The sequence below is a fragment of the Rhipicephalus microplus genome, chromosome 5 (assembly GCF_043290135.1).
Source record: "Rhipicephalus microplus isolate Deutch F79 chromosome 5, USDA_Rmic, whole genome shotgun sequence".
NCBI classification, from domain to species: Eukaryota; Metazoa; Arthropoda; class Arachnida; order Ixodida; family Ixodidae; genus Rhipicephalus; species Rhipicephalus microplus.
In genome coordinates, this window is record NC_134704.1 from 128,829,762 (window position 1) to 129,101,124 (window position 271,363).

General features: G+C 46.4%; 9 protein-coding genes and 1 pseudogene across 9 annotated transcripts in view; 6 read left to right on the plus strand and 4 right to left on the minus strand.

The window, feature by feature from the left end:
• The first annotated feature begins 4,311 nt into the window (after window positions 1-4,311).
• Window positions 4,312-13,433, plus strand: LOC119174236 (calcyclin-binding protein). Its single transcript, XM_037425066.2, has 6 exons — window positions 4,312-4,456; window positions 5,984-6,200; window positions 6,736-6,832; window positions 8,030-8,129; window positions 10,551-10,645; window positions 12,530-13,433. The coding sequence occupies exons 1-6, from the start codon at window positions 4,439-4,441 to the stop codon at window positions 12,693-12,695; spliced, it is 693 nt and encodes a 230-aa protein (XP_037280963.1). The 5' UTR covers window positions 4,312-4,438; the 3' UTR covers window positions 12,696-13,433.
• A 10,296-nt stretch (window positions 13,434-23,729) lies between these two features.
• Window positions 23,730-72,454, minus strand: LOC119174235 (RNA-binding protein Ro60). Its single transcript, XM_037425064.2, has 9 exons — window positions 72,345-72,454; window positions 58,011-58,342; window positions 56,022-56,256; window positions 42,872-43,104; window positions 39,816-40,103; window positions 37,576-37,815; window positions 36,726-36,895; window positions 33,331-33,514; window positions 23,730-23,868 (listed from the first exon to the last, which is right to left on the minus strand). The coding sequence occupies exons 2-8, from the start codon at window positions 58,329-58,331 to the stop codon at window positions 33,382-33,384; spliced, it is 1,620 nt and encodes a 539-aa protein (XP_037280961.2). The 5' UTR covers window positions 58,332-58,342; window positions 72,345-72,454; the 3' UTR covers window positions 23,730-23,868; window positions 33,331-33,381.
• Window positions 69,342-71,288, plus strand: LOC142817935 (uncharacterized). Its single transcript, XM_075895941.1, has 4 exons — window positions 69,342-69,767; window positions 69,862-70,021; window positions 70,751-70,879; window positions 71,164-71,288. The coding sequence occupies exons 1-4, from the start codon at window positions 69,564-69,566 to the stop codon at window positions 71,211-71,213; spliced, it is 543 nt and encodes a 180-aa protein (XP_075752056.1). The 5' UTR covers window positions 69,342-69,563; the 3' UTR covers window positions 71,214-71,288.
• A 166-nt stretch (window positions 72,455-72,620) lies between the features above and the next one.
• Surf6 (Surfeit locus protein 6) lies at window positions 72,621-88,893 on the plus strand. The gene is made up of 5 exons (XM_037424512.2): window positions 72,621-72,898; window positions 76,189-76,302; window positions 77,866-77,955; window positions 78,711-79,087; window positions 88,606-88,893. The coding sequence occupies exons 1-5, from the start codon at window positions 72,727-72,729 to the stop codon at window positions 88,825-88,827; spliced, it is 975 nt and encodes a 324-aa protein (XP_037280409.2). The 5' UTR covers window positions 72,621-72,726; the 3' UTR covers window positions 88,828-88,893.
• A 15,536-nt stretch (window positions 88,894-104,429) lies between these two features.
• On the plus strand, window positions 104,430-131,246 carry LOC142817570 (uncharacterized). The gene is made up of 11 exons (XM_075894613.1): window positions 104,430-104,555; window positions 105,629-105,704; window positions 106,649-106,734; window positions 108,956-108,988; window positions 110,547-110,648; window positions 111,759-111,860; window positions 113,614-113,667; window positions 115,184-115,460; window positions 123,845-124,020; window positions 126,246-126,549; window positions 129,114-131,246. The coding sequence occupies exons 1-11, from the start codon at window positions 104,430-104,432 to the stop codon at window positions 129,797-129,799; spliced, it is 2,022 nt and encodes a 673-aa protein (XP_075750728.1). The 3' UTR covers window positions 129,800-131,246.
• Window positions 131,247-133,445: 2,199 nt separating this feature from the next.
• Window positions 133,446-137,394, minus strand: LOC119173721 (uncharacterized; annotated as a pseudogene).
• A 5,067-nt stretch (window positions 137,395-142,461) lies between these two features.
• On the minus strand, window positions 142,462-223,067 carry LOC119173720 (cytochrome P450 2F3). Its single transcript, XM_075894401.1, has 9 exons — window positions 223,000-223,067; window positions 194,154-194,370; window positions 186,160-186,284; window positions 162,820-162,926; window positions 152,695-152,999; window positions 150,512-150,627; window positions 145,655-145,913; window positions 143,685-143,875; window positions 142,462-142,759 (listed from the first exon to the last, which is right to left on the minus strand). Exons 2-9 carry the CDS (start codon window positions 194,366-194,368, stop codon window positions 142,578-142,580), a joined length of 1,500 nt encoding a protein of 499 aa, XP_075750516.1. The 5' UTR covers window positions 194,369-194,370; window positions 223,000-223,067; the 3' UTR covers window positions 142,462-142,577.
• A 3,931-nt stretch (window positions 223,068-226,998) lies between these two features.
• Window positions 226,999-227,466, plus strand: LOC142817571 (uncharacterized). Its single transcript, XM_075894614.1, has one exon. The coding sequence runs from the start codon at window positions 226,999-227,001 to the stop codon at window positions 227,464-227,466; it is 468 nt and encodes a 155-aa protein (XP_075750729.1).
• A 140-nt stretch (window positions 227,467-227,606) lies between these two features.
• On the plus strand, window positions 227,607-228,344 carry LOC142817572 (uncharacterized). Its single transcript, XM_075894615.1, has one exon. The coding sequence runs from the start codon at window positions 227,607-227,609 to the stop codon at window positions 228,342-228,344; it is 738 nt and encodes a 245-aa protein (XP_075750730.1).
• Window positions 228,345-254,792: 26,448 nt separating this feature from the next.
• The window catches only part of LOC142817375 (Golgi-associated plant pathogenesis-related protein 1-like), an 87,703-nt gene continuing 71,132 nt past the window's right edge, over window positions 254,793-271,363 (minus strand). The window contains exon 5 of the mRNA XM_075894402.1: window positions 254,793-255,155. Within this exon, the coding sequence (XP_075750517.1) occupies window positions 254,896-255,155 (260 nt within the window). The 3' untranslated portion in view covers window positions 254,793-254,895. The remainder of the gene's footprint in view (window positions 255,156-271,363) is intronic.

Genomic DNA, 271,363 nt, shown 5'->3' on the forward strand with positions numbered 1-271,363 from the left:
TATATAAGCATGAATCCTCGCCCGAACGTTATACCAGAGGTATACGTACCTTGCTCCGCCACTACGTACAAACGCTGGTCATGCGAACGAAGCAAAAGTTGTGTAGATTGACATCTAGCGTCATCGACTTTGAATCAACGCGCTCAAGGGGCATTTTAGCCATGCGACACAGGATGTACTGCTAACGCTGTTGATATATAGTTGTGGCAAATCACTTATGCAGCGTATCATATGTAACTTTCGTTTTGAAAACAGGTGCTATTCTTCATAAGGAGTTAAACTCCTTAGTTCTTCCTCATTATACTCCACACAGTTTCCTGCGTTGAAGCGCATTTTTATTTTTTTTGTGTGAAAATAATGTCCAAACATAAAGGCAGCTTTGTGTGGATGTCCAAGTAAAAAAAAAAAGAAAAAAAGGCCAAGTGATGAGCAGAAAACATAACTGAAAGCTTTTCTATTTTTTTTTTCAGCCAAGTGACTCACTGGCAATTTGATCTTGACGCTACACCGGCCGCGACTGCAACTGTATTGTTTTACCTTTATACTTCTGGGGATATGAAATCACACTTCAGGATGGACTCCACGCTCTTTTGTTTATTGCTTAAGGTATCGTATTCTATGAAAGCTTAGCTGTATTCGACTTAGAACCGTACTACGGTACTCGGGTCCAAGCAAAGATATGAAGTACGAGTAAATTTTGATATACCGGGTGCCGTCATGTAGTGCGCAAATGCAAACTGCAATGAATAACATGGTATAGTCTGGTAGTCGAATCAAAAAGGACCAGTCAAAAGATACCAACCCCAGCCTTTTCTTTTGATACAGATGCATCAGTCGCAATGATATTGCTTATCTCCAGGTGAGCTAAGTGGTTCTTTAAGTAACTATGTACCAATTGTTTCCCGTTATGAGAAAATATATCATCGAATTGTATGCTAAGCATTGACGTTACCTATTGGGCCAATAGTTAATTTTTATATTCAGTTGCTGGAGCATCGCTTGTGCAAATATGATTTGTGGGGTGCGTAGCTGCGACCAATGTGTTTCGAAGAATAAATTTGGTTCTTCAATGAAAACGTAAAATGAGCGTCTTCAGTGAGAACTATATATATCTTTGTCTAATCTTGTCTCACCTTCACGCATTCGTCTTCTCTGGGAATTCAGTCAGTTACTCTAAATGACGAGTGGTCATCCAATTAAGTGCAACTTGCCCGTCCCTTGTCCCTTTCCTCTTTTTGATTTTAGCTATGATATCATCAACCCCAGTTTGTTCCCTGACCCACTCTGTTATCTTTTTGTCTCTCAAGGTTACACCTATCATTTTACCTTCCATCACTCGCTGCGCCGTCCTCAATTTAAGCTGAAGCCACTTTGTAAGCCTCCAAGTTTCTGCTTCGTAGGTAAGTACTGGCAAGATGCAGCTGTTATATACCTTCCTCTTGAGGATTAATGGAAGATTATCATTCGTGATTTGGGAATGCTTGCCGAATGTGATCCACCCCATCTTATTCTTCAAGTTATTTAACTCTCACGGTTCGGCTCCGTGGTTTCTATTTGCCCTAAGCAGACATATTCCTTTACAACTTCCAGTGTCTCTCCACCTATCGCAAAGTGCTGTTTTCTGCGAGACTGTTGCACATTGCGTTTTGTGCATATTAATTTTCAAACCTACTTTTCTGATTTCCGTGTCCAGTTCAATAATCAGCTGTAATTTGTCTCATCAGAAAGGACAATTGGGTGAGTTGGTGCACTTCCATCTTTACCGGGAAAATTATGGCACAAGGAAAAAAAATGCGCGATAAATCAAAAGAGTAAATTCATTGAGTGTTGAACCAATGCAGTATACAAGATATCATGTTCTTGCAATAGGGTTAACATTGGGCAAACTATGGTGGATGCGTCAGTATAAGAATCCAGGAGCATTCGCGTAATGACACAGGTTCTCATTTGGCCATTAATTGCCAAAGAAATGGATGTAATCTTTATTTTGATAAGACGGAAATCCTACATCGCCACAAAGACCAACGGTCCTGAGAAATCATGGAAGCTTTCTATATGTCACTGGAAGGTTATAATTGCATGCATCAGCCAGCCTTCCCTAACACTATCAGGTGCAGAAGTTTCATATCATCACAGATAGCTTGCACGTTTCATCAGCCGCACAGCGTTTTGTAGAGTTTTGTCACCTTGAGCTTGCGCGATGGTTCTTTTCTTGTATTTGCTTTGCTTTTTCAGATGTTATATATTCCGCTTCTTTTTGGAATAAGCTTTAGTTGCGAGTCAGCGCTGTAGTTTGTCTTTTCTTTCCCATCCCTCTTTTCGTCACGCTAATATTCGTTTAAGATGCAATTTGTCCCCTGAGTTACTCATCAAGGCTATGTCATCAGCAAATCGCAGGCTACAAAGATACTCTCTATTAAATCTTATCCCTAACTCTTCCCAGTCTAGGGTCCTGGAAAGCTCCTGTAAACACGCGGTGAATAGCATTAAAGAGATCTCGTCTCCCTGCTTTACACCCTTATTGAGATTCTGTCACTTTCTTTATGAAGAACTCTGGTGGCTGTGGATCCACTGTAGATTTCTCCCAGTATGTTTATGTACAGTTTTTCGATGCCCCGATTTTGTAGTACCTGTATTACTGCTGATGTCTCGACTGGGTCAAACACCTTATCGTAAACTATGTAGGCTACGTATAGAGGTTGATTGTATTCCGCGAATTTCTATATTACCTGACTGATAGTATGAATATGGTCTATTGTGGGGTAGCCTCTACGAAATTCCTCTTGGTATCTTGGCTGATTGAACTCCAATGTAATTTTTGTAAATAGTTTGACGAGAACGAACAGTAAGCTAATCGGCCTGTAGTTTTTCAAGTTCCTGACGTCTTAAAGTACAGTCACTAGACAGGACACTGGCAAACTATCTCAGGAGATGAAAAATCCTATTAAGAGACGGAAAACTATGAACGCCTCAAATGCAAGCGACAAAATCGAGCTATAGTGGACCTTTCAAAGTTAATCAATAGGCGTAACGTAGCCGACATGAGAAAGTATGACATGAATAGAATTGAGCAGGCTGTAAGAAGCGGCAGAAGCAAAAAAAAAAAAAAACTGTGAAGGCAAACTTGTGCATAGGCCAAAATCGGATGTATATAAGCATTGGGGAACATTGAAAGCACTGTCATAACCAATCTCGATAGCATAGTTGAGGTGGCAGAGGAGTTCTACAGATAGCCGTAGAGAAGCCAAAACAACCAGGATTATATCGTGAGAAACAATATTGTCCAGAGGAATCCTACACCCTGCCAGTAACGACAGGGGAATTAAGGAAAGCCCTAGAAGGAAAGCAAAGAGGCAAAACCGCTAGGGAAGACAAGGTATCGACGAACCTCCTGAAAGGTGGAGGAGAATTTTTGTTAGAAGAAATGGCCACCTTATATAGGAAGCTTCTCTTGACAAAGAAGGGTACCAGAATCTTGGAAGAACGCGACCACCACGGCCAGGATCAAATACGCGACCTTTGGGTCCGCAGCCGAGCACTGATACACCACAGCGGCGCACTCTAATCTGTGAAGCAAAATTAAAATGCATCACTCTGCCCCAGGACTTTAATATTATCATTTCAAGTAGTCGCGAAGCACGTGTGTTCGTGTTGGTGATAGCAAGAGACAACACTTGCCTCGCCACGGTGGTATAGTGGCTCAGCTGCTGACCCGCAGGTCGCGGCATCGAAACGCGACTGCCTTTTCGATGGAGGCGAAAATGCTGTGGGCCCGTGTGCTCAGCGTTGGGTGCACGTTAAAGAACACTGGGTGGTTGCAATTCTTGGAGTCCTCCACTACGGCATCTCTCAAAATCATATCGTGGTTTTGGGACGTTAAACACCACATATCGATCAATCAGAAACAGCACTCGACAAAATAGGCTGTTTAAATCAAGCGCCCTAAAGGCCTCTTGGTCATGATGACGCTGTCACTTGCGGTCGGTTGAACAGGCACAAGCTCTCAAAAACGTAGCTAAACATAAGTTGATGTCACATAATCCGTTGTTAACACAAAGTAATATGTTTTAAAAAAGTAATTAGAATTATTTTATTTTTCTAGTGCATACCACTTTGTTTCTTGAAAACCGCAAAAAATAGTATTTTAGTGTGTTTTGTTCAACAAAAACTGCTTTAATATAATTGTTTTATTTTTCTTGGTAGTTTGGTTTCAAAAAACATTATTATGTTGTAAAATGTGGCACACGTTTTGTCTAATACCATCCCATAATACTAGCTTTTTTTTTGCGCCCTCTAATACAACATTGAAGCTAAACTAGTGTTTGGCGCACTCTAGCAGGTTCTAGTAATTTCTACGGCGTGAACAAAAAGAACGTGACGGCGTGATCGAGTCGATTTCGGTATCGCTGTATTTGTAACTTCCTGCCGTTGTATAAAAATGCCAAAAATCGACGAGGTAAGTGGTTAGAGTAATGTCCTCCACCTCAACCTGGCTGTCGCTTGTGTCGCTTACAACGAGTGAATGTTCACAAAGGCCGCAATGAATGCATGGGGAAAACGCGAGCTGTCGCGCGCGTTTCTGCGTAGTCACAGCACAGCCATTGTTCTTTCGGTTGTAGTTGCTAAATCATTCGAGATAGAAGCGCCAATAGCCGTGGGGGTGTACGTCAAAAGCCTTGTAGTTATTCTGTCAATGTTCAGCTCAATGGACCCCGTGGTTTCCATTTGCTGCACGTTTTCGATTGAACGTGCTTGTCCCTAGACATTTCTCTAGTGCAACCGAATGGAACTGTGTAATTGAATCGACATTCTAATCTTGTACTGATATTTTGTTTTAGAGTACCTTGGTAACCTGCAATTTTCTGGTGTTCTGTCAATGTTCAGCTCAATGGACCCCGTCGTTTCCATTTGCTGCACGTTTTCGAATGAACGTGTTTGTCCCTAGACATTTCTCTAGTGCAACCGAATGGAACTGTGTAATTGAATCGACATTCTAATCTTGTACTGATATTTTGTTTTAGAGTACCTTGGTAACGTAGAGTACCTTGGTAACCTGCAATTTTCTGGTGACATTGCTTTGGTGAGTAATTCAGGAAGTTATGATTGCTGAATTGAACAAAGCAAGCAGAACGGTTGTTCTGAAAGCTAGTATGCAGAAAAGTAATGTAATGTAAAGTCTCGACAGAGAACATCACTTTGCGATATATATGGTAAGACATTGGAAGTGCTGAAAGGATATGCTTGCCTCAAAAAGATAGTGGCTGCAAAGCTGACCCATCAAACTGGACTAGAAGAGTGGGGGGGAGTGCATGTGGACAGGCATTATCAAGTTACGAATGATGGTTTACCAATATCCCACAAGAGAAATGTATAGAACAGAACCATATCTGTCGTACTTTCCTACGCAGCAGAAACATGGAATCCTACAAAAAACGTTTACCTTATAACTGAAAATGATGCAGTGAGCAGTGGGAAAGAAAATGATAAGCGTATCTTGAGAGACAGGAAGGCAGCAGAGCTGGTCAGGGAACAAATGGGTGTCGAGGATATAATAGCTGAAATCAAGAAGAAATGGACATGGGCTAGGCACGTAACTCATTGGCAGGATAACTAATGGTTATTAAGAGTGACTGACTGGATTCCAAGAGAAGAAAAACATGTGCGAGGTAGACAGAAAGTTGGTTGGACAGATGAAATTAAGAAGTTTTCAGGGTAACTTGGCAGCAGCAAGCACAGGACATGGTTGCATGGTGCAATATGAAAGAGACCTTTGCCCTGCAATGAGTGCACTTATGTTGATTTGTGTTATTTACATTGTACGTAAATTACCTTGATTGTTGCCCCATGTATCGGCAGTATTCGACCAATTGGCAAATATTTCCACCACTTACAAAGATTGTTATATGTGCAAATTTTGCTTGGCAGTGTTTTCTAGCTGCAAGCATTGAGTCAACAGTGCTAACTTACTTTGTTTTGCTTGCAGTTGGAGCAGGACATCGCAGAGTTGCGCGCCCTCGAGGCTAGTGCGCAACGCAGTCGGGTGCAGCAGATTATGTCCATCGAGGTTCGCAAACTCGAGACAGAGCTGATCCGCGAGCGGGAGAGGCAAGGGGCCGTCGGAGCGCCTGGTGCAGAGGCCAAGCCGAGTGCATCGCAGCAGTCACGAAACACCCCTTTTACAACCAAGATTACCAATTACGGTAAGCCCACACGCACAACCTGGTTCACTAGCGCGGCTTTGTGGTTGAGAAACAATTTGCACATTTAGTACTGCATTGCTAATATGCTGCACAGCTCGCATTTTATGCATTTAGGTGGCTGCAGGCACTAATTTCACTTTTCCAATGAGCGTGTCCACTAGGTTCGTCATTGATAGACTTGTCTGCTTATTTGTAAGGAAAAACAAAGGTTGCTCCTTTGAGCAGCCTCCTAGTTACATGTCTGCTGCCTGTACAAGTTGTTACAAGTTTGAGATTGCATACACTGGTCTATCTGTTAAGCAACTGTAAATTAAGAAAGACCTGTCTCACTTGAGCAGACGATCAAGGTGGTCAATGGTCTGATTGTGACCATTGGTGTTCATGTTCACTAGCATTCATCTGTACATGCATGCCTTTGCCTAACCCTGAAACTTGGGCATGAAAACCTTTTTATAATTCATTCAGAACTATATAGTGTCTCTCTTTACATCACATATCTGAACCCACAACATCTGTTCTGCTTGGTGCCTTGCAGCGTGGGACCAGTCGGACAAATTTGTTAAGCTGTATGTAACGCTGCCTGGAGTGCATGAGCTTGCCGCTGAAAGCATCAAGTCTGCATTTGGCACACGGTGAGTGAACTTTGCTATTTACTGATACCCAAGACGTGTGTGATGTGTAATGTCAGAACTGATGCCGCAGAAAAAAAAAAAAGCAGGCCTAAAATGCCCGTGCAGTGCTTTGTATGTACTATGGTAGTTTTGTGGCTGTGCTGTTGCGTTGCTGAGCTTGAGGTTACGGGTTCAATTCTTACAGTGATGGCTTCGCTTCAGTAGTGTTGGGTAATTTGCAAAGCCACCCATTTACACTTATTTAGTTAACATGATAGGGTGGTCAAGCAAAATCAATATGGGGAGCTATTCCCAAACTGTTGGTCCAAACAACATATCTATTTTGGTGTAGCACATTGTTACTCAAAAAATTGGCCAGTTGTGACGTCTTCGGGCCTCGAACACATCGCATCTACATAGCACACTCCTAGTGTTGGAAGTAGACAATATGTGCAGTGGCTAAACACTTGAACAAACTTGTGAAGTCTCTTCTTGCACATGAACGTGTCCCACATGCTTGTGAGCAGTGCAAGAAATGCGTGTCGAACTTCCCGGATGCGTATAATGGAAGGCTTCATTAAACATAATTCGAGGGCTAACATGATCACAGACACAGAGTAAGTGCAATGCATCTGAGATTCGCATGGCCAAAAGCTGATTTTCGAGAGACTGCGTTCGCTACGTTTCAAGTTGGAATATTCTCATTTCACTAATTTTTGTCCAGTGTTGTCAAAGCTCCGTGACATCAAAATGATGCTGTGGAAGATAAACTGAAAACCGTGCGCACTGCTGGCCAATGTCTCACGAGTTGGCGGCCGATATGAACAGTTCAAGCGTAGCAGGCTTGTAGTTGTGGCTTCACCATGATGGTATTTGTGCATAAGACCCAGTTGTTGCTGTCACCTCCGCTGCTGCTGCTGCTGTTCTAAGGACTTTATAGTGTGCAGCATAGGTGGAGCCAATAACCATCACGACGGGTCCCATCTTAAAAGTGCCTCCAAACCGTTTTCGTAATCATACCCTCGTATCAGGCAAAGAATAAGACAGCCAGGTTGGTCTGAGGTGTGCTGCAGCTAAAACAGGCCATGATGCGGAGACTGACAAGCGTGCGAAGTGTTTTGTGCTAGGTGAATGTCAGTGTCCTATATCCCGTGATATGACTACGTTCTACATCTGACAGCAGTGTGTGGTAATAGTCGTATGGGTCTTTCTCTGCAGGCGGTTAGAACTAGAGGTCAATGGGCTGGCCGGCCGGAATCACCACCTGCTGATCACCAATCTTCTGAACGACATTGCTCCAGACTCTAGCTACCACAAGGTAAGAGGTTGCTATGGTGACGACAGGAAAAGGGAAGTGCAGTGCTCTATTAGTGCATTGCGAGCTCTTTTTTTTTCTTGGAAAAAGAAAGACTGACTCATGTTTGGAGGGTGCATTCAATTATGAAGCAAAAGTATAGGGTAAATCTTAATAATCAAAATGTTGCAGGTTTGAGTTCTTGTGACGGCTACTGGGACTGTAATCAAGTTCATCAAGGCCTGTCATTGTACAGTAATAGTTAATTTCACCCTTGTCAATTTTTTACAAAAGAAAATACAGGTGTGACATATGGTCACAGAAAGCACATGCATTATTTAACGACACAAAACTTCTGGTAATTTGGATGCATTTGGCTGCGCCCTGGTTAAGCGCTGTGGCCACCAAAGTGTGCCACTGTGAAAGGCCGTACATGTGCAACAGAAGAATGTGAAAATGATGTTAGTAGCATCCACCCAAAACGAGGCGCAATGCAATTGGCATTGTCATCATTTCCATCATTCTGAACTGTATGAAAATGACGGAAAGGTCATGAAGCTTAACGCCTCGCGTACCTGTACTTACCACCATCAGTTGCCACTGTGCTGGTGGTTGTGGTGCTTCAGAACAGTGTGGTTGCCGTCCATGATGTGTGGCAAAATAGTTTCAGTTTTGACTTGACGCATGTGAACTGCGCAGATGCTATCTATGATCATTTTGATAGCAATTACAGTTTTGTCTGCAGTGGCTGCAGTGAACAGTAGTTTTTTTTTCTGGTCAATTGTCGAGTTTTCACCGTGATGAATGCATGTGTTCTCTAGAGATTGTAGAAGTCTTGAAAAGCCTGGCACTGACCCAGGAGATCACCAGAAATGCCAAAGGAAGACTACAAGTTTTCAGAAGAAGCCTCTTGTTTCAGCATCTCTAATAGTTATCAATTAATGCTGTATCGAAAAGGATTTAGCTAGAAGAGCACAGTTCAGGTTGTGGTAGCTTGGCGACAGCAGATTGAGAAATTAACTAAAATTGTGCACAAGCACCAAAGTTCACCGAGCCAAGATGTCTTCATTTCACCTCCAAGTGGCATTATTCAGAAGTGCCGTTTTTGTCCCACCTCATTGCATGCAGGAATGCATAGGAAAACAGCAAAAAATAAATAATTAAAGTTGGCCTGGCCTACCTGGTGATGTACAAAGACACTTGATTAGGAGCTGCTGCTGCAAGAACTTTTTGTAATATTGTCACCTTGTTGACATTTGTTTGCCGTTGTTTCTTTTTTGTTAGAACACGTTATAAACAGCGGAACATCGGCGTCTCTTCAAAAATGTTCAGAACTGGTGCTGCGCACGAGATGCAAGGCATAATTTGTATTTGATCATATGGTGATAAAGAGTTGGGGCGTATTGCAGGGATCAAATGAGCCCCTGACAACACGCCAGATGCAGAAAAAAAAGGTGAACCGTGTCGTGTATAATACTCATAGATTCAAACGCAGCGTCAAATTTTTTAGCACAGTGGACCCTCGGTAAACGAAACCTGAAGGGACCAAGAAAATATGTTTTATTAAACAGGAGTTCCGTTTACAGATAGATGAACATGGGTGCAGAATACAAGCTCGAAACCAAGTATTGCAGAGGCAATAGTTCCGTTTAAGCGGTAGTTCCGTTTAACAGATTTCAGTTTACTGAGAGTCTACTGTATAATGCTGGCATGCACATTAGCTCGAGATAACCATGTTATATTGTGACGAATGTCATTTCTAAGGTAATGCTGGCTGTGATCTACGGCTTCGAGTCTAAAATACACAGATACATCTCGAACTGAATCAGGTGAAAGGAAAGTACATTACTTAGCCCTACACGACTTGTTTCAATCTGCGAGTACTGCACTTCTGTATTGTGCGACACTGTTGGCAGTAGCACTGCACCGTGCTTCTTGCACCATGTATGACGGCACAGACATTGCAAAGTTGTGCAACAATTGTGCAGCGGACTCTCGTAAAACGAAACCTAAAGAGACCGAGAAAATATGTTCCATTTAATGGTAGTTTCGGTTACGGAGAGATAAACAGGGGTGCAGAATGTAAGTACAAGGCGAATATATCAGACAGAGTTGTTACATTTAAGCAACAATTTTGTTTTACAGATTTCGGTTTACCGAAAGTCTGTCTACCTAGCTATGCCTCTCCACATTGCGTCTGGGTCTGCTGTCTACGATTGTCTCTAAGTATGCTACCTTGTATAACTGCGTAGAATAGTGTAGAGATTGGGCCCGCTGGCATTGCAGTTGCCCTGCTTGTGTGATCACTCAGTAGCCTTGGCAGGTTTGTAGTGCTTTCGGTATGTTTACCATGATGAGCGAGTTGTAACTGAATACTTATCGTGTAACATCGTACGTAGTAGTAAGCAGTGTCACCTTCATAAAGATTCCTGCTTCCTCATGCAGGTGAAGACCGACATGGTAGCCGTGTTCCTACGAAAGACGTCCGCTGACAAGTGGTCAGACATCAGTGGACTCGATAAGAAGGCAAAAGAACCAAAGTAAGTGGAAGAAAATTCATTGTGTTTCTCACCAAAAGCCAGCATCATTCATCTTTCAGTGATGCGATTAAGTGATGGCAGCAGCCTATGGGTTATGGCCATGTCATTGCTCACAAGGAGTTGCAATACTTTTGAGTCAGTTATAGAACTTCGAAAGTTTACAATTCTGTTGTCTATTGTTGCGCTTCAGTAAATTACCGTTAAAAACCCAAGTATAGGCCGGACCCACTCAAAGTCTGGGGTGCATTTCAGGGATAGCGAATGCTAGAAGTTTTCACCCTGATATAGGCCATGTTAAACTGAAACTAAATACATTTATTCACATATTTATTCATCATTGCCCAACGCACCTTATTCCGAAACTTTCTAGTCAGATGTCCTCTGTCTGCCTTGGTAGATCAGTGGCTAGGGTGCGTGGCTGCTGACCCAGACGTCGCGGGTTCGATCCCGGCTGCCGCAGTCGCTATTCGATGGAGGCGAAATGGTGGAGGCCCGTGTACTCGAATTGTCAGTGCACGTTAAAGAATACCAGATTGTCAAAATTTTCAGAACCCTCCACTACAGTGTCTCTCATAATCGTAACATGATTTTGGGATGTAAAACCACACATAATAATGATAATAAAGAGATGTCCTCTCATAGCCCCTCATCTTCAGGGCTATCGTGGGCATTTGAAGTCTAGCACTTCTTGAAGGTACTGAGTGCCTCAGGAATGCTGACCTAAGCTTCGGCAATCCATGTGTACAGCGTCACTGGCGAGGCCTCTTTCAGCCGTCCGGCAGGAGTCGCTTCCGGTCCTCATTCACTTTATAAACACGCACTTGACGTGGTCCTTAAGTTGCTTATTTAGGCGCACGTAAAGCGGCTGCTGCTGGGTTGCCTTCCCGAGACGATGACAAGCTCGGCACGTAGGAGTCGCGCATTAGGTGCTTCACAAAGGCTACACTGAAACGTGGTGTGAACAAGTAGCGAATCCCCAGCAGAGCTTTGTTGCTCCCAAATGAAATCTGTCAATTTATGTTCAACATTGGAAGGCGCTTCATTTTTCGGCCTCGGGAAACTTCTTTTCAGGCTGCTGCACACAACAAAGAGGACTTGCTTCTGCTTCCCCCAACACTGAATGCTTCGCTCATCTACACCAAACTGCCGCCACGTAGCACAGTTGCCGATGGTTTTGGCACACGAGATCACATTCCTGTTAAAGGCAGCTGATGATGATGATAGTGCTGCACAGTGCCTAAACCGAAACTGAATTCTTGGTTGAAAATTCTTGGGATTTGCGTATAGTCTAAGGCCAAAATCTTAAAACATGAAAACTCGAAGAATTCCATACTATACGTGGGTTTCTCCGGTGAAAAGGCCCTGCAATGCCTTTTTATAATTTTTTTTGAAGACTACTCGGATTTTAATGAAAATGCTATGGCTGTCGGGCCTCTGTCGTCCTTGCGAGCAAACTCCATGCCAAAGCAGAAAAACCTTGTCGCACTTTAAGTCAATTTAGTAGAGAAATTTAAGCAATCATTAACTTCTTAAATAACTGAAGGGCAGTTGTTTACATTGGAAATTTGTAGGTTGACAATATGTGGCATACCTATTTTTCAAAAATCTCAAAAGAGACACTGGTAGCTGGAGATATAATAATCATTGAAATGGAGGGGCCCCATCCAGGTTATATCAAAACAAAATGGTCAGGGCATGCAGAGAATGCGCCATTCAGGTTTTGTCAGACGTGGGAACCTGCGTGAGAAACTTTGAAAAAATAAGTCGCGTCGCAGCCAAGCGTGGTCACAAAAAATGCCAAGTCGTCGCAAATACCGAATTGGACGGCTTATTCTTCACATTGATGTGTCACCGTAAATGTACTGTTCTTTCCCTCTCGTGCAGGGTTCCAAAGACCGAGATGGATGGAGGTGACCCAGGCTCCTCGTTGATGAACATGATGAAGCAGCTGTACGACGAAGGCGATGACGAGATGAAGCGCACCATCGCAAAAGCCTGGACGGAAGCACGGGAGAAGCAGCAGGGGAACGGAGAGGGCGGACTTTTTTAGACATTGACATTATGGGGTTCCACCGGTGTGACAAAAGCGTAGGGGTTACGCGGCACCGAGAGAAGGGTCTGTTGGGCACACTAGCTGGTCGTGCTTGACCACACCGCACCTCTAGCGTTCTACGAGTAAAGCAATTACAAGACGAAGCAGACTTACGCTATTATATGCAGTTCTTGGTTCCCCAGTTGAATCTGTTCTACCGTCGGCGAGCAAAGCCGCGTGTGAGTGCGCTCGATGAGAGAAGCGCACGTGTTGCGCTGCCTCTACTGAGGAGCCACAGTAGCTTCTGCTGTGTAAACTGCAGCTGTGCATTCGAGAATGTTTGCACACACTGCAGCTGATCTTGCGTTAAGCATCGGTAATTGTCACCTGTCTTGCATGCTTTTTCTTTTATGAACTGTGCACTCCGAATAGTACTTCAGGATTATCGCTGTGATTTGGCATTTTGACGAGAGAGTAAGGATGGGTGAGGTATATTCAAGAAAAGAACTGCAAGCAAGGCAGGCAAGAGTATTTTTGCGGTATCGTGATACCTAATACAGAAAGTACATTTACCCTCAAGATTCACCCTAATGGGTGTAAATTTTTGTTATAGCAACACTTGTCGGTGGCATTTTGCTCAAATCTGATGCCGAAAACAGTAACTGTTAGTAAAGTGCGTTTCAGGTGCAGTCATAAAATTAACCGTTTTGTGTGCACAGTGACGAATTGTTTCACAATAAATGTACATAAACTTTCTCTGGCTACCTTTTTTGTGGTGAAACTGCTTTGTGATGTACTCAAACAACAGTACAAAAGACTAATGAAAGGGAGGACATGCCCAACACTGTACCCAGATAACAAGTATGTGCGCATAGTCAGTGAAGAACGATGCAGGTTAGACACTAAAGCATAAAAACTCTGTCACATACATGCATGTGCGAGACAGACAGTCAACCTTGATTAAGCAGGCTAATCTTTTAGTAGACAACAGAAAGCAGATTTACACACTTGTTTCCTTTTTTTTTTGCTGTGCGAGTTCCACAGCAGAAAGACTGCCTGTTTTGAATGTTGACTAAAAATGACCTTGCTGTATCTGTTGTAATACCTAGTGTAAGGGCAAGTAACAAGAGAATATGCATTTCATCATGTCTGTATGTGCTGAGACGTGCTTTAAACAATGCGCAGTGTAAAGGCAGATACGGCGAGAAGCCTGTTGCGTTGACGCGACGATGCAAGCTTTCTGCAAGCAATGCCCTCGTGGTCTTCGCAGCAGATGGAGGCGCGTTTGGGTTGTCGCTTCATGAAAGGATGTACTACATTTGCTGTCTCAGTGCTCACGATTTACAACGCTCAACCGCGCGACAACGAGCTGATGTAGTTTCAGCAAAAAGCGGTGCACGCTGAACACAGTCCCGCGCAACGACTGAGGCGGCAGCATCGACGCCTCAGCGCTCTCATGTAATTGCCGGCTATTAAAAGCATGCAGTAGGCTTGAAGTGGCGCTACGCCACACGCATAGGCTATTTGTCGGCGATAAGTCATACTGGCGCTCTTTCCGGTAGTCGCCACATCGCTTTTGTTCTTCGCCAATCGTTACCAGAAGAGACAACACCACAATCGCGTGGAAGTCTGAATAATTGATCGGCCGATTCCATGCTTTTGCAAAACTTTACGTTTGCAGCAGCAGAAGTGTTCATATGGCGACCACCTGTATTATCCACTCGTGATGCGTGCTGTCAACATTACTTTTGGTTCCAAAAGCACCTAGTAGCACAGCAATGGCACAAATTAGACAAAAATACCCTTTTGGAGCAGTAATCTCCAGTTGGCGCAATTGGCACAGGTTTCCCATCACTGAAATAGGCAAACCATTGTTTCACGAGTAACGCCATAGTTTGCATGAGCATACTTTCATTTGTCACCACTGTAGATCTAATTTCCTTTCAATTGCTTATTCAACTGTTGCATGCAGCAAGGTCACTTGGCTCATTTTAGCTTACTGTTCAGCTGTAAAATCACGAGGACGCATTCCATACAATCAACTTCGTAGTGATGAAACAGCAGCTCTTCCCAAGTTATCTTGAACGCTCAGGTCATTCACTCAACGCTGCATAACCAGGGTGAAAAGGCCAGCTATGCCAGCATTATAACAGGTGCACCTCATTCTTAACACTTTGCCTACTTGTATTATAAGCTTCATATGCCCACATTATGAATATTCAACTTAGGGCATATAAGCCTACAGTTGTGAAAACTGTCTCCCAAAGCACTGTGGTGGACCTGCATGCCCACAGAAAAGCTACAGATCATGCCAGAGGTTGAAAGGTTGTACTGAAGGCAACAATGAAGCTACTGTTTAGGACATGTAATATCTCCTTTTTGCCATGTGGCAAACAAAAAAGCACACAAAAATATTACTTTGAAAGCAAACATATGCAACACAGGGCTGAGTACAGGTGTCTGCAATTTTGCACTATATCTCGTTTTTTTGTGCTGCCTAACTCGACGCGTAGATGTATGGGCGCTTGCTCCAGTAGCCACCATGATTATGATAACTGCACAATGCTTCTATGGTAATGCTGATAATGTGAAGTCCAGCATTTCAACATGCTGCATACACATTAGTGCAATGTTGCTGTTGAGTAACATTATAAGGTCACCCAGCTAAGGAAAGTTATTTCAATGACCATATTTCTAGTCGAATGGTGGAAGCAGTGAACGGGGCATTAACATATTGCGAACACAATGCCATGCACATGCTGCGTAGTGAAATGTCTTAGGTTTCATACCCATTGTCAGTGCTACGGGTAATATTCTTGCAAAGAGTGCATTGCTGAGCCTACAGATCGATACAATGTCCAACAAAGCACCAAACAGAGCTTGTTTATGCACTTGTTCTTTCCTTGCCATCTTTTAGTCCTTCGATTAACCGATCTACTAAGTGCATTGCACCATGAACGATATGGTGTGCCTATGCTCCTCGAAATATTGTTGACAAATCCAAACAAGCAAAAAGCGCAGTATGAAAGCATTTTATTATTCAGAATAGTATATATATATATATATACACATCTATACCAATGCAGGAAGAAACAGTTTTTGACCCTACACCTTTGGTCGATGCTTAAAGCAGGAGGGATCTTGAATGAGCACACCACAGCCACCATCCTTCGCAGAGTGCTAGCACTACAGAATGACAAAGCTCAAACTCACTTCAAGATTGCACAGAATTACAACTTCGGCTCTAGACAGGAGCTGGAAGATGCATACATTTTTTGTGTTTTACCGTGACAGACACGTGCGTGTTAAAGGGTCACTGAAAGGTACATTGTGGCTTCATGTGGTATACGGGAGGTGGACGTCTCTCTGGGCCAACTATCGCCATGAGTTTAGTACATCATCACCTACTGGAAATAACTGCCTAGCTGCTGGTATATACCCGGAGAGATGTGACTAAGTTGATGGAGGTAAGATAGCATTACTTTCTTAGTTGCAGCGACGGCTGTCAGGAACTGAAACAGTGTGTTTGTGCTCTGTAGGATACCATGCAGACTAACGCTTGAACACTGTAGAATGATTCTAAAATATCATCTTTAGTGTCCCTTTAAGCTGGTAAACATGACACAACATCACAAGAAAACATCACGACATGCATACTCACAACCTATTGAGCTCGCACTGCAATAATTCTAAGCAGCAAAATGCACTGACAATCAACACTGCCTTAAAGAAAAAAAAAAAAAAAGGCAGCAGGCAACTTTTTGTATAGTGATGCCACACAGCAGCAGAAAAGCGTCATTGTATGAGAAGAACCCAAAGTACTCTTAAAACACCACAGAGATTACCCTAAATATGAAATCTTCTGCTAGGCAGTATAGTTTAAACCTAGTAATGCAGTGGGATGCCGCTCGCTTTTCACATAAACGCCCAACATAGAAAGCGCCGATGTAAATCCCTCACACATGCTGAATGAACTTGTAATACAGCTAACTACTATTAATAGAGACTATATACGCAAATGTGATGTTGCTCTAGAGTTTCAGCACATTTGTCAGCAAGAAAAAATCAAAACAATAACAATTGCTTCAGACAGCACATTTGCTGTGATTATCGGTTTTCACTTTAACATCACGACCACCTGTTTAAATTTAAGGCATATTCGTGCATCCAGCCATCAGCATGGCTTCTGGTCTCTACGCGGGAGCATGCAAAACATCACAGTTAACACATTTCTTTGGGCTAGAGGGCGAGGCGTTGCACGTAGAGCGTGCTCTGAGAAAAGCTTACAATAACACTGCACACACAAAACAGGTCTTTTAATCCACTTGCATGACATGCACCTATGGAGGACATAACACTGCAGTGGACACTACGGCACAACGCTTAATGAGTGTCAGCTTTCGAGAGATAGCTGAATGCAGAGCATTCAAAGTGACAACGATGTCGAAAATTTTGTTGCACCTTCTCCTGCTTCAGTAGAAATTATTTTGGTTCAGAGATCGCACTACCAAACAAAAAGCACAAGCCAAATTGCGTTGACTCCTCGCAATACCAGTACAAAATCATTACCAAGCAAGAGCAATAGTATCCACAATCCTTTAACTAAATTACGAGGGTAAACGCATTGTCTGTAACAAAGTGAAGAGGCAGTTGGGCTTAACTTCATAAGCCATCCCACATATCCTTCAAGTGCAAGGGTAATAAATTCATATCAGTAAATGATATTAGAAAGCAACACACACAAATGCTCAACTAAAACGAATCCGCCAAGTTTATTTGACAAGCGTCTCTCAGTCCCAACAATGGTTGACATAGCAAGAGGTTGATTCAAGACCCACCAGAAACACACAAGAAAAACATGTATGCATATATACGTATATACTATATGTATAAATAAAAAATACCATGATGCAATACCCATCAAAATGCAACAGAATGCTGCATGCACCGTACTAATAGCATAATAAATAACATGCAACAAATGCAGATAAGTTGTGTACTACATAAATATATACGCACAAATTTCTAAACATTTGGGTACCTCGAGTGCAGAGGGCGCTGCCTATACAGCTTAATTCAAGCCCTCCTCAAAAGAACTCATTTATACTTCATCGCGGTTCCCCTCAGTTTAAACGTAGCTCCTAGCGCACTATAGTACGAATGCTTACAAATGCGCAAGATGAACTACTAGACTGTCGTGGCGCAGCAATGAAGAGTGCGTTACTAGACAAACACTGCAACAAATGGCGCCGCTAGCACGATTCGAAACATGGAAGCAGCAGCTGAAGAGTTCGCACCACAACTCATCCCTGAAATAACAAATAACCCCGTACACTGCAGTGTAAAAAGTTGATGCGGCAGCGTGAAGAAAATAGCTACACTCAGAAAACTTGAAAGAGCAGCATTGATACTAACTCGAAGAGTACGTGTAGAATTCGAAGGCAACGTGCCATCGTCGAAGCTGCGATCCATAAATAACTTACACCATTTGGAGCCCATCTTGTCCCTGTGCACTTATCTTGAGTGCCTGTCCTCTGTTCAATGCCACATGTCTGACTCTTCCTGGTCGCAAATGGCACGCACATTTTCAATGTCCTGTAGCACACTTCAGTAATGAGCGCGAAATTTATCAAGAAATGCAAGCCGGACACACGACACCATTTTTGGAATTCGGGAATGACTGAAGGGTTTTAAATCTTTCTTTAAAGCTTAGTGGCTCCACAAATGAACAAGGCCCAAATGTAACACAAACACGACAATTTCTGGATAATACACGTAAGGTTGCTGCGTGGCGCCTGAATTGAAGTCCACGTGTGTTTCATGCAGTGGGACACGCACGATGTGATGCAGGTCGTTTGGTGCCTAAGTAGATTCAAAGCTTGTACAAAAATTTGACTAACTATGAGAGGCTTTGACATATTATGGTCATGGCATGTATAAGATTCCAGTAATGATAGGTTACAAAGGCTTCAACATCTAGCAAAATGTGGCAGTATGAGACATATTCACACAATATCTGAAATGTTCGTGTTCATACACAATTAATACGCTATCTCATTTTCAGGGTTGACGTGAAGAGATATGTTGGCCATTTCTCTAAAAAATTTGGGTACTCTTATGAATGCGGGTTGACACTTGGGGGAAACTTGAATGCGGGTTGACACTTAGGGGCATGTGGCAACTGCGCTGAAAGTTGCGATGTGCCATGTGCTTCCATAGCATGGGCAACTTTCAAAATGATTCAGCGACATGCAGTTGCTGTAACTGCATGTTTGCTGAACCATTGCATAACGACACCTGTGTGAATATGTTTTACACTGTAACATATTGGCATGAAAAAAAAAAGGGGGGGGGGGAATTGGGTGGGGAGAATAACACAGGTGAGCACACTCACCTCACTGCTAGTAAAGCAGACATTTCGGTAGATGCGTCATGACTCGTCAAAATCGAACCCGAGTGAAACACATTTTTCAGTGAACTTGGAAGCGTTCATGCTTAATCTTCTTTAGGACAGAAAGTGAGATCGCTAATGTCTTCTTCAACAAATCGCACTGGTTTCCACCAAAGGGCTCGGATGATTGGACAGAGCGCCCCAGTGCGCACCGGTGCGATCTGGCGACAATGCCATTAGTCACACGTATTACTGGCAAGTGCCAAAGAAGAATGACAGCAAGCCCGTCTTTTCAGGCAGGTCTCACATGAGCAGCTTTTGTGTGGCTCTGTTCTTTTCCCGATGATGCATAACGTCACTGTAAATAATAGCCAACCTCCAAGGATCTGTATGAAGTCTAAGGTTGAAATGATATTTTTTTTTATTAATAGCCACTTATCTATTCCAAAATGTCATCCTCCATGAAATAAGTGCATGCTTCAAGTTGTGCAGAAAATGAAAGAAACCGTGATCCCTCAAACTTTAGCCCCTTTGATTGTGAACGATTTTGAACAGACTTCGGACAACAATGGTGAGCTCTCACAAAGGCAAGGAGCTTTTGTTCAGTTTCTGACCACCCTTCAAGAATTATTCCACAGATTCCGATTCTACTTTCACTGCATGCTAAGTGTAAACTTCTTGGAGAATTAGAATGGCAGGTGTGCGCTCACATGCGAAAGAGAAGCAACAAACATACTTCATCAAAAACCAATGTTAAACAAATCATTTCGCAATCCATTAGCTATAGAGCACCGTGTGTGGTTGTTCCAAGTGCTAACTAGATGAATCAACATTCTTGTGAATGTCAAGCTACTGCACATGTAAGTGTGAGAAAAAAACTGTGGACGGTTTCCTTGTACTCCTGCAAACAAACATCTCAACCTGCTTCATTACAACTTGGACTGATCCCAGAAGCCGTGCTGTCTAATGCAGCACCTCACAATGGGAAAAATCAGTATGCTTTTGTCGTAAGCAGTGTTTAAATAAGCATCTCTTCATAGGTATCACCACACACATGGAAATAAGTGGTAGCACTATCAACCGCTCCTTTCGAAACATTCTGTACTCTGTTATAACAAGTACTAATGATTTCAGTAAATTTTGTGGAATATGTGTTGATCCCATGTAAGTTGTACTAGATTTTCATGACAATCTTGTGGACAACATACGAAACATTTCAACACGGATAATTCACGTAATTCATTAGAGAGTGCGGCTGAATGGAAACTCGAACATGCTCTGCGATGTGCTACTTTGCAGCAGATGTCTGGAAGAGCCAACTTAACTTGGGATTACAGAAGAATGTATGTGACTATTATTAAATGGTTAAGAGCCCCGAGTTTGTTTTTTTTTCTTCCTAAGAGAAGGACGGGGCCTTGCGAACATCCAGAAGACATCTGAACTCACTTGTATTAGAGACATCCCAATAATTGAAAACATAGACCTACATCCTCTAGAAAATGTGTGCGATAAAGTTTAGAATGCCACACATTGAAACAAAGCGAGTGCAAACACTTCAAAACTCGGCAGCGTAGCCTGAATCACACATTGATAAGTGCACGCACTCTCTGCCAACTTGCCCTCATGTAGAGTTAAAAGTCGCTAATGCCACAAGATAATCTTGAAAAACTAGATGTTAAGACTTCAAGCTCACTCATGTGATACATATACATATAAAGCACATAAAAACACTATAAAAACTGAAAGAACAAGGGGTCAATGACATGCTGGATTAGTAAACGAAACTCTGCATTTGTTCCTTTTTCCCGTGTCTACACTGTCTTTCGCAATGCCAGCACTATAACCACCACACAGACCTCTGCTCTTGTGCTCAAGGTTTCACGCAACTGGTACCATGATCAGGGTTCTTGCTCATTTACATGACAAAAATTTAAGGGTTTTCAAGGACTTTCAAGGCTGTGTCTGTAAATTTTCCAAGGTCCACATTGTCTGTCAGGAACCCAACTATAACATATTTCAGGGCAGGATGGAGGCTTGAAATATTTAGAATTTGTCGAAAAATGGTGACATCACTGGAATAGACATCGAAAACCGGCTGAAATTGCATTTTTTTTTTTGGAAAACTTTCGATAATAATTGCTTGGAGTTGCATGAATAATCACTTTCAGTATTCCTGGATTTCACTGTCCCAGTAATCACTACTTCTGAATTATCATATGAATGTCTACTGTCTCTTGTTCCTTGGCTGGTCTTGGCAGTCTACCTAAGGGTGTTTGATTTGATGATACATGTCAAGTCCCTAGTTGTCTCAGCTTTTCCTGCATACTATTCTATCTGTTAATTCCTTAAGAGTGGCTTCTGGTTTCTTTTTCTTTTTTGTTAATATTCCAACCTCCTCCTCAATGAAACACATCCTTTTCCGTTTCTTATTGTCCTGCCCCTGACTTTACTGAGTTTCCAAAAAATGCAAGGTGTTGGGCTTCTTTTGTGATGGGCGCATTACTTATGCCACCTGCTGTATATATGGCATTGTAAATAATGTGCTGTGAATTGTGTGAAAATGTTTATAAAAAAAAAAAAGGAAATTCAAAGACTGTCAAGGATTTGAGAAAATTCTAGCACTTTCAAGGCCTTGAAAACAAACTTTTCTAGTTCAAGGGTTTTCAAGAGTTTCAAGGCCCCACATGAACACTGAAAGGCTACTGAAACAGCAGGCTTTGCGAGTGGTTGTTGCTGACAGTTATGGTTAGCATTCAATAAAATGATACTTTTTAATGCAGTGTAGCATAAACTGTGTGTACAGCGCAGAGCCTACATCGCAAGAGTCATGAAATGCAAAGCAGCACAAGGTTAGCGCTAAGCTGTCTGCATTTAGAGTGACTACTCAAAAAGCCATTCTGAAGTAGGCACCACTGAAATGAAAATACAATCAAACCTCATTATAACAAAGTTGCATCATAAACAAAAATTGGTTCGTTATATCTAAGCTTGTGTGAATAGTGAATTTCAGACTCGAAGCGAATTCGAAGGGAATAGTGATTTTGGTCGAATAATTTCGAATTGAATTCGAATAGTACATATGACACATGAAGAAAAATAGGCATATTTATTATGACCCCACTAACCTGCACAATATTTTTTTAAATGTAACATTTTAAAGTTTATTCTACTCAGAGCATATAAGCCGTCATAACAAGCTTTTAAACTTAATAAAATGAACTGATTTGAGGGTAATATTTCTATTTAAAGGAGCCGTGCGACGCTTTTTCAAGGAAACATGGAATGGATTCACTAAAGAAGCTTGTTGCCTCATGAAGGGGAGCTTTGTGGCAAAGTGGATTTTTCCTGGATAGGTGTTTTCACAGTTTAGCACCCCTACACCTTAGTGAAACCACCTGTACATTCGGATTAATATGCATTTTTTCGTTCTTTGCTAATACTTCGAAATTTTCAATAATTTAAATTCGAATCGAATTTGAATACCCTACTATTCGTTCGAATATTCAAAGCATTTGAATGCTTCTTTCTTTAACATGCACCTAAATCGAAATACAGCGGTTTCTACCATTTTGCCTCCATTGAAATGTGATCACTACAGCCAGAATTAAACCCACAACAGTTAGTTCACATACCACTGAAAAACAAGAGCTACAAGACAGATGTTTCTAAGCTACATTAACTGAGGAACACACGTTCCACTTGAATTCATTGCAGCCATATTACCGGTGCTTTCAACATATCCCTTCTTCTGTTTTTTCTTCTAAGCTTTTTGGATAGCCGTCTTTTCTGAGAGAAAAATCACTTTCTAGGCCTTGACCATGCAGCTGGCGTCATCCGCCTTGGACTCTTATTGTTGCCCATCTAATTTAGACCCATCTCAAAACTCAGTAGATATGCTCAAAGCAACAAATACATTAATAAATGAATGATCAATAATTATACAACAAAGAAGCCTGGCTACAGACAATTTTTCGACATGAGGGTTCACCTCTGTAACAGTAACAACTTGTTTTTTTTTTTTTTTTTTAAGAGTAGAAGCATTTTTAAAAATGTTGCATGTCACCCTGCCGAAACACTGGCTCCAGAGCAAGGGTTCTAAGATTAAAGTGAAAGTGCTTTCCGGTAATGTTGGTGAAAGCGCGCACAGACCTGGCGTCTGCCAAAACTGTGCCCAGAAAGCATGTGACCTCCCCAATGGAACTGATGCTGGTGCAAATAAATGCTGCAGGGACCACTTGAATTCACAGCGTAGGAAAGGGATGTTCCCACAGCAGAAGGGGATTACCTGTCTCGAAGGGGAGAAAGGAAGGTACGTAGGAACAACCGGGGCACTTAAAAAGAAATGCTTCCGTGTTCTCGGTCGTAAGAATACGCTTACAGATCCGCTGCAACTTGTTCGCCTACTGCTCATGATTTGAATTTTCATCTAGCTGATGGGATAAAGATGACAGTGTTGTTTTAAATGACAGAGCTAAAAGCAGTCGCTGTCAAAGCAGCCTGCTCGCAAAGCTTTACATTACCCTTTAGGCACCCTGGCCAGCCACTCCAGGAACATCAGTCAGGACTGGTACCATGAGGAATGACAGGAGAAAGGAAAGATGCGAGGACAGAAGTTACACGCACATTTTGTGCCTACGTCGGCAAGTACGGCTTATGGCATCGGAAGTTGCTCTTGCCATTCGGGAAAGAGACGAGACCAGAACTGCGCTTTTTTGGAGGCACCCCAAGAGTGACTGCTAGCAAATATACTGCTCACACGCATGGGAAAAAAGACTCGACAGCTGCCTCGTTTGGATTTGCCTGTAAAAGAAGAGAAAAAGAGAGAGGAGACACACAAATGAGGGACAGGTTCTGTCGGCACCGAAAAGTGTTGAAGAAACATTAAAGAAAAAAAAAATTTTTTTCCAAGTTTTTTTACAGTCCCCACGTTTGCGGTGAGAAGACGCGTGGTAAGTGAGGAAATACACGAAAAGAAAATGTGGGCAGCAATACCATGTTGGAATTCCCACACCAAATGCTGTGATGTCATAAATTTTGATGGCACCTACTAGGTCATATGCAGTTACCAATTGGTAATACAGTTAAACCCCTTTATAGGAGGCATGCTTTGGGCAGCGATTCTTGCCCCTTATATTACATGTCTCTAATAAGAAGGGTACCTCATATGCAAGACTATTTTTCACTTAATTTGTTATAACCAGTATTTACTTTTATCCGGTTTTGTTATATCGAGGTTTGAGTGTAAATTTGGCAAAATGGCGATTAGACAATGGAGCTCATGTGATACAATTGGTCCCGGGTATACCGAACTTGGATATGTCGAATTATGGACTATATCGAACAGCCGAAAAATCCCCTTGAAGAACACATATAAAAGTATGGGGCACAGGTGCGCGCATATCGAACACTTGTACGCCGACATATTCGATATATCGAACGGTGCGCTGCGCTGGAGCCGCGACACTTCAGTCTCATTCCAAGATAGTAACGAACCCTTTTCATGCGCTCATCCAAAATGTGATCGCGTTGCTTCAACAAGTTCGCACAGCGCTTATTCAGTCGCGTTTCAAAAGAGTTACGAATCCTTATTGTGTGCGCGGGTGTCGAGAATGTGATTGCGTTGCTTCAATAGATTTGCACAGTGCTTGGGAGCGCACCTGTTTGTCCAAGGTGTGGTAAAACGTTTTTTAATAAGCATGCCAACATATTGAAGCACCAAATAAAACTTACACGATAGTCTGCACAGATGTCTTCGGCCCAATGTGCATTCTTAACTCTTTTGTAACCGCGCAAAAATGATTATTTTTCATATGTCTCAGGAAGATCGTTCTTGCCAGTTTGAAAAGCTCTCCAGCACGCATTGCAGCATACCAAACTTTGCAAAATGACATGTTCTTTTCAAAAAATATATGTTGTACAGTAACAAAAATAATTTAGAATGAATGAAAATGAGAAAAGTGTGTGTGAAATTTTCGGTTGCCAGCTGATAAACAATGCAATAAAAACACTATATGTACAAAAATATTCAAAACAAAGAAAATTCAGAACATACATCTTGTAGATGTATGACACTAAATGCAACCCCGAGGCAGCCATGCTTTGACTTCTGCGCGTGCAGGCACACTTTTCAAGTTTTTCTACATTGGAATTTCGCGGACCTTTCAAGCAAGCTTAGGAAGAGTACAAAAACTATTGAATGTTGTACAAAATGTTTATTTTCACATAGACAAAGAAAATCGGAGCCAAGGTGCTGCTTCGTTGCTCATGCCATGCGGTGAAGCATTGCATTGTTTTTTTTTAAAGCGAGATACAAGTGTACTCGTACTATTTCCTCAGCAAACTTTTGTTGTCTTGCAATAAGAGCCTTCAAGTGTTCCAATATAGACGGATACCCGTGATGTGTATAATCCCTCTGTAAATTATATGTTCAATGAACTTCGCTATTTCATCTAACGTTCCCTCTTTCCATGAGCCACCGCACTCCGCATAGGTTGGCGTTCCAATAAATGCATCCAAGCATATTTCTTTGCATTTTTGCACATTTAATATTAAAGAATGACAATATCGCGCTCAGTAATAAAATGTCCTGCACAGCTCCGCAGTCAGGGCCAAGATGTGCTATGGGGGCCTTGCTGCCGTTAAGAGAAGCTCTGCAGCCAGCACCAGCACACCCCGCCCTAGCAAAATGTGGACCACGCAAATGACCAGAGTAGCTATAACATTGTGCACAAAGGTCAGAAGCTATACGCACTTGCGGTGGAGGAAAAAACTGGGATATAAACAAAACAAACTCGTGAATGATGCGGATGTCTGAGGCTGACGCAAAACATAGTCGCCGTAAAACTTGAAGCTGAGGTTCCGTCATTCTCAAACTGAGCTCGTCCTCACTCAATTCAGGTGGGGTTGCAAGACAGTTTTCTTTTTAGCAGTGTATGTGTTTTGCAGCGCTGGTGCGCACCCACGCGTGTGACGACAATGTCATAGCAGAACTAGTGACACTAAATGCAACCCCGAGTCTGATATAATAATACAGTGGAGCCCACATATAACGGCCCCACTTAAAACGAACTTTCGCTTACAATATCCGCGTGACCGTGAAAATAAACATTGGTTCAATGGCACAAAATCACACTTACAACGAACGTCTCCGAGCGCCGCTGAATGGTTACAGTGAACGGAGTCAGCAGTCTGCCGACTTCTTGGGAAGCCCATTTCGACCACTGATCAGGCATCAGCGAGGTGCCCATACATGCTTATTGTTAAACGCCGACCTTGCCTCCGCGACCCTCTAGTTGCCGCTCTCCCCAACCCTTGGAGGAAGGAAAGCTGTTTCATTTCTTCATGCCCCGATCGTTTTTTGTTACGCACACATCCATGCTTTGCCCCCCCCCCCCCCCCCCCGCTACTCTGAGCACCCCGCATCGCCAGACAAGGCCAAAGTTTTCACACTGCCACCAATCTTTCGAAGACTGGTCGGCCATTTAACCTGCTTTTGATCGCTGGTACTGTCGTTGGCGTTGCCGACCTGGAGTGACCAGACCATTCGCCAACATCGTCGGCCACTGGCTGTATCCGATAGTGTGCGTCTAGTGCATGCGCGTACTCTACCCAACGAACTATGATAATTTGCGATTTGTTTCGTGTTTAGGATTTGTTCTCGCTCACTTCGCACTCGACTCAGCATGCCTTCTGCGCACATGCTGAAGCGTGAAAACGACTGTTAATTTCCGTGGAACGAATAGCAAAATATCGAAGTTCGTGAGGCCACGTAAACCCGCCGGTGCAACAAAACGATTTTTTGACCACGGCCGCCGATTTTTCGAACACCGCCGCGCGCACCGATCGAGGCAGCCATGCTTTGACTTCTGCGCGTGCAGGCACACTTTTCAAGTTTTTCTACATTGGAATTTCGCGGACCTTTCAAGCAAGCTACCCAACCTGCCTCTTTCCTGTGTGTATTGGTTTTCAAGGTCGCCCTCCCGCCGCATCCTCCCCTCTCTTTATCGCAACTGCTTGCCCTTTTCTCGCAAGTCTGCTCTCCTCTCTTGATCACAACCCCTTCGCCCGTCTCCACCGCTCCGCGACGCCTGCCATGCTGGCTCGAATTAGTTTCGTTTTCTGACTGGAAACGAGCCCAGAGCTGTTCCAAGCGCTCTGGCTTGTGTGTCGCATGTGCATGTCTTGCTCGCTCTTGGTGTGCTTGTGTGGTCAGGATGGCAGACGGTAGGACTTGCACGCTTTTTCCTGCCACTCAACAAAACCTCCAAAGTGTGACCACTTGGCTTGAGCGCGTTAGGTGCCGCGTTGCGAAGCGCTTGCTCATAGCTGTTGACCGCCTAACAACCAACTTGCCGCTCGGGCGTCCCGGTATTCAGCTGTGGAGATGCTGAATATTTCCTGGGCGGCGGTGACGGCTACATGCGCATAAAACTGTTTTCGCGAGGCCGACTTCGTCGAGGTCGGGCCCGATGCCGATCCTGAAGCTTCCGAACTGCGGCGGCGATTTGTGGCAGCGCGTCGTCGACTCCTACCTGGGAGAGTGGGTGGGACATCTGTTGCGATGATTTAATTACGGCCGATGATGATGCCGACCGCACACATTGGAGCATTGTAAATGAAGTACGTGGCGAGAGTGATTTGGAGGAATCAGATTGCGAGAACGACGAAACTTTGGAGCCAGTGCCTCATGCAGCTTATGCCACAGGCCTCGGCGAACGAGCACCCTGCCGTTTTAATTGAAATCGAGATCGCCCTTATCGCTTCTGCTCTTCCAACCACGTGCATCACGGACTTTTTGGGGCAAAAAAAGGTTGTGTTTTCACTTGCAACTTTTCACTTGCAAGTTATCCTTTGCTTGCAAGAAGTGCAAGCAAAGGATAACTGTGCTTCTTGCCGCCAATATGACTGGCACGGAGCGCTTGCCACTACTTGTCGTCGGGAAGGCGCTTAAGCCACGTTGTTTTAAGAACGTCAAAAGCCTTCCTGTCGAGTACACAGCGAACAGGAAGGCATGGATGACATCGGACATTTTTTGCGACTGGCTGCAGCAGTTGGACCGGCACTTCACGTCGAAGGACCGTAAGATAATTATGGTTGTTGACAACTGCAGTGCCCATAACTGTACAGTCGAACTGAAGAGCATCAAAGTAGTTTTGTTGCCGCCAAACACTACGTCTGCTCTTCAGCTGATGGACCAGGGTATCATTCACTACATGAAGTCGAAGAACCGCAAGCACCTGCTAGAGCGAATGATCCTATGCTCAGAAGCTGGAACGTTGTATCAAGTGGACTTACTCGGCGCAGTGCACATCATCGCCCACATGTGGAAAAACACTCCGCCGCAAGTCATCGCCAACTGTTTCCGGCACAGCGGTTTTGTGAGGCCCGAGCATGCAGCAGTAGCTGACGATGGCATCGAGGCGGTGTCAGCCGAGTCCACCGACGATGACTGGCCAACTTTCGATGCTGTCCTTCCCACAGATGTGACCTTTCAGGACTACATCGCGATTGATCATAGTGTCGCCACGAGTAGTCTCCTGACCGATCAAGAGATTATTAATGATGTCACGGGTGCCCATGAAGACCACGATTCCGACGAAGAATCATGCGAGGAGATACAGACGCGACCTCATCGCACCTCACGGGAAGTCTCGGAGGCGCTGTTAATATTAGAGGACGCTTGCCTGAACACTCCCGACAGCTTGCGTGCTGTTGGCCATTTGGAACAGTTAAGAAAAATTGTGATGTCAGCCGGAATCTGCGCGAAAACGCAGATGACAATTACAAAATACTTCAACAAATAAAGGTGGGCTTCTGCAGCTTGATTTTAAATGTTGTTTTCCCTTTTCATTCGTTAATTTGGCATTCGGTTAATTCGTACAGTTTTTCCGGTCCCGTGAAATCCGAATTAACGAGCTTTTACTGTTTTACTAACGAGTTTTTTAATTAATGAGCTTTTACATAGTGAGCTCTCGTACATGACAAGCGACTCTGGCGTTGCTCTACATGGCGCTTCTTCGAATGAGCCGGGTGGCTCATTATAGAGGGTATGTTCTCCCCAGATCCCTAGATCAGGGAACACATGCAGATGGTACTGTCCAATCACAGATAACACGCAACCGGCAAGGGGGACAAGCATGCGTGGCCCACATTAACGTGGAATATTGAGTCGTGATCACTGCACTCCTATGTGGCGCCAGCGGGGCTCTTCCTCGTCGTGTGTGTGCTGCTGGTCGAGGGGTCCCAAGCTCATGACAGCATACATCAAAGGGCTCGCCAATCTGTTCGCTCAATTAGCAGGGCGACTTGCGGCGGCTGCCGCAGTCTCTTCCAAGAAAGATGCTGTATTTGTTGTCCTCTGTCGAACGGCTTACGACGTCGTGGCGACACGTCTCACCCTCCGGCTAGGAGGGACAATACCTGGCGGGCATAGGCAGCCGGCTGGTCGGCTACTTGTTTGAGGATTAAAAGAGCGCCGCTCCCTCGTCAGCTCTGGCGTTGGTCACAACTACATATACAACGCCGACGAAACCGCGCTCTTGTGGCAAATGTTGCCGAGCAAGACTTTGGATCTTAAAGGAACCTCTTGTCATGGAGAGAAAATGAGCAAAAGGCGTGTCTCGATCTTGCTCGCGACGAACATGGGCGGCTTTTGCAAGCTGCGGCCGTTCGTTATCGGCAAGAGCAAGTCGCCGCGATGCTTCAAGAACGCGAAGAGCTTCCCGGTCCGAAACACGTTCAACAATAAAGCAATGAATGACGAGGGACCTCTTTTCCGAATGGAAGCGTGCATGGGATGCCGTATTAGAGAAGGCAGACCACAATATTTGTCTTCTGGTAGACAATTGTTCAGCACATCATGTGGTCAGCCATCTCAAAAAGATCACAGTCAAGTTTTTGCCACCCAACACCACGGCGAGGCTGCAGCCTCTTGACCAAGACATCATTAATTTTTTTAAGGTCAGATACAGGCGACGACTGGTGCAGAGGTTCCTGATCAACCTTTGGTTAGGGGTCGAACTGAAAACCGATTTCCTCGGAGCGATACAAAAAGTAACCGGCACGTCAAACAAGCCACGATCGTGAACTGCTTTGGTAAAGTTATCCTTCCAGTGTCACCTGACAACTTTGGGAGCGATGACGATGTCACAGCAGACGACGACATAGAGTGCCTCGAGGATAAATTTCGCCAGCTTTCTGCATTTCCGGGTGCCATCGTTGATGGGGCCACAGTGAGCGATTTCGTCAGTGCTAATCATGATGTGCAAGCCGTTTCGGACTGCATCGATGCAGAAATCGTGGCCGGCATCGCCGTTGACAATGAGGCCGACCAGAGCAGCGACGATGATGCTGACGACGCCTCGGCGCAACCCTGTACCGCTGGAGAGCTTGCGTCGGCATTTAGCCTTATCCGCTGCTGTTGTGGCGCTACGGAAGGCGCTGGGATTGACTATGTGGAAAGCCTCAACAATATTGAGGATGGCCCCATGAATTTAATGGCTCAGACAAAGAAGCAAGCCTAGCTCACAGACTTTTTTCGTCCAAAATAAAGTGCGGTGGATTTCATGTTTTTATTTTTGTATTCTGGGCGGGAAAGCCAGCAAGCGGAAGCTTAGCACAGTCTTTGGATACCACTGCGAGATTCGCAGCACTTCAAGGTAACCCTTAAATGGACATATCTTATATTTCAAATTATCGATATATCGAACTATTTCGCGATCCCCTTCAAGTTTGATATATCCGGGATCGACTCTGGCAACACTGTCTTAATATAATTTCAAGAGAACTTCGCACTCGGCTCAGCATGCCTTCCATGCGCGTGCGGAAGCCCGAAAACGGCTGTTAATTTGCACGGAATGAATCGTGAAATATCGGGGTTCGTGAGGCCACGCAAACCCGCCGGCGCAACGAAACGATTTTTTGACCACGGCCGCCGATTCTTCGAACACCGCCGCGCGCACCGATTCAGGCAGCCATGCACTCTTTCCAAGTTTTTCTACGTGCGAGTTTCCCGCACCTTTCAAGCGAGCTACCCAACTTGCCTCCTTCCCGTGTGTTTTGGTTTTCAAGGTCGCCCTACCGCCGCATCCTCTCCTCTCTTTATCGCAACTGCTTGCCCTTTTCTTGCAAGTCTGCTCTCCTCTCTTGATCACAACCCCTTCACCCGTCTCCACCGCTCCGCGACGCCTGCCATGCTGGCTCGAATTAGTTTAATTTTCTGACTGGAAACGAGCCCAGAGCTGTTCCACGCGTTCTGGCATGTGTGTCGTGTGTGCGCGACTTGCTCCCTCTTGGTGTGCGTGTGTGTTCATGATGGCCGACGGGAGGACTAGCACGCTTTTTCCTGCCGCTCAACAAAACGTCGAAAGTGTGACCGCTTGGCTTGAGCGTAATCGGCACGTTAGGCGCCGTGTCGCGGAATGCTTGCTCATAGCTGTTGAGCTCCTGGCAGCTAAGCCACTTCGGGTGTCCCTGTATTCAGCTGTGGAGATGGTGAATATTTTGTGGGCGGCAGTGAGGGCTACATGCATGCGAAACTGTTTTCGCGAGGCCGACTTCGTCGACGTCGTTACAAAGTTATACTCTGCGACAAATTTTCGTGGCAGTGCAACACAGCGAAGGCTCCAGAGGCAGGGCTTCCACACATTCGTGTTGCTCCGAAAAATAGTACGACAGCTGGCAGCTGATTTAGTGTTTGCTAGCTAACGTGTCTTTTTCACTGTACATTTAAGTGCCATATTACGACTGTATTTGTCTAGGAAAACTGAACTGTACGTTTGGAGCCGCATAACGACCTACTACGTCATGAACACCATGTTTACTTCGGAAAATGGGCACGCTGAAAAGGTGGTGCTGTCTAAGAAATGGAAAAGAAGTGAAGCCATTCCTGAAAAGTGAACAATAATTGTAGCTTACCGTAATTACTCGAATCTAACGCGCACCTTTTTTCCGGTTAAGCGAGTTCATAAATCGCATGCGCGTTAGAATCGAGTACGAACAAAAAAATTACGGTCAATCTATTGCCATCGGCAAATCCTAAATGGCCGCCCCCTACGTGCATCGGCATGGCGCGTTGGCCATTTGTGCCTATGTGTTTCCCGTGTGCGGCGCTTCATACGTGTGCTGAGGAGTTCGTCATCTAGTAGTGCATTAGCATCGACAGCGTGGAAGGGCCGACTCCAAAAACTCGAATGCACCACGATGCCGCTTTTAAAAGAAAAGTCATCGCGTGTGCAGAAACGGACGGAAATCGGGCCGCATCGCAGTCGTTCGGAGTTCCCGAAACGTGCGTGTGGGACCGGCGGAAACAAAAGCAGAAGATTGTCGACAGCAAAGCTTCGCGCAAAGGCTTCAGTGGACCACAGCAGGGTCGGTTTCCGCAAATTAAAGAGCTGCTCGGCGAGTATGTGCTTGAGCAGCGAGCGGCACAGCGGCCCGTGACGACAGAACTGCTCCAAGTGCGGGCTATGCAATTAGCCTTAGAAAAAGGTCTAATGCGGAGCCAGTTTAAAGCGAGCAGGTGCTGGCTAACTAACTTTATGAAGAAGAAAGGCTTTTCCCAACGAAGGGGAACATGCATATGCGAAAAGTTTTGCAGAGGAGTACGATGAAAAGCTTCCCAGTTTTCAGAGGATCGTCCTAAACTTGCGCCGCAACAACGGCTACCTGCTTGGGCAAATCGGGAATGCCGATCAGACGCTTCTTTACTTCGACATGCCTGGCACCACAACCGTCGAGAAGAAGGGGGCGAAGCAAGTTCGCGTGCTGACATCGGTCCACGGTGAAACTAAAGTGACGGCAACGCTCTGTTACACGTCAGATGGGCACAAGCTTCGCCCGTACCTCATATTTAAATAGAAGACGGTCCCGAAAGGAGTCGTTTTTTCGAGTGGTGTGATCGTGCGGGCCAGCGATAAAAAATGGGTGCGCGTTGCAATCGATGTCTTACGTTTCTTTTTTTTTTCGCAGTGGAAATCGGGTGCGCGTTACAATCGAGGGCGCGGTAGAATCGAGTAAATACGGTACTTCCGACCTCCTGCAACTGTTTGAGTCTTATAATAAATAAAGCAGCGCATTTCAGCAAGGTAAACAAAAAAATTATCAGTAAATTCAAACGTAATTTCTTTCGTGGCAGCAGGCATGCATTTAGATTCTGTAGCTTCCACAGTACTGCCAAGAAAAGGTGTTGCTGAGTATAGTAAAAGACGTAAACAGTAGGTAACTTTTTTTGAACATGAACGTCACCCAGCGGGATTCCCTCACCAAGAGATGGGTTCAAAGGTGCGATGAAACAAGAAAGGGATGGACGGTGGCTTAGAAGTTGCCTCTGGCAAAGTCCTGTATCAGCTGCAGGGTGTGGCTATCACAGCCAGCCATGTCCAGCATACCCAGCTCATTGGGGGGCGCCAGAGAGAAGCCCTGGCTGCACATGGCACACACAATGAACCTGGAAAGTGCACAGTGATGTGAGAGCGACGTCAAGAGGCACAGTTCAGATCGAAGCAGTATCAGCTACATAACAAGATAAGCACAGTCGTGAGCAATACAGTTGAACCATTTTATAAGAGACACTGATGAAACAGATGAATGACGATACAGTAAAACACACTTATAACGATCCCATATATAATGATCTATCTGTTATAACAACCATATTTTGGTGCAATAACGATTTTTTTGTGCTACCCTTTGAAACTGAGTTCACATATAGCGAACATTTTTCAAAGCCTCCTACTTTTACAACGGACACTTTTGACACTCACAGTAAAAATATGGTGCATACAAAGCGAGAAAAATGTTAAGAAAATGCATTTTAAAGCATATAGGTGCACGCTCACATGTGCCTTGCTGTAGTTTACAAGCGACGTAAATATCGTAGACCGCGGCGAGCACCGCACGCAGATTTCCAGACGTTTCCTCACTGGCAGAATGAAAGTAAGAGAAAAAGGAAGACAAAAAGAAATAGAAGACAGCATAAAGACTTGCGGTCAGATGTAGCACGGCAAACTTTTCTGACGCCACTCTTGGCATCTATAACCGGCGACGATTACCGTAATTAGTCAAATGTAACGCGCACCTTTTTTTTTTGGTTAAGCGAGTTCATAAATCGCATGCACATTAGAATCGAGTATGAAAAAAAAATGAATACGGTCATTTTATTGCCATCAAAATTCCAAAATGGCCGCCCCCTACATGCGTCGGCGTGGCGCGTCGACCATTTCTGCCTATGTGTTTCCCATGTGCGGCACTTCGTACGTGTGCTGAGGAGTTCGTCATCTTGTAGTGCATTAGCATCGACGGCATGGAAGGGCCGACTCCATAAACTCAAGTGCACCACAATGCCGCTTTTAAAAGAAAAGTCATCGCGTGTGCAGAAACGGACGGAAATCGGGCCGCATCGCGGTCGTTCGGAGTTCCCGAAACGTGCGTGCGGGACTGATGGAAACAAAAGCAGAAGATTGTCGGCAGCAAAGCTTCACGCAAAGGCTTCAGTGGATCACAGCAGGGTCGGTTTCCGCAAATTAAAGAGCTGCTCGGCGAGTATGTGCTTGAGCAGCGAGCGGCACAGCGGCCCGTGACGACAGAACTGCTCCAAGTGCGGGCTATGCAATCAGCCTTAGAAAAAGGTCTAATGCGGAGCCAGTTTAAAGCGAGCAGGTGCTGGCTAACTAACTTTATGAAGAGGAAAGGCTTTTCCCTACGAAGGGGAACGGGCATATGCGAAAAGTTTTGCGGAGGAGTTCCATGAAAAGCTTCACAGTTTTCAGAGGTTCCTCCTAAACTTGCGGCACAACAACGGCTACCTGCTTGGGCAAATCGGGAATACCGATCAGACGCCTCTTTACTTCGACATGCCTGGCACCACAATCGTCGTGAATTTTTTTTTTTTTTTTGTCGTGAAAATCGGGTGCGCGTTACAATCGAGGGCGTGGTAGAATCGAGTAAATACGGTAATCAACAATGCCTTAATTTAAATTCAAGAAGCCATAAATGCGAGAAGCGATAATTTTTGTCGCATATAAGTTCACTGCGATGCTCAATTCTTTGACACCACAATGTGTCGCAAAAGGTTTTCCACCTTTCGGTAACGGTAGAGACCGCTTTATTAGTGATAACGACTTCCATGCTTGCATGCATGTAAATACCCATTAAGCAGACGAGAGGACGACCACTGTAGTACAGTAAAATCTCGATACAACGAACCTCAAGGGACTGCTAATAATCATTCGTTACTCTGAAAAGTCGTCATAGTGAAAGTATTAAAAATTTATGCAAAGATCGTACACGTAAATACGCGAGGCGCCTACCTGTGTATACATTCGCGACTGCGTTATGTTCTAATGAACCTGAAAAAACAAGCAAGCACAAAATAACACAGAACCAGGGCACGTTTATTATTTTGAAGAAGAGCGCGATCTATCCTACTGTGGACAACTCGAGTGTTGAAAGATAAACGCACTGCAAAGCATAAGCATTAAATACCGATTCTTCACGTTGCTTCAGACATGATGTTTCGTCTTCGCTCTCGTCGCAGTTATCTTACAACAACAAATGGTATGGATCTCATCAGTCGTCAGCTATCAGACATGCATGCTTCGTTGTCCCACTATGTGTAGAGTTTGAGCGTTAATGAAGCATACATAGGTAATCATTGGTGCTATCAACCCATAGGTCACTCGCATCACATTTTTCACTTTGCTGTAGCATTCCTTTCGTGCTGCGTTTGGAGCTCATCTTGAACGTTCTACCATGAACCGATAAGCAGGTAAACAGCCGTGTAACAAGCGCTCAGCTAAAGCTGCCTGACGAAAACAAATGCAACGAGGCAAAGCCTGATGAGAAAAACAAGTACCAGGCGATGATTATGGCGATAGGGCCATCGCAGATTTGAATAGGGGCGGGCATTCTATTGATGATGATAGTGGCAGATAGGGAGCTGGGCATTATTTTTACAGCTGTAACTTTTTAACATCGCTATTCGTTATTTCGAGTGTTGTATAGATATATGAGGCATTAAGTTCGATATGTTATTCTGAAACATCTGGTATTCTGAAATTCGTAGCATTTAAATATTTTTACAATGTACCAATGGACTTTTAGAGGAGAATTTTCGAAGAAGTCGGTTATCTGAAGTTCGCTATAACAAGATTTGACTGCAACACAAATGGCAAAGCAAGCAGGTTATCCATAGGTTGCATGTTTAATTCCTGATTGATTGATTTGTGGGGTTTAACGTCCCAAAACCACCATATGATTATGAGAGACGCCGTGGTGGAGGGCTCCGGAAATTTCGACCACCTGGGGTTCTTTAACGTGCACCCAAATCTGAGCACACGGGCCTACAACATTTCCACTTCCATCGGAAATGCAGCCGCCGCAGCCGGGATTTGAACCCGCGACCTGCGGGTCAGCAGCCGAGTACCTTAACCACTAGACCACCGCGGCGGGGCGTGTTTAATTCCTGCCGGCAACAAGTTGTCGTTTCGTCCACTCTACTTCCTTCAACTTATACTACTATGAACAGTAAAACTTGAAAGATACCTTCCTTGGCCTCATTACCTGTTGGTGTTTATTAACATCATTTCAAACAAAGAAACAAGCTCTTAAGATTTGCTTCTTTTATCACTACAAAGTTGCAGCTCATAATGACAATTCACCTGGTATCTGGTAGGTCACAGCTTTCCCGGTACTCCTTCAGGGCCTGGGCAGGATGGACGGACCAGCTCTGGGTCTGGTTGTCGGTGCACACCAGCACCAGGTCAAAGAGCTGCTTCTGCTCGCGGGCCCATCGTAGTGGAAGCGACACATCCACTGGACCCATGGGTGTCTGGGAGCACAAGCAACAGATTCTCGCTTTTTTTCTATCGTTCTTGGCCCCATCAGAGATGGAAGCCAGTTGCTCCAAGTATGCAGTATTATTTGTCTGATGTGCACTGGCATGACATCTATAACTTGTCAGTTTTATACATTAAGCAAACGCCCAAACTCTCTACAGCTGGGAATAAGTAAAGACAACTGGCATAGCTTTGCAGGCAATTTACTCGACACGACAGACTCCTGTCACATCAAGCCTTCAACGTTAATTTAACTGAAACACACAACTGTTTCAAAAGAGAAGCTGTGGCAGATGCAATTACTTCTATATTATTTAATTGAAGCTGTCTGTGATCACTGGTAGATTACTTGTAGCTGAGAACCATTTAGGGAACTAAAATTTCTGAACAATTTAAAAAATGTAGAGCTTAACAAGTAATTAAAGAAGGACATTTGAAACAAGTAGAACAAATGTACATAACTAATACATGCAGCAGCAGTCATTCACAAACCATTTCAATGAACATGGCATCTAAGTGCCATCTTTCCTCATCGCTTCTGGTGCCCTCTGTGCACTTGCATTATTTTCCTCCTTACTGCAGAATAAACTTGAAGTGGTTATAGAAAAACCATGTCCGCCTCTTTTATGATGGCTCTGCAAGCCTACAGCCTGTTCAATTTTCTCTTGCCTACCTCACGCATGTGGCGGCTGATGTCGGCTAGACTCATCTGGCCATCCACTTCAAGCAGTGTGAGGCCCCTCGCGGAGAAGGCCGCCGCTGTGACTGCGTCCCCCGTGCGTACCAGTGCTTGCAACATCAGCGCTGACACCTCCGCAGGTGTAAGCCCATCGAGAACGCGCGTGCGCCCGTGAGTCATGGGGCCGCGGACGTCCACTGCTACCAGGTAGCGCTTCCCCGTTGGTGACACTGCCTGCATAAAAGAGAATCTCCAAGTGCTGTAATTGCATCGACACAAAATTCTAGAGTATTGCGAAGTTGAGAAGAACTCTGCAGAAGCGACGAAAAGGCAGGAGAGATGGGGAGGGGATAGCAGGCAGCTTCGAAGAATTCCCCGAAAAGAAAGAAAAAAAAAAAAGCAACCCAAGAACCCTCCTGAATTTGTCTAAGGCAACTTGAAAAAAAAAAGAAGGACGTCTAGTGTGGCCACACACTGACGCTATTCCCCGATGACTGCATCATCAATGCTTGCATCAACTCGGAGCTCATGCAGCTGTCCGCTCTTCGCTTTAAGTATAAGAGTTATGAATCCACAATCATTTCATGTACTCATTCATTGTCTGTTAGGTCTGCATGAAGGTTAAGCCTGCTTCCAGAGTAGCAAATTGGTAAAGTTATTTCGGTGGGAATTAAAACAAATTACACATAGGCTGTCAATGCCATGATCCACTGAACAGGACTAATTGGGCAAGCTATCATTTTCTTTGATGAGATGATCTCATTGCCAAGTAGTCAAACTATGATGTTGTTTTCTATGCTTTGCAAACATCAGCAAGGATAACCGAGTAATAGGCACTGCGATTGACAGCGGCGAATACTATAGAAGAAGCACAGCACTCAATGGCAGAAGTCTGCTAGCGGGCGTCAGAAAAGCTAGGCCAGCATTGCAGAGCATACAACTGTCATGTGGTTAGTGCTTCAGGGGCACGGACACGCAGATACTGACGGGTGCACCCTGTTGGACCGGATGAAAGTGGGCCCCCACTCTTTATTAGACACAAACACATATAGCATGCAAGTAACAGGGGGCGCCACGCTCCAGTGGTGGCCTAATAGAAGGGCTGAACAGTGGCGACCTTTACAACAACAAAACACAGCTGCACTGCCACACACTAAGTTAACCAAACACATGTGGTACAGAACAGAGTGGCCAGAATAGGTTGACATGCAAAAGCACTAGCTTGAGGCTGTGGTATGATTAAAATAGTGGTGAATGTGGCTTTGCACTGAACATTTCTGGACCTTGACATGTATGCTCTCTCACAGATGTCATGGCGTAGCTTGCCTGTTGCATGCAATCCAATATACCAATAATAATGCAATTCTGGGCTGTTGCATGCCATGATATGGTTATGAGGCACACCATAGCGATAATCTTCAAACTAGTTCTCGTTACCAGGGGTTCCTAGGCATGCATTAAAATTTAGGTATATGGCTGTTCTTTCATTTCACCCCCACTAAAATGTGGTGGCGGTGGCTGGGAATCAAGCCCGCACCTTCGAACTTAGCCATGCCATAGCTTATTTGCTGTGATACCACAGCAGGTATTACCCCAAAGGGCTGTATGACCACACCAATGCTGTAGCTGCCATATTAATTATAAAGCTGACTAGGTTCATGCACTATGCAGGCAAGCCAAACTGCTTAGAGGCCATCACATTCAATGTCGGTGGTGTGGATTGAAAAAGAGATGGGCATAAACAATGTTGTCTGCTCGGCACTAACATGAGAAAAAAAAAGTAATAAGGAAGTTCAGCGGCTGTAATTTGTAACGTGCAAGACAAGGTAATTGGCAGTCTGTTGGTTACAGAATGGTTGCCCAATGTTGTCATCGTCAACAGCCTGTCTCGTGTCTTTTCCATTAAACCAGTCACATGCTTGCTGTAGCTACATTATCCCACTGAATTTTTTAATCTCATAGGCCCACCTAACTTTGTTTCCCACTACCACATGTGCCTTCTCTTGGAATCCAGTCTACTACTCCTAATAACCAGCTGTTGTCTCGCATTCTCGCAGCATGCCCTGTCTCTGCTCGTTTCAACTTCTTGCAACAATGCTAATATCGTACACAAGTGTTAACACCGACCCCCACTATCTTCTTGTTTCTTAATGTCACATCTATCCGGCTCACTCATAAATATTCTTGTTTACCCTCTGGGCGCAGCGCCGCACTTTTGACTCTGCGACACCCACCTTAAACGAGTGCTCGTGCAGTGCTGCTACAACATCATCCAGCTGGTGTGATGTCGAGCGGTGGTGGTGGTGATGGTGGTGTTTGGGACGCCCAGCCTCCAGGCTGCGCTTGAGGGCGTACGTCTCGAGAGGCCCCAGCTGGGGAGGGTTCTGCTCAGACGCAGATCGTAGACGCTCTCGCAACGCCCCCACCAGGGGACCTCTCACGAGCAGACCTCCCCTTGACAATCTTGGAACGTGTGCCACCAATTCATCCAAGGGCAAACGGCGCACCAGACACAGCCACACCTGATACAGGCAACGGAAAGTACAATGCAGTTTGCATTATTACAGAGATTGAAGAGAAACACTTAAGAAATATTCAAGTGCACTCAAACTTCCTCACAACAAAAAGGTACCTTACATGAAAAATAAGTTTTCTCTAAAAATTCGTTATAAAGGTATATTCTTAATTAAGGGGAAACGCTGGTCTTGAATTGAAAATTTTTGTTACTGGTGATACTGTGATGACATTAGGTGTGTATAAGTATTTACTTCTCCCCTTTCAAAAATATAATTATTTTTAATGCACACCAACTAGTTGTCAAATTATGAGAGCATAAGAGAAGTCTAATTGCGTAATTTCTTATGGGTCGTTAAGGTACTTTTCCTCAATATTTTCAAGTTCTGTTTGATATGCAACTGTAGCCAAAAACCTGCAATATGAAACTATACTATTTATATTGTCACTAAGATACATCGTCATATAAGAATTATCATTTGCATTGATGCTCCACAATTTCAAAACTTAATTAGCTCAGATTATTGTTCATAACATTTTATATGCCCCTCTTAGCCAAAAAAAAGTAGCATAGCTCCACAGCCCAGTTTCTTACGAGTTCAACAGTATAAAATTAAAAAAAAAATTGCTTCACAAAAACATGATGAAAAGTTTTGTAAGGCTGGTCAAGTTGACAAAAAATGTGAAGCTGAAAAAATTGAATATGAACTTTCGACATGCATTGCAAAATTTTCTATAAGGAACATTTACCATAAATTTTATACACATGTTCCCTATCTACAGTTGAACCCCGCTACAACGAAAAATTCACGGTTCCCCGTCAGCAGTCCATAGAAGTCAATGCATAAATATTGTCGCCACAATGAACACTTTTTCTTCTTCTGTCCCGCTTTAACGAAATTCCACGATGCGTTTCCCGGCTCAGATATTTATTGCTATACAGTAAACCGAATATTTAACATTTGAATGCATTTTCAGAACCTGAAATTACGTCGACGAAGTCTACAACATGCGAAGTCTAAAACATGCGATGAAGTTTAAAACAGCATCAATCCGAAGTATTTCGCTCGTTGAACTTAATCCCACGGTGTCGTCAGTAGACAGCATTGTTAAAGTTTCCGGTGGATCCAACGGGTCTGGCTGCGACTGCAACTAGCTGCCAAAGGGCACTTGTGGCCGGCGTCTTCTTGTTCCAATGGCATTTTAAATGGCTTCAAAAAGCTTGTCGCATCGATGGTTTTAGACGAGAGTCTCTAGGCATATTGATCGCGGTGAAAAAGTACAGGTGCAAAGCGAAAACACGGTGTGTCGGGAAACACACACGATTGCAAGAGCAGACACACACAAAAAGACAGCCAGGGCGGCGAACGTAACACAAAGAAAAAAAATGATGAGTCGGTTATCCCAGCCAATGACAGACTCTGAAGAACGCCACATGAGGGCCAATCGGCGATCTGGAAACGACCTTCAGAAAACCCGCAACAGCAGCCATTCCGCTTGAGTAACGCCAATTTAAGATGGCGCAAAATGTTCACAAAGAAAACAGTTTCAAATCCAGCCCAAGAAGGTGGGGCTCGGTCCACCGCAATGCACATGGGGCTTGCAGAAAGTTCAAACAAATTTCATCTTTTTGGGGACATTTCAGTGCGACCGGGGTGCATTGAAGGCCCATTTTATCGCGTTTCCCGACCGAATTCAGCATTAGCAATTTGACAGTAGGTGCTCAGAAGTACAAATGCCCTGAAAATAAGCTTTGCAGAAAATAGATTTCCTGACCATTTTTGACCGTTCTAAGACCGGTGTCCCCCCTTAACACTTTTATATATTGCAAGACTATTCTTCATTTACTTCATTATAACCAATATTTTGCTTTATCTGGGTTCGTTATATCAAGGTTTTAGTGTATTTTTTTGGAAAGAGCATGTGTGCTCTCTTTGCACATGAAGGTTACTTACTACAGAAAAAAAAAAAAAAACGAAAGAGGGCCAAGCTTTTAGATTGAGTTGATTTTCTTAATGGACGTCTGTCACATAAGAGGAAACCTCACGTACTATCATACTATTATGCTGGTGCACACTTCTTTCGCCTTTAATTTCGTCCTCTGCACTGTCCTGCTAGGCCAATTTGTCTGTCATGGACTCTATTAGCTTAGATGGGACAGATAATGAGCACAGGAAAAGAGAAAGAAGGAGATAGATGGAAAGAAAAGAAATAAAAATATACAGACAGGAAAGAGATACACAGAGAAAGACACAAAAAAAGGACAGAAAAAACAGATCAAGGCAAAAACAGAAACCAAGGGAGAGAAAGCAAAGAGAGAGAAAGAAAATAGGAAGTGAGAAATATGGAGAAAGAGAAGAAAAAAGAAAGAGTGACAGAGAAAAAAAAACAGAAACAAAAAAGATTTAGTCAAGCTGCTTTGTGCTGTGACTGCCAAGCGATACCCAATTGACCTGACCGATACCTGGCCAATACTCGTGATTTAAAATGCGATCACATGAAAAGTTCGTGCATTGGCGTGCAAATGCATATGAGCCTAGTCAAGCCAGAACCAGCCAAGTCCAGACCTCCTCTGCTTTGCCCCCCAGTCTAGTACGGCTCAGTGTAGGCGGCGCGAATTAGTTGGTTTTTGGGTTTTAGTGCATAAAGCTCCATGAATGTGCACCAGGATATTGAAGAAAAGAGCTACATTAAATAGAACATACTGCTTAGCATTCATTCAAGGTTTCAGTGCAACAGCACTGAAGATATTACGAAAGATGTTATGCATGCGTACCTCCCTGGAGCGCAGCAGGTGTGAGGGCACGTGCTCGAAGGCGAGCTGGTGCTCCTCCAAGAGGCGGGCGGCCACTTGCTCGTCCTTGGTGTGCCGCACCTCGTGCACCGCCTGAAGATAGGCCAGGGCCTCCCGAGCCTCCTCGACGCTGCCTCCTTCCGCTTCCTTCTCTTCCACCATCTTGGCGGCAGCTGGAAGGCCGCGCGCCAGGTAGCGGAGCACCACGGCAACACCTGCCGCCATGCAACGACAGAGAACATTGTGCAGATTGATATAAACGAATGTTTGAGCAAGTTGGTTCATACTTACGAAAGATAAAATAGTGCAAAAAAGACAGCACGGTATCCGTATGTCTTTCTGTGTGGCCATCAGTCTTTTGTTATTGAATATTTCTTATGCAGGTTCAATGTAGATAGGATAGTGGAAGTAGCCGAGAAGTTTCACAGATATCTGTACAGTAGCCAGTACAACCCTGACCACAATGTAAGAACTAGCAGCAACCCAGATGACAACCCACCAGTAATGAAGGAAGAAGTCCGGAAAGCTTCGAGGGGAATGCAAAGAAGCAAAGCTGCTGGTGAGAATCAGGTAACATCAGATCTGCTGAAAGACAGAGGATAGATTGTGTTAGAAAAACTGGCCACCTTGTTTACGAAGTGTCTCTTGATGGGACGGGGACCCGAATCTTGGAAGAATGCTAACATAATCTTAATCTGTAACAAATACAACCACAAGGGCTCGAAGAATTACGGGCCGATCAGCTTGCTCTCTGTAGTATACAAACTATATACACAAGGCTAATTGCTAACAGAATTAGGACAACATCAGAATTCAATTAACCAAAGGATCAAGCAGGATTTCATACAGGCTACTCAACAATTGAACACATTCGTACTGTGAAGAAGAAGATGGGCCTGCAGCAAGCAGCATCGCCAACGCCCGGCTCTCTCGGCTCGTGCTTTGGTTCGTTGCTGTGCCGATCGTTGGACGGTTCTTCACGCTGTCTCGTCGCTGTCTTTAACGGCTATTAAACCTCTTCACATTTGGTGGAAGGTGCTGTTAATCCCCGTTGCTACACCGTGGAGCTGCGAAGCCGCACGCTACCGCCTGTCATGACTGACAACGCCACTACATTGGTGCCTTCACCCCAGCTCAACTGCCCTGGCCATTCTAGGCTACGAGACCTGAAAGTCTTCAGCGGTGCGGATGGGACCGACGTCGAAGACTGGCTCGAGCACTACGAACTGGTGAGCGCCAACAATAAGTGGGATGAAACTGACAAGCTGGGCCACGTCATATTTTATCTCACTTGCGTCGCCGAATTGTGGTTTAACAACCACAAACACAACATCCCCACATGGAGCGTCTTCAAGACGTCATGTGCTGAAGTGTTCGGTCGGCCGGCTGTCCGCAAGCAGCGGGCAGAACAGCGCTTGCACGTCCGCTCTCAGCAGACTGGCGAGACCTTTACCAGCTATATTGAGGACGTCGTCGACCTTTGTCGACGTGCGAATGACACCATGCCCGAATCTGACAAAGTCAAACACATCCTGAAGGGCATCGACGACGGCGCATTTCAAGTGCTCTTGGCAAGAAATCCGAGCACAGTTTCTGAAGTTGTCAGCTTGTGTCAGAGCTATGACGAGTTAAGGGGGGACGCGGCTTTGGGATCGCAAAAAATGGCAAAAAAATCGATTTTTTGAAACTCAAGTTTTCAGTTTCTGGAACCCTTTTTCTATCTGGTTCCAAAATATCTACACTGAAAACCGCGCAGAAGTGTTTCGGAAAATTCGTTTCACCCACCTAGGTAGCAAAAATTTTTCTGGAAATGGCGAGAAAACGGCGATTTTCAAAAAATAATAGCTTCGGTATGCTTGGGCCGGGAGCCGGCTTCTTGGGCTCATCGGAAAGAGCATTTCTCCGTGTTTAACTTTCCCGCCTCAGCTGGCTCCTCCCTTTAACAACAAGCGAGCAAAAAGCAAATGTTTGAAGGTCGTTTTGAGGCCCTTGATTGGCCGTGGCCGCCATGTTGCCTCAGCTCGCCTCGCCATTGGCCCGATGTTCGCTCCGGGAGATCGTCGTCTGCTGCTTGTGCGTCGCGAGGACATGGCTCTCGAAAATCGCCACTTCGTGACGTGTTCACGGCTTGATAATCACTTAAGATATAACTACGCTTTAGTTACGAGCAGTAAGCGGATGCGCGATCAGGTTACTACGAGCGTCAGCGCGGTCTACGAGCGCCGCGCGTCATTGAAGTCGTCTTTAGCCCTAACTCCGCCGACTGCGGGCAGGAACGACGCGCTGGCGCATTCGTGGCGACGTGCTTCTTCGCAAGCAACGAAGCTGTAAGCGGCGGCACGATCTGATTACTACGAGTGGCCGCACCGGATGCACGATCAGATTACTACGAGCGGGCGCGCGGCAGTCTACGAGTGCGGCGCGTCATCGGAGTCGGCTTTAGGCCTAACTCCGCTGACAGCGAGACTGCGGGCAGGAACGACGCGCAAGCGCACTCTTGGTGACGTGCTTCTTCGCAAGGAATGTACCACATCACTCGCTAGCTCCTCTGTATATTGTACGGGCATTTTACGCATCGGCAGCGGACAACACAGTCAAGCTCGTCACCCCCCCCCCCCCCCCTCACTGCCAAGGATCGCTCGGAACAGCGGCTTCGCGCGTCGTCATTCGAAAATGCAATGCCAAGTGCAGTGCGTGCCGATTTTTTGTCTTCGTAGTTACACACTTCGCGCATCGTCATCGAACGCCGCCGGCAAGTGCATTACGCGCCAGCTGCACTGTCCACGCGGCCGCGCACCCCACGGTCATATGGAGCGCCGTCAGTAAGCTTTTGTGATGCGATTCAGACGTGCTTGGAGCCGTGCTTGATATCGCCACGAACGTCTATGAATGTTCCAAGGTTAATAAATTGCTGTAGATTAGAGTTTCCGCGACCGGCTGTATGATGATGCGTTTCACGGCTAGAGCGGCGAAAGAGCATGTGTGAATCAGGGGCACGAATTTTTATATGCCCGTTTCGTGTCATTAATTATGCTGCTGGAAATTCCCGTGCCACCAGTCTTCTGCCCATAACTTTGTTATTTAGAAAGAAGGCATAGGCCGTCATGGTGTGATCCATTTTTCTGATGCAATAAACTTCTCCCCAAATAAAAAAAAGTTCAGTGAATATTTGTAATCAAGTACTTAATTACGCTAATTACAACTTCAGCACAAAAAAAAGTATGTTTAATAATTTCAGTATATGGTTTTATTCAATTACAATCTTTTCTGTCATACCTATCACACCACTCCTTCATACAAAGAACTTGGTTTGAAATGCATACTTGTTCTTTGTAACTCATGAAATGGAGTAAATCATGAAAAGAAGTCAAATATCACAAGACAAACCTGAGATCACAATTTTTAGGTGTCTTAGAGACGTAAAGAAAAGTTGAAACTTTAAACGCAGCTTTCTCAATACTGTTTTTTTTTTTTTTTTGACATTATGCTTAGCCCCTCCACATGGTTCAATGAAGAAATAATTTGTTTCTCGTAAAGTATTCGTGGTATCGCTTCAAAATTTTTATGGAAGCACTGTGAGGTTATTCTTAGTGTCTGTGCCAATTTTCATCAATATCCAACGAGAAACAAAAAAGTTCATTGAAAAAAAGCCTGTCGAAAACTTCGACAGGCTTTTTCTCACAAGTGTGTTTTGGACATTGTGCATTGCTCGTGGAAAGAGTAGCACGAGAATGACTGGACCGATTTTGATTCTGTTTTTTTTTCCTGAATCCCTGAACACTGCTTGTGGGTACAGCAATCTTCAATTTCTGTTTTGTGGCCCTGTTATTTTTCTAGACGATGATTTGTCCGTGCCATTGTTTCTGACAATGTGTGTCGGCAGCCATGATGATCTCTAAAAAAAAACGAGAACTTATTAAAAAATTCCGAGAGTGTCATACCCTGTAGCTTTCTTTTGAGTAAAGATCAACATCATTCGCAGCTTCCTGGCATGTTTTGTTGCAGCGCTAGGCTTTCCACGAGCAGACCATGTAATTGGATGGTGTAGCATTAAGTAACTTGAAAACTACTGAAGCTATCATGATGAAACTGCATATTTCCCTATTCTAGACACTTATGAGTATGCATGCCAAATTTCATTGCTGTAGGTCAACAAATAAAAAAGTTTTTTTTCAAAGCCACCTCCCCCCTTAAAGAAGCAACGCACTCTGACTCGGCAGCTGCAACATAGTGGTGAGTCACTGTCCAGTTTTGACACCCTGCCTGACAATTCACCGTTGCTTCAGCAAGTTCGAGCCTTCGTCCGTGAGGAAGTCGCTTGCCAACTTTCCCTAATGCCCTTCACTCACGAGACCACCACCCGTCTACCTGCCCCGCTTCGCACTGCTATTTCGGAAGAGGTTGCCCAAGCTGTTCCTCTTGCGCACCACGAGCCGCCTCTATCCAGCCGTGTTCACTGCCAGCGTGTAGCGCAGCCGGTAGGCGCTCCTGTCGCCTATCTGCCAGCCGTGCAGCCTGTGGCCGCACCTTTAACGTATGCAGCGCAGCCTGTGGCTCCTCCTGTCGCCTGTTCGCAAGAGATGCAGCCTGTAGCAGTGCCGTTCACATATGCAGACGCTGTTCGTAGGCTTTCGCAACCACCCTACACCTCGCGCTCACAGCCCACACACCCGGCTGCTTATACTGCACCTTGGGCGGCACCACCAGTCGCCAATCCTTGGAGGACGCCCGATAACCGACCGATATGCTACACCTGCTTCACTCTCGGACACGTTGCCCGCTACTGCCGCCGTCGACCTCAGACGTTCGGCGACTGTATCCGATCGTCGCGACCCGGCAGCCAACCCTTCGCGCCATGCGGGCCGGCCTCGTAACCTCGCTATGCCCCTCCCAACGACCCCGACTTCGCGACGCCGCGCTTACCCTCTCCTCGTCGGCGATCGCCCTCTGCCATGCATCGCCGGCCTAGACCTTCTGACCAGGAAAACTAAGCACCGCAGTTCAAGAGGCAAGAACTGCTCCATTTTCGAACTGTCTAAGCCTTCACCCCTTTCCTGCTAACGTGGTCGCAGTAACTGTCGAAGGTTATCGTACTTTCGCCCTTGTGGACACCGGCGCCGCTGTTTCTGTTATTGCCGCTAATGTCTGCCGTGTATTACGTAAAGTCACGACGCCGCTTTCTGGACTGTCACTCCACACCGCAAGTGCACAGCAAGTAACGCCTCTCGCAGCCTGCACTGCAAGAGTGCCCATCAAAGGGATTGTTTACATTGTGAAGTTTATTGTCCTCGCTGTCTGTAAGCATGACATCATCCTCGGATGGGACTTCCTATCCCGCCATTATGCCGTCATCGACTGCGCACGCGCTGAAGTTGAGTTTTCACCCTTTTGTGATGTCCCCTTACTTGACGCTCTTCATCAGCCGCCGAAGTTGTTCGTGCAAGAAGATACCGATATTCCACCTGAAAATTTCGCACTTGTTCCAGTTTCATGCAACGCCTACACAGACGCTACAGTCTTTTTTATGCCTTCCGATATCTTCACGAGTCGTCGAGCTCTGCCGCTGCCTTTCGCAACGATTGACCTTGCCGCCGGAAGAAGCAATATGTTCATACTTAACCCGCTTTTCACACCTGTCACTTTGCTTGCGGGGGAATGTCTCGGCCGCGTGCAAGATCTCGACCCTTCGTCTTTGGTTGATGTCCCGGATGACAACTGCCACCACCCAAAATCACTGTCGGCCCTCGAAGAGTCGTCCAAGGATACGTTTTCCAGCGCCATCCCCGACACCCTCAGTCCCACCGAACATGCCGACCTGCTTGATCTTCTGCATGAGTTCCGGAATTCTTTCGATGTGTCGCAACCTCAACTAGGCCGCACGTCGCAAGTCAAGCATCATGTTGACACCGGCCTACACCAGCCACTCCGTCAAAGACCATACCGTGTCTCCACTGAAGAGCGTCGCGTCATCAACGATCAAGTCGAAGATATGCTTCGTAGAGACGTCATTCGACCATCTCACAGTCCCTGGGCGTCTCCTGTCGTCCTGGTGCGTAAGAAAGACGGATCTATCCGATTTTGCGTGGACTATCGTCGTTTGAATAAGATAACCCGCAAGGACGTATATCCTTTGCCGCGCATTGATGACGCCATTGACACCCTTCACGGAGCGGAATTTTTCTCTTCGCTAGATTTGCGGTCTGGCTACTGGCAAGTTCCAACGGCTGAAGCCGATCGCCAAAAAACTGCATTTATAACACCTGACGGACTATATGAGTTTAACGTCATGCACTTTGGGCTTTGTAACGCGCCCGCCACGTTTGAACGACTTATGGATAATACGCTACGTGGCCTCAAGTGGAATATATGCCTCTGCTACCTCGACGATGTCGTGGTTTTCTCGCACGACTTTCCTACGCACCTCTTTCGCCTCAGGCACGTTTTGACTTGTCTGACCAACGCTGGCCTGCAGCTTAACCTGAAAAAATGGCGCTTCGCTGCACGCGAGCTTGTCATCCTTGGCCACATCGTGTCGAAGCACGGCGTATTGCCTGACCCAGCAAAACTTCGAGCAGTCCCAGAATTTCCCAAACCAACGACCATGAAGGAACTTCGCAGTTTTGTAGGCCTATGCTCTTATTTCCGACGCTTTATTCGCAATTTTGCATCCAAAATGTCACCATTAACCCAGCTTCTTCGCGGTGACGTGACCCTCTCCTCCTGGTCCCCTGCATGTGACGTTGCCTTCACTACTCTGCGCCGTCTGCTCTCCTCCCCATCCATTCTTCGCCACTTCGACCCGACGGCTCCTACCGAAGTGCACACTGACGCCAGCGGCGTCGGGCTAGGCGCTGTCCTCGCTCAACGAAAGCCTGGCTATTCAGGATACGTTGTAGCCTGAGTAACCGCACTCTGACGAAAGCCGAAACTAATTACAGCGTGACAGAAAGAGTGTTTGGCTTTGGTGTGGGCGCTTGGAAAGTTCCGGCCGTATTTATACGGCCGCCCGTTCGATCTAGTAACTGATCACCACGTGCTTTGCTGGCTCTTCACGCTGAAAAACCCTTCTGGCCGCCTTGCGCGATGGGCACTCCGCATCTAGGAGTATGACATTCGCGTCGTATACCGCTGCGGACGCAAACACTCTGACGCTGACGCCCTGTCCCGCTCACCTTTGCCACTAGATCCGACGTGCAGAAACACGTGCCCCCAGACCTTGTCATCGTTAAAATTTGACTCAATTGCCACTGAACAACGTCGTGACCCGTGGATCGCATCTCTTCTCGAATATCTATCCGGTACGCCCAACTTTCCGGTATCTCGATCCCTCCGACGTCAAGCTTTCCATTTTGCCATCCGCGATCAACTACTTCATCGACGCAACTACGCTCCTGATGGCCGCCGGTGGCTACTGGTCATTCCACCAATTTACGATCGCAGGTATGCGCCTCTCTTCACGACGATCCACAATGTGGCCACGCCGGGGTGTTCAAAACATATGAACGCCTTCGTCATCGCTATTACTGGCGCGGCATGTACAATTTTGTATGCAAATTTGTGCAGTGCTGTCCTGACTGCCAGCGACGCAAATCAACACCGCTACGTGTGACTGGCCAATTGCAGCCACTTCCGTGCCCTGCCAAGCGATTTGATCGCGTTGACGTTGACCTCTACGGCCCCCTTCCATTGACACCAGATGGCAATCGCTGGATTATAGTGGCGGTCGACCATCTAACACGCTACGCCGAAACAGCCGCTTTGCCGAGCGCTACCGCTCAGGATGTGGTCTCTTTCATTTTACGTCGTTTTATCCTTCGACATGGTGCACCTCGAGAGCTCCTTAGTGACAGAGGCCGCGCATTCTTATCCGAGGTCGTCAGAACTATGCTGTCGGAATGCCACGTCATTCATCGGAAAACGACAGCATACCACCCGCAGACTAATAAGCTAACGGAACGGTTTAACCGCACGCTGGGAGATATGCTCTCAATGTACGTGGCATCTGATCATAGCAACTGGGACCGTGTTCTCCCATACGTCACATTCGCATATAATACTGCAATACAAACAACCACGGGATTTTCACCTTTCTTTCTTCTTTATGGACGTGACCCTTCCCATACAATTGATACTCTACTGCCTTACCGTCCTGATGCTTCCAAATGTCCACCTATCTCCGATGCTGCTCGACAAGCCGAAGAGTGCCGCCAGCTCGCCCGTGCGTTCACCTCGGACGAGCAGCAACGCCAGAAAGAAAACCGTTGCACCTCTCTTCCGGATCCCAGCTATGTCCCAGGGTCTCTCGTGTGGCTTGCTATCACATACCAAATTCCCGGACTCTCATCAAAACTTGTCCCCCGGTACGAGGGGCCTTACACCGTTTTAGAGAAAACCTCTCCAGTTAATTACCTAATTGAGCCAGTTTCCCGATCGAATGACATGCGCCGGCGTGCACGTGACATCGTCAATGTTTCCTGCCTAAAACCGTATCATGAGCCTCTCCCTGAAACTTCTTAGGTCGCCAGGATGGCTCCTTTTTCAGCCGGGGCGATTGTGAAGAAGAAGATGGGCCTGCAGCAAGCAGCATCGCCAACGCCCGGCTCTCTCGGCTTGTGCTTCAGTTCGTTGCTGTGCCGGTCGCTGGACGGTTTTTCACGCTGTCTCTTCGCTGTCTTTAACGGCTATTAAACCTTTTCGCAGTACTATCAATCACGTGATATAGAAATGGTCAGAATACACCCAAGCACTATACAAAGCCTTCATAGATTACCAGAAGGCATTTGATTCAGTAGAGATGTCAGCAGTCATGCAGACACTGCGGAATCAAGGCATGGACGAAGCATCGAACCATATATAAACATCCTGGAAGAAATCTACAGAGGATCAAGTGCCACCATAGTGCTCCATAAAGAAAGTGACCGAATACCAATAGAAAGGGTGTAAAGCAAGAAGGATACGATTTCCCCAGAGCTATTTACAGCTTGCTTACAGGAGGTTTTCAGAGGCCTAGAATGGAAGAGTTAAAGATAAGAGTTAATGGAGATACCTTAGTAACCTGCAATTCGCCGATGACATTGCATTGCTGAGTAACTCAGGGTTGATTGATTGATTTGTGGGGTTTAACGTCCCAAAACGACCAGGGCTCCGGAAATTTCGACCACTTGGGGTTCTTTAACGTGCACCCAAATCTGAGCACACGAGCCTACAACATTTCCGGCTCATCCGGAAATGTAGCCGCCGCGGCCGGGATTCAATCCCGCGACCTGCAGGTCAGCAGCCGAGTACCTTAGCCACTAGACCACCGAGGCAGGGCTGAGTAACTCAGGAGACGAGTTGCAACTTATAGTTATTAAATTAGAGAAGGTGATCAGGAACATAGGTTGTAAAGTTAATCCGTAGAAAATGAAAGTAAGGTATAACAACCTCAGAGAAGAACAGCGCTTCAAGATAGCTAGCAGTGCACCTGAAGTTGTAAAAAAGTACGCCCACTTAGGGCAGGTAGTAACTGTGGATCCAAACTACGACACTGCAGCAACTAGAAGAATAAGAATGGGTGGAGCATATTCAGCAAGCATTCTGAAATCATGACTGGTAGGTTATTATTATTCCTTAAGAAGAAGGTATATAACAGCTGCATCACGCCGGTACCTAAAAAGCGGAAACCTGGAAGCCTACAAAGAGTGCCCAGCCTAAATTGAAGACGACAAAGGAAGCAATGAAAAATGAAATGACAGGGGTAATCTTAAAGGGAAACTGAAGAGATTTTAGAATTCAATCAAACATTGTGTTTAGGAAGGACCAACATTATTGTTGACGATGTCATAATTGTTTTCGCGGTTGTAGCAGCAGGAGCTTTAGAACAGGCGAATTTAAAGCTTGTCTTGCTCCGCCCCAGCGAGCGTGCTGAAAGTGTGGGCGTGAAAACATACGTCATCTTCGTTTCCTCTGGCTCGGAGCAAGTGCTCTTTTTTATCTTCAACCACGGCCTCCGGCGTGACTAAACCATGACGCGCCGTTGCGGGAACTAATTGAAGAAGCCACACTTCAGCAGTGCTGCTGTTGCAGATGACACGGCAAACCAAGAATGACATCATCGTGTTCACTCGGCATTTCAAGAAGCCCGGCGGCCACAGTCACTGTTATTTTACCAGAAAGTGCTACTGGCGTTCACTTTTGAGAACTCTCACAAAGCTTTTTTGAAATTAGCAGGGATCAAACCGTCCTTACTTGCTCCTAAGCCTTTTTTTTTTAAATGCTTCAGCTTCCTTTTAGAAGACAAGAAGAGATCAGAGTGGGTCAGGGAACAAACTGGGGTTAAGGATATCATAGTTGAAATCAAGAAGAGGAAATGGACATGGACCGGGCACGTAGTGCATAGGCAGGATAACCAGTGAACTGACTGGATTCCCAGACAAGGCAAGCGGGTGAGGGGGAGACAAAGTTAGGTGGGCAGATGAGATTAGGAGGTTTGCGGGTATAAAGTGGCAGCAGCAAGCACAGGACAGAGTTGGCTGGCAGAATATGGAGAGGCCTCTGTTATGCAGTGGGTGTAGTCATGCTGATGACGATGATTATGCTGATTCATGTTCTCTAACTGCCCCAGGGGGGAGGGCGGGCAATGAAGAGTACTGAAGTGAAAGAGGGGTGATACCAGGGCTGCTGTCTTGTAGCAATGCCTTTTCCTATGCTAAGGTCCCATCAAGCTTTTCGATCTTCTTTAAGGGTAATTACATAAATGGTCCAACTACATCATTAATAGCATGAGCCAGCCACGAGTTGTGGATATGACTAGCATATCTCTGGGCTGAAGACATTGCAAGATAGTGGCTGAGCTTAGTTCAGAACTGTACAAGGATGGTAAAGCTGCCACATTGTAAACAGTCAATCATATTCAGCATGCAAATGTTCAAGAACGGTTACTGAAAAACACAAAGCTAGCGCTACATTTAGACAAGCATGTGGATTACTTGGGGTTCTCTTGATATGCTCCTAATGCAGATTAGGTAAGTAAGGCTATTTTAACTTCGATACATCAGAATAAGGTTACCACCACTGGGAAGTGAACCCAAAACTTGGCACTGATTGGTGTAACACCACAACCACTGAGGTACATGTTACAAATTGTGCGAGTGCTAGCAGCAAGGGTCAGTTTTCCGCACAAAGGCAAATAATTTCTGTGGAGCTCTGCATATTCAAAAAGGACAGATTCCTCCACTCAAAAGCGTCGTCTACTCGTTTTTACACAAGATTTAATTGAGAGGATGCCAAGCGGTTTCCCTTTACAGCTTCATGCTATTTTTTGGTAGATAATACTGTTTGTTTTTATACTCCCATTGCACATGTAGAGTTGTAGTCCTTTCTGGATGTACCTGAGCTACCAGAATTAATGGCACTGTCGGCCTCCCCCATGTTCTAAAAGTTCATTATTCCGCATATCTCCGATTACTGTATTTAGTCGCATAATCCTCGCACTTCTTTTTGCAGAAGACCAATGAAAAGTTGGGGGGTGCGAAAATTACACAACAAAACTTTCCACAAGTACGTACAGAGCAAAAAAGAAAATGAAGTCGTCGCGCATTGGTACTTCTATGCCAGCAACTAACTGCAAGCTTTAAGAAGGACTAATTAACACTTACCTTAACAATAAAACCACAGGTTCAATGCAAGGCAAGATTTATTTGAGACAGAAAAGCTGCAAGCATACAGTTGAGAATTAGAATATACATACACGATGCTTGTGGACGTTGCGGCTGTAGCGTAAGTGTTCGTCACTCAACGGGAGCCCGCAAAAGGTCAGCGTATGACATCAACTTCCATCTCATAGCCTTCTAACATAGAGAGAGTCGTCCGCAGTCGCCTTTTAACAAAATAAAGTTTATCATCTATCCCAGTCTTAGGCTACAGAAGACCCAACGCAACATGGTGGCTTCCAGCTGCTCGTGCTGCTGTCGCCAGTAGCAAACACAAAACTGATCAACTTTGAAGTGCCTACCAACAGCCCTGTTGCCACTGTTTGGTGCATGATCAATCACTTTCAACTTGAAGGCAGCCGTGTAGCTTCCATATCGCCCCATAACACAACCACAGAACGGACACAACACACAATATACGCCGCAATGTACACTTGCCACTGACTTGGCTTGGATTGAGGCTTCGTGCGTTGATAGTACATATGATACTTAAGAGATGGTGCCAAACTGTAGTACGCTATCATCATCAGTGATTGGAAGGATGAGATGACATTACTGCTTCAATTTTCAGGGGTGCAATAATTACCCAGGGGAAAAGAAATCATACTTTTGTTGGGCAATGTGGAGGTGCAAGAATTGTGCGAGAGCAAGGATTACGCGAGTAAATACGGTATTTCCCTTTCTTAAATACTATATTTGCACTTCTACATCTTTAGGTTAACTGAGCTGGCTTTGAATGTAAAGCAGCCTCAAATAACGCAAACATTGCTGGACTAAACCTTAAAGAAAATGCTGTCTCATCTAAAATGCGGAGTTTCACTCACGTCTGCATCAGACTCACTATGAAATTTGCAGATACAGGTAGGTATGGGAGTAATTTAACAAGTTCAATACATTGAACATCGAGCATGCAACTGATACAGTGGAGTGAAGTGAGCCCCAGGTTACCAAACCAGAAGGCAATCCACTAACAAAGTCGTGGCTTGTGGGCGCCGATTACCTGTCTTATTGCTGGTAAAAAGGCAACTAAACACTGCTCTCTAGAATACGAGTGTACCAGTAGTGTAAACTTCCATGTTTCCCAGGGTGTTGCCTGGCTCAATGCAGAAAAAAAGAAGAGCTCTTCATCAAAATTACACCCCAGTACTGCTAAGAGACTTTTGGGGTACATGTTACTGCTGCCATACTACATTGAATCTGTTGGGTGTTAACACTTCCTATTCTGTGTTCACGTCTTCCTGGTTCCAGCTTATTTACTTCTGTTTTTTAGTTAACCTGCTTCAGACATACTTCTGTTGGAGCCTAGTTGGTGATGATGTCTACTCGAGACAAGCCGCCTTTCATTAGAAATTGTCATTGTCGTAACACTGCTCTGCGAAAACTTTACAAACAGGCCCGGGAAGGTGTCGCAAGGTGACCAGAGAGAAAAGCCCACTGCGTACCTGGCCGGTGCTGTGGTGGCCTGACGTGCGCAAGCCTCAGTAGATCGGCGTGCGTCCACCGGTGTCGCCTCACCACACGCGTTGTCTGCGCCGCAAGCTGCCGGGCTCCGCTACCCTCAGTGGCCGTGTACCACCGGGCCACGGCTCGCCGGTGGGCACGGCCCCAGCCTGTCCCCTCGCTCACCTCCTCCAGATAGCGGGTGACAGCAAAAAGCTGCGCAGGGCACTTGCAAATCTGTGGGATGGTCAAACAGGCTGTCAGCGACCAGCATAGGCACATCATTACATATCATCATCATAATCAGCCTGGATATGCTCAATGCAGAGCAAAAGATCTCTACAATGTTTCGCCAATTAACCTGGCCCTGTGCTTGCTGCAGTCACATTACCCCTGCAACCTTCTAAATCTCACCTGCCAACCTAACTTGCTGCCTCCCCCTCTCATTCTTAACTTCTTTTGAAATCCAATGCGTTACTCCTAAAGAGCAGTAGTTACCTTGCCTTTGTGCCACATGCCCTGGCCATAAGCATCATTTTCTTGATTCTTAGGATTTGCTACACCTGCAGGGTCATATCGCCGCACAGTGACATACACGGTAAGTAGCAGTACACATACAGGCTAAGTAACAAACGCACAACTATGGCCTTTGTGGCTCCAGTGCTGTCCGTGATCTCGCTCCAGTGGCAGGTGATGTCTATTAGCCAGCACTAAATTCGATGTTCAGTTCTACACTTCTCAGTGCATTGTAAGAAAAAAAGGAGTGTTCGGGGAGCAGTTCTGCTACACAACAATCGTCATCTGACTTGCCCACATTTCCTTTCTAGAAAACTTGGCGCTGGCCACTTTCTTGTCGGGCATGCTATGTCACACTGATAATGCGCGCACCGTTCACCACCGCGAACTGCCGGAACAGGAGTGATAGTGCGAGGAAAGTACTAGAAGTAGATGACTATTGTTGTGTAACAGAAACACTCCCCAAATACTTCATTTTTTTTTTGTAGAGTTTGGTCATAATATCCAATGGAACTTCCTACAAACATCCCAAGCTTTACCATTGCCGATGTTTGCAATACATTTTGGCGATCTGGGAGGGCTCTATTGATGAGTGTTCAATAGTTCACCATTGGTATTAGCATCTGGATGCACATTATTCCTTGTGCCCCGGTTCTATGACTCTGGACTAACAAAATGTGAATGCGCATTGACTGCAATGATGGCAGAGCCAAGATAAAACTTATCTTGTTGTATTGCTTCTGTAGAGTGTACCACAGTAACATACAATATTAGTGCAACAAAGCATTACCAGCGATAACGCCACAAAAGTAGACCAAATTATTTCTGAAACTGCAGTCTCATTATATGAGGCCAAACATAGCAAGTATCAGTGTGCATTGACATTCTGGGAATCAAAAGCCTATTATTTTACACAAGCTTCATTAGCATGTGCTTACCGCAGCTAGGATTGATACCATGGTCAACGTGAAGGCAAATGAGCTGTGGCTTTGCTGGTTAAATCTACGCCCTTGAGTTACATATCATGCTCTATGCATATTTTTAACTCTTTTTGTTCACTATAATACCTGCCATTTTCCGTTCACTTGCTTCGGTTTTGCGCTCTACCTAGGACAGCTCGAAACTAGAGGAATAATATTTGCATTTCTGAATAGCAAGTCTTGAATACACAGTCAAAATTGATAATGTTCGCTTAGTTTTTTTATTTCTATAACATTTGCACAACCATATGATTAGCACTGAAAACTACGTTTTTTATTGTTTCTTATTTTAATTACAACTACACTGGGCGCTCGCTCCTTCAACTTTTGCAATGAACAGGCAATAAAGTCTATTTTAATTTCGTATTTTATCAAAAGGTCTGCTTTCCTTACAACATAAAAGAAGTGCTGCAAGCCCCCCTCTAATTACCTTAAAGTTATCATGCCAGTGTGACTAGCTCAACATTCATTTTCTACTGAGCAGAGCACACTTACCTGTGGAAAGGCGGTGTAAGCAGCTGCCTTGGTTGGCCGGTGGTCCGAGGCCGCACAGAGCGCCAGTGCATACGCTATGGCTTCTGGGCACGTCGCCTGCCGGGAAGAGTTCTCATCAGTGTTGTCGACCAGTCGGAGGATCTCTTGCAACACCACCGGGGCCATCGTCCCCTCAACCAATGCGTGCAGTGTCGGTGCAGACTCGCTCGAAAACTTGGCGCCGGCTGCCCCCACCCCTCCGGCTTGGTAGCGACTGCCCTCTAGGCCCGTTCGCAGGAAGCGCCGTAGCCGGACCAGGCTGTCGTCATCCCTACCACCCATTGTGAGAAGACCTGCACATGATAGTGATAGACTGAACCCAAGTTGATCGTTTCTGATGAAAGCTGTGTGGTTGGTCTGTATGGTAATCAATTTTTGTAGTGTAAGCTACACTGGCCAAGGTTGTGCAGATTGAGAGTGTGCTTCACACGCCCGAGGAGCAGTGACGTCACGCGGTGCACAGCTGGTGCACCGGAGAAGACCTAGAAGCTCCTGGAGTGACTTGTCACTAGTGGGTTGGCGCTGGAGTCGTGTGAGCGCGCTCGCTAGTATAAGAACAGAGCGAACAAAAAACTATCCTCACCATGAACTGGCATACGCTCTTTGTCATCTTCTGCTTCTTTCACAAAACAGGTGTGCTGAATTGTAAGCAATGAGGTGCCAGTAACTCTGACGGACAAGGGAACGAGTACACAGGGAGGGAGAGAAACAGTAAAAAGAAAGAAAGAAAGGGAACAAAGACATACAAGGATAGAAGGATGCAGACAGAACTGGACAGAGAAAGATACAGAAAAGAAGAGACACAAAGAGGTAGAAGAATGACAGACAAAGAACAAAAAAGGAAGCAATAAATAGACAGAAAAGAAAAAGAAATGGATACAGATAGAGATGGAAATAAATACTGACAAAACAGAGATAGCTAGACCGAGGCAAAAGTGGAAAAAAAAAAAGAAACAAGGCAGGCCACCCAACTCTGTATTTCCTTGAGACTTGGCAATCACCAAAGCAAAGCTAAAGATTGGCGACAGACACTACAATGAATGATGAACTATTTGTTGACTGCTACTCATTTTACAGAATGTGGCACACAATATATTCAGTGAAACTTGGTATCACGTTCAATTAAGTGGGCATGTGCATTAAAGGGACACTATAGTGAAACCAGAACAGGTACTCGGCTCTCATCGAGGAAACCAGCCTTAGCCTTGACGCATTGAATGATAATCTGACGAGTATCATTACGGAGTGTGCAGTGAAAGTTGGAGGTACGGTGTCTAGACGGGACAATGGCAAGCTGTCCGAGGAGACAAAGAACCTCATTAAAAAGCGTCAAAGCATGAAAGTCTCTAGTACAACAAACAAAATAGAACTGGCAAAGCTTTCTAAGTTGATTAATAAGCGTAAGGTATCCAATGTAAGAAGGTATAACATGGAGAGAATTGAACACGCTCTGAAAAATGGACGAAGCGTCAAAGCAGTGAAGAGGAAACTTGGGATAGGCAGAAATCGAATGTATGCACTAAGGGACAAAGAAGTCAAAATAACTACCAATATGGATAGGATAGTTAAAATAGCGGAGGAGTTTTACAGAGACCTGTACAGTAGCCGGGACAACCCCGACCTTAATACTATAAGAACTAGCAGTAACCAAGATGACACCCCACCAGTAATGATAGAAGTCAGAAAAGCCTTGGAGAGCATGCAAAGAGGTAAACCTGCTGGTGAGGACAAGGTAGCATCGGATCTGCTGAAAGATGGAGGACAGATTGTGTTAGAAAAACTAGCCACCCTGTTTCTGAGGTGCCTCCTGACGGGAAGAGTACCAGAGTCTTGGAAGAACACCAACATCATCTTAATACATAAGAAAGGAGATGAAAAGGACTTGAAGAATTACAGGCTGATCAGCTTGCTCTCCACAGTACACAAGCTATTTACAAAGATAATTGCTAGCAGAGTTGAGAAAACATTAGAATTTAATCAACCAAAGGAATAAGCAGGATTTCGAACAGGCTACTCGGCAATCGACCACATTCATACTATCAATCAGGTAATAGAGAAATGCTCAGAATATAGCCAACCACTATACATAGCTTTCATAGATTACGAAAAGGCGTTTGATTCAGTAGAAATATCAGCAGTCATGCAGACCCTGCGGAATCAGGGCGTCGATGAAGTTATATATAAACATTCTGGAAGAAATCTACAGGGGATCAGCTGCTACCATATTGCTTCATAAAGAAAGCAACAGAATACTAATCAAGAAGGGTGTAAGGCAGGGAGATACAATATCGCCAATGCTATTTACCACGTGCTTACAGGAGGTTTTCAGAGGCCTAGAATGGGAACAGTTAAGCATAAGAGTTAATGGAGAGTGCCTCAGTAACCTGCGCTTCGCCGATGACATTGCATTGCTGAGTAACTCAGGGGACGAATTGCTGCTTATGGTTACGGAGTTAGACAAGGAGAGCAGAAAGGTGGGTCTTAAAATTAATCTGCAGAAAACGAAAGTAATGTACAACAACCTCAAAAGAGAGCAGCGCTTCGAGATAGGTAATAGTGCACGTCAAGCTGTAAAAGACTATGTCAACTTAGGGCAGGTGATAACCGCAGAGTCGAACCACGAGATTGAAGTAACTAGAAGAATAAGAATGGGGTGGAGCACATTTGTCAAGCCCTCTCAAATTATGACAGGTAGATTACCACTATCCCTCAAGAGGAAGGTATATCACAGCTGTATCTTGCTGGTACTTAGCTACGGAGCAGAAACCTGGAGACTTACAAAAAAGGTTCAGCTTAAATTGAGGACGATGCAGCGAGCAATGGAAAGAAAAATGGTAGGTGTAACCTTAAGAGAGAAGAAGAGAGCAGAGTGGATTAGCGAACAAACGGGGGTTAAGGATATCATAGTTGAAATCAAGAAGAGGAAATGTACATGCGCCGGGCATGTAGCGCGTAGACAGGATAACTGCTGGTTATTAAGGGTAACTAACTGGATTCTGAGAGAAGGCAAGCGAGTTAGGGGGAGACAGAAGGTTAGGTGGGCAGATGAGATTAAGAAGTTTGCGGGTATAAATTGGCAGCAGCAAGCACAGGACTGAGTTGACTGGCGGAACATGGGAGTGGCCTTTGTCCTGCAGTGGACGTAGTCAGGCTGATGATAATGAAAGTGAAATAAAGATTTATGACAGAGTGAAAGCTCAATCTACGACGACACCTAAAATGACAATATTATTAACAACAATGCCCTGCTTACCGAGAAATTGAGGTAAATGCACAAGAACACATGTGCCTCAGTATGACATTCTCAAGATGATCCAGGGGGCATCAGACGGACTGCCTACAATTAATCACTAGTAATAGATCTAGCTGCAATAAATAAAGAACCTTCCGTGCATCAAGAGATGCAATAAAATGCTGCCTGTTCGTTTCTGTCTGATTCATGGAAAAAAGAACTGCCGGTCATTACTATAGGGAATGGCGCGAGGGGTTCAAAAATTCAATTTTCACGTAGTTATGCTGGACAGATGGTGCCATCTAGCGGGGCGCAGTTGAATTGAAAAGCGTCTGCAATATCGGGGCCAATGATGGGAATTGATCAATGCCCGTTGTTGCCGCTGTGGCTCCCACTGGTTTTAGTCTGCTGCTACTAGCGCAGTAAAGCCAGGCAACGTTATGCACGGCAACAGACACGTGAGTCGGTCCTGTCGGACCGCTTCTTGGGGCGGATAACTTGAAGTGCGCAGACCCGATGCGGACCACTAGAACGTAACTTTATTTCAAAATAGGTCCTTCCTTGGCACAAAAGTAACACTACGACGTTTCTGTACCGCTATTTCAACAATCAAAATCGACTTAATAGTTGCCTCAAGTGTCTCTTTAACGCACTGCGTGCAGCACTGGAATCAAGAAATGCAGGGCAACCAAACGAACGAAGCTTCCACTCAGCTTAGAATAAAGTGCTATCTTGGGGCCGCCTTCAATGACTTTCATATAAATATTACAAAAAAAAATGCAAAAATGCGTAGTGAGACAATAGCTGGGCTAATTTGAATAACATATGTGATCGATTGATTGACTGATAGCATATTAGAGGACGGTACTAAGGATACTGTTATAACCTAGGTGTAGTCTGAGCAGAGTTATTCCATCCACCCCCCCACCTTTAACATTTCTAATGTGAGAATACTTTTAGACGCCCAGGTAAGGCAACCGTTTCATTTGCCGGACAGCAACGAGACAGCAGCCAGTCGTTTCGGCAGAAGCAGCACGCGTCTCAGCCACAACAAGCATCGTCTTCGTCGTTGCTCCAGCAGTGCCCATATTTGTCACTACAATGACTCCCCAGTCGAAAAGGAGTGATCCTGGCGACCCATAGTACAGGCAGGACTGGTGGGTCGTAGTGAGGTTTCAAACGGTCGACGTACACAGTTTCGCGCCCGCATTGTCGTTTGTCTGTAGATGGCTGAATAGGCTCAACAATGTAATTGACTGGCGAAGTCTGGTGCAGGAACCGGTACGGACCATCATACTTGGGTATGAACTCTGAGGAAAGGCTGGGGGCAGACGATGGCACGCGGAGCCATACAATTCTTCCAGGGGCGTATGACGAAGGGGATGAACGTCGGTCACAAGTGTGCTTCTGGCGAGCCTGATCGTGCGTGGCAAGCGAACGTGCAAGCTGCCGACATTTTTCAGCATAAGTGGCGGCTTGGGCCAAAGTCGTCGATTCTGAAGGGTCTGGGTGGTACAGAAGGATAGTGTCCAAGAACGAGGACGGTTCCCGACCATAAAAAAGAAAAAACAGGGAGAATCCAGTTATAGATTGGATGGGCCTGTTATAAGCATAAGTAACGAATGGCATTATGCGGTCCCAATTTGTGTGGTCATCGGAAACATACATGAAGAGCATATACCCTAGCGTGCGATTAAATCGGTCGGTCATCCCGTTAGTTTGGGGGTGATATGCAGTGGTTTTTCGATGCACGATGTTGCATTCGCACAGGAGGGCTTCTACAGCTTCCGACAAGAGGAAATGCCCACGGTCACTGAGAAGTTCACAGGGTGCACCATGCCGAAGGACGAGGTTGCGCAGAATGAACAAGCCGACTTAACGTACGGTGGCCTCGGGAAGCGTCGAAGTTTCAGCGCAGCCCCTAAGATAGTCCACGGGTACGATGACCCAGCGGTTTTCATTTGGTGTGTATAGTAGGGGCCGTACAAGTCCATTCCGATGCGGTCAAAAGGCCGAGAACAACAAGGCAGTGTCTCGAATTGCCCTGTGGTTATGCGTGGGGAGCTCTTCCGTCGTTGGCACAAGCAACATGAACGGACGTACCGTCGAACAAAGTGGTACATTCTGCGTCAGTAATATCGAATCCGTAGGCAAACATACGTCTTAACCACACCAGCGTGGGCACAATGAGGATCTGCATGGAAGGAGGCACACACGCCAGAACGTAGGTGGCGAGGGATTACCAGCAACCATTTGCGCCCATCAGATAAGTAGTTTCACCGGTACAGAAGGCCGTCACCAATTGTAAAATGACGGGCTATTCGTGGAAGTGAACGAATGTCAGTACGTGGAGACGTCTGAGATAGATACTCTAGGAGAGACGCTATCCATGGATCCTGCTGTTGTTTAGAGGACATGTCGACATGTTCAAGTGAAGAACATTCGCAGCTGGAAATAGACGCTGTAATATATTCATGGGGAAGTGGCGGGCGAGAAAGGGCATCGACGTCCGAATGCTTGCAGCCTGACCGATAGACTACACAAATGTCGTAATCTTGAAGACGTAGCGCCCAGTGAGCTAAGCGACCAGATGAATCTTTTAATGACGACAACCAACACAATGCGTGGCTATCAGTCACGACGTCAAGTTTGTGATTGCCCAAACGATGGCAAGACATTTTTTTCCATGACTGAGTAGTTCTTTTCCGCTTTAGTGAGGGTGCGAGTAGCATAGGAAACAACATACTGATCAAAACCAGATTTACACTGGGCAAGAAGAGCGCTGAGGCCTACTCCACTAGTGTCCGCATAGATTTTGGTTGGAGCGTCTGGATCAAAGTGGCGTAGAATAGGTTGTGATGTGAGAAGATGGCGTAAAGAGGCGACTGCTGCATCGCACGTGGGGGACCATGCCGAGATGTCTTGGTTGCCGGCAAGTAGCTGTGTCAGGGGTGCGTTTATGGAGGCAAAATCGCCCACAAAACAGCGAAAATATGAGCAGAGCCTGATGAAGCTGCGGAGTTCTTTTAGTGTAGCCGGCCTGGGAAAATCTGTGACAGCGGGAAGCCTGGCTGGATCAGGACGGACACCATGCTTGCCCGAAGATGATAAGCTGGTGGGCGGCCACGTGGCATTTTTTCAAATTCAGCTGCAGTCCAGCATCTCACTAGTCAGGATGCTTGCGAGGCGGCTGAGTTGGGGGTCGAAGTATTTCGAGAATATGACGACGTCATCCAAATAGCACAGGCATGTGTTCCACTTAAAGCATCTGAGGATGTTGGCCATGAGATGTTCGAAGGCGGCAGGCGCATTTCAGAGGCCGAACGGCATCACATTGAACTCGTACAATCCGTCAGGTGTTACAAATGCAGTCTTGGAGCGGTTGGCTTCATTCATAAGGACCTGCCAGTAACCAGATCGAAGGTCTAAAGAAGAAAAGAACTCTGCTCTTTGCGAGCAATCGAGGGCATCATTGATTCTAAGCAGCGGATAAACGTCCTGACGCGTGATCTTATTGAGACGCCTATAATCAACGCAGAATCTGATGCTGCCATCCTTCTTTTTCACCAGTACAATGGGAGAGGCCCAAGGGCTGTTTGAAGGTTGTATTATGCCACGTCGAAGCACATTGTTCACATGATCATCAATGACATGGTGTTCAGCATGAGAAACTCGATATGGGCACTGGCGCAAAGGCGCATGGCTATCGGTGTCGGTTAATGTGACAGCAACCAGACAGCAGCCAGTCGTTTCGGCAGAAGCAGCACCAGCCTCAGCCACAACAAACATCGTCTTCGTCCTTGCTCCAGCAGTGCCGTATTTGTAACTACACTAATTTGTATTCGCGTGTGAAGGCACGCCACATATATTGGAAGGTAACATCTGCAGAGTTATAAAATCGTGACTATACCCCATCTGTTAGATGTAACATGTGCTTCCTGGAATTTTTTCAATATAAGTAATCTGAAAAAAAAAAAAAAAAATGAAGTGAGAGGAGAGGAGCTCCTTTACAATCTCTTCAATTTATAAAAGCATTTTCTTGCTGCAGAAGGTAGCGCTTATGATTTGCACGTTGCTGCATATATCTTTGTCCAGACTACCCACGACATATTTTAAAAGTCAGATCCTTTTCTCTGCACCTCTTCTGCTTTTGCCAATGATAGCTGTAGTCAACTACATAGTTCACAAAGAATAACAAAGCAGCAGATCGAATGCAATTGCATACGACTTCAGACATGGGGTTTGCATTTTGGCCAAGTGACTGATGGTTTTAGCCTCCCGTTTTTTATGTTCACCCCCAGGTTGCACACACACCTAACATCCTTCCTGCCTACACTTTAAGTAATAGCACAGCTCAGGAATTCCTCTGAGACACATTCAATCACGTATGTTTATCGAAGCTGTGGGCACCATACCTTTTTATGAGAAGTGAGTGAAAGAAGCCCAGCAAGAAAAGCATTAAATCATGCACATATGAGTGTTGGGCTGAATATGAAGGTACGAAAAGGGTTCACTTTGCTATACTGCAACAGGACGTGTTGGATCTGCGACAATATTTTTCGATAATATCCTAATTTTGCAGGACCGGGGAAGGAAGAATAAGTTAATCTTACACAAAAGAAAAGGAGAAATGTAAGAGCTGTGTTGCTAAGGTTTATTTTTTTGGTGAGTTGTGGCACTATGTGCGAATCACAATAAAAGGCTCCTTGACATCAAAAAGATAATGTGAGATCACTAAAATATGAAAGGTTCCAACTATCAGCAAATGAAAACTAAATGTCTCTAGAGGGCAGCTGGTACAGGACATAGAGAAGTGCGCTGGCTGAAATCTTGCCCAATGATGTTTAAAACAGCTGAAATGTATTACCAAAACTCATGACGTACAATGTTTACCAGCAGGATACACATTGACATGTATATCGATCAATCGATGCTTTGGTTTATGATTTGGTGCTCACACATACTATAAAACTTATTTAAAATATGATTTAAGTTGCAACTGTGATTGCTACTGTATAAATGGCACGTATGGGCTCATAGCAACTGGATGCAACAGTCTTGATGTGGCAGTTTTAAAGCAAAAACCGTTACGAGATCAAAAAAAAAAAAAAACAAACAAAACAAAAAAAAAAAAAACAGGCGATTTGGTACTAAAGTTGTCCGTTGTCCCCCGTGCTCGTTATCACTACTGCTAGGTATGATAAAAAATATCCAGGATTATGGGAGATTTGAACCCAGGCCCTTTGTGGAGCAAGCAAGCATTCTACTATACAGCGGCACCAGGTGCTTAAAATTGCTTCGCAAGGAGACCCTACACACGCATTGTGCTGGGCTAGGAACCATATTAAGAGATGTAATATGCATGGTAGAAGAATAAAATAACAACCAGGTGTCACATACTGCGAATTGCATAATCTGTTGTTTAAAGCATCTCAGAAGTGGCTCAACCATAATTTCTTTATTGTCATCAGCCACAGCATGAATCAAGTGCATGCAATGGCTTACAGTTGCGTAGTGGGCACCTTGCTTCTCTGCATGTGCAGGATAATGAACTATGGCGCTGTGGGCGACTCCCTGCTTGGCAAAAATAATGACTTTTGGCATAGTGGATACCGTGTAAGCGTAGCAGCTGCCCCAAGTTAGTTTACAATGGATGCTAGAAGGGCCCCTCTCCCAGCTTTCACTGTGACTGTGTTGAGTGTTCCGTGCAGACCTGGCTGTTTGTTGTATCGGCACTCGTTTAATTGATTGATTGATATGTGGGGTTAAACGTCGCAAAACCACCATATGATTGTGAGAGACGACGTAGTGGAGGGCTCCAAAAATTTCGACTACCTGGGGTTCTTTAACATGCACCCAAATCTGAGCACACGGGCCTACAACATTTCTGCCTCCACCGGAAATGCAGCCGCCGCAGCCGGCATTCGAACCTGCGGTCAGCAGCCAAGTACCTTAGCCACTAGACCACCGTGGCGGGGCACGGCACTCATTTAGGACTATGCAAAATCGATATAGCGCAAGTTGCGACAGTAACACTCTTTGACGCAATAAATATCAAACATAGCAGCTAAGGCATGTCTTGTATAAGTATTCAGATGCAAAAGCAGTTTTACGCAGGGTAGTTAGGTTTTGTATTTGAGCAGCAACACATAGATAGCAACACACGTTCTTAGTTACGTGGTTATTAGCTTGTTGCTTTCTGTTCATATTTAAATCAACCTTCGGAATATGTCCTATGACATTTTAATCACGTTCATGGCGTCCCCGCAGGGTAAACCCAGACAACACTCGACGACCTGAGGTCGTCCTCATATGGTACAAACGTCCTCGGCAGTTTCAGGACGTCCTCATTTGGTCCTCTAGTCGACACTTGCAGGATTATCCCCAAAATGCCCCTTTGAGACCTTTTTAAGGACGAAGAATTGTCCTGATATCGTCTGCTCGAGGACGTTTTGAGGATATGCATGTTTCGTAGGTGCATGCAGCTTTCGCAATTCGTGTTTGGTTAATTTTCTGGCTGTTAACGAATAAGTCCACGGGATTTCGTATGCCTACTTTCGAGTCATAATAGTAAAGTACTTCTCGATCATTAAAATGAGATAGTTACACGAGGAAGCACTTCAAGCCAACACGAGAAAGACGTGTTCTTTTATTTATTATTTATTTATTTACTTTGTAAGTGATCGTAGGCCAAACTTTCTGCCTGCACGTTTTCGTTGGTCGTGATCTACCGCCGACGTGCATACGGAATTATATCGCACTGACTGTGGTCTGACCCGTTTCCCCAATGAACGCACGTGCGGCAGACCAAGTTTGGTGCGAGTATAAACGGTGTCGGCTCCAAAATGAATGCAGGCGTGAAAACTGTGAATAGCGAGCACGTTATTCTCGAGTGTCCAGTGTTGCAATGCCGCACGGTCCCATCGAGCAGACGACAACTGACCATGCTGACGACTGGGCTGGCCTAGGTTATCGTGAATAGAGCAGCATTGGAACTAGAACGCTGTGGGAAAACGAATGGGCGACTGAAGTTGTGGTGGTGCTAACAAAAAAAAAGCAGTACCTTAATGCGGTCACCATGCGCAGTCAAGGTGCTTTTAAATCTGGATGTCTACGACACTGTTTACCCATTTTAAAGTGACGCAACTATCATCATCATCATTATGGGCCTGCAGTAAGTCAAGTCGAGTCATTGGTCGAGTCAACATTCCAATACAACACTTCTCGCCATAGAGGAAGCTTCTCGCAGAAGCCCTCAAAGAATCGTAAGCATGCCAGGTGAGTGTCTTCTGTTAAATTTTCATATTGAAGTTGTAAGCCGCAAAGGTAAATAAATAAAAAAAGAGAGGACAGTTGATTTTCAGCCTCGCGCTGTATATCTTTACTGCTTATTCATGTATGTATGTACAAACCAACTGACTAGCCTAACAACGTGTTCTGGTGGTGGGTGTTCTTTGGTCTAGCCACCATTCTACTGTGCTCTGTGCTGTTCAAGATGGCTGAGAGCGCGGATCGCAAATTTCGGCGTGAAATTAATCGGCGCGTCAATGCTAGTTTTCAGCTTATTGACAGTGAGGCCGATGTCATAAATGACACGCGGTACGTTGACCGAGATTCCCGCAACGCCGAAAGAGAGAGCGACTTGCCCTCCGAGGCTTGTGCGGTCGACCTCGAAGACGGCCATCGTCGCCTTTGTGTTCATGACAGAGAACGGCCTCTTCATTTACCCCATAAATGAAGAGTTATATTTTAAACATTTTTTTTTTGCTTTCGTTGGGAAAGTGATAGTGGCATCACTTTGCTGCAAAAACTATGGCAACTGTTATATGTATGGTCTGGTCACACATTGTTTCAGTGCTTAAAACATTAAAGTATCTGTTTCTGCTTATTCTATTTTTCACAAATTCACTTAATAACCTAACTTTCAACAATTTTTCTGAACTTATTCCAAGTTTTTGTTGAAAACTAGGTTGTAAATATATGGGTACACTGAATCACAGCACGCAATGAAGGTGCTTCATCTCAGTGTCAACTCTGCATGCGTATTCAGGTCCTAAAAAGGCATCACTGAGCATGCTAACAAAATAACTGAAGCCATGTAGGCACAAATTTCTAAAACCGACAATAATGTGCAGAGAAGCCATAAACAACTGTGTGCTTGTTTTGCTGTGTTTAGTAGCACTTCTCATTTTCAATGTTATCTCAGCTTTTGCCATTTTATATGTTGCAATTCAGCGCTATTACTTCATGAACACGTCTTTACAGAATACGTGCGTCAACTCATGCGAATTTCGCAAACTATCCTGATGAGGCTAGAGCAGCTGGGACGACAGGTTGATGCCATGCAGCAGCACCTTTTCAACACAACAGTGAGGCTTCAAGATGAGACAAATGATGATGTGGTTTTGACACCGGTCAAGGATATTGACCAATTTCTAAGTCTTGAGGGGAGACTTGCTGCTGATGGCAACATTAAGCTAAAGCTTGTACGTCATTCATTATATTTTTCTATAATTTTTTTTTCTAGTCACTGCATTAAGCTACTCTTCTAAAAAAAATAATGACCTCAAAACTGTACAGATACAGCAGCTTGCTGGCCTTGGTGGCTCAACTTTTGGGGCAGCAGCCAGGAGGATGCTGGAGCTTCTGCTAAGCCTTGAGGTTGCTGTGCAGTTCAGCTGGGCAGGCCAAAAAGGCAAAAGGAAGTTTGTGGATCTAGGTGTCACAGATGTCATTTGCAGTGAGTAATTTGTTTCACAACACCATGTGCTGCAAGAGCCGTGTTTGAGTACAGACATTTCTAAGTCTGTTATCCACATTATCTTTCATTTGAAGTCAATAGCAAAAGAACAATCTTTTCATGAAAGCATTAAATTTTTTAGGATGCTTGCTAATTAAAATTATGTGCTTAAACGTGGAAAATTTTTAGCATGAAATATCTGTTGTCAGTAAGAAACCCTGCAGCTTCTTCAAGCACACTAGTATACTTGCATGGCACACATACGCAAGCATTCACTACTTGCAGAAGTTATTATCAGGTAGCACTACTAGGCATTCTTAACTGTAGTGGAAATCTTATGTACAGATGAAAACTAACAGATGGAAGCTCATAGTGATCACTGAGGATCTCTAAACAGGAATAAGTACCTAAGACAAGCTGGTCAACATTTTCATACATGGACGTATTTTCGTCAAAGGCGCCTCATCATTCTTTGCATGCTAGGTTTCAAAAAAGTTACAATGATGTCTTCTTCGTGGTGTTCTTCTTGTAATGCAACACATAGTGTCAATGTCAGTACTCTTGAAATTAACATGGGGAAGGATGGCAAGGACCTTTAATGATGATGTGCCCACCTATCAAAATGTCGATCATGCTGACTAGAGGTACTTCTTCAAACAACCTATGTAGCATTATATTAATGTATTATGTTTGTGTAATTCCTGTTTTATGAACTTTGTACTTTTTCAGAGGCCGTGAGGCGAAATTTTCCGGAAACAAAAAAAAATGACATCGAGTGTGTGATTAAAGTGTGGCTTCGGCATGCTGGGGAAAAGCTCCAGAAGCAGCGCTTAAGAACTTCTCGCACTCACCATGAGGGTGAGTTTTATTATCTGTGCTGTTGAAGCTATCATAACATATGATACTTTTGCTGTTATAGTTTAAATAATTTTCTTGCCTTACTCGAATTTTGATGTGTATGCAAGCATGAACTATATAAATCATTTTCACCATTATATAATGGCTAGTTCGTACCTGCACATTATGGTAATATAATTTTCATTTTATGCTTTCAAATCTGGCATGCTGTTATTGTCTTAATATTCTTATTGATACTCTAAATTCACTTGTGCTTCAAGATATGCTGCTTTCTATTACTACAGAATGTCTTCAAAGTGTCGCGTTGTCAAGCCCATCGGATGAAGACCTCTGAAGGCACAGGGCAAGAAGTCTCATCTAGTGAAAACTGCCAAGTTTCATTCCTGAAAATAAACATGTTTTCTGTGCATTGCTGTTTTTATTGCTATACTTGAAGAAATTGTTACTGAAACCTCACAGGCAGTGCTTTAAAGAGTGTGCATGTTCAGGCACTTTTGATTGATCAGTTGTCATTTCAGCGCTCCAAAAGAAGAATTAGAGCAACTTTTCGTAAGGTCTGATGAGTGCCTAGGTCTTGTATGCTTCGTCCTCAAAAAGTACTAGACTCATCATAATGTGCTCTTTTCTGGATGCCCTGAGGACGATCTGAGGCCGGACAAACGGACTGGTTTAGGACCACTTGAGGTTCATTTGAGGGCTTCCTCAGGTCATACTTTCGTACGGTGTAGGTCATCCTCAGGACAACCTCAGGTTGTCGGAGCGTTGTCTGGGAATCGAGAATCGCAGCTGAACCTATGCAAGCTACGACACGCTCAAATCTCGAAATTTTGCAGCATAAAGTTGGGAGTGTTTCGCGATCGAAAAGAAGGTAAAGCCCCAAGACCTACGATCATCCTTCTGACCTGTCGCAACACCACATAGGAGCCATTTATTCATATACAGTGCTATCTGCAAACGGCGAGCTGCCACACAGTTCATAGACATTTCACGCAAGGTGACACGCCCACGGCAACTTTTTCCGCGGTCTCAAAAAAGCGCGAAGACATGCAGAGTGTGCGCCTTTCAAATCGTACCCTAAGCGCGGTAAGATGAAACTCCGGCACGAAGAGCTCGAGCTGCCAACTCGCCAAACAACCGCACGGAACTCTTACCCCACTTTCGTGGGAAAAGAAAATAAGTAAGAAAACCCGGATCAGTTTCTGCGTGTAGATAATTCGGCTTTCTTTCTGAGCTTCGCACTCCGACTGTAATATTCAGCGATCCGAGACATTTCACAGCGCCCGTAAAATCTACGGTAACTCGCGCTTGCACGGTAAACGACGTTTCCGCAGTGACACGCATGCGAGACGGGGCACGGCTACCACTGGTCGTCAAGTTGCGTCTTTCTCAACTATAACGTTTTCGCAATTCTAGCCATCACCCTCGACAAGTAGCGGCTTGACAGGTTACATTTCGACGCATTTACCTTGAAGATACGGTGTTGGGACGGACCTCGGGCCGCAACAAGTTGTTCACGGAACCTGCCCAGGGTAGTTCGGTCGCACAGCTGACAAAAGAGTCGACATTTAATTTTCAGACCGCAGCTAATACTAATCACAAAGCAAGATAATATTAGATAAAATAAAAACTTCACAGGCTTCAAGTAAAATAGAATAAACAAGAATTGAATGAAGAGTTATTCAAAACTTTACCTTTTCATGCTTACCAAAAATTAAAAAAAAATATTATCTGCGGACCTGTTGCAACATGGCGCGGCCCACTGATTAAGTTTTGAGCGTGGTGTCGGTCAGTTCTAGAAACGTTGGTGTCGGTGGTGTTGTCTCCGCGACGCGTTGATCAAACAGACCATGGGTGAATATGAGCGATCAGACGCAGATTCACTGCGCAGCCGACTGATTGCCGAGGATGCTTACATGCTTAGCTTAATTGACACGGTGCCTCCGAAATACTACTTCGACGCTGACACTGTGGAAGCATTGATGGAAGAAGTCAACTCTAAAGTGGCGAACCGGGTGCAAGGTAATGTCTCGCCCGCGTGTGTACCCTTGCTGCTCGGCGATGTCCACGATAAGAGAAATGTACAGAAGCGTTTTCTCGCGCATGTTGTGTTACTTGTTTATTTTATTTTCGCCGAGTTTGCCTGAGCTGTCTTTTTGGTGTTGTCCGGAACCGATGCACGCGTGCCGCGGCCACCTCGATCACCTTAAATGCTGACGAGAACGGTGGTAGCTTGCTGCTAAACTCACAAACTTTCAAAAACTGAAGTGGTTGTGATCGTTTAGCGTTGCGTCGTCACGTGAACTTGCGATCAGCCTAACCGTTTCTCATAGAAAAATTGTAAAATCTCTGACACGATGTGGTTGAAGCCACGGACGTGGAACTGCATCGAAGGGGCACTCTCATCTTCAACGATATTTGCACGCTTTCGCATACAGGACAGAACATCATGACGCAGTTGACATTCCAATGCCAATGTTACATATCAGTGTTATCCGAATTACCGCTTGAGCAAGAAAAACACGTGAGAGCAACACCACAATGCTGCCTAGCTTAAATGTACGGCCAATTCGCTGTGCTGTAGAACTGTGCTGGTAGAAACTTGTTTGCAAATGTTATGGTGCACAAAATTTGGTTAACGATATCCTTACCGACATTCTCTGACAACTCTCTGAAACTTATCGATATTCTCTGACAACTGGACCGTTGACCGTTCAGCTAATGACATCAGCCTGGAGTGCTGCCTAATCGATGCATGCTTGTGTACATCCGCCAATAAGTGCTAGTGCTGCTTCCTAAGCTTGTACCTAAATTTAGTCAAAACAGTTTTAGCCGGTGCTGCATGCAGTCCTGGTGGACAATTTGGAACATCCTTTCAACATGCACGAAGATGGAACACAAACATAGAAACTGGCAACTGGCGAATAATATTCTTCAGAGGTATGCAAACTGAGCCAACGGAACATTTATCAGCTAACTAGCTAAGCCAAAAAGCAGTGAGTGACGATAATCTTGCATATCATATGTGTAGCCAGCTGTATTACAACTGTGGAAGGGTAATAATTTCAAATCGAAATAATTTGTTACCCTAGTTTAACACATATGAACATTTTGTTTGTCATGCTACGTATAGGAGGGTTGCGCGTGACGTCATCCGCTTGAGGCGCTAGCGGCGTTTGCCTCTACCGCCATGTCAGTGGTCTAAGCGCGCCCTTTTTGAAGCGGCGAGCAGCAGTGAGAGGTTGTGTGCGTGCCGCTACGTACGGTACCAACGTGTTGAAATTCGACTGAGTGCTTACGCGCGTGACTTCCGAAGTCCGGCAAAACTTCGCTACGAACATAAGGTTCAGATTTGCGCCGGATAGTGACCCGTTCGACTTCAGCAGCGATGAAGCTGTGTGGGATGTAAAGTGTTATTCCCGCATCAAGCTCACGGACATCAAGAACCAACTTGTTGGCGGCGCAAGCTTTGCAACAAGGGACGAGCTTAAAGCCTGTAAATTGATAGACGCCCACAACTATGTCACTAGTGGATGAGTCCAACAGCATCGAGTTAGAGACCTCGAAGACGGCCGCCACGTCATCGTCGGAAACAAGAATGGTTCCTCTTGCTCAGTGTTCGGACAAATTTTTTGTTTTCACCGCGGTGGTGTCGTTTCCCGAATTCTTTGTGTGGAAGGGCTTCACCATTTGCAAGAGCATGTGAGGTGATACAATTGGCATATTTCGTTCGTGGTTGAGCCCAAGCCGCTTGCGATTAAAAATGCTCTTTGCTGCAGGGTCCAATCACGCGCGTTGGGCAGTTGCGCACCCAGAAATCACATACAGTCTCGATTGTAACTGATCGACGTTAATGTGCTCAGCTCTTTAAAGCATGGGTAAACGAGAACGCACTGCGTCGCTGACTGTTTACTAACACAGATAAATCAGCAACACGTCACACCTACCTGAATGATACCGCTGATAAGCAGCGATCGCGGTCGTAGTGCGCGCGCTCATCTCCTGCTGCGTAAACAAAGCTTCATAGCGCACGTCGCGAAAACCCAAGTTTTTCACTACAAAATCGAACCTCTATGATGTTGCATAGGTTCTGAACACTTACCGGAATTGAACTGAAATGTTTAACGCACATGCGGCATAGTGTGTGGCTGAACCATTCAAACCTTTTCGATTTGTTTACAATCATTTTAGGCATGAAAAAAAAAGCCGACATCAGACGCATTGTCATGACCAGCTTTCTTACTCGAGTGATTGTAGGAACCAAATAAGGCACAGTTCACCATTATGAGCACAGGAATCTTGCACAGGCACGCAGCCGTGAGTGTACCACGTACTAGTGTACGTTCTGCGACTGCTTGCCCGCGGCGGCAGGGAGGGAGACCACAAAGATGGATTTTGCTGCCTCTTCGACGCTGGCGCCATCTCGTGGGCCACGCCCCTGTGCAACCCTCCTATACTGTCATTGCACAGTGCCAATGGCCCCGCCGCGGTGGTCTAGTGGCTAAGGTACTCGGCTGCTGACCCGCAGGACGCGGGTTCGAATCCCGGCTGCGGCGGCTGCATTTCCGATGGAGGCGGAAATGTTGTAGGCCCGTGTGCTCAGATTTGGGTGCACGTTAAAGAACCCCAGGTGGTCTAAATTTCCGGAGCCCTCCACTACGGCGTCTCTCATAATCATATAGTGGTTTTGGGACGTTAAACCCCACATATCAATCAATCAACAGTGCCAATGGGGCTCTGAATATGTTTGGGGCCTTCAATTCACTGTACCTGACTGTGTAAATCAATACATTTTCAAGATTTATGGCAATTATAAAACGAAATGGTTAAAGCAATAGCAGGAAATTTGTTTGGACGAAATATGCTCAGATTTCCACAGTTATATCCATATCTTGCTTACAAGTTATATCCATATACATTTCAGCTGTGGACAGCCATGTTGAAGACCAAAGATTAATGGTGTGAGGTGTTGCACAATGCATGCGAACTTTGACAGTGATACTTGAAGAACTAATCTCATGCAGTCATTGTAAATCTCGCTTCATATGTGTGGGGATACATACAAAAATTAGTTGATTGTTCTTTTTAATGAATCCATAATTTTAGAACTTACGATATTCCTACTTTTCAACATGGCTATACACGTGCTTATATAAGTGAGTGACAACTTTTGTGTAAGATGTTTCACATTTGTCATGAGCTTTGTGCCTTGTTTCAAATATTGGTCAACCAGACTTGCTATACTTTCAAACCAAAAACACTGACCCTCCAGTGCTTGTATAAACTCAAGGGTCGGCTGTGTTTCTTTCAAGGCTCGGGTGTCAAGAAGGCACACAAAATGGCACGGCTGGACCCAGGCCTTTTCCAGACTGTCAGCCAGCTGCTACAGGCCAGTGAACCAAAAACTAAGAAGCAGCGGAAGGCCAGTGAGTGCATTGGTTTTGCAGAACTTGTCAGCAACTTTTGATCAATGCATGACATTTCTCTTTCAAAATGAACCATTGCATGTATATGTAGGTGGCACATATACAGGCTACAGTCGATAATTGGGCTGCGAGTACAGTCTCCTTCCTTGCATGCATCTAGAGATAGTGGTGAGCTATTCGCCTGTCACACGCAAATCTCTTGCTGTAAAATCATCAAGACCAAAAAAGATTTTCAGCATTTCGAATGTGGCGGGTTGGTGATGTTTTTGTGCCACTATGTTTGAGGAGCATTCATGATAGCTAATGGCTGTGCATTCACATAACATTTATTCCTCTAGCTTTGCAACTTAAGTAACATGTGCTTAAGTAAGCTTTTTTTTGTTTACAAACAGCATTGTTCAAGTGAGTTGGAGCAGTAATTAAAGGGGTCATGAAACATTTTTCGAAAATTTTCAATTATGTGTGTATTCAGAAACCTGGTCATACATTCAGTACTCCACCTCGACTCGTTTCATCGTCCGGGTTCATTTCGTAGCTATAAAAGCACAGTTTCGATTCCCCCATTCATGTTCCCCTCATCTGTACGCCTCTTTAATTCAGCCAACAAAAAGTCTCTGTTACCAACAAAACATGGCGATGTAGCAATGTTTTCTGAGCCATAGTCAATTGATGTTCGTGGCATCATTTGATCTCGATTGCAGCACTGTAAAGCAGTCACAGATATTGTTTTGATAAGTTGTGCCGCATTGTCTGATGGTGCACACGGTGAGCATAGCAAGACTAAGCCATCGAGATCATGCCGTAAAACACAACCTAACGCAACCAGTAAGAAAAACACTGGCATGCTGCACCGAGCAAGCGAAGGCTACACGTGACGGAGCCTGGAAGTATTTGAAAGTGCAATCAAGCTGACCACTTGGTGTACTTCCTCAGTTCATACACCTCAAAGCACCAAAATTGCTGTTTTTTTTTTCTTTCCTAGATTTCTATAAATCTATCATTGGGAACAGAAGAAAGGGAACACTCTGTTTACAAGTTCTCTTACGATGATGTTTTACTAACGTCGCATGTTAGTGCCTATGGCAGCCTATAGTGCGGCATGGTTGCTTAGGAGCCCAACAAAACTGCGATTTCAAAGCGGCTTCATTAAATATAGACTGGATATTGTGCCAAAACATTTCAGAATCGGCATGTCTTGCTTATTGAAGCAGGGCAAATTACAATTGTGCAGCTTCATTTTTGTTTCACGACCCCTTTAACATGAATCACCACATCGTAACTGCAACATAGCAGTGGCAGCTATGAGTTTGTGCTTTTTCACACACAAGGGAAGAAGTTCGTTCACAGGGAAGAATGGAAGTTCGCTGACTTTTTGTGTTTCAGGTTTGCTTGTAAACGCATACCGGAGAACTTTTGCTTCATTTATGTTGTTCTTCGTGGTGCCATTCATTTGTGTCTGGATAGGTAAAAATGAATGTCTGGATAGACATTCATTTTTGTCTGGATAGCACTTAGATAAGACGCATGGCTTGATCAAAGCGTGTACTTAACATTCTTCTGCAGAGGCAAGCCTGCACTCGGCCGCACTGGATCGTGCCAGTTCTTTGGATGAACTTCGACAGCGGCTCAGCCACAAGATCGAGGCTCTCCGAGGTGAGGACATCGCTCTTGTTGTCACCATTTTACATTTAGTACATTCTTTTGGAGGCCGTCAACCATCCCTTGGCAACAGCAGTAGGATCGGACATAGAGCCAGGAAGATGCAGTGGACTTGCTGTGCCAAGCCCTATAAGCATAACTGGCAAACTTCAGCTCAAATGTGATAGGAAATTCATGTCTATTTGCAACTCTGCTACTTCGGTTAGGAAAAGCTGTGTATGGAAATGTTCGAACGTGCTTGTGCTCACTTTCCTCCACAAATTAAATGGATTAAGTTTAGCATAGAATATTTATCATATTGAAATGCAGCCAGCAGCAAACACTCAAAGTGATGGTGTAGATAGCAGAAAATGTCATGCTTTGGGATGTAAATAGTGAATAAAGTCATTATCATAGCAAAATCCACTCATGTATTATAATTTTGCAAATAAGTACCATATTTACAGCGGGTGTTTCAAAGACTAATGCAAAGTATGCTGAAGGCTGCGCGCCATTGTGTATTATTCTGTTAAATTAAATTATTTAAATTATTGAGGACGGAAACCCTGTTTATGCTAGAGAGAAATGACGAAATGGGCTTTAGTGCATGTGATGTGCTGGTATGTAAGTGCCCCGATATGTTTATTTCCTTTCGAGTTGCAAGATAAGCACTGTGCTATGCAGAGTGCAGTCATTTGTGTTTCATGCGATGGGTCCTTTTTACACTTGAACAAGTTATTAAAACGTGGACGCTGTGGTCTCTGTCCCAGGCAAGAGGCCAAAGGGAGGTGAGCGCAAGGCCAATAAAAAAGACGCCAAGCCTGCTGCCAAGCGGACCCAGAACAAGCAACACAAGCCGAATCGGGACAGCTTGCCTGCTGCTAGCAACAAGAAAGCAGGAAAGGCAGGCCTGGCTGCACCCGTCTTCAACCGCGACAGCCACATCGTGTACAGCAAATTCGAGCTGGCCGACTCGTCAACTGGCATGGATGCTCATCCCAAAGTTGAAAAGAAGAAGCTTGTCCGCCAACTGGAGGTAAAGGCCGAGAAAATGAAAAACCTCGAGGAACGTGACCCAGAACGTGCTAAGCAGGCTCAGGAGAAGCAAAAGTGGCACCGAGCTCTGGACAGGGCAGAAGGAATCAAGGTGGGTGAATGAATTGGTGCTTTATTTTTCTTACCCATTATATCTCGCCATGGACAGTTTCTTGAATCAGTCACACCAAAACACTGCATTTCACGTGATTCCATGTGATGTTCTAAATTTGTTGGCAGCTACGGCGTCTATGGTTAGGTATAAACACAAACCATGCTCGCAGGTAATGAATGCACTTCTTTTCACTTGTTGATTTCGTGACCCTTTTTCTAGTACAAGTTCTGAAAGTATTATTTCCACAGATGCTGGCAGGCTTGTATGTGCCGCTGTTTAGAAGAGTACGAAGATGCGCGTGCAGAGAAAAACAATAGTCATATTGCCGTTGTTCGAATCAGTTTGACGTCCTTGTGTGACATTATCTACAGGTTACAGTTACGGTGTAACGTGACATTGGTGGAGGTGCTGGGTAATAGTCTATGCACTGTTACCACGAGGAAGATCTCGGCCCCAAACATCGATGCCTTCGTAGAAACAACCAACCTCCGACGCAGTCGGTGGCATCTAGGCCTACCACCCCGATTCGGCCCTCTTCCAGAACGCTCCAGAATTATGGCAAGTGCGACAACTGCAAGCCAGACTGAACAGACCGCAACTCCGCCAGCTCCATGGCCACCAGCTCCTCGAACTCCAAAGCCCTTCCATGGGGAGCCCTACGAAGACGTTGAAGACTGGCTGGACCAATGCGATCGAGTCGCTGTCGCCAACGAGTGGGACGAGCACCGGAAACTGTGGTATGTCTATTTCTACCTGGAGGATTCGGCGCGTATTTGGTTCGAGAACCACGAGGCCACCCTGACAACCTGGCTGGTGTTTTGCACTCAGCTGCGGAACACATGTGGTAGCGCCGACCGGAAAGAACAAGCCGAACGTCTCCTCAGTTCTCGCAATCAAGGACCAAAGGAAAGCGTGGCCATGTTCGTTGAGGAGATGTCTCGTCTGTTCCGTCGAGCGGATTCTGCAGTGACGGAAGACAAAAATGGACGCGTTCTTATGCAGGGTGTCAAGGAGCAGCTGTTTGCAGGACTTGTACGAAACCCATTAGCTACCGTAGCGGAATTTCTCCGTGAAGCGACGACAATGGAGCGAATGCTAAGACAGCGGTCTTCGCAGTATGAGCCGTCCGACAACCTTGCATGTCTGTCAGCACCCTTGGTAACACCCGATGTCACGAGCGTGAGAGACCTTGCTGAGCTATTCCGTAGCATTGTACGCGACGAGCTGCAAAAGCTTCACGCAGTGCCTTCACAGCCTCAAGTGGCTGCTCTGACAGACGTCGTCTGTGAAGAGGTGCGGCAGCTGGTACGACCATTAGCGCCACCTCCAACCGAAGCTCCTCTGCTAACGTACGCGGAAGCTGTACGCACTCCTGCACCAGCAGCCAGCTATTTCCCCCGACCGACTAGCCTGCAGATGCCACAGCACTTCTCGGGCCTGCCACGCTATGAAAACTAACGACCGACCAGCCTGCTGACGGCGCAGCACTTCTTGGGCCTGCCACACTACGAAAACCAACAACCGACTTGCCTGCAGATGCCGCAGTACTTCTCGGGCCCGCCACACTATGAGAATCCGCGACCTAAGTTGCGGAAATCTAGCATATGGCACGCTTCCGACAATCGGCCACTATGCTACCACTGTGGTGAGCCAGGTCACTTGTACCGGGAGTGCTCGTAGAGACAGATGGGCCTACCTGGATTTTGGCCAGGCGCTCGTTGGCCCAGGGACGGCGAACAACCCCGCGCCATCGCAGAATACTTGGCAAGTCTACGGTCTCTGAATCTTCAGCGACGCCAATCACGCTCTCCGTCTCCTCGACGCTCTACGTCCGCGAATCAATACTCTACTTTCGCCGATGTTGTTGCGGGACGATCCGCTAGGTCCCCAAGTCCACGCCGGGGAAACTAGAATCAGCGGCCTCCGGGGGTGGGACCGCTGTTAAGCTATCGTCAAAACAGCCTCCTCCGACCCATCCGCCGACCTTCGACGATTCCTTTCAGCCGACACCTCACATCGCTGACGAACCCGTTTCTGCTGACATTGCAGTTCTTGTCGGCAACCATCCACTGACTGCTCTGGTCGACACCGGCACCGACTACTCAGTTATCAGCGCTGAACTTGTGGCTGAACTCAGGAAAGTCACGACTCCTTGGGGGCATGGACCAAACCATCGGACAGCCGGTGGTCATCTCTTGACACCAATCGGGAGATGCACCGCAAGGCTGCAAATCTGTGAGTCGACGTTCATTGCTTCTTTCGTTGTGCTTCCCGAATGCTCCCAGAAAGTTATCCTTGGCATGGATTTCCTTCGTGAGCACGGCGCTGTTATAAATCTTCGAGACTGCCTCGTAACGTTTGCTGACGACTATGGCCCGAAGCCTAGAGATACCGATCCGCCGAAGACTGCGCTTCGCATTGTTGACGACACCGTCACATTTCCGCCACGCACCAGTATGTTCGTTACTGTACAGGGCGACATAGACCATGACAGTAGTATATCGCTGAAGCCAGCCTTTCGGTCTCAGCAAATCTGCATTGCCCGCGGCATAATTCAATGTAAACGTGGGATGACTGAGTTGTTAGTGGAGCATACCAATTTTAGCGAAGCATACCAACATTTGGCCAAGCGAACAACTGTCGCTCATTTCGAATCCATCGACGATGAAGCGTGTACGACGATAGCCCCAATTTCTGCAGCCGTTGAAAGTGACACCGCAGTAGCCGATGCAGTCGATGTCAATCCGAAGCTGTCATGTGCGCAGAAAGAGCAAATCCGCTGTATCTTCCGCATGTTTAGCGACTGTTTCGCGTCTACATCCAAAATAAAACAAACGCCAACCGTAAAGCACCGCATTGTCACTGACCATGCTGAGCGACCCATACGTCAGCACGCCTACTGAGTATCACAAGAGGAACAAGAGGCTATACGTTCTCAAGTGGAGCAGATGCTCGAAGATGGCATAATCCAACCCTCGAACAGTCCATGGTCGTCCCCCGTTGTACTAGGAAAAAGAAGGACGGCACTCTCCGATTTTGCGTCGATTACGCAAACTCAACAAAGTCACAAAGAAAGACGTTTATCCGCTTCCGCGCATCGATGACTCACTAGACCGCCTCCGACGCGCCCGATACTTCTCCTCTATGGATTTACACAGTGGCTACTGGCAGATCGAAGTTGATAAACGCGACCGAGAGAAAACAGCATTCATAACGCCTGATGGTCTGTACGAATTCAAAGTGGTGCCCTTCGGTCTGTAATCTGCCCCTGCGACATTCCAGAGGACGATGGATACAGTGCTCTCCAGTCTCAAGTGGGAAGCATGCCTTGTTTACTTAGACGACGTCGTTGTCTTCTCCCAAACGTTTGAGCAGCACTTGCAGAGACTTAGATCTGTGTTTGCTGCAATTCGCACCGCAGGCCTATCACGGAAACCAGAAAATTGTCATTTTGGTTACAACGAATTCAAGTTCCTCAGCCGCCTTGTTAGCCCTGATGGTATTCGACCGGACCCAGACAAAACATTGGCTGTCGCAGATTTTCCACCACCTGCCAACAAACGTGATGTGCGTCGATTCTTAGGCCTCTGCGCAGACTACAGATGCTTTGTGCAAAATTTTGCAAACATTACCTAACCCCTCACTCGTCTGACAAAAGACGACGTCCTCTTCGTGTGGGGCCCTGAGCAAACACGCGCTTTCTCCGAGCTCCAGCAGCGCCTCCAGTCTGAGCCCTTACTCGGACACTACGACGAATATGCCGACACTGAACTACACACAGACGCCAGTAACGTCGGCCTTGGTGCAGTTCTCGTCCAGTGGCAAGGCGGCGTCGAATTCCCTATTGCTTATGCGAGCCGGATTTTATCATCTGCGGAGGCGAATTACACAAGAACTGAAAAGGAGTGCCTAGCTGCTGTCTGGGCAATAGCTAAATTCAGACCGTACCTGTATGGTCGCCCGTTCAGAGTTGTTACCGATCATCATGCGCTCTGCTGGTTGGCGAACCTTAAAGACCCTTCCTGACGTCTGGCCAGGTGGAGCTTACGCCTTCAGGAGTTCGATTTGACAGTCGTGTACAAGTCTGGCCGGAAGCATACTGACGCGTACTGCCTTTCCCGAGCTCCTCTTAGGACAGCGTCAGGTGATGACGATCTCCACGGCCGTTTTCTCTGCGCCGTTAGTGTATCCGATTTTGCTGAACAGCAGAAAAACAATTCCGAGCTTCGACAATTCATCAAATATCTGGAAGGCCGTACGCCGCATCCACCATCAGCATTCGCCCGCTCGTCATTATCGTTCTGCGTTCGCGGAAATAGCCTCTATAAAAGAAACTTCGACCCTTACGCGACTGAGTTCCTGCTCGTCGTCCCGCCAGCGTTACGAGCCGAAGTCTTGTCCGCCTGTCGCGATGAGCCTTCCTCAGGCCACTTAGGATTCACACGTACCTTGGCCCGGATTCGCCAACACTACTACTGGCCTAAGCTCAATCAAGACGTGAAGCATTACGTCAAGACGTGTCACGAGTGCCAGCGCCATAAAGTACCACATCAGCGCCCAGTCGGCTTTTTGAAGCCCGTCACTCCTCCGACACAACCGTTCCAACGAATTGGCACGGATCTACTCGGACCTTTTCCCAGGTCTCGTGACGGCAACTGCTGGATTGTTGTCGCTACTGATTACATGACGTGCTACTGCGAAACAAAGGCATTACAACATTGAGACTGCCCACTTTTTTATGAAAAACATCGTCCTCCGACATGGAGCACCAGCAGTTGTCATAACTGATCGTGACACAGCTTTTACCGCCCGGATGATACAAGACGTCATGCAGCTTAGCGGCACAGTACATCAAAAAACTACTGCATACCACCCACAAAGCAATGGCCTTACAGAGTGACTATACAAGACGATCGCCGACATGCTATCCATATACGTTGACCTAGACCACGAAAACTGGGATGACATCGTCCCTTACATCACGTTCGCTTACAACACCGCTGTGCAAGAAACAACTGGATTCACACCATTCCGGTTGCTTCGCGGCAGGGAGGTCACTACAAATCTGGCTGCCATGCTACTACCAGACAGACACCAGATTAGTGTCAAGATGAACGAATTTATCAGACTGGCAGACGCAGCTCGTAAGCTTGCAGTCGAATGAATCTATAAGAAACAATGTATCAACTCGCTGCGGTACAACGCTCGTTGTCGCGGTCTCTTACCCAGCCGGAGTACGAGTATGGTTGTGGACTTCCATTCGACAACGGGGCCGGTCGGAAAAGTTGTTAGGCCGCTATTTTGGTCCCTATAGAGTTCTCTGTCGTCTCAGCGAAGTCAACTACGAGGTTCTTGACGAGGACATGGCTCGTCCATCCTGCCGTTCACAACAGCCACACCTCGTCTATGTTTCGAGGATGAAACCATTTTACCAACGCTGACTATTCGTCAAACTCCCTTGAGTAGACTTACAGTGATTGTGAACACCCCTTTGTGTACTGCTTATCGTATGTGTTTTCTTTTCATCTAGTAATTATGTTGTGACATCGGGACGATGTCCTTTGGGAAGGGGGGTAATGCCACTAGTACAAGTTCTGAAAGTATCATTTCCACAGATGCTGGCAGGCTTGTATTTGCTGCTGTTCAGAAGAGGACGAAGATGCGCGTGCAGAGAAAAACAATAGTCATATTGCCGTTGTTCGAATCAGTTTGACGTCCTTGTGTGACATTATCTACAGGTTACAGTTACGGTGTAACGTGACAATATCGTAGCACATTTATAAAGTAATATCCTCATCACACTTAAAAGGGCTGCTTTGCCTATGGTTATCTTGCTAATGTTTTATGCTCTGGAGAGACATTTGAAAGTATATGACACTTTTGGAAGGAAGTGTCTTTTAGCTACTGTTTTTACAGGCAGTGGCATAATTCTTGAAAAACCCTGTGCCACTGAGTGTACTGAAATGCAGGTGTACACAAATGGGCTTAGAAGGTGCACTAGTCACGTGTGTGTTTTACTTAGTACTCAAAGTTAATGTGGTTTTTTTTTTTTTTCGCACATTTTTGCTACCTGAAGACAACCCTCACAATACAATTGTATGCCGAAATTGAAGTAATTTAAAAACTGCATTGACTTTCACAATTCTTATATATTATTTTTGTCTTCCTGAGTGCAGTAAAAAGCTATTCCTCTCGTAACAATTTCGGTGACGAGAGTCGAGTAAATGCGCCGTGTTCCAGTAATGGATGCTGTCCTAATTGTGGACTTTTTGACAATCGGCTGTTTCTTGTGGTCACCGGTGGCTGCTGACCAGTGCTGCTGAGTTTCCATTCCAGATTTGGAATGATTCCAGAATCATTCCACATTTCCGCGACCCCAAGATGGGAATGAATGGGCACAATGCTCGGAGGAATGGAATTGAAATGGAATTAAGTGCCTTTTGCCTGAAATGGAATGGGAATTAAATTACGTTTTTTACCGAAAATAGAGCACGTTTTCGTCTACGTGCTGTTTTTCAAACTTCGAACATTAGTAAATCAGAGCCGCGACTTTAGCAATAAAGCAACATTTTTGAAATGGCTTGGCTGATTAGAAGCACAATACATTTATAATCAATGCGCCCACTACAAGTTTGTATTTATAATGACGGTGCTCCTCTGAAGTTTGCCTCTATTTTTTGCGTGACCGGGGTCGAGCGGAACTACAGCGGCAACATGCCGCCCTCCCTCTTTACCTCTTGTCATTTTTTTCACCCTTGGCGGAATCCTAGCTACAGTCCCCAGCTGTCTACTGTCTTCATGACGTTTACGTCTTTGTGCTAGCTTCTGTCATCGTTGGACGACTTGGACGCATGTTCGATAAAACACTTCTCTAAGTTGTGATGTGTATTAATGCTGGTGTGTTTTGTTGACTGCAGTATAACCTCGTACCCCCCCCCCCCCCCCCCCCCCTCACTTTTGTCCTACTGCCCCACCTTTCTAGACAAATGAGCGCCTTCACCCGCAATTTTATCTGCGGAAGTCTCTAGGTCAGCGCAGCACGCAGTCGTACAGGATGAACTTTGTACACTCCCTTTTCGTACTGACAGAAAGAGAAAATGAACTTTTGAAAGCATTGGTTCCAGAAGCCCCCTGAAGCAGGAAAGCCCACGTAACCATGGCCACGGTGCCATCTCCCCGATTCCCGAAGAAAACTTATCCGTCGAACTAAACGCACATTCGCTCTGTTCTAGGGGGGGAAGGGGGGGCGTGTTGGCGGCTAGAGAAGCACTACCACAACGCACTACCACACTGGCTGCTGCGTCCAGCGGTCATGCTTGAGCAGCTCATGCTTGTGAAGCACAACACATAGTTATGTAGACGGCAATTGCCTTATCTCTCCATTTTGTAAGACCAACCGTTCAAAGAGCCGTCCAGTCACAGGTCGTGTTTTAAATGTAAACGGCAAATAAATGGTATAGCTCTTAACATTCGGTTGCAAAATTTCAATAAATCAAATCAAAATAACATTTTTTAGCATCTTGTAGTGTTTGCGACATTTATTGAAGCATTTAAAAATCTCGAGGCTGCTTAAGAATTTTTTATGTTGCAGACCTAGTCACTAATGAACTTGTGGCCGATTGGCGAACATGCTCCGAAAACCAGGCGTTTGGGAGATTAAGCCCAGGAGGTCAGACGTTCCTGAAAGCTGAGAACTGGTCATCCCGCACTCCCATATAGCACTGGAGTGTGGTCATTTCATTATTGTTATCTTTTTTTTTGTAACTTCGCTTGTTCCTACGACTCTGCACATATCTGTGTTCACATCGATAAACAAAGAGGACATTGGGGAGTAGGTATTTGTCTACACATTTAATAGCTACTACTGTAATATGCTCAAATTAGACATCTATAGGCCGGAGTACGTGCTCTGTCGAAGTCGAAGGCCACAACACCTTCCCTGGGTCCACAAAAACTAAGGGTAGGCATGGTGTAAAAGTGTGAACATTGTACCGTTATGTAAAAAAAAAGAAACCGTGATTTAAGTTGGCTTACGAACAAATGCATTATCCCAACAAATACTGAAGGGCAAAACAAATTATTTTCGCATGTTGGTTTCCATAGATACCCCACATGAAAGGGGCGAATACTCTACGCACGGCCTGATACCCATCTCACGAGTAGTTGGTACCTGACAGACGTAAATAATCTTTGCGACCAGACAAACATTGCGTACCTGCACACAGGCGAACACAAAGTTCTCTTCACCCCATCTACGCTTGCTACGCGAGCTTGAAAAGCATGAATGCTGACGAGCAGTGCGGCCCTCTGCTTTGTACTAGATGCAAAGGCACAAGGTGCCCGAGCGGTGGTGCACGGTTCCATTTAATACCAGCAGATATAGAGTTTTGTTCCCGTTGACCACATTTTAGATTTCTTCATTATCACGACCGCTCGAGACGCAGCACTGAGCTCTTTAGTCTTCTTGAACACTACTTTCGTCAACATGAAAATACGCTATGTCATCAGTTTAACATTGATAAGTTTAAGGTGAAACAATTAAAGAATCACCATTTGTTTAAAGATGCTGACCATGCAAATACTTTATGAGCGGCCTAGCGGGAGAACTGCTCCTATGGGAATTACTAGGATGGTTTTACTGCACGAGATATGCTACCAAAATACTAACCCTCGACCTTGGTAACATGTAGTTATTGCTTTTGCAGTTCTCAATGCATATGATGACCCTGTAATTATGGTGTCAATCATTCTCAACTTAATGAAACAATCAAGATGAATTTCCTACATTGAGTAGTTGAAAGAATGGAATTGAACGATCCTACCAATCCCGGAGTAAGAATGGGCCAATTTTCTTCATTCCGAGGAATTGAAAGGAATGGAGTTGCGGCAAATCCTAATTTCCGGAATAGAATTGGAATGGAATGGAGGCACCCATTCCGCAACACTGCTGCTGACCCAAAGGTTGTGGATTCGACCCCAGCCTTGGTGGTCACATTTTTTATGGAGATGAAGTGCTAAAGGCACGTGTTCTGCGCAATGTTTGTATGTGTTAAAGAACACAAGATGGTCGAAACATCCGGTGCCCTCCACTACAGCGTCCTTCATAATCATGTCGTGATTTTGTGACATAAATCCCCAGATATTGTTATATTGGTATCAACAAGCTCACTTGTCATTTCGCATTGTCACATTTGATTGTTGTGTTTCAATGTTTCTTGCATTACCATCGCTGTTGATTGAAGCAACAGAAGCGTTTCACTGCTGAACATGTGGGTAAAGTTCCCACATGTTCAGTAGGTAACATTGGAAAAAATTAGTAGGTAACATTGGAAAATGCAATAAAATTAACAAAAACATGTTAGCCTAGGCACACATATACCAAGCTTTGCTTTCTCCAGTTTCACAGTAGGGGACGAACCCCTAATTTTTGTTTTAATTGTCAAGTAGGTCAGGTGTTGTGTGGAGTGTTGCGTTTATGTTAGTAACCTAAAGGTAAGCTTGCCATGCTCTTGCAGGTAAGGGATGACCCTACTCTGCTGAAGGCAACGCTTAAGCGGCACGAGAAACGGCGGCAGCAGAGTCGGAAGAAGTGGGAGTCACGAACCGAGCATGTCAAGCAACGCCAGGAGGAACGTCAACAAAAACGACGAGACAACATCAAGGCTCGCAAGCAGGCCAAACTTCAGACCAAGATGAAGCGGCTGAAGAAAAAGGGCCACATTGTGCCAGGATTTTGAAAAGATGTCAACGTTTTTGGGGTGCATCATATTTTTCTAAAAATGACTGTATTCATATGACCACTATCTGGTGTTGTATTGACTTGCTGATCATTCTCCTTCATGGCACACTGTAGTATTGCATATTCACAATAATATGCATGCTGTGCTTTGAAGGGCCCCTAAACCACCCAGAAATCGAATTTCAGTTGTGGTGGAGAAGTTGTACGTGAGTGTACAATTGATGCAGAGCAGTGAAAATTTTTTTTGAAACGGTGCCGTAATAGCAAAGTTAGACCCGTGTGATTAATAAAATGCGGCAAACACGGCTTTACTTCGCTACCCTCTGCTGATATCCTTTCTCAAAACCGCTTTGCCCTCTTGCCCAGCACCCCTCCAAGTGTTTGCCGCGCTTGTTCGCAAGAGCCTCAACTACTGATTGAAACCATTTTCTTACCATGTCCGAAAAATGCTGCTTAAATGGTCGGAAAATGTTGCAAATCGGCGGTGGACGCTCCTGCGAACATGCCAAGCATTGGATTATAATTTTTCTGCCACACAACACGCGGAAGGGAATTCACAGTGAAGTTTGAAAGTTCACTGGAAATCGCTTGCCTAACCCTAAAAAAAATGATTCCATAGACTTTATTTAGGCTGCGTCATGAGCTTGCAGACATGGCCATTAGCTCATTTGAGCATCGGGATGTGCAATGTTATCACAGCCGCCGCTGGGTGCTGCCTTGTAATCATGCTGTGCTTTAAAGGGCTAGAATTGCACCCTAGTTTGTTCGTTATCATGCTGAACGTGGGCCGCACGTTTAAATAAAGAAACGAAAGAAGGTGATCAAGGTCACGGCACATGTGTATGTAAGGACATGGTTTCTTGTCTCTTGTCACCACTCCTGTGTAGCTCTCAACGTACTAGTGACAAAAAGTGAGAGGAAGTGCTTAAAGCATGTGCCATATCTTTGCAACTCCTATCATATTTGACAGGTTTTAAAAGTTTTTGTTTCAGTCAATTTGTAAGGCAATATGCTTTGATACTGAGGTCATTCAATAAGTAGCAAGAAAAGTGCTGCAGGCCCTCTTTAAAGTGGTACTGCAGCTTGTAATGTGGAACTCTGGTTGGGGGGGGGGGAAGAGGAGTAGTGATGGGAGAGTCCATTTGTTACTCCGAAACAGTTTGGAGTCACGTGATAGCTGAAATGTCATGTATAGCACAATAACCATACTTATGCCTGGCCTTGCAGAGCTTTGCCTTTCATTTAAATTGCAGAGCGGTGGTGTGATGCCATACGTGATAGTTCTTTTCAGATAGTCTAACATAAAGCTGTTTATGTTCACATAGACCCCCCCCTTCCCTCAAACACATACTCACTTTGTAGTGAGTGATGTTACTAGGTCACAAACACATGGTGGCCCCCATTCAAGATTTTAAGATTTATTTATCTGAAGCACATGCATTATGCAGATACAGAAGGAGGTCTAAAAGTTGGAAGATCGTGAGTGAGACTTATAAAACCAGAGAAGTTTGCTATGTTAAACAGTGGTAAGAATTAGAAAGATAAGGTCCACAATGTGTACAGGTAAGCCAGAAAGAAAAAGAAAACATTTGCAATAAAATACAAGTTTTATTATTATGAATAACGTAAGGAATTCATATATTCAGCAAGTGTCAATGCAATACTTAAAAAAAAATAGAATGATTTATTCTTTATGACCCAGCTTACAACCTGTCTTTAAAATTCCTTTTCAGAGAAACCAGGACTGTTGCAGTTGTATATTGTTGGCACTGATTATCATAGAATAAGCTAGTTGGGCATCACACCTCGATGGAGCACAAGATTGCGATCAAACAGAAATTAAACCGTTTCCGTGTGTCGGTGCTTACAATAAAGATAATGACAAGGTTCACTTGTTTTGCTGAGACGAGCGTTACGGCATGCTAAGCACATACACCTCCTCAGCATGAATGCAGTCTGTGCACACACTCAAGCGAACAGTAAAATTCAGAACCCTATTATGGCACCAGCAAAGAAACTAAGCATAAATTGACTGTGCCATAGAGTTACTTCCAATATTTATATAAGCTTTGTTTTAGGTGTGCGTCCAATCAAGACATCTTCATTTTTTTCTGCCTAACACGTGCTAAACCACCATGCACTGCTGGCGCATGCGCTGTCATTGCCGAGTCGGTGTTGCGGCGTGCGTAATCCTTCAGTGCCTCCTGCTGTTGCAATAAAGCTGCCGTAGTAAATGGTCCCTCGGATGGTGCCTTACTACACCATGCTATAAAAAGTCACGTTCTCGCCACAAGGATGAAGCAATGAATGCTTTAGCAAAAATATAAATGTCACATGAAGAACGACATTTATATTTTGTCTGCGTCTATTTCTGCGTGCAGAAATAGTGCCCGCATCTATTTTCTGCGTGCCCCGAACGGAAAATGTTGGTGACTTTGAGACTGAGCAGGTAAGCAACACAGCTCCTTCTGGTCGGTGGCCGGTGCCTATATAAGCTCCTTTGAGATGTGTGTACCGCCAGTGAAGATGAGATACACTTTATTTGGTCCTGGAAAACCCGCTCAGACACCCTTCGAAAGGGATTCCGCCGCCATTAGTGGCTACGTCCATGGCGATTCCGGTAGTGACCATGGCTCTTCACCCGTTTGGAAGCCTCCCAGAGTGCCGAAAGCTGGACTGAGAGCTCAGAGCTCTGAAGAGCCCTCTCCGCGAGCCCAGTGAAGGCACTACAATCATAATTGAAGTGGCAACAATCGCTCAAGGCAGCTGCATCAGTGAACCATCAATACCCAGTGAACCGCAAGTATTGTGTAGACATCCATGATATGTTTCTCATGGGGATTGCAAATGTCTCTTAGATGTCCAGAGAAATTGAAGTTACGAAGATTAGATGTACCCGCAACTATGAAAAGCTTGGCCTAGTAAGGTTGCAGGTACATCAGATGGACACTAAATGGACATCGAATAGATATACATAGACATTTTCATTTAGTAAATGAAAGATTTTTCATGCACTTTGCACACTTACCGCACGTACTTGGGGTCTTAGACCTGCGGTCCCACGGCAGTCTTGCTCATTGCTGCTCAGCTGTACTTCATGGAAAGCATCAAATGCATGAGGCTTGCCGGATCGATCATATGAGGGTTTAACGTTCCAAGACCACCACATGAGAGACGCCGTAGGGGAAGGCTCCAGAAGTTTCAACCACTGAGGGTTTTTGACGTGCACCTGAATCTAAGCACATGGGCCTACAACATTTTTGCCTCCATCGAAAATGCAGCCGGGACTCGAGGCCGGCATTCAAACCCGCGACCTGCTGGTCAGCAGCCAAGTACCTTGACCACTAGACCACCGCGGCGGGGCGAAGCTGGTACTATTGCTGTAAGACGACAAATTTAAGCCCAGGATCACGGACGTGTTGATGCTTTCTGTAAGTATAGCACACCAACTAAGAGCCCAACTGCAGTGAGGTCCCTAGCACACAAAACTATAGATGTAGCAAGCCTGAAGGAAGGGCGGAGCTGGGGATAAGTCTGCTTTGTTTCTCTTGACCTTTCCGCTCTCTTTTCTTTCTTTTTCAGTTTTTTCTGTTTTATTTTTCCTCTATTTTTTAATCTGTTTCCCTTGCCCTTTCTGTTTTTTTTCCTATTTCTTCCTTTTCCGTCTCTATTTCTCACAGGCTTCATCTTTTCTATTTTTCTTGTGGTTTTGCATGCGTTGCGCCAAGCGGCGACAGCCCTGGCCCCTAGAGTGCTTCACACTTGAAAGCACCTTTGGGCTGCATGATTTCGCGCTATCATGTACAGCCGCACTAACGCCATGCATGTTAATTTTATGGTCGTTGGCGCGTTTTATCTCCTCGTGCATGTAAAATTATTCAGGCACGCTCGAACATTACATATCCATTTATGTCCGAGCACTTTCTAGACTTTACATGCCAGTATATATTTATCATTCTAAACGTCAACTAAAGCGGTTTTGGAAGACAGAAAGTTCTGTGATGCATCTGATGTTGAGAGCATGTATAGGCGACATCATTTGTGACGTCTAGTTTTTGTCTAAGATAGAAGTGCATACAACGTTAATAATACGTAGGCTCTCTAGACTGTGAGGATGGCACATTATGGGGATGTTGATTAGATGGTATATTATTTCTATGTTGAGAGGATATTGGTGGTTCACTGCGGGTACCTTTATGAGAAAAAAATTGGCGTATTTGAATTCTTCGGAACTTGGTGTTTCAAGGTGATCACGTGGTTTCTTGCAGCCTCTTCGTTTTGTTGATTTTTTTGCCTGTGTTCTTGAATAAGCATGTGATCTTACCTTTTTCTGTAACATATACATACGTGCGTCAGAGTATTAGTAAACCAGTTGAACGTCTGCTCTGATCCTCGTCTCTTTTGTCTAAATGTTTGCACTAAGCAGCTCAATAATGAAATGGCAAATGGCCCAATCCCGCACTTTATCCTCTCCCAGTCCTATTCTGTGCTGTACTTCTCGCTACGTAACGCCTCTTTCCCTTCCTGCTCCTCTCTCTACCTCTATACCTTTAAATCCTCCTTATCATTTTTAATCCTTCCTTACCCCCCCCCCCCCCCCAATACCCCGCGCAGAACTGTGGAGGTGCCCTCCATTGAGAGAGCAGCAGTAATGAAACTGCACTTATTTCTTCCTTTTCCCTTGTCAAAAGTCACTTATACGTAACGCCGGGCACTGCCAGAGCATGTAAGCGATTGTGAAATTATCTTTCCCACAGCTGAGGCATCCTGGATTTATGCCTTCAGCAAAGTGACTAAACGAGCTACGACACGAGAACGAACTTGCCTGCAGCATTCAAAAAGCCGACGACTGCCGTCTAGTGAGCTTAGAATGCGGGAGGGGGCCTTGACAGTTGGTAGTGAGAAGTAACTTCGTTAAAAGTTCCAAATAGATCCGTGAAGTTCTCCGAGAACCCGCCCGCACCACCGCAGCTCGTGATTTCTCGCGCACGGTTACGGAGAAGTTTATTGACGTTCGGGAACAGTTAGATGAACGCCTGAGCCCATGCGGGCCGGATATCACGCAACTGATTCAAAGTCCACTGCACTCATTGACCCGAGAATAACGGCAGCTCCCCGAAAATCACTCCAAATGCCCGGAGGGCAGCTCCGGAGTCCGGACGCGACGGCTCCTTCATCGCCAGAGCTCTCGCTACCTGCTCTGCTACGAAAGCAGGCACCGTCTTAACGGAAGCCAAGTTGAGTGCGCGACAGCGATGATCCACCACGGCCGGTCGCTAAGCTATGCGTCCATGATATTCCGCGTCGATGAAAGACACCTTTTTAGGGGTCTTTCGTCGACGAGGAAGATTCAGCTACAAAATCAAGCAAGAAGACTTCGCCCGTACTCAGCTACAAAACCAAGCTAGAAGACTTCGACCGTACCTTTCGCCAACGAACATAATACAGAGATGCGTTACGAGGAAAGGTTGCCACCTCATACGTACCCTTTACTGTTTGCGATAAGGTCTTCTGTTCCACACTGCCCGTATGATGGCACCTCAGCGACAGTAGGAGATGCTGTTCAGCCTACGTGAAGGAGAACCGCGCGACCTGAGCTAGTGTCTGTGGCGCAGTAACCTCCGAGAGGTGCATGCCGGTTCATAAGACTGTCCGTGCCGGTGCTCATGGGAAGTCCTAGCGAACTCTTGATACTTTTTCGCATTGAAGTGTCGGAGGTTATTCTCCTCGCGTTTACACCAGTTTAGCGAGGATGTCAAACAATTAATGTGGACCATGAGGAACGCGTGGTAGAGCGCTCCGAGAGGCCTTTCAAGGTTATGTTGAACAATGGAGGCGAAATGACGGCTCCCTAAAGCGTGTCCCTCGCACCCAGGGTGAGGGCTGCCGATGTGATTTCTGGAACCTTTATGGTTGCTTTGTGGTCCCTGAGGAAGGCTAGAACATGGGCGTGGAACTTTGGTCCCAACCCTATGCTCTCGACCGCTTCCAGGTCAAGCTTATATAAAATTGTATCATGATGATGATGTTTGATGTTTTGTGGCGCAAGGGCCATTTCACAGCCAAAGAGCGCCAGTTCATCTTACTAAAATATGGACAATGATTGTGATAAGCGGCTGTATAAGGGCCATAAAATTCCTCGCGGTAAGGCGGGTAAAAACATAAAAGTAATAAAATCATGACCATGTCGTGAAAGGTGTGTGTGGTGTAAATAGGTGACAAAAGTTGGTGATAATGAAAAATGATGTAGGACATGTATGGCATTATCACAAGTACCTCACTCGTTCATACCCTTGCGTCCAAGGGCCGTGAGGCAAGTGCTTTCTTGTGTAGCCACCGCAGCAAAATCCTCTCTGGAGAGGTCGTGCTATGGAATGCCCGGGTATATGATATGAAAATTATGAATTTCTTTTAAAAACGCTAACAATGATTTATGACTAAAAAGCGGTTCCCTACCAACGAACATTGCAGGGTGTAAAGGTATATGTTGTCGGTAGGGTAATGAAAAATGTTGCTTTCTTAGAGTTTCTAAGTGTTTGCACTGGATTAACACGTGAAGGACTGTTAATGCTTCACCACATCTGTCACACAATGGTGGATTGTCACCGGACAAAAGATATGTGTGGGTCGTGTATGTGTGTGTCCTATCCTGAGTCTCGTTAGTATTACCTCTGTATGACGCGATTGTGATACTGGCGGCCAATGACCAAGGTGTGGCTTAATAAGGTGTAGCTTGTTTTATGTGTGTGTATCCCACTTGCTCTGCCAGTAGTCCCTGAGGTTTCGTTTGAGAGACGGCTTAAAATCAAGGACCGGGATTGATATGGGTGTAGGGGCAGCGCTTTTGTGGACGGATGCAGCGAGCTGATCCGCCCTCACGTTGCCTTGGATCTCACGGTGCCCTGGCACCCAGCACACTACAACATGTTGTTTGAGTGTGTAGAGTGCGCACAAAATGGAGTAAAGTGAGACAAGGACTGGTTTTTGTTTGTTTTTTAAAAGTGTGCAAAGCCGTTACCACACTGAGGGAGTCCGTATAAATTACTGATTTTTGTATTTGTAATTGCTTGATGTGTTTAGCCGCCACAAGTATCGTATAAGCTTCCTCTGTGAAAATATTCGTGCCTGGATGTAGAGGGCCAGCATCCGAAAAGGAAGGGCCAACAGCAGCGTAGGACACAGATGAGTTAGACTTAGAGGCATCTGTAAAAAACTCAGGACGTGTGTATTTGTGTTGAAGTTCCAAGAAGTATGTTCGAATATGGGCAATAGGCGCATGTTTAGTAACTTCTAGGAAAGACACAACACAGTCTATAGTCTGCCACTGCCACGGTGGCGGGTATGCTAAAGGAGCCATTAAACTGTGTTCAAGTGACACTCCAGTTTCCTCAGCTAGACCCTTCAGGCGAACTGAGAAGGGCTGCCTCATCGAAGGCCTGTTTTGAAACAGAATGGAGCGCGACAAATTATTAATAGTAGAGTATGAGGGATGCTTCTTGTCTGCTTTCACCTTAAGGAAATAAACAAAGGACATGTAAGTTCTCTGCAGATGAAGCGACCACTCATTTGGCTCAACATAAAGGCTTTCTACGGGGCTGGTGCGAAAAGCACCCGTAGAAAGGCGGATGCCCAAATGGTGCACGGGGTCCAGCATCTTCAAAGCACTTTGAGTCGCAGCCTGATAAACAACGGCCCCATAATCTAAGCGGGTGCGAATGAGGCTTCTATACAGGTTCATGAGACATTGCCTGTCACTACACCACGTAGTACGTGACAACACTTTTAAAACATTCATGGCTTTTAAACATTTTGTTTTTAAATACTTGATGTGCGGTACGAAGGTCAACTTGTTGTCCAAGATTAATCCTAAGAATTTATGCTCCGCATTAACAGACAGACGTTGACCGTTCAGTTCAATGTCGGGTTCTGAGTGCACGCCTCTCTTTCGGGAGAACAAGACACACGTGCTTTTTTGTGGGTTCAGTCGGAATCCGTTTTCCTCTGCCCATCTGGCGACCTTGTTCAAACCTAACTGAACCTGCCGCTCACACATTGCCAGATTGCAAGATCTAAAGCCAAGCTGGACGTCATCAACTTATGTACAATAAAACATATTGCGAGGGATGGACAAGCGCAAAGAATTCATTTTGATGAGAAAAAGTGTGCAGCTAAGTACACCACCTTGTGGCACGCCTGTTTCCTGGACAAATGTTTGGGAAAGAACTGTGCCCACTCGGACACAGAATGTCCGGTTTGACAGGTAACTTTCGATTATGTGATACATTCTTCCGCGCACGCCAAGGTGGGACAGGTCTCTTAGAATTCCAAAACGCGATGTTGTATCATAAGCCTTTTCGATATCGAGGAACACAGAGAGAAAATGTTGTTTATGGACGAAGGCGTCTCTGATCTGTGCCTCGATACGAACAAGGTGGTCTGTCGTGGATCTACTCTCTCGAAACCCGCACTGAAATGGGTCGAGCAAATTGTTTGTTTCAAGAAAGTGTACAAGTCGGCAGTTTATCATTATTTCGAAGACTTTGCACAAGCAGCTTGTAAGTGCAGTAGGCCTATAACTCGAAGCTAAAGAAGGGTCCTTGCCCTCTTTCAAAATAGGAATAATAATAGCCTCTTTCCAGGAGGTAGGGATAGTGCCAGAAAACCAGATAGCATTGTACAAACAAAGTAAGGTTTTTCGTGTTTCGATTGGTAGGTTTTTTAACATTTAATACACCCCACGGTCAGAATGTGGGACAGAAGTACTGCAGGAGTTTAGAGACGTTCGCAGCACAGCTAGACTGAAAGCTTGGTTATATGCCTCGTATCTAGTGCATGTGTTCGAGTTTCTCCTTTTCTATTCTTGTTCTGTATTTTTGGAAAGTGTCAGTATAGTGGGACGAGCTGGACACCTGTTCAAAGTGTGCACCGAGGAAGTTTGCCTGATCTTCCAAGATATCACCCTGAGTGTTTACGAGTGTAAGTGTGTGTACTTGTTTTCCTGCTATCCTACCGACCATGTTCCAGACTTTAGCCTCCTGTGTGTATGAATTGATCCCCGACAAAAACTTCTGCCAGCTTTCTCTTCTGGCCTGCCGACGCGTTCTCCTGCCTTGAGACTTTATTTTCTTGAAGGTGTCAAGATTTTCGACTGTTGGTGAGTTCTGAAGCAACCTCCAAGCTCTGTTTTGCTGTTTGCGCATGTTTCGGCATTCAGAGTTCCACCATGGCACACGCCGTTTTCCAGGGTGTGCATTTGTTTGTGGGATGCATTTTGTTGCAGCATCAATCAAAAACGCTGTGAGGTAGTTGACAGCAACATCAATGTTCAAAGTACATATGTCATTCCAACCTAGACGAGCGATGGTATAAAACTGTTCCCAGTCGGCTCTGTTTATGAGCCACTTGGGAACACGTGGTGGGCACTCAGTTACTGTAGTTGTGCTCAAAACTACGGGGAAGTGGTCGCTTTCGTACAGATTACCGACGACTTTGCACTGGAGTAGAGGCACAAGAGATGGAGATACTATGCTTAGGTCTATGGAGGAGTAGGTGTTATTGGCGAGATTATAATAGGTTGGTTCTTTTCGATTTAGGAGACATGCGCTCGACGAGAGAAGAAACTGTTCAATCAGTCGACCTCGTGCGTCATACCGAGAATCCCCCCATAGCCTGCTATGCGCATTAAAGTCTCCAAGGAGAACATAAGGCTCCGGAAGTTCATCAATTATAGAGTGTAAATCACGTTTTTGCAGCTGATAGCTAGGAGGAATGTAAATAGTGCAGATTGTGATCAGTTTATCAAAAAGAACTGCTCGAACAGCCACTGCCTCAAGGGATGTTTGGAGTTGTGTGTGCATGCAATTCCTGGATTCACTATGATGGCAACACCTCCGGATGATGTCATGGCATCAACATGGTCCTTTCGGAAAATAACGTATTTACGAAGAAAATTTGTGTGTTTTGAATTAAGGTGTGTTTCTTGTACACACTGCACTTTTGATGAGTGTTCGTGTAAGAGTTCTTGGATGTCGTCAAGGTTTCTGAGAAGGCCCCTGACGTTCCATTGTATAATTTGAGTGTTCATGGTGAATATAAAATAGTGCTGTGTGTACGAAAAGTGAGTGGCTGTTTAGACAGGGAGTTTGAGTTCACTTAACAGGGCCGTTACCAGGCCCTGTTATCTGCTTTTTTGTTTTCTTGGCGCGCTCCAAGGAGCCACGCCGCTCTTTCGGCACCAAGGATACCGACGTATCCATTGCCTCCTCGGAGGCACTGGATGCCCGCACATGCGGGCTGTTAGTTCGCATTTCGGGCCTAGCCAGGTGAGGTGAGGCCTTGAGACCCAAGGACTCTGGAGTCTCCGGTCCCTTTTGGGAGTAGGCGGTGTAGCCTGGGCTACAGCCGCCTAGGGGGCAGGTGCCACAACCACCGGCTCAGTATGCGCGGGCCGGAGGAGTGGCGAGGGCTGGTGCGGTGGTGTCCCCTGACGCGCCGCATCAGCGTATGTAGGTCCATAGAATGGTGCTACTCTTCGCCGTGCTTCCTTAAATGAAATGTTATCCTTCACCTTCAACGTAATTATTTCTTTTTCTTTTTTCCAGTATGTGCAGGAGCGTGAATATGTGGCATGGTTTCCTTCGCTGTTTACACAGTGTGGCGGTTGTTTGCAGTTCTCAGACACGTGGCCTAAGACTCCACATTGTGCACAAGTCTGGCGACCACGACAGGTTTTAGAGCTATGGCCATACCTCTGACATTGAAAGCAACGACGAGGGTTTCGTATGTACGGCCTGATAGATGTCTTCGTGTACCCTGTTTGAATAGATTCTGGTAGTTTACTGGATGCAAACGTGAGTATTAAGTGTTTTGTCGGTGTTTCCTTATTATCTCTTCTGATGATAATTCTCTGTACATTAGTGGCATTTTGGTTCTTCCACCCCTCCAAAAGTTCAGTTTCTGTCAGGTCAAGTAAGTCTGCGTCATGCGAGTTATGTTCATAGATCTGTGTGGTGTTACGGTTATTGGTACGTCACCAAATGTTGAGAGGCTGTCTAGCTTTACAAATTGTTCTTTGTCCTGAATTTCGAGGAGAAGGTCTCCGCTAGCCATTTTGGTTACTTTGTATCCAGCCCCGAGAGTTTCAGTAAGACACCTGGCAACCACGAATGGAGATACGGTCCTGGCTTGCTTTCCAGTTTTCTCGCAGTGAATGACATGGAAGTTGGGAAATGTTTCTTTTGGCTGGTTGAAAAAAATTTATATCCTCGGTCTGTACCCGCTTTAAGCCGGTATGATCAGACAGTAGGGGGAATGCACCATGCATGCCTGTCTTGTTTTTGTTCAGCAGCGTTGGTGGCCACCCACCACGGAGCTCAACAAGGGGACGCTACAAGTTTGCGGATGCTGAAATTTGCAGACGCCAGCCGTACAACGCCACTATAACCCAATGCGCCTAGGCCAAGGTAGGCTATTTGCACAGGGTTAACCCTAGCCGCCATGAAGTTTGGAGGTAAACGAATAAGACTAGAGGACAGGACAGATAAAAAGTGAGAAATAAAGACGAAGATGTAGGGAGAGAGAGAAAGGAAAAGGCGACTGCCGATTTCCCCTGGGTGGGTCAGCCCAGGGGTGCCGTCTACGTGAAGCCGGGGCCAAAGGGGTGTGTTGCCTCTGCCGGGGGGCCTTAAAGGTCGAATCACCCAGCGTCAGCTCAACCCCCAGGATCCCCTTCTCCCTGGACATGGCAAAGTCACGCACGGCTAGGCATGGGAGGGAGTCAAAACTCCCCCGTTAGCACGTGTCCACGGTGTCGCTACATACCAAACGCCTACTTGCGCAGGCGCCCCTGCGGGGTAAACTTGTATCAAATGCCTCGGTAAGATCACGAGTCAATAACCTCTCGGGCTGCTTGGTCGATCATTTGCGTCTTAATCAGGACCACCACATCCTTGGTGGTGAGGCCCGGCTGGTAGCCTACCATATTGTGTGAAAAGAGCTCTTTATCCTCACTATGTCGAGAGATTCTGTTGTGTACCACATGCTTCATCACTTTTCCCACGTAAGACGGGATTGAGATGGGACGCAGGTTCTCTTTCGCGAGCGCCTTGCCTGGGTTTGAAGAGAGTACTACCGATGCAGTTCTCCAGACCCCCGGCACGTCGTGTTCTATCCAGGAAAGCTAAACCTCGTTGGTTAACTCAGCAGTGACCCTGATGGAATTTCAAACAGGATGCTATGTATCACTAGTGGAAGCGGCATACATAAATAGATTGCCGTTATACCGCTGGTACATGCATGACACGTGATTGAGCTTGTCCTAACACAGCACGCTGCGGAGTGAGGGCTCGGAGGTTCGAATCTCCAGTTGGATGATCCAAAATGCTTCTCTTCCGAGGTATTTTTTGTTTGTCCTGTTTTACACAGAAGTGCACACATACATGCATATTCGGCACGTGACGGCAACGGCGACAATCCGGCGAGAGTGTCCATGTAAACAACGAATATCCAGCAGAACCCGCCGAATGATTTTGTAAAGCTGGCTTTTTCTCAGTAATGGTCAACATGCAAAGAAGCTTGCTTTAGTGATTCTTTCGGAACGCCGCAGGTCTGAGCGGACGCACCGGGTTACGGCACAGTGTGTATCAAAATGCATGTGCCAACTCAAGTAGAAAATTAGCAAGTCCGTCTGAGATGTAAGACGAATCGCTATAAATAAATTAGTGTATAAAACAAAATAAATTTGAGAAAAAAAACAGCGCAACTTGCACTAACTTGCTGAAGGCTGGGTACATGATGCCACATCAGAGATGGTGGCCATGTTTCAGATTTTCTTGTTAACTATCTGTACAGAATGCAAATGGTTAACACTCTACACAGACAGCAGTGGGGCACAGACTGCAAAAGGGTAATTAGCCTACTCAAAGGGTATTTTGAGAATTTTTTCGGCCAGCGTAGGGTAATTACTCTACGGCAGTGACGTAGAGTAATTTCAACATTTCGCCCGTCATTGATCAGTGAAAAATGACAAAAATCCATTCGATATGTCCAAAGGTTACATTCCTTGAAATATCCTATTTGAAAATGTTCAAATTTTTATGTCACCAGCATGAAAGATGAACGATAATACGCTGAACATTCTTGTGCTAGGTTTGGTGCCTATTTTTCTCGGGGGTGTATTTTACCCCTCGCTGTCGTTTCCCTTCTGTTTATAGCGTGGAGGGGCTTTTAAATTTGGGATTGGGGCCGGTTTCAGTTATTGAAACGAACGCTTTAGATGACTAATCATACAAGAAAAGCGATGGTCGGCGCCAACGTGAGTGTTCAAGAAGTTGTTGTGGACGCCGCCTAATGATGTCATTGTGGCATAGCATATCGCCAGAAATTTCGATGATGTCACCAAGTGATTGCAATGTCACTGTGTCATTACAAGTGACGTCAAATGATGGCGTCATTAGATGGCATGGTCGCACGGTAACAGGTGAGCCGATCTCGGAGGCACTCCATACGTCTGAACGTCATACAGTGTATATGTTGTCTGTACTTACTCTGTCACACGGCGCCATTTCTAGGTGCAGGGTAAAACGTAGGGTAATGAAAAAATTGTGCAGGGTGAAATAGGGTGATTCTGACCTTGGCGTGAACTATTTTTAAAGAGTAGTTAGCAACAGTGCAGGGGTGGTGTGCCACCCCCTGGCTACACCATTGCTCTGCTGTAAAACATACGACCCTAAGCTCGAAGTCTGGTGTATCAAGCCCTCTGGGTATTGTGGAAGCGTGGGTATAACCATGCTTGCGCGAGGTAAATAAATACGATCCGCATGAATGTGTCGTACCGGCAGAACTACAGCCAAGTCACTGATGAAAGCAAGAAAGAAGAGAAAGCCGTGGGTGGAGACACTTCTAATCAGCAACTACTTACAATAATCAACTGGAGAACCTAAGCTTAACATTATGTTGTAATTATAGAAAAAATTCACCTTCAACTCGGCTGATCCCCTTTATTGGCTGTGTGTCATGTGCAGAGGACAAAAAGAAGAAGAAGAAGAAGATCAATTAACTCAGTGAAGCTGCGCAAAGTGGTGAACTGCTTCGAGTGCCGACTAGCGTAAGGAAAAAGACAAAGTATGCCTTACCGTGTCGCTCCAAAAAGGGCTCTAAAAACACAGAGAGAGAGGAATAGAGAGAAACGCGCTCTTCTTTCTGATATGCATAACATTACTAGCAGCCACGGAATTATTCATCCTAGTATAGACGCCCATAAAAGGGCTGGTTACGCTCTACACAAGGACCTGAGCCAGAAATTTTTTTCTTGGGGTTGACAGAGCGTTCAACCATCATTTACTACGTTTATGCAAGTGTTTTCACGTGCGAAACAATCGAATGCTATTTTTGTTTACCGGCTCTACTAACAGAATTTCCCGCCCTAAGAACAAGAAAGCCGTCACGAATTAAAGGCGCGCCTTCAGGGAGAAATGAGCAAAAAGGCAGGTGCTTGTACACACCCTGAGGGGTTTTACTGGAAAATCTATATATGTTGGTCTACCCCATGAACAGGAGCGCAGTCATCTCGGTTAAAAAATGGCACTGGAAAATTTTGTCCTCATTATCATTGACGTCATCACTTTGATAGCAGTCTTGACAGCAGAAAATAAGCTTTGCGCGGCCATGATAAACTTCCTCGTTCGGAATGAACAGGTTTGGTCTGCCGCCGCCAGTGGATTGCGGGGTTATAGGGACGGACGGAAACAAATACTCGGGTTGTAGTGCAAGATACTGTGGCCCTGAAACAAATATTCGTCGTGGCTAGCAGCGCGATTAACTTAGAACATGGACGAAGACGCATCACAGCGCTGCTGCGTGACTTTGAACTGATTTTCATTGACGACAGAGGCGACGCACATAAAACCTGAAGATTGGCCATCGTGTATGGTACTCGGCTGCTGAGCTGACGGTGACGTGTTCGATCCAGAGCGCGGTAGTCGTATTACAAGAAAGGCGAAATAATAGAGGTCAGTGCAGTGGCGGCTCTAGAGAGGGGCTGGTGTGCGTCAGCAGCCCAACTGCGCTGCTTTCAGTCTTATCGCGCACCTCTCATGAATCCTCGAGACAAGTGATAGGGATCACTAGTAGCACAAATTAACTATGTTTACACCGAGACAGAATTCTTGTGACGATAGTAACTACTAACAATAAAAAAAAAGCTCCCCGCCCTCCCACTCAATTGAGTAGATAGAGATTCGTCCCTGGGCCTGTGTGCCGTGTGACGTCAAGAACACCAGACGCCCAAATTTGCGGAGACCTCTTCTGGGGCGTACTTCGTAACCATACGGTGGTTTTGGGCTCGTAAAATGCCAGGTACTGTCATTAAAAAGCACGAGCACAGCACCCTGTAAAACCAATCACGGCCATTTATAGCTAATTAACAAAAAATCTGCGTAATCTTTATTGAGGAAAACGATATGTCATCGTCGTATTCTGTCATATTTGAAAAAGAAGAATCATTCGACGTCGTCGCTGGCACGCGCCGGCTGCTGTAAGACGAAGGAGTAGAAGAAGAAGCTCTTGCTGTCGCGGAGGTGGCGTCTACGGCACGCTTACGCGATGACTCAGCAGGCAAGCGTTGCCACCCATTCAAGCTACATGCCAGACACGCCAGAGGCGAAGATGTCTGCAAGTAAAGCCGGAAAGAGGTCCAGGGCCGTTCTTCTGGTCACCAGTGGCTGCTTGGTAAGTAGCGTGCGAGATGCACAACGCCCTGAATTATGCCTAATCTATCTAAAGTTGCAAAGCCATTCCAAAGGAGACCGTATATAAGTGGTGCAGATTATTTTCAAGTAATTTAGGCCCGTATTCGCAAACCAACCTTCTTCTTGGTCTGTCGGGTTCATTATGGTTCTTGCACCCTTAATGCGCATACATAAAAAAAAGTTAGCAGCGCAAAAGATAACTCAGGTTAGCTTGCGAATATCGCCATCATATTTGTTCATGAAGCACATTGAGGGAACAGAAACTACAAGTAATTGGAGTGATAAGATGAGGTTCGTTTGTGAATACTGGCTTTAGGCCCGTGTTCACAAACCAACCTCAACCTCACCTCGAGTTTTCCTCATCGGGTTTAAGCCGTTATTGCGCTTGCTGAACAAAGTAGGCTATAGTATACTTGAATTAATCTCGTTGTTATATTTTACCCTGTTACCATTTCTGTGCCCTTATAAAGCACGTAGAGAGTACAGAAACTTGAGGATAACGCGAGGAAATGCCAAGGTTGGTTTGGGAATACGGGTCTTAAATTCATGCCCTCACATGATCCTGCGTACGTGTACGGTGACCAACTAGGAAAAGTCTGCATAGCACTACTGCCTTACCCAGTCTCTTTAGCTTGATTAGTTAATAATAATAATAATAATAATAATAATAATAATAATAATAATAATAATAATAATAATAATAATAATAATAATAATAATAATAATAATAATAATAATATTTACGGTTTAACATCCCAAAACTACCATACGAGTCTAAGGGACGCCGTCCGTAATGGTGGGCTCCGGACATTTCGACCACCCGTGGAGTTCTTTAACGTGCACCAAAACCTGAGCACACGGGCCTACAGAAATATTTTGATTAGTTACCCTCTTTAAGAGCGACATGACAACTTCTGCTTGCTGTTTACTTATCGGTCTACAGTATTTCGTATAGCGTTATTTGCTGAGGTGACGTCGTCGAACTGCATTTCTACAAAACCATATAAGAGTGCGCCGCAACTTAACGACTGTGTGCGTTTCACTTCACTCCAGTGTTACAACTGCGCCTACCTCTTCGTCCTGACCAGCGACTGGGGATTCGAGAAAATCGGGCTCTATCAGACACAAGGTATATACCTCATTTTGCTGCATGCTTTAGCGATTGGAACGAAGCTTCACCTCGGCTAAATTCATTGAGTGTGCGAGCTCTGGCAAAGTTCATATGGATAGTACAGTGGTATTGTTAGCAGCCTTCAAACAGCCTATAAGCAGACGACGCGTACAGTATGTGGTTCAAGTTCGCTATGACGTAGTTCTAGACACGTCACCTCCGAGATTTTTCAGCGTCCCTCGGTCTCTGAGGACATGCCGAGACGTCGCACGCTCTTGATCGCGCCCACGTAACGTGCCACTGCCGGCGAACAATAAGGGTGACGTTAAAAAAAAAAAGAAGTCTCGGTACCAAAAGAAAGCTCTTTTTTCTAGCTTTCTGTGACGCCATCGCTCGCATTCCAAACACGCAATTTTTTCACGGAGTATCTTCTGTGCCTACACTATATTAAAATACAGGTTTTTTATGTCGTGCAAGGTTTTGTTGGAGTGGCCTTTATAGAGTGCATGTAATTTTGCACCAATTAGGGTAGCTAAAGTGAATTGTAAGCTGCATTCATAACACTAGTTTACCAGCAGTTAGCGATGTTGTTATTGTCAGATGTTATTGTCAATAAAATTGACGAGTGGTGACACTAAAGCAGCTTCGCTGCTGTGAAAAACATTCGTGGGTCTGTGCAAAATCCTCTAAGGTGACCTTATATTACAGCGTCAAACAAAAACGAATGCCTAAGAGCCTTCCTTGATTCATTAATTCGTAGATTTTGTTATGTGGTTAAATTCCACTGTAAATTTTAACCTATTCGAACTGGCTACAGGCAAAATTATCACACGAACCCCACCTTCAGTTCTTTCGAAATATTGAAACTCGGTAGAATGAACCAGTTTACAGAACTGCGGCTCAGTCATCACAGATATCGTTATAGCAAATTGAATGGTCTAATATTGACTTCCCTGTTTCAGGAGAACAGGCGGTCAACGCTGTGTACAACATCGTGTTCTTCACAAACGCAGCGAGTGACGTCATCCTCATATTCAGCATTTACTTTGTGAGAACGCTTTTCGTGTTTTCTGTACTTGTGTGCCAAAGCTACCTCGATCTTACTTCTTAAAGAACCTAGCTTCGTTACAAATGATTGCCATGTCGTTAACGATTCGCTCAGCTAATGACGCACTTCGGAACAGACACTGTACATGCTTCAAGCGCCCTCAGGAAAAAAAATAATTAACAACAATAAAAAAAGCCGTTGTAAATACGCATTCCAAGTCAAACGACGTCTCTATGTAGGAACGAGCACGACAAATCCCTATGGTCTATTAAGGGCTAGCAGTAGTTAAGAAATAACAAATCAGGCTAGACGAAGCAATTGGTGCCGCCGCTACTCCGCGGCAGCTTTCAACGAATGTTCCATTATGAAAATTGCCAAGCCTCTTTGGGCCGCAAGCCCAGCGCCGTGCTCTGCGCCTAACGCCAACAAAGACTATAGCGACCCTCGTGTGCAACCATCTGCGTACCAGTGCCACGCCAGCGGGAACCTCCACACAAGAACTGTGGAGGCGAGGTGGACTCCCCGCTGTTCTTTCCCTCTTCGTCGTGTAAGCATCTGACTCCACTAACACGTTGCCCGTGGCGGACCTCTTGGAGGAGGGGAGGGCATGATCAGAGATCGCGGCTCCAACTATAGGCTGGATTACGTGGGCGCACCACCACCCATATCGTCGAGGCACCTGGATCATAAAATGGACCGAAAACTTCTCTGCCTGGCGTGCAAGGACCTGCTCCTTAGCCGCGGCATCCCCATACGCTGGACTACAGAGGGACGCAAGCACCTCCTGCCAATGTTGCCTTGTTCAGTCTGGTTCTGTCCCAGAGAATGCGTTCCTATTGCCAGCGCTTCTGAGTCGTCAGATTACAGAAGCTTACCATTCTCCCAGCCATTCCGCCACTGTTCTGTTCACATAGCGAACTATGGTGTTAGCCTTCCTTGGGAACACACCATGGCAGAGTGGGCCAATATCCATTCGTGTGATCTTCATTCTTTTTTTTTTCCCGAGGTACTTCGCCCCCAGACACTGGGTTACAGAGGCTCGCCACCACCTCCGGCGTGGATACAACCGGGTACCCGGACAAAGAACACACCCATAGAACTTGATGCGATATACAAGATGTTTTTTTAGACAATACAAAATAAAAGAAGTCCTAGGACAGTAAGGCTTAAGTTGTTTTCACACGCGAACTCCACGTCGGGGTGAAAATACGTTGCCGCAGTCAAAGTGACACTGTTGCGATGAATTAACAAAAACGCATTCGGTATACCTTCATAATTATTCATTTGAGGGCACCCCTAATTCTTTGTTGCTGTGCGTGTCAATTCATAACATGACCATTTTTTTAAGAAATCACGTAAGTGGCACGTAATTAGAGACCCTTTAATCAAATTTTGAGGCCGACACCTAAACTGACTGCGCCCGGTGCGCAGAAAACACCACCGCTGTGTTACGTCAGACTGGAAGAACAAGTGACAAGGAAGTGCCCCATTCTGTTGAAGGTGCATGCCGGCCAAATCTCATCGGCAAAAGTGGCAATCTCATTTGTGCCAGTGAACTGCCTCACCTTTTCGTGTACTGCTTAGTACTTATCTGTTTCTTTGGAGTTTGCTGAAAAAAAAAAACGATGTCAACGTTGTCGTTCCCTGTGAAGCGTAATGCTTAAGACTAACTGCTGCAGCGCTTCTTCTTGTAGACAGGCGAAATAGTTTTTCACGCCTGTGACAGACAAGCACACTGCAAATCACAAGTGATCAGTGTGCCATTTGTATGTTTCAGAATGATTGTCTGTTTGCCTGACGAGATTCTGCTTCGGTGCGCCTTCGTATAAATTTCGTTGCTCTCTTGTCAAGGCGCCTTCTGTGCGCCTGGTGGGATCAGTTTCGGTATCGGCCTTAAAATTCGACGATGAATACCTCTATTGACGCGCAAATTTTTGCGATTTCTGAAAAAAAGGTTGTGTGGTACATTGCCACGCACTTCAACTTTTTAACACCAGCCTTCAAAACTTCAATTAAAACGGTAGTTAATAAGTTTTCGTTAATTAGTCCAGTAAGAATAATTTTAGCTGCGGAAATGTATTTTGCACCGACACAGAGCTCATGTGCGAAAACGAAAGGAGCCGGTTTGTAAAAATTTCTGTTGTCTGAAAACACCCGCAGACTGATGCATAAGGCATGAGACAGGCTCACTGCGGCTTGATGTTTTTTTTTTTGCTTACAGAAAGAGTGTACCCACGCCGATTCCGAAAGTCGCGTAAGTATGCATCGAAATAATTTTTAGTTGACTGGACATGTCACTTGAGAAGCACGGCAGTGGTGTACTTGACCTATCCTAATTGATTTAATGTCCTGACGAAGTATGTAATAGGAGGAATAAAAAATAACAGTCATATGTTTCTTTTTGCTCTCGCCATGTTAATATTTAAATTTGGTAAATCGAAACTAAAGGGCGAAATAAATGTATGCCCTGAAGCACCTTCTAGTGTTTGCAGAGAAAGTGGTGTAAAACACAGATGTTCACCCCCGGTTCTTAACACTCGTCTATTCCGGCGAGTCTGCTTCAACCGTTGAACCATTAAAATCTGGTAATGCAAGCACATGTTATGCCGCATGCTATAGGGCGGGTTGTGCGAAACCTCACGCTGGAGTAAAACTACATGCGGGAGATCAGTAGGTACCAGGACCACAATATGTTTAAGAAAAATGGGTGTCCTTGTTTTTATTTCGAGTCAAAATGCAGCCACCGTGACTGGCAATCAAACCCATGACCTCGAGTTCAGAAGCGTGACAAATTAAACGTTTATCAGGACGGCAGGGCGGGTATATACTCTACTCTGGTATGTGTCTGGTGCGTGATATGAAGAGGAGGAAGTTTAAAACTTTATGTGAATTAGAGGTCCTCGGTGGTGTTGGTCCCACACCTAAAGCGCTAACTACACATACGCATTACGACGCGTCAGCGCTTGGCATGTAGACACGACGTGCTTATGTTAGTTGTTAGTAAGGAAAAGGAAGAAGGCACCTAATTTCTGTCTGCCTATAGGCGACACGGCGCAGTGCCTTATAGGGGTGGGGGGAAGGAGGGATAAAATGAATAGAAGGAAATATATGAAGAAATAGAGAGGGAAGCGACGGAAAATAGGAGATAGGAAAGTGGGAATCCACTTTTCTATCTCTCCGAGTATTTTCGAAGCAGTCCAAGAACGGGGCACCGCAATGGGAGAGCTGCACGGCGTCAGGAGACCGCGGAGGGCGAACCAGTCGGCGGGAGCTACGCTGGCGTCGGAGATCGCGAGGGCACGACCTTCCAGCTTGAAATTCTGCGAGTGAATCCACGTTCCTATGGAGTGAGAGGGCACGCTGTTTCGTGTAGTCGCACGCTCTTTCTCTCCTTAGGAGAGAGGGCACGTACGCCACATGCTAGCGCGCCGTAACCAATACGTGTGCTTACGGCTTAGCGTCAGCCAGTAGCCATTCGGCTCTGGTGGCGTTATCGGCCCCGTAATTAGCCCAGAGCTGTTCTTCCGGATCTGTTCTGGGCAGCACGGCCTCCCATTGCTCATCATCAATAATTGTGCATTCTATCGGACCGCCTTTGAGCAGGCCCAGAATATGCGGGGTTGCTCAAACTTTCCTTGCACATTTTACACCTGCCAGAATACTGAGAATACTGACCATGGTAATAGTATGGTGACTATGGGATACCGGGTTCGGTAGATGCAAGTTCGTTTGCAGATGATGAGTCCTTGCCTTTGCGGCTCCTTCGTCTTCAAACTGTGCTGCCTCTAGCAGCAGGAATATTCATTGTGCAGAATGTCATCGGCATACTGAAGATGTTCATCGCCTGGAACGCCGTCACCATCTTCCTCTGCTGGATCGCTGCCTGCATTCAAGTCTGCTACAGACACAGCCAGGTGAGCGTTTCGGGGCTTTATCCCTGTGTGCGTTCGTATTCCTGTACGCCTTTCTTGCAAGACGTTATCGGCTATGACAACGCAGCAACGGCGCGTGCGCCTGTCTGTCCTGTGGCTGCAGCGGATATTGTCTCGTGGCAGGGACGGTGAAGAAGTCAGTGGTAGGACTCAGCAATATGGAACTCTTGATTATGCGAACTTGTGAACTGACCATTAAAGGTGAATGTAATTATAACTGGGTTTTACGCCCCAAAAGTGCGATAGGTCTCCGGAAATTCCGACTATCTCATGTTCTTCAACACGTAGTAATATGGCACAGAAGACGGGCCTCTCGCACTTCGCATTTATCGAAATGGGACCGCCAAAGCCGGGGTCGAACCCGTGATCTCATGGTGAGCAGCCAGGTGCCCTAATCATTGCTGCACAGCGGTGGACGAAAGGTCAAAATACAACCAATTCACGCTGCGAACTGACAGTGGCGAGAACATGTAGTCGTTTGCCGTCTGATCAGCAGTAAGACGTGTCGGCGTTTATGCACGTCCATTGACGATTCCAGGCTCATCGTTGACGGCCGCGTTAGTTCCAGAATAAACGACACTGTTTGCGTTGTACGCTCAAGTTTATCGGAATAATTACAAATAAAATGGAATGTTCGACATTACTGTGCAGTGTGCCCAAGGCAGTGGTTGCACGTGTAACGGGTCGTTTACATGAGAGTGGAAAAGCAAGCGTGTGTGGCAATATCTATCGGCAGCACGGCGACACTTCATGGCTAACACTTGTTTTATCTCCTGTTGTCATTGCAACCGGCGCTTCGCGAACGCGTCAAATTGTTGAACTGCACGGCGAGAATGCATGGGTCAGTGACGGAAAGATGAAGCCGCGTGTTTCGCGGCTGCGCACGTCAGACAGCTGCGCCCGTCCGTCCTCAAATTCCTATCTCCCGCGAGGGAGCGGTTGCTGTAGAAACGCGAGATAAATCTTTACCCTGTGTTGAGGTTGTGGCTGCTGCCATCGTGAGGTCGAAGAGCACGCACCATTTCGATCTGCTCGACTGCGCCTGGCAGTATTTTCATTTAAACAGTACGCATACTACACTGTTGGTTTTAGGCTCAAGGGCGTTACAACAATGGCGGCTCGGTCAACGCCACCGTGGAGACGAGCGGAACCAGCGCGCTCGCGGTCAACGACGCTGACACGCCGCACCTGCAGGTAAGTGCAGCACACGATGTCGGTGGCATCCTGGTCGAGCCTGACACGCACAAAAAAGTTATGCATTTTCACTCAATGTTAAAACGGAAGAATTTGCGGAGCAGTAATTCTACTGCCCTTAGCAGATGCTGGCGCGAACGGGCGAGCGCGCGCTGGCCTTCCAAACGTGAAGCTTGCTCGGCGTACATACATGGCAGGGAACCGGTAAATGATTTGCATTGGCGCCCTATTCATTCCTTCGTAGAGAGGGCTCGTCGAAAAAGGGTAACGTGTATTCATCGAAGCCCCAGTGCTGAAAACACGGAAGCCAATGAAGATGAGGGCAGGAGCGCAACTCGCAACCGATTAATTCTGAAACGTGTTGTACTTATATCGAAGATGAGGAGAACAAGAAGCGATATAAAGTGAGAGCTAGCGTCATCCAGATACGAGATTTCCTTTGCACTCAGCCTAATCGAGAGTGCGCTGATACCATTGGTACAGTATTTTGCCATCAAACTGGCCTCGACTCTATCCCGCGTATCCTTATCAATGTTCCAACACAATACTACATATTCATTAAACGGAGGTAGACAAACGAAGTTGTTGCAGAGCACCGACACATGCCCTTCGAGGTAAAAGTTCACTTTCTGCTTCTGCTCTCTTGGAAACGTCATCTCCAACAAACGCCGAGGATTTGCGAAGCCTAAAGATTCCTATAACGTTTAGGAAACTCTTTAGTGCGAAGAAGCGCCAGTGCGTTTTTGTAGGCTGTGCACAGGGCGTTCTTTATCGCTTCCCATTCTCGCGTGGAGAGGCAGATGCCTGAATGCTATGACTTGTTGGAATTTATAGATGTCGTGGCTCAGCCTCAAGCAAAACGTGGTTGTGCCGCAACCTGTTTTTAGGCTGTTGCAGTTGTAGTATCAAAATGTATATTCACTTACCAAAGAGAATGACGGGGAATGAATGGAGCAACTTTTACTCGCATAGTAGACAAAGAAGACACGGACATACCCAAGACCAAACGCCCTGTTTGCCTTCAATTGTTACCGTCACGTTTTGTGTAGAGGTACTACACAGTTTCGCTGTAATGAATCTTTCACGCACAAAAAAACAAAAACATGTAGCATGCTTGAGATTCGCCTTCGTAAGTGTAAGACACGTTGGCGTAATCCTGCCCCGGGCCCATCACTTTCTTAATTGGTATAGCTTTGGCTATATGTGGGTGCCTCAACCGTGCTGTGATAAAACGATCACCTGTGCGCCTATTACGGATTGTTTAAAACTATCCCATAATACCCACTGTAAGGACAGGTGCGATTACACTTGCAAATATACAGCTATACGTGAACATACAAGCGATGCGTTAGCCAATGGTTAAAGCACTGTATTTTTTCTTTTTATTCTTATACGCAATTAATAGTTTGCTTTCTGTGCTTTCCGAATGTGGCAGGGTTCAATAACCAGGAAAAATGCGCTGTTTTGATGGGAGGGTAGCGGCTTGTACCATTTGGTATGTCGTGATGAATGCTATATCGCGAACTGAAGACAAGGGCACAGACTGACCAAGACGAGCACTAAAGCTAAGTCCTTGTCGCCGACTTGAGTTATCGACAGCATTCAGCTATCTTGATTTATGGCTACTGTCTACGATATGCGAAAGAGTTGCGCTGTTTTTTTTCCTATCACGTTTTTTACACAATATATTTGCTCTTATGGACAAAAAATGGAAGCTGCTGCTTATACAACACTGGTGTGCTCTTCGTTACAGACCCAGTACTTTTGGATGGTACTCGTGTTCATCACAACGATAGCTGTGGTGAGGGTAAGTACTAAGCAATGCTTCACTACAGCCTGCGTCCGTGGTTCGTTTGTTCTTGTGTTTTGAGTTCATTCGAGAAATACGATGTGGATTCGAAAAGGCAAGCAATGCAGTGACCTAGCATGGCGTATGATTGACATAATATATTCAGTAGTTGGTCGCAAAACTGTATTTGAAACGGGATGTGCGAAAAAAGTTAATCCATGCAAAGTATATTGCCATCTATAGGGTTTAAGTTGCCGATGTCACGATGTCATTATGAGGCGAGCCGCATAGGGGAAATTCAGGTTAAACTTGGTTACACTGGGGATCATTGTCACACTACCAGATTAAGCAGATGGGTATTCTTGTCTATTGCTCGATTGAAATGCAGCCATTGACTTCGCGAGTCGTACCGCATCATGGAAGCATGCACATTTCTTTAGCTTAGTTGCCTGCTAAGCGGGTATACGAAGCATACGTAGTATACGGGGTGCCAAGAATTCGAAAAAAAAAGGAAAGGCTAACCGCAGTTAAAATAAACTTGGGACATACCGTTTACCATCACTGGGTGCTCGATAGAGTATTTTGTAGTTTTATGTTTCACTTATTTAGTTAACTAAGATTACTTAACTCAAACTATCAATTATATCAAAAGTACTTGTGCAATTGCCTTTCACTTGTTTTGTGATTGGAAACGATTGTGTGCGGCGATACTGTTTTTTCGGTAAGTTCGCTCAAGATCGTAAATTGCGAAATAGGCGGAAAGTTATTATTTTTTCATAGTCATTGTCCTCGGTCCAAAAACCCTGCGCCTGATGTAAATTTCATTTAACTTAGCGATGATAATCAGGGCCACGTGTACGTTTTATTTTGACACCCATATATTTTATGAATGAAAGCAATACTTGTACACGCATTCATTGAATCGCTTAAAAAAGGTTTTCAACACAATGGAAGACAATCACATGGACACACATACTTTGTTTTTTTTTCTTCCTTGCCATGGCACTTATTATTTCGGGCTGCAAGGTGGGTCTTCATATATGCATACAATTTCGCAGTATTCATCCTTGAACTTGCTAAAGGGCCAGTAATTACGCTACATGAATCTTGTAGAGGTTTAACGTCCGAAAGCTCCAGACGGTTCTACCGCCTGGGGCTCTTTAACGTGCACTCAATCTACGAACACGAGCCTCAAGCATTTACACCTCCATAGCAAATGCGGCCACCGCGGTCTTCGGGTCAGAGAGCGCATTAACCACTAGAATACCGTGGCGGGTGCTGCAAGAATTCAGCGCAATGGCTTCTCCCCTGCTCCGCTTCCACACATGGTTGCCTTTAGCGGGAGAGGACGTAATTTTTGTTTTGTATAATGCCTCGGATATCGGCCCACCTTTGCAGGAGTAAATCGTTATAACGTGATGACGCCACCATGGAACGTGATAACGCTTTCTTGCATGACCCATTACAATTTCGCGTCTGATGGGGCATCCGATTCTTTCGCCGCATTGAGCATCTACTACACAAAACAATGCAGGTTCTGGTACTGATGTGCTTCTACGTGAGCTACCTGCGTCAGCTGAAGGAGCAAGCGGAGACAACTCCGGTGTTGTCGCACGAGTTGTCTAGCAATTCGGAGGCGGATCCATGTGACCCGTGGCGCTGGTTCCAGTTCAAGAGGCGCTCCTCCAGCAGGTCCAGGTCGCGACAGGCGCCTCAAGATGGTCACCAGAGCCGACGCAGCGGTGCCGAGGCGCGATCGCTGCTTGGCTGGTTCACTCCGATCTCTCGGCGATCCGTGGCTCAGTCGATCGGTGCGTGCTACTATAAGAGCGCAAAGAAAAGTGTATATTTTGCAGAGGAAAAATGTACTTAGCCGGAAGCATTAGCTCTTCATGTTATGCACCCCTATAGCGAACGGTCATTCCTGAGGTTGGGCAAACAATCTGTACGTAGCACCATCTGTTGTCGGAAAAAGTGGCACCTCTGTAGTAAATGAATGAGATATTTAATAGGGGGGAAAATCAATATACGGTGACAGCAGCTTCCCTAAATGGACTTCTGGTGCTGCAAAGCAGAGATCCATTGTATCATACCAGTAAGATTGCAGTATCGCAATACACAGAATGGCTGCCCGGGCCACACTCCTCGATGTCGCTGCGTTTGCGTCCCTGAGTTTGCGCCAGTCGTCGTTTCAAGTTTCTATCGTGCATTTGGCGGAGCCGTCGACGATGTAAGCTGGCTTGCGCTCCCCACAGGTGCACAAGCTTTGAGTTCAGAACAGAGCCGTCCCGCTTCTTCGAGGTATTGCGTGTAGACCACTTGACATTATTAGTAAGATCGGCAGTTCAATCATCGTGATCCTCGATGGTGAACTTGTATCTTATGAATCGAAATACACGCCATTCATTGTGTTCAGTAGTGAATTTCTCTTTTGCAGCTTTTATGTTGAGAGAAAGCAGATAATGGTCGCTTTTTAAATGTAGTTTAGTGTTTACCCACTAATTGAATAAGCGTTTTAATTAATTTTTAAGTCGGCGGTTGCGATGCGACTGACGCTATTCCCAATTCTGGTTGATCGTTCGAGGTGCGTGAGCAGGGTAAGGACCAAGTCTCTAATCGTTTCCCATAGCTTGATGCCCTTGTGGTCACATTTGGAGTAGCCCCATTCAGTATGTTTGGCATTAAAGTCACCCATTATTATCAACTGTGAGTGTCCCGCTAGTGTGCTAATTTGCCTTAGGAGAGTGGCAACGTAGATACTGTATCTCTAGGTGGACTATATTAATTCAAAACGTACATGCTGCTATCTGAGCGATTGTTGGGGAAAAGTTCCGCAAGAGTGTGAGCTATCTCTAGAATGCAGGTCATGTCGGATTGCCGTGAGTTTCCGTAGTACCGGTATGGCAGTTGCCGGTCACTTATCAGGAGTAGTGAATTCGTTGAAGGCAGCATAATTAGCCAGTTGTGCAGAATAGCTGAAAAAGCCGAGTGAGATTTCAACAGCGAAGGGCGCGAGTTTTTTCACTCCCGTCCTTACCCCGATCCTCATTCCGCGCTTTAGCGCGCAGTCCTTTTGAAGGGTCACTCACCGGGTTTGACAATTTTGAGCTGACAAGCGCAATGCGTAGACGATGTGTTCATGATTACGTCTGTTAAAATTTGCAACGCTATGCGCCGCGGAAATGGGTCAAATTTCAAGATGAACACTGCCCTCCATCCCTTCTGCTGGTGCGCGCCCAGAGAATGAGGGCATAATGTGCGCGTATGAATGGCCCTACGTACACGGCAATTCCGTGACGTTGGTCCTCTACGTAGACGACTCTGCGCTGACGTTGCAAACAGTGACACGTGACATGGCGAAAACGATTGCGTAGTTTATATAATTTGTTGCTTAAAAATATTAAGAAAGCTCTACATAAATAATGAGACGCAATAAGGGAATGTGAGTGTCTTTTTAGGGGCGAAGCTTCTTATAGCGGCACCTATTCATCCCTCGTAGCCGTTGCAGTATGTAACAAATATAACATTTTGACCTCCAAGGTGGTGCCGGTGAGAGATTTCTTCTGGGCGTTGTTGAACAATAAAAAGTAGTGGTCAATGTACATGCCAATGGCTGCTAATGGGGAATGAGAGACGGGAGCATTCGGCTTTTAGTTAACGCGCACGCTGCGATCCCCATTAACAGCCGTTGGCATGTACATTGAGCACTATCTGACAATAAAGGGTTGCTCCATTATACTCGCTGGGTGTAACCTCCTTAGTTTTAGAAAGGTTTAGCGAGCGTTGAGCCGCAGTGCCATGAATACAATGAACTAGTATATACCATGAATGAACTCGAGGTGGTTAAAGGTGGGAAGTACATACGAAGCGCAAGCCGTAAGAAAGTAAAAGCCGAATTTTCCTGTCTCTCATTTCCCATTAGCAGCCATTGGCATGTACATTGAGCACTATCTGACAGGAAAAGGTTGCTACGTTATACTCGCTGGGCGTAACCTCCTTGGTTTTAGAAAGGTTTAGCGAGCGTTGGGCCGCAGTGCCATGAATACAGTGAACTAGTATATACCACAAACTCGAGGTGGTTAAAGGTGGGAAGTAGACAAGAAGCGCAAGCCGTAAGAAAGTGTGCGTGTGCCATCTCTCGTTTAGTCCTTGAAATGTCCGCTGGATGGCGGTGCTTCTATATGGGGAATATATGACGAAAAGATGAGAGATGGTGGTACTTAGTGTGTTGAGTAGATGGACGAATGGACACAGAGACAGATGCATGGATGGACGCAGGGGCGGATGCATTGATGAACGCAGGGACGGACGCATGAACAGGTGCACGCACGGATGGGCGGATGGACGCATGGACGGTCAAACAGACGGACGCATGGACGGACGGAAGCAAGAACGAATGAACGGACGAATGCTTCGCCCCACTCTTCATCATTCACTCCGTTGATATGCTGCCAATTTTTTTTTTTGATGCGGGGCTAATGTGTCGGCGTTTCGCATGCGTTCGTGTCCCCGCGGTCAGCGTATCGAAAAGACGACTACCGTGGAACGCTCCTACGCGTTCGCGTACTCATTGTACTGATATATTCTACCGCGTCTAAGCCAGCGTTTCCAAACCACCCAGAAAACCACAAAATAACGCTGGTAAAAAACTCCCAAGCATTTCCCCGAGGGTGAACATTGTTAAGTGCGAATAAACGGGGTGATGGTATGACTGGTATTTATTAATTCGCACTATTATATTTATTAATCACACTATGGCGCCTTTATGGTGTAATGGTTCCTGGGAATCGCAATTTGATCACACGGGGGAGTTTACGTTAACTCACTGGCGAATGCCAACGGATTTTAACTTTACTCCCCCTCATGACCCGCTCTCGACGGGAGACTGAGAGAGAAGGCGGGCGCGCGAGAGAGAGGGGTGCGCGCGCAGCTGCAGCGAGCGAGGAGAGCGGAGGAGCGAGCGAAGGGGGAGGGGGTATAAGGCGCGTTACTGACACCGATATCAGCGTCGCGTCCGTGGATTATTCGGTAGAGCGTCTGCCTGCGGCCCGCCAAGTCCTCTTTCTTTTAAAGATAGAGAGAAGACTGCGGACGACGCCGACGGCGGTAGATAGTTTGGGGCCGCTTATAAAGTGTATTCACACTTAAAAAAAAAGCGCCCGCGTGCACGGTGGTTGGGCTTGCTCGCGCACGTCATGCGCACGTGACCTTTTGGTCGGATGCCGGAGATGGTGGGAAAGAGATTTGGCTTGCGAAGGCTACGCGGAGGAGCGGCAAGGGTTTCAAGCTCGCCTCCGCATCCTCTCATCCTCGTTTCGTGCCGCTTCAGAAAAACCCGTTTTCTCCGCTCGTGAGGAACCGATTAAAAAATATTGTGGCAAAATATTCCTCTTTTAGGATGACTGCCAGTTGGGCGTGTTGTTAAAGGTTCATGATGAAACAAGCGCAAAAATACACACACTCAGAGAGGACACAGACAAGCGCTTACGATCAACTGAAAATTTTATTTCGAAGCGAACACTAATAAATACATCACACGCATTTACGTCATTCCCGACTTCCCCTGTCATCATCAACGTGGTATAACAAAATATGCACGCGCCCACAACCGGAAACAAACACGTCTCAAGAAGTAAGAAAAGAAAATGTAAAAAAAACAAAAATAAAAAAACAAACAAAAAACGTAACACAGAAAAACACTGGGTTATGTGACGTCCGAAAAAGCATATTCCGCATCTGTTAGTAGAACTGACGCTTGGCTGACGCAACTGTCCCCTCCTTTCCTTATTCTATACGCTTCCAATTTATCTCTCGTCGTCCGCTTGTTGTGCCTGTCAATTATTCGTGTGTCGGAAAATTTCGGTTGGCAGGTGCACTCCTTGCAGTGCATCGCTAAGTGTGAGTAAGGGGCCCCTTTAAGTGAACTCTCATGTTCACGAAGGCGCACATTTATGCACCGACCCGTCTGACCAACGTATTCCTTTCCACATGTGAAAGGAGTTCCGTATACAACATCTTTTTTGCACTCAACGTACCTCCTGCCATGCTTTATGCTACATCTGTTCAATTCTCCAGTTCCTTCCTTGTTGACTAGCCTTTCTACTGCTGAACAAATCTTTGATAATTTGTTTTCAACTGAAAAAACAACCCGCACGCCATACCTTAATGCAACTTTTTTCAACCTATGAGAAATATTGTGCAGATACGGGATGACCAATGTCCGCTCTCTTTCACTCTCAACTTGTCTCCTCTCTTCACCTGTGCCAATGATTGCATTTTTTACTTCCCGACGATTCTTCTCACATGCCAAAAGGATACATTCATCCTGGTAACCAGCTCCCCTCAAGCGCTTGATCTGCGCGGAAAAACTCTCATTCATTGAGTGTACGCACGATTTCATGAGGGCAGCTTTGATGCAAGAAGTTGCAATCCCATTCTTTACTATCTTCGAATCTGCCGAATGGTAACTCAGCAATGGTTTTTCCGACAACGTGATATAACAAAATATGCCCGCGCCCACAACCGGAAACAAACACGTGTCAAGAACTAAAAAAGAAAATAAAAAAAACAAAAAAACGCTTTTTTGGACGTCACATAACCCAGTGTTTTTCTGTGTTACGTTTTTGTTTCTATGTTTGTTTTTCACATTTTCTTTTTTTAGTTCTTGACACATGTTTGTTTCCGGTTGTGGGCGCGTGCATATTTTGTTATAACACGTTGTTGATGATGACAGGGGAAGTCGGGAATGACGTACATGCGTGTGATGTATTTATTAGTGTTCGCTTCGAAATAAAATTTTCAGTTGATAGTAAGCGCTTGTCTGTGTCCTCTTTGAGTGTGTGTATTTTTGCGCTTGTTTCATCATGAAAACGTTCCTCATCGGACACCCAACAACTTTCACAGTCTTACTAAAATTTTGTATGGTGCCTGGTGAGTGGCCTTTTAAGGGCTACAAATGGTGCCTCAGAGAGGCAACCGGAAGAAAACACCGCAGCAAGACGTGGTCGTGGCAGCCTCGGCATCATCATCGGTGCCAACCCAGCAGCAGCAGGCACAATCCAAGCTGGCACGTTTGAAGAAAACCTAGCCACAGAAGGCCAGCAATCATCACTCTGCCACCCTCTCCCCGACTTCAAGCGAAGCGAAGGGGCCAAACCGGAGGTTTCTCGTCTCCTGCTACGGTCGTTGCTTCCTGCAAGAGATACCCCCCTGTCAGCAACACCTCCTCATCTCGTCTTTCAACCGCCGCGACCACCGAGCAAACAGCGCCCGCCCCTGGTGTGCGCGTGCCCCCAAGCATGTCTCCGCACCCCGATGGTCACCACGTCGTTGGCGACCTTTCACCGAGTGACTGTGCGGCCACCATCATCTTTCGGCCCGGCGGGAAGAAGGCCCACTTCCTGGCTGCATCGAGGGATGCCGCCTTCCTCTGGGGATTCCCAGCCACCCAGCGTGTGCGGATGAATTTCCAGCGCAACCTGGTTTCAGTCGACACTCACCCTTCCGCCGATCGGACCACGCTACTCCAGGTCGGGACGATCTGCGAGACCAATGTTCGGGCCAAACAACTGGACCTGAACACCTGCGTTGGCGTGGTTTTTGGAGTGGACCCAACAATGTCCTTCAAGGACCTCACCGCCAACATTGCGTCACCTGGGCCACTCGTGTCTGGTGTCCGCAGAGCCTAACCCTCATCTGCCTAACCCTCATCTTCGCTGGAACCACCGTCCCCCCGGGTACACTGCTTTATAAGCAAAGACGCGCTGTTCGTCCTCACTAACCCCGGGCCCTGCAGTGCTCCCATTGCGGCCTCTTCGGGCACGCAACCGCCACCTGCTCGCAAGACGGATGGGGCCTGCGCTGCGACATCAAGCACACTGCAGGATCGTGTGCAGCGCACCCTCGCTGCATAAACTGTCGCAGGAAACATCCCACAATCGAGCTGCACTGCCCATTCTGGCAACTCCAGTGCAAGGCCGCGGTCATCATGGCCTCAACTTACGGCTCCGTGACTCGCCGCCAAGCCTTAGAACACGCTAGCACTCCTGGCAGCAACGCCACCTTTAAGAGATGCTTCTTCCGAGATGCGCTCGCCGGTACCGGCGGCACGATCTCGCAGGCCGCCTCTCATCCAACAACGAGTGCGCCCATCATTCCCACTATAACGACGACAGCCTCGCCCTCATTCACATCTCAGCCGGCCCCTGCCGTCGTCACTAAGCGTTCCACGGTGACGCAGACACCACGCGCTTTTTCGCAACCGCCGGTTCCCGCCGCCGTCCCCAGGAGCACGACGACGACTGAGCCCGCTTCCTCGTCCTCGCTGGATCTTGACTCGATCGTGATTGGTCTTGCTTCGGGATTTTGTAAGGCGACCGAGACCCTCCCAGTTGGCTTTCACGAGCGCGAGTTCTACGTTGTCTCCCTGCTCGCCTTCCAGTCCATGGCTCATCCGTTGGACCTCTCAAGCGGTGCTACCTACGGACACTCTGAGTTTGGACATCCCCTTCTTATTCTTGCCAGTGTTAAAACGTGCACATCACTGTACCCGCGGGGGAATGGATTCTGAAATGAAGAGAAAAGTGAGCCCTGTAACTGTCTTTCAGGGGGAGGACGCATCAACAGTAGCTTAAGAGGGATGGGGGTAAGGAGAAATTAAAAGGATAGGGAGGAGTATAGAGATAGAAAGAGGAGCAGGAGAAAGAGATGCGCAGGGTCAGCCACATACGGAAGTAAGGAGAAGATGGGAAAGATGGACACAGTCGCAGGGGACCGAGGACGAGGCACCACTCGGCGAGAGCTCTTGTCGGCGTCAGGAGATGGCTTAGGGCGAGCCAGTCGGCCAGTGCTGTACTGCCGTCGGTGATCGCGGGGGCACACCGGTCGGCACGAACTCCAGTGAGCGAGCCTTCTCGATGGTCTTCTCTGTCGACTGCGTGTGGCTTGCTGGTGTTCTCGCGCGCATACATGAGGCAGATCGAATGCGTTTTTTTCCTCCTCTACTCTTCTCTTACCATTTTCGATTGTCTCTTTAATTCCCGTTCCCCCATCCCCTGTGCAGTGCTGTGGAGGTGTCCTCCATAGAGAGACAGTAACGGCAGCACACTTACTTCTTCCCTTCTTCTTTCAAGAACCACTACGTGCAGGATAGCTTGTCTCCTGTAATGAATTTGTCTCAGGGGACTGGTCAGTGTTTTGGAGGTGAAATTGCAAAGATACTTCTACTGTGAGAAGACCTTGCTAGTCACGTTGACCATCTTTTCGTGAATATGGCGCTGCTCTTAGCAATTGATTCGAGGGAATTTCGGGGCTTTTGTTAGCAGTCCTTAACAAAGGACTGCGTAGGAGTCGAGGACAGAACAATTGATGTCGGGGATGTGATTACGTATGTCGCCGCTGCACTATCTGTCCGAGCGAGAGGCGAACCTAAGCAAGCTGTACTGATCCGCAGGTCGAGGGATCGAATCCCTGTTTCGACGGCTGCATTTTTGGTGGAAGTAAAAATGTTTCACAGGCCCGTGTGCTCAAATTCGGGTGCTCTTTAAAGAACCCCAGGTGGTCGAAATTTCCGGAGCCTTCTTCTACGGCGTCTCTGATAATCATATGGTGGTTTCGGTACACTAAACTCCACATATAAATCAACCTAAGTGAGCTGTAAGGTTAGCGAGAGCCATACCAAAGACAGCGGGTGGCTGTTGGTTTTAAGCTGTTTGCTCCCTTGACGTTTTGTCGAATAAAGAATAAAAATCGTTGGGCAGGGGACGTGCGCCTCCGGCAAGAAACTGTGTAGCTTGACCGGCAATGTTTTGCGCGCTTCTTCACAAGGATCAACAGACTGTTCTCAGCGTTGTACGTACGTGTTGGGTCCTCACCGTTAAGCTTGCCTTGAAAAGATTAACAGATTTGCTCATTGAAGATGCCACACTTTCTTAACACCGGCGTTTCTTTGAGGTAGGCTAGATCATCTGCCGAATTGGCTATCTGTCAGCCTTTCGGTGTACAACATTTCAAATGTTTGGCTATTGCTTTCATTGCTCCACTTTTGCGGGGAAGTGTCCCCTTTGTTTTCGTTTTCAGCTGCACTTCAGACATGCTGCCGTATGTTCGCCGATATGTCGATGCGTGTTTGTTTTCTTTTTTTTGTCGTGCCTTAATAACTACACTGATTAGGACTGCATCACTGGTCACCCTGCAGAGCGCAGCATCGGTCCCGAACGCCAGCGTGTCTCCGGGCGAGCCAAATCGCTAAGCCGTGGCGGCGTTGGCACCGGCGGTGCCACGTCTGTGCCCGGTGGGGTGATGCAGCCGGCCAACCTGTATGACCCGGCGGAGCTACGCGACCTGTCCAGTCAAGAGGACCCGCACGTGCAGGTAGTGTTGCCTCGCAATTGCGAAAGATCATTGGCCCGGAGAAAGCGGCTCTAGTTCAATCAATCAATCAATCAATCAATCAATCAATCAATCAATCAATCAATCAATCAATCAATCAATCAATCAATCAATCAATCAATCAATCAATCAATCAATTTTTCTATTTTCGCTGCTATATTAAATAGATAAGTACGAAACCTAAGAAAGAAGCTACATTTAGGTAGTTTGGCAAATCCCTGTCCATCGGTACATAAGCAGCGGCTACAGCATGATTTGTAACGTATTTTTTATATACATTACATGGCTATTGTATATATACATATGAGAAAATACATAAACACACAATGCCATCAGATATGGGTACTTACGAAAAATATTGCAATAGCTTCTTTTCACCCCATATGAGAGTTTCCATGTCAAATAAACAAATAGGCCAAGGCAGCTTTTGTCAGTCGTGGGCATGGGACAATATCTGTTTTGTTTCTGTTGCCAAAAATCATGGCATAAAAAACAAAAGTTAAAATGTAATCACAGGGGCTCGTTGTTGTGACGTCGGTAGTTCGAGGCATCAACTTGTATACATAAGGTGTACATGCTGATAGCGGTGTAAGTGTACTTTAACTTAAAATACATGCTTATACTAAATGTTTATTAATTTAAAAAACTGGGAGCGTCACTGCGCATATCTGAAGGTAGTGGTTAAATAAATTATGCACGAAAGTATAAAACAAGACGTTAAAGATGGTATCAATAATGATAATTTGTTTGAAGGCGTCGAAACTCAGTAAAATACTGCCATTACTGCATTTTGCTTGTAGGTGGAATCGTGCAAGACTAGAGTTATACGCAGCAGCGTAGCACTAGTGCGGGCTGTTTGTACATTCCACTGTCGTTGCGTCTTTCTCTATCGCCACAAGTATACGGTCCCGGAACACTGCACATCCCCCTCAATTTCAACACTTTTAAAAGTTATTGTGTACAACGCTACATTAGTTGAAAGAAGAAAGTCTAATTGGAAGATGGTGTTTATCCGAGTGACCTCCATTTATGTATCTTCTATGCGTCGTTCCTTCATTCGTTCCTTTAAATCTTGTGGCTCAATCATTGGTAGTCATAATCTCAGGCGTACGCAGCTCTCCTCATCAGGAGGAGACCTAGTTCTACCTCAGCTCTCTCCTTCCATTGGTTGAAAATTTGAAGTTTTGAAATTTGAAACTTCAAAGTTATTTCCGCATAATCAAGCATACATAAACACTCATAGACACATGTAAACTATCGGTTTAATAAAAAAAAAAGCTTCGCTACGGTAGCAAAAATGAAATGAATCGATGATGGGGTTAGCGCAGTGATTTACTTTTGGCCCCGAATTTCAAGGTTTTAAGGGGTGAGAAGTAAACAATTCTTGCAATGCAGCTTCAACGTTCTCGCACGTCATCGCCCTTCTCCATCTCCCCCCCCCCCCAAAAAAAAAAAAACTTGCATGGCGTTACCCGTGCAGACTTACGCTGGAGGCATAGGTCCAACCATGGTGTGGTCTGACTGTGTACTTGTATCACGGCCGGACTAGACTGCACTTGCGCTATAAAGACGCGCGTGCAGCTGCTGACTAGCCCGGCCGTGCTTGCATGCATATAGTTCTCTAAATATGCACTAGAGGAAACTCCGACGCTAGTTTCTAAGGAAGCTGCACTGCACGACGCTTCAGCGAGCATGGGAATGATGGGTAGTACACGGATTTGTCTAACGTTCGTACTTTCGGCTCTGGTGGGCATCAAGTGGCTTGAAGTTGCTTTGTAACGAAACGAAAGTCTGGAAATGATCAGGAATGGAACTTCATTAACCTTTTAGGCTCACCGATTAAAATTGGTTCACCAAGTTTATAACCATCTTTTCGTTCATTCGAAACAAAGCCAAAACACAGCAATAAACGAAGCTACAAGTGCGTTCGAGGCCCGCAAGCACGAAGACTAGGCAAATTCGTGTACTACCCATGATTCTCATGGTCGCTGAACCATCGCAGTGCCGGAGTCTTCTCTAGTTAATTTTAGGAAACTTTATGCTTGTACATGGCGCCATCCCTGCAAAATAGGGGGGGGGGGGCGCCCCTCCTCTCTTCTATCTGCCCCTGCTCTGCCGTTGCCTGTGGCATTGCCATGTATATATATTTCGATACGTTGACGTCTCCGTCTTTGGTCAAAGCTTTCTTCCTCCCGTGGCGGCCACAGACAGGCTACCCCCTGCACGTGGTGCCCAACCGGGAGCGCATCTCCTACATCTGGCACCAGGCATCGGCGAAAAACGTGCCTCCGGAGCCGGGAAGCATTCGGCCGAATCGGCTCGCCTCGATTTCCAGTTTCGAGGCGATGCAGCTCGAACAGCTGGGAGGCGTCTTGGGCCGGCCGAAGTTAAGGTACTTTGGAGACACTGCCCGCTACGAAGATGCGGACGATGTTACTTCCGAAGAACCTCCAGTCGCCGATGTTAACCGCCGTACCGTGACCCCCGCTGCCGAGAACCCACCGAAACCGGGTAATTGGCTTCTTTTCTCACCCACAGTGATGATTATTCGTATTTCCATGAAGCGTTGCAACGTTAATTTATTCTGGTGTGTCTGTGCTCAAAGAATGAAACGCTTCAACACGGAGCTTGGAGGGACTCATACTTTCTTTTCTACCTCCCTCAGTTGATTTCATACCGGCGTAATATTAGCCTGTACACCTACGCCAGAGACCTAGTCACCCTGACGATGTCATTCGTAGAGAAGTGATGGGATTATATTGAAAAATTGCGCGACCGCTTGATATACTTGTATTTTTGATGTCGCGTTTAAACCGATGAATACTGTATGTTTTAGCGAGGTTCTGTCGCACACGTGGTCATGTTTAAGTGTGAAGCAGCGGGTGCAGACAAGGCACAAAAAGAACTGAAATACAGGAGAACCACTGTCCTGGAAATTCCTGTTTATAATTGAAAAAAATATTATGCATACACGATTCCCCGAGTGACAATGCTTTTAAAGTTATAATAGTTTTTGATTATCTTCCAAAAAGTTGCTACGGCAGTGGTTGTCCTGCCGTCCTGTCGTGCCCTGTCCTTTTGTGCCTTGTCTCCGTGTGCTGCTTCACAAGTAAACATGAACTATCACCAACTCGTCCAACTTTGAACTCTGCTGAGCACGCCTAGTGCTTGGTTAAAAAAAACATACAACTAAAAGCAAGCGCTGTTGGGAACAGGTTAGTCAAACCTTGCCAGGTTAGTCAAATCGGAGTTCGCAAGCGGAGCCCGAAGTCACCGCTTTCTTTTCATGCAGAGGCCCGCACATTCTCTCTTTAGGGCCGCCATATAACATATTTTTCGTCACGCAAGACATTGGTACTATTGGCTGATAGATACATTAAGAGCGGTGTCTGGATCACATGCTCTTCATGCCCTGGATTACCGCCACGTGTCCGGTGTCGCGCTCTATAGTGAGCTAAAATGACTTAGCGCGCACTGGAATAACTACAGGAGAAGACGATCGCATTTCATGACATGCGCTCACTGTCATGTCACGCGCTTGATTTACCTTCTTTCCCCTTTGTGATCACTTTGTGGCACTAGTTTAGACAATTTTTTTCCGAAAGGATTCAACCGTCTTTTGTATGTCTGCGTACGTGCTTTTGTATGCGGGCGTGTATACATACCTGAAAAGAGAAAAAAATCTTGAGTAGTGATAGTTTGCACCCCCCACACCCTGCTTCCCCAGTGCTACACCAATGTTACCCGAGTGGCTTCCATCACGCCCATCGGGACGAAAGAAGAGGCAAGGCGCATAAAACGGGCGACCTTCACTCGTTCCTAACAGATTGTTAAAATTTTGTGATCTGAGACACATTCGCTACGTTCCTACCAGTAATGTCAACATGTCAACATCGTCAAGTTCCTCCGTTACAAGGTAGAGCAAAATTGAAACCAGTCGGAAAGAGTTTGGAAGTCTCGTGGGCCAATCAGGGAAGGTAAGGCGGTGATACTGAGCAGATAACGTTATATGACAATGGCTATAGAATGACGCCCTCGTGACGTTATGGACTGGCGCGAACCCTGCAATTGTGAGGATGTCAATTTAGCCCCGAGCAACGCAGAAGGTTACTTTCGTTCACCTCAATTTTTTCGCACTTGTCGTAATTGGTACAATATGCTTAAAAAGTACAAGGAACGCCCCTCAAACTTTGCTGGGAATCTTTGTCAGTTGGCTTGATTGCATTATGTCAAACATTGTGCTAAAGAAAGACACGGGCTCCTGAATGTATTCTCCTTCTTTCGGTTTGCCTGCTTCATGTCATTCATCGGCATTCTGTGGGAATCCTCCCTATGTCGTCGAGTCTGCCCTTGCCCCTTCGCCAAGGCTTACGTGAGTGGAAGCCTGGGCTAGTGGGTGTGTGGTCATATTGGCAAGTTGTTTTAGTGCGTGGACATAGGAAAAAACAAAGGCAGACTAGACAGAAAGAGTGCTGACTTCCTGCTGACTTCATTTCACAGAGTGAAAAAAATGTATGTGTTGAAAAGGACCATAAAAACCGAAAAAAGATAAAATTAATCGAGGACCCGTCACACGAGTTTCAATAGACAGATTAATTAGGCTTGCCTATCTTTGTGTTTTGTATAAACCTTGTCGACACATATATTTTGCCGCTCTGCCAAATTAAAGTTGGAAGTCGGCGCTCTTTCTGTCTACGTAATCATTTTTTCCCTATGTTCGCGTGCTGTAAGAGGCATGCAAGCATATGCCTTGCATGTGCCCTCCGTTGTGCCTGGAATCTTCCCTGCGTCGGTCTCAGGACGTGGGCCTCTATTCGAAAAGCGAGCAATTAGAGAGAAATATCTCAATCATATACCTTATCTCCCTGTGGATGCGCCACACACAACTGCAAACTTTGGGTGAGATTTTCACCGCTCCATTTTCCGCCAAACAAATGGGCTTCCCCACAAAGCTCAACGTGTGTTTCAGCGCCCTTCTAAACTTATCATGCGTTACGCGAAGGTGAAATACATTAAACAGAAATCTTTCTTTGAAGGGATTACTTCAAGACGCCCGCCCATTTCTATTATTGCAGTGACCGAGAAAGCCAGCCCAACCGAGACTTCAACGACAACACGGACGCGAGCTGTCCCATACAATTACTCGAGGCGGTTCTCACTGCCGTCTGACGGCTTCGAAACGAGCAGTGGCCCCGAACAGGATGACAAGTGGGGCCGCCTCAATCTTAAAGGAAAGATGATGTCCCTGCTCAGCGGATGGCACGATGGTGTGCAGCCAGAGTCCACAAATTGCACGGCCACGCCATCTTTCCATTGCGAGGCGCCCGCGGTAGCGAACAAACCTGGCATTCTCGAACCGAGACGAGTCAGCTTCGGCGCCACTGTCGCAGGAGGCGCCACTGCACCATGCTCGATTGGGACGACTGAACCTGAGGTCCCGGCTGAACCACAATGTCGTCCCTTGCCTGCGCAAGAAGTCTGCCGTTCGGATCGGACTGCCGACGACGCTGGAAGACTCAGACACGATGACGAAAGGCTGTCAGCGGGTACAACCAGTGTCGTAACGCCCATGAACAGTGGTAGCTCGGGTGCGGAACAATGTAGCACCACTGATTCCCAGTGGAGAAAGGCAGGGCGAGCAGCGCTGCCCATCAGTAGTACGCTAACACAGACTATACAGATGGGCTGGCATTCGGGCTCGTTCGTGTGCTCGCCGGCCAAAGTGGCGACTCGAGACAGTGGGCAGCAGACTGATCCATAGGAGCTGCCTTGATATAAATATTAATAGATAATGTGATACATACCGTAAATACGGTAGATTGAAAATCTCAGTGTTGTGTGGTGTTGATCAGGTGATATGTTGTGGCAGTGGATCGAACTCTTTACGCCAGAAAGGGGGCGACTGCCTTATCCAGGTGGCCATGGGTTTGTGCTAGTAACCTGTGGTCCTGCGCACCAGCCGCAGCTCATCTAAGGTCCGTTGAGAGACCCCACCGTAGTTGGTGTCATATATAAATGGGTGGTGTCCCCTGTAAAAGCTGCACGGTGCACATTCTCGCACTCGTGCTTCCCCACCTTACACGTGTTTGGCGGCAGGCACGGTCTGTTAGCGTATTTTGGAACGAGCTTGATGAAGGAAAAGACACAGTGACGCACACAAAGGACCACAAATGGAAGCGCCTCACTGCGGCCTTGTCTTCATCAAGCGTGTGCAAACATTTAGGATGCTATTCCAACCAGACCAAGGAAACATCCTGCTGAAGTACGTCGCTCTTGCGGTCTAAATTTGAAGGCGTAATTATAGAAAGTTCGTGAAGGCAGTGTCCTTGCACGTTGTTTAAAAGGTGATCGTGGTACTCCTGTATAGAGAAGGTACGCTATGGTACGAAGAACTTCATTTAAAGATCCGGAGAAGTGCCACCTCTTAAGGCGACACGGCGGGCCGCTCCCACGTGGGGACAGTTAGACCCAGCCTAACCACCGCACCGCAGGCTCTCTGGACAGCTCAATATTGATGCCAATATTCCGAGCTCCCGAGAGCCGAGCTCCATTTTCTTCTCTGCACGTAACATCTGCACGTAACAAGGGGCACCGCCAAAGAATGCGTTCTAAATCGCACGTGTCCCCGCAGCGAGGGCACTGCGAGCTGAAATCACTTTGGAATAGACAGTGCATGGAAGCAAAATTCGGATAATAATTAGTTTGTAGCATCCTAAGGGTTATCTGTGGTCTCGTGAGCTCTTAGTGTGGTGGAGAAAATACTTCTTCCCCGATTGAAGTGCTTTGTGAATTCATTAAATGTGAATAAAGTGTCTCGAAACTCTTGAACCCTGTATTGCGGCAAGGCCTCTCCTCCAGCGCGGAGAGTTATTACGCGCGCTTGGGCAACACCCTCTAGAAAATAGAAAGGTCTTAACTCTCTTTGCGTGACGTCACACGATTGGGCGGACTGAAAAAAAAAGCTATGGAGCGCTGTTCAAGAGAGTTTGTCTGGCTGGTGCACTGCGTGTAAATTTTTTTTCTGCAATAACAAGCGTGCATGTATCTAAAAAAATTACACCAGAAAACTGTAGCAGCAGAACATTTATTTGCGAAGTCCAGTTTTTTTTGTATGTACTCGTTTTCAATTACAAGCAACGCATGCAATTATTTGGCCTCGAAAGTTGTGGCTTTCCCCTTTTTTATCAGCAGCGTCGAGAAGTTGGTCGTTCAGCTTCCAACAAAAGTTGTTTAGCAGAATGTTGGTGTTGCATCGCATGATGTGTATAAATTAAGCACTACACTAATTCAAGTGTCTGACTATTCTTACACATAATGAAGTTAGACTGATTTTCACTAGCCAGCAATCGTAGCGTCGTTTTCGTTATGACCTGGCGTCGTTCAGGCATCATAAGCAGGACTGGCTCTGCAGCGAGCTGCTCTACTACAACGTCATCATCATCATCATCATCATCATCATCATCATCATCATCATCATCATCAGCCTGACTACGTCTACTGCAGGGCAAAAAGCCTCTCCCATGTTCTGCCAATTAACCCGGTCCTGAGCTTGCTGCTGCCAATTTATAACCGCCAACTTCTTAATCTCATCTGCCCACCCAACCTTCTATCTGCCCACCCAATCCGCTTCGCTTCTCTGGGAATCCAGTTAGTTACCCTTAATGACCAGCGGTTATCCTGTCTACGTGCTACATGCCCAGCGTATGTCCATTTCTTCTTCTTTATTTCAACTATGATATCCTTAACCCCCGTTTGTCCCCTAATCCACTCTGCTCTCTTCTTGTCTCATAAGGTTACACCTACCATTTTTCTTTCCATTGCTCGCTGCGTCGTCCTCAATTTAAGCTGAACCCTCTTTGTAAGTCTCCAACAACTACAACGTAGCTGTGAGCAACTGCTTTAAGTGCGAACATTGATGGAGAAACCAAACATCTTTGGTCCAGCTGCTTCGCGAGACCAGAATGCTTGTTTGTGGTAGAGACTGTGATCTTTCTGTCAATGGTCAACGAGTACATGCATTGCTCATACTGCATGACCTGCAACGTAGACGAGGACTGGGAGGACGTCCTCTATCTTCGTAAGAGCCTGGCTGGTAACGACATTGCTGTGGGAAGCGATGCCATGGTCTTGATTTCGGACACATTGCAAGTATACTGGTCAGGGGAAACTGTAGGGAAGGTGCTCTGCAGGCGCAGCGTGTTTCCGATTTCGTATATATTCCTGATAGAAATCTAATATTGCGCACCTGATAGCTGCCTATACTTTTTAAATCGATCTTCAAGGCAGTCTGTCTGAATCTTCGCAAAAAAAAAGGACATACGGCACTCCAAGCTCCTCGAAGCTGTACCTAGCAAGCTCAATGAGCACATAGGTAGTGTCGAGAGCAGCGCGAGTCTCCTTTGTCAGAGTACCATTGTCAAAACCTTTGTTTTTGTTCTCATCTATCCACCTCAGAAACATGTGCAAGAAGTCATTTTCAGATCGTTATCAATAAAAAGCACTGGTTATTGGAAGTGATCTCTAAGCCTTTCTCCCTTCCATAGAGTTTTGGCGTTTACTATTTTCCACCACTTGAATATGATCTCAGTCAATGTAGCCGTGGCCTTGACAGAGAACAAGTGATTTGCTTCAAGAGCTCGTAACGCCTCTGGTAAATAATCACTGAAGATTTGTAAAGCAAGCTTTACGCCCTGTCTTTCAATATTCGAAGGGTAGAGGGCTTTTCTTGACAGCCCATAGCCATACTTCAAATGATTGCCACACTCTTTGCTGTGAAGGTCCCCGATTGTTGCAAACGACACTGTTTGCATTCGCTCTGATTCTGGCGTGTCTCCTTGGAATGATCTCCGGGAAGTAGAAGCAAATTTGGTGACTCTTCTGATATCCAGTTATTTCGTATGCATTTTAAAATGTGCACTGGGTTTATAACGAAGAACGGCGGCCTTGAAGGGTCTGATAGATGTTGGTACACAATTCTATTACGCGGAGGTGATTTGAAAAGTGACATCGCTTTTCTGTTCACATAATTGCTGTCGCTGGCGACGCACATAACCTGTACCCAATTTTTCCAGCCCACAATTCACGTATTTAAGCGTCTTTTGCAGGAACTCCGCTTCTACTTGGTGCACCGACACAATGTGCGCAACTTCTTTGAATTTACAGGTCAGGCTGCTCTCCATAAAAATGAGCACACAGTCAGCAGCTTCATTTACATTGAGTGCAGCGCTGGTGATATTGCCTTCTTTGTAGTTAAAGTAAGGTTTCATACGCATTTCATCAACTATAAAAGTGACAAAGTGCTGGTTATCTTTCAGGTAAGAAATTCTTGTCACGTAGCTGAGGAATGTTTCACTCTGATGCTCTTGATGAGGACTCATACATAAGACGAGCACATTGATAATATTGTCTTAGGATGCAGCCAGGTGATACTTCTTATAATAACATAATAAATCAGCGTAGTAGCGCCTGCGCTGTTTTTTCGATAGGCGCAAGGTGACTTGCTCTTTCAGAAATCGAATACAGGTGGCTTCGTATTCTGCTTAGGACGTGCAAAGCTGATCAAGCATGGTGGTGGTGGTGGTGGTGGTGTTGGTGGTGTTGCAGCAGGCGGGGTTAGCCTGGCCTGCATGGCCGGCAATTGTTCCGCCTGAGCATCTTCTGAATTTAGAAATTGTCACCACGTGCCAGACAGCCCAGTGTCTCGCAGGAAGACCAACAAAATTCGTTGCACGTTCCTCCTAGTTGCCGCGGGTCTTTCAGGAAAAATGACGTCATCAACTGTCCGGTGCCTATGACAGCCTTTTCGCAAGGTGCGGATCATCGCTGCTCTTTGCACATCAAACTGTGGGCAAAGCCAAATGAAATGTTCAATATCTCCGATGTCACCACAGAAGGCACAGAACGGGGAAGCGTATCTCCCAGTCTTGAATGACCAGGCCGGGGTGTATGCGGAGCCGGCTCTTATGCGGTACAAAAGCGTCGCTTGTTCACGAGAAAGTTCATGAATTACACATGCTTGGTGTGGAAACTTGTAGATCGCCTTGAATTGATTGCGTATCACATCTTTGTTGTTCTGGTAAGTCTTGGGAGTTCTTACTTTTGGAGCAGATGTACGTGCTTCGCATGCAAGGGCATCAGCCTCTTCATTGCCTTCAATGCCAACGTGGGATGGGATCCACTAGAACTTTATATTAAAACTCTAGCCATTTAGGTGTTTAATTAGCGCCAGAGATTGCCTGCTGAACTTTTCTTGAGGTAGGCCAGGATGCAGCCTTTGTAGCGCCGATTTGGAGTCCGTCAGCACTACAGCATCTCGTGCAGAAGAGGATTGAAATTTTCGCAAAGCCGCCATGATTGCAGGGCTTTCTACCGTTGTGGACGAAACCACGCGATCCAGGCGGCTTGACCATGACCCGCCAAGGCAGGGTATGCAGAAAGCCGCTGCGCAGCTATCCATTTGTGTGCACACTGATCCGTCGTTGTACATTTGTAGGTGGCAACGGTACATGGTGGTCAAGTGGTCCAGCGCAAGAAATTTTGCTTCCACGGCGGGAATGGTGCACTTCGCTGGTAGATTGGGTACGCTGAAGTTACACGCAACATCCACAAAAGACCATGGTGGGTCGATAGGGCGCTGTTTAGGCAGTTTCAAGCCTAAATATCGAAATGTGTTTAGTGCCGCGTTGAAATGTGAGCCAGTTCTTGCTCTTAGCCGCCGGAGAAGCGCCGTGCTTGCGAAGGACTCGCCCAGTCTTGACAGCTGCTTCAATAAGGCCTGAGATGCCAAAAGGTGGAGCGGAAGAGACTCGGCTTCATTGGTGACCTTCGTGTTTGAAGCCACCTGAGGAACTCCCATCGCCAAGCGAAGACCCTTTCTGTGCACTGCCTCTAGGCATTCGAACTGGCTCGGTGATGGTGATATCAGGGGCAGCTGATAAAGAAGGCGGCTTGGTGTAAGCGCATCATTCAATTTAAGCATGGACATAGGATTGTTGACCTAACGGACCCCTGCCATGCGACGAAGAGCGTTGATCCTTTTCATTGATGCAGTAACAATACCATCAACCGCACGTCGCCATAATAGCTTTTTGTGGATGGTAATGCCCAGGAAACGGACACTTGTTGCACAACGAATTCAGTGGCCTCGAATATTCAGCGACAGACGTGTTGACTTCCGTCGCGCTCCTGGGAAGAGCATGAAGGCCGATTTTCTTGCTGATAAAGATAAGCCAAGTGTCAACAAGTGACGCTCAATGATTGAAATAGCACTGCGTGCTATCCGGGCCAAACGTTTGTGCTGGTACCCTGAGATCCAAATGCAGATGTCATCGGCGTGAATGGATATTTTAGCTGCTTTCAGAGCTAAGTGCAGAGTGTCAGGAAGGCTGGCCATGGCAGCGTTAAAAAGCAAGGGAGATAGAACACTTCCTTGTGGGACGCCGAGGGAAACGCGTCTCTCTTCGCTCGTTACATTTCCAAGCTTAACACGGACACAGCGGTCTCTGAGAAATTCAAGTACGAACCGAAGAGCATTCCCCGACACACCCATGGCTTGGAGCCCGTTCACGATGCCTGCCTGAAGCACACAATCATATGCCTTGGCAACGTCCATGAAGACGGCGAGTGTCGAGATTCCGCTGACGTGGTGGTGCTCGATGTAGCCTAATAGGTCCAAATCACTGTCCTGGGCACTCAGTCGTGGGCGAAATCCGGTCATACACAATTGCCATCGTCTTCCTTGTTCAAGGTATCAAGTTAATCTTGTATATATTAATCTTTCCATCAACTTAGATACGCATGATGTAAGAGATACCGGTCGATATGATGCTAGGCTCGCAAGACCTTTTCCGGATTTTAGGACTGGCACCACCCATGCTGTCTACCAAACATATGGGATTTATACCTTGCTCCAGACATGAGTAAATATGTCCAAAAGGGCCCCTGTTCGCTCATATGGCAGATTTCTCAGCATTTGATTGCTGATCAAATCGGGACCCATGGCACAGCGTCTTTTTAATTTGTTAAGTGCCATATCCAGCTCTCGAAAGGTGAATGGCGTATCCATCGTGTGAAAAAACTGGGGTGACAGAGGAATCGCCACTCTTGCTGATCTACCAGATGTGTACACGTCTGCGAAATCCTCTGCAAGAGTTTGCAAATCTATCCCTAGTTTCAAAGCGAGTGCTTCGAATGGCCTGTGTGAGCGGATCTTCCCAGAAAAATTATTTATTACTGCCCATATACTTGTCAAGGGCGTAAACGTTGATAAACTCACACAGAAAGCGGCCCATTGATTTCGTTTCAATTTTTTTTCTATGGCGATGAACCGCAGCGTTTATCCTGTTATAGTCGGTTTTCGCAGACGGATTTCCTTTTGTTCTCATTAGTTTCCGCTCCGCTCGTCTACGTGCTGCGCAGACGTTCTTCAATTTCATGTCAGGAGCAGGAAAGTGGTCGGGCAGTTTCAGCAACGAAGTTGCCGTTCGCTTGCTTTGCAACATATCTGAGAACAGTTCACCAGTGGATTTGTCCAACGCTTCTCTGTTGGTGTCCCAGCGTGTTACATTGCAGAATTGTCGACCAGCAGTTCGAAATCCCAGGATATTGGTGAAGATGGGGAAATGGTCGCTGCCCATCCTGTCTGGAGCCGTGGTCGATGATACCAGAAGGTCCGTGGAGTGAAGTTCAAGGTCTATTGCACTCCATGAATCTGGTGGCCTGAAAAATGTAGGTTTGACATCGTTCGCCACACATAAGTTGGCGGCTGATCAAGCAGTATACAAACAGCCTTGCAAAGTTCTGAAACTGAGTTTGACATCAGGTCAAGGTCCCACATCTCGATGCCTCTCAAGAGTCCCACCAAACCCCTTTTACTGTTAGCGATTTCGGGGACACAGAGATCTGCGGCCAGATTTTGTTACGGCCGTTTTCCTAACGTGTAGTGTCACGCTCAAGTCTCCTTTCACGCAAACCGAATATTTCAACCCCGGTGCTTTATCGTCGATGATGTGAATGAGAAGAAACTTTTCATTTATTTCGATTACATCGCATAACATTACGTTGGCTTCCTAAGTGGTTGGCAAGCACGCTCGAACTGTTTAATTTATCCTCTTCGCGTGCTTTGATAAACACCTCGTTGGATTCAGCGATGGCTTTCTGAAGGGCTGCATCCTCTATTGGCGCACGCTTGGACTCAGGATCTTCCCCCCTCGTGGTCTTTCTGGACAAGTAGCTCGAACAATTTGGGAACTTCGATGGTGAAATGTCATGGCGAAGACGCACATAAGATAGTGACAATGTCAATACGCGGCCAGTATGATGTGTAAGCGTCGCGTCTTGACTAATGTCCCCGTCCATGAAATGAAGTTTACATACATAGAAAAGAAAATAAGTACAAATTAGTAAACCAGTGGCTACAGTTCACACAAACGGGCAGCTCATGAGCCACTTACACATGTACGTATATATTCTTTCAATAATTAACATCTAAAAAATCATGAAAAAAGTTACCCTAGAATTTTCCGTGACTGTGAAGTTTTCCTGTGGCACAGCCGGAAACCGAGCGTCCCTTAGAGCTTGATCTCTCGTGAACTTGACGTGCACCTTCGTGATGTCCCTCGTGCAGTTTCTACGACACATATCTATCTATCTATCTATCTATCTATCTATCTATCTATCTATCTATCTATCTATCTATCTATCTATCTATCTATCTATCTATCTATCTATCTATCTATCTATCTATCTATCTATCTATCTATCTATCTATCTATCTATCTATCTATCTATCTATCTATCTATCTATCTATCTATCTATCTATCTATCTATCTATCTATCTATCTATCTATCTATCTATCTATCTATCTATCTATCTATCTATCTATCTATCTATCTATCTATCTATCTATCTATCTATCTATCTGTCTGTCTGTCTGTCTGTCTGTCTGTCTGTCTGTCTGTCTGTCTGTCTGTCTGTCTGTCTGTCTGTCTGTCTGTCTGTCTGTCTGTCTGTCTGTGCGCCTACGAATTTTAGCTCATACATGACTGTATGAAGAACATATTTGACTAGTGATAACATGAAAATCATAACATGTATATCATGAATGTCATGACTTACATTTCATGGTCCTGCAGCTCTAACGGTGGTTTCATTCACTTGGCATGTTGCATAGCTGGTATGACATAGCATGATTGCAATGCGAACTCAAGCAAAAAACCCTAACAAAAAAATGATGAGATGCATGTCATGTAACAACATGACTCCATGCCACGCTCATGATGCCCTCGTGGCCGTGTCGCTAGCGTCACATATGCCTAATTTGGTACGACAGTAGGAGAATGGATGACGAAGGTATGTGACTCGTGCAAACATGATAATGATGAGATGCATGTCATGTAACATCATGTCTACATGCCACGCTCATGATGCGCTGGCGGCCATTTCGCTAGCTTAACTTATACCAAATTGGGTATTACGGGACGTGAATGGATGACGAAGGTATGTGGCTGGTGCAAACATTATAATCATGAGAGGTGTGTCATGTATTATCATGACTACATGCCATGCTCATAATACACTCGCGGCAATTTCGCTAGCGTCCCATATGCCAAATTTGGTATTACAGTAGGTGAATGGATGACGAAGGTATGTGACTGGTGCAAACGTGATAATCATGAGATGCGGGTCATGTAACATGATGACTACACGCCACGCTCATGATAAGCTGGCGGCCGTTTCGCTAGCTTCACTTATACCATATTTAGTATTAAGGGACGTGAATGGATGACGAAGGTGTGATATTGGTGGAAACACAATAAACATGAGATGCGTGTTATGTGACAACATGATTACATGCTACGCTCATGATGCGCTCGCGGACGTTTAACAGCTTCTCATGTACCAAACTCGTTATCACGCAACGTGAACGGACGACATAGGTAAGTGACACATCCAAACGTGATAATCACGACATGCGTGTCATGTAAAAACATGCCTACATGCCATACTAATGATGCGCTCGTGGCCGTTTCGCTAGCTTCACATATGCCAAATTTGGTATTACGTGACGCCAATAGATCACGAAGGTATGTGACTGGTGCAAACATGATAATCATGAGATGCGTGTCATGTGAGAACATGACTACATCCCACAGTCAACGCGCCAATAAATTTCGACGTGACGTCGTGTGCGTGCTTGCCGGCGTTGCCACGCCAAGCGCCGGTCCTGCCATATACTCGCAGGCACGTGCCGCGCTGCGTTGCTTTGACGCATGCGCGTTTCAGCGCGTCCAGCATCCCTCCGTAATGAAAGAGGGAGACGCAGTGTTGTCTGGGTAACACACCGGCGCAAAATGCAGCATGTCACTTTTCGGGCCGGTTGCCGTCGGGCCGCGCCGACGGACGCTGGTCGCACCTGGCGTCAGACTATAGAGTGCTCGCGTTTTGCTAACGTTGCGTTGATGTGCACAGCGTGCGTGCGTGTCAACGCTACATTGGAGTATATTGGAGTCGTTCATATCATGATGCGCTCGCAACCATTTTGCTAGCTCAATATATACCAAATTTGGTCATACGTGACGTCAATGGATGACGAAATATATTACTAGTGCAAACATAATAATCCTGACACGTGTGTCATGTAAGAACATGACAACATACCACGCTTATATTGTGATCGCGGCCGTTTCGCTAGCTCCACATATACTAAATTTGGTATTAGGTGACGTGAATAGATGACGAAGGTAAATGACACATCCTAACATAATAATCATGACACGGGAGTCATGTACGGCATCATTCAACTTGACCTCGTAACGTTGTGCTGATTTAAAGTGACATATCAACCGATATCGTTCATGCTTCGCATATCATCGATTCCCACTCTACGTGGAACCAGTCAACTTCTTTTACTAGCAGACGCTGCCTGCCTGGGCCTTGCGAGGCGAGAGAGAGAGAGAGAGGGTGGAGCAAACAGATGGCACGAGACGCAAGCAGTGGTGTTCCGTACTACGCCGAAGAATTCCCATTCAGAGACATGAAAATTTTCTATCTCGGGGATCTTTCCCTGCCAACGGTGACTGAATTCCCAGTGAAATTCCCTGCACAACAGTACTAATTTGCGCCCCTATTTACGCACACACCCACTATAGTTACACGGGTCTCACGTGGTGGCAACCTTTCAAATCATGACTAGCCCCTCCACTGCAGCACAACAAAAGCATGATTTTGTTAATTCATACACTGTTAGTACACTGAACTTTGTGGGCTTCAAGTATAAGACCAATAGTGAACTAGAAATCACTCTGCTTAAATATCAGAAACCAATATCACAGGCTATGCTTACGAGGTGCATGCCCCAGAGCCGATTACGGCAGATGAAGGCGCACTGTGACCGCTTATTATCGGTAGCCAGAGAAGAATTTAACCATTCCTGAAATTTCCTGCAATATGACGAAGATTCCCTTTTTCCCATTGATTGGGAAAATTCTCTGCACGGACCATCACCGGACGCAACCATGCGGCACGATACGCGAGGCATGAGCATGCGCAGTGGAGGAGGGGACAACGCCGACGCCCCACGCGTGACATCTTGCGACCAAGAAATGCTCCGCAGTCAAAAGAAAGGGAGAAACAGAGTGTTGGGGGCAAAAGCATGGCACTGCCACATGGTCGGCGCCCCTAGTCAAAAACTCCGCATGACGCGGTGCCGACTCGAGCCCGTCTCACCAGAGTCTGTTGGAACTCCAGCGAGGAGCCGTTGAGGAGGGTAGAAGGGGGTATGGGGATATTTTTGTTACATTCCTATATCGTACGACAGCCATAGGTCTCCCGAAAGTGTGGCCACCACCCATTCATGTTCGGATCGAACTGCTTTACGATCGGACAAAGTAGATTACCTGTTTTCAGGCGCCTTGAAGTTCGCTCGTCCGCCTTACTTAGCCCATTGCAAGCCGTGTCTCCTAAATTTTGTGCCATGGTGGTTCGCTTCCGTCCAAGGTTTCACTTTTGCTTTGAATAAATGTGGTGCGCTCACAGCCGTGCGACCTGTCAGTAACAACCTTCTTAAAAATCAAACTATTCTTTTGGTTAACCTCCCTACTTTTCACCCATTCTTTTGTCTCTCTCCTTCTCATAACTTATCAAGGAGACGTGAAGAACTCATATTGTTTCTAATTTGTAGATACCTACAACAATTTAGGTTGCCAGACTGCAGAAAGATTTTTTAAATTCAATAATACCTAAAAACGTGACGTTTTCAATTTCTGAAACCCGCAAAGTTTGTCATCAATGAACCACAACACACGCAATTGTACGCAAACACGTATAGTTAATAAACTGATTTTTATACGACTCGATACACTGCGAACAGCTTGAAAACAACAAACACAACAGGGTTTTGTGAAAACATTCGCTGATTACAGGTGACTGCGATAAAGAGGAAGTAATTTGCGTTCTAATAAATGCTTTATTCTAAAAATCAAACATGAATTCATGTGAATATGCCATGAGATCTGATGTAAAGTACTGAAATGATGTGGGTAGTGTATTTGTTTTAAACATCGAAAGCCCTACCTAACCTTGCCTCTAATAATGACAAGTTCACAGCCACAACCTAAAATAGAAGTGGTAAATGAAGGGGATAGTTAAAAAGATAAACTGAAAAACGGTGGACAGATTCTGAAGCAGATGATATATATATATGCACACACATTATATATATATATATATATATATATATATATATATATATATATATATATATATATATATATATATATATATATATATATATATATATATATATAGACTTGGCTTGCAGCATGCGATGTTGAGCTCGTTTGTACATCTCTTGTGCGACAACTTTTCTTGGCTTTCCCGGGGAAGCTATGGAACCGAAGCAGTTACCTATATATATACGCGCTTGCCAAAAAGTAGTAGCTATTTTTATTGTACAATTTTCAGAGCTACCGTTCTCGAATGAGGAAAGCTTTCTTCATTATAAAAATAAAGCGAACGTGGAAAACTACTGAAGGAAAAAGAATGTTGTACCATTCTTTTTTTCAGTTTTTGTACAGCGCAGTGCTTTCAGCACGCTTTTTCCCCCCAGTAAACATGTCGTCCCGGATGCCCGCAGTACCGTGCGCGGCCGAAAACTCGCCCTCTTGTTCTCCGAGAAATACATAGTCAAAATGTGAGAGAAAATGCCTGTCGAAACAGACCGAGCAAGTTATCTGCACCATCTGTGCTGGAGTAAGGCACCATCAACTTGAACTGTCCACGAATGTTACGTACCAGACAGTCGCCGAGCTGCGAGCGAGCAGATACGAAACTGGAACTGAGATCGGCTGCAAGCTGCCGATCTCAGTACGCACACCTCGCTTGTACACTTTTCGTTCCACTGCCAAAGTAAATTGTTGCCTAGTACAGTGCAGAAACGATACGGTACTTTTTATGCCCTCTTTTTCTACCACTCTATAACACGTGCTACCTCTTATTAATATTAAGGTGCTTGGTTTGTTGTCTTCTATCCCTAAGGTTTTAATTTCTTCTGGGAATAAAACGGAGCCTGTACTTGGTCTTGGAGGGTAGGCGATCGTTCTCATCGCCAATATCAATGGTGACTCCATCTTCGGGCAGCACTCTAAAGTTTTGGAGTATGCTGGTGATATACAGGAATATCACCATGACAGCTTGAGTCTCCGCGGGACACTTGCGCTTTCCTGAGGAAAAAAAAACAAAACAAAAACGGACAGCATTTGAGGTTTGAGGTCGTGCAGATGCGACTCGTTCCCGGCTATGGCTATCACGTGTAGATGGAGCAGAAATGCGAAAGCACCCGTGTACGCATATTTAGGAGCACGTTAATGAAGTCAAGATGTTCAAAATAAATCTGGAGAATCCCATTGCAGCGTGCCGCAATCTAGTAGGTTTGTAACGCAATGCCCCAAGAATACATTTATCGAGGATGTCCGTGCGGAACAACTGACAGCAGGGTCTCATATGATCACATCTTCAGAGAAGCAATAGAGCAATGTGAAAGGTGCAAGGCCAGAACTATTAGCGGAGCTAAAGTTTGACCTAGGTTGTAAGCTTTAGCTTGTAATTTCTCAAGCTTTCGCTATCGATGCTAAGTTTTTACAAGTCGTACTAAGTATGGATAGGCTTGACTATTCAACGGTTTCTGTCGGTTCCCCACACTAAGCGCGTGTTAGGTGGTTTCGGCGAGGATATGTCACGTGATTATAGATGTTACGAGATTTCAGTCCCGTAGCTAGTTGTTGCATCTTGTTACGCGATTTGTAGTCCTGTGACTAGATGTTATGCGTGATGTTATGGCGTGACAACGTCATGTGATATCTCGGGGTTGTTAGTCACGTGACTACACGTACCATGAAGATACGAGTTTTTAGTCGCGTGAGTATAGTTACGAAATGTTACGGAATTTTAGTCACAGCAACAGTTGTTAGGGATGTTACGTGACTTTTAGTCGCGTCACTATATGTTACGTGGTTATGTGATTTTCATGCTTCACACTGTTCTCACGAAAGAATTAACTATGATTTGTTTCTCAATACGGGTGCCGGTGGTGTAGCTATGAAACACTTTTGACGAAATATATATTCGCGTTCACGTAAGGACACGTACCTAAGGAAAACGATAAGATGCGTTTGGGTCGCTCGCATGTCGCCGAACCATCGTCGTTCAAGAAACGGCCTGGGTCAAACTTTTCCGGATCAGGCCACACGCTGGGATCGTTGTGGACGGCCCAGAAATTGGCCATAACCGTAATTCCGGCCGGATAGAAGAAGCCGTCGCAAGTGAAATCCACCGCGGCCCTGCGCAATACATTTACCATATATACAGGAGTGCACCTATAGCTGGGTTGGTTTGGTGCCTGATTGAGACGGGACCAAACAGCGCTGAATGTGGGACGGTGAAAAAAAAACGACGGATGTCGTAAGAACGTCCGCAACCGTGCTGCAGCGGTCACGGTGCTAGGCTGCTGACCAGAAGGTCGTAGGTTCGATCCTGGCTGAGGCATCGCACTTCGGCGGAGACCAAATGCCAGAGGCCCATGTACTGTGCGATGTCTGTGCGCGTTAAAGAACACCACATGGTCGAGATTTCCGGAACTGTCCCCTACGTTCTCTCTTATAATTGTGCCATGATTTTGGGACATAAAACGTCCGATATTACTGCGTCAGTGTCCTCGTCGTTCATTCTACACCGTGCCCTGTCCAGCGCTGCTTGTTCCCGTCTCTATCTTCATTCATCGAACACTTGAAGTGTTTGACCTCAAAAGGACGTTTGCCACCGCCACCCCCAGTGTCTTGGGTCCCCGATTCTCAATCTCACTATTTAATACCTTACCAACCTAAATCAAGGGGTGTGGAGAGAATTCTATTTCGGAATTTTTATGTGTGTTTGTGCTTGTATGCGCTTTTGTGCATGTGCGTGCAAACTTGAGAAGTGGAGGCGGGGTTAGAGAAATGTGAACTCCCCGGTGTTTAATTCCCATTTTTCTGCACCACTGCCTTATAAATTTACTTCACCGCGCTTTCATTGTGCGTAGGTGGCACCTATGAAAACGGTCTCTGAGCTCCTGCGTTCGTGCGTGGGAAACGCTTTGGAATATTGTCCTCCCCTTTTCTTATTTTATAATGTGCACCTCTGACTTAGCTTACCTACCCATGTTCTCATACCCAAGAAGAAGAAACCCTCTACAAGAGAGTAGTGCATTTAGCCTGGAACGTACCCCGAAACTGTTATGGGGGAAGCGCTTGCTTGTATTAAGGCGATAGCCTTCAACGGCTGTGTTCCAATACTTACCGCAGACGGCTAAATAGACAGCTAAATAGACGGCGGCCATCTTAAGTCCCATTCCAATTCTCATGTAGCCGGCAAAGTGGACAGCTCAGAGAAGACCGCATCGTAGACAAATACAATGCAGGCTACTTTGTTGTCTAGACAAGATGAGGGCTCAGCGAATCGCCCAGATAGATCAAATCTCGCCAAAATTGCCGTCTGCACACAAGCGGACGCTTTCCCAGACACTTTATGTGAGTAACATTTATTTGTTTTTGATTTTAACATGAAATAAGGCAGAAAAACAGCTATTACGTTTGTTTATTTTAGCTTTTTCTTCTCGACGCGAGGTGGTGCATCGTCGCGTAAAAGCTGTCTAAACGTGTTCCCATTCTCGGACAGCATGGGCTCGGTGCGGTCTTTTAAGCAGTCTGCGTAGACTGTCTACGTGATGTCTAGGAATCGGAACACAGCCAATGTCTCGTACTCGAGTCAGCCCGTGTGTGCCCTGGAACAGTGCCAACTATAGCCGCTCTCCTTTACGCTCTCTCAGCAGTGACGTGGATCGTAAAGTAGTGCATAGCAGTAGTTGTGCCGCTACAGCTCTGGGCCTCTACCCCTTACACTCTTTCATCAATCACTTGAGTGAAAATAGCGTAGAGGACAAAAATACAAAACAATGCAAGACAAGAAAAAATGTTTACAGCATGAACCGGAGCAACAAAAACACATGGCACTGTCAGTCGAATGGCCACATGCTTTCGCCGGACATAATATGGAACTTACAAAGTGTCTTCCGATTTTTTTACCTCCTGGGTGCACTAAGCGGGGTGATGGCCTTCCAGCGTAGCATCTCCCACACGACGGCCATGGTGAGGGGCATTCTAGTCCTGTCTTCCCACGTGGGGCGCCTGAGCGAACCCACCACACGATCGATCTCGGCCTGCACCTGCGCCTGCAGCGTGTCGGCTCGAAGAGCGAAGTTAATCATGTGCCAGTTCATGTACGTAGGGACGCCCGCCGATCCGGCCTGGAAGAAGCCGATTGCCGTGCTCATCAGGTTCTCCACTGCGCGGGTTTGAAAACATAGGACACGAAGAGCCGCAGAAAATGTACAGGCTCACAAGGTGAGGTGGTAAATTAGGTACAGTGTAACACGATGAACGAGGTAGTAAGATAGATGCAGAAAGTTGCCGGAAAGCTAACGTCATGCTTTTTGCTGTTTATAGCATTTGTTGGAATTATTAAGATGTGGTATATTTTGATGGCCATACATAAAAATGGTTAAAGAAGTAGAAGCGTGGCATCCATGTGCTATACGCCAGTATAATCATATGAAATTAACTTGCTATTAGCGTGCTGAAGGAGAACTGGGTTAGTTGCAATGAAAACGTGAAGTGTTTTTATAAAATTGTCAACGTAAAAAGCACTTTATATGTAGGCTTTTTTCTCTCAAAATAAATTTTTTTTCCAAATTTAGAGAACTCTTGACAGACCAGCAATCAAACTTACGTTCGTTTTTTAAATAAAACTAGGTTATTTGAATGCAATATGTACCATCTGACTTGAAGGTTTTTTTATGCCGGGGCCTACAACGGCTCTGCTGACGTATTTCCATCAAGGATGTGACGTTGTAAAATCTGCGTGGTAGAGGGTGAAGGTCATTTCGCACGCGGCCGCGTTTGCGAAAAGAGCGAGCTGCTGACACACGACGACAGAAGAATTGTGACAGTTGTTCGCACTTGTCCTGCGTGTACTTGCGCGCTCGTTTCGCACGTCTTTCTTTCTGTTTGAACAGCGTGCTTTAATTGTCGAACTGTGACAGCTGTTAGTCCGCGCTCGTCCTGTGTATGCTCATTTCGAGCGTGCTTTCTGCTTGAGTTGTGCGCTGCAAGTTTCGAGCCGCTTGCCGTTGTTAACGTGACCTCACAATTCGTTGCTGTTGCTGAAACAATGCACAATAAACGCTAAACCAACTCTGTGAGAACACGTTTCACTATCGCGTCATACCGAATAATATACAGGGGGATAAACTATTTTTTCGTTATGACGTACTATTTCGTCTTCGTCGATTACATGCAGGTCAGAGTTTTGGTCGCATTCATTGTGGGCGATACCATCAATATTAACTTGTAGTTGCAGCGCGATGGCGAGTTATGCCAGTTGGTTTACGTTCATGTTTGAAAATTTGGTCGAAGCGCCCTGAAAACCTCGACAAGAAGAAGTAGACAGGACAGCGCTTACATCCATAACTCAAATTTTGTTAATTAAAAAAAAAACTATATAAAGCAGATACATGATTACTCACGCATGCGTAATAGAGCAGTCCACAACAACGCATATTTGTGTCCGGCGTGGCGGCGTAGCTGTTACTGTGCTCGGCTGCTGACCCGCAGTTCTCGGGTTCAATCCCGGGTGCGGTGGGCGCATTTCGATAAAGGCGAAATGGTAGAAGCCCGTCTTTTGTGAAATGCCAGTGCACGGTAAAGAGCACCAGATGGTCAAAATATTTGGAGCCCTCTATACTGCAGCGTGTTTCGCAATCATGTCGTTGTTTCGGGATGTAAAGCGTCATATTCTATTAACGATGCCTATTTGTAACCGCTAATCTGGAGGTGGTGCAACAAACATAAATTTATATTATTGAGGCAGCCACTAAGTGTTGATTGTGATTGGGGCCCTGCACTGTGACTTGTTACTGCGGTGATGCTTGATGACGTACTGCAGTGACGTATACCTCGTTGCGGAATTATTCGTGATTTTAGCGTAGTTCGATGAAATATTACTAAAAGTGCACTTGGAACTTCCAGTACCAACTTTAATGACTTTTGTCCTAAAGGTTCTTTCATCCTGCTTGTAAAACTAATAACACCGACTCTGGATTGCTAAAGTTGAATGCAGAAAAGTTTCTTGGGGTGGCTCAAAAAAAATTTACGGTTTTACTAGCAGTTCATGGATAAGTGTTTTTGCGAATAGAGAGTCCACCGACATATTTGGCAGTTACCGTTAAGTAATGATGATAAACAATTCCAGGTTTGGGAAAGAGTGTAAAACTAATCAATATATAATTATATTTTTCAATACACTACGTATCTTATGGGACTTTTAGCAGGTGTTTTTTCGTTCACGATTTTTTCCATGAAATTATTCTTGATTCGAAAATTAATATTTCAAAATAAACACACACAGTTCAACTACATTTATTATTGAAGAACGTGTTCTTTGTGTAGACTGTCTACTGGGGTGAGGCTGGTGCTACCCTACTCAATAAGGAAAAAAAAAGTCAAAGATGATGAATGGAGCGAAGATCGAATGCTTCTTGGTAAAACCGTGAAACTCTCGTTGGGGTACGATGGTAGCGCTTTCACGGCATTGGTCGTTGCGCATGGAAGCGATGGTGGTGAAGTTGTTGCCCGACCACAAGCAGTCGCATACCTTACAGCTGTGGCCAAACGAGCAATCGAGGAAGTCGCGCTTGAAGCGCACGTTGGCGTCGCCAGCCTCACTTAGCGACCGCATCCGGCGATTGACCACAGCTTTCCGCGCCCGCTCCTATATTCGAAGTTCTGTTGCCACTGCTTGCGTACCGCCTTTGCTTCGCGGGTTCTCACTTTGCAATCCGCTTGTCGACGAGCACACTTCGCTTCACTGTGCGAGCCTCGCCGCTGCCGCTGCCTCCGGCTCGACGCTGGTGCTGGCTTGCGACTGCTGCTGACGCTGTCATCTTTCTTCAGTCTCATGAGCTCTCAATACGGGGTCTTGGCGGCGGGCCCGTTTGGCAGCCACGTTGTGACCTCTCCGCGCTACGGTCGTCTCTTCCGAGGTGTTCATGATAAGCAGCTCTCTGGAGATGTACGCTCACTGACCTCCGGGCGGTGAGAAAGGAAGTGCGTCAAGAGCACTCACGCTCGCCTTGAGAACTCTGGGCATGACTCACCGAGGGACTAGCCCCAAACAAGAGGAGCTTCGCCTCCCAAAAACACCGTTGGGGGCAGTCAGCTTTGCGTACGATGCTGACCTACACGTTCGTGAGTGACTTCATTCCCGCACGATTGTGAAGAAAAAAAATGACTGCGTGCCCTTTCCCATAGGAAAATGGACTGCAGGGCTATCTTTGATATTCTGTCCTCCATTACAATCCTCATTCAGCCCCGCCGCGGTGGTCTAGTGGCTAAGGTGCTCGGCTGCTGAACCGCAAGGCGCGGGTTCAAATCCCGGCTGCGGCGGCTGCATTTCCGATGGAGGCGGAAATGTTTTAGGCCCGTGTGCTCAGATTTGTGTGCACGTTAAAGAACCCCAGGTGGTCTAAATTTCCGGAGCCCTCCACTACGGCGTCTCTCATAATCATATAGTGGTTTTGGGACGTTAAATTCCACATATCAATCAATCAAACAATCCTCATTCACCATAAAATCTTAGTCGTGCACGTGCGTTCCACAATCCGATGATGCTGGCATCTGCTTGCGTTGGAAGTCTTTCCCAACATTCATCCTTAAACTGAACCAGGACCTTGAACAGACTTTTGCGTGGCGTCCTTCCGATCACTTAGTTAAGAATTGTGATGAAACTAAATTCTCGTTTTTCAGAGTCAGTAAGAAAAAAACATACTGCCTGGTAGACTTAAGACATTCCCACATGCCCACCTCGTACTCGTCCCTATCTGCTTATCTTTTTTGGACCTTAAATTAAATTTGAACTTAGAAAACGTCTTAAGACATTGTCTTCATTCAACGAAAATGTACCTTTGATAGTAGAGCAGAGTTGAAATCTGGTACATATTTTCCCAGTGTCACGTCATCAGCACTTGATTTTGCCTTGATGCTTAGTCACTTGAGTCGCGGCGATGTTTATCGGGCAAACATATTGTGCTGCTATCTGCCGTCTATGTTCAGCGCTTTGAACACCAAGCTGTATGCATTATCCCTAACACCGGTTTTAAGCCAAATGCTACGCTGCTGCTCCGTGATAATGCCCATACTGATGACGAGCATATTTCACTGTAATCTTAATCTTAGGCTTGTGAATCACTTCTTAAAGAGCATTCATATTCATGCTTTGTTTTTATGTGATTTATTAGTAAGAATGACACCCGATTTGCACATGACTCCCAGCTTTCTGCCGCTTGATGCTCGTTCCGCGCCCTGATTGTGGAAAATATCTGTCCATGATCAACGCTTCAAAATCACGGAACTATTTACCCAATGCCGTTAAACCTTTACCATCACTTCATTCCGATAAAATTGCCATTAGCTTTTTATGTATATATTTATTTAAATTTAGCTCCTTGATTATGCCAAGCTTTCTATTTTCATGTATTGCGCGTTTTTATACCGTGAGAATTCCACTTGATTTATTTAGTATTTATTTTCTGTGCTTCCCATTTTGTCACTGGTACATATTGATAGTGAACTATTTGCTACCCAATCATTTGCTGATGTTTGCACCTGATATGATCAACCTTTGTCTGCTGTATTTTATCCGACTGTGTTCGTTTGACCTCGGTCGGATTTCTTTCATATATTCACTCTTGCGATATTGTAAACAAAAATCCCGTCGCAGTCTCTGCCTTCTGGATTCACGTTACGGCACGTAAGAAGTAAAAAAAAATGAAGCTGAATGAAACATCAGCTGCCAGTATACCTAAGTGAAACTCGCCACTCACTCACCACTCATTTTAGATTGATGGTCATTTTCCTGCTGTGCCATCTTCGTCAAGTATGCGTCGATAAGCGTCTTTGACGATGGTAATTTGACGGAACGTCTTCTAGCATTGATTTCCGTTCTATAAAAAGAAAGAAAAGGGAACAGTTCCCGTTAGAAGTTTCTAGAAAGCACATGCACTCGCACCACCAGGCAGGATTTAACGAGAAACATTACTGGGAAATTTTAATTGTTGTGCGTGCTTTATCCTGTATGACGTAAGATACAAAGGAAGTAGAACAGCGAAGGGTAAGTAGGCTGGGGTCATGGTCTCGTGGTAACAGAGAAACTACTCTGTGTCGAAATAATCAACTACAGTTGTGCTTGTATGCACTTATAAGCTGGCGTTTAACAAATCAGCAACATGAGTATAGGCTCTATCTAGCTATGAGGAAATACCAAGCCTCCCACGCTCTATACTCAGGTACTAACGATTTGAACGATGTTCTGTCTACAGGACAATAAAGTACCGTGCTAAAAATCGAACGGCCATTTTTCATTGCTCCTGTTTTGCAAAGTAACTAAGTAACTGCTGAAAAATGGACCATGTGTTAGTCTTGCCACCGCTCGAAGCTTACAACCAATAATCTGAACTTTTTTGGTTTTTCCCGTAAGCTTCACGACAGTGGCGCCACATCATGTACCCGATGTGTAACTCGCCACCTTGTCCATTAAATCACCATGTGGCCGACGGGCCGACGCGTGATCCTATATCACATCTGGAAAACAGCAGCACAGGTGTGTTTACAAGGTGTCAGGGATGCTTATTTTAGTATCAGTGAGCTGTCAGTTCTTCGTAAGATTTTAGCTTACCAAACCTTACTACAGCTTTTCAAGCTGATCAAGCGAACATCCTGAAGATAAGTCAGTCACAAGCTTAACGATTGCCCTTGTCAAGAAGAACAAAACACAGAACCACTTGATGCAAGTGTTGCCAGTTTTGCTTTCGTATTTTATGTGGGCTGAAGAATCGTCATCCCGGCGCCGATCACGTTGTGAGAACGTTTTATGGGTTCCCGGACTCTTTATCCAAGCAATAATTGAATAGCCTTTTAGGAGAACGAATAGCTTGGCGAGTTTGTGGGAATCAATGTTACAGCAGTAAAATAGATACATTACCATATTCCGATCATTGATAAATAGGCATGGTTTCTGAGAATAAACAGTAGTTTGAAGTTAGAACTTGTCTCGTGTATTTGCCCCTCGCTTGTGTCGTTTATTTGTGCTACCTGCTTAAGCACGAATGGCTTCTCTATCGAAGTTGATTGCCTGGCGAATATATTGCCGTGAAAGATTCTCGATTCCTTCGGGAACGAGCGCAGATACATTGATTTGTCACGAGCTTTACGCGCATTTGACCTTATCTAGTCACGACCAGTGCGCTAAAAGCTAAGCAGGGAGATATGCCACGGGAAAAACGTTACGTTAGCAGGGGTAATGACTTTGAGCACACGTGAATAAATGCATCACTTGTTTCCGCTATGATCCCTGTGCGCGAGGGTGGCTCTCTGTGTAATGTGAGCAAACTATGGAGCGATGTGCCGGTATGTGGCTGCGCTCAGTGGTAAGAAGCTATTCTGATACAAACAGTGCTCTAAATTCGTGTCGGCTACCAACTAATGGTATGCTATCTGTTGTGTGACAACAAATAGCAGAAACGTGCAGCTCCGAAGGGAGTGAGCGCAGGCTACTGCATGAAAGGAGGGCCCCGCCGCGGTGGTCTAGTGACTAAGGTACTCTGCTGCTGACCCGCAGGTCGCGGGTTCGAATCCCGGCTGCGGCGGCTGCATTTCCGATGGAGGCGGAAATGTCGTAGGCCCATGTGCTCAGATTTGGGTACACGTTAAAGAACCCCAGGTGGTCAAAATTTCCGGAGCCCTCCACTACGGCGTCTCTCATAATCATATGGTGGTTTTGGGACGTTAAACCCCACAAATCAAATCAAAATCAAATCAATGCATGAAAGGAGGGTGGCTGAGGAAACATCGATTTCACGCTGCGCTTCTAAAGTATCCTTGTAATGCAAGAATGCAATATTTAGCTGAACTGTTCATAGCATTGTTTGCTATACGCGGTATGTGCTTTCTCACCTGGACCAGAGGGTGTTTCATGGCTCGTCTTAGCAATGATTACAAGGCCGTGAACAAACCTTGTGAAATCTCCCAGAGCTCTAAAGTGCTTCTCGATGTCGCGTCTTCCAGGAAACGCCAGGGTGTTCAGGAATGGACCTTTGAGAAAGCCCAGAGGCGTGATCCGGCGGGTCGTGTTGACGGCCACGGCAAGCTTCCGCAGCGTGTCGTCCAGCCACTTGCGCTTCGGGTGGTCGAACGGATAGCTCTCTCCAAAGACGGGCGCCACGGCGTTGTTTGAGACGCTGGGCAAAATGAGGTCTTCTATGGCGATTGGTTGACCATCCGATTCTGATATGCGCTCGATGAGACGATGACACTCATCCTGGTGGAGCAGAAAGATCAAGCATGGCCTGCTTCAATATTTGCTCGTTATACTAAACTCGCAACTAGTTCCCCTTGTTCAACATTACTTACATATACTACAAATATTCCTAGTTTCACTGAGCGATTAGCTGCCAATTGAATAGTTTAACCAAAGCTCCTATAAACAACTTTACTGCGCGCGCACGTTTGAGGCTGTGCACGGGCTACTTCAGGTGACACATCATCATTCTATAGAAGTACATCCAGTGTGCAAGACATGGGCGGAAGCCTCTCAGTGCCATGGCGAGAACTGTAATTAATGCCAGTAACTTTATAATTTGAGCAGCTATCGTTTGATGCTTGTGCTTGAGTTAACTTAAATTGAAATTCATACCTTTCTTAAGTACTCGTTGATTATATGCCCGGTAATCAGAATGCTCAGCCACCGGTGAAACATCGGAGCTAACTGTTTGAAAGCTTCAAGGAAGACAGCTATACTGACGCGACAAAGTTGGGCGACACAAGAACGCCTTCATCAGCGTGTTTTGAGTGCTGTCCATTTTTCGTTTCCGAGGAGTAAGAACACTATAACATCTTTTCTCGCCCCTTTTTTTACCATGACTTCAATCTGCAACTAAACTTGTCTAGCTACTGTGTAGCGCGGTGCGTATGCTATCGAATTTTTTGTAGACAACATTCTCGCTCCATGGTTGGCTTTTTTTTTTTTTGGAGGAGGGACAGAAACGTTCGGTTCAGATTTTAGGTTAAGATGACATCTTAGTGGGGCATTCCGAGACGACTATTTTTTTTACACTTTTAAATAACTCGTGCCAAAAATATTTGGAGGTTTCATGGGAGAAGCCATGTTATGACTAGACAAATAAAAAAAAGAATGCAGCGGAAGATGAAAGCTTGAGCAGGTTAAAAACCCGTGAGTACGAGGTGTCACTGAAGTCGACATCTCAACAACAGAATTTGTCTTCTTCTAGTATAGAAAAGAAGTCCGCTTGTGGAAACGTCCTTAGAGTATGACTTTATATATATATATATATATATATATATATATATCCGCAGTCAGGAAGACGCACGTACGCAGTGATATTACTGACGTTTCGGCCGCGGGTCCGGCCTTCGGCCTTCATCAGGATACAGTGTATGACCTGAGTGCTGTTTATATAAACGTGCATATCAATAAAATAAACATATGAAAACTGACACGAGAGGCGATATAGGGGCATATATAAACGCAAGTCACACGATTTGAAGGGCACCTGATACGCGTGTAAAAAGATATCATTTCAATGCGCGAGCACATGGGGAGCACGTTGTTTATAAATAAAAGAAAAAACGCATAAAAGAGAGAACGCAAATTATGAAGAGTAGTCCGACCGGCAGCGTTTGATTGGTAGCGTTTTCAGGCAATGCTCAAAACAAAAAGTGTTGTAGGGTCACTTTAACGAACACTATATACATATATATATATATATATATATATATATATATATATATATATATATATATATATATATATATATAATGAATGGAACAGGCGCTTCTTTTAAGAAATATATGGCCAGAACACTGTTATTAATTGTATGTTCACCTGATTGGCATATATCGATGCATACATGTTCGAAGCCACTAGGACATGGCACTTTCAAAATGGCGTTGTCAGACAGCAAAAGTAGATTTTTTTCGTTGGAACAATAAACAGCGAGCTGAGGCACATTACCCCATCTTCTCAATCTTACGTGTTTTAGTGATCCCCCTTCCCAGCTGATTTATATTTCTGCCAACAACTGTACACGTGTCCAGCGCTACACAGCCCCGTCTCTACAATGGATCACTAAGAAAGGTCCAGCCAGGGTTTTGACATTATAACATTGCTCACGTAAGCGATCGATAAGGCGACGGCTAGTTCGGCCACCATAGTTGAGTCCCCAGGACGACACGTTCTGCAAAGTTATGTTCGTGGTTTCTTTTGCAGCAGCCTTGGGGGCCGTAAACTGGCAAAGATCTGACCCCCCCCCCCTCACACACACACCGGGCTACTGTTCTCTGTGGATCTAGTTACGAATAAAAATTGTCTTGAGCTGACAATTGTGCTAAAACCTAATTGTTCTGACTTTTCGTTTTCGGCCGGGGTCTGGCCTTCGTCAAAAGAAGGATATATATATATATATATATATATATATATATATATGCGTCACACACACACACACACACACACATATATATATATATATATATATATATATATATATATATATATATATATATATATATATATATATATATATATATATATATATATATATATATATATATATATATATATATATATATACCAAAAAAAAAGGTGGATACTTAAGGCCTCGTTTTTTCGTGTTTTCACACAATATTAGTGAAAGTTAACAGACAATATAGCCAAGGAAGGTATAGAGAAGGTTATTAGACCAAATTGTAAGGTAAATGTGAAGAAAAGTGGGTGAAAAAATAACTTGCCGAGGGCGGAACCGATATATATATATATATATATATATATATATATATATATATATATATATATATATATATATATATATATATATATATATATATATATATATATATAAGGTTGCGTTCGTATTAGCGTAGCGTCGTGGCGTGGTGTAGGTTAAATACGCTTTTGCACAAGCTTGTGGCTAATATAATCTCCGACCAATGGGCTTTGTCCATAGACATTTCATGTCTATACAGCTACTCTCGATTAGGGGAGATGCAGGCACTTTTAGCGCCGTAGGTCGTATTTTCAAGGTCAGCGTATGACATGGTAAGACCTTAAAGGTGCCCTGAAACACTCTTTGAAGTAACCAGGGATTGGATTCATTAAGAGAGCTTATTGCCTCAAGAGTTCAATGCTGCGAAAATTTTAAGAATCTGTCCTGTACGAGTGGAGTTACGAAGAACTGTCGCACGCTGCAGTTGGGTTCCCTCTTCTCTCGTCCCAGCAAAAGCCCTGGAGGTTGAAAAGGGAGGGATGGCAGGGGCATGGAAAAAGCATCACGCGAGCCTCGTGACCTTGAGCAGGTTTTCTCTTTTTTTTTTCGAATACGTGACCTTTTTCGTGGTATCGCGCACGCACGCGTGGACAAGTCGCGGCCTTTCGCGGCAATCCTTGTAACGACGGAACGCGCCATGTTCGAGTCAGCCAATGGCTGATAGGTTGGCTTCTGCGCACGTTTTTTTGAGCCTCTTCCGTCATTTCTGGAGGGAAGAAAAAGTAATTTTTAGCTGACTTCGACAGCTTATTATGAATTCCGGGCCACGTGCTGCGTCATAATATTTCGCTTGCGTGTCTTCGGGAGCCTCTACTATTGATCTGCAGCTTCTTCAGACCATGCTCAAGAAGTGCTGTAGGGTCACTTTAATGAACATTTACACTCCATCTGTACATTATCCAGAACACTCTGATCCGGAATTCAACTGTGAATTCCTGTATCATTAAAGAGTCTGCAAAAAATGTTTCAGGTGAAAGAAGAAGCACCCTGTTACAGAAAGCATAACTTCAGCAATCAATTTTTGCAAGGACCACCTTGAAAAAAATTATAACGTGAATGTTTCCTGGAAAGTGAACAAGCCTGATTAGTGATGCTAAGGCATTGTTAGACACAGAGCCTCTAGGGATGCTATTCTATATGGAAACTCCCCCTATATACGCAGTACATTGCTTTATTGCGATAGTATTTATATGGACACTCCCAGCTGCATTTTGCCGCCGGCGTCGACATTGACGACGTCGTCGCCATCACTCACCACACACACACACACACACACACACACACACACACACACACACACACACACACACACACACACACACACACACACACACACACACACACACACACACATATATATATATATATATATATATATATATATATATATATTGCAAGAACAAAAAAAACTCAGCAAAACATTTTGGCACGAAGAATCGAACGTGGGACCTGTGGGTCGTGATAGCGAGACATTAACCACTGTTCCACTGCTGCGCATTTTTTATTTATTACCGGTTTTGCACTAGGTACACACATCAATAAAGTCACTGTAAACAATAACATAAACAAAAGAAGCCATGACAAAACAGTTGCGGAACTATTAGTGGTCACAGTGCTAAAGTTCCTTCAGGTTCACCAGGGGTTCAGCCCTGGAGAGCCATTCGGGAACAAAACCTTGTTGTTTGAGTATATCAATGTACTGAGCAATGCTTTCGCGGAAAAGCATGCGGGCTGGACGCCTGTCAGGGTCACAGTAGTAACCGGCCATTCTTGCCCGCCATAGACAATAGAGACGAAGCAGCATTATAAGATCAAAAGGCAGTCCCTCCCCTTTTTCTACAGTTAAAAACCTGATACCCAGTGAATGTAAGGGAAGTTCCTTTTGTAGAGTTCTCTGTAAAACATCCCAGAAGTAAACTCCTTGCCAACAATGCAAAAAAAACGTGATCTATTGTCTCCAGCTTACGGCAGATCAAACAGTTCGACCCTCATGGCATATAAACTCCTCTATCTTCTAAAAAAGTCTTAACCGGTAGTGTTCCGGAGTGTAATTTAAAGAAAAAGCTTTTTGCACTAGGCTGAATTTGCATGTTATTAACACGCTTAAGAGCATCATTGCCTTCTCCCCCGCTATTGATTAACCTATACATAGGAACTGAAAAAATCATGTCGCATATGTCTTTATGCAATTTCTTTCGCCCGACCGAAAAAAGGTATTCATTGGAAAACCGAACTGACAGAAACCGGGCACTGTCCGCAACTTCCTTAAAGAAACCTCGCGTAACTCCGGGCATGCTTGCGGTGCTAACCACAAAATTAGGCAGAACAGGACAAATGCGTAACTGGCATACCGTACTTAAGAAGGGGTGTTGAACATCTCGAAAGAAAATAAAACGATTAACTAGTCGCACGAACAGATGCGACAGGCTTAGTCCCCCTGTTTTACTCTTCGGAACAAATTCGTCCTACTAGAGTTTTCCCAAGTCGACACCCATATAAACACAGCAAATATTCTATGCAGCTTTTGCACATGCACCCGTGAGCAACACAAAACCTGCATCAGATACCATAATTTGCTCATTAAAAATATGTTGCATACAGTGGCTCTGGCAAACATTGAGAGGCTGTTGCCATTCCACTGCGCTGTCCTTTCGCGCGTTTCTTTTATTTGTTCAGTCCAGTAGCCATTAGTGTCCTTGTAGTGCTGGAAAGGCACGCCTAGATATTATACTGGAGTATTAAACCAGTGAAAGTTAGCATAGGTATCTGGGGTTGACCTCCAGTCTCCGTGCCACAACCCCAGACACTTTCCCCAATTAATCCGCCTTTCTGTTTTTTCTCCAAAATTTTTAAAAACGGCAACTGTCTCTTGTACACTTTCTTTGGTGGTGCAACACACTGCTACATCATCAGCGTATGCCAAAACCGTTACCTCGGCGTCAAGCAGTCTGAAACCACGGATGGTCTCGTTTTCTATTATGGTCAAGCACAAGCTCTCTATGTACAATGCAAACAAGAGTGGACTTGCCGGACAGCCCTGGTGTACAGAACGTTCCAGCTTAATGGGAGACCGCGGGATCTTGTTAATAATTAGTCGTGTAGTAGAGTTCTTATACGCCAAAACTATGCCCTCTGTAATCACCGATCCGACATTGACATGTTCAAGTATGAAGAATAGCACATCTTGCGGGACGCAGTCAAAAGCCTTTTCTAAATCAAGCTTAAGGATCGCAACATGATAATTAAAAGCATCGCAACTCTCAAGGACACATCGCATTGTGTGTGTGTTCATCAATATTGAGCGCCCCTTGATGCCACACGTTTGGTGCTCCCCAACTATCCCAGTGATTACGGACTGCAATTCGCCTGCCAATACTTTCATGAGTATTTTGTAGTCAGTGTTGGTTAGCGAAATGGGCCTAAATGACGAAACTAGTTTTCATTTTGCTTTGTCATCCGTCTTAGGTATTAGAATAGTGTGCGTCTCGGCAAATGAAGGTGGTAATGCTTTGATTGCATAGGCTTCCTTGAAGACAGCTTGTAACACTGGTGAAACTTCTGTTTTAAAAGCTTTATACCACACCGCACCGAGACCGTCAGGCCCCGGCGACTTCCCAGCGGTGAGACTATCTATTGCATATTCAATTTCAGAAACGGTTATAGGCCTCTCTAACGCTTCTTTCGTTTCGAGGGATAACTGCTGCATACGGCTCAAGAAAGTGTCCTTGAACTTCGTAACATCTACTAATGCGGCTGCGAAGAGACCCTTGTAATACCGAAAAAAAGCTTCAGCGATAGTGCTGTTAGTATTTAGCAGAATTTCATTTTTCTATATTTCGTCGATGTAATTACGACGCGCTCGTGATTTCTCGATTCCAAGCGCGCGCTTGGTAGGAGTCTCCCCCTTAGCCCACGCCTCTGCTCTCGCTCGAATAAGGGCTCCTCTGTAGCGTTCCTGCTATACTAGCTCAATTTGTCGTTTCACCCTTCGAATACCTTCCTTATATGCACCGGGCTCCTTGCTTTCTAATGCTATCAGTTTCTTAAGCGTTGTTCTGAGTTCATTTTTTTATTCTTTCTTGATATATTAAAGTACTAGATCTCAATATGGCTTTCATTTTAACGCTTTGCTTCAAAAGCTCCCATTCCTCGCCAACATTACAGGCTCCGATCACTTTATTGTTCTTAATTCCTCAATTTCAAATATATTAAAAATCTCATCCCGAAGTAGTTTAGCGTTAAACTTCCATGAATCCCAACTAAATTTGTTTTCTTTTTGTTTAAGTCCCAAGTTACATTAAACAAGACAATGGTCAGAGAAAGAGACAGGTAAGACTGTGTAACTATTGCTTTTAGCTAGCGTCTCCCCTGCCATGTATATCCTATCAAGACGTGCGTGACTGGTTCCCTGAAAATGCGTAAATTGAACTCCGCGACCGTCTTCGAGGCACTCCGCAACATCATCCAGGTCAGATTCATTCAGCAAGTCATAGAGCATTCAACACTTTTGTCTCACACATGGCGATTATTAATTCTATCCTTCGCGTTCAATAAACAATTGAAATCTCCCAATAAAACAAGCTGTTTTGGTGTCCGTAAATGTTGCTTAATTAACGAAAAGAAAGTTTCTCGGTCTGCCTCCACGTTCGGTGCATAGACACAAATGACGCGCCATTAAATTCACTAGTACTAAAATCACAAGTCACTGTTGTACCAAAGTCACAAGAAAAGTGACTTTCAACAATCAATTCCGGAATATTTTTAACAAAAAGCACACAACTGGCCGAAGTTCCATTTGCGTGACTAACTATGGCATAATATTTAGACGTAAACCGCAGCATCATGCTCCGGGTCTCCTCGCCACCTTCCCCTTTTGTCTCCTGCACGGCTAACACGTCAATATCTTGGTCAATTACCAAGCGATACACTTGAACCTGCTTTTTCTTGGAGACCAAACCTCGAACATTTAAGGTTGCAAAGCTCAGTGCCCAGTGACTAGCCATGGTTCCTCACTAGAAAAGAGCGGGTAGGCCCGGAGCATGGTGCTTACCGTGTACGTCTAGCTCCCTGCGAGACGTCTCCGGGACCATCCGGTGGTCCGGCATCAATTAGCTGCTGGTCCCTTCGCGTGCTAACTGGTCGGTTCACAGGTAGATTGGACCTCAATCTGAGGCCCGAGCGCCGCGCCGGTGTCGCCTTCACTGGTGGTCCCTCTACTTTGATCTCGCGAGCAGTGCCCGCAGATTGCTCCAGCGAACGCTTGACCGCCGAGCTTGTGTTGATCCCGCGGGTTATTCTGTGCGTTGGCATGTCGCGTCTTGTTGCCGCTTGCGTCGACGTGTCCACCAGTTGGCTTTGTGAGTCTTCAGTGGAATTCTCTTGGATGATGTCCGCCTTATCCGTTTCTTTCTCCTAGGGTTCCGACACTGTATCGTAATCTTCAGGCGAAACCAGCCCGCGTTCAACCAGAGAACAAGCCGCCTCTCCTGGCCCATTAGCCGCGTCTTCCGCCTCAGTGGCGTCCATTGTCTGCTCTTCGATCTCATCGCACGTTGCAGCGCTCGTAACTGCTGCGTATGACCGGACGCACTGAGCGTCTCGATGTCCAAATCGCTGACAAATTGAACACCGTGGCACCCTGCAGTCTCGCCGTACATGACCAGTTCCTTTGCACCGCAAGCATTGCATAGGCCTGCCCGGCACCACAACTAGGGCTACTTCCCCTGCAACGCGCACTTGGTACGGAAGGTCCTCCACCGTAACTCCACTCTTCAACTTTAGTAGCATGGTTCTCGTCGTCGACGCTTTGTCGCTGACGCCGTCGACTCTCCAGCGCTCTCGATTTACTTCGACAACATTGCCGAAGGCCGCGAACGCCGTCCGCTCATCCTCATCGGCGACTCCATAAAGCAGCCAATGAAGCCGCAGTTTTATCTGCTGGTCCTGGGGATCAACGATGAGACACCGGTGTCCCTTCACCTGAAGCTCCTTGAAGGCCAGCAGTTTCTTCGTCGCGTCTTCTCCGTTCAGTGTAACCACCCAGACGTGATTATTCTGGTACGCTCCGAGTGCTATGACGTCCGTTAGCACTCCAGTGGAGACCAACGCGTCTCTGAAGTCTTCAACCTTGTCGGGTCTCGCTCGAACGTCTCTATGCAAAAACACAGTATTTAAGGCAACGGGCCCTGTTGGCAGATGAGGCAGAATCACTTGGTACTCTTCAGTTGACCTGTTACCGTGGCCCTCAAGGACCGCTGAAGCCGCTCCGACGGAGCCCTGCATCCTGCGCCCGTTCACTAGCGTGGCTGAAAGCAGAATACTGAGCCACTGCTGCGCACGTCCTTCTCAGGTCAAATGGCAAGCTATTTATATCTACCAGTCAACGCTTCTCAGCAGCATCTTGGGGTGGGGGGGGGGGGGGAATCGTGTTTTCAGCATTACCAGCAAGACAGCGCGATGAGCGCGTGGGACTCGCTCACTGGATTTCATGCCGACTGATTGTGCCGCCGCGATCTTCGATCTCTGGTCGACTGGCTCGCCCTACGCCGTCTCCTGACGTCGACAATAGCTGTCGCAGAGTGGTGCTCCATCCTCGGACTCTTGCGACCAGGTCCATCTTTCCTATCTTCTCCTCACTTCCGTATGTGGCTCTCCCTGCGTCTCACTCTCTCCGTCCACTCTCTCTATCTCTATACAATTTAATCCTATCCTATTAATCTCGCCTTACCACCATCCCTCGTGAGCTACCCTTGAGGTGTCCTCCCCCTAAGGGACAGTTACGGGGCTCAATTTTATATTCGTTTCATATAAGAATCACATTGTGTGTGTGAGCATGCGTCGCCACATCGCACGGCGAAGTCAGCTCTAATCTACTACGCGTACTTTGACAGGCTTAGAAAAAGGAAGCGACACTTTCTCAGGCGCCCTTATCTCGCGGTGGCGAGGAGGGGAGGATTGTACGTCTTGGCTGGCCTTGGGCTGGCCTGGAACGATTCTGCTCTAGTTGCCGGGCGCACAAAGGTCGCTGCAATCATTGCAGTCTCCGTTTGCGGAAAGCGCGTGCTTTTCAGACACAGCAAAGTAACAAATAAGATGCTTATTTGCGTGCATCCGTACCTTTGAATACGTTTCGTGTGTCATTTGTGCATGAGAAACGTGGGGCACGTTTGGATCTGCTTTAGATTCTGCGTGTGACCTTTCAATTTGTTGCTATCGCGTTAATTGCTTCGCCTTTGCGGCAAAGCTGTGACTTTTTATGATGCGATAATAACATGAGCAAGAAGAACGTTTGGTCCTTACCAAAATGTTGTTCTGTACTGACGGCCTGGCGAAGCCGATATCCCTGAGCGCTTGGAGGCAGAACCTGCGATTTTCGACCCATTCTTCTCCTTCCAATGACATCGGATCTGCACGTGTTAGGAATGACAAGTACACCGCTAGAAGAGAGGGCTTTCAGAATCAAAGAAGTCAACGGAAACATGTGTGAAATGCAACTCTGCTAGCACTAGATAAAAACTCTCACCAAGGATATCAGCCACATGCGTTTATCTGGCAGCCTTGCTTGACTTTCGTGGTCGCGAAGATCTTCGAGTTTTCGTGCTATAACTTGCACAATATGTTCGCTTCAAATTTCACCGAGCTCTGTGCATAGTACTTGTGCCCCATTGTTAAGTGAATGGCTAGAATTCATTTGGGCAGGCTCTTGACTTACCATTGTCCTTTCTGTAGCACCCATCTTGCTTGACGCTAGACCCCGTTCCTTAACCAATAACCTTCGTTCTACGCAGACGAAAGTATAGATATCATTGGATTGCTTGTGTTTCTTCTAGGCAGAGCCTTTCTCTACATATAACTTTGTAATAGTGGGAGACAGAGCTGCGTTTAAATAAAAAAACGAAATGAGCACTCTCCGAATAGCTAAACCTTTCCTTGTTCATAAAAAAAAACAACAACCGCAGTCGTTTTTATCATGGAAATCATCATCAGCCTTACCACACGCACTCCAGAGCGAAAGCGTCTCCCATGTTTCACCAATGAATCCGGTCTTGCGCTCATTGTTGTCACGATACACTCACGAACTTCTTAATCTCAACTATTCACCTGAATTTCTTTCTCCCCTTCGTGACTATGTCTTCTCTTGGAATCCACCTTATTACATTCAATGACCAGTGGTTCACTTTCCGTTGTGTCTCTTAAAGCTAAACCTACCCTTTTCTTTTCTATTACTTGCTGCGTCGTCCTCAATTTAAGTTCAACCCTTTTTGTAAGCCCCCAGGTTTCGGCCCTGAGGGTAAGTGCCGGTAAGACGTAACTGTTATATGTATTACCCTTGAGGAATAGTGATAAAATACTATTTATGATTGGCGGATGCCTGCTCGAAGTAACTTCTCCACCCCACTTTTCTCCTTTTCATTAATTCAGTCTTATGATTCGGCTCTGCAGTGAATACCTGTCCTCATAGACGGCCCCTTTACCATTTCAATATCCTCACTATCTATTCCAAAGCAACGTTCTACACCGATACTGTTGCATATTAGTTTTCTGAATAATTATCAGATCTACCATTACGCTTTCCTTGTGCAGTTAAGTGATTATGAGTGTCTCGACGCGTCCTGACAAAAATCCGTAAACTGGGCAGTGTGATAGAGCCAACGTTCTGACAAGCGGACTTTTCTTCGTCAAGGCTGCAGTTGCAGCCTTTAGTCAAAGTCTGGGTTGGTATGGCGCTGAAGGATAAACGACTGAATAACATGGCGGACAAGGAACAGAAGGACAAAGACTAGACGTTGTGCTTTATTAACAAGAACCCAACTACAGCATTGTGCATCACGACTGGACGGTCTCCGAAAATTCTTGCGGAAGATTTTGCCAATATTTTCACCTTTCCTATGTCAAAAGACAACGCCAGTCATCGTTCCGTACCAATTTTATATGGACCTTCATGTAAGATAGATGAGGCAGAATTTTTTTTATTAAATGTATCTAAGGAGAGGTTGGTGCCAATGCGTGGCGATGGCTACTCCTCTTCTCTTGCACAAAAGTCATCATCGCACATTCAGTAGCAAACACAAGGCTATACATATGTACATAGCACAACACTTACACAATGAGTTCACGTTTTTCTACACTGAGTGTCCACACCACACAGAAATGAGTCCACACTGCGTAGAACTGTGTCCGCACCACACTGAGTTTGTAAAAAAAAAGAAATCCACACAAGTTATCACGCCAATTTAAGTGTTCACACAAGAACGTGAACGTTCAATAAAACGTCTAAGGTGATCTTGTCGCTTAAATACTGACATGTTTTCAGAAAGGTTTTCCCCCAAAATGTCGTAACGAAGTAGGAAAATACTGTTTTGAAACATACTGCGGTTAACATTTGTGTTTTGTTTAGTACTTTCGAGCTATTTCTGATTCCTCCAGAAAGTGAACGACTGCACGTGCTGCAGTGGCTTGTAGCTTTCCTCTTGGCCATGGACCCAAGATTTTTGCAATTGATGGAGGTCGCTTATCCAAAGAATTGAGTTTTCTAAAAAGATTTTTTCGAGGTTCGTCATGATTTTTTACAATGCAGAAGAATATGCTCCACGTCTTCTTGAGCTTCTCCACATGAGCAGGTGGGATTGCCAGCTCTCCTTACTTTGTACAGGAAAGCCTTCGTGTAGGCTGTACCAAGTCGAAGCCTATGGATGACTGTTGCTACCGATCGGCTAACCTTTAACGGAATATTCAATTCTATACCAGGATCAATGTTATACAACAGAGAGTTGTGCGCACCATTTCCGAACCGGGTTTCCTTAGACAGCTCATCTTATTTATTAGACAACGTGCATCGCTCATCGATAGAGGTAGCAGTGATATATTAATTTCTTCATATGCTGCACGTGCAATGTGATCAGCTATGTTGTTTCCTGTGATTCCACAGTGGCTTGGCACCCACTGGAACATTATAGTGTGGTTTAAATCTTTTGCTATAGCGTACGTCCTCTGTATTTCATATGCGAGCTCACTAGCTTTGTTTCCCAAGCTGGTTCCTTTTAAAGAAACTAATGAGGACTGTGGTGAGTCACTGATAACTACCCATCGAAGTGGACCTGGCTGTAAACATATGAAGCGTAAAGCACAGAGTATTGCATAGAGTTCTGCCGTTGTGGATGTTGTGAAATGGCTGAGTTTAAAAGCTTTTCTTGCTTGGTATGCAGGTACAAAGAATGCCTACATGGAGCTTTGATTCAGACATGATCCGTCGGTGTACATGTGAATATAGTCTTCATAGTTAGTGTAAAGGTGTGTTAAAGTTAATTGCTTTATTACGATTATGGGCAGATCGTTCTTACAATTTATTCCCCGAATCGAAGTTGTAATATCTGGAATAGAGAGTCGCCATGGTGGATGGGATGCACATGGAGGCCAGTATTCGTGCTAGGCAGTAAACTCTTGAATTCTAGTATATTTTTATGCATTCTTGCAGCTGATCTCTCCTGATTAGCTCGGTATAGGGGATGATCAGCGTGTTGAGTTGCCAATCGAAGATAATGCCGGAAAGTTTCCGCAAATCTCATAGCATGGAAAGTCGGTTGACGAGACTCCGCAATTACTAAAGCACTGGCAGACGCTCGCGGTACACTAAGACATATACGAAGGCTTCTGGCCAACAATCTTTGAATCCTCTCCTCTAAGTTACGTGATATCCCATGTAAAACCGGGGCAGAGTAAGCTATTCTTTGTCGAATTATTGCTGAATGTACACGCAATAAAGAAGAACATGAACTACCACATCTCACTCCGGTCAGTCGCCGTAATATATTGATTAGAGAGTTGACTTTGTCCTCTAATGATTTTATCTGTGGTGCCCAAGACAGACGTCTGTCTAAAATAACCCCTAAAAATTTGTGCTGCCGCACAAGTTTTAAGCACTGAGAGTCTATCTGAAGTTTGACTTTCTTAAGGCATTTCCTTGTGAACTTACCCTGGCCAAGCTGCTGCGTCATGCACTTTGCCTCTGTTACCATCGCACTGCACCAGGCGAAGGTGGTGTTACGTACCAAGCCTTGCGAAACATGGATGAGGTCTCTCATCAAAGTATTTTTGACGAATAAAACAAAGTGCGGCAAATGAGTCTGATTGCTGCTGAATGGAAATTGTCTGCGGTGAAGCCAATTTTAAAGCCTGGTCGCCCTGCACAACTTCTGTGGTAATACCGGCCAATATCACTAACTTCTAATGTTATGAAGCTGATGGAACGTATGGTGCTGTTTCGTATGGACGCCAGATTACAGGAGCTCGCTTTCTTTCCTGATGTCATGAGCAGATTTCGTCGCCACCGTTCAGCCCTCGACGGCATAGCATATCTTGTATCATCGCTTGAATCTGCTCGAGCATACAGAAATTCAGCGTATGTTCTATTTCTTGACATACAGCAAGCGTTTGACTTGATGCCACATAAGGCGATCATTTGTGCATTGATGAATGAAGAAATTTCAGGTCATCTGTTACACTTTCACCGCGATTTTCATTCTGAGCGCGAGAATGAAAGCGCGCATTGGTGAAGTACAGAGTCAACCTCACGCTGTTAAATGTGGTGCCCCGCAAGGCAGCGTCTTGTCACCGCTTCTCTTTAACAGCGTACTTGCTGGACTTCCAAGCCGATTACTGCAATAATGTAACTTCTCTGTAGTCTTAGTGATTTATGCTGATAACATCGCACTCTGGGTCAGTGGTCCGTCACACCATGGTCCACGTCTTCGTGGTATATTGCAGCGAGCTCTGAATTCAACTTCAGAATACTTGGTAGAAGTTGGCCTGCAGGTTTCACATGCAAAGTCAGCTGCGATCGCGCATCATGCAAGGCAACGCGCTCGTCGATGCCTTAGCAGGCTTTACCTCGGAGACACACCGACACATTGGGTACACAAACATCGCTACCTGAGTGTAATCATCGATGATCGCCTTTCTTGGAGCCCTGCTGTTTAATCTGGGAGGCAAAAATCGCTGTTCCTGTTCAAGTATGTAGCCGCCTTGATTGCTAGGGATGTAGGCATTGATCAGAAGATGGCACTACAGGCTTACCAATCAGCTGTACTTTCTCGCGTGTTGTATGCCTTGCCAGTCTTGACTGTACCGCCTGCTTTAATGTCTCAGCTGGAACGGGATCATCGTGTTGCCCTCCGAGTACTGTTTGGCTTACCTCGTGAAGCGCAATCCATCCAACTACTGACTGAAGCACACCAATTGCCGCTAAAGCTGCAAGCTGACCTGACAGCGCTACATCACATTGAGCATCTGAACCGAGCCCCACATGGCAAGACACTCCTTAACAGGCTGTTACAACGCCCACTTTCTCGGATGGGTAAACTGGCGGCTTTGTTCAATGACTATACAGGCAATTCCGTCGAAAATATTGAGTTGCCAACATCGACAGAGCACAGACCATGTGCCTTGTCTACCCACCTGTCAATTTCAGGAATACGCAAAAAGTGTGACCAGCCTGTTTCGAAACGATACCAATTAGCCCTTTCACACTTATTTGAAAACTTCGAAGACTATGCAAAAGTATTTACGGACGCTTGTGTACGCAGCGATGGCCTGAGCGCTTCTGCAGCTTTCTTCTGCCCTTCAACCGATATCAGGTGGTTGTTTAAAATACCGCACCCATCATCGTCAGTGACGGTCGAGCTAGCAGCGATTGATATCGCCCTTAAGTACGTACAAGAAGGGTTACCAGCACCGAAGGTTGCCATCTTCACCGACTCTCGTGGTGCCCTTAGCAGACTTACCAGCAAGGAGACAGACAGCCCTATTCTGAGCAGCACCATGGAACCCACTAACAATATTTTGTCACGTGGGGTATGCCTAGCTACACAGTGGGTACCTTCGCACGTGGGTATAGCGGGCAATGAATAAGCGGATCGCCTTGCTTCGTCATGCAATCATGATGGCTGTGACTGTCCGGGAATTCTATGTACGATAGACAACGCTCGTCTGCTTATACGCTGTTGGGACTCCGGGTCCTGCCGGTCTCGTTTTCGGTAGCTGGCCCCGTAGCAGGATTCATCGTCCGACAATTCAGTGAGAAGAAGCGCCCGAACGAACGACAGAGATTTATTTATATGTTGAGAAGTGATCAGCTGATCCAAAGAGAGAAGAGAGAGAGAGATACAAAACGTCTTCAGCATTTTATAGTGCCACGTTGCCAACACTGGGCGCATTGTCCGCATCGTCAGCCAATACGGTGGCCCCGGCACCTCGGCCATGAAAGAGGGGAAATACCTCACAACACATGGAGGGGCCCAACCTAACACGATGCCCAAATATGGTCACGACGCCCTAAAAATGCCCAAACATGGTCATGAACGCACAGCAGATTCCGGAATTCTCCCGGCGAGAGGGAGGAGCCTGAATGGGGAGGTGGGGGTCGACGACACAGTCGGTCAAGAACCGGTTCTCCCCGCAACTCCTCTTGCTTGGTTCCCTAGCGCAAAACCAGTGCGTTGACCTTTGTTTTCGCTTGGCTGCAAGGCCGTCTCAGGTGCAGGCTATCCCGGGAATGCGTCGACGATCTCCCAGAGGGGTTCGCAAACCTTCGGAGAATCCCGACGCTGGGGCCAGTCGTAACAGTCTCTCGCGCGGGGGGGTGAAGATATCGATGGGCTGAGGTTTGCAGCCACTGTCTGGAGAGATCAGCGCCGGCAGTCGGTTTGGTGACGACCGTCTTTGATGAAGTAGAGGGCACCACCTGCTTCATTGTGGGCTCAACAGACATCACATACGCACATGAAAACACAACTACTCAGCCGGTGAGCGCCGGACAATTCCGCCAAACTCCACCAGGCAATTTTCCCTTTAACTGATAATAAAGGAAATACACAATTTATTCAATATGTTACTCATACGTTAAGGTGACACAAAACAACAACACTAGAAGCACACCGAACCCGAAACCCTGGATAGCCGTGTCTTCAACGTTTTCACACAAGTACACCTAAAAGAGTAAAAAAAAAACAATCACTAGCCCTTGTCTAGGTCAGGAAAAAAAATGCCAGAGTTCTCGAGACATCCTCTCGCGTCAGGGGCATCGACTTAAGCCATCAGCGTTGCCATGGAGCGTTACACCCTTTTTGTAGCGTTACACCCTTTTTGTAGCGTATTTCAAACGCATATTGTTGCAAAACGAGGCTCCACCGCAGCAGGCGGCCGTTCTTAGAGGACATGGTCTGTAGCCAGGTGAGAGGACAATGGTCCACTTCCACAATGAACTTGCTTCCGGCAATATAACAAGCCAGTTTCTGGACTGCCCAAACCAAGCACGCACATTTCTTTTTGCTAGCGCTGTAAACCTGCTCGCGAAGGGTGAGTTTCTGGCTAATATAGAGGACGGGATGCTCTTCATCCCCCTCAACCCTTTGACTAAGAACTGCCCCCATGTCTCTATCACTAGCGTCGCATTGGACTATGAAATGCCTCGAGTAGTCCAGTGAACTAAGCAAAGGTTGGCTCGACAAAGCCGCTTTCAAAACGCGGAAAGCCTTTTCTTTCTCCTCATCCCAGTCGACCATTTGGGGCTCGGTCTTGCGCAACGCGCCAGTAAGAGTGCTGGCAATGTCGTAATATCTAGGAATGTACCTACGATAGTAACCAGCTATTCTAAGAAAAGCCCGAATATCGGTTTTCGTTCAGGGCTGGGGAAAGTCTTGGATAGCTGCCACTTTCATTTCAGAGGGACGGCGATGCCCTCGACCGATAACATGCCCGAGATAGAGTACCTCTGCTTGTGCTAGCTGACACTTGGGCGCCTTTACCGTTAAACCTGCTTCGCGTAGGCGTGTCAGTACTGCTCTCAAATGCGCCAAGTGTTCTGGCCAGGACGAGGAAAACATGGCGACGTCGTCCAAGTAAGGCAATGCAAAGTCCTCTTGACCCCGCAAAACCTTATCCATTAAGTTTGAAAAACAGTAAGGCGCGTTCTTTAGGCCGAAACTCAACACTTTAGGGCGGAATGTCCCCAATGGTGAAATAAATGCAGCATACCGGCTCGCCCTCTCGGTGAGCGGCACCTGCCAGTAACCCCTCACTAGTTCTAGCGTTGAGATAAATTCCGCGCTGCTTACCCTCTCGACGCGTTCCTCAATGTGGGGAATTGGGTATGTCTGATCCTTGGTGATGAGGTTTAACTTACGATAGTCTACGCAAGGACGCGGATCTTTGCCGGGTACCTCCACAAGAATAAACGGGGAAGTGTAATCACTTTCACACGGCTCAATCAGGCCCAATTCCCGCATCCTGTTAACCTCTGCTTTTATTAGCTCAAGCCGGCGAGGTGACACCCGATACGTCTTAGATCTTACCGGTTCCGACGAGGTAAGCTCTATGTCATGAGTGAGGACGGATGTCCGGCCTAGCTCGCTTACAAATCTGTCCTGAAACTCGGTCAAAAGACCACGCAATTCCTGCTTCTGCTTCATTGTCAGCTGTGACTTTGATACTAAATCCTCAACTCTTTTCTTGATCGGGACTTCGTCCATTCGGGAGCTAATTCAGGAATTTCTGCCGGAACCTCTTCCGGAACATTTAAAGTCATGTTCTCAATGGCTTCCCTCTCTTTATAGGGCTTGAGTAAGTTGCTATGATACACCTGGTGTACTTTACGACTTCCTGGTAATTTTACCACATAGTTGGTGTCAGACAATTTTCGAGTAATTTCGGCCGGGCCGACCCATTGCACTTCAAGCTTATTCTTTTGGGAGGGCCTCAACAACATTACCCGGTCTCCTACAGCAAAGTGTCGCGCTTTAGCTGTTCGATCATAGTAAAGCATAGCCTTCTGCTGTGCTTTGGTCATCGCGCTCTCGGTCAGTTCTTGGGCTTTTGTTAGACGATCCAACAAGGTGAGGACATATATTCCACTACTACAGGATCATCACCCTGACCTTTCCGCGACTCTCTCAGCATACGAAGAGGAGATCGCAGCCTGCGGCCATAAGCAAGTTCCGCTGGCGTAAATCCTGTTGCCTCATGTGGTGCAGTTCTTAGTGCAAACATCGTTGCAGGTAAGCACATTTCCCAGTTAGTTTTTCGTTCAAAACATAGGGCTCTTAACACTCGCTTCATCACGGAGTGAAGCTTCTCTATCGAGTTCGACTGTGGATGGTAGACTGAACTATGCAATAATTTCATGCCACACTGCTCTAGAAAGGTTGTCGTTAAGGCACTCGTGAAAATGGTGCCCTGGTCTGATTGTATCTCGGCAGGAAAGCCTACCCGGGCAAACACGGACAGAAGTGCGTTCACTACTTCCACGGAACTTAGCTCTTTTAGCGGGACCACCTCTGGAAATTTTGTAGCTGGGCAGATTAAGGTCAGGATGTGACGGTAGCCTGAAGTTGTCTTGGGCAAAGTACCTACTGTGTCAATTACCAACCGACGAAAGGGCTCCGTGATTACGGGTACCAGCTTCATTGGAAATTTCGCCTTATCTTCCGACTTACCCACTCGCTGACACACATCGCAAGATTTTACAAACCTCTCTACATGTTTAAAGCATCCAGGCCAGTAGTATTCCTGTAAAAGACGATTTTTCGTCTTCTTTACGCCTAAGTGGCCTGACCATGATCCTCCATGCACCAAACTAAACAAACCCTGAAGATACGCCTGAGGTATGACTACCTGGTCAAACTCTATTCCTCGCCTATCTAGATATTTTCGATAGAGTATGCCGCTCCTCTCTTGGAATCTCACATTTCGCTTGGCGATTCCCTCTTTCGAACTGTCCTGGAATTGCTTAAGCGTCAGGTAACCCTTTTGTTCGGTTATTAATGAAGCGGGGCTCACCTGCAGCAGCCGACTGAAATTATCCGAAGTTGGCATGACACACAACTCTTTTGTAGTTCCTAGTACCTGGAATGTGTCACCCTCTGTGTTATCCTCTGTACTACCAGGAATCGGCTTGGGAGCAACGGCATTTTCTATTTGCTCGGTCAACGAGGCGTAATTGACCCCTTCCAATTCGGGAGGAGGTTCATCGTCGCCTTTAGGAATGGTTGCCTGCGCGACTACGGCTTCTGCAGCCTGTTCTCGCATAAGTCGATTTGTTACCGTGGTGTCCAACTCGCAACCCGGCCCGTTGTTGATTTGAGGCTGGTTTGCCTCAGTGAATGTTGCTCTCGAAGCCAGCGCACGTGCCTTCGATCTAGTCAGTGCCTGCACTATGCCTTCTCCCAACGTTACACCTTTCTCCTTCAGCATTTGATCTGACTTATCTGAAAATAAGAAAGGATACTGAGGGGGTAGATATGGCAATACCGCGGCTTCCGTTTCCAACGTACCAAATGAGCCTTTAAGGACAGCTTTAGCTACGGGAAGGCACTGACTGTTTGCTTCTACGGCTTGTTTAATCCAGGCACAGTCTCCTGAATACTGTCCGGACTGAACAAAAGACGGATGAACTACGTCCATAGTGGCTGCGGAGTCTCTAAGAACCCGACACGGCTTGCCGTTCACGGTAAGGTCGTACATATAGGGCTCTAACAACTTCATGTTCTCGTCGGCTTCATTTATAGATAAAAAGGCCACCTTTTCTTTCGGGGAATGTTTCGCGAAGTGCCCTGTTTCGTGGCAATTGAAACAAGCCGCCGGTTTTTTCGCCTCAAATTTCCTTTTGCTTGCCTCTGCCGACGCCTCATGGTTAGATGCCTTGTTTTCCTGACCCTTTTGTGCGAGACTTGTCGGTTGTTTTCTAAACGGCGCCTTATTCGGTCGTAGGAATTTTTCCCTTTTTGGCTCGCTGCTTGCCCCGAGGGCGCAGCGCGTAACGAATTCTTCAGCGAGCTCTGTGGCTTTTGTTACGGTGTTCACGTCTGGTCTATCCTGCACCCAGAACCTCACCTTTTCCGGTAACCTTTGATAGAATAGTTCCAGACCGATACACTCGAGCACCTTTTCATGATTCCCATACGCCTTTGCCTCTTTCAGCCCCTCCCCCATGTTGGCCATTAACTTGTAAGCAAACTCCGGGTATGAATCATCGCTCTCTTTTACGGCGTTGCGAAATTTTTGTCTGAAACCTTCCACTGACAACCTGTATTTCCTGAGAAGGCTCGACTTTACCTCATTGTACTCGTCAGCCTCCTCTTTCGTCAGGCGCGCGATTACTTCAGATGCCTCCACCGGAAGTAGGGACAACAAGCGTTGGGGCATGTTTCCTGGTCAAAACCTTGCCTTTCGCAAGTTCTCTCAAAGTTGACGAGGAACAGCCCAATGTCCTCCCCTAGCTTGTACGATCTCATTAGGTCCGTCATTTTGAACCTGACCCGCTCTGCGGTACCGGATGCCTCGCTGCCTCCTGCTCTACTATTATGGCTAATCTCTAGCTCGAGGCGCTTCATTTCAAGCTCGTGCTTTCGTATCTTATCTGCCTCGGCTTCTGCCGCTTTTCTTTCGGCCTCCACCGCCTTCCTTTCGGCCTCTGCCGCTTGCCTCTCCTGAATCTCTTTGACACATTCTGACAGCTCGTCATCCTCCGCCCCCAATGCGAGAATCGCCTCTATCAGCTCTGGCTTTCTTTGAGAGTCCGACACCTCCAGATTCAACTCTCTTGCAAGTAGCAACAACATCGACTTTCGCAGGGATTTCAGATTCATGGCTGCCTCCAGTACCGCTGTCTCTGTTCCACAAAGATTCCTGTCCTGCAACTAATTAACCTTGACGGCAACGACAGCTCTAGATTCCTGCCTTGGCTCAAGTTTTCCGTTAACTTAGTCTACAATTAAAGCTTCAAAAAGCTCTTACACGGAATCCTCCCCTGTCACTGTTAACCTTGACGCCACTGACAGAAAGAGCTTAACCAAGCTATCACACAATTTCTGTCTGACGCAAGTTACCTGTTAACCAATGACCAAGACAGCCCCTCTCTACCAGCTTTTACTTAACACATAGAGTAAATGCCTGGTAAAATTTAACAGAGAAAGCCGGCACTCACCCAGTTTGCAGTCATGTCTCCGGCGTCGTGCCTCTCAGAAGTGCCGTTCGATTCTCTCTGGAAGTCGATGAGTTCGTGTCATCCTTCTCCTGTCGTCCCGTTGTTGGACTTTGGGCTAATTCCGTCCAGTTGTCGCTTTCAGGGTATCGGCATCCCGCCGCTGCCATCCAGTTGTTGGGACTCCGGGTCCTGCCGGTCTCGTTTTCGGTAGCTGGCCCCGTAGCAGGATCCATCGTCCGACAATTCAGTGAGAAGAAGCGCCCGAACGAACGACAGAGATTTATTTACATGTTGAGAAGTGATCAACTGATCCAAAGAGAGAAGAGAGAGAGAGATACAAAACGTCTTCGGCATTTTATAGTGCCACGTTGCCAACACTGGGCGCATTGTCCGCATCGTCAGCCAATACGGTGGCCCCGGCACCTCGGCCACGAGGGAGGGGAAATACACCTCACAACACATGGAGGGGCCCAACCTAACACGATGCCCAAATATGGTCACGACGTCCTAAAAAATGCCCAAAAATGGTCATGAACGCACAGCAGATTCCGGAATTCTCCCGGCGAGAGGAAGGAGCCTGAATGGGGAGGTGGGGGTCGACGACACAAACGCTCAAGAACCAGTTCTCCCCGCAACTCCTCTTGCTTGGTTCCCTAGCGCAAAACCAGTGCGTTGACCTTTGTTTTCGCTTGGCTGCAAGGCCGTCTCAGGTGCAGGCTATCCCGGGAATGCGTCGACGATCTCCCAGAGGGGTTCGCAAACCTTCGGAGAATCCCAACGCTGGGGCCGGTCGTAACAACGCCGACACCTCCTAAAGCAGCACACAGACTAGCGTGGGGCGAATGGATCGTTCCCTCCCCGTGTTCGTGGCCGTGGCTTGCCTCGTAGTTCCCGAGCCATGTTGTACAAACTAAGAGTGGGCTCTGGGCTGGTGCGTGAACGGTTACACCATGAATGTCGTGTGGACAGCCCGCTGTGCGCAGCTTGTGGCTCCTGCGAAACACTTGAGCATCTCGTAGTGCACTGTCCCACATTTGCTACGCAGTGGTACTTGCTGATTAAGGAACGTAAATTCCTAGGACTTAAGTGCGCGACTCTAGACGACTATCTCTTTCCGAGTGGTAGTGCTTCCCGACGCGACCAGGCCCACCGAGCTCTTCTTACATTTATAAACCAAACGGACCTAGCCACCCGTTTATAGACGAATTCTTTTTATTTTTATTTTTATTTATGTTTTTTACTCATACTCGACGAAGTCTTCGTCATTATTTGCCTTCCTCATCTGCTTTCTTCTTTCTCCTCTCTAACCTTTGTTCCCTTTGTTTCTTTCCTCCAACCGAAAGAGTGAGCAGGTGTTGTGCCCTCCCCCCCCAGGTAGCAGTTGCCAGCTTGCTCTCTCCCTCTTTCCTGTGTCCTTGTGTATCAGTGTATGCCAATAAAAAATGGCAGCATATCCACGGAGTCAATTATGGACAGTGGGGCGAAGCATTCGTCCGTCCATTTGTTCTGGCTTCCATCCGTCCGCGCGTACGTCTGTGTGACCGTCCGTGCGTACGTCTGTGTGACCGTCCGTGCGTCCATCCTCCCGTCCGTGCGTGCGTCTGTTCGTGCGTCCGTCTCTGCCTTCGTCCATGCATCCGCCCCTGCGTCCGTTCATGCGTCCATCCATGCATCTGCCTGTGTGTTCGTTCGTCGATCTATTCGACACTCCAAGTACCACCATCTCGCATCTTTTCATCATATATTCCCCATATAGAAGCACCACCATCCAGCAGACATTTCAAGGACTAAACGAGAAGTGGCACACGCACACTTTCTTACGGCTTGCGCTTCGGGTCTACTTCCCACCTTTAACCACCTCGTGTTCATGGTACATACTAGTTCACTGTATTCATGGCACTGTGGCCCAACGTTCGCTAAACCTTTCTAGAAACAAGGAGGTTACGCCCAGCAAGTATAACGTAGCAACCTTTTCCTTTCAGATAGTGCTCAATGTACATGCCAATGGCTGCTAATGGGAAATGAGAGACAGGAGAATTCTGCTTTCAGTTAACGTGCATGCCGCAAACTTTTTATTGTTCAACAAAGCACAGGAGAAATCTCCCAGCGGTGCCACCTCGCAGGTCAAAATGTGACACTGGTTACACACTACGACTACGACTACGACTGCGACTACGACAACGAGGGACGAACGGGTGCCGCTTTAAGGAGCTTCGCCCCTAATAATAATAATTACAGCAGAGGCGCGCGCGCACACACACACACACACACACACACACACACACACACACACACACACACACACACACACACACACACACACACACACACACACACACTCACACACACACACACACACACACACACACACACACACATACACACACACACACACACGCACACACACGCACACACACACGACGAAGAAAGAGAAGGGGCTTGACGCGCACAGGCTCCCCTGTTTTGCTGCAAACGGTCAGCTATTCTCTCTTTCGGCTCTCTGAATTTAGTCAGGAGTTGCTTTCGAATACCTTTGGATTCCGTCCGACATGCACTCGAGGCTCTCTCAGTGGCCATTTGGCCGCAATTACCAGTCGTATCTTAGGCCGCCGGCTGCCGGTTCTAACATGGCTGGCTCATACCCGCTCGGGTATGTCCGAGCCACAGGCTGTTTCTGTACAGCCTCCGGTGGCAGGTGGTCACCCTGGTCCAGGGCATTTCCTCGATCGGATAGTTCGGCGTTTTCGCTGGATGGCGACAGGGCGCTGCTCGATGTAGATTTGCCGAATGTGCCAGTTACTTCCGTTCCTTCAATTCCTGACATTCCTGACATTCAGTTGCCTGATGCAGCGGGAACGGCGCAAATTGCAAGGCTGCCTGCCGTAAGTGATGAAATAGCGCAAGCTTCTTTCCACAGCGTGATTGCACATCAGAAACAGATGCACATTATTTTATTCGATGCCTCATGTAAGGTAACTAATACCCATAGGTCTCAGATCATTGGTTTGCTCCAACAAATCATACAGAAGTGTGCTGATATCCGAGTACTTGCAGAAAACGAAGGTTGCCGAATGGATGAACTTCGTCAACAGTTGGCCCTGTCAAGACATTCCGCCTCTCTCGGTGCGGCACTCTCGGCTCCTCAGGCTGCCCAAATGGCCACGACTTATGCGGTGGCAGCTGCGCGGAGCACGGCGCGTCCTACCGCTGTCCCGCCCGTTTGGCCAAAGACTTGTTCTCACCCTTTACTGCCATCGCACTGGTCGGAAATCGCTGACCAACCCACAACAAACACCACTAGGCGAGCGGATCAACATATGTTTCAAACACCACTCATTCCGTCTGCCAATCCTGCCAATGAGGTCACGAAGATTATAAAGTCAAACATTGACTCCAGAAAGGAAAACATTGGCGAACTGATTATCAGAAAAGACACATCATGAATGAACAATATTAACAAATGACCATAACTTTATTACTAGGTTAAAGAATGCCCTTGAAAAGAACGCAATCACAAGCATGACATTATCAGTCCGCTTGCCACAAAAGCAAAAACCTTGCGTCAAACTCACAGCTGTAGACCGATATTCAGGCCGCCAACATCATCTCTCAGCTACACATGCACAACCCTAACCTACATTTAGACCCGACCACATGCCGAGCGGTGGTATCGTACAAGGAGCGATCAGGCAACTTAACACATGAGCTTGAAGTGGATTCTTCCACCTGTCGCTCACTGCTTGCTCAGGGACGAGTTCTTCTTGGTTGGACTGCATGTAGCGTGAGTGAGGACTTTCATGTGCTATTGTGCACATACTGTGCACGGCCATACAAGAAAGTCTTGTCCTGTCGCCAACGAACATGACAAAGTGGTGTGTACGAAGTGCACGGGGACACATCTTGGCGAAGCATGCACTCTTGAAATGAACGACCCAGAAAATGTTTGCAACAAATGCCGAAAGGTCGCAAGACCTAGTTCTCATCCAACTGGACACGAAATGTTTCCTATATTAAGAGAATGTGTCGCAAACATGAGGGCCAGAACGGACTATGGATAGTCTAAGAGGCATGTACATCAAAGAGGGACGCAGCAGCCTCTATAACGTGCAGTGTGATTCATCGTTTCCTACATTAGTACACGCATCATTTTCGACTCATTACTATGGACCACATGAAGGTCACTGCCTTTGTCGCTGTTCTTCTAATCATGGCATATTAATACACAAAATTACTGCAGATGACACACACTTGCAAGTAACTACACATCCCACAACATTACACGATATTTCTTTTCTCGAAATATTTGCTGGTGGCGCAGGCTACACTGCAATACATGAAAAAAGGCTCTTTACAGCTTTCCGCATTTTCTTTTCAAGAAAGGCGTCGCGCTTCTCATTTAAAATTGATCAGAACTATCATGACTTACAGAAATAACTTAAAACTCTTACAGGCTGATCTGGACCAGACACGTGATGCCACAATATTATTGATTGAATATATCACGCAACAACATTTTGATTTCGCCTTCATGTGTGACCTGCACATCCGCGCAGGCACTGTTCAAGGAATATCACACACCATAACCAAGTTCCACGCACCAAACGATTCTCGCGTCATGCTTCTAGTACACAACACTAATTTTGACTTATTGCCATTACACGTAACAGATTTGGTTGTTGCAGTAAAGTGTGAAAGCCTTGACCGAACAATAATACTGATAGCTGTGTATGCACTACCGCAAAGACCTTTTGATCCAGTTCTGGATGAGTTGCAATGTGTAGTTTCATTAATCACAGATTGTACAGTCATCATAGCCGGAGATTTCAATTCTAAGCACAGAATGTAGGGGCCAGCTATAGTGGATGTTCGTGGCTCTCAAGTAGTCCAATTCGTGACGGCGAATGACTTAGTCATACTGAACAACCCCAACTTCCCTCCAACTTTCACAACTCCGTATGCAGATTGATGGATAGATTTAAATGTGGTTTCGCATGACCTCATTCTCGATGCTTATCATTGGAAGGTTCTCCAAATTCCTATCCTCTCGGACCACAACTACATTGGATTCTCGTTCTCGCAAGCACATACCAGCAGTGCTAAATGATTAACTAATCTAGGAAGAGCGAAAATTCTTAACAAATTAAAGGACGATACTTGGTTCACAATGATACTCGGCTGCAACATTGGGTCACCTTAAGCCTTAAACAAGGTTATAGACAAATTTTATGCCATTTACTCCGCTTTAAGGCAACGTTACTACGATGCATAACATCACGTAGTAAATTAGGTAATGGTTGGTGGACCCCAGAATTGTCTATCGAACGTAAGCGTGTTTGGGCTATGCGACGACGCTATCAGTGAACAGCCGACCCCCTCCTTCGAGACATGTATCGCAAATTGTACGTTCACTTATTTTCCACCTACAAGGATAAAGTCAGGAAAGCAAAATCATTGTTTGATAAAAAATTTGTGATTTGCTTACTAAGAAATGTTGATATAGTGATATTTTGAACACAGCTTTTCAAAAACACCACCAAGTAACTTTTATTTCTCCTCTAGATTTACCTAACGGCACTCACACAACTTCTGTAATGGAGTCCGCCCGGCTCCTACTCGATATATTGGTAGTCGTGGACAGCTGTTGTCAAGACAACATGCACCACACTATCATGCGTGACATTGTGGCTAGTTCTTACCCGTGGCACACTTCTCACCCTCCTTTTACAATATCTGAGATAGAGTGTGCGATGAAACAAGGCAATTCACACTCTGCTCCTAGACACAACCGATTAACCTACCCATTCATTAAAAGATTATTTGTATACCATCCCGAATTTTTCTACTTGATATTGAATACCACCTTAGAATCAGACGCTTCCCGCAGGCTTGGAGAAGAGGAAAAGCAATATTCACACCGAAGCCAGGTCGTCCGCTCAATGCGCCGAAGGCATATAGAACAATAGTAATGAACTCTGTCTTCATAAAGTATTAGAAAGACTCCTAAGTGCTCGTCTGTATTATTTTTGCACAATATTCTTCTTCACAATAATCAATACAGTTTTACGCATATTAATAGTGCTACTTTAGCACTGTACACACTCCGAAGCAAATTAGCTGCGTACAAGGCATCCAAACTTCCTACTATACTCATATTTCTTTATTTTGTAGAAGCATTCGACAGCGTTTGGCATCCTGCAGTCTTAAACTTTTTACGCAAGCACAAGTGTCCACAAAACTTGTACTGCCTCCTCAAATACTTTTCACCGAACCACACTGTGACTTTTTTCAACCAACGTCGCACAAGAGACAGTTCGTACAACCATTGGCAGCCCGCAGGAATCCCCTATTAGTCCACTACTGTGGAACATAGTAATACACAGCTTACTCAATCTTCCCGTGCCACCCGGCGTACATATACAGGCGTCCGCGGACGATACCATCATTGTCATTACAGATACTTCAAGACTCTGGTTACATGCAAAAGCTGAGCATGTCCTGGCTTTAGTATCCGGGTGGGCACGAGAACAAAAAGTTATGGTAAGCGCCGAGAAGTCCTTCTTCGTGTTTTTTAACAACAGACACATAGGTACATCAAAACGCCGCCCATCTATACGCATGTAAGAAAGGCGCACGTGCCACAGAAATTTGTGTGGCCTATAAGAAAAGAAGCATTGTCACACACGCGCATGTGGTGCAGAAATTGTGTAAATCTCGTACACGCAACTTCCCATAGAAAATAAGAAGGAAACAGTTATCCGAACAAATGAGGTGCTCCTTATCATATAGTCACAACCCAGCCACGTTATGCTTTTAAGTGATAAAAAGTGGCGGGTATTCAAAGCTCTAACGCGCTCAAGCGGTGGCCTTTCACGTGCTACAAACGAGTTAGTACCCATCACGTGGCCGACTCAACTGCTACAACTCTGACATAGATTCACAATTCCCAGACTGCTCATAAATGTACTGTTCACTCGTACAGATGCTCTAGCAATGTCCAGTGGTACCTCGAGGACCTCTCGCCAGTGAGTCCGACTGGAAGGAGACATTCAGGAGCCCCAATCTCCAAAACACACGAAAGGCAGTCGAGACGGCCCAAGATCTGACGGAACGCCACCACGTTCCCGCCTCGACGTGGGCGTCGCCTACAGTACCGGTGGTTGGGATGTCTCTTGTGGACATCCTGGTGGCTTAAACTCCTCAGGACCGTCAATGAAGTTCTTGACTGACTGACTGATACTCTATCCTTAATGCTTAAAGTGACACGAAAGATCAAAATTATCCTTCGCGTATTAGCAAAGTATGATTTCGAAAACCTAGAAACACTACCCTTACGATCACACGATGCTAGGAGGCGAGAAAACGCGCGGAAAGGAAATGCGCGTGGAGATGCCACCCTGAGAATTCCATGCTGTTGCGTCTTCGGCAGTGGCCTGGATGACACCATTAAACAACGACGCTTCGGGCAACCTGTACGGCTGGTCACCCTTAGGTCCATTTTTCCGAAGGTGGACGAGCTGTTGCGTTTGGCGGGTCACCTTTTTGCCACAGCCGCCAAAACGGAAGAAAGGCAGCCCCTTGTTTTTGTGGAGATAAGGAGCAGCGCCAAGACGCCCTGCCGTTTCCGTGTGCTGGGCGTTGCGTGCTCGGCTGAAATTTGTATACAGAGCACCGCTGTCCTTCAGGTCTGCGCAGAGATGCGACACGTGGCGTCTTCATGCCCCGGTAAAAGCCACAATGCCGAGCTTCCGCCGATTACGGACGTCGGACAATCACGCTGTGCGCCTCTGACTTATGAGCCACCGACGCTCAAATCAGCAACAGATGTTCAGGCCTGGCTCCTCGGAGGCGCCTAGACCGCGGCTGCTGCTCGACAAAGCATGAGTGATCGGCCCGAGCGGCGAGATGACAGACTTGTTACACCCCGCTCAAGGAAGATTCGCCGAAAGAGGCAACATCGCCGGGACCATACACGTGTTTGGTTTGTGTATGTGTGTTTGTTGGGCCGGTGCCGGCATAATGACACTCGTGTGTGCTGCGGGACATCTTATTGACCAGTGCCGTATGGACCTATTCTTTGATCTAGGGATCTGGGAAGACGAAACGGTATTTAGTCAGCCCTCGGAGGCTGCTGAGTGTGGCTCACGGAGCTTGTAGTAGTAGTAGTAGTAGTAGGATTTTTATTTACAGTAAGCCGGATACAGAGCTCACTGCAGGGGCAAAGGGCTAAAGGCGAACAGCCTGACAAAGGCCCTTGTCCCTCCGCAGTTCGTGACAGTGCAAAGCTTAAACAATATATATATTCAATACATTGGTTTCAAGCAACCTGAAATTGTAAACACAAAATTCAAACATAAATAGCATAAGAAGTTTACATAACACATTTTAAGAATTAGAGGTCACTCTCGTTATAGTTCACAACAAAACAATATCAATGAAACAACATCAAAAACAGACACAAAATGCATGCGGATACAATGAATTCCGCTGTATACACTCGTATAATTGACATAGAAGTTGATGAACAATTTAAGCATTTGCAGAGGCTTGAGACTCCATTACGCAGTTTCGGTAGTGTAGACCGGTGGTTATGAATAAGTTCTTTATTTGTTTCTTGAAAGTCGCACTACTAGCCCTAAAGTTCAATTGATCTGCAAGGGTATTTAAAACCTGAGGTACCTGGTAAGCAATACTTTGTTTTCCATACTTGGTTCTTGTTCTAGGAGCTCGTTTCTTTTTTTCTCGCATACTGTAGAGTTGTCTTTCGGTGCAACTTTCTTCATATAGCTTAGTCTTTTGTATTAACTGAAGTAATTTAAAATGACATAATTGATCAATTCTGAGTATGGAATGTTTAATGAATAGTGGAGCAGTGCGCAAGTCTTGTAGATTCCCCCTGTAATTTTCAAAGCAGCGCAATATTTTCTTTTGTATAGTTATTAACTTATGGTAATTCCCTTGTGATGTCGTTCCCCAGACTAACATCCCATAACTTACTTTAGAATGGAAGAGTGCGTAGTACATACTTATTTTTAACCTCAATGGGATTAAGTGCATTGTTCTAAAAAAACAACCAACTATTCGCGCTAATGCGGTGATAAGATGATTTACATGTGTATTCCAGTTTAATTCCTCCTGAAACCATACACCAAGAAACTTTTGTTCCCTAACATGTGCGATGCAATTTCCTTCGAATTTTACAGCTATGTTACTAATAGGTTTGTTTATAGGTCGGAATATCATATAGGTTGTTTTTTTTGCATTCAAGCGCAGTCCATTTTGCCTTAACCAATTTGAAAGATTGCTTAGATAATTATTTACACTGACCTCAAGTGATAATAGATTGTCCGATGTAAAGAAAACATTTGTATTGTCAGCGTACATTATAAGTTCAGGAGAATGAGGTATATCGACAATATCATTTATATAGACAAGGAACAATAATGGCCCCAGTATAGACCCTTGGGGGACTCCTTGGTTCAACTTTATCTTTGCAGAAATAGTGTTATTCAGTTTTACATATTGATAACGATCTTCTAGGTAACTTTTAAACAGCTGTAGTGCAACTCCACGCACCCCATAACTTGATAATTCATGAATCAATGATTTGAATTGTATGGAGTCAAATGCCTTTTGAAGATCGAGGAAGAGCCCAAGAGTATATTTTTTGTTTTCCATATTTTCGATTATCTTATCTTTGATATACAGTAGAGCTTGTTCTGTTGATTTATTTTTTTGAAAACCATACTGACTTTTTGTTATTATTTGGTGCTTATCAAAAAAGGATGCAAGTCTATCATAAATAACCCCTTCAAATATTTTTGATATTGTTGGAAGCACAGATATAGGTCGATAGTTCGCTAAAGTATTGATATCACCACCTTTATGTACTGCAGTGACTTTTGCTACTTTTAGCTGCTCTGGAAATACACCGTTAGTGAGGGTGAGGTTTATAATATAGGCCAAGACATTAGATATCAATGGTGACACCATTTTTAACTCAACAGAACCTATCTCATCAATCCCTGATGCAACATTGTTTTTAAGTTTTCTAATTAATCTTTCTACTTCAACCGGATCTGTGGGTGCGAGAAAAATAGAATACGGCAAAGGAGATTTATCAGGAGTTGGAGCATTATCTCGCTTTTCATCCGTTAAAATGAAGGAACCCGCATTTATGAAATGTTCATTCATGACATTGGCCAACCTTTCACCACTGAAAATCTGACCATTAATTGTTAGGTCATGTGTCCTATTACAACCCTTTTTTCTGTTCATAAGCCCATTTATGACCTCCCATAGCTTCCTCTGGTCATTGTAAACGCTTTCAAATAATTTTTCATAGTAGTTCTGTTTAGCCTTCCGTATTTCTGAATTTAAAACGTTTCTATATTTCTTGTACTCAGCTAAGGCGTCTGTGTTCCGCGAACGGATGAAATCATGATACAATTTATTCTTTATTTTTATGCGCCGGTAAAGATCACGATTTATCCAAGGCTTTCTGCATTTCTTATTTCTGCCACGTGAGCGCTTCTGAAGTGGAAATGCCGCATCATAGCTAGTACTCAATAACGTCATGAATGTGTTATAAGCATCATCAGGATTTTCTTGTCTATAAACAATAGACAAGAAATTGTTCAATAGACAGCCTTTTCAATGTTGCTATTCGGGACAGAGAGCCCATGCTATGTATATAACGTAAATAAACCCTCTCTACGAAGTTCAACCTCCTCCTGTCTCGACATCTTAGACATCTTAATCATGGTTCTCTGGTGCCGCGAACCCCGGTTGAAACAGCGCTAAAAACCGTGTGCGGAATACCATCGTTGTCAACAACACTACACATGGCAGCGCTACGAGCCACCGGCGCGCCACAAATGCCAAGAAACAATTCCTCCTCTTTTCCAAGCCTTTCTCGTCTACGCGTCGCGTCGACAAGTTGAATCTCTAACGCGCAGCACAAATATGCTGTGATTGGTCGAGCAAGAGCCCACGACTTCAGGTTAGTCTGCAAGCAGCTGTGTCTGCTGCTTGTTGTTCGTCGTGTTTGCGCTAGCTTGCGAATCAGCTACTGCGGCCAGTAACGTGGGGTCCACACTGGCAGGATTTGTGTAAACACGGGCCGGCACGGCAGCAGCAGTTGACGGAGTCGCGGCAACCGGAAGTAGACGGTGTTTCGAGCAGCGCGTCGGCGAATATGTATTCGCACGAGATTGGGAAGGTAGGGGGGATGCTTGGCGAGAGGGCAAAGCGGATTTGGGAGAAGGTACCAATGAAGGGTGGCGAAGTGAAGAAGAAAAGGAGTGATCACCGCGTTTCGATAGTGAAACGTGTCTAAATCTTCGAAAAAAAAAAGTTCTCATGGCTTCGTGCCGTTGTACACTCGTGCACAACTTCTCCAACACAACCCAATCGCGACCTATGGGTGGTTTAGGGGCCCTTTAATGTTTACCGTATTTGTGTTTACTAAGGAGCACCATAAAGAAGACGGCAAAGATATATATCAGAAAATTCTTCGGTTACTTAGGGTAGCTTTCGTGCTAAGGCTGGGTCAATTGCAAAATTTTATTATTTTCTTGAAACTCTTTTGCCTTCGAATTTCTTGTTTTGAATAACTCATTTGCCTTACCTATGCCCACACGAAAACAAAGTGCGTCTGTACTTACATCCTACAGAAAGACCATAGAGGCGCCACTCCTTTGAACGGTAAAGAAGCTCATCCTTCGAGAAGAGTTTCTCAATGGCTTCGAAGTCGTTAACAATGACCATCTCCGTCAGACCCGTTCTGACTCTGAAACAGGAAAGTGGCGGTTATCGTTACATTCGTATTGGTTCGATGATCGCTCATGTCAGCATGTCAGCTATGAAAAAGTGTGGAGATGGAGAAACGGGCGCAAGAGGGGAGTATGAGACAACACATCACAGGTGCACACGTTGTCGTTTTTTCATCTAAATAATAAAAATAAATGGAGAAGTTGTCGTCATTTTTTGGCGATATCTACGCCCATCGCTCCCCGCCGTGGTGGTCTAGTGGCTAAGGTACTCGGCTGCTGACCCGCAGGTCGTGGGATCAAATCCCGGCTGTGGTGGCTGCATTTCCGATGGAGGCGGAAATGTTGTAGGCCCGAGTTCTCAGATTTGGGTGCACATTAAAGAACCCCAGGTGGTCGAAATTTTTGTAGCCCTCTACTGCGGCGTCTCTCATAATCTTATAGTGGTTTTGGGACGTTAAACTCCACATATCAATCAATCATTATTTACGCCCGTCGCCTTAGTTGCTAGAATAAAAACAAAGCAAAAAAATTGGCAGATCCCAAGTACCTGGGAATGGACGTTGTGCGAAGCATGCGGAGGGAAGATGATCATGTTTCAATTTTTTTTTATCAAGCGACACGTCCTGAAATGACGCTAAATATATGTAAAAATGTCGCACGCACAGACATAAGTCGAAGAGTTGCAAATGTTTCTTTATATAGCCAGTTGTTTTCACTTGCGTAACAATGACAACTGGAACATGCGTATTAGCAACACCAGAAGCTGACATGAAGCGCTGCTCACGAGGATACTGGCCCTCGACACTGCCACATAAGTGAACTTCAGCTCATGGTAACTAACCACAATTGACGCTAACTCGACAGGACGGCTGTATCAAAGGAGTACATATGTAATGTTTATAAAATTTGGTAGGCAGCACTGAAACCACTGTTGAAGTTTCACGAACATTGGCGTCTATTTGAAAAGTAGTTCCGAGACCTGGCGTAGCTCTGTGGTAGAATGCCTCGTTGACACGCAGAATGCTTGGGCTTTATTCCAGCTGGGACCCTGACACTTATTATTTGCATTCGTCGGGTCGACGCTACCCATGTCGGGTATTTCTTAACGCTCGCGCGTTGGAATAGCCCATGTGTGTTCCCGTTCTTTCCTGGGTAGATACTAAGTGTGAATCACCTGTGGCCCATACCTGCATACCAGCGACACATACCTGCCCCTGGGTATGTGCCAGTGTCTGGAAAGAAGTGTTTGACGACGTACGCGACAGGATTGTGGCATTATTCATGTCTTGACTAGCGCGTCGTATTCGTCAAACCATTTTACCATTTTGGTTCACGCGAAATTATAGGGCTTACCACGAGAACACCCACACGTAGAGAGAGATATATATCTATACATAGAGAGAGAGATAAAGAGAGAGAGAGATAAGAAAGAGAGAGTGAGAATTTATTAGAAGGCAGAGAGGTCGGCCTGAGCTAGTTTGCTCTAGCCTGCTACTCTACACAGGGGATAAGGAAAAGGGGAAGGAAAGAGGGATGAAGGGTGATGATGGAGACAAGAATAGGTGGTGCGTATGTACAGTAGCCACTTAGTATAGTACCCTACAGTCTAGTATCTAGTGCAGTGCTTTTTATAAAGTCTAGAACAGCCTTTGTAGCAGTTTTTGACACTGTTTGGTCGTTCATTGCTAACAATATGTGGCTTTCACTTAATGGCGTTCGTCCGATGCTTGCCAACGTTGCAGTTAGCATTTTTCTTTGCGCCACGTATAATGCACAGTCACAAAATATGCGAGCTATCGTTTCGCACACTTGGCAGCGTTCACAATCCGGACTGTCCGCACGGCCGATTAGGTGGGTGTAGTGGCGAGTGAAGGGGACGTCGATGCGAATTCGGTGCAGTATATTAGCCTTTCTTCGGCTGATTTAATCTGGAAGACGAAAACTCATACCGGGGTCTGTTTCTCGCAGGCGCTTGCTCCGGTGATCTGGTAGCGACCAACAAGTGGCAGCGCATTCGCGCATCAGCGATCTCAACAATGTGTTGACGTCACTTCGCGAATAGGGTACTTTGACGTACATAGGAGCGTTGTATACTGCCGCTCTTGCTTCGCTATCGGCTGTTTCGTTGCCAACCTGGCCGCAGTGTCCAGGAATCCATCGGAGTGTAATCAAGTGACCGCTACTGTGTGTTAGGTCAAATGCTTGGACGATTCCTAACGCTAACTCGTAAAATTGGCCTCTTCTTGAGCAAGAATGAATAGCTTGAAGCGCTGACTTTGCATCAGACAGAATTGTCCATTTACGCGGTGCTTAGTCGTGCACAAATTTTATGGCTTCTTGTATAGCAACAAGTTCTGCAGCTGACGAAGATGACTTATGGTCTAATTTGTACTGTCGGGAAATGCCGAGTTGAGGGATCACGAAGGCTGCAGCTGAGGCGGATGAAGTTACGGATCCATCGGTGTAAATGTGCACAGAGTCGCTGTATCGGTCATCCAAATGTGCCAAGGTGAGTTGCTTGAGGGCAATATAAGAAACACGCGACTTATACGAAATTCCACGTATGTGAAGGCACACCAGTGGTTGAGTCAATGTCCATGGAGGCTCTGCAGGGATTACGGCAGGTGCAAAGCCTGAAGGGATCCTGTGTTTATGCGTATCGAGGCATCGCGAATAGGCACAGCCTGGTCGGTCCACTTGTAGCGAAGACAACGGGTGCTGTGCATGTCGGGTCAGCAGACGAAGGTGCACTCGAAGAGGCTTACAGGACGTGTAAATCTGTATAGAGAGATAAAGATACAAGAACAGGCGGGGAGGTTAACGAGACGCACATCCGGTTTGCTACCCTGCACTGGGGAAGGGATGAAGGGGAGAAAAGAGGTTGCAGAGAGATAAGAAGGTACACATAAATACGAGCACCCTCGGGGGAGCACACACAGTCTACAGGCGTTCGCTCAGGTTTGTTGTCTTAAGTTAAGTAGGAGAGCTTTAGTCGCTTTCTGCGCAACTGAGGCAGATGCCCAAGGTCTCAGAATCTTCTGCACACAGAACGGTCTAGAGTCAAGTTGATTCAAAGCCATCCGGAGCTGGCATCGCTGTGTGTCGTAGCAAGTGCAGCTGCACAGGACGCGTTCAATGGTCTCTTCAGCTGTGCAGTAGTCGCATGTAGAGGTGTCTGCCTTACCAATGCGAAAGGAGTACACCTTTGGGAATGCAATAACCACACGTAAGCGGCCAGATAGACAGATAGGCTCAAAGTCGTCGAACTTCGCTAAGGAATGCTTCGCATTCAATGAACATTTTTTCATTATTGCGTCGTGCAGGCGCAAGGCTGACTCGCCGAAGGTCTGGAAGCTCCTGGAGTGACGCGTCGCTACTGGGCTGGCTCTTGACTTGCGTGAGATCACGGCATACTCGCTGTTCTACCAGTCCATCCATCCGCGGTCCGTCCGTCGATCTGTCCGTTCATTTAAGGTTATTGAATTCATCCATTCATCCTTTGTTCGTTCGTCCCTTTGTCTATTCGTCCATCCATAGCTCACGCTACATATATCCTGGCATAGCCGAGCAAAGCCAATGCAAATTTTTCTTTTCTTTAATTTCACGTTCCATTACTTTTGAACACAATCTCTAAATAGACAAAACTCATAGTTAAAAATTTTCATGCAGCATGTGAACATTGATGTAAGCGCGCAATTTCACCATAGACAACACACAAACGTTGATGGTGCAGCAGCTTGTCATTGTTATAACCAATCTATTTTTAAAACCCTTGCACTTCAAAACCATTATATCGTCAAAAGTGGATTCGACTGTATCACTGCTTTCCGCAAAGTTATGTTGGTGATGGCGCTTTTTTGTACTTTTAGCCCTCGTATAAAAAGCCAGAACGTTCCACTAAGAACGCTTACAAGATTTCTAAATTGGAACGCTCTTGAGTATCACTGATTAACGCTTTATTTGAGAGCACTTCCCTCAAATGATGCTCCGAAACAAGAGCTTTAGGGGCCAAGCTCCTTAGAGCGGCACCCGTTCGTCCCTCGTCGTAGTACGTAACATGTCGTACGCTTTCACCTGCAAGGTGGTGCCGGTGGGGGATTTCTCCTGTGCGTTGTTGAACAATAAAAAAATTCGCAGCGTGCGCATTAATTAAAAGCTGAATTTTCCTGTTTCTCATTCCCAATTAGCAGCCATTGGCATGTACATTGATCCCTATCTGACAAGAACGGGTCGCTATGTTATACTCGCTGGGCGTAACCTCCTTGGTTTTAGAAAGGTTTAGCGAGCGTTGGGCCGCAGTGCCATGAATACAGTGAACTAGTATATACCATCAACTCGAGGTGGTTAAAGGTGGAAAGTAGGCACGAAGCGCAAGCCGTAAGAAAGTGTGCGTGTGCCTACCTCTCGTTTAGTCCTTGGAATGTCCGCTGGATGGCGGTGCTTCTATATGCGGAATATATGATGAAAAGATGCGAGATGGTGGTACTTGGAGTGTTGACTAGATGGATGAACGGACACACAGACAGACGCATAGATGGACGCATGGATGGCTGCAGGATGGATGGACGCATGGACGCACGCAGGGGCGGATGCATGGGCGAACGCAGGGACAGACGCATGGATGGACATTGTCACTGGTCCCGTTAATTCGGGAGGCGATCGCCGGGCTAATTCCAAGGTCCGAAGTATCGGCCCCCCAAATCGCACCACGAAAGCTTGGACAATTTAGAAGTGGTCCTATTTGGCGCGCCAGCGGACGCCGGCTGTGGCCCAAAGAACAAGTCAGAGCTGAGAGTTGATAAACAAAACAAAATTATATTCTCAATTATGGCAGATCAAAACGATACACAAGTATGCACACTCGACAATAGTTGAATACAATATGTTACCAATCAAACAATGTACTACACAGTACAATCAGCCACACTCGAAACAACGGACACAGACAACAATACGCACTACAATGCAGTCGCATGCATCGAACAACCAAGACTCCTAAAGACTAAAGAGTTAGAAAACTTATTCAGTCAAAGTTCTTGGAACAAAGGTCTGGATGATACTCTTCCAAGAATCACTCACTCAAAGTCCAGCGTTGTTGTCGTTCCGCTGCCCCCAAAGTTTCTCTTCCAGGAAACCATGCGTCTTCAATTGGCCGCTCACCAGGCTCCAAACTTCTTCGCCGGAAACACGTCGGCTTCACAGACGCAGCTGTTGCCACGCGTCTTCGCTCGATAGCGGTAGACACACACTTTTGCCTGTAGCTCGAGTCTTCACCCCTCTGGTGGAAATCTTCTTCTCCTCCTTTGTCACGGAAGACAAAAGGCTTCGCCCACAAGGCGGAACACCCTACGCACTCTGGCGCATACTTTCTTCTTCTCCCGCTTTGTCACTAAGGACAAAACCTTCACCGACAGACGCGGCGAAATAACCCCACGCACACTGGCGCTAACTTCCTTCTCCTGCTTTATCACTAAGGACCAAACCTTCGCCGACAGACACGGCGGAATACCCTACGCACTCTGGCGCTAACTTCCTTCTTCTTTCTCCTCATCTCCCATCTCGGCTGCTTGATTAAATACCTTCCGCGCGAGATTCCAGAAAGTTCTCATCATTTCGTCAGCGCGATACGCAGCGATGACTGGGGAAAGACGAGACGGTACGAGGGCCGTCCGCGAAAGATGACGCAACCCTGCATCACCACGCCCCTTTCCATCGAGAACTTTCTAGGGCTTGCTCGGCCGCTGATGCGAGGAGGTTCGTCAGCGAACCTACGCTTCTGAGGGGAGAGGGACACGCGCCCGAGGAGTCTTTGGATGCTTGTTTTTTTTTACCGTTAACCTCGAGGCGTCTCTCCAAAGCTTCGTCGCGAGAATTTGGTGGCGCGCCCTTTTTTGAGCGCTCGTTTTGTGACAGACGTGCGGATGCACGTTTAGACGCACTAACGGACCTGCAGATGAACGCACGGTCGGTCACACAGACGGACGCATGGACGAATGGAAGCAAGAACGAATGGACGGTCGGATGCTTCGCCCCCCTTTCCATCATTTACCCCGTGGATATGCTGCCATTTTTTTGTATCACTGCCTCATGTCACAAATGCAGCACTCGAAAACTGCCCTCTGAGGTTATAATTATTATTTTCTGCATAACTTGGAAGACCCCTTGTCAGGGAACTACGGAAGGAAGGAAGGGAGCAACAAAAGGGAGAAGGCAGAAAGGTTAACCAGAAAGACATCCGGTTGGCTACCCTACACTGGGGGATTAGGGAAGGGGACAAGAAAGACAATAAAGAGGTAAGAGAGGGAGAAGAAAAAAAAAGGTGGGCAAGAGGCTGACAGTAATGTCACTGCAGCGTGTAGAACTATACCGCATGTCAGAGGCGTTCACACAAGCTTTTTTTTCTCAGGAACTACATTAATGAAGGAAATAGCGTCGTAAACTCGATGTTCTTTTTTCGATGATCGGCTAGAATAGTACACTGAAATCGTACATCCCATCTATAATAGGTGACTGCGAGATGCCATAATGGATGTTATTTATAAGAAAACTTGTGCGTAATAACTGGCACCTGAGGGGCATAACTGCATGATCGATGTGTTTCTATTACGGAATGAATTAATCAAGTTTGGCTTAACCACCCAAAACTCATCCCATACCCTTCCCAAACGTACCGTTTGGCATATTTAATTCTGCAGTTTCAAGTACGGAAACAACCACTGAATTGTGCAGCAGGCATTAATGACGCCTGGCAAATCAATTTTATCACGCAAGATGCTTGAGGGTGTTCTCGCTAGCGTTTTCGTATTCACCTATCATCTGAACGCCGACGCACCTGTATGCGCTTAGTAGCGTGTAAAAACTAAAACAAAAGAAAAAACACACAAAATACCATCTAAACTGGTGTGCAAAAGGCGTTTGGTTCCTTTAGAGATAATACGGTCACATTTTGGGAGCAAGTTCAAATTTCAGCTATGAAAAAAATGTTTTCTTCTTCGCTATGTTTGGGTGCACTTTGAAATAATGATCGCTACAGCAGAGTAAGGGGTACTTGCAATGAAAAAAATGAAATATTCAGTTGACCCCGTTATTTTATCGCATGCTTCTATGCACACTATTTAGTCATAATGAAGTTTTAACTACATCGCGTTTCGTCGTGGTAGTGTAGGTTTTTTTGCTTCCTGTCATCTTATTAGAAGATTTGTATAGCGGTAGATGCAACGGTTACCGTAGTGCAGTGAAATTCTTAAATGTGAAAAGTATCAGAGTGGTTAAGCGGCATAAAAGCGCAATGAGGTGAGCACGAAGCAGAAATTGTACGTTAGACAAGTGTTGTGCTTACAAGTGAAACGTTATTGCAACAACCAATGCTGTCTATAGCGCACAACACCTCACCACCTCCCCAAAGAAAGAGCCACGTTGAAAAACAGCAAGAAAGCCGTTTTCATTGTCTGCATTTTTCGCGATGTAAACTCCATTGTCAATGGCTTTTCATATGGCTGCTTTGATCACGAAAGTGGCGCTCTGTTGTGCGTTGTAGGACCGAATGATTGTTGCAATAAAGTTTCAGTTTTAAGTAGAGCGCTGGTCTAGCTTACCGTGTCACCTTCGTCCTAATTTTTGTGTGCTGTGTTTTCTCCATAAGCATTTAGCAACTCAGCAAAACCAAATCCTTCTTTAAAGTGTGTACCGTAATGCCCTAACCCTACGGACGCTTTACAGCGTCAGCGCGTGGGCTTCCCTTTTTCTATCCACTCTCTCTCCCTCCATAGGAACGTGACATGTACGCTGTGTCTGCACACCATGCGCTGACGCGTTCTAACGTGTGCGTGTGGTTAGGGCTTCATCGTAGAGTTACCGTTTCGTGGAGTAGAGATATATATGTTCACCTGTAGGTATGACCATATATTCGAGACCATTCGATTGCCATCGTCGCACAGAAGTGTGGCCGGTGGTACTCGATGTGACCGATCAGTGGTATCGCCGGCGGAGAAGGGGGTAATCTGGAGCCAGGGGGGATGTGCCTCTTGCCAGGTTTGGAACACCAGAGGACGTACAATACGACAAGAAACAACACCACAGTTATCAGGTCAGACCACTCCATATCTGAAAAGAAAGGAAAACGATTGGAGATGACATTTCTTGCTGAAAGTTTATAGGAATGCCTAAATAAACCAGCATGAACGGTAAAACTTGAGCAATATTGGTGGGCACTGCGGATAGGGTTGGCCGTTTGAAGTAACGTTTGAAGCCGTTTGGGGTGTTGTTACGACGGACAAACAGACAAATTTACAGACAGACAGACAGACAGACAGTCAGACAGACAGACAGACAGACAGACAGACAGACTAGAATTTTCACGTCGAATTTCCTCAAAAAAGAAAAAAATAGGTGTGTTGTCGCTCGAGCACTAACCACGCACTTTGTTTACACAGACGCTATCTCGAAAGACATCAATGCATCCCTCTTTTAGTGCTGTCAAGCAGGTAGGATGGCTAAACCACTGCCAAGCGGGCAAGATGGCTAAACCTCTGCTGCTACCTTTGCAGGCACTGAGTTGGATCTTCACCATGATTTCGACAAGCAACGAGCGCGAGCAGTTTCCACTCCTGCTGCATGACTACGGAAACAAGACATTGGACATCGTATTGGACAATCTTCGGTCGACAACGGTGACGTCAGTGATCGCAGGCATACTTAAGAATGGACACAACGACCACCACATTAAAAGGCGCGGCAAATGCCGAGCGGGCAGGATGGCTAAACCACTGCTGCTACCTTTACAGGCACTGACTTCGATCTTCGCCGTGATTTAGTCAAGCAACGTGCGCGGGCAGTTTCCACTCCTGCTGCATGACTATGGAAACAAGACATCAGACATCGTATTGGACATTCTTTGGTCGACAACGGTGACGTCAGTGATCGCAGGCATACTTAAGAACGGACACAACGACGGCTACATCAGAGGGCACGGCACTTGCCAAGTGGGCACGATGGCTAAATCGCTGCTGCTACCTTTGCAGGTTGGTGTACAGCCTTGTGCAGCTTGTTGCTAAATTGACAATAGATTCTTAATTGTTGTGCCGTGCCCTCGGCGATGTAGATCCATTGCGGTGGAGTGTTAATTGTCGTTACTACTTTTGTTAACATCGGGCGATGTAGAAGAAAATCCAGGTCCCAAGTCTGCTGAATTGTTGAAACAAATTTTAGATAACCAGAAAGAATCTGATGAGAAGATAAACACGATTAGAAAAGAAGTTGCCGAACCTAATGAAAAGTCAGAAAGAATGAACAGCCATCTTAATGCCATGCAGGATATGCAAAATAAAACCGAAATGTTAGAAAATATAGTCCAGGAACAAGCAGAACGACTGGTGGATTATGTAAACAGAAGCTGAAGAAATAATCTACTCGTTTTGGGAGTTCCCGAGGCCAGAAATGAGGCCGAGGCAGATTTGCGCGATGCCGTTGTTAACATTTTCAGATGCAGGCTAGGGTTAGACGTTAAATCGGTAGAAAGAATTCACCAATTAGGTAAACAAAGACAAGGCGAAGGAAGACCAGTAATTATGAAATTCATAGATTACCGTGAGATGGAGAAGTTAATGCGTAATTGCAAAAAACTAAAGGGCACTTCTTTCAGTATCAGTAACTAGTACAGTAACTATAAGAAACAGTCGAACTAAGAAAGAAACTATGGGAAAGTTCAGCGCCAGACCGAGCCAAGGGAGCGTGGGTCTCGATGTTGCATGATAAACCGGAGATAAACGGGCGCGTGTTTGTCTGGGATGAACAAAAAAAAATTAACGCCGTCCTTTTCAATACCGGAGTGATAAGAACGATAGCAGAGTTCAAGCGACGCCGGTATCGAGTGCGCATGACCGACACGAATCCTTTGACTCGGACAGCTCTACTGGTAGTTTAAAAATCAATTCCAATCATGGCTAAGAATTCTCCAAAATGCTCGTAGTATCGTAAATAAAGTTAAAGAATCAGAATATCGTTTATAGGCACATAGTCCTCATGTTGTATTATTAAGAGAAACATGGCTACGCGATGAAATACGCAATAGTTGCATTGTTACTCCAGGGTACAAGCTTTTCAGATGGGATAGAGATTCACGAGGTGGCGGTGCTTTTATCATTGCTAAAAGTGCCATCCCAACTTGCATGATACAATGTGATGTTCGCGAAACTGTATGGTGTAAGATTACATTCAACAATAGAGTATACATTATTGGCTCAGTAGACACACCACCTGCGTGTGAGCCTCAGTTTCTGGATTTATTAAGTGATTCCTTGTGTGACCATGTTAACGGGAGCACGAGGTTGATAATGGCCGGAGACTTCAACTTGCCGCACATTGACGGGCAGAATGTTTTGCCGGGTGAGACTGAAGCAATTGTGGCAGAGATTTAGGGCCAACGTCGTAACTTGCGTTGATCGCTTTGTCCCTACTCGTATTAAGAAAACACGTAAACGAAATCCCTGGATAACACGCAGCATTATACATATAAAACGGCGAAATAAAAGATTAAGAAAAAGCAAAAAAAAGAGCGACGGAAGTGGTAGCTATAAATATTAGGTTGAAGGAAGCCCTCGTGAATTAAAAAAAAAAGCGTTTTTTGGCCAAATTCCTGTGAACTTCCTTAAAAGTTCTCCATCCAAACTCTGGCGTTACTTCAGCGACAGAAAGGAAAGAATCGAGCAGATCGAACACGGGGGTTGTATCCTGACAAAAGTTGAAGACTTAGCCGATACTTTTAATCTCTTCTTTCTGTCCGTTTTCACAATAGACCAGGGCGATAAGATAGGGGCATCCATCATTAACAATGCAACAACCACAATGGAACCTGTTATTATCAACCGCGGTGTTTTTCAGTTACTGCTTGAGCTAGTTGTGAAGAAAGGAAGTGGTCCGGATAATCTACGAACAGAGTTTCTCAAGAAATACGCAGAATGGGCCTTGTTTTATTTAGAAATAATATTTCAGAAATTGATTGAGACGCGATCACTTCCTCAAGACTGACACAATGCAGTTGTAATTCCGATTTTCCAAAACGATAACCGTTCGTTAGTAAACAATTACCGACCCGTATCCTTGACGTCGGTTTGCTGTAAAGTTCTGGAACATCTAATAGCAAAACATATTCTTAGTTTTCTTGATTCTAACTAGTTTGTTTGCGCAGGCCAACATGGGTTTCGGCATAGTCTTTCTACTGTGACACAATCAGCTGAAACGCTCCATGATTTTAATAAAAACAGCGCTTCTGCAGACTGATGTAATTAGTGCCGATTTCAAGAAAGCCTTTCATAAAGCTCATCGTAAATCACTTTTCACGCTTGAAAGATTAGGAATAGGCGAAGAAGTATTAAAATGGATGTATGCCTATTTATCTGCACGTCAACAGGCTGTAAAAATTGAAAATTACGCTTCAAGATTACTGACCGTGTACTCGAGCGTTCCCCAAGGATCTGTTTTGGATCGATTCTTTTTCTGATATTTGTTAATGATCTATGTTCAATAGCTGAGGCTTCTATTAAAGTGAAACTTTTTGCAGATGACTGCTTGATTTATTCCCCAGTTACTCGTGAAGGTGACCAAATTAATCTGAACAGGCGCTTACACGCATTATATCAGTGGTGTATATTATGGTACATGAAACTACACTATAGCAAGACGACATTTCCGCATATTCACTCTAGTGGGCGGGAATTGTCATTCATTTATCACATCAGAAGTCGCCCTCTAAATAATGCCGCTTGTTTCAAATACCTGGGAGTTAGTATTATGCACACATTGAAATGGCACTCGCATAGAACATCTGTTCTAAGGCAAACAAAAAACTGTATTTCCTAAAGAAAGAACTGGAACATGCCACACCAGATGTAAAACTAACTGCTCACCAAACATTCATACCTTCTGTCTTAGAGTGCGCTAGTATTGTGTGGTTACCGCACCAGAAGGTGCTGTGGACAAAAATGAAAAGAATACAGAGATTAGCAGTCCGTTTCATATGCGGTAGATACCGACGCACACACTATGTCACAGCTTTGTTAAAAAGTCCTGTGAGCTTCAGTATTTGAAATATCGCAGGCGCAAAAATCGCCTCAACTTTTTTTTATGATTATAAGCGGGCAAACAAAAATAAAATAGGATTTATATCTTCAGCCCCGTGGAAGGCGATGCGATTGTCTCAATAATAGTAGAGCAATTCAACCTTCTTTCACACACACGAATGCTTTCCGCCACTCCTTTTTCCCAGACACAATAGAAATGTGGAACAGTTTACCCAATGCGATTGTGCAACAAACAACGTCAGTGAATTTTGAAAATGCATTAGACAGTTTTTTTTGTAGTGATGCGTGCTAGATTTTGTTGTGAGCATTTATTGGTTGATTTTTATGTGTGTAGTCACTGTTGTTTGTTTTTTATTTTTCTGTTGTTGGTTATTATACTCGTATATATGTGCTTTTGAATTTTTATTTTTTGTGCGAACGTTGTGTACTTTGTGACAACCTCCCTGTAATGACCCCAAGCACGGGGTTGACAGTATCAAATAAATAAAAATGAAAATTTTCTAACTTCACTTATGCCAAAGTTGGTATTAGGTGATGCCAGTGGATGACGAAGGTATGTGACGGGTGCATACAGGATAATCATGGGATGCATGTCATGTGAGTACATGACTACATTACACGGTCAAGGCGCCAATATATTTAGACGCCACGTGGTGCGCGTGCTCGCCGGCGTTCATTTCGTCGCGTCACGCTGGCGTTGCCACGCCATGCAGCGGTGCTGCCATATACTCGCAGGCACGCGCCGCTGCATTGCTTTGACGCATGCGCGTTTCAGCGCATCTGGCATTCCTCCGTCACGAAAAGAGGAAGACGCGGTGTTGTGTGGGTAACGGATCGGCCCGAAATGCAGCATGTCGCGCCGGTTGCCTTCAGGCCGCGCCGACAGACGCTGGTCGCGCTTGGTGTCAGACTATAGAATGCTCGCGTTTTGCTAACGTTACGTCGCTCTGCCCAGCGTGCGCGTGCCTCAATGCTACATTGGAGTATATTGGGTCCTTCATGAAGCGCTCGTGGCCGTTTTGCTAACTCCACATATACCAAATTTGGTGTTACGTGACGTCAATGGATGAAGAAAGTATATGACTGGTGCAAACATGATAATCCTGACACGCGTGTCATGTAAGAACATGACAACATATCACGCTCATTGCGTGCTCACAGCCGTTTCGCTAGCTCCCCGTTTACTAAATTTGGTATCATGTGACGTGAATAGATGACGAAAGTAAGCGATACATCGAAACATAATAATCATGACACGAAAGTCATGTACGGCATCATTTACCTCCACCTCGTAACGTTGTGCCGGTTTTAAAGTGACATATCAACACTTCTCTCTCGTGTTTTCTATATCATCGATTCCCACTGTACGTGGGTTCAGTCAATTTTTTATCTACTCCAAATTAAGGAGGTAATCACGAGAACACTCACACGTAGGTGGCTAGATAGATAGATAGATAGATAGATAGATAGATAGATAGATAGATAGATAGAGAGATAGATAGATGGAAACACTCAAGTGTCTGCTTTATGCGAAAAAATGTTTCGCATTTAAAATATGTTAGCGACTGAGTGACTGAATTGGGACAATACAAAGCGAGTGGTTCAGTTATGACAGCGGATAAGCAATATTCGGCAACGTTTATCAACATAGGTTTGCGCTTAATGTAGGTGATGAATCGTGGTAGGTAGCTATGAAAAACTTCTTCTCAAGGCTAGTTGTACATGATCCAAAATAATTGACATCTCTCTCTATAGATCTAGCTTTGAGAAGTTGTTGTAAATGCGCAGTGGGTCACTATCATAAAAAAAGCAACATAGAGTGAAAATTACTTGAAGTCATGACATCCCACTAGCGCCAGTCGCGTGAGTGCGTTTTGAATTCAGCGTTTGATTCTTTAATATCATGCGTTTATGCAGCGTGAACGCACGTGAAAAACGCATCTAAACTTAGGCGTAGGCATATTTGCCGTAAAGCTCCTTCATAAAATCTAATAGAAACGCTGAAGTACTGAGAGATGCCTTTTTTTTTCTTTGTTTAACTACACATTTCCTGCATCGCCGCTTAGGTATTTTGTAGGGGGGACAAAAACATGTCCAATATATAAAAAAAACACGATGCAGAAATATTTTCACACGTGTCGAAGGATCCCAATGATCTCATTCGAAGCAACGTAAGTGTGGCTCAACAAATACATTCTGAAGACTCCTAGCATATGCATTGATTAATGCAAGAACAGTCCCACGACATAAAAAGCATAAATTATTATCAGTTATATGTACTACTGCGTCTGTTGCAATTTCGCAATGTCCTAATGTTTTAGGAAAAAACGAGCAGAAAAAAAGGGTTGGAACTGCACTGAAAGGCAGAAATATTTGTTAAAGTGGAAAGTTGTTCCATGCTCGGGTGGTTGTGTTACATGGAGCTCGCAAACAGATGGTTGAGTTATCTTCGTCGCATGTCAAAACAAATTTATGTCGTCAAGGCCACCAACTGTTGTGCGCATAAAAACAACCGATATGAAGCCGCTGTATGCGCAAAAGACACCAGCTGCACCATCTGCTGAATTCTTTTTGCTCGGTAAGGCCACTTGGAAAGTGCAGGCGCCCATAACGCAGTGACTTGTGCAGGGAATTTACAGGACCATTTCCGGTCGTGTCATCCGGTACCAGCTGTTTTCACCATATAGCATGTAGACACAAGCTGCCTAGTTTTGCAGTGCCTTCAACGACATGACACAAAAAGTCGTGAGCTTATGAGCGGGATACAGCGTCGTTACTCGTTTATTTGAGGGTGCATACCACTTACCGGGACTTTTTTGGGAAGGTATATTCCTCTAAAATATATGCGACGTAGGAAGGCAGTGGTTGTTGGTTGAAACCAAGAAGTAAATAGTGCAATGAAATAAAGACGCGCCTATTCACCATGCTATTCACCATGCACATCTTATTCTATTTTCATTATGAGGACATACGACAGGTGGAGTCTAATAAATACATTACGGTAACTCGAGCGGCTCAATCCCATAGGTGCCAGAAGAGGGGCGCTTGTTGACTTGGTAGAGGCCGGTATACTTCGCTGCAAACTTGGGAGTCGGGCCAGGCGAGGGGAAAGGCAGTCGGAGCCACAAAAGATGGTGGTGGTGGTAAAAAACATTTATTTCAGAAAAAGTCTACTAGAGAGTGCCGACGTGACCCATCGGCGTGCTAGAGTGGGAAGACCCTATTCCGGGACGCCAGTGGAGCTGGAAGCTGCCCGTGCGCACTCCACCAAGGAGCGTTGTGCAGCCAAGGTAGAACAGCCGAGCAGGTGCTCCACCTAAGCCTCTAGTTGAGATAGGACAAGGGGATGAGAAAGGGACGGGATTACTGGGCACGATGCTACGACGTGATATGTGTCGGCCAGGACATGACAGGTCGAGCAGGTGCCATTGATTTCTGGCAAAAAGTGCCTGGCGCCCGCTGGACTGATAAAGGTGTTCATCTGCAGGCGGCGTAGCAGTCGTTCGTCCGCTTTCTCCAAACCGCGGGCGGGGTCCGGGTAGAGGCGGCGCGAAGCCCGGTAATAAGCCAAAATTTCGCGAAAGCGCGTCAGGTTGGTATTGCCAGATTTCGTCTCGGTACATGGAGGGGCAACGGCCCGGACAGGAGAAGCGTGGGCAGCGGCATTTGCCGCCTCGTTGCCGGACAGGCCCGAGTGGCCTGGGGTCCAGACTATACGAATGAGATGAGGGTTAAAGCGCTAAGAGGCTGCCTGTAGTAGGCTAGCCGCCAGCGGGGCAATGAAACCCTGAAGGTAGAACAGGCCGAGCATGAGTCCGTCTGGATAGTGCGTGAGGCAGGGTGAGAGGTGGCCAAAGCTATGGCAACCTCTTCAGCGTGCGTTACTGTGTCTGCTCGAAAGGAGAGTCCATCGACGTGTTTGCTCTCTGTAATCACGGCAGCCGTGAAGTGACCCGAGGGGGAGGGACCCGAGACGTTCACGTAGAAAACACCAGGACGATCGGAGTGTTGCGTATGAAGGGCCGCGGCGCGTGCTAGTCTACGGCCAGGATGGAGGTCGGGGCTCATATTACGGGGTAGAGGTTCCACCCATTGCTTTTGACGCCAGAGCTCTGGTACCGGCTGCAGAGGGTCTTGGTCAGATATCGGATTAAGGCCAAGTCTGTGTAGAAGACGGCGCCCTGAAGGCGTCTGCGACAGTCGATTGATTTGGTTAACGCGATGAGCTTCGCGCATCTCTGCAAAGATGTTGTGTACCCCCAGAGCCGCGAATCGGCTGTTGGAAGTTGCAATAGGTAGGTCCAGAGCGTGTTTGTATACTGAACGAAGAAGGACGTCCAGCTGGTGCTCGTGTCGACGACGCAAGCGAAGGTAAGGCAAGGCGTAGAGGACGTGACTGGTCACAAACGCGTGGGCCAATTGGAGGGACTGAGACCTTCAGAGGCCGCTACGCTTGGTAGAAACTCGCCGTATCATGCGGCTCGCCTGTTCGGTGGTGCGTCTGAGGCCTGCTATTGTGCCCTTTGGATCCAAGGGTGATGTGAGGTGAAGGCCAAGAACCCGAATATTTTGCACTGACGGGACGGGCCTGGACGGAAGAAAAATTTGAGGCGGCGGTAGCAAAGAAACTGAAAGAAGAGCCGATTTAGCTGGAGAGCACTCCAGGCCGCATGAACCAGCGTAGGTGTCCACCAGAAGGGCAGCCTTTTGCAGGCGTTCTTCGATTTGCGCTAAGGAGCCGGTGTTGGTCCAGATTGTGATATCGTCCGCATATAGTGCGTGTTGTATTCCCTCGACCTCGCTTAGAAGAGAGGGGAGGTTCATCATCGCCAGGTTAAAAACCAGAGGAGACAGGACTGCTCCTTGAGGTGTACCCCGCGTGCCTGATAAGTACGGGCCGTGTTCGGTAGAATTAAGGCGAATGAAGGCGTTGCGATATGATATAAAGGCGCGAATGTAGTTGAAAGTCTTCTGCCCGCAGTTTTTGGTAGACAGGTTAGTGAGTATAGTGCTGTGTTTGACGTTGTCGAACGCCCCGCGGAGATTGAGAGTGAGCAGGGCTTTATCGTTATGGTGCATAGTAGTCGGCTCTATGATATCGTGTTGAAGCTGGAGCAGGACGTCCTGCGCCGACAGATGCGGGCGAAAGCCAAACATCGTGTCGGCAAAGGTTCTCCTGGCCTCTAAGTAGGCGGAAAGGCGTTCGCGAACTATGGTTTCTATGAGTTTGCCTGCGCAAGACGTAAATGAGATGGGTCTCAGTGCCTCGATACTAACGGATTTTGGCGATTTGGGTATGAATGTCACGACTGATGTGATCCGTTCCGTTGGAAGCGGAGAGCAGTGCCATATTGAATTTATAAGGTGGAGTAGTGAGAGGTGTGCTTGGTCGGGAAGATTTGCCAGGAACGATACTGTGATTTTGTCGCGTGCAGGGGCCGTGCCCTGTCGCATTTTCATGAGTGCCAATCGTAAATCGGAAAGCGTGTATGGGGCGTCGAGGTCGGCGTTAGTGGCGCCGGAATACGTATATGCTGGGCCTGCGGGATCAATTGTGCGGCAGATGTAGTGGTCACAAAGTTCTCGCGCCTCCTTGTAGTGGTCACAAAGTTCTCGGCCGCCTCTGCAGTGAGCGCCTCAATGCGAGCGCGAGGTTTCAGATTAAGTTTGTTTCGTTTCCAGCGCCTTACGAGCCCGCGGCGAGCGTGCCAAAGATGTAGGAGGTGTGGATCGATTGCAGGAGTCAAATTAGAGGTTGCAAGGGTGCGAGTGTTCGCTTGTTTCATACGGAGAGCGTATGATGCCCACGCTGCATATTCGGTCGAGGAGAGGACGGCGGGGAATGGTTGCATTCTGAACTGAGTCCAATCGGTGAGACGGGCTTGGCCCCAGTGTTGGCGCATTTTCTGCCGCGGTGTGAACGAAATGCGGAGTAAAAAGTGATCGCTGCCTAGGGTGTCGCCTAAATTTTTCTATGTAGCATCGCGGATGTGACGGGTGAGGGAGAGGTCTGGGCATGTGTCTCGCGTGACCGAGTTGCCGGAACGTGTGGGTTGTGCCGGATGGGTAAGAAGCGTGAGGCTTAGCGAGAAAATGAGCTCCTTGAGCTCTCTGCCCCGGGCCTTCTCGTAGTGGTAACCCCAGTGAGGGCTGGGGGCATTAAAGTCCTCGACAATCACCAGTGGTTGTCGGGCCGCTATACGCAGCGTCCGATGAAAGAGATGCGCACACGAAGCCCTCGCAAGGCGAGAGGGACAGTACACGTTTAAGATATGTATTGATGGTTGGCCCCTCCGCTGAGACAGCACTGATATAATGCAGTAGTCGTAAGAAAGATCTAGATTGAGGTCAATATGTATCGTCGTGTAAGCTTTATGCACGAGGAGGCATGTGGTGGTGCCGCCTACATAGGAGCAGTATCCAGAAAGGGATGGAGCAGGGCCAGATTCTTGGAGCGCCAAGACGTCCAGCTGAGAGCCAAGTCAGCTGAGAAAAAGGGAAAGATGTGAACGCTTTCGCCTGTTCCCGAAGCCTCCAGGGTTCCACTGTATGATCTCAAATTTAGACGCAATGTTTGAACGGGACGTACGATTGGTAGCCATCGTGACTGTCTTAGGTTTTATATTTGGTCCTCCATGTCTCGCTCGGGATCCTCAGAGGCTGGGAGGGGCGCGGAGGCCAGATTGTCCGACGGTGGGGTGGGGGTAGCCACCTTACGACGGCGCCGTGGAGCTGTACTCTCACTGCTCACCGAGCAGGAGTGGGAACGCGATGCCTTGGGTCGAAACTGGGTGATTGCCCAGGCTTGAATAGCCTGGGTAACCTCTACTACTATGCGTTGGACAGAGAAGCTGGTGAGGAGGTGATTAATTGAAGCCTCGACCAGCGTAAGGCGTTCCTCTATGCGCGGGGCGCGCTCCTCGCTAGGGAGAGTTTGGTTAGCGGGCAAGAGAACCTGAGATGCCCCAGGAGCCTCAAGAGCTTCTGGAGTAGATGCAGCACCGGTTCCGAGTGCTGGAGTACGCATGGCTGCTTGAACCGGTGGTTTAATGGGAGTGGACTTAGTGCGAGGACTAAGCTTGGACGTAGCTGGCGTAGCCGCCTGGACAGAGGAGGCAATACCGGATGGCCTTGCAGTACACTGTTGTTGGGGTTGAAGTCGCTTATTTAAGAGTTCAAGTTGTTTAGTTAAAAAAAAACTTGCGTTTGAAGTGCCGCAACTTGCTGGCGAAGGGCCGCAAGTTCGGGAGAAGGAGGATCGACAGAAGGGGGTGAGAGAGGCTTAGAAGCAGCATTCCCTGCCCAACTGCTCACCTGAGGTACCGCCGCTGGTGCTTCGAGCGGTGGGAATGCCTGAGTGTCGGCGTGGAGTGGTGGAGCCGACTGATGCAGGTTGGTGCCGCTGTCTGGCTGTGACGAACATGAGGTGGTCCCTCGAGGAGATGTTGAGGGCTGCTTGCGTTTCCAATATTTTGCCGTGCAGCCACTGGTCCCAGTCTAATGGGCACCGTGGCAGAGGGGAGGCACTTGGGGTGGCAGTCGGGGGCATTGAGACCTGCAGGTGCGGGGGTTCCACATTTGGCACACTGGGTTAGAGCGGGGTGAGGACACTGAGGTGGTCGATCACCGATGGTACCACACTTGGTGCAAATAGGGACTGTTCTCTTGTAGGCGCGGATATACGTCGCCACACAGTGGTAGAAGAGGAAGCGGGGTAACTTCGTGCCCTCGAAAGTCACCCCCGCCGCCGCGGAATCTCCTAGTTTGCGAACCGCGAGGATAGTACCTCGAGGCCAATGGAGTTCTGACTTTATCTTCTCCGGGCTTTCTGCAGGGTTTATCTTGATGACGCCCTTGCATGTATCCCCTGGTTCCTTGGCGGGGCCCCGAACGGGAAGCTGTTGATCCCCCACTTGCAGCTGGAAGTCCCCGAGGAGTCGCTGTGCCATAGGCAAAATGGTGGTGCTACAGACAAAGATGTTTTGTTCCCAGATCGGCCACACTTGAATTTGCGTTGTAGTCCGGTCGCCGAGGTAGCTGCGGATGGCGTCGCCCGCGCGATCGGCCGGGACGAATGTGCGTAGCTCGCAGGGAACGCGAGGTTTCACTACTACGATGTAGTCGTCGCGAGAGAGGCGAGGAGTCTGGCGCGGACGCCACTTGCGTTGCTTCGCTGGCTGCGAGGACGGAGCCGAGGTAGGCACACCACCGGAGGGATGGCGCGCCGGCGTGCCTTGCAAGGCTGGGGAATGGTGGCCCGCTGTGGCGTCTCGTTGTTGTTGAGACGCAGACTTCGCTTTCGCTTGCTTGCGTTGCCATAGTCTCACCCTGTCGTCGAGGTATTCATCTTCTGATGGCATAGTTTTTACGGAGGATGAAATCTCCATGGACAGTACTTGGCTTGAGGTAGGATCATAGCCCGTAACCACGTTAGCAGCCGCCATCGCCGGGCTGAGAGCCCTTAGCGAGGCGGCGTTGTAGCCGGGAGTGAAGGACGTCCCTCAAGTTGTCAAAACTGGACCCACCTGGACGAAGGTGTTGTCTAGGCGAAGCGGAGAACTTGGCGGTGACGATAAACCCAAGTTCCAAGGGTACCAGGGTGGATGTCCGCAGAAATAGCAGAAAATCTACGGAGGCGATGTGGAGTGCGTCCGTCACCATCGAGCGCTCGCCTTGTCTTTTCGCCACAAGAGAGAGCCTTTGGAGAAAGTGTTGTGGACCAGATTACGGTCATGGCAATCTTTTCAGAGTTTGATTATCCGTGGTAGAGTGTACTAGAACTTTTGAGTGGCGCGACCGAAACGCTTTCCCCTTGCTTTCTCCATCCCCAACTTGTGGCGAAAGTAGCGGCGGTGCTGCCATCGCCCAATCTACCCACTTAGTTTACTCGACTGGCTCGGCGGTATGGCCGGCATCTCGGTTTTAGTCGCGAAATGACAAAGAAGCAGCGTCTAAACCATTGCTACGCGCCAGGTTGCACAACTGGATATCCGCGTGTGCAACAAAGTCGTAAGTTATCGCTTTTTAAGGCCCCGAAAGACGAAGAACGACGACTCTTTTGGGAGCGGAACCTCCATCGGCTTGACAAGCCACTTGACGCCGATTGTGCTGTGTGCGAGTTACATTTTGAACCGCATTTCATTGTGAGAGACTACGTACATGTTATCAATGGTGTTGAAGTCCGAATTCCTAGGGGAACGCCGACACTTGCCCCTGATGCAGTCCCGACGCTCTTGCCCAACCTGCCTGCATATTTGACGCTCAAAACTCCGGCTCCACGGACCCAAACAAAGCGGCGGCATCAGTGTGTGCCGGCTGAGAATGACAACAGAAAACGGCGACGCATTAGCACTCCTGCACAGCTCCTTGTGGATACCAACGGTGCAACTTCTTCAGATGGCGACGAAGCTGACGAGACAAGCTCAAGTCCCTCGTCTGACGCGGTTGCCACTCTCGATGACCTTCGTGGTCTTGTCCTACCATCAAAGTCATGGGCGCTCGTTATATTGTACAATGTACTATGCTGCTTCGGGCTGCAGTGCGGTCAGCAGCAACTTCAATAACAATAATGTCAAATAACGTTTATTTGCGCGGAAAAGGGGAGGTATGTGAATAAGAAAAAAAAGAGGGAGATCATCTTCACACTTGGCGCGCCAGAGAGGTACCAACACCTACGCGGAACGCCTGCCAGCCATCCGCCCGGGTAGATTGGTTGACGCCAGCGCCACCGCATCATTCCACGCCGAAACGGCCACTCCCAGGCAGCCGCTCGCGCCACTCAAAAGCTTATAGTACACTCTATCCGCGGTGAATGAGTGTGCAAGTAGCTGTCGAAACGTTTCAGCATATTCTGCCATTTCAAAAACTAGGCTGACTTCAGACACATTGGGATTTCATAGCACAATTTTGCTGAGTGTCCTGCATGGTTCATGGCCATATATAAAAAAAATCTGTCAGATCCCACGTACCTGGGAATCGATGCTATGCGAAGCATGCGGAAGGAAGGTGACCATGTTGCAATTCTTTTGCTGAGTGACGCGTCAGGAAATGACGCTAAATATGTGTACAAATATTGCACGCACAGACATATGTTGAAGAGTTGCAGATGTTTATATACCCAGTTGTTTGCACTTGCGCAACGATGCCAACTGGAACATGCGTATTAGGAACCCCAGAAGCAGACATGAAGCACTGATGCTCGTGAGGCTTTTGGCCCTGGACACTGCTACATGAATCAACTTCAGCGCATGGCAACTAATGACAATTGACGTTAACACGACGTGATGGCCATATGAAAGCAGTACATATGTAATGTTTATTAATTTAGGTAGGCAGCGTTGCAACTACTATTCACGTTTCACGAAGATTAGCGCCTATTTAAAAAGTAGTTCCGAGACCTGGCGTTGCTATGTGGTAAAATGCTTCATTGCTACGCAGAATACATGGGTTCGATTCATGCTGAAGCTCTGTCGTTCATTTTTTGCATTCGTCGGATCGACGCTACCGATGTCGGGTGTTTCTTAACGCTCGTGCGTTAAAATCGACCATGACTGTTCTGGTGGTTCCTGGGTAGCCAAGTATCAATAAACTGTGGAACATGACCTGACACCAGCAGCCATACCCGCCCGTCGGTATTTGCCACTGTCTGGCGTGATGTGTTTGACGACGTACGCGACGGGATTGTGACTGTATTTATGTTTCAACCAGCGCGTCATATTCGTCAAGCCATCTTACCCTCCCATGCTAATTTTGGTTCACGCCAAGTTAAAAGGGTGATCAGGAGAGCACCCAAACGTAAGGGGCAAGATAGATATGTAGATAGATAGATAGATAGATAGATAGATAGATAGATGAATAAATAGATAGATAGATAGATCGATAGATACGCTCAAAGTCACCGAAGTTCACTGAGAAATGCTTCGCATTTAAAATGCCAATGAGGAACTTTCATGGAAAGGGGATGTCTGACAAAAGCAATTTACTCAGAGAATATGAAATATATATGCCATGCCTTCCAGCAGTACACTCGAAACCAGGGCCCGGATTCACAAAGCTCACTTACGAAAACATTTTTGCGCAAGAGAAATATTGTTGCGTAAGTCGATTCACGAAACGAAAAAACGTCGTAAGAGGCCATAGTTGTCACATCGGCCGCTGCAAATAAAGCGCGCTGTGACTGCCCGGGAACATGTCAGCGATGGTGATGCAGTTGCTATATTTGCTTACGTCACCGAAAAGTGCTCGTAAGTGGATTCACGAAGCGAAATTGTGCGTAAAAACAGCATGGCTGAGAGAAAATCCCAAGAGTGGTCCGGACCACTCTTAGGAACAATGTGGCTACTTGGAACCTGCCGCCGCAGCGGTATACTTTGGTGCCCTGGCTGGTTTTGAGTTAATTCACGCCCATTAAGGGCTGCCTGATGACTGCTGGTGCGCTTTTATCTCTTTCGGCACTTTAAGCTTCGCGTGTTGTTTCCCTTGTACGCAGTGGATGGTGTTGACAACCACCATCGTCCAATAAGTTCGAAGTCGCAGTAATTGAAGAATTCTATTGGGCGTCAATGGCATAAAACTACGCATGTAAAGATTTGTGGTTGGAAACCAATGTGATACGTGAATGGTCGGTGCATTCGAACGCGACATGACATAGGATCAACCTTATTTGTTATGTTGTTGTGTTGCGCTCCATCTCATCCAATTAAAAGTGCGACTCGAGATCTTTGCCTCATTGGAGGAAATTACCACCAAAGAGGTTAATGGGAGCACATTCTTCGCAAGCTATTGGAAATAAAAATGAGAGAAAGTTTCCAGTGAGTGGTTCCTAAAGTTTGTGCTCTAGTGTACTTTCATTGGCTCTAACTGTCCAATGGTTGAAATTTCTGAAATACAGCTGTCGATACACTTTGGGACGATGTGGAACAAAGCGTACTTTGTAAACCAAAGCGTATTAGGGGTGCGCGTGATTACGCATGGAACTACAAACAAATCATGCATCTTCACCTTCACTGTTCAGACACCGGTATGGACTGTGATATTATGGCAAGCAATCGGAATAAAATGACCCTAGTAACTTTGTATGACACCGAAAATACGCAAACCTTCACGATTCTGGAGCAAACCTTGGCTGAATTCATCCCTGCGTCAATTACCAGTCATTTAACTTGGCGCACGAACATCATTCAAAGGTAGAACGAGCCACTGACATGTATTTTGTGCGACGTAGTGACCACTTGACCTGAGAATAATAGCGTTGCGAAGGCGAATCCCCTGTCGCATGCTCTGATCGAAGCAGACGACAAACGCAAGCAGACGACGGCTTGGCCGACAGGCACAGCTTGTTATTGGTTGTGAAGCAATACCCTCTACATCAGCTCACTCCGTGACGTTGCCAAAACACTTCTTTCATCTGGCACGCCTGTCCTGTTCGTCATATCACCTCCCTCGCACATAAGAGAAATTTTTTTCACGCCGTGAAAATAGTGCAAGTACTTTCTAAGAGCTCTCTTACGTGCGGTGCAGTTGTCGAAAACAACATGGCGTCGTAAACAGCATATCGGTCGGTGCGACTTTCAGCAAATGCTTCTCGCATGAGTTACTTCAGCGTTTGACCGGATGTGTTGTGATTACAGCAGCTCTTTCAGTGCGTGTGAGCAGTGCGGAAAGCTGTGGCAGTGCAATGGTGTACGGTGAAGCGCAGCGAAGCCTGTGCGTCGGTGTGGTTATCAAGCGGGGATCGGCGTCGATGTATCGACGGCAACTAGCACTCGAGAAGCCTGCAATGTGTGTGTTTGTGCCGGTAACAGTTCGTTCGCTTGAATTTCCAATCTCTCAGTTGGGTGCTGTGCGACATTTCGGATTGACAGCGTTTTGACACGTTACTTGAGTGACCTCAAGTACGTACGGAAACGTATGAACTACGCGCTCGGTTCTTGCTTCGCCACTAGTTAGCCCGTACGCTTCTATTTACTTGAGAGCAATGTACTGTTCGGGAGTGAAACGATGTTCGTTGTGAACAGTGGTGCTGTGTTGACGTTCCAAGACTTGTGAACAAGCTGTGCTCGTGTGACCGAAAATTGAAAGACAGCGTTGATAACTGTTTTGCCCGGCGAAGTTGTGGTGGGGCAGCTTGGCGCTTTTGTTTATTAAGTCGTCACTTCTCCTTTTTGTGATAACCATAGTCCTAGCGCTGTGATGTGATCAACCAAAACTGCGAGATGCTACATTCTGTTGTGGATCATGTTACTTTGGAAGCGCGCATAGACTGTTCTTCGGTAACAACTTGAGAGTTCTATGTGGCAGCGAGAGCCCGTGAACGTCAAGCTTCCCTTCGGCCCCCAGAAAAAGCAAAGATTTCACCGGTGCCTTGCTTTGGATGAAGTTGTAGGCCAATATCGCCTAACTACAGGTTTCCGAGTTCGTCTGGCCATCGTTTTTCATGGCACTAGAGCCTTGACAACAGCCGGTCATGGCCAGTTCTTACACTTTATCAATGGACGTGCACGCCTGGCCAGCCCTTCATTGCTGTCATTGGCAGCTTCCAGTCTGCAGATGCCCTTTGCCTGTTGGCCGTACTTGGTTCCTCATGACACCGACGGCTACTAAATGCTGCCATCGGTGAGTTCACCTTGCAGAACTAAATTTCACCAGTACTATAATTCACGCAGTTCTATAACGTGTGCAAGTTTTTAAGCCCATCAGATGTAATGTTTCTCTATGGTAAGTTGAAGCATGAAAAATATACTACTACTGTTATATACATAGATATATTATGATGCAAATACATAAAAAGTTTTTTGTGATATGATACAAGTGAGCTCTTGTTTGATTATGAGGTTGGGCCTGTCGATTGACCACGTTTGATAGTTGGAAAGTTAATGTGAATTTATTTTTCAGAAGCCAGGTTGCACTTAAAAATTTATGTTATTTTGGAAAATTAGTTCTATAGACGATTACCGCTGTGCTAGTACTATACTTCAGTAGGACATATATATTGCGGTACGTAAATTTTACATGAGGCTTCAGTTTATTTCAAAGTGATTATAGCAGATTTTGGTCACATTAACGAAGTGATAGCTTCCTCAAATAAGTATTAGAAGTGAGTGCTTTAATGATTGTTTTTAAATATCTCGTTTTTGGCTCTTCACAGATCGCAGAGATTGGTTTGTTAAGGTCCTGTGATTCATCGGTTGAACATTCTGGCACATCAATCCTCATCATTACTTGGAGCACCTGTAGAAAAATAGGAAGGACGCGTTCTCCCTAACTATGCAAGCCTATGTCACTGCTGGGACTGTTATCATTCAGCGGATGGGGCGTGGAAGCATGCATGGCAGCCTCATCTGGAAGGACTGCGATCTGCTTGGGAGCTTCGAGCGCACAAAACTGCCTAACGGCTGGCTGCAAGGTTAGTTTTTCTTTAATACATACGATTACGTGAACACCACTTACTGTGCACAAATTGAAAACCCAAGCATGGTTGCTTTCAGTGGATACCTGTAATATTCTTACACATAATTCTTATTCAACATTTATAGAACTAAATTGCAAGATAATTGAAAATGTTGAAAGCTGAAAGCCGGCAGCTTTTGAATGAAACTCCAATAACTTGAGGCTCAAAAGCTTGTGCTTTGAAACGAGCACAAATACTTTGATTCCTTATTGAGCTCTCGAGCTTGTGACTCCCTCTGTGGATCAAATGCTCTGGAAGGAATTAGCAAGTGGGTGAAAATTGCCTGGCTGTTCACAACTTGTAAGGAGAAAGACCTATTGAAGAAGCCTCAGATGACATAGGGCCAGTAACTGCATCTTTTACCTAATGTAGCTTTTTCTTTCTCAGTGCTGTTGCTTATGTTTCAGCCGAACATGTTCACCACGATTGCATAGTGATATATATTTTTCTACAAATTGTACCTGACCTAAGTATGCATTGTTGATCTCTAAAGGTGACGTTCAGTGTGTTTCAAAGCCATGGCTTCTCATTTCTCGGTCTGTGGCTAGCCTATTTCAGCAGCAGAGCGATGCAGCTAGCACACATGCAATCCAAGTCACGGAGCGCTCCTTTGGTGTTCTGTGCAGGACGCAGCATATCCATCCGGCAAGACACTATTATCAACAATAATGGTGAGTGTTGGTGGCACCTGTAGGAGCCCGTTGTGTTTGTTGCGTATGATTATTTCCCCTGATGAAGTGCATTTTCGAAAGGTTTTCTTCATTTAGAATAATAGATGTCAGCAACAAGCACACTCATAATCCACAAGTTCTTTGTGTCTTCTAGATTGCCCATTTGCTCCTATACGCAGTATGGTGAGCTGGCTATGTTAGACAGCCTTAAAGTTAGGAACATTGGCTGTTGCGTTGTAATGCAGTCTAACTTGTATTTCTTAGTGAACCTATTTGTGGTCTGCTTCTCGCACCTAGTGTAAAGTCAAAATAGAAGACACTTTATTGGCTTTTTATGTCTGGCAGAAGTTTCATGCCTTCATCTATAACATTGTAGTTTTGCTCTTGTATCATATAAAATATATTTTCAGTCTTCACTGTTTGTGTGTGTGTGTGTTGAGGCTTGTCATTGGCTTCTGAAAATACAATATCTGTAAATATGAGCACATAATTGATAACTATACACTCTTGCATGTAGCATGGTTGTAACAATGATCTGTATTTTTCTAAGTTTCAGAAGTAACAAGGGGTTTGGTGCTTCACGGTCATGTACAGTGTATCAAGAACAGAGCACAGAAGACCAACAAGTATAAAGGGACTGCCAGTGACTGTTCTCCTGCTCAAAGTTTACAACAGCAGAAAGAGCACATTGTGATGTCAGGAGCAGCTGCTGCTTAACTTCTTAGCAGTGCATTATTCAGCAGTTCATTTGCTTGCATTAAAAATTATTTAAATTTTGCATGGAAGATACCAAACTATGACACTAATTCAAAGGCTGCTGTACTGTTAGTGGGCAAATATTTTTGAGCTGAAGTTTTTAACATGTGTGTTAGGTGCTTGCGTGCTTCTACATTTACATGCCAGAAATCACAGCATCCATGGTCGCCAATGGTAACTGTGTCTGCATTCTTGGTAGTACAAGAAGTAAAGCCATGGATGCAGTAATCATGTACTTAGTCGATGTAATCCTTCAGTGTACACTCATTTGTATAGCACCAATGATGCCATGAGTGTATAAGCTCTGGGAAGTGAATCTATGTGGATTATTTTATTTGGAAGGAAGTAGATCATCACTACTCTTAGTATATCTTAACAGAAGATTTCAGTGCTTGGGTATTATCCCACTGCCTGTCCGTCCTTCAACAGTCTACTTATCTACTGTGTAAGTGTAACTTTTTAAATGTATACTTTGCTCGGATAGGTTTGTTCATAATGTAATGCAAGTGACTTATCATCTATGCAGCTCTACTCAGACTAGAAATAAAAGTACTTATTTTTATATGTAGCTATACCATGCATTCACTTGTGTTTTTCTAGGTGCCTGTACAGTTGTTTAGCCCTACAAAAGTGCTGGTATACTCTAATATTGAATCTGGCATCTTAAAATAGTTTGTTAGTGGAAGTAAGAATGTGTTTACAATCAATATTACTATCCTCAGATGAACTGTGAAAACTCTGTGGAAATTTATTTACATTTTTTGAACTTTGTGAAGGCAAATGTTCTTATGTTCTTTTATTGTGGTCCCTGTTTCATGCAAATGACACATAATTACTTTGCCGTGGCATAGTATTAGTTGTTATTTTACACATATGTGCTGAACAACATCGCAGTTGAGGCCAGCAGCAAGACATACATGCAGTGCACTGGAGCATCACCTCACATAGTGTACAGTCTTTGCCCACCAGTAAACTCAATATTTTTCAAGCAGACTAATAGACAGCTGTATGGGAACTGTGTTGATGTGCAAACTTTGAAGTCTTCTTGAGGAGTGTTTTTCATCATTTTTGTTCAAGTGAAGTAGCTACCCAAGGCCACAACTGGTGGGAATGTGGTGGTTTCCTCTCTCCAAAAGCACTTTTACCAGCTGCCTCAATGTTAGCATGGGGTGAATTCACGAACTGGAAAAATAATTGGTCTTTGTTTTCTTGGCCGAAAGAGTCGCTTCCACCGTTGAGCCACCACGACGCGCCAGAATAGAAACCTTTAGCTAAATAAAGTTGATTCTACTTTTGAGAAGTGTTTTGGGGAAACGAAATGGCACCTATAGCTGTCAATATAAACACTGTTTGCACCAAAGAGCTTAGTAGCTTATATTTGTATTATTCATGTTTTGTCTAGAATTTACTCGTGCTGTGCCAACTTTCAGCCCAAGTGTCCTAACATGCTTTGTTAGTGGGTTGTGAATGAGCCAAGCTATGTAAATAAACAGAGTGATATTGCAGACATGTACAAAATATTGATGCACAGCCCTTTTCTTTAGCATGACATTGTCAAGGGCTTTATTCTTGTGTTTTTTATAAAAACTGCTTGTCACTGGGCAGCAGCAGAAAACTATGCATCAAGCTTTTGCGAGATAATTCGAGAAACACCGTGTTCAGACAAAACAGTGCCGGTGGATATCCCTCGTAAGTTACTTTCTGTAGTATATTCAAAATGAGTCTATTAGAATTGTTGTTTTATAGCCATTCATTTTAATATTTATATATGAGTGTGTGTATTTATGTATATATGGGTGTACATATGTATATGTGTGTGTGCGTATATGTATGTATGTATGTATGTATGTATGTATGTATGTATGTATGTATGTATGTATGTATGTATGTATGTATGTATGTATGTATGTATGTATGTATGTATGTATGTATGTATGTATGTATGTATGTATGTATGTATGTATGTATGTATGTATGTATGTATGTATGTATGTATGTATGTATGTATGTATGTATGTATGTATGTATCTTTTAAATGAGAATCCGTTTATCATTGGTGAGTAAGTTTGGTAATGATTTGGCTGAATTTGTTTCTAGTTATTTCTCTTTTGAGCCATTATACATTTCAATTTGTTTTGTACTGCATAAAAATAAATGTAACCTTACACAGAATATGTGTGTTCGAAGAAGTTTCATTTACCAACCTACAGTCATGGGCAAGAAATTAAGTAAAATGGAACGAACCTGCGAAGATTAGTTTAGAGCATAGCTACTCTACATGGCATATCTCGTACACATTGCGTTGGTTGAATATGTCGATTTCAACCTTTCAATTTTAGTCAGAATAAGCAAGCTATCACCCGTGGTTCTATATGTGTGTGATATTTATGTATACTGTGATACCGGTTCGCAATTACAATTAAGGTCACAAACCTAGTCAAGCTGAATACACGAATTTTGTCCATGCACCTTTATCTGCACTGGAACTGTTGTTAATAAAAAATAAACTTCAGTTTAGAAATTAATTCTAGTAACCAAAAGCAGGGTATCTCTTTATCACACAAATCAAATTGCCATTGTTCTGTTCCATTCTGGACAATAGGAGACCCTCTCAGCAGAACTCGATTACCTGCTATTGTTCATTTTAACTATTGACAGCGACATTACACTAAAGCGTGCAGCATGACAAATAGCGGGAGAGAAGACACAAACTAATCACTCTGTTTGCGTCAGCTCTAACTGTCCGTGCTCTTTGATCTTGCTGCATGTGATGATGCCCACCAAATTAGCACGAAAGCGTGTCCCTACAAAGGCAGTCAACTTGGCTGCAAGCAGTTAGCTCACTGCATGTGTAGATTTTCTTCAAAACACCGTGAAGACTGATTGCTGGTCGAATATCCAAAGACGTGAAAAGTAATATACCAGGTATGATATTGGTATTTCAGCACTGGACACTTTTGCGATAATAGAGGATGGAGGAGAAAATTATGAACCCTCAATTGTTTAATTTTTGAAGGAGCACAGTACAGCGCTTTTCGGTCAAAAGGGGAGTGAAAGAAGCAAGTGCGAAAGCCTACTTCTCAAAAAACTAGTACCCGCCACCACGCATAATGTCAGGCCGGGCAACCTCTTGAAAAAAAAAAGGGCTCAGTGATTCTGCGAATCGAACCAAGTACCTCCTCGATTGTAGTTGAGCGCTGTAACCGCTCGTCCACTGCAGCAGTGCTTCTGTTCGCCCTATTGCTGATATATCGTCATTCCTTCGAATGAAGCCAAATGCAAAAACGTCCCGTGAAACTTTGTCAAAAATAGAAAAAATAGTTAGAATGCGTTTTCCCAAGGTTACTAGAAGATAGAAACCGCCACGTGTGACTGTATAACCGTGCGCTATTTATTCTTGTACATTACTGTCATGACGTTGGGATAGCCGGCTCTAACGTACGCTACCTTCTCATAGTTTGCCAAATATAGATAAGAAAATAAAAATATATATCGGCCTGTGACAACGCTAATCAACTATTATGAGTTCACTGTCACTAGTGTCACTTTCACTAGATGAATGCTCAGTTTGCTTCCATTATCGTTATTTAGGAAAGTTTTGGCTCGTTAACTCAACTCTCTTAATTAGCATTGATTCTCACACCTAAGGACAGTCACACATCATCTCGCTTTCTGAGTGGCTGTCCCTCCCATATAACGCGTACTCCACTTTTTTATGCTCTCCGAGCATCTGACCCTGCTTTGCGGAGACATTCCCTGACGTCTGCTGGGCCAGAAAATTGTCTTTATTATCTATCAATTTCAAGCTTTCGCGAAGCCGAAACGAGAGTCTCTCTCTCTCTCTCTCTTTTCATCCTTTTCGCACGTGTGATAACGTCTCTCGACCTCAAGACTCGTATACACGTCCCTTGCTTTGTTTGCGCGCTCAAACAACGCTGGACGAAATATTTGCACCGTGTTTTGTGAAAAACATTAGCACTGAGATACCTCCCGACGAGTCTCCCTCATTTTACGTAGACATATACCTAAGCGTAAGCGTATGCACGTTCTCGCATTCCTTCCGGCTTTATAAAAACGCTGCGGTGCGTGGAACCAGCGAAATTGCGCTCACAATTTCATTTGATTACTGCTGTTATCTATTTCCGCACAATTCGTCTGCAGGCACCAAAGTCGTTCATGTGCCTTGTGATAAGAATATTGTAACAAAGGCTACCTTTGACTATAGGTACAAAACACCCTTACGTTCACCACTATACCGTGCTAGATTGCACCGAATTAGTTAAGTAGCAGCGCAGCTTCAATGAAATGTAAGGTAACTGGTCGCGTTAAATAGGGGAAGACATTCGAGGTACATTTTCAAACATTGCATGCATCGAGTTATGTGTGATTTTATTTATGTGGTACACCTCGAGTGTTGTTTACTTGTACTTGGCGAGATAGTGCATGGATTGCTCGGTGGCTTAAGGCCATCGAGCAACTATTTTTTTAGCTGCAGTCGTTAAATAGAGGCGAGTGCTTGGCTTTGCACAGCCCACCAAAACGTCTATTACAACGTACGCGGCATCCTGTAAGCGCTGTAGCAGACGCTCGCGGAACTGAAACTTAGATGCAGCAAATCATTGGCTATCATCGTATACTCTCGATGCTAGACGCTTTGCGTGCTACCTTGATATTATCGGCACACACTTCTTTCTTTCCTTGTCGTTTCATCGGCTATCGTGTGTCCTCCTTGCCCTCTTAAGTGCCGAATAAGTTAAATTCATAGCCGCGCTATAGTAATCCCTCCAGATAAGAGAACTTTTGGCTAAGAAAATGCGTAGCCAAAGAGAAAGCTTTGTGAATTCGGCCCCAGAATCTTACGCTAATAAACGCTGAAATGATCTTGCCGTATACTGCCTTGTACCGTCAGGTTATACTACACCCGAAAGTCCAGTGAATTTGCAGCTTAACTTTTACAGCTTCCGAAGAGCAGAGAAAAACACTTGCCTTTTGTGCAAGCGTTGACTGGTCAGCGCAGCGTGATAAACACTACAGTTCTTAGAATTGCTTATGTATGCCTTCTCTGGTGAAAATTGGCAGATCCCACGTACAGCGGGAATCGATGATATGCGAAGCCCGAATAAGAAAGCTTGAAATTCCACTTTAAAATCAGCGCAACGTTTCGAAGTGGAGATAAATGATGCCATACCTGACTTCCGTGTCATAATTATCGTGTTTGAATGTGTCGTAATCTTTTCACGTCACGTGATACCAAAATTAGTATATGTAGAGTTAGCGAAACTGCCGCTAGCACGCAATGAGCGTGGTATGTTGTCACGTTTTTACATGACACACGCGCGAGGATTATCATGTCTGCACCAGTCATATATTTCGTCATGCATTGACGTCACGTATTACCAAATTTGGTATATGTGGAGCTTACTAAATGGCCGCGAGCGCATCATGAAGGGTCCAATGTACCCCAATGTAGCGTTGACGTGCGCACGCTGGGCACAGCGACGCAACGTTAGCAAAGCTTGAGCACTCTATTGTCTGACGCCAGGCGCGACCGACGCAATCAGGATCCGTCGGCGCGGCCCGACGGCAACCAGCGCGAAATTCGTGCCGATGTGTTACCAGACAACGCTGGGTCCCCCTCTTTTCGGGACGGAGAGACCCCGGACGCGCTGAAACGCGCAAGTGTCGAATCAACGCAGCGCAGCGCGCTCCTGCAAGCATATGGCAGGACTGGTGCCTGGCGTGGCAACGCCGGCGTGACACGACAAAATTAACGCCGGCGAGCACGCGCACCACGTCACGTAGAAATGTGTTGGTGCCTTGACTGTGGCATGTAGTCATGTTCTCGCATGACACGCATCTGATGATTATCATGTATGCACCAGTCACATGGCTTTGTCGTCCATTGACGTCACCTAATACCAAATTTGGCATATGTAAAGCTAGCGAAACGGCCGCGATCACATCATGAGTGTAGCATGTAGTCACGTTGTTACATGACCCTCATGTCATGATTATCATGTTTGGATGTGTCATTTACCTATGTCGTTTGTTCGCGTCGCGTTATGCCGAGTTTGGTAAATGTGAAGCTAGCAAAACGGCCGCGAGTGCATCACAAGCGTATGCTATAGCATGTAGTCATGTTCTTACATATCACGTATCTCATGTTCATCATGTTTACACCAGAATTATACCTTCGTTATTCATTCAAGTCCCGTAATATGAATTTTGGTATAAGTGAAGCTAGTGAAACGGCCACCAGCGCATCATGAGCGTGGCATGTAGTTATATTGTTACAGGACACGCATGTAATGATTATCATGTTTGCACCAGTCACATACCTTCGTCAACCATTCACGTACCGTAATACCAAATTTGGTATATGAGACGTAAACGAGAGGGCCGGGGGCACATCATGAGCGTGACATGGAGTCATGTTGTTACATGACACGCATGTCAAGATTTTCATGTTAGAGTCTGTCCCTTGTGTTCGCCACGCCACCATACCAGTTTTGCAACACGCCATGTGAACGAAGCTACCGCAACAGCTGCAGGACCATGAAATGTAAATCATGACATTCATCACATACGTCATGATTTTCATGTCATGACTAGTCTAATATGTTATTCATACAGGCATGTTATGCCATACCAAGTTTGGTATTGATACCATTATCGAAACGGCCAGAAGAGCTAAAAGTCGTACGTGGTTAGATAGATAGATAGATAGATAGATAGATAGATAGATAGATAGATAGATAGATAGATAGATAGATAGATAGATACGGTCAAAGTTGCCGAAGTTCGCTAAGAAATGCTTCGCATTTAAAAACAGGGGAAAAGCCTGTAGTAGATTGAATTGCACTATTGAATGCATACTTCGCGGAAGGAAGAACGACATCCCAATTGGAATGGTCGGAATTAACATACATAGGGAGCATGTCTCTCAGTGTTGGGTTGAAACGCTCCGTTAGGTCATTAGTCTGAGGCTGGTAGGCTGTTTATGTGTGGTGTACCATACGGCATGAATGAAGGAGGTGTTGCAGAACTACGGACAAAAATACGCGTCCCCTGTCAGTCTCTTCCATGGTACACCATGACGGAGAACGAACTAATGCCAGACGAAGAAGGCAACATCACGAGCGCCAGCCGAAGGTATCGCTGCCGTTTGCGCGTATCTTGTCAGATGGTCGGCAGCGACAGTGACACATCGATTATCAGCAACAGAGCACAGCATTGGGCCGCGTAGGTCAATACCAACATGGTCAAATTGGCGTCAGGACATGGTAAAAGCTGCAGTTGACCGGCTGAATGAAGAAATTTCTTCCGCTTCTCATACAGGAACATGAGCGAATGTATTTTTTACATATGTGTACATACCCTGCCAGTTCCGCTCATACGTTATGAGCTCACCAGCGCGTGCATGTTGCGTGCCAGCGTGAAAATAAGTGCAGATATCAGAACGCATACGCGTGGGTATGACGAGTGCCACAGGAATGGCCGCACGTTAGAGGGATACTGTACACTCCACTGTTTGCCTAGCCTTCCTTCTCCATCATCCCCTTTCTTTAGTAAATATGCCTATAAGCATATATATACGCAAGGGAAATGGTGCATTTCCTCCGACGGACAGCGATCTAAGAGACAATGCTGATTGATTGATTGATTTGTGGGGTTTAACGTCCCAAAACCACCATATGATTATGAGAGACGCCGTAGTGGAGGGCTCCGGATATTTTGACCACCTGGGGTTCTTTAACGTGCACCAAAATCTGAGCACATGGGCCTACAAATCTAAGAGATAATGCAAAGTCGTGCATATGCAAATTGTGAGGGTGGAAAGGGGGGTGGTTCGAGCAATGCAAGTAAATGCTTTTAACTATCGAAATTGAAAAACTTCATTAGGCTGATGATGATATTTTGCAATGGATAACTATACAGTGAGCTCGTGCTCTTGCATCACGCATTATTTCGCGCGAGAAATATCTTCATTGGGAATCAAAAGTTAACGATGCAAACAGTTTCGAAGTCACCTAAATGCTGCAGCTAGCTTTGTTGTCGTTCTGCATGATTGAATTAGGCTCAAAGATAAAAATACCGTATGAAACTGAGAAAAATTTACTTGGTTAGACTTGTGGCGCAATATTTTGGGTGATCGAGGGTTCTCTTGCAGAGAAAAAAACCGCTATCATTGGGAAGATCTTGCATTCGAAAAGAACTAGAAGGGCTGCGCCAGTGTACCTTCAGTCTCATACACTAAGGCAGTTCGAGTCTTCCAGATGTGTATTAAATGTAAAAAAGAAAATTTTTGTGAACACCATTTGGACATACGCATGCGCTATTCTGATATTTCAATAACATTGGGGTGTACAGATCTTCCGGAGTTGTCTCGTATCCACGACGCATCATTTTGACGTTAATTATTAATCACGTTAACCATGGGAAGTAGGCTTCAACCAAAACACGAGCTTTTTTATTTAAAGATGAAGGAGGTTATCGAAAGTGACAATAACATTCACGATGGTCTAGAGTGTATGCGGTGCTTGAGTGCCGATAAATATGTCGCGGGATCAAATCCCAGCCACGGCGGCCACATTTGGATGGATGCGAAGTGATTAAGGCCCATGTGCCTGGATGTAAGCGCACGTGGAAGAAATACCCCAGGGGGACGGAATTTCCGAAGCCATCGACGGCGGCTTCTCTCGTGATTTCATATTGGTTTAGAGACGTTAAACGCCACTAATTATAATAGTTATTCAAGGCGACAAGATACGTAGCTCACCTAGTAGACCCACAGGTGGAGGTATTGCTGAACCTCGGAGCAGTGCGTATTGTACGCGTGGATCGGTATACCTGTTCCTCACAAATAAAGACAGCTGTAGCGTCACGTGCCACCTGGTGAGGCTTTTCCGCGTATTGCCTCAGCGAAATACAGAAACTGAAATTCGTGACTACGAGTACGACTTTTGCAGACAGAAAAAAAAATAAAAGAAAGAACTGGGAGTAAACAGAAATGTACGAGGCCTGCACAGGTAAACCGAAATTGTGCACACACCAGCTGTCCACGGCAGTCTATTTTTAATGTTTTCACCTGACTCCTGTGTCGTGCTACACACGCAAGGAAAAAAAAATGCAGGGAACGCACAAAACCCATGCCAGCTAAGTCAAACTCTATTGTTGTAGACGAATGCGAACTGTTGAGGGCACCACTTGGTGCGTGTCATGCGTAATTACATTCATCAATTAAATGCGAAGCACTTCTTGGCGAACATCGGTGACTTTTCGCGCATCTATCTATCTATCTATCTATCTATCTATCTATCTATCTATCTATCTATCTATCTATCTATCTATCTATCTATCTATCTATCTATCTATCTATCTATCTATCTATCTATCTATCTATCTATCTATCTATCTATCTATCTATCTATCTATCTATCTATCTATCTATCTATCTATCTATCTATCTATCTATCTATCTATCTATCTATCTATCTATCTGTCTATCTATCTATCTATCTATCTATCTATCTATCTATCTATCTATCTATCTATCTATCTATCTATCTATCTATCTATCTATCTATCTATCTATCTATCTATCTATCTATCTATCTATCTATCTATCTATCTATCTATCTATCTAGCCGCCTACGACTTTTAGCTCTCCTGGCCGTTTCGATAATGGTATCAATACCAAGCTTGGTAAGGCATAACATGACTCTATTTAGAACATATTTGACTAGTCATAACATGAAAATAAAGACATGTATGCCATGAATGTCATGATTTACATTTCAAAATCCTGCAGCTCTTGCGGCGGTTTCATTTACATGGCATGCTGCAAAACTGGCTTGGTATGACATGATTGCATGGTGAACACAAGCGAGAAACCCTAACATGAAAATCATGACACGCGTGTCATGTATCAACATGACTACATGCCAAGCTCATGATGCGCTCACAGGCGTTTCGCTAGCGTCACATATACCGAATTTGGTATTATGATACGTGAATGAATGACGAAGGTATAATACTGGTGCAAACATGATAAACATGAGATGCTTCTCACGTAAGAACACGAAGACATGCGACGCTAGTGATGCACTAGTGGCCGTTTCGATAGCTTCACATGTACCGAACTCGGTATTACGTGACGTGAACTGACGACATAGGTAAATGACACATCGAAACATGATAATCATGACATGAGGGTCATGTAACAACATGACTACATGCTACACTCATGATGTGATCGCGGCCGTCTCGCTAGCTTTACATATGCCAATTTTGGTAATACTTGACGTCAATGGACGGCGAAGGTGTGTGACTGGTGCAAACATGATAATCACGGGATGCGTGTCATGTGAAAACATCACTAAATGCCACAGTCAAGGCGCCAATACATTTCGACGTGACTCTTTGCACCTGCTCACCAGCGTTCATTTCGTCGGGTCACGCCGGCGTCGTCACGCCAGGCACCGGTCCTATCATGTACACGCAGGCGCGCGCAGCACTCCGTTGCTTTGTCGCATGCGCGTTTCAGCGCGTCCAGCGTCCCTCCATAAAGAAAAGAGGGAGATGCAGTGTTGTCTGGGTAACGCATCGAGGCGAAATGCAGGCTGCCGCATTTCTCACCATTTGCCGACGGCACGCGTTGACGGACGCTGGTCGCGCGTGGCGTCAGACTATAAAGTGCTCGTTTTTTGCTAACGTAGCGTCGCGGTGCCCAGCGTGCGCGCGTGAACTCTACGTTGGAGTATATTGAGCCCTTCAAGAGGCGCTCGTGGCCATTTTGCTGGCTCCACATATACAAAATTTGGTGTTACGTGACATCAGTGGATGACAAACGTATATGACTGGTGCAAACATGATAATCCTGACAGGCGTGTCGCGTAAGAACATGACAACATACCATGCTCATAGCGTGCTCGCGGTCGTTTGGTAGCTCCACATATAGTAATATAGGTATCACGTGACGTGAATAGATTACGAAGGTAAACGACAATTACAAACATGATAATCATTACACGGCATAAGTTACCTCCACCTCGTAACGTTGTGCTGATTTTAAAGCGACATATCAACCTTTCTCATTCGTGCTTCGCATATCATCTATTCTCACTGTACGTGGGATCTGCCAATTTTTCTTTTAAAGCAAAGGTTTTAAAATTTTCTAGTAATATTAGTTGTAAATGTTCAGCTTCGCATCCCAGAACCGCAATACAATTTTAAGACGCCGTGATGGAGTGCTTTGCAAATTTTAGCTATCTGATATGTTTTATCGTGCTTTGACATCGCACAGTACCGGCATCTACCATTGCGCTTCGCTGTAAATGCTCTCGAACTAGCGACCTTCAGGTTAGCTGTCATGCACCATAACCATATATCCATTCTGGCAGACCTAATTTCACTAGCGGCGGCGAATAACTACACCTACAAAATCAGCTGTGGTTGTCAGGTCATGAAAGTTAACGCCGTAAAACTTCATAGGTGGATCGTGAGCGTATCTCAATGAATGGCAAAGAAATTAAAACTGCAGAGTCCAAAGAACCATAAAATTAAGCGAGGTAAATGATCAGTGTTCACGCGATTTCTTGAGAGATTGTTTCTTGCATGAACTGTTTCGCATATTCTGTTTCGACGTAGTAGCGGCCCGCAACCCGCTGAAGCACTTTTTGATGGACCATAATAAGCTCTTATATTTCTTCGTAGATCCATTCATCGATCCATGTATCCATACATTTCCCTATCTACGCTTCCGTCCAACCATCTGTCTGTCTCTACATCCATCTATCCATCCATCTCCATTCGTCCATGAACGCCTCCATCCATCTCGAATCGTGCGTCCACCCGTTCGTCCATCCATCCATCCATCCATCCATCCATCCATCCATCCATCCATCCATCTATCCATCCGTCCATCCATCCATCCATCCATCCATCCATCCATCCATCCATCCATCCATCCATCCATTCATTCATTCATTCATTCATTCATTCATTCATTCATTCATTCATTCATTCGTCCGCCCGTCCGTCCGTCCGTCAATCCATCCATCCATCCATCCATCCATCCATCCATCCATCCACCCATCCATCCATCCATCCATCCATCCATCCATCCATCCATCCATCCATCCATCCGTTCATCCGTGCATCCGTCCATCCGTCCGTCCGTCCGTCCGTCTTTTCACCTGTGGCGAAACGGGTCGGTGCCGCCTGTACGCCTGCGCGTCGCGGCGATGCCTCGAAACAAGGGCGCCAGCGATAAGAACACTCTCGCCCGAAATAAGCAAGAAAACTGTGTGTGTGTGCCCCAATTCAGGGGCAGTCGTTGTAGAACCTTCAGTGCGGAAATATTAAATTTATGTTATAGCACATCTGGTTACCCGGAAAACGAACGTACCGCACCGCCATGGTCGACGAGGAAACCCTTGCTGCCCTTCCACAAGTACAACAACTGGAACAACAACTGCAGGCCCAGCAACCAGTGATCCAGAACCGAGAGCAGCAGCTCCGGGAACAGCAGCAGCGCAATGAAAATGAAGCACTTTCGTCCGACGACCGTGCACCACCCCAGCGGGGTCACGTCCCCCGAAACTTCGCTCCAGCAGTCCCTGCCACCTCGGGCGCTTCTATTGCTGCGGCCGCCACCAACACGGACGTTTGTCGCGTCACCGTCAAACTTCCGCCGTTTTGGGCAGAGGCGCCTGGCGTGTGGTTCGCTCAAGTCGAGGCACAGTTTTTTTCCACGGCACGCATCACGCAGGACTGAATGCGCTATGACTACGTTGTCGCCCATCTAGCCTCTCGCTATGCGGCTGAGGTTTGCGATATACTTGCGAATCCCCCGGCTGATGACCGTTACCTACACCTGAACAGGGAACTGATCCGCCGGCTTTCACCTTCACAAGACGAGCAGGTGCGTCACCTACTCCAGCACGAAGAACTCGGTGACTGCAAGCCATCGCAGCTCCTGCGTTACATGCGTGATCTCTTGGGCAGCACCCCGGTCGACGACTCCCTCCTCCGTATCATCTGGCTTCAGCGTCTACCCTCACATGCGCAGGCCATCCTCCAGGTGCAACCGAATCTGCCGCTAGACCAGTTCTCTCACATTGCTGATCAAGTCGTTGAGATTTCGTTGCCAGCATCACCTCTCACCGTCAACACCGTTGACACCCGACAGTCTAGCAGTGAGCTCACGCACCATGTCGACGAAATCACCCGTCAGCTGGACTGAATTCAAAGGCACCTGGATCAAAGCCCGAAGCTGCGTCCACGAAAACGCTCCCAAAGCCAAGGCAACAACGCCGCTTCATCGCACGGAAATGATAATGGCCCCTGCTACTACCATCGCCGCTTCGGGGACAAAGCCCAGGAATGTCAACCACCTTGCTCAGCTGGACGTCAGGGAAACTTCAATGGCAGCCCGTAGAGACGGCCGCGAGCTGCCAACTTAGAGGTCGTCGCATAATTGTCACTGACCAAGTCATAAAGCTGCGGTTCCTCGTCGACTGTGGCTCCGACATCTGTTGCTTTCCCCGAACCTTCCTGCGTGACAAGCGTCCTTGCACGTCCTTTGAGCTCAGCGCGGCGAACCTTTCGACCATCAAGACCTACGGCTCGCTCCGCCTTAACATCATTTTCAAAAACCTGTGTCGAGATTTTCTATGGAATTTTGTCGTCGCCGACGTCGCAGAGCCGATCATCGGGTCCGACTTCTCGGCGTACTACAATCTTCTACCTGACTGCCGATATGACCGACTTATCGACGTTACAACAGGCCTCTTCACGCCGGGCCAACGTGCAACCACCCAACAGCCTAACGTCAAGGCACTCACCATTGGGAACCAGTCGGCATACCATGACATCCTCACAGAATTTTCCGACCTGACTCGGCCTAGCGGGCGTCCGCGAGAGGTGCGCCACTCAACAGTGCACTACATTCGTACTACTCTCGGCCCCTTGGTCTCATGCCGCGCCCATCGGCTAGCCCCGGACCACCTACGAATCGCACAGGCCGAATTCGAAGCCATGCTCCGCGAAGGTACTGCCCGCCGCTCGGAGGGACCTTACGCCTCACCGCTTCATCTGGTACCAAAGAAGACCAATGGCTAACGCCCCTGCGGAGGTTATCGCGCCCCCAACACCCGCACCGTCCCCGACAGGTACCCCGTCCGTCAGATACAGGACTTTGCACACCGCTTAGACGGCAGCACTATCTTGTCAGTGATGGACCTTGTAAAGGCCCCCAACCTGTAAACCCGAATGACGTCCCAAAGACCGCAATTATCACGCCTTTCGGTCTATTCGGATTCCCTTTCATGAGTTTTGGTCTCCGCAACGCGGGAAAAACCTTTCAACGCTTAATCGATGACGTCATCCACGGCCTGGACTTCTGTTTCGTCTACCTAGATGACATCTTGATCTTCTCCCGCAAAAAAACAGAACATCGCCAACACCTTCGTCAACTGTTCCAGTGCCTCGACGAATACGGCTTAGTCATAAACGTTTAGAAAAGCACGCTCGGCGCGCCCGTGGTCTCGTTTCTTGGCGATGAGATCTCTGCAGAAGGAACTAGACCCTTGCCTGACCGCATCCTGGTCCTGCAAAATTGCGCGCTGCCTGCCACAGCGAAGGACCTCCGCCGTTTCCTGGCCATGTTCAACCTTTACAGGTGCTTCGTGCCTAAAGCGGCCACATATCAGGCCCCTCTCCATGATGCGTTGGCCGGCCAACGCGGCAACCACCCTGTCACTTGGACCCCAGCCTTAACGCAAGCGTTCTAAGACTGCAAAACTGCCCTCTGCAAAGCTACGCTGCTCTCCCATCCCAAGCCATAGACGCCCCTGGGTCTTTTCACAGACGCCTCTAGCACCACTGTCGGAGCCTCTCTCATGCAGCGTGTGGGAAACAACTGGCGCCCCTTGGCGTTCTTCTCGAAGAAACTCTCTTCCTCGAAGCCGCCCCCACCTTCCGGCAGCATCGGCGATGCAACCTCGTCCCCTGCGAAGACGACCTAACTAGCCTACTACAGAGAGCTCTTTGCATTCTACGAAGGAATCCAACACTTTCGCCACATCCTCGAGGCACAGCACTGCACCATATACACCGACCATAAACCTATCACTTACGCCTTCTTCCAACGCAGGGAAAAACTTCCACCGGTCCAGCAGAACCAGATGTCCTTCATCACTCAATTCACCACAGATATCCACCACAACAGAGGAAAGGAAAACGTGGTCGCTGACGCACTCTCTCGCGTCTTGGCTGTCGAGCTACCAACCGTCACAACCAACGCCCTCGCTGAAGCTCAGAAAACGAACACAGAACTCCAGCAGCTACTGTGACATATCAGCAGGACTGGTGAGACCATACGTCCCTTCTTTGCATCGCCAAAGCCTCTTCAATCAGTTACACAACCTCAGTCATCGCGGCATCCGAGCTTCTACACGCTCGTGACTGACCGGTACGCGTGGCCCTCAATGCAACAGGTTTGCCGCACCTGGGCACGCACATGCATTCAATGCCAGCGCGCCAAAATCACCCGGCACGTCACGTCGCCACTAGGAGAATTCCCTGTCCCGACGGAACGGTACGAGCACGTCCACATCAACATCATTGGCCCCCTCCCACCAGCCGGCCCTTACCGCTATTGCCTCACCGCCATCGATCATTACACTCGTTGGCCCGAGGTTTGCCCCTCGAAAGGATCACTGCAGAAGACGTCGCATCAGCCTTCTTCTCCGACTGGGTTTCACGCTTCGGCACTCCTCGTCGAGTCACCATCGATCAAGGAAGGCAATTCAAATCTCAACTCTTCAGGCTCCTCGGGCTCTCCACCAGGTTCGATTGTCACGGACAACTATCTACCACCTTTGCGCCAACGGGATGATTGAACGGTATCACCAGCAGTTCAAGGCAGCCAGCATGTGCCACCCTCACTTAACCTGGCTCGAAGCTCTCTCCGCCGTCGCTCTCGGTCTGCGCGCAACTTTCAAGCCAGACATTCAAGCCACGTCCGTGGAAATCGTCTACGGGGAGCCGCTTCGCCTACCTGAAAACTCCTCTCCGCTCCCACCTCTGATGTAACCAGCTCGGACCCTGCAGACTTCGTCGCTCGACTCCGTCGCACAATGGGCGCGCTGCGCCCCTCACCAGCAGCTCACCACACCAAGCCGACCCCGTTCGTGTTTAAGGACCTGGCAACAATCTCACATGCCTTCCTTCGCGACGACACCGTACGCGCTCTTTTCCAGCCACCTTACTCCGGACCTTACAAAGTCATCTGTCGCGACGACAAAACACTCACCCCGCAAATCAGTGGAAAGGATGTACGCGTTTCCATCGAACACCTAAAGCCATCATACATCTTTACCCAGGAGCCTACCAACCCCCGCACGCCTCCCGTAATTCGCCGACAACCGCCCGCAACGCCTAGGCTCCCATCCTACACCACCGCCTTAGACGCCAGGTGCGGGTCCCCAAACCTCTTCAACCCTGACGGCTCCTATCTGCGTGGGGGGGGGGGGGTGGCGAAACGGGTCGGCGCCACTTCTACGCCTGCGTGTCGCGGCGATGCCTTCAAACACGGGCGCCAGCGATAAGAACAGTCTCGCCCGAAATAAGCAAGAAAACTGTGTGTGCCCCTATTGAGGGGCAGTCATTGTAGAACCTTCAGTGCGGAAACATTAAAGTTATGTTATCCATTCCATCCATCCATCCATCCATTCATCCATCCATCCATCCATCCATCCATCCATCCATCCATCCATCCATCCATCCATCCATCCATCCATCCATCCATCCATCCATCCATCCATCCGTCCGTTCGTCCGTCCGTCCGTCCGTCCGTCCGTCCAATAGTTTTGCACGCACAGACATACGTAGAAGAGATGAGGATGTTCACATAACCAGTTGTTTATACATGCGCAAAGATGTCAACTGGAACATGCCCGCCCACCGGCTCACCCAGCCATCTATCCATCCAGCACTTGCGCGGTTAGTGCATTTCAAATTCTTCCATGTAACTGATGAGCCCGGGATTTGTATTTGTCGCGTTGTTTATAACGCAATACGCTATAACGCTATCTCATATAACGCTATACGACCGAAGTTCTATTCTTTAAATGTACTATCGAGATTTGAACACGTTTATGTGCATGACCATTAACCTCGTATGATTACTACCAGCACCAACTTTCGATCGCTATAAGGTTTGCTCCTCATCAACTGGACAATATGATATTTCAGTTCGGGCGAATTTGACGATACATCGTTAATTAACGAATTTTTTGATGGCTCATTTGTCACAGGTGGACTTGGTTTGGCGGATGTGTAGATACCTATATTTTCAAAGAGAAAAGCAACGCACACCTGCTTCAACTAAAAGACAGGAAGTCGGAGTATTGAGGGAAATGTTCTGTTATTCTTCTGCGGGCCCCAAATTAGACGAGCATTTGTTTTCGCTGTAGATGGCAATCGGTGCGAGTAGGTTGGCTGAATTAAAAAAAAATTGTTGATCACACGTAGCTGGGAATCAACGTTATGCAAATCATGCGGAGGAAAGATGACCGTCAGACAGACAGACAAAGAACTTTATTGGGTCTTGAGAAACGCTGCTCCCTTAGAGCAACGTCGCGGGCCGCTCCCACGTAGGAACGGGGAGGCCTAGCCTCACCGCCGCATAGAGGGCTCTCTGGACAGCCCGTAGTTGGGGTAGCAACTATGAACTTCGTAAGGCAGAGTCCCAATCTTGTTCTGTTAGCCGACTTGGGCCCCGTAACGAGGAGCACAGCCAGAGCATATGTGCGAAGTCACTAATCTCACCACAATCAGGACAAGTAAGGTCAAAAGCCTCCGAGGAGACTACGCTGAGGAAAAATGAGCTTGGATAGGACGTGGCCTAGCTGCATTTTTTCTATTGAGCAACACGTCATGAAATGACGCGCAATAGATGTACAATTGTTGCACGCAGAAACATATGTTGAAGAGTTTCGGATGTTCATATAGCCAGTTGTTTACACTTGTGCAAAGGTGTCAAACGGAATATGCGTATTGGCAATACCATGCAGAAGCTGATATGAAGCGCTGATGCTCGCGGGGATGCTGGCCCTGAAAACTGCTACATATATGACCTTCAGCGCATGGCAACTAATTACAATTGACGTTAACCAGACGTGACGGCTGTATCAAAGGAGTACATATGCAATGTTCATAAAATTGGGGAGGTAGCGCTGCAACTATTATTGATGTTTCACGAAGATTAGCGTATATTTGAAAAGGAGTTCTGAAACTACCGTAGCTCTGTGGTAAAATGCTCCATTGCCAGGCAAAATGCTTGAGCTCGATTCCAGCTGGAACCCTGGCCTTTATTCGTTGCATTCGTCGGATCGACGCTAACGATGTCGGGTATTTCTTAGCGCTTGTGTGTTAAAATTGTTCATGTGTGTTCTCGTCGTTCGTGGATAGATACTAAGTGGCAATCACTTGTGGCACATACCCGCATACCAGCGGCACATACCCGCCAATGAGTATGTGCCACTGTCTGTCGGGGAATGTTTGACGACGTGCACGACGGCATTTTGACATTATTCATGTCTTGAGCAGTGCGTCATATCCATCAAACCATCTTACCCCGCCATGCTTCTTTGGTTCGTGCCAAATTAAGGGGGTGACCACGAGAGCACCCAAACGTAAGCGGCTTCATAGACAGTTATGCTCTAAGTCACTGAAGTTCGCTAAGAAATACTTCGTGTGAAGAAGAAAACGCATCGTTGGCAAGCAACATCGCCAGCGCTTGGGTATTGGGTCCTGGGCTTCTCTCGCTCGCCTCGTGCTGATCGTCGCCGGCATCTGCTTGACCGTTGCACTGCCCCGATCGTGTTTTCGTCGTAGGGCCACCGTCGCAATACACGCCAATAAACCCCTTGCGATGATGTTTATTCGAACAGAGGAGTCGTAACGAGGTCGCGACGGAAAATGAGCGAACGGCAAGTCTGGCAAAGGCGGCACAGGTTCTCGCGCAATCAGAGCACGAGGTTCTTCGTTCTCTTTTGAAGGCGCATACGCGTTAGTGCGTATGCTACACTACGATACCGCCGGGATGAAGAGTAGCCATCCTGGCGACTCAGGGAGTAGGCACAATGAGGGGGTCGTAGTAGCGCTTGGGACGGTCGACGTGCACGGTCTCACGTCCTCGACGGCGCAAGTCTGGTGATTGTGTTAGGGGCTCGATGATGTAATTCACCGGCGAGGTTGCGTCAATGAGACGGTATGGACCATGGTACCGGGCCAGAAGCTTAGAAGAAAAGCCAGGAACGTGCAGGGGCACCCAAAGCCACACAAGAGAGCCAGTACGAAACGTGGGCGCCATGTGATGAACGTCGTCATGTTGGGTCTTTTGTAGACCTTGAGCCTCACTTGTCATAGACCGAGCCAACTGACGGCAGTCTTCTGCGTATCTGGCGACTTCCGAAAGCGGGGAGCACTCCGATGCATCAGGGCGGTACGGGAGTATGGTGTCAAGTGGGTGGGATGGTTCGCGGCCGTACAACAGAAAGAACGGGGAAAAACTGGTAGTCGCTTGCGTATAAGCGATTGTAACAAATGGTAATACAGCGTCCCAGTTATTGTGGTCGGAGGAGGTGTGCATCCTCAGCATGTCGCCAAGTGTGCGGTTGAACCGTTCAGTGAGACCATTCGTCTGTGGATGGTATGCGGTAGCTTTCCGGTGTATGATGTTGCATTGAGCGAGAATATCTTGTATGACCTCCGACAGGAACACTCGACCCCTATGACTGAGTAATTCGCGTGGAGCCCAATGGCGGAGAATGAAGCTGCGGAGAATGAAGAGTGCAACTTCGTGGGCGGTCGCTGCAGGTAGAGCTGCAGCCTCAGCGTAGCGTGTCAGATGATCGACGCCGACAATAATCCACCGGTTTCCAGAGCGACTATATGGGAGGGGGCCATAGAGGTCGATACCCACGCGATCGAATGGGTGAGCCGGGCATGGGAGCGGCTGTAACATGCCAGTAAGGTGCTGCGGAGGTGTCTTGTTCTGTTGGCAAGTGGCGCAAGACTAAACGCATTTCTGCACAAAGCGATACATTCATCGCCAGTAATATCGTTGGCGCAGCCTTTCGTAGGTTTTCAGGACACCTGCGTGAGCACTTTGGGGATCTGCATGGAAATTCATGCAGATGTCAGAGCGCATATGAGTTGGGACAGCAAGGAGCCACTTCCGACCACCAGGCATGCAGTTGCGGCGGTACAGAATGTTGTCTCGCACGGAAAAGTGGGCTGCTTGCCGGCGTAGCGCTCTCATGGAAGGGACAGCAGACGGATCGGTAAGGTAGTCGAGTAACAATGCAAGGTATGGATTTTTACGCTGCTCCGAAAGCATGTCAGTGGTGTCGATTGGTGACAAGGTGGCAAAAAGGGGTGACAGAGAAGCCACATCTGGTGTTAATGGTGATCGCGAAAGTGCATCGGCATCCGCATGCTTGCAACCGGAACGATATACGACACGGATGTCGTATTCTTGAAATCGAAGTGCCCAACGCCCCAGGCGTCCGGACGGGTCTTTCAAGGTGGACAGCCAACATAGAGCGTGGTGGTCTGTGACCACGTAGAAAGGACGGCCGTAAAGGTACGGGCGAAACTTCGTCAACGCCCAGATTATGGCCAAACACTCCTTCTCTGTCACGGAGTAATTCAATTCAGCCTTCTTGAGAGCGCGACTTGCATAGGCGACTACGTATTCAGCTTGGGTGCCTTTCTGTTGTGCCAAAACTGCACCAAGACCGATGCCACTTGCATCGGTGTGAATTTCTGTGGCAGCAGCAGGGTCGAAGTGACGAAGAATAGGTGGTGAGGCCAGCAGGCGGCGCAGCTGGCGAAATGCGTCGTCACATGCAGGTGAGCATGCAGATATTCCTTTGCTGTTGGAAAGCAGATTCGTGAGAGGTGCGATGATGGACGCGAAGTTGCGCACAAAGCGACGAAAGTAGGAGCAGAGACTGACCAAACTTCTTATGGCTTTCAGTGATGTGGGCAACGGGAAGTCAGCGACAGCTCGAAGCTTATCGGGATCCGGAAGAACACCGTCTCTTGTGATGACATGTCCCAAGATGGTTAGTTTTCATGCTGCGAAGTGGCACTTCTTGGAGTTAAGTTGTAGGCCTGCAGAAGTTAGACACGTCAGAATCTCGTGGAGGCGAACAAGTTGGGTCGGGAAATTAGATGAAAAGACTACAATGTCGTCCAGGTAACACAAGCAGGTTTCGCTCTTTTGGGCCCGCAATATGGTGTCAATCATGCACTCAAATGTGGCAGGCGCGTTGCAGAGCCCAAATGGCATGACTTTGAACTCATATAGGCCATCTGGCGTTACAAAGGCCGTTTTAGGGCGATCACATTCAGCCATTGGCACCTGCCAATACCCACAACGCAGATCCAAGGATGTAAAGTACTCGGCGCTTTGTAAACAGTCAAGAGCATCGTCTATTCGTGATAGCGGGTAGACATCTTTTTTTCGTGATATTGTTTAAGTGGCAATAGTCCACGCAAAATCGTACGGTGCCATCTTTTTTCTTGACCAGAACCACAGGTGATGACCAAGTGCTTTGAGAAGGCTGTATGACTCCACGTTTAGGCATGTCATCTACTTGCTCCGTAATGACGCGGCGCTCTTCGGCGGAAACGAGGTAAGGACGCTGTCGCAGAGGCGAATGTGAGCCGGTGTCAATAGTATGAGTGATAGTCGTGGTGCGGCCCAAAGCAGGTTCTTGAAAGTCGAAAGAAGAACGAAACTTGTTAAGGAGAGCAACAAGTTGGTGGCGATGCGAAAGGGGAAGGTCTGCGTCAATAGCATTGTCGAAGGCTGACGAACTTGATTGCTCAGACGCATGAGTGATTGCAGCAATATGACATGGCGTTTCGTCGGGAAGAATAATATCATCGATATGGTCAACAGGTTGCACATATCCTAACGTTTCTCCACGAAGTAAGCCAATGGGGTAGTTGCAGTGGTTGGTAACCAGCATTACGGTTAAACCAGACGCAATTGTAAGAACAGCAAATGGGAGAACGATGCCTTTCCGTTCAGTAAAAACCGGAGATGGCGTAAACACCACCGTGCCGTCAGGTTGCACCACACATGAAAGGCTAATAGGGACCGAAGCTTCAGGAGGCAAGGTGATGTCGTCATCAGAGATCAGTTTGCAGAGCAGAGGAGAGCGGTCGGGTGGTGGAAATTCACATGTTGGCACAAGGGACACTTCGGCACGGGAACAATCGATGATAGCTTCATGACGTGATAAGAAAGCCCAACCCAGGATAAGGTCATGAGAGCAAGATGGTAGAACAAAAAACTGTACGACGTACAAAACGTCTCGGATGACGACGCGCGCCGTACTTACAGCTGAGGGATGAATGCGTTGCACGCTAGCCGTGGACAGCACCGTGCCACTGAGAGATGTGGTCACTTTCTTCAGTTTCCTACAAAATTTTGCGTTCATCACAGAAACGGCGGCCCCGGTATCAATTAACGCTAATGTGGCGACTCCCGCAACATCGACATCAACAACGTTTTGCGACGAAAATGGAGGCCTTGGTAATTGCGCACAAGTTGCAGTTCTTGCCTCCGGGACTGCACTGATTACTTTCCCTCCTCAGGAGGTGGTCGACGACGCATAGGCGATGGCGATCGGCGACGAGGTGATGGGAAACGAGCAGTCGATGGGTGGCGATCCGAGTCGGAGTGCCTCTGTTCATATGCAGACGTGGTGGTCTGCTGCGGTGCGTAAGTAGGAGCTCCGAAGTATGCGTGCGCAGGTGTGGGACGGCGGCGGCAGAAGCGTGCATTGCGGCCAGCGATGCCACATGCGAAGCAGATGGGACGATTGTCTCGGGTGCGCCACTCATTAGATGGACGGAAAAAGCGAGGTGGGGGCCTGTAAACTGGAGGCGAGGCCGGAGGAGGTAGAGCCGATAAGGCTACTGGATGCGGTGGGGGCCGCGCGACCACAGCTACGTAGCTGAGAGGTGAAGGCGGCGCAGTTGGTGCGTAGCCAGCAGTTGAGAGATCAGATGGCACCGAAGTGCATGGGTAAGAGGCCGGAACTGTAGGGAGGGCATTGCAAATTTCAGTGCGTATGGCCTTGCTGCATATTCGAAGGGAGGCTTGTCATGGGCGCGTCGCTATGCGGCAGCAGGGAGAGCTGTCGGGCGACTTCCTCCCTGATGAAGTCTTTAATTTGGTTCGACAGAGTTCCTTGGTGAACGTTGCCATTTGTGAGTGCGACGGCCGAAATCGAATCTGGTGATAGGACACTCTGTCGGGCGATGGAACGCTGACGACACAATTCATCGAAGCTCTGGCACAGGCTTACGAGGACTGCCACCGTGGTCGGGCTTTTCGCCAGCAACGTCTGGAATTCGCCATCCTCGATGCCCTTGAGAATATGGCGAATTTTCTCTTCTTCAGAGATCGATGAGTTAACACGCCTGCAGAGGTCGAGCACATCCTCAATACAGCTAGTAAAGGTCTCGCCAGGCTGCTGGGCTCCGTGGCGCAGACGCTGGTCAGCGCGGAGCTTGCGGACCTCTGGTCGGCCGAACGCTTCGGTCACGAGGGTCTTAAAGGTGGACCAGTTGGCGATGGCGGTTTCGCGGTTGGTGAACCATCGCTTGGCGACGTCAGCCAAGTAACAGATAACATATGCAAGCTTAGAGTCGTTGTCCTATTTGTTGCTGGCACGTACGCGTTCGTACAAAGAGAGCCAGTCTTCGACGTCTTGCTCACCACTGCCGCTGAAGATTGGTGGGTCCCGCTGACGGGTAGCACCGGGGCAGGTCGACGGGGCAGCCGATGGTGCTGGCTGTGCTGGGATGGGCTGGTTGGCGACTGCGTCCGTCATGTTGTACGGTGGTCTTTCGGCCAACTTGCGAGAGCGTAGCTCCAGGTCTGCTGAAGGATCTCAGCAGCCTCCACCAAATGCGAGGATGTTTATTCAAACAGAGGAGTCGCAACGAGGTCGCGACGGAAAATGGGCGAATGGCAAGTCTGGCAAAGGCGGCACAGGTTCTCGCGCAATCAGAGCAATGGGTTCTTCGTTCTCTTTTGAAGGCGCATACGCGTTAGTGCGTATGCGCCTTTTTTGATTTTCACCTTTTCGCCCTTTTCAATTGGTGAAAAGGGTGAAAAGGGTACATTCCCCATCGCTTGAACCTGGGTGCTGCCCTTCACCTTTGCCTAAACCTGGAGCTGCGCAACCGAACGCTACCTCCCATCATGGCCACCAACAATGCGCATCCTGGCTCTTCCACTCCATCCTCCAGCAACCCCGGCGTTCTTCGCTTGCGAGAGCCGAAGGTCTTTAACGGAGATGATGAGACCGACGTGGAAGACTAGTGCACCAACTACGAACTGGTGAGCGCAAACAACAAGTGGGATGACGCGGACAAGTTGACTAACATCATCTTTTACCTCGCTGACGTGGCTGAATTGTGATATAGCAATAAGAAAAACAACATTACGACGTGGTCCATCCTCAAAATGACTTTTGCTGATGATTTTGGCCGACGCGCTGTCCGCAAGTCCAGAGCCAAACAAAGCTTGTGGACTCGCGCACAGAAGCCAATGGAATCTTTCACCAGCTACATCGAAGACATTATTGGTCTTTGCAGCCATGTGAACACCACCATGCCCGAGTCGGAGAAGATTCAGCACATCATCAAAGAGATAAATGACGGCGCATTTCAGATGCTCCTGGCCCGTAATCCTGCCACCGTTGCGGAACTTGTCAGTTTGTGTCAAATTTTCGGCGAGTTGAGGAAGCAGCACGCCCTGACTCGGCAATTTTCCTCACACACCGACTCGCTCTCCAGTCTCACTTCCGTTCCCGACCACTCACCAACCCTGAAAGAGAATAAAGACTTCGTGCGTGAAGAAGTAGCTCGGCAACTGTCGTCGATTCCCTTCACGCAGCAGCCGCCGTCGTTTCGTCTGCCCTCACCACTCCGCGACGTTATTGCCGAAGAGGTAGCTCAGGCTGTTCCCGTCGCTGCCCACCAGCAGCCTGTGGCCATGCCTGTTGCCCATGCGCCGGCTATGCAGCCCATGGCCACGCCTCTTACGTATGCCCAGATGGTACGCAGCAGACCCCGCCAGCAGCAATTGCCACCCATATCTTCAGTTGTTCCCCACTCCGCTTATTTTTTGACACCTTGGGCCGCAGCGAGAGTCAGCAATTCCTGGTGCACTCCTGACAATCGACCGATTTGCTACGCCTGCGGTACTCCAGGACATGTGGCACGATACTGTCGCCGTTGCTTCCAACCACTTTACGACGCTCCTCGGCCGTTACTGTATGACCCATAGCCCATGCACCTACCTGCTCCCTATCCCTCACCGCAGTATGGATGTACAAACCTTCCCGAGTCTCGGTCACCCCAGCCCCCACCTCAGACTCACTCTCCCCGCTACCCATCTCCTCGCAGGTGATAATTGTCCCCAATGCGTCCTCGACCCGCTTCCTCCAACCGGGAAAACTGAACGCCGCAGTTCCAGAGGCAAGAACTGCGCCGTCGTCGAAATGCTCAAGTCCTCGCACTTGACCTGCTAACATCTTCACCATATTTGTCGATGGTGTTTCTACTTTTGCCCTCGTCGACACAGGTGCTGCCATTTCTGTTATAGCCACCCAGCTCTGCCGCTCCCTACGCAAAGTGGCCACGCCGCTCTCTGGACTATCGCTTTGTACAGCTAGCACACAACCAGTTCGACCTCTCGGCACGTGTACGGCCCGCATATTCATCCAAGTACCTTTATTCTTGCATGAATTGTGCAGTAGCGCCTCGACCGAACTTCATGCCATTTCCCCACTGGAATGTTCGTCGAGTGACACCTTCTTGAGGTCCATCGCTGATACCTTAAGTGCCCAAGAACGCACCGAGCTTCTTAATCTCATGCAGCACTTCGCGAATTCATTCGACGTTTCTCAGCCGCAATTTGGTCGTACTTCCGCAGTGCACCACTACATTGACACCGGTTCGCATCAGTCATTGCAAAGACCGTACCGTGTTTCTGCTGCAGAACGTCACGTCATCAACAACCAGGTCGAAGACATGCTACATCGTCGCGTTATTCAACCATCGCACAGTCCTCGGGCATCTCCTGTCGTTCTAGTTCGAAAGAAGGATTGATTGATTCGATTTTGCGTCGACTACCGGCGTATAAACAAGGTGACGCGGAAATACATCTATTCATTACCGCGCATCGACGACGCCCTTGACAGCCTCCAAGGAGCCGAATTCTTCTCCTCCTCAGACCTACGATCTGGATACTGGCAGGTTCCTATGGCAGAAGCTGATAGCCAGAAAACTGCGTTCATTACACCAAATGGCCTGTATGAATTTAACGTAATGCCTTTTGGGCTTTGTAATGCACCTGCCACGTTTGAGCGACTCACGGACAACACACTGCATTGACTGAAGCGTTCTGTGTGTCTATGCTACCTCGACGACATTGTCATTTTCTCTCTCAATTTTTGCACACATCTGCTTCGGCTCCAACTGGTTCTGACGTGTTTAACCAACGCTGGTCTTCAACTGAACCTTAAAAAGTGCCGCTTCGCCGCGCGAGAGCTGTCCATCTTAGGGCACATCGTGTCCAAGCATGGTGTTTTACCCGACCCTGCAAAACTGTGAGCAGTCGCCGAGTTCCCGACACCTACTAAACTGAATTACGCAGTTTCATCGCACTATGCTCGTAATTCCAGCGTTTCGTTCGAAATTTCACGTCGATCATGTCACCACTGATAACCTCCTACGCGGTGACGCAGACCTTTCATCCTAGTCTCCTGACTGCGACGTCGCGTTCGCCACGCTCCGTATAGTCTGCTAAAATCTTCTCCCATTCTTCGGCATTTAGACCCAACAGCTGCAACGGAAGTTTACACAAACGCTAGCGGGGTTGGTCTTGGCGCTGTCCTCGCCCAACGCAAGCCGGGATACTCCAAATACGTCGTGGCTTATGAGAGTCGCACGCTCACTAAAGCTGAAGCCAATTACAGCGTCACTGAAAAAGAGTGCATAGCGCTAGTGTGGGCGCTTCGCAAGTTCCGCCCTTATTTGTACGGTTGCCCATTAGATCTGGTAACAGACCACTATGCACTTTGTTGGCTTGCCACATTGAAATATCCTTCTGGCCGCCTAGCTCGGTGGGCACTGCAAATCCAGGAGTACGACATTAGCGTGATCTACTGCAGTGGACGCAAGCATTCTGACGCCGACGCCCTGTCCCGTTCACCTTTACCTCCTGACTTTGCCTGCGGAACCACTGGTACCAACTTTGTCGCATCTCTCCACCTCGACTCCTTTGCCAGTGGACAACACAAGGACCCACAGATCGCTTCCCTTTTTGACTGTCTCTCTGGATCGTCAACCACTGCGGTATCACGATCTCTCCGACGTCAAGCTGCTCATTTTGCCATTCGTGATCGGCTGATACACCGACGCAACTACGCCCCTGAAGGTCGTAAGTGACTATTGGTTGTCCCCCGCAGCTTGCGATCACAAATATGCACCACCTTTCACGACGATCTCCAATGTAGCCATGCTGCAGTTTTCAAAACTTACGAACGCATTCGCCATCCTTTCTACGGACGCGGAATGTATAATATTGTTCGAAAATTCGTTACGGCCTGCCCTGACTGTCAACGCCGCAAATCGCCGCCTTTCCACTCGTCCGGTGCGCTTCAACTGCTTCTGTGCCCTGCCAAATCTTTCGATTGGATCGGAATTGATATCTATGGCCCTCTATCGAAAACATCAGATGAAAAGCGGTGAATCATAGTCGCGGTGGACCCTTTAACACGCTACGCGGATACCGCTGCCTTTCCAAGTGCCACTGCGCGAGACGTAGCGTCCTTCGTCCTCCATGGATTCATACTACGACATGGTGCTCCTCGAGAGCTACTAAGTGATTGAGGTCGAGCCTTCCTATCAGAAGTCATCACGGCTCTGCTTTCTTAATGTCATGTTGTTCATCGCAAGACCATGGCATACCTTCCACAGACTTACGGGCTCACGGAGAGATTTACCAGCACCCTTGGCGATATGCTCGCGATGTATGTGACATCTGATTATACTACCTGGAATCGCATTGTTCCATTCATCACGTTCGCATACAACACCACTGCACAGTCTACCACTGTAATTTTACCTATCTTTCTATTTTATGGATGCGAACCATCTCACACCATCAGCACTCTCCTTCCATGCCGTCCTGACGCATCCGAATGCCCATCTGTGTCTGAAGCTGCCTGAAAAGCGGAAGAGTGCCGTGTACTCGCACGCACCTTTACGTCACAAGAACAGCGGTGCCAGAACGAAAACAACGCCTACTCTTCACGAAGCCACAGCTATTCCCCGGGATCATTTGTATGGCTGGCTGTTCCTTACTAAAGCCCCGGCCTTTCCTTAAAACTCGTCCCGAAGTACGAGGGTCCTTACAGAGTTTTGGAGCAAACCTCGCCGGTGAATTTTCTCATTGAACCACTTCCCCCATCTGACGACATGCGCCAGCGTGGATGTGACGTAGTCCACGTCGCCCGCCTTAAGCCATATCATAGCCTTCTGCCTCCAGAATTTTAGGTCGCCAGGATGGCTCTTTTTCGGCGGGGGAAAACTGTGAAGAAGAAAACGCATCGTAGGCAAGCAACATCGCCACCGCTTGGGTACTGGGTCCTGGGCTTCTTTCGCTCGCCTCGTGCTGAACGTCGCCGGCATCTGCTTGACCGTTGCACTGTCCCGATCGTGTTTTCATTGTAGGGCCACTGTCGCAACACATGCCAATAAACCCCTTTTGAATTGGTGGAGGGTGCTGACATTCCCCGTCCCTTGAACCTGGGTGCTGCCATTCACCGTCGCCTAAACCCGGAGCTGCGCGACCGAAAGCTACCTCCCATCATGGCCACCAACAACGCGCAACCTGGCTCTTCCACTCCATCTGCCAGCAACCCCGGCGTTCTTCGCTTGCGAGGGCTGAATGTCTTTATCGGAGCTGATGAGACTGACGTGGAAGACTGGTTCACTAACTACGAACTGGAAAGCGCAAACTACAAGTGGGTTGACGCGGACAAGTTGACTAACGTCATCTTTTATCTCGATGACGTGGCCGAAATGTGGTACAACAACCACAAAAACGACACTACGACGTGGTCCATATTCAAAACGTTGTTCGCTGACGTTTTTGGTCGATCCGCGGTCCGCAAGTCCAGAGCCGAACAACACTTGCGGACTCGCGCACAGAAGCCAGCGGAGTTGTTCACCAGCTACATCGAAGACATTATTGACCTTTGCAACCGTGTGAACACCACCATGCCCGAGTCGGAGAAAATTCAGCACATCCTCAAAGGGATAAATGACGGCGCATTTCAGATGCTCCTGGCCCGTAACCCTGCTACCGTCGCGGAACTTGTCACTTTGTATCAAGGTTTCGACGAGTTAAGGAAGCAGCGCGCCCTGACTCGGTCATTTTTCTCACACGCCGACTCGCTCTCCAGTCTCACTTCCATTTCCGATCACTCATCAACCCTGCATGAGAATAAAGACTTTGTGCGTGAAGAAGTAGCACGGCACCTGTCGTTGATTCTTTCACGCAGCAGCCGCCATCCTCTCGTCTGCCCTCACCACTCCACGACGTTATTGCCGAAGAGGTAGCTCAGGCTGTTGCCGTCGCTGCTCACGAGGAGCACGTGGCCATGCCTGTTGCACATGCGCTGGCTATTCAGCCCGTGGCCACGCCTTTTACGTATGCCCAGGTGGTACGCAGCAGACACCGCCAGCAGCATTTGCCACCCATGTCTCCAGTTGCTCCCCACTCCGCCCCTTTTTTAACACCTTGGGCTGCGCCGCGAGTCAGCAATTCCTGGCGCACTCCTGACAATCGACCGATCTGCTACGCCTGAGGTACTCCAGGACACGTGGCCCGCCTTAAGCCGTATCATAGCTCACTGCCTCCAGACTCTTAGGTCGCCAGGATGGCTCTTTTTCGGCAGGGGAAAATTGTGAAGAAGAAAACGCATCGTTGGGGAGCAACATTGCCACCGCTTGGGTACTGGGTCCTGGGCTTCTTGGGCTTCTCTCGCTCGCCTCGTGCTGATCGTCGCCAGCATCTGCTTAACCATTGCTCTGTCCCGACTGTGTTTTCGTCGTAGGGCCACCGTCGCAATACACGCCAATAAACCCCTTTTCATTCGTTTTTTAAAACAAACAAACACGTGCGCTAAGGTATGCACTGGTGAAGGCCGCTTGGAATTTCAACCGTTCTATGAGCTGGCGTCCTCAAGGCCCTCGTGGCTTCATTTAACTCGGACAGCCTATTGTTCTCTCATAGTAGAGTACGTCATACTGTTAATCGTCGAACATTTGCAATAAGCACACATCGCTACGGATTATAAACATTGGCCCATTTGACGATATACAATTAAAGACAGCTCAAAGGGACCACTACATTTGCACAAACGCATCCATACAACCACCACGAGCATAACCGAGGCAGATCTAGGCTCTCCCATATTATAGAGTACTTTTAATTCTCTAAAGCGTCAACGGTTTATTCAAGTACTTTCCTTAAAACGTCTTCGAACGATATTTACTGGAGGCCGGGGCCACTGACTGCGTTCTCACAGTAGGGTGCGCGTGACATCCTAAATTGTTAATTCCAGACGTACTTTCTTTTTGGAAACCACTTGTGGCTCTCCCATATTAAAGGGCAAAGTGCCTGCTTTCGGTCGTCACTTTTCTTCAGTAGAGCTGCTTTGCCTTTCATCATGTTGTTCCGCGCTCTCGTAAGCTGCCATCACCATGAATTCGCAACTTTCACAGATGATGGCGTCACCATGAGGCATCCGTCGTAACTATCGTTTGGGAGATGCCCATGCAGCAAGCCCATGCTATCGTTCAGTCAGCCTCACTTTGGAGGTTCGCTGGTGCTTTATATTTTGTCCCTGGCGATCTCTACTATTTTTATTCGGAATTCGGTAGTGGACTACCGAAGTCGGACAGGTACTGCGAGTCGTAGTAGTAATGATTTACTCTTGCTTGCTGAGCTAGAAGAATCACGAAATATGTTGGATGCCGCTGTGCAGACTTCATGCAGTAAAAGGTGAGGTTTCCTTCTTTGCACGAGCATGGCCGCTTGATATTCACCAGCCGTGGCACGAGCAGCGTTCACAAAGCTGCACATGCATTCCTTCACACCACAGCAGATGATATGCCCGGCGTTCAAAACTTCCTTTCCTTCAATATACGGAGCACACGCGTTTCACAACACGCAGTGTAGGATGTAATACATACTAGAGTCAATAACCTTCTCAGCAAAGTATTGACAACACGGTGGATGCAGCCGAAGATACTACGCAGTTCGAAGTGACGGGCACACCAGCCGTGGCTGCCGGCGTGCCAGCTCCATGATCCCCCAAACGACAACCAGTTTGGGCTTGCACTAGCGGCCTCACTAGGTGGTGAAAGTTGCGAAATGGCCTCTACTTTTTTTGAGAGCGAAACTTCTGTTTCGCTCTAATAACAAGAACGCCCGGTGTACCATGCACGCTCTCTCGTGGCGTCCATTTGTCCGGAGCGGGATGCAGTTACTCGAATGGGTGGTAGAATGGGTACGAAGGGTGAAAGCGAGAGCGGGGAAGGAAGAAATATAAAGAAGAAGTCATCGCAAATCCGGTACGGTATGACATGACTGCATGGCGAATATAAGTGACAGACGGTAACTTGGAAATGATGACATAGATACCATGAAAGTCATGAAAACACGCCACGCTCATGGTGCGCTCGCGGTAGTTTCGTTATGGCTTCCCCTATACCAAATTTAGTATTATGGCACGTGAATAGATGACGCAGGTTCATGACTGATGCAAACTTGATAATCATGAGATCCGTGTCATGTAAAACTATGACTACCTGCCACAATCACGATGCGCTAGCGGCTGTTTCGCTAGCTTTACATATGCAAAATTCGGTATTACGTGACGTGAACTAACCACGAAGGTAAACGATGTGTCCAAACATGGTAGTCATGACATGTGTGCAATGTAAGAACATGACTACATGTCACGGTCATGATGTGCTCGGGGTCGTTTCGCTAGCTTCACATAAATGTGGTATTACGTGACGTGAGTGGATTATAAAGGTATATGACTGGTGTAAACATGATCATGACATGCGTGCCATGTAAGAACATGAATACATGCCACGCTCGTGATATTCTCGCTGCCATTTCGCTAGTTTCACCTATGCCAAATTTTGTATTACTTGACGTGCATGGATGACGATGGTTTATGACAGGTGCAAAAATATTAATCATTACATGCGTGTCATGTAAGAACATGCGTACATGCTATGCTCATAGTGCACTTGCGGCCATTTCACTATAGCTTCACATATACCAAACTTAGTATTATGAGACGTGAATGGACGACGAAAACATTTGATTATATGTGGGGTTTAACGTCTCAAAACCACCATATGATTTTAAAAGACGTCGAAGAAGTCTCCGGAAATTTCGACCACCTTGGGTTCTTTAACGTATACCCAAATCTGAGCACAAGGGTCTGCAACAATTTCGCCTCCATCAAAATTGCAGCCGCCGCAGCCAGGATTCGATCCCGTGACCTACGGGTGAGCAGAGAAGTAACCCTGCCACTAGACCACTGTGGCGGGGCGACGAAGACATTTAAATTGCTGGCGCAAAAATGACGATCATAACACGGAAGTCATGTACGGCGTAATTTACGTCCACCTCGTAACGTTGTGCTGATTTTAATAATAAAAAATGAACCTTCCTTCTTCGTTCTTCGCATATCATCGATTCCCACTGTACGTGACATCTGCCAATTTTGTCGCTTGTCGCACATTGTGCCCTACATCGTCACGGTGATGAAGGAGTGTAATGAACGGTTGAAGGCATATCGAAATTCGTTATTCACAGTGGTTGTTCACGAAGCAAAAGTGGTCACAGACGTTGCAGCTGATGCCGAAGTGCCGCTGGAGAATCTTCCCACGAAAGTGGGCATTCACCACGTTGAAGGCGCTCCCGCAATAATCACGTTGATGCCGCAACGCCACTTGTTCGGCGTGGACACTGCGCCATGTCTCCTACAGGCAGATGAAAATTAGGTTCCCGTTGCTGTCGATAGTACGCTTTGACTGCATTTATTGGTACGTGTTCATCCATTGTCAAGCCACTTAACCACGACATCCCGTGTACATCCGCTCCGTTGCACCTACACTGACTGCATTATCCCTTTCGCATTTCATACGCAGAGATATGTACAGGAGCGTTCAGATATGTACAGTATTTTGCATGTTACAGCAGTCAACATTCGGGGATGCCCCCATTTTTATTTTTTGAGTTTGGTGTTCCAGCGAAGCCAACGAGAAGCAGGTGACGGAAAACAGTCAGCGCGCTTGACACACTTCTCTCTTCGTGCACCCACCGGGAGTTCTGGGAATGCTTGAAAATGGTCGCACAACACAAGAGAGAGAAGAAGTGGTACCGTAGTTTCGCACCGTATTTGTTTCCGTAACTCGCCGTAACTTAAAAAAAAAACTTTCCCTAATGCATTACTACCAAAGAAGCAGCGCACTCCGAGAAACAAGAGACATAAGACAGTTATAGTATACCGGGCTTACCGGGCATCCCGTGATACCGGAATCAAAGTGCGCATGCGCAGATACGTGCGTTACCCGTGCCGCTTACTGTACGCACGGTATTTTTCAGGTTGCAGGTTACCATGGTAGGGTAGGTGTACGCAGTGTACGTAAAAATGACGGCGCTTTCGGACGCCCGCTTGGAAGTGATTTTGGCGTAGTTGTTAAAGGTTCACATTGTTCGCAGCAAATGACTGTTTAAAGTAGCTTTGCTTGCTTTCAGTTAGCTTCGACGACCGAGTATTACGAATAAGTTGGCGTTGTTTTTGCAATAGCTTCCAGTTTTAAACGTGTCTAGGCCTAACGGGAAGATCTGGGTAAAAAAATCTGGAAGGTAAAAGTTTTCGCTTTTAAGGCGTGGTTCATATTTATTTACTTTTACTATTACTAAAATAAACATTAACAATGCTTGGCGCCGTGATACAGGCAGACATTCTCGTTTTCTTTTTTGTTTCACTGTTCTTACCTCTCAAAACTCTGATAGGTGGCGCCCCCATCCCAGCTGAGGCACGTAAACGCTACCCCGCTAAACTAGATGACGGCGTCCGCAATGAACGTTTGCTGCACCATAACGTGTTTACTTTAACTTCCACTATCACGCTAATGGTAAACTTTAAGTGTCTATAGTCCGTCTGCGATTACACCAACGCACTGAGACTGGCGCCAACGTGACGTGCACCGCGGCCCCGGGAAACACAGCCGCACAGCGTACACGAACGGTGCAGAATCGCAATGCCAGCCACGTGAAGTTAGACTTACCCTGCGGCGTATTCGACACGCTAGCCGATCCAAGCCCGCTGCACGGGTTACAGTTATCTCTCAAAGAAAAGAAAAATATCATTTTACGATTGCTTGTTCTGCTTCCTGTTTTCTTACAACTTGAAACACCTTTTGCTGAGATAAGACGGCTTCGCAATCAAACTTTTTTTTGCGGCTTCATATCGCTTGTCTAGTAAACTGGCGCTAGACAACAACATCAGCACCATTAGGGTTTTTGAATTGCTGAGCACAATCACTCATTGTGTGGGTCGCCGTGTGTCATGTGCTGCACGTCTACTCCCGCTCATGAGTACATAATAACACTCATACTTGCACGACATCGCGCCAAGAATGCCAAGCTTACGGTGGTTGTTCTTACAGGCTGCCATTTCCTGGATGGTTTCTTCCGTACATCTTCAACTGAATCGTTACCTGCCCGCTGGCCCACTTCAGCTGCCGCCTACTTCGATGTACTGCACGCCAGTTCCGGTAGGAACAAACTACCTCATTTGGCAACCTCTCATCGCGGCATCAGGTAGTGGCACAGACAGCGTGGGATTCATAAGCCAGCCAGGAGCAGTCCACCTCGGGCACGACATCACGCCAATAATGCCAAGCTTATGGTGGTTGTTCTTACAGGTTAGTTACCTGAAAGGCGCCATTTGCTACAGAACAAGTAATTATGTTCTAGTTGCGGTGTCGTGCCCACCCGAATTCAGAGATAAGCTAAAGCATATGAAAGATATTGCTTTTACGATGGGCCGCGCTTTACGCTCTTTATTGTTGCTTCTCGCCGGTGACATTGAATCTAACCCCGGCCCTATGAGGAAAACTGAAGCTGACACATTTACTCAAGCTCTAGAAGCCATTCGTAAGCTTGAAGACGGCCAGGCTACCTTATTAGCCGAATCGAAAGCTGTGAAAGAGAAGCATGTTGAAGCCAGCAACAAAATTCGGTTGCTTGAGGATAAAGTCGTGGCCTTGGAAAGCAATTGCACGTCACCCCCTAGCACAGGTGTATCGGAGGCTAGTGCTGATGCGTTGCGTGCTGTGTCAAGCCAGGTAACAGAAATTTCATTGCGGTGTAATAGCTCTGAAGATGGACTGCGGCGTTCTAACCTTCTTTTTTTGGACTGGACGATGAACCTAATGAAAACTGGGCAAAATCCAAATGAAAAATACTAAAGTTCTGCTCGGAAACACTAGCCGTCACTGTGACGGAACGGCAATTTGAGCATGTGCACCGAATAGGCAAATACACAGCAGATAAGCGGAGGATTACAATAGGCAAAATAACGTTCTTTAGGGATAACGAGCAAATGCTGTCGTCCCCACACAAACTGAAAGGTTTCGCATTTTTCATACGAGAAGACTTTTCACCAAAAATTCGGCTCGCCCGACAGAAGCTAATCGAATTTGCGAAAACGCAGAAAAATGTGTATAGGCTCTCTGTGGACAAGCTCCGAATCGCTTCTAAGATATACATAAATGACTCTGCGAGAAACAGTTATCGAATCTGTCAGATAGCTACAGCGTTGCGCGCGCATGCAGAATAAACAACCAAGGCATGCTGATACTTCACTATCACTGTCAATCACAAACACAGGCAGCATTATGTCGAAACAGGATTTGATCTCTACTTTTCTGGATGACAGTAGCTATAAAATTGTTGCCCTCACAGAAACTTGGCTAAATCCTGCCATCAGTGATGATGAACTCTTCACCTCAGCTAGCTTGTACCATATCTACAGGTGTGATCGCACTGGTAAAAGAGGAGGCGGCGTTTAGGTGGGCATAAGAAAAAAAAAACAATTGCTTCATTTTTAGTGAACACTAATTCTGAACTCGAAATAACATGCGTAGCCTGTACCGTCCCTTCGCCCGAAATCCCTGTAGGTTGCTGCTATTGAGCGCCGGACTTCGACTCTTCCTTCAATAATATGCTACCAGACAGTATCAACAAGACATGCGAAATTTTTAAAGCAGACGTAATTTACATATTAGGTGACTTTAACTTTCCCCTCATTGACTGGGTCACGCTTTGATCACCATGCCAGACGTCAAATGATTTCCTTAACCTAATTCTAGATTTCAACCTCTTACAGACGGTTCTGAAGTATACACATGGAGCAAACATTCTAGATCTTATTCTCACTACTGCTCCGGACACAATACGCAAAACGAGTTACTTGGACGGATTCAGTGACCACACGTTACTCCAAGTAGAGATAAACATACTCCGGCCTGTAGCCGGTGTACATGTAAAACAAATTCGAGACTATAATAAAGGCAATGATAAGGAGATTAATTATCAACTAGCATTGTTTTTTGAAAATACTGCCCTACTTTGCTTTCACAATCGATCTGTCGAAGAGAACTGGCTGCTTTTCAAGCAAATTTTGTGTACCTTAGTAGAAAAATGTGTACTACTACTTAAAATTAGCAGTGATAGATAAAATCCGTCGTTCCCTAAACATCTTCAGAAAATGCAGAATAAGAAAAGGCGGCTATATAGTAATGCAAACTGCTCGGGCAGTTCTTCTTGTTGGTTCAAATACAAAACCTGCATAAAATCATAATGTGCTGCGTTAAGTAAGGCTAAGGCAAACTTATTCTATTGATCTACCCACACTATTAAAAAAAACAACCCAGCTAAATTTTGGAAAGTCATCAATCCCACCAGCGAAAACCAGCGCATCTCATTGCACGATTGCAACAACGTCCCTTTTCCAGCTAGCCAAGGCCCAACAGCACTTCATTCCTTTTTCACTTCTGTCTTCACGAAAGAGAACAATACAAACATACTCTACGTAGCCTAGTTTATCAATTCATGGAACCAATAGAAATTGAGCTAGCCGGCATAGTTATAGCCATAAAGAATCTCAAGTTATCTTCGTCATGCGGTGTAGATGAAATCAATTCTAAGGTGCTAAAGATACAGTAATGATCTCAAGCGAAATTCTACTCCATATATTCCGGCAGTCTCTAGAAACTAGCATAATACCGCCTGACTGAAAGTTGGCAAAAGTAATACCAATATTTAAAAGTGGAAATGAAAACGTATGTGAAAATTACCATCCTATTTTGCTTACACGCATTTGTTGTAAAATGCTACAACACATCATCGCTTCGCATATTTACAGACATCTGGAATCCAATAATTTCTTTTGAAAAATCAACACGGTTTCCGGAAGGGTTTTTCATGCGAGACTAAGCTGGTCGAATTAACCAGAGACCTTCATGCAAATATGGACAATAATTAAAAAATTGACTGCGTGTTCCTGGACTATTCGAAGGCTTTTGACCAGGTTGCACACTATCGCCTGATATCGAAACTATCCACCTTGAAGTTAGACTCCCGTATATTATCAGGGCTTTGCAATTTTCTAGCTAATTCGCAGCAGTACACAGCAGTCAACAATTTTTCTTTTCCTCTAACTGTTGTTTCTTCAGGTGTACCACAAGGCAGCGTACTCACACCATTAGTTTTCCTCATATTCATAAATGATCTTCCACAACATCTCTCTTCTTGCATCAGGGTATTCGCCGACGACTGCATTATTCACCGTCGAATCAAAAACTTTAATGGTCACCTGTCGCTTCAAAATGACCTTGATGTAATTAACGGTTAGGGCAGTACATGGCTCATGACTCTAAGTGTCTTGAAATGCAAAGTAATGTCATTCGCACGTAAATCTAGCAGATCCGAATTTTCATACAGCAATAATAAGTTCGTTATCTCGATTGCAAAGCAATACAGTTATTAATAAGGGCATTGTACTTACATTTACTCTATCGTGGTTTGACCACATTAAAGCAATCTCTGCCAACGCCTGCAGGTCACTTGGTTTCTTAAGACGCAATTTGAAAGCAGCACTTTCAAGCATTCGCAAATTAACATACTTAACTCTGGTTCGCCCTCAACTATAATATGCCTGTTTGATCTGGTCTCCCAATCAAAAATTACTTAATTGACACATTGGAAAAATTCAGAATAGGACAAGCCGCTTGATCGCCACTAACTACAGTCCCCATTCCAGTATATCGTATATAAAACGAAAACCTTCACTTCCACTCTTGAACATCCGGCGTGACTTTGCATTGATTTCATTTTTTTTATAAAATGACCCACTCCTCACGAATCATCGTTACTGGTCTGCACAAACCATATCTCACCTCACGTAGATTACACAATCATCTCGGCTATTCCTGTATGTACGGCTCTACAAACGCGTTCAACAAGTCAGTATTCCACGTGACATTATTCTCTGGAATAGTTTGCCTGATTACATTGCTGCCGAGACAAATCATGAAAGATTCCGTCATATGCTATCGGGCTAGTTCACAATCTTCACCGAGTAGATGCCTTTCCGTAGTGCAAGGATGAATTTTGGAAACTTTTTTGCCTTACACCATCATCAAAGCAAATTTCTCGTATGCTACGTCAGATGAGCTATTTTTGACTAGAAATTAACCCGCCCAGCGCCTTTTTTTCTTGCACAGTAAGATTCACCCCGCTGTATCGCCGCTATGAAATGTATCGTTTTTTTATCTTCATCGCGCATGGTATTAGTTTTTATTTTGTAAAACATGAACTCGTTTTAAGATTGTTGCAGCTATGTAACCGCTTTGTTCTTGTGCTAATGCACATTTTCGCTTACTGTTTGCACGCGTGCGTCCTCTTTACATCTATATATTTATCTATAATACTTTCTGTTTATTATATTGTATCTTTCCTTATGTATTCTTGCCAACTCCAAATGTATATGTGCAGGTCTTTAGTGTATCGCCCCCCTTACTCAATGACCCCACCCCTGGGGCCTGTAAGGTACGTTGAAATAAATACATAAAACAAACACACACTCGTGAGTACTCACTCATGTGTTTACTGTGCAGCATGTCTACTCCCGCTCATGAGTACTCAATGACACTCATATTAACTACCCACACTCGTGACTACTCACTCATGCTCGTAATCACTACTACTCACACTAATGAGTACTCCTCTCCGTTCACAATCACGTCTATTTACTCCCACGAGAGCACACACACTCACACCCATGAGTACTTCCTTGCGTACATACTGACGACTATTTATGCTCATGAGTGCTCACTCACGTTCACACTAACATCTGCACACACTCCTGATTGCTCACTCACGTCCACTCGAACTCATGAGTGCTCACTCCCGTGCATAATCGTGACTACTTACACCTATGAGTTCACGCATTCAATCGCACTAATGGGTTCTCTCTCAAGTTCACACACACACGCCCACTCACACTCATGAATACTCCCTTACGTTCATACTCACTTCTACTTACACTGATGAGTACTCACTCATACACTTACCACGTTTGTGTGAGTGTACTCATAAGTGAGTGTGCAGAGTTATGCTGGGAACCTAGCGCTCGCCACTGCAAGTACTATAGAACTTGAAACGGTAAGCGCAGCTACACTCATTTAAGGAGATTACACGAGTCCAACGGGTACAGTGGTAAGTATGCGACGGATTTTAGTTGGGCGCCGTCGCGGTGGCTCGGCTGCTTACCTCAAAGACGTGGGTTCGATTCAGACTGCGATGGTCTCATTTCCGTGGGCAAACGCAAGGGCTTGTGTATATAGATTCATAGGAGTACGTTAAAGAACTTTGGGTGGTCGAACTTATCCGAAGCCCAGCACTATACAGTGTCCCTCATATGTTGTCGCGCTCTGGAACGCATCCAAGGTGACACAGGTTATTTATCTAATCTGGTCTACCTACAAAGCGGTTGGTGCCCTTCTCACTCACTCACTCACTCACTCACTCACTCACTCACTCACTCACTCACTCACTCACTCACTCACTCACTCACTGACAAGCATGCGTGCGCACGTAGTTGAGCGTAGGCACGTCCGTATGGCAACGATTTGCATAACTATTAACGAAAGTGGATCGTCAGCTACTTCCAAACTGCTTGGAACTTTGTTGATCATCGTAGTAGTGGAGATAAGCATATTGGAAAGTTTCCGCCGTCCTTGGCTGTCAAGTGAAATGACAGCTAAGACACCATTAAAAGTTAAGCGAAGCAAATTAGGAACAATAGCTTTATTAACTTCTTTTCATGTTACCTTTACTGATCACACTGAGAGGCGTTGCAACTTGTCTCGTCATGAAGGCGAGCAACGTAGGCGAACATTACTTCATAGCTCGACATTTCCTCCTGCTGGGGCGGCCAGCAATCGGTGCAGGAACATTTTCTTTCATCAGGTCAGGATAGTTTCCGGCCGGTGTGTAAAAAGACGCCACGTACACACCTTTTCTGCTCCTAGCAATGCCTGAGCCGATGCGTCGGCTTGCCTTCCAAACTATTTGGGTGAAGTGTCCAATGATATTTTCCTTCATAGGACTTGGATAGTAGTAAGTGCAGATCTCGCTGTACCAGTCGTCCACAATCCCTTTTACGGGGTGGAAAAGAAAAGATACATTACTGCATAGAAAGATACGAAGACAGCTGCGTTTATAGTGTGGGCAAGTGCCCAGTCAACGTTGCTCTATCGCATTATGCAAAGAACTGCGACAGTTAACTCTTTTGCAAAGCGTGGACCTCAAATGCCAAAATTTTTGTCTGTCTGTCTTTCTGTCTGCCTGTTTGTCCGCGGTAACGGTCCCCCTAACTGCATCAAACAATACCTCAAACGGCCCACCCCATCCGCAGCGCCCAAAAATATTTCTCAAGCTTTAGCGTTGATACTTGTACATTCATATATTTCAGCGTTCAATTAAAAAGCAATTATTACACATATCCGACGCACCATAACATTACCTCAATGTTTTGTATATGGGCCTTTTTACTAGAGAAGGTACACACAAGTAATTTTAAGGACCGTAGCATTTATCACGCTGCGCTGACAGTGCAATGCGTTTCTCAAAAAGGCAGGTGTTTCCAACGCTTTGCTAAGACGACAAGGTGGCGGCACCTGCCCGTCACATTTCGTTCTACACCTTATCGCCTCGGAGACAGGCGCGCATCTTTCTCCGCGGGCACGCACGCCTTGCTTCGTTTTCGAAGATAACTGTCAGATGGCGCTCGTGTCTAACGTGCTTCGATGCGCTCGTTTATTTTCGGTGCACGGATCGAGGCTCTCTAACGCAGCGCTTTGAAAATACTATTCACCGATTTTCTAGCGCACAGCATCAAATAACGTTTTGTTCAGTCTCTCCACACAAAGACTATCGTCTTTCGACATTTGCAGCGAAATATGCAGATAAAGGGCAAATTTTTTGTGTGTCTTGTGTGTGGACATTGTTGTTGCGTGAACATAGTTCATGCAGTAAAAACAATAATTTTCAAAAGAACAATATTGTGCGCAAACTTTACAGTACTCTACTCAATATTACACTGTTAGTTCTAAGGTCGTGACGCAAACTAATATTTGTAAAGAAAGAGGAGCAGCCGGAGCCATGCACTGACTTCTCCTTCAACATTTTTCATTAAGAAAGGCACTTAGAAAGGCAGAGAAAGACATCGAAAGAGATAGAGCGAAACAGACACAAAAAATAGATGAAAATGATGTTCCCTTTGTCTTAAGAATTGGTATAAAAAAGGTGAAACATGCCTTCACAGAGGTAGTTGATAATTTAATGTGCATCATTTCGCCACAAGAGCGAAGGAATGAATGCTACAGCAACAATTCGAATGTCACGCAAATGACGATAAGCAGCTCCAAACCTGAAATGCGCAGCTCAAGCAGAAAGGACGTACGAAATGAGCATGCAGGGGACGTACGGGCACGAAATAACAAATTCTACGCTGCTGCAAAGCAAGGATAGACCCACAAAGCGAGCACGCCAGTATAGACGCACGAGCACCAACAGCTGCGAAAATTGCTGCTTCGTGTGTGAGCAGCACGCTCCCTTCGCTAACGCGGCAGTGAGAGAAGTGACCATCGTGCACTCTTTAAGAACTGCAACTTCGAAGCAAACTTGCGGTGGAAGCACAACACGTACAAATCACCCCATTCACGAGATTAGCGTGCGAGCAAGACTGGCCAAGTCTCATGAAGGCGCGGGAGCATTGCAACGAGAGGGGCTACGACCTTTAGAGAATGCCTTCCCCACCACCTTCACGCCATGTTGCCAGGGATAACGAAAACGCGCTGAATTCGAGCTCTAAGGACCGCCAGTATGGTGTATATAAAGAGCTCGCCGTTAGTAGGCTGTCGGCCCCGCTCTGTGGTGTGAGAGGTAAGAGGTGCGACGGCAAGCGACAAAGTCAATTTTATTATTTATGAGCGAAGCTCCTTATAGCGGCACCCGTTCGTCCCTCGTAGCTGTTGTTGTAGTGTGTAACAAGTATAACATTTTGACCTCCCAGGTGGTGCCGGTGAGAGATTTCTTCTGTCCGTTGTTGAACAATAATAGATAGTGCTCAATGTACATGCCAATGGCTGCTAAGGGGGAATGAGAGACAGGAGAATTCGGCTTTTAGTTAACGAGCACACTGCGAATTTTTTATGGTTCAACAACGCACAGAAGACGAAAAAGGGTTACTACGTTACACTCGCTGGGCGTAACCTTCTTGGTTTTAGAAACGTTTAGCGAGCGTTGGGCCGCAGTGCCATGAATACAGCGAATTAGTATATACCATGAACTCGAGGTGGTTAAAGGTGGGAAGTAGACACGAAGCGCAAGCCGTAAGAAAGTGTGCGTGTGCCTCCTCTCGTTCAGTCCTTAGAATGTCCGCTGGATGGCGGTGCTTCTGTATGGGAAATATATTGTCACGATGAGTCACAAGTACTGGGGGATTTATTGAACGACCGGGTAGCTAGCTCTAGGACGATGCGTCAGTCGTGGCTGGCTCTCGAGCAGAGAAGAACGCGATCTTCTTTTTTCCTCCAGATTTAGAGCCGCTCTTGCTGCCAACCCACTACGTGCTGGCGGCATTATCCCCCCTTCCGAAAAGAAAAAAAACAACAAGTACCAAAAAGAGGAAAGGAAAGTACATAGCAGCACCGCGATGCTACTACATAGGCACGTGAAAAAAAAATGGAAATTCGGATGAAGTGAAAGTAAAAATTGAAGAGCGTGCCAACATAGGAAACGTCAATGAACGAGAAAGTAAGTTCACAAAATAAACAAAAAAACACAAAGAACGCTGTACGGTAAAGGAAAAGTTACGAACAACGCGCAATAAATGGCTTCATGCGCAACACATGAACGACGTCCGGCCTCAGCCGTGTCCTGCTCCGTGCATGGGGTGTTGAGTCCGGAACCACTTCGTAGTTCACGTCACTGACGCGGCGTAACACTTTATATGGGCCAAAGTACCGGCTCAGCAACTTTTCACTAAGGCCACGGCGGCGGACGGGCGTCCACACCCAAACTTGATCTCCGGGGCTGTAAAACACTTCTCTGTGGCGGGTATTATAGCGTCGTGCGTCTGCCTGCTGTTGCTGGCCGATCTGCAGTCGCGCGAGCTGCCGGGCTTCCTCGGCACGCTCTGCGAATTCTTCGGCGTCTGTTGCCAACTTGTCTTCGTCCTGACAGGGTAGCATTGAGTCTAGCATGGTCTGCACTTCGCGGCCGTAGAGAAGCCGAAATGGCGTGAATCGCGTGGTCTCTTGCACGGCGGTATTATACGCGAAGGTCACGTAAGGCAAGATCCGGTCCCATGTTTTGTGCTGTACGTCGATGTACATTGAGATCATGTCTGCGAGGGTCTTATTCAGTCGTTCAGTAAGTCCGTTGGTTTGCGGGTGGTACGCAGTTGTCCTTCGGTGTCTGGTGTTGCTCAGTTTGAAAACTTCGTCCGTAAGCTGCGCCGTGAATGCCGTCCCTTTGTCCGTTATTACACTGGAAGGAGCACCGTGTCGTAACACGATGTGGCGCATGAAAAATTGTGCTACCTCAGAAGCCGTGGCTCGTGGGATCGCCTGGGTTTCAGCGTAGCGTGTCAAATAGTCGGTCGCGACGATCACCCATTTGTTGCTGTCCGCAGACATAGGAAAAGGCCCGAGAATGTCCATGCCGACTTGGTCGAACGGCGTGCAGGGTGCTTCAATGGGCTGAAGCAAACCAGCTGGCTTAACAGATGGTTGCTTTCGGCGCTGACATTCCCGACAGCTCTTCACGTACTTCTTGACGCTTGCCGAAAGTCCTGGCCAATAGTATCTCTCACTCACTCTGGCAAGTGTTCGTGAGTAGCCCAGATGACCGGATGTGGGTTCGTCATGGCAAGCGAAGAGGACGTCGTCTCGCATGTCTCGGGGAACCACCAGGAGGTAGGCACGGTTGTTCGAACGAGCGTTCTTCTTGTACAGCGCACCATCTCGAAGGCAGAACGACGGCAACGAGCGGAATAAATGACGCGGTATGATTGTGTCCTGGCCCTCTAAATGATCGATGATCGGACGAATCTCTGCGTCATCCCGCTGCCGTTTACTCAAGTCTGATGAGCTAATGGCGCCCAGGAAGCCTTCGTCTTCCTCTGCTTTCTGACTGCCGACATGAAGGGGCGCGCGTGACAGTGTGTCAGCGTCTTCATGCTTACGGCCGGACTTATGGACGATGGTGACGTCAAATTCCTGCAGCCGCAAGCTCCACCGTGCTAGCCGTCCTGAAGGGTCGCGCAGGCTTGCGAACCAGCAGAGGGCGTGGTGGTCCGTCACTATCTTGAAGGGACGACCATAAAGGTACGGGCGGAACTTGGTGATTGCCCACACGACTGCGAGGCACTCTTTCTCCGTAGTGGAATAATTCGCCTCAGCACGCGATAGAGAGCGGCTGGCGTAGGCTATCACTCTTTCGATGTCTTCTTGACGCTGAACGAGCACTGCACCGAGCCCAATGTTACTAGCGTCGGTATGGACCTCCGTGTCAGCATCATCGTCGAAATGAGCGAGAACGGGCGCTGATTGCATGCGCTGTCGCAGCTCATCAAAAGCTGCTTGTTGCTCGTTTTCCCAGACAAACGGTGTGTCGTCCCTTGTGAGACGAGTCAGAGGTTCTGCTATCTGTGAAAAGCCATGAATGAATCGGCGATAGTAGGCGCACAAACCAAGGAAGCGCCGGACGGCTTTCTTATCGACAGGGGCTGGTAATTCGGCAACAGCGGCAAGCTTGTCCGGATCGGGACGGATTCCTTCGGCGCTAACTACATGTCCAAGAAACTTTAGTTCTTTATAGCCGAAGTGGCACTTCTGTGGCTTTAGTGTGAGGTCCGCCGATCGGATAGCCTCCAGCACGCTGCGCAGGCGCTGAAGGTGCTGCTCGAACGTGGCAGAGAAGACCACCACATCGTCAAGGTAGACAAGACAAGTCTGCCACTTCAGCCCTGTAAGGACAGTGTCCATCATTCGCTGGAAAGTCGCCGGCGCTGAACACAAGCCGAAAGGGAGTACTCGAAATTGGTATAGGCCGTCTGGAGTCACGAAGGCTGTCTTTTCGCGGTCTCGCTGATCTACCTCGATTTGCCAGTACCCGCTTTTGAGATCGAGAGAAGTGAAATAATGGGCACGACGAAGTCTATCTAGCGAATCGTCGATACGCGGTAGCGGGTACACATCCTTTTTGGTCACGTTGTTAAGCTTTCGGTAATCGACGCAGAAGCGTAGCGACCCGTCCTTCTTTTTGACAAGCACGACTGGAGATGACCACGGGCTGTTGGATGGTTCGATAACGCCATCGTCAAGCATCTCGCGAACTTGCGTACGTATCGCTTCACGTTCTTTAGCCGACACGCGGTAGGGGTGCTGGTGTATTGGGCGTGCGTCCTCGTACGTGATGATCCTGTGTTGAGTGATGGACGTCTGGCGGATCTTCGAGCAACTTGCGAAGCAAGACCTGTACTCGAACAAGAGCGCTCGCAGCGCAGTCTGGTTATCGGTGGACAGATCAGGATTGATGTCAATGTTGCTCATTGATGTGTCTGCGTTATCCACTACTTCTGACGTGAGACAGTTGGTTACGTTTGCTACTTCGTGGGCAAACGCTATCGAAGTGCCACGGAAAAGGTGTCGATGCTCGTTGCTAAAGTTGGTAACGAGCAATTCAGATCGGCCGTCACGAACGTGTATTACACTTCTCGCTACACATATGCCTTGCTGCAGGAGGTGTTCTAAATTTGTCTCGGCCACCACATCGCCATCGCTCAAACCACAGCATGTTACGTCGACTAGAACACTGGCTCGGGGAGGAAGCGTCACGCTCTGTTCAGAAATACGGAGTACGTCGACACGCATTCCGTCATCCTGCACGTTGATTGCTCGCTGGGCTGAGAACGTGACGCGGCGCTCTTGCAGATCAATGATAGCTCCATTTTCCTGTAGAAAATCAACTCCCAGGATGACGTCACGGGAGCATTCACGTAGAACAAGGCAGCTTGCTACGAATGTGTACCCTTGAATCTGTACTCTAGTTGTGCAGGCACCCAGTGGAGTAACGACATGGCCACCAGCTGTCCGAATCTGCGAGTTATGCCATGGTGTGATTACTTTCTTCAGCTGCGTTGTCAGTTTCCCGCTCAGTATGGAATAGTCTGCGCCGGTGTCCACTAACGCATTAACTACACAACCATCAATTGTTACTGCTATGTCGAGTGAAAGCCGGCTATCCTTTGCAGCAGCAGGTGATGTCGGACCAGTTTCTGTACAGTTCTGCGTCAATAGGAGGTCTTCAGCGCTTCGACGTTCAGCGACCCCGCCCCCAGAGGTCGCTTCGGCTAGTTTTCCCGGCGGGGGCTGGGAGATCGTGCGGTAGAATACCGCTGGGGCGTTGATGAAAATCGCCTCGGTGATGGCGAGCGCGACTGGCGCCCGGCAGACGGTGGTGCATGCTGCTGGGAGAGGTAGTTTTGGATGTCGCGTGGTCTCTGACCGTAACGGGGTGGCGGCGAGTACGCAGAGAAGCCGCGAAGCCCAAGACGGCGATATGGGCACTGGCGGTACAAGTGATCAGCTTCTCCGCAGTGAAAGCACAGAGGCCGGCGATCAGGTGTGCGCCAAACATCAGACTTTCGAGGAGACGTGCGCCGATCGTCGATGTACTGAACTGGTTGCACTGAACGATGGGCGACAGAAGCACCAGGGACAAAGGCCAACGGTGGTGGCGTGTACGTGCCTTCGTAGTACGGTATGTGCTGCGCTGACTGTAGTGAAACAGCAGGAGCAGGATGGACGAATAATGGCGGCGTTGCAGCAGGGCGTTTCAACACTTCCGCGTAGGTTGTCTCACGGCGGTATTCAGCAGGAGCTGGCACAGCTGTATCATGAGGCAAGGTGTCCCGGAGGGCCTGGTGCAGCTCATCCTTGATCACAGTTGCAATAGAGTTGACTGTAGGATGAGGTGTTACACCAGCCTTTTGTAACTCTTCACGTACTATATCACGGATGAGTTCACGTAGACAGTCGTTGTTGGTTCTAGTGGCGGTGAAAATGTCGGCAGTAGACATGCCACTGACTTGCCTGTCGTATTGGTTGGATCGCTGCTGCAGCATTTTTTCCATTGTCACGGCCTCGGACAAGAACTCCGCGACCGTCTTCGGAGGACTTCGCACGAGGCCGGCAAAAAGCTGGTCCTTGACACCGCGCATCAAGTGACGCAACTTCTTGTCCTCAGTCATTCTTGAATCGGCCCGTCGGAAGAGGCGCGTCATGTCTTCGACGTACGCGGTAACAGTTTCGTTTGGCGACTGGACGCGGGCAAGAATAGCTCGTTCAGCTCTTTCTTGGCGGTCAGTGCTGGCATATGTCTGCAGAAGTCTACGAGAGAATTCGGGCCACGTCGTCAGCTGCTCCTCCCGATTTTGATACCACGTGCGAGCCCCGTCTTCGAGATAGAAGTAGACACGACCCAGTTTCGCCGCGTCGTCCCACTGATTCAAGTTGGCTACGCGCTCGAAGTCCGCCAACCAGTCCTTAACGTCTTCGCGCTCCGTACCATGGAACGTCGGCGGTGCCCGTGGGCTTTCCAACGTGTAGCGGTTCGGCGACGTGCTTCCCGTGCCGGTTGCCAAGGTTTGTACCGAAGTGCTGGTCATGTTTGTTGACGTGGTGGGAGCAGTATCGTTGACTTCCGGAGGCAATCCCCTGATTCGGCGGCTGGTCCGATGCACGGGAGTGTTGACTGGCACTGGACTCGTATTACGGCTTCCTGGGGGGGTCTGCAGCATCCGTGAGGCTACCCAGCACCTTCCACCAGTTTGTCACGATGAGTCACAAGTACTGGGGGATTTATTGAACGACCGGGTAGCTAGCTCTAGGACGATGCGTCAGTCGTGGCTGGCTCTCGAGCAGAGAAGAACGCGATCTTCTTTTTTCCTCCAGATTTAGAGCCGCTCTTGCTGCCAACCCACTACGTGCTGGCGGCAATATGATGAAAAGATGCGAGATGGTGTTACTTGGAGTGTTGAATACGTGGACGAACGGACACACAGACAGATGCATGGATGGATGCATGGATGGCTGCACGGACGGATGGGCGCAGGAGCGGATGCATGGACGAAAGCAGGGACGGACGCACAGATGAACGTGAGGACGCGCGAAAAGACGCACGCGCGGACGAGCGGATGTACGCACGGGCGGCCACACAGACGCACGCAATGGATGGACGGAAGCTTCGCCCCACTATGCATCATTCACTCCGTGGATATGTTGCCATTTTTTTGCCGTCCGTTATGTTGACACCGTATGCTTTCAAGTAACGCACGCTGGCCCATCCGTATGCGGAGTACTTGGAATGCACGGTTGGTTGGTTGGATCCTCAACATCTTGGCGCAACCTACTCTGGGGGATAGGCCATAAATCAGTCGATGCCTTGCTTATAAACGAATTCACTTACTGAAGAAAAGCTTTGAAAAGGAATTGTTTAGTAGCCCTTACACCGTAATAATTGAAGCTCGTAAGATTTCAGAAAATGTTTAGGGGGATAGCCGATAGCCTCTAGAACACTAATATATATATATATATATATATATATATATATATATATATATATATATATATATATATATATATATATATATATATATATATATATATATATATCACGTGCTACTTGACGCCACACATGCGCATAAAAGAGGGTGGTTCACACTCGCCGCTTGGCTTATATGGCGCTGACCGACACTCCTACTTCTAAATTCACATATAAATAAAAACCCAAAAAAGTGGGTGAGGAGAAGGCCGCGGTGATAGCTCAGTGGTTAGAGCATCAAACGCGTTATTCGAAGGTCGTAGGTTCGATTCCTGCTCACGGCTGGTTATTTTTTCACCCACTTTTCTTTCTTCTTATTGGCACTCCATTTGTTCTAATAAATTCCCCTATACATTCCTTGGCATAACTGTCTGTTAGATCTCAATAATGTTGTGTCATAACGCGGAAAAACGAGCCCTTAGGTATACACTTCTTTCCCTTATATATATATATATATATATATATATATATATATATATATATATATATATATATATATATATATATATATCCTGATGAAGGCCAGACTCTAGGCCGAAACGTTGAAATAAACCACGTTGTGACCGCTCACGGAGGATCTACTGGACTATATGCAACGCAACGGCCACTCAACCACCATGCCTGCATATATATATATATATATATATATATATATATATATATATATATATATATATATATATATATATGTATATATATATATATATATATATATATATATATATATATATATATATATATATATATATGAAGCATGTCTGGCTTTCGGTGAGCGTGTGCGCTAGCTACCACCACAGCCATCGACCATTGTCGTCTTCTTCTGTAACACTGAAGAAGCATCTGTCATTCAGATTAACTACAATTACTCCCCACGAAATAAGGAGCCATCCTGGCGACCTATGGACAAGTAAACACGGGCGGGTGGTAGCAGCGCTTAAGTCTGAACACATGGACAATTTCCTGGCCATGACGACGATAATCAGACGATGCTTCCAGTGGCTTGATGAGGTAATTGACCGGCGATGTTTATTGTAGTATACAATATGAGCCGTGGTACTTGGGGACTAACTTTGTGGAAAGGTCAGGTGTAGCAGAAGGGACACGCAGCCAGACGAGTGAACCTAGATCGATGGAAGGAGTGTTAATGGATGCGTCGTGGTGGTGCTTTTGGCATCCTTGGTCTTGCGTTTTGAATAACCGTGCCAGTCGGTGGCATTCTTCAGCGTTTGTAGCAGCTTCAGGGAGAGTCCTGAACTCTGAGGAGTCAGGTCTGTACAAAAGAATAATTTGTGTGCAAAGTGAAATAGGGTTCGCGTTCATAAAAAAGAAAAAAGGAAAAATCCAGTAGTGCTTTGAATGACGGTAATATAGGCGAACGTAATAAATGGTAGTACTCGGCCCCATTTGGAGTGGTCTGACGAGATGTACATAGACAGATTGTCATCGAGGGTGTGGTTGAAGTGTGCTGTCATTCCATTGGCCTGGGGATGATAGGCGCTTGTAGTGCGGTGAACGACGAGGCACTCACGCAGCAATGCCGTGATTACGTCTGAGAAGTATACGCGACCGCGATCACTTAGCAAATCTCGATGTGCTCTAGACGTAGCACGATGTTGTGAAGAACGAAAGTGGTGACGTCATTTGCTGTAGACGAAGAAAGGAAGTTTCGGCACTGTTTAAGCTGGTCGACGGCAACTATGATACAACGGTTACCACTTGCAGTGTTGGGAAGGAACCATAGATGTCACTGCCGACGCAGTCGAATGGTCGGGAGGGGCATGATAAACGTAATAAGGTGCCACCGGCGGGATGAGGGAAGTCTTTCGACTATGGCACGTGCAGCAAGCCCGAACATACTGTCGTATAAAATGGTACATACCACGCCACCAATATCGGAATCGTATGCGAGAATAAGTCTTTAGGATACCTGCGTGGCCACATTCTGGGTCGTCATGAAACATGGAACAAATTTCGGATCGCAGATGGCGTGGAATCACGTGTAGCCACTGACGTCCACCGGGTGTCTAGTTGCGTCGGTACAGCACGTCTTCGCGAGTGGTGAAGTGGTCAACTTGCCGACGCAACGTGCGAGTTAGGGAGAGAATCGGTCCGCTCAGCCAGGATGTTCAGAATGGAAGCAAGCCAAGGGTACTTGCGTTGCCAAGGTGGCATGTATGCGATGTTGACGGCAGCAGTATCACATAAGAGACTTTCGCAGCAGGTAAGGCCAGAAGGTAGGGGCGAACAGGAGAGGGCATCAGCGTCCGAATGATTCCAGCTGTAGCGATAGACCACGCGAATCTCATATTCTTGAAGGCGTAACGCCCATTGGGCGAGGCGCCCACTTGGATTCTGCAGTGAAGACAAGCAGCAGAGGGCGTGGTGGTCTGTCACGACGTCAAAAGGGCACCTGTAAACGTTGAAGATCAACAGACGATGATGAAAAAGAAGTAATCGTGGGCTGTTGTCTCTTCTGTTTTGCGCCAGGAAGTGCGTGCACCACCAATATCATAATAGACAGTTCAGTTTTCGTTTGTCGATATGAAAGGCATTCTGTTGCATGTCAGCCGCTTCCTTTTTTCTGGCGGTGCTTCACCTATCGAAAGCCGGCGTTCAGCGACACATGTAAGGCCGAAATTTTTCTATCGCCCAACTAATGGTGAGACATTTCTTCTCAGTGACAGAATAGTTGATTTCGGCTTTGCTAAGAGTTCGGCTTGCGTAGGCAATCACGTATTATTGGAAGCGGTCTTTCTCCTTCGCAATAACTGCGCCTAGCCCGACACCACTAGAGCTGGTGTGGATTTGTGTGAGTGCCGATGGACTATAGTGTCACACAATAGGCGGCGACGTGAGGACACGGCGCAGTTCATTGGAAGTTTTGTCACAGGTGGCCGACAAGGCCGAAAGGTCTCTAGAGCCGGCGAGGAGCTTGATCAAAGGAGCGATTATCGTCACGAAATCGTGGGCGAAGTACGGAAGTTGGAGTAAAAAGGCCTATGAGCTTCGGAGCTGTTTCATGAGAGTCATTTCGGAAAACGCTGAAGCGGCTGTAAGTTTGGCAGGGTCACGGAGAGCGCCATGCTTCGAAACTACGTGGCCAAGCATCGCAAGCCTTTGAGCAGCGAAATAGCACTTCAGATTCAGTTGCAGCCCCGCGGCGGATAGACAAGCGAAGATTTTCTCGAGGCATGTTAATTGGGTTGTGAAATTAGCTGAAAAAGACGACAATGTCACCTAAATAACTAAGGCAAACATTCCACCTGAGGCCTCGAAGGATAGTGTCTATCATTCGCTCGAAAAAAGCTGTCGCGTTGTAAAAGCCGAAGGGCATGACTGAATTTGTGCAGGCCGGCAGGCGTGACGAAAGCTGTTTTTTCGCAATTTCCCTCGCCCATGGGTACCTGCCAGTATCCAGAGCACAGATATAAAGTAGAGAAGAATTCGGCTCACTGTAGGCCGTCCAAGTCATCGTCATTGCGTGGCAGAGGATAGACATCCTTGCACGTAATTCAGTTGAGACGATGCATGGTAGTCCACGCAGAACCTGATGGATCCGCCCTTCTTTACCAATAAAACTGGAGAGGCCGAGGGACTGCTGGACGGTTTAATTATGCCACGTTTCAGCATATCGTCAACCTGTTTATTGAAGACACAGCGTTCGGCAGTTGACATAAAATATGGATGCTGTCTTATTGGTGTATTTTGACCGGTATCAATACGGTGAACAACATATAACACTTGACCCAGGGAAGGCTTGTTGTGGTCAAAGGAGGCTCGAAAACGCTGGAAGAGCTTGACGAGCTTTGCCAGCTGCCTAGGTGTCAGGTGGCAATCAATGGACTTGCGGAATACATCCATAGGGACATTGGCGTCAGTTGCGGGTGTGATGGCACAAGTCGGTAGGAATGACTTGTCTGAATACATTGCGTCTTTGAAAATACAGCCTAGGGTCTCGAGGCTCCCCAGACACTGGCAGCGTAGCGGGATGTATGGACAAGCAGGAACGTTGCACGCATGAAGTACCACCGAACCATTGGAAAAGTAGATGATGGCAAAGGGGAGGACGATAGTTCGGTGGTGCGCACTAGCGCACTGGTTGGAACCGTAGCATCGAGTTAGAGGCATCAGGGAAAAACGCAGGCACTAGGACAGAGGAGAAAGGCGCGATACAGACGTCAGATGTGGCAAACACTTTCGGGGTGCTGTGGTGGTCAATATCAGGGCATGGATTCGTCAATATGACTTCAATATGTGCTGTCCACGAGGGCCGGATGGGTAGAAACGAAATATCACCCTTGTATGACGTCGTAAGATGAACGTGGAAGAACAACAAACTTGACGGCATACGACACATCTTGAATACTAACACGTGCTGTGCACTGAGCCGTCGGCACGATGTAATGGGTGGTGGCTACAATTTAAAAACTAAGAGTGTGCTGGGCACTCTCTTTGAGAGAGTACTTTCGTGTCTCATTTTTCACTCTCTTTTCCAAAGTACAGTGATTCCACCAAAACAGGTCAGAGCACTGTCCCTCAACTGAGTAACATAACGCTGCCCGAAGCAGAGTAGCATAACCCCACCGGAAAGAGTAGTAGTAGTACACCTCACAGAAAAGCAAAACTTGAGCGAAAATTGGGCTTTTTAATTGTTTTCTCGGGTCTCAGCGCGTGCGTATCGTAAAAATGGTTATATACGAGCACTAACAAAAAAGAAAGTAACGCATAAAAAAACGTTATCACCGGGTGCCACCCGAAGCTTTGACGTATAGACACACTGCAGATCGAAAGCTTGACACGCTTACGACTAGGCCGTACTAAGAGATGTGAAAGAGCATTTATTTTTTTATGTCATAAGTAATGTTAATGATAAGTATGCATTTTATTTTTAAGACGCGTATAATCGAGTGTCTCCGCGCTTTTCAAAACCAGCCGGACTGTAGCTAACGTGCTCACTGTGTTTGTTTTGTGCTTCGTACACGATCAGAACGTCTATTCGACACGTTTTTCAGAGTAGAAAACGGAAGATCTGTGCAACTGATTATAAGAACATCGTTTGCATTGATTCGCTAAGTGGTTATTCATTTCTGCGTACGAAACATTGGGCTTCTGAAGTGTACACTAAACAATTTAGTTTTTTTCCACCTTCTTGGACATAATTTCGGTTATTCTTGTTCGCGTTCTACGACTAAAGCCACCATACTTTACTGCAGCCGTACCGTACGTTAGGCTTACGGCACCATAACCCGTGTGAAATGGTCGTAGAGAAAAACTTGGATATTAATATAAAGAGAATGTCATAGCCGTTTGCGTTGAATTTTTATCGAGACTGATTGAATGAGATAGTGTTCGCTAATCTCACTACACAGACCCAAAGCGAAAAACGTGGATATTGAGAGTTCTAAGTGCCTTCGAGTGCGCAGAAATTCACTGGCGTGCGCTGGAAGTGATCTTCTTTTTGTTAATTGTCGATAACACCTCAATAAACAAATGCAGTGCGGTTTACTCCATATATGTGTGGTTATAAGATAGCGCTAATCACTCGCGGTGTGCTGACGCATCTAAAGGTAATCAAGAGCAAGAGTATAATCGCGTCTTACTCTCTCATGCCTGACGAGTATATGGGCATTTCACTCTTTCAATGAGAGGAAGCGTAGAAAGCTGTTTCAATCTCTCGTTTTATACAAAGTGAAAATTAATTTCACTCTATCTGGTGCTTTGCGAGAGTAGAACACTCTGAAGAGTAACTTGGCCTTTTTACTCCTGTGATACCCTCCGCAGTCTTCAGAGTGCATATGCAGGGCAAGATTAGTTAGCGGCATTGTGACTTTTCTCAAATTGCGGCACAGTTTTTACTAATTACAAAAACAACGGCACCTGTGTAGACAAGTGCACGTACAGCGACACCTTCTACTAGAACATCAATCTGGTTGGGTGGACAAAGAAGAGGCCTTTGAGAGTCAGACGACAACGCAGTTCTTGCCTCCGGAACTGCGGCTGTCAGCTTTCCTCTCGTGTGGGGCTCGTGCGCCAAAGCATCGGGAAGACGGATCGGCGACGAGGCGGTACTGGATGGTGGGAGTCAAGAGGGCATAGTGGGAAAAACGAGTCGTCGATAGGAGAAGATGGCCACTGGGGATTCTGGAAGCTTGGTAATTTTCAGAATTCCCATGGTCCGGAGGCTGGAAGTTGCGATGGCAGCAGTGGCGTGCTATATGTCTCACAAAACCACATGCAAAACAGATGGGTCGATTAACGAATGTGCGCCATGTGTTAACGACAGAAGGTGCAGGGGGCGAAGTAGGACGTGTACCGTGTATGTGGGCAGTGGCGTTTTTTAGGAGGACATAGTGCTCCGGTAAGCGCCAGAGAAAGATGGAGGTGGTGGTCTAGCAACGACGGCAGCGTAGGTCCGCGGTGTAGGCACAGAAGGTGATGAAGGCAGTGCCTGTGTGACCTGTGTCTCAAGGACATGGCGTAAACGTGGGTCTTGCGAGGTCACTGGCGCGGATGCTTGGGCCACAAGAAAAAGTTGACACGCAACTTCTTCACGGTTGCATTGCTCGATGTGGGGCAGTAAAACGGTGTGATCAGCAGTGACGTCGTGCACGAGGGTAAAACTATTGCTCTATCTTTAGCTGCCCTGCGCGTTGAGACACGCTGCTTACGCAACTTGTCGTACTACTGACAGAGCTGGACAACGTCGGTGACAGTCTGTGGGTTCCAAGCGACGAGCATCTGGACGGTGTCGTCGCAAACTCCTTTGATTAAGTGCTTGATTTTCTCGTGTTCGGTTAGAGATGCATCGATCTGCTTGCAAATAGACAAGACATCTTCGATATAACTTGTAAAGGTATCGTCCCTGCGCTGGTCTCGACTACGCAGACGCTCTTCCACGTGAAGCCAGCGCACTGCGAGACGACCGAAACCGTGGTGATGGCGGTCTTACAGACGGAGCAGTTGGTGATTTCACCTTCGTGGTTCTTGGACCAGAGGCTGGCCACATCAGTGGGGCAAAAGCGCATTTTCTTGAGCTGGTCGCAGACGTTCTATTTGCTGGGAGTTCTTTCGACTTCGTACTCGATGGTCCAGTCCACGACGTCATGTTCGTAGTTGCCGAGCAGAATTGGTGGGTCACGTTGCCGATGCAAGGCAGTACAGAAGCCTGTCGTTGGTGGGGCGGCTTGTGAAAGACCAGGATCAGTCATGGTGAATGGTGAGGGTAGCGTCAGATTAGGAAGATACACGTAGATGGACAATCCCAGCTCCTCCACCACTTAAAATAGGGGTGTTGTACATCGAGAAAGGTTCAGATGTAGCTTCGTAAAAGGCGCTTTATGGGGCATGTCTGGCTACCGGCGAGCGCGTGCGCGAGCTACCACCACAGCCACCGATCATGATAATCGTCTTCTTCAGTAACAGTGGAGCATCCGCCATTCAGATTCATTACAATTTATATGTAAATGACACTATAGATGTCGAAGACGTAGCTTGACTACGCCATCCTTTTATTTTATTCTCACGTCTTCCTTGTCGGCTTTTACTAACCATCGCTGCCTTCTTACGTCACAGGAATTCCCCTCCAGTCAAAGCACGAGCTACAAACAAGAAAATATGAACAAGTGGTGTCTCGTAACAAGAAAACCAATGCCAGAAAATAGAGTAGTTCTATGTCAAACGGCCGTTCCATATA

Excerpts from the sequence above, each read along its gene's own strand:
- LOC142817935 (XM_075895941.1), top strand. The coding sequence starts at position 69,564 with ATGCGAATTTCGCAAACTATCCTGATGAGGCTAGAGCAGCTGGGACGA. Across the intron at positions 70,022-70,750 it reads TGTCACAGATGTCATTTGCA|AGGCCGTGAGGCGAAATTTT; the intron begins GTGAGTAATTTG and ends GTACTTTTTCAG. Across the intron at positions 70,880-71,163 it reads TTCTCGCACTCACCATGAGG|AATGTCTTCAAAGTGTCGCG; the intron begins GTGAGTTTTATT and ends CTATTACTACAG.
- LOC142817571 (XM_075894614.1), top strand. The coding sequence starts at position 226,999 with ATGCGCTATGACTACGTTGTCGCCCATCTAGCCTCTCGCTATGCGGCT.
- LOC119174235 (XM_037425064.2), bottom strand. The coding sequence starts at position 58,331 with ATGGGTGGTAGGGATGACGACAGCCTGGTCCGGCTACGGCGCTTCCTG. Across the intron at positions 56,257-58,010 it reads CTTACACCGCCTTTCCACAG|ATTTGCAAGTGCCCTGCGCA; the intron begins GTAAGTGTGCTC and ends ACCATCCCACAG. Across the intron at positions 33,515-36,725 it reads TGTGACCTACCAGATACCAG|GTTCATTGTGTGTGCCATGT; the intron begins GTGAATTGTCAT and ends TGCACTTTCCAG.
- LOC119173720 (XM_075894401.1), bottom strand. The coding sequence starts at position 194,368 with ATGGAGTGGTCTGACCTGATAACTGTGGTGTTGTTTCTTGTCGTATTG. Across the intron at positions 186,285-194,153 it reads ATATATGGTCATACCTACAG|AGTCAGAACGGGTCTGACGG; the intron begins GTGAACATATAT and ends TTCCTGTTTCAG. Across the intron at positions 153,000-162,819 it reads CAGTACAGAACAACATTTTG|GATGAGTGTCATCGTCTCAT; the intron begins GTAAGGACCAAA and ends CTGCTCCACCAG.
- LOC142817570 (XM_075894613.1), top strand. The coding sequence starts at position 104,430 with ATGACTCAGCAGGCAAGCGTTGCCACCCATTCAAGCTACATGCCAGAC. Across the intron at positions 108,989-110,546 it reads ACGCCGATTCCGAAAGTCGC|AATGTCATCGGCATACTGAA; the intron begins GTAAGTATGCAT and ends TTCATTGTGCAG. Across the intron at positions 110,649-111,758 it reads TCTGCTACAGACACAGCCAG|GCTCAAGGGCGTTACAACAA; the intron begins GTGAGCGTTTCG and ends TGTTGGTTTTAG.
- LOC119174236 (XM_037425066.2), top strand. Across the intron at positions 6,201-6,735 it reads AACCAAGATTACCAATTACG|CGTGGGACCAGTCGGACAAA; the intron begins GTAAGCCCACAC and ends GGTGCCTTGCAG. Across the intron at positions 10,646-12,529 it reads AAGAAGGCAAAAGAACCAAA|GGTTCCAAAGACCGAGATGG; the intron begins GTAAGTGGAAGA and ends CCTCTCGTGCAG.
- Surf6 (XM_037424512.2), top strand. The coding sequence starts at position 72,727 with ATGGGTGAATATGAGCGATCAGACGCAGATTCACTGCGCAGCCGACTG. Across the intron at positions 72,899-76,188 it reads AGTGGCGAACCGGGTGCAAG|GCTCGGGTGTCAAGAAGGCA; the intron begins GTAATGTCTCGC and ends GTTTCTTTCAAG. Across the intron at positions 77,956-78,710 it reads CAAGATCGAGGCTCTCCGAG|GCAAGAGGCCAAAGGGAGGT; the intron begins GTGAGGACATCG and ends TCTCTGTCCCAG.
- LOC142817572 (XM_075894615.1), top strand. The coding sequence starts at position 227,607 with ATGTCAACCACCTTGCTCAGCTGGACGTCAGGGAAACTTCAATGGCAG.